Here is a 262,066-nt window from a genome sequence, read left to right on the forward strand (position 1 = left end):
ATTTCTTTAACTTCTCCATATTGTTGTTAAACCACTCTGAGTTATCAGTCTGTTATCCATGATTCTGCTCATTTAGTCATGTTGTATAAGAAATTAGTTTATACAGCAGTGTATGAAAGGGGCTTAACCTTTCTCACTCACTTGTGTATAGTGCATATACATTACTGGACTGAAGGAAATAATAGTTGTAACTCCCAACGGATATGTACTCAATTTTGACTTTACATTGTTTTCTCATTTAAGGGAAAAGGAAGCATGTTTCTTTTTAGTTTTTCTGCTCTAAATTTGCAATCTAGAATCAAGGCAACAGTGAATGGAAGTACATTTCATAATTTGACAATTATCATTATCATTTGGTGTTTACTGTTCTCCCCTGCTATTATGCATGCAAAAAGTTTGTCACTTTTCCTTCTTAATATATGAATGCCTTGCATTATTGGCTACCTGATCTTGATTTGTGGTTTTTGTGCTGAACCAGGAGATTGTGAGCCCTCCAAGGATTACATTTTGATTTCTCTAGTCACTTTCAAAGACTTTAGTCCAAACAACTCCCCATGAAGTCCTGTCCCTTTTCAGTTATTCCTTTCCTTTTTTCCATTGTCATTCTTCTTCCCCTTGTTTTCTCTGACCTGCATTCTGATAAGCAAGCCCTTCTTGACTTTGCTGCTGCTGTTCCCCATCGTCGCAACCTAACTTGGAACCCTGCTTCCCCAGTCTGCACATCCTGGGTTGGCATCACTTGCAATCTAAATGGCACCCGGGTGACTGCCCTCCGACTTCCTGGAGTTGGACTTGTGGGCTCTGTCCCATCAAACACGGTTGGTAGGCTAGATGCCCTTCGGATTCTTAGCCTTCGATCCAATCTCCTCCGTGGTAACCTTCCTTCCGATATTACCTCCCTTCCTGTACTCCAGAATCTGTACCTCCAACATAACAACTTCTCTGGTGATATTCCGGCCTCCTTTTCTCTTCAGCTCAATGTTTTGGATCTATCATTTAATTCCTTCAGTGGCAAAATTCCACAAATATTACATAATTTGACACAACTCACAGGATTGAACCTCCAGAACAACAACCTCTCTGGACCCATACCTGATCTCAACCAACCCAGCCTCAAGCGTCTAAATTTAAGCTACAACCATCTTAATGGCTCTATCCCTTCATCCCTTCAAAGATTTTCCAATTCATCCTTTGTGGGAAACTCACTTTTATGTGGAGCACCTCTTAAAGCTTGCTCCCTCATCCTTCCTCCGCCACCTCCTACTCACAATCCACCACCACCAGTAGTTCCTCAGAAACGAAGCTCCAAAAAGAAGCTGAAGTTGGGAGTTATCATTGCCATCGCTGCTGGAGGGTCTGTTCTGCTGTTGCTGTTAGGCCTTATCATAGTTCTCTGGTGTTTAAAGAAAAAAGATAGTGGAGGAACTGGTGTATTGAAAGGAAAGGCTTCTAGTGGTGGAAGGAGTGAGAAGCCTAAGGAGGATTTTGGAAGTGGGGTGCAAGAACCTGAGAAGAACAAACTCGTTTTCTTTGAAGGTTGTTCTTACAATTTTGATCTTGATGATTTGTTGAGGGCTTCTGCTGAAGTGTTGGGAAAGGGGAGTTATGGCACAGCATACAAGGCCGTCTTGGAGGAAGCAACAACAGTGGTAGTCAAAAGGTTGAAGGAAGTGGTCGTTGGGAAGAAGGATTTTGAACAGCAAATGGAGGTTGTGGGAAGAGTTGGACAGCACACAAATGTTGTTCCACTCCGTGCTTATTATTACTCAAAGGATGAGAAGCTTCTAGTTTATGACTACATCTCAAATGGGAGCTTATCTGCTCTTTTGCATGGTATGCATGCCACTGCCACTGCTCTTTATTTAATTTTTTCCTTCTATTTTATCTCTTTCATGGGGTGGGGGTCCCGGGTTGTGTAGTAAATTGAAGTCAACTTCCTAAATGTCAGTCTGAAGTCATGTTAAACTTTTAAAAATTAATTGATGGAAACAAGGGGATATTGAGGGTGGGGGCAGTAGATAGTCAAGGAGTTTACGCAGAATGTGGTCATTCTTCTGGGTATGTAGACACTCATGAGAATAAACACACTGCCTTAATATCTGTAAGTGAGAAATGTATGTGCATATCTAAGAGAGAATGCAGGTAATTACCATGACGAGTACCATAGTTTCTGTAGAATACTGGTGAAAAACATAACGTTTAAAGAAAGAGTTGTTTCACACTTGGAAGTGTATTAGCTCGTGCACCTAGTCGAGTATCATGTTTGATAATGATGTTGCGTTGGGATTTTAGTTATAATTACATGCTTTACAACTTGTATGTTTTTATTCATGAACTATTTTGTTGCAGTTAAGGTGGCTCCCTCCCATGCTCCCCTTTTTCTCTTTACAGCTTCTTGTTAGCTTCTTCTATCCTTTACTGAAAGTCCTTGACATGATTTTCATTTTAATCTGAACGACTATGTAAGCCTTGTTTTGACCTCATATGCCTAATGGTTTTCTAAGTCTTATTTCATATTGGAGGAGGCAATGCCGTATGCCACTCTTCAGTCAGAGTGTTACTGATACTGAAAGCTACCTGTTCTTTAATGCCATTTACAAAGAATGCATATTACTTTTCCTGATTGTATTTTTTCTGCTGGGTGGTAAAAAAAAAATGCTTATGGAGATGCATATTAAAAGACCAGTTACTGTTCTTCTTGTTCTCTCCGTTACCAATATAAATACAAAGTATCTTTCCCTTTCCTGAGATTGGAACATGCGGAAACTCCAAAATTCAAAACCCTTTTCAGTTAACTGAGCTAGGGAAAGAAGTTTGCTACTTATTGATATTCAACTTTTTTTGGGTAAGGATTTTTCATTCTTTTTGTAGGACAACCTATTCAGAGTCGCCTTTATAGAAAATTCAGCTGTCTATTGAAGCGTTGTGTTCTGCACCACACTCACTTTTTATTGAATCTGATGGCAGGAAACAGGGGAGGCGGTAGAACTGCATTAGACTGGGACTCCAGGATAAAGATTGCCCTTGGAACTGCAAGAGGAATCGCTCACATCCATTCCATGGGTGGTCCAAAATTCACTCACGGAAATATCAAGTCCACAAATGTCCTCCTCAGCCAAGATCTTGATGGGTGCATCTCTGATGTTGGCCTGACTCCTCTCATGAATGTTCCTGCCACTACTCGGAGTGCAGGCTATCGAGCTCCAGAGGTGATTGAAACCCGCAAGCACTCTCATAAATCAGATGTGTATAGCTTTGGCGTAGTCCTCCTTGAGATGCTGACTGGAAAAGCTCCTCTCCAGTCACCAGGGCGTGATGATATGGTTGATCTCCCTCGGTGGGTCCAGTCTGTTGTCAGGGAGGAATGGACTGCTGAGGTTTTTGATGTTGAGCTGATGAGGTACCAAAACATTGAAGAAGAAATGGTGCAAATGTTGCAAATTGCAATGGCATGCGTGGCAAAGGTGCCAGACATGCGACCTAACATGGAAGAAGTTGTTAGAATGATTGAAGAAATCCGGCAATCTGACTCAGAGAACCGGCCATCTTCCGAAGAGAATAAATCAAAGGACTCAAATGTGCAGACTCCTTGACCACCACCAAAACTTGTTGCTTTTTCCACTCATCAGATTCTGAGAAATTCATATATTAGTTCCTCTTCTGATTAGGGAAGCATAATAGAACTTTTCCTTTATGTACATGCCTCCTAAGGTTTTCCCAAGCATTATTCAATTACATGCATGGCTTTGTAGAGTGGGAATCAATCCAATTGTGCCATTTTTCCTAGGTAGTAGTCAGGTGGGTTTTTTTTAAGTTTCTTGATTTGTTGCAATTTGTATTTTAACCTAAGGAATTAATTGATGATCTTCATTAATTCAAGAGCTTTCTCTAACTTTTTTGTTATATATCCTAATCCTATAATCACACTTTAATCACTATTGGTTAAGACCAGTGTTTTCAAAGGCATGCCTTCGCGCTCGTCGGAGCGCGCGTCGGAGCGAGGCGGGAGGAAAACGCCCGAGGCGGTCGGCCGTTTCGCGAGTTGCACGTTTAGCGCTGGGAAGGCGTGAGAGGCGGGGGAAGGCGTGGCTAGGCGGACCGAGGCGTATCAGATTCGGAAACTTCTGAAATGGAAGAAATTTCAGAATCTGGAAATCTGAAACTGCTCTGCGAGGAAGACGGGGCGAGGAGGAAGATGACCCTTTTTTTTTTTTTTAAGCGTAATGAAACGACGTCGTTTTGATGGCGTTTATTTTCTTTTTACAAAAGTGTAGCTTTTGTACTTTCCCTTTTTTATTTTCTTTTTATTTTCTTTTATTTTCTTTACCTTTTATGTAATATCTTTCTTTTTTTTCCCCTAACTCCCACCGACAGCTTTTGTTCTTACCTTTTTTTTTTTTTTTTTTTTCTTTCTCTAAATTAATATAATAACACATGGACTTACCTTATATATATATATATATATATTGTGTAGTACGTGTACAACCCTAATTTCTACCCTTACCAGATAACTCCATCAATTTCAAGAATTCTCTTCATCTTTCGACTGCAAGTAAGTCTTTTTTTTTTCTTTTTTTTTTTGACGTACATGCATCATACTTGTATAATTTGACTATAATAAACTGTAATTTGAAGTTTCGTATAAATTTTTTTCGATTTTTTTTAAAATACACTAGTTATCTTATTCGTTTATGTGATATAGTAGAAATTTGACGTACATGCATCATACTCGTATCTTAGAAATATTAATGGTTTATTATTAATATTTTTTTTTATAGATATGAATCGAAAAGATCCTGCGTGGAAGTATGCAAAAGAAATAGAGGGGGAAAAATACTTGAGGAAAGTCACAATTAAGAGGAAAGTCAAAAGCAAGTCCATAGGAGCGATGCTTATGGATGAAGATGATGAGATAGATAAAGATCCTTCAACATTTGATAGTGGGAAATATCCTTTTCATATTGATACAGTTGATCAATATGATAGTGATGCTAGTTTGAATATTAGTGTTGAGGAGTGGGATGAGTGAATTATGTTTTTGTTTTGATGTTGAATAAATATTTTATGTTTTGGGATTGATTATTATGTTTTGGGATAGATTATTATGTTTTGAATGACAATTAGTTGTACAATTTAATCGTATTGTATTATTCATAAATTTTTCTTATTAAAATAACTTAATGTTCAAAAGGCTTACGCCTCAATGCTTCAAGGCTTACGCCTCGCATAGCGCTACTAAAAACGCCTCGCCTATACACCTCGCCTTTGAAAACATTGGTTAAGACTATAACAAGTTGATTATGAAAGTTAAATGTGTGCTTGTCATAATTCTGTGACAGCTAATATGGTCAGAAACTGTGGTCTTTTGGTAGAAGAAATTCTGACGGACGTCCACCTCTCTAGACCCTTGAAAGTAGGAGACTATATAAACCTATTTGGGGTGGCATTTCAAGCCTAGCCATCCCAGTTTCCGATATGCCAACTTCAATTTACTGTATATAGATTGTGGTCCTCCTAGAGTTTCCCAACTAAGAAAACTATGGTCCATCTCAATGCATGAGATATTTCAAAACTCTCTTATCACCATTATCGTCGCTGTCCCTCCGTGATCAGGCTAGGAGGTGTGCTAGCTAGAGAGCTCCAACAATGTCAGACGGCTTAGGTTCATCCTTGCCTCCACCTCCTGGCCACAACCAATCGAAGGCCAGCAGTGCACGACATGTCGCCTTCTCTGAAACCTCTGCACCATCAGCTCCCAGCAAGGCCCATGATCAAGCCATCCATTTTGTTCCTGACCTTGATGATGAGCACCCCAAACGCTTTCGTCCAGGCTGCTACGCCTGCTGCGCATGGGGTTGCTTGTTCTTCTTTGCCTTCATACTGCTTGCTCTCATTGTTGGTTTCATATTCGTGGCTATCTTCCAATCCTATCTGCCTCAAATCCACATCCGAAGGTTCAACGCCACAACCATCAACTTCGCTCAAGCCAACAAAGATTTGGGCGTGAAGGGAAAAGTTGATTTTCTTGTGGAGTTTTTTAACAAGAATGAGAAAACTGAGCTCAGATATGGCGCCTTCAAGATCACTGCTTCATCTGCGCACGTCCAGCTAGGTAAGACTGAGTTTCCTGAGTTTAGACAGGGCCAAAAAAACACAAAATCTCTGAACGGAACCATCACGGTTAAACTTTCTGGGGTTGATAAAGAAGACGCAGATCAGCTCAAAACCGACATAAAAAATAGGGAAGTAACTCTGAATTTGGCAATAACCGGCAGTGTTAGCTTCCCTATTGGAGGAGTTTGGTTTAAGAGCGTTCCCATCATATCAAACTGCGATGCCAAGCAAAGGGAAGTTGATTTTGGAAACAAGGCCAAATGTGACTATAGGATTATTGCCATAAAGTAAAATCCTCATTGATATCTCTCTCCATCCGCGTAGAAAATGCTTTAGAACCCTATTTTTTTCTCAACTCTCTCACATGATCCTGAAGTCTGTATACGTACGAGCTGCATGTATTCAATACGAGAGAAAGAGTTGAGAAAAAAAGAAAGTTAGGGTTATATAGAGCTGCATGTATTCAATACGAGAGAAAGAGTTGAGAAAAAAAAAAAAAGAAAGTTAGGGTTATATAGCGTATGTTGTCTGAGACAGATTCAATGGGCTGCAGGACAATAGCTGCCAATAGTGTTAGATGAGGGAATTGGTTTGAGCCATCATCATAATCATGTCCATTGCATAAAAGATTTTATTGTTTGTTATGTATCATGTGGAATGTTTACAAACTTTTCCCTTTCTTTTTTTTTGCGTGCCTTTCCAATTGCTCCATCTTTCTTTAATGTGGAGAAACTTGTGGAGAATCAATAAACATCTCAAGATTTTGAATACTCTTCATAATCAAAATACTCATAATTGCAATCTTTACATGTCTTCAATCGAGATTCAAAGCGCACACACAATATGCACCACTTTCTGTAATAATTTCGTTGCCTAGTTTTTTTTTTTTTTCCTTTCTAAATTTCATGATTTCCAATTCACCAATTGCTTTTGAACCTCGAATTATGAGATGTCACCATTCTAACATCGAAAGGACATGCAAACTAACTAAATTACAATACAATGCACATTAAAAAAAATGTTCACAGGTTTGTACAATTAAGTGTGACACTCAACCAACTTGATAAATTATTTAGTTTCATAACATAGAGTATCATCGCCTTAAGAAAAAAAAATTGTTTTCACAAACAATTTACGCTATTATCAATATAATCATGCAATAAGCCCATAAAACCAAACTAAATTATTTATCAATTAGTTCTTAGTTTAGCATGATTTATTTTTAAAAAATTTGGAATAATTTAATTTCCTTTTATGCAGGGGTCGATTTGGGAGCGTAAAATAACTTTTCTACTTGGCATTGTATTATTGATCAAGAATAACAAAACAGTGTTATCCCCTTACAAATACCTTTTTTTTTTTGGCCATGATTGAGTGGATAAGCCAGAGTTAGGCTGAGGGGTATTGATAGTGGCCCACACATCTAATGGTTGTATTGATAATGGCCCTTGGATGGGTCCAATCTACACCCTACGGTACACGCCTAATTGAATACGGGGTGGGGCCCACACATCCAGGGACCCGATTACAAAATTTAACGGAGAATGTGGTCACGGATAAAATTAACGTCTCTCACTCAGGGACTCCGTAGCAAAGACAAAAAAAGGGTGGGGGCATATGGAGTAAGGGTGTTGTAATAAGGACGTGGATCGTACGCCAAGTTGGAATATAAAATAGAAAATTCTAGAAACAAAGCTTTTTCCTTTTTCTTATTTCTTATCTTTTTATATATAAAAATACAAAATATATTTCGGAATTTTACCCTTCTCAGCCCCTCACGAAGTCTCTGATTCTGTCAAATACAAGTTCACAATCTCCTGGTATTTGCCTTTCTCATCCCATTCTCTGTAATTATTGTTGTTGTTTTTTCATTATTTATATGATCTGGGGTTTCTCTGCTGATCTCGGATCGGCGTCTGTTTTACGAATAGGGTTTGGTTTTGGGAAATTTGGGTGTCGTTTTGGTCTTGTTTAGGCTCACGATCTGGGGTTGATTCGATTGTTTTCTGGGTCTTCAGGTTGTCTTTGTGCGGTTGTGTGTTGCCATGGCGTCAAAACGCATCTTGAAGGAGCTTAAGGATTTGCAGAAAGACCCTCCTACCTCATGCAGTGCTGGTATTTGCTCCTTTCCCTTTTCCACAATCCCTTGCATGGTTTCTGTCTCAGACTTGTAAATGTTTATTTAAATTTGTATTAAGATTGTAGAAAGTATTAATTGCAGCTAATTAACTGGTTAATTTTAAGGCTTTCAACCCTTTTCAGCCCACGATGTTTAGCATAAGCATGGCCCTTTTGATCCTTTAAAGAGGAAAAAACTGAAAATAATGTTCAAATATTGTGAGTTGTTGAATGGCATATTTGTGGATGGCCCAATCGAGAGCAACACCTCTAATCTAAGGAGGAGGTTGTCTCGGGCTCAAATTCAAACCCCCATCCCCTAATGTTTAACTGATCGAAGATGGTAGCATATTTGCACTTTAATGAGTTTCCAGTTGTCTAGTGTGCTTGCTAATGCATCTTAGCTTTCTCAGATATGTATATTTTGATCACTATTTATTTTGAGGTTGATATAGAAGCTTTTCTTTGGGTGTACCTTTTAATGGGTTATAGGTCCCGTGGCCGAGGACATGTTCCATTGGCAAGCAACAATTATGGGGCCTGCTGACAGCCCATATGCAGGTGGTGTTTTTCTAGTTTCAATTCATTTCCCTCCAGATTATCCATTCAAGCCTCCAAAGGTAAAAAAGAAGCAAAACCTTACCCTTTTGTTTCTATAGAATTTGTAGTTGTCTCATTCCTCCATACGATACGATAAAATGAAGTATGAGCTGTGTGTGACATAGAATGGCTAAAATGGACACTGCATCAGTGTTTAATAAAAGGGATAAAGTTTTCTGTTATTTAGTTGATGTGCTTAGGTGATTGTATCAAACTGCTCTCTGCAGATTAAATGATAATTCTGTCAATGGCAACCTGTGTATATTATCTCTGAAATTGTAATATGTGTGAGAACTTACTGAGAAGTAAGATGCTCCCCCTTCCCCCTCCCCTCCAAAACCAATAATCTGATTTTGTGGTGGGTTGGCATGGGTGTGTGAACAAGAATCCCCATAGAGTATTTGGTCCTGTGTATCAGTCTTGATAATTACTCATCTGTGTTGAACATCTATATTAACGTTTTCTTTTATTCAAAATTGATATTCATATAAATTTAACAAAAGTGATGACGTGTTTCATTGGTGCTCTACCTTTAAATCAAACTTTATAAGGTTATGAGAATTATGTGTTCCCTTAGTTTGTGATATTTGTAGGTGTTGTCTTAGAATGATTTTAGAGTTGCACGATAAAAAGCCGATTCTTGTAAGATCATCTTACTAAGCGGGCAATTCAATGTCGTGCTTTGTTTTGGTCGTTTTCATGTTTTGAGGTGATTTATTTTTGGACAGTTTATAATGTAGAGGCTAACCAGAGTTACATTTCAGGTTGCATTTAGGACCAAGGTATTCCACCCAAACATTAATAGTAACGGAAGTATATGTCTTGATATTCTTAAAGAACAATGGAGTCCGGCACTTACCATTTCCAAGGTTTGTGTAGCTATTTTAGTTTTTCGTTTGTGATTACAAGAGGTCTTGCTTCAGTCCTCTTATCAGATTAAAATGATATGTCCTTTGACTCATCCTAATAATCCTACTTTTCACGCCCCATCTTGTTGCATCTTCTGACTTGCCATTGGTGGTGCGGCACATGCAACTCTAACAAGATGGGTGTGAGGGTTACACATAGCAACGTAACATGGTATGCCCAAAGTAGGATTAGATGGAGTTAATATTACATCATTTTAATCTGATAAAAGGACAGAAGCCAGCTCCATTACAAGATAGCAGTTAGAAGAACAGCCAATTTGTTTTGATATATAGGTTATAATGGTCATTCAATAAATTTGTGTTCAGGTGCTGTTATCCATATGCTCTCTGTTGACGGACCCCAACCCCGATGATCCACTTGTCCCTGAAATTGCACACATGTACAAGACTGATAGGGCAAAGTATGAAGCCACTGCCCGCAGTTGGACACAGAAGTATGCCATGGGGTAAAATTGGAGATTCCCAGCATTTGTAAAAGGATGCAAATGCATGAATTCCCTCTCCTCTTAAGTAAACATTGGAAAAATTGAAAATTTCTTTGTCATTTGTGGAACTTAAAATTGATGAAGGAACTAGTTCTCATTGTGTGAATATTCATTTGGGGGCATTGGAGATGGGAAGGAAAAAAAACAACTGTAATGTATTGTTGCTATGTTGTTATTAAGCGAATGGTTTGTTTGTTGATCTACTACCCTTAAAATGATTAAAGAAATAATGTTTTGAGGGCAGGATTGCAGAGATTGCTTATATCGGTTAGCAAATGCTTTCCCCTCAGAAGATCACCGAGGGAAGACACATCCTAAAAGCAAAATACATAATAGTACGTATCGTATGAAGGTTCGAAAGATGTATTTTGTTACAGATTGATGAATTGTGTGGTAACATACAACAAATTGGCCATCTTTTTCACTGGTTTTGTCCTTGTTTATTCTTGTAGGATAGTTATTGGCTTTCTTTTTCACTGGTTTTGTCCTTGTTTCTTCTTATATAAAGTATCAACTAGCTGTGTAGGTGGTTGGACTTTGCTTTTGAGTCTTGTTCTAGTCTATTTATGGTAAATTTTGTTGCATATAACAGTATATGCAAAGCTTCTTTTTATAGCCATTTTATTATGAAAGGAACGTAGTATTTATCTTTTATATGAAAAAAATCACTTTAAATATATATTTTTTTTCTTTTTCTTTTTGCTTGGTCGAAAATCTCTTCAACATAGGGGTCTCGATCATTAGTAGCTACAATCCCATACATGTGAATTGGATGCGAATGCGTCACACCAATGGATGGCTCATGCCGAAACAATGCAATGTTTGGCAACGAGTGATGTGCTCTGTTTTGAATTTTGAGGTTTAAAACCACGTGGCCTTGCGGTTTGAATTGTCGCTCCGTTAATTGCCCAAGTTTGGCGGTATTGAAATCTCTGATTCTTAATGGGTTTTGTTGTATTATGCATATTCTAATTATCTAATACAAGGGGAAGGAGCAGTTAGGTAAAGTCATACTTGATTTAAAGAATAAGTCGAGAAGAGAAGAAAGAAGATGATAAGGAATTGAACATATGACCTCGGGAGAAAAATCGTATTAATTTCCTTTTTAGGCCATCGTAGTAACCCCTATTAAGTGTGTAATATAATAACATTTGAGGGAAAATAATAAAAATTTGATTAACTTATCGCTTGGTTGACAAGCAACGAAGGTGGTCACTGCAACCGCCCTAAATCCTTTTTATTCCAACTCTAGTTGTACATGATTGATCGCTCTTGCTCCACGTGGTTGATTGATGGACTGGGGTCTGTTGCCTTTGCTTCTTGCCCAAGCATTAACCAACTCTAGCAAAATTTTCAACGTTATTTGAGTGGCTTATTTTATTTAAATCAAATTACTGTGTAATGCCATTTCTCATTCTGCAACTCCCATTTGACAAATTTCCTTTTTCTATGTATTGTATTTTGACTGAACCCAATCCCTCGCTTAAAATAATCCCATGGCTGCACCCACCTTAGCAAAATAGACTATCACAATTTATTCTAGGCAGTGATTTTTTATTTATTTATTTTAAAGGTAATGTAATGAATGGACCAACTTAGGTTTGAAGGAGTCAAGAAGAAATAAAAATTGGGTCCAGCTGATATTTCGATGGCTGATCATGACATGCCCTGGCATGCACCTATTAGGAGAGGAACTGCGACAGTAAAAAGTAAAACATCTTCCCAAATCCTAGGTGGAAAGAAAGCATCTGGAAGAGAAAAAAGGTGTTCCTCCCAGCGTGCTTTTGAGGACACAACATACACACAGACAGTAAAAAGGCAGAGAAAAAGAGCTACGTACAACTGCGTGGTCGGTTTTACCAACATGTAAATTAAAATTTGGTTTAATCACAATTGTTGGTCCGGCTATCGTGACAATATTTCAAATCAATAATGCATATTATACGTGATTCATTTAATATACCGTCTCAGTGATATATCCATTGTAAATTTTGAGCTCATTTAATCATCTGAGTCGAGACCAATGGACAAAATTATTGTATACAATCTGTTTTTTCAGTAGCATTTTAATCTTTTGTGAGAAAAGTGTCGTATTGTATGCACCATTTATGGGTCTCTACCGACAATATAGACAGGACCATGTTGGGTGAACTCTAGTGTGCTTAAATTACAAAGATGGACTAAAAGAAAGAAAGACATAATTAAAAAGAGGGTCTACTGTTTTAGATCTAATTGATTCAAAAGATGGGGAAGAAAAATCAAGGGGGAGGGACGACTTGGGCAATTTGTGACCGTCAAGGGGGCTGGCTTTCTTTTGGTGGAATAAACGTAACGAGAGTTGGGGGCTGGGGAAGAGAGCAGAAGAGGGCAACTGACACGTCAATAGAGGCAGCTGGAGGCAGGTTTCCCGCTTTATACTCCCCGACATGACTCATGACCCATGACCCGCTCATAACACTCACTCAAGAGAAAATTATATATATATTACCCATTTCGAATAAATAATATTAAACAATTGACTTGTTATTCGCACTTTCATTTGTCATTTCCACAAAAAAAATAATTGATATTTCTTTTATTTCTTTTGTTACGTAATACTTTATTTTAATTTATAATCGCTACATATTACGTGATGAGAAAGATATTAAGAAAGAATGCATGCACTAGAATTAATACATTTCTCTAAAATTTATATACCTTATAGTTGTACTCGACTAAATAACTCCTCTAATCGGATATTCGGTATAAAATTAAAGACACCTCAAACCGAACAGAAGAATCATTGATTAACAAAGACTAGTTTAGCAAAGCTATGTGCCACACGTTTAACATTACAACCTTAGCATCATCATCGCTCAAGCAAAGGAAACAAAGCAGAGATGATTTCGGAAAAGATAAGTGTAAAAAAACAGCAGTAAAGTTGAGAAATTAAAGCTAAGATAAGAGAGTGAGGTTGATGTATTAATTACTCAAATACTAAGTCCACTCCCACTCTTATGTATCCAATGACTCCATGCACTATATATACCCGTGACCCTTCCCATTCCTCTCCGTTTTCCTCCTGTTCTCCACTTCTCTCTCTCTCTCTCTCTCTCTTCCCAAACCTGCAAAGGGGTTTTAGTACGGTTTCTTATCTGCCAAAAGCCCCTTCTAGCTAGCTGGCTAGGCGCTCCTCCTCCCGTACTCTTCGCAGGTCTCTGCTTCTTCTTTTCCATCACCTTATTTCTTTCCTCTTCGATCCACTCTGAAATCACCCTTCTATAAAAGTTCAGATTCCACCTAAAACCTCACTCAGTACAAACAACTCACTGGTACAGTGGTACAGTTTGTTCTGTATATGCTTCTTGATGTCTCTCAAGAACAAACCTACATCTCCAATTTCATTTCCTCTCCCTCAAAACCCATGACAAGCTTCCAAACCATCTCGTCCGTAAACCCCATGGTCAAATTTTCGGAGCAAGTAACCACCATGACCAAGCTCATCACCCACGAAAACCAAAACTCGCCTGTGAACCCGACCCATCTCCCACCAAAGCTCGTCCGGATCATACTCACAGACGCCGACGCCACCGACTCCTCCAGCGACGAAGAAGACAGCGGCGTACGCAGAGTCAAACGACATGTCAGACAGATCAGCCTCGAGCTCTGTTCACCTTCCTCCTCCTCCTCCCCTTCTTCTTCTTCTTCTTCATTTTCTTCGGGTCATTCCAAACGGCTCAGAAAAGACCAACGACCCACCAAGAAACTCGGGTCGAGGTCGCCGGGATCCGACCAGACTCGGCTGAACAAGTTCCGAGGAGTCCGCCGGCGACCATGGGGCCGATGGGCCGCGGAGATCCGTGACCCGAGCCTGAGAAAACGGGTCTGGCTCGGAACATTCGACACGGCGGAGGAAGCTGCCACTGTTTACGACAGAGCCGCAGTGTTGCTCAAAGGTCCTGACGCCGTCACCAACTTTCCTAACGCCGCTATGACGGAAGCCAAGGTCGTTACTGACGTGGTGGTCCCGGCGGCGGAGGAGAGCTACGGGTGCGGATCACCTACGCCCAACGAGGCTGCCACATCGCCAACTTCCGTTCTCCGGTACGACGAGTTAACGCCGTTCGACGGTTTCAGTTACGGCGAGGTGGACGCCTTTGGGTTCGATATCGACCTGCCATTAAGCCTGCCCGATATTATGTTGTCGAATAATAACAACTTTGCTCACGACGAGTTCGGCGAGTTTGACGTCAACGATTTCTGGGTTGACGTCATATGCTAAATTCACCAGGCACGCTCACACGTGTCGGATTCCACTGAAACACGTGGGTGCGAAGGAGTATTTTGTAATTTCGGCAGAACTGTGCGGGGTGAGTATTGTGACGTGGCATAGTAGGACTGGGAGGGGAAGCTGAGTGTATAATGTAGAATTACCAAAATGCCCAATTAATTTTGGCTAGTCAAACTACGGAGTGTTATTATATGAGTAAAGCCGATTTTATCTAATTATATTCGGCGATTTTGTGATTTTTTTTCTTTTCTTTTTTCTATTTATAAAAATATTGGTGTTTAATTGTAATTAAAAAAGAGTATTAATTTATTTGATATTGTCAATGAGAATTTAGAAGCTTGGAGACTTTTGGGGTGGGAAGAAATCATAAATGAAGGAGTGCTTTGATTCCTTGGACATCACGCCTAGCGTTGAAAAGCAAAAGGCATAATTATTATTACTGATTTCGGCTAAATTAAATATTAAAATGGAGAAGAATATCTAATATGCTTTGTTGTAAATAATATTAAAAAAATCCAATGAATTTTCTTTCTAATTCTTTGCCTTTGGCCTTCGCTTCGGCTTTGGCTGTCACTGTTTATAGTGGCACACTTGGAGGGATGCTCAATACTTTTTGACACGTGTTCAAAACGGGCTGCTTTCACGTAGCAAACTGGTAAGGAGTTTGGATTTTGTCGGATATCCTTGCTGGGCTCCATCAAATATGATATAAAATAAACACTATTAAATAAGACGACAATATCCAATCTCATCGCTTTTTCTCTTTTTTGTTTTTTCTTTCTTTTATCTAAATTGCTTTGTTTTTGTTGATAATGTCATTATTCTGCAAAGATAATTTTGTAGTGGGTTCACAATAAGGTGAACCCATGAAACCTTTTTTTTTTTTTTTGTGTCCATAACAAAAAGAATCCATTTTATAAATGAATCGTTGCGAGTTGTATCGATTTCTATTTATAGATATTTGTGAAATTTATTGTGAGATTCACATATATCTACAGTCAGATTTCATTCAGATTAGATGTACACAACTGATCATAAAATTCATATGAAACATTCACATGAAAATCATCGGCATAATATATGAATTTCACCCTATTATTATACTGCGCTTGAAGACTCTTTCAACACAAAGTTGACGTTAAAATATATTTATCATAAAATAAGATACATAAATAGAAAGGCTGAAATTCCATATAAGGTATGGGATCACTAAGTAAGCTGAGCTCCATCAAGAATCCTAATCTATCTTATTACATTTACTGTTGAAATGGAGAAATACAAGAACCAAGTAGGCTAGTGTGTGGGCCAGTGGGGTCCACATTGAACCGGTGGCTAGTGACTAGTGGTTAATAATCATAGCTGAGGCTCTGGGCCCACACCAATGCATCATGATGGTATTTCAAATGGACCTGGTACAATTGCATAAAACAACCAACGTGGCTACCGGCGGCTGCAAAGTTGGAATTTGAATTCGCCAATTCAAGGGGAATGGATGACGGGAATGAAGATTTTATTTTCTTTAGATCATACAAGCTATAGTTAAATTAGTTTAATCTATGAGGAGGGATTCGAACTTCAATATCAAAAAATGAATTCTCTGTCTTAATTAACTGGTCTAATCGAGATATGCGAGATGAAGAGCTATTTGAGGAGGGTCAAAGAAAATTGGAATGGGCATGCTTGAATTGAAAATGCATGCTTATGCTTGAATAGGGATTTGGTGGGTCCTATGGTTGGTGACCAAACAGATATGAAAGTAACCATCGCCCAATCTGGCCCATTTACGAGCCTATAATCGACAGCCGCCTCCCGCCACTAATGCCAACAATGATTAATTTAATTTGAATCTTAATCCCAAATAGTAGACTTAGGTGCCAAATTTCCAATGCATTTTGGTGTTAATTGGTTGTTTTGTCTTTGCTCGGCACCAGTGAGTACACCCCACATGGTATTATAAAAAAAAACAAAATGTGACATATACTACCATTAATCCAATAATATCCTACTTCTAAATTTTTATTTTTAAATTTTGTATTTTTGTATTTTTGTATGTCATTGTCACATAAGGCATGACTGTTTGCTTCCCAAACTCACACAAGGCATAAATTTTTATTGTATTGATCCGTTGGTCGTCGTCGGTATAGTTTTATTGTTTAAGGATTTTTTCTATTAAGAGTGACAATAATATACTAAACTCACACAAATTATATAGATATTAGAATTCGAACCCATAAACTTTCATGAAGGAGCATTTATTCTAAACTACTACACTAGTAAAATTCTTTACATCGGTAGAACTATTTACAGGACGGACATCTGTGGAAGACTTGTAACAGACAGGGCATGCATAAGTTAATGGGGAAAACGACCCATCAAGTGAAAGACGAAGATATTTATCTTGGAATGTCATGAAATCCCCAAATTTTACACTGGAGATACGTACATATTTATAATGTCTGCACAAAAGTGTGACAAGAGAGTACGGACTGAATTTTGAGGGGCATAAACATAAAGACACCCAGCAAAGTTTAAAGATATTCAAGCCCCACCTGCAAATGGATAAGAACAACCAACCCAAACGTACAAAAACTCTCATGGCATTGCATGATATATATAATATTCTTATGTATATTTATATATGTTGCTGGAGGCTAGTTAGCTAGTGGTGAAGTGGGAATAAATGGTTTCATTTTTCCATAATTTATGGCTGCAATTTTCAATTAATATCCAGGCATGCAGCTCATGACAATGTTAAATAATAGATAAAACAAAAACCAATTCAACAAAAATCCAACATGGGAGATTCTTCGAGAAGTATTTTAATTTTAATTCATGATTGGTTATATATTTTTAATTTCGACTGTTGAATTGTATTTAAGAGACTATCAATATATTTAATGAATGTAATCTAACTACCAAAATTAAAAATATATAACTAATCTTCAACAAAAAATACTTATTAAAGAATCTCCACGAAAATGCTTATGCCAAATTAATGTCCTAAACCCTAAAACAAATATAAATAGTAAGAAAATTATGTCCTAAATTTGGGCATCGTAATTTCAAATCAGGGTGGCTAAATTTTATCGGTTTTGGGTTTGATTTTTCAAACTCCCAACCACAACCACATATGTGAATATATTGTTTTTAGCTTGGAAAACGAAGAAAAACAAAAACGAGTAAAGAGGTGGAAGGTTCTCCGAAGTTGAAAGCATGTCCTATAAATTTCGTAATTGACTTTTCCGAGCAGTGCTTTTTGATTTTCGATGAAGAAAAACAAAAAGCTCTTCATCCCACTATTGGACTAAACAAAGACCGTCCATTGATCAAGTCTTCCAACGACAATGTCATGTCACCCTCCAACCAAAAATAAAAAAATAAAAAATGAAGGTTGGAGAGAAATTTCCAAGCGAAAGGGTAAAGCCAAATTGGAAGGTGAAATGCTGTTGGAAAAAGCATAAAAACAGAGCGGGCGGAAACAAGCAGCATGCATGCTTTGACCTTGAATGGATTGAAATAAAAGTTGGACAGTCAAGGTTCTTAGAACTTTCCCAATCTATTTTCCATCGAAATAATCGACGCAGCAAGCCCCACAGTGATTTTTGTCTCTTTGGTAATTTTAATCTACAAGTTGAAATCTCTAGTCAAATGTACACACTTGAATTCAAATTATCTTCTCTGTCTTATATTCGTCTGTATTTCCCGTCAAATGGGCAAGTTCCTATTTCAGTTATATTTTTTTTTAACTTTAAACTTTAACAACACAAAAAGGATCATCTAGTAACTTCTTATGTTGTTTACAAAATCACTTGTTGCGAAAGCTTGAGCTATCGAGGAATGATCTAATAATGTATATTAAGCTAACAATTAATTATCACATGATTTAATAATGTAAAAGTTCGGCAAAATACTTAATTCTTGACTGATCGTGGCTAAATCTGAATAAGTAACCGGAAAATGAAATAATCAAGCCCAATATGAAGAAATAACAAACGATGAAAAAATTGAAAAGTGAATTCGGAGATTGTATTAGTGATATTGCATTTTAGATTTGGTTACTCTTACATGGTATTTTTTTTATAAAAAAAATTATAATTTTTAATTCTAACTTCTAACACACCAACTCGTGTTCATAAAGTATTTTATTTCTACTAAATAATATATTGACATATTATTGATTGATGGAGCAAATTGGGTGATTCTGGTACCGGCCCAAACCTTTTCTTGAACAAAAAAAAACTGTATAACTGTTGGGTTTAGAAGCAGCCAGGCCCATATAGTCCAAGTCAAGAAAGATAAGAAATCACAATGGAGGGCCATGGCCATCATTGGAGAGGCAAGAAGATTCCCAAATAGGCTCTTGTTTTTCTTCTTTTCCGGCCGAAGAAGATAAGTTATTGAGGCATACCACAAAACAAGTTGTAGAAAATAACAGTTCCACAAAGCAACTTTTTTCTTTGCTTTTGACTTGAGACCACGACAGCTTGAGACTTCGAATTTTATCAATCTGCTTCATATAAAAACCTATGAATCATGTTTGAATGTTTCTTTCTACAATATGTGTTTCTCTTGCAAGTTGTCACCCCTTGGGATGTGATTGGATTGGATTGGATTGGATATCGAATTCGAATGGCTCGTGTGTGTCACTATTTTTTTGGCGTTGTACATTAACGTGAAAGTCAATCAGGAGTTGAATTGCATGATGACTGCTATTCATAGAGCTATGGGCATGCTTGGTGTTTAGGCAGCACATGCAGAATTAAGGTCACGTGTTTGAATTCCTCTCCCCCAACATCATTTGTATAAATTTTATTTTTTATTTTTAAAAAAAAAACCTAGTAAAGAAGCAAATGCGGGTCTCTACAATGATGAATATTGTTGAGGGACTAAAACTGGAAATTGATTATCACCCGAGGTCACATGTTTGAACTCCTCTTCCCTAACATAGCTTATATAAAAAAAACGAAAAACCTAGTAAAGAAGTGAATATGGCTCTCTACAATGATGAACATGCAGATTGAAAATTCAGAAATTAACATTGAAAAATTGTGAAACTAGAAACAAAATCCTCACGACAACTTGAGGAATAACAATCATGCGTGCAGACAGAGGTTTATGATTCACCGAAATTTTGGAGTTAATATTATCAAAAAATTGAAGCCATTCATCAATGTTTTGTCAGCCGGACAAATAGTTTCTTACTAACATGTGCTAGTAAGAAACAATGAAATCTAGTGATAATTATGCCGTCTGCAGCAAGCATGTGGCTGCAATGTTCTTTCTAATCATCTTTGTCTTGCTGACATGGATTTGCAGATCAAACTCATGAAGGAGATGTACTTGACTGAACTACATCAAATGCATAAAAATAAATTACTACTAAACTTGAGAAGGTATGTAATCACTTCTCTTACTCCTTCGTTGTTCAAATCTTACCATTGAGCAGCCGTTGGCTTTGATTTGATCTCCCTTTTAACTATTGCCGCCTTGTTTTCTACATGGGATTGTTACCAAAAACGAACTTACAGAGGTTCTGTAACAGCAATTCAGCAGAACAATATGTCAAGCTTGCAACAAAAAATCTATGCGAATCCTTCCAATTTCGTTATATGGCAGTAAATTCGAGTAGTTTCTTTCTGTGAATAATACAACCACAGAATCTCAATGTTAGGTAGGTATAGTTGGTTTTGACTTTGGAGCCAATGCGAGGGAAACACTTGCCTGCAAGCGGAGAAACAGGGAAACTTTCCTGGAGGTCAAGGGCTCTCCCTCTCTGGCGTCCCAAAAAATAGTTTAGCCGCGCGGCTATACTTTTTAAATATAAACGGATATTTAATAAAACCCGGTATAGCCGCGCGGCTATATTTCTTTTTAGAAATACAGGCAGAACAAAGTATAGCCGGTCGGCTATACTCGGCTATACTAATTTTTAGAATCATTAATAGAAAGGTTCAAAAGTATAGCCGCTATACTTCGAAAATAGAAAGGTTCAAAAGTATGGCCGCCCGGCTATACTCGGATTTTCCCCCCAAAAAAAAATTTCAATGAATTGACACAGGCAATTGGAGGAGTCAAATTCAATTGTTTCCAAATTCACGACAAGGCCCATCATTTGTAGCTTTTCTTTCTTAAAGATTCCATGGCGATGGGAGGAGTCAAATTCAATTGAGTTGAGATTCCATGGCGGTGTTCTTTGTTGAAATTTTTGTTTTTCTTCCATTTCATTTCTTTAACTTGCTCACCAGAAACTTGTTTCTTAGTTCCTGCCATAAAAAAGGGTTTGTAAATTGTATGAAGGTGCTCATCATAAATAGTTACAGCAAATTTTGTATCAATTTATCACATATCTTTGTATATAACTATGTACCAGCTGAGCTCTAGATTCGACAACTCCTACTAGACATGCAAATGAGGGTGTTTGCAAGCATCTAGGTGCAACAAAGTACTTTCTAATCATCTTTGTCTTGCTGAGTATGATTTGAAGATCAAAGACATGAAGGAGATATGTACACACCCAAACTAAGTGATTTGTATCAGAAATTTGTTACTAAGCTTCAGCAGGTATGTATTCCTAGTCAAGAAAAAGAACAATCCACAATGGGAGAGGCCAGATTTCCCAAAAGGGGTTTTTTTTGTTTTTTTTTTGTTTTTTTGGGTGGGGCCAAAAGTTGCCAAATGGCCACTTGTGCCTAGAACTCCCAAATATTGCTTTATATCACAAAATTTTTTGAGGTTCACGAAATTATCAGATTGCGTTTTTCTTGGTTTTTTTGTGTCATTCGTGATTTGACAAAACTTACTTCAAGAACACAGTCATACGATCACATTACATTGTTGTATTTGACCGTTTTAAATGACGGCAGGACGACATTGATGTTCAGCTTACAATTTTAAGGACGATAATAATCAATTTTTATATGAGCGACGGAAATGAGGAATTTGGCAAACATCAAGCACCATCTGCGGAAAAAAAATCCCTGTTTTTAGTTAGCAAGTGCGTGATGGGCAAGCAACAAGAAAAACTGAAACCGAAGGCCCAATGGGCTATTAAGCTCTTTTTAGGCCTTGTTGCAAGTGTATAATTTCCACCCAACTCACCCACAAATTAAATAACTAGCAAAAAAAAAATAAAAATAAACGAATAAACTACACAGAAAAGAGCGAAGCGAAAACACTAACAGGCGAAGAGCGAGAGCTAGGGTTTCCAAAATCGCCAGTTGTTTACCCAATCTTGGTTTGCTTTGTATGATTCTTGACCTCTTTGCGTTCATTCTTTATTTATTTATTTATTTATGGTTTTGTTTGTGTTTTTAAAGCTTTGGTCAGGATGGGGGAATTCAAGCAATGCTTGCTTGAATGGATTTCTGATTTTTGTTTCTTTTAATAAATGTTGTTTATGTATCGCAATCGTTCTGGGCTTTATTTATATTTGGTTGTGTGCTAGGGTTTTTCTGATTTCTAGGTTTGGTTTTCTTGAAATAGTTCGACATAGAGAGATTATGAGTTATAGGGCTTGTTTGGTTTTCGGTGTATGTAGGGTTTGGTCCTTGATAGATATTGTTTCACTTGTTTTGCAGCAAACATGGCAGATGACAATCAGAATGAGGTGAAGGACGAGGTGGTACCAGATGTAAGTTTCAGGTTTTGTAATTGCACCCCATCCGATAGATAAGTTTCAGGTCTTATATGATTGAAATTTTGATTCCCTACCTGTCGTGCATTAAGTTCATTTTGGAATTTAAGATAGATAAGGTATTGTTCTGGTTTTCATTGGAGAATTGCTGGATTTTTTATTTGAGAATTCTAATAATTACTTCAGCCTTGAGACCTAATTTGGCTATTGGAGCTTGAATACGATTATAGCATTTTTGAATTTGGACTAGATATTCCCCCTTTTTTTTTTTTCAAAGAAAGGCTCACCTGTGAATTTTGTCAAAAGTTTCCTTTGCTTGTAACTATTTGTAGTCTGGAAACTATATTATCTATTACAATAAAAGAAGTAGGAGAAATATATGGCTGATAAAACGTTTCTGCTGGGACAGTGCATCTTTATCTATTTGGGTGTGTCAGTCTTCCATGAAGTTTCCCTTTAGATGTATAAGAAACCAATGAGAAAAATTGTGCTTTCAAGGGGAAAGTTTATCCAGATTCTTCTGCATTCTCCAAAAAATTTTGTGATCCCCTGGCTAGAATTTGGTGGTTCAGAATGGTAGTGTTGTTAGCTATATCGAGGTGAAGGTGCGATACCTCGAGTCTCTTGACTAGAACTAATTATTGTGGTTCTTCATCCTTTTCTGCAGATTGCCCCTTTTGATCCTACTAAAAAGAAGAAAAAGAAGAAGGTTGTAATTCAGGATATTAATGATGATTCTGAGGACAAGCTGGCTGAGAAAACAGAAAACCTGGCAGGTTGTTTAATTGAACAACCGTTGATTACTCTGAGCTGTTTTCTTTTACAATTGTGTTATACATGCATCACCTTTGGCGGTACTTATCTTTTTGGTCATTGCAGTTTCTGATGGGCAGGAGAGTACATTTTCTGGTTTGAAAAAGAAGAAGAAGAAGCCAGTAAGTTTCCAAGCTTTTCCACTGTCTACACAAGCAGAATATTTTTCCTAGATATTGATTTTTGGTGGTGGATGTGATTATAGGTTGAAACCAGTATCTTGAATGAAGACAGTGGCGATGCAGTGGAAGATTTAAATGGTAAGTGTTTTAACTTTTTTTATTTTAATTTTTTTAACCTTCTAAAATGCCTGCAACCTTTATGTCGTTAAAAAAATTGTTTAAGATTTTATATTTTTGGCCTTTTAGAGCGCGCTGGCGAGGATGAGGAAGGTGAAGGAATTGTTCTTGAGGCTCCATCCTATCCTTGGGAGGGGAGTGATCGTGATTACACATATGAGGAGGTGTGTAAATTATTTCATCTCCATTACAGATCTTTTGCAGTTCAGTGATGGTTCCTTGACCCTTGTACATATATGTTTTATTTATTTTTTCAATGCAATGTCTGCAGCTTCTTGATAGGGTGTTTAACATTCTGCGTGAGAATAACCCGGAGCTGGCTGGAGACAGGCGTAGGACAGTTATGAGGCCTCCACAAGTACTTCGTGAGGGCACAAAGAAAACTGTTTTTGTGAATTTCATGGATCTGTGCAAGACGTATGTTTCAGTTCCCTTGTCTGATAGACCAAAACCCTCATTTTTTTTTATCTCATCTGCATTATATGTTTCCTTCCTTTTATTTAAATTATTTTGTCCATTAGAATCTTCCTCTGGTGGTTTCTCAGTTTACCTTGGTGGTCATGTTTGTTTGTCATACTATTTTTGTGGAAATGTCTTATTTGACAAAGAAAAAATACATTTTTTTTGGTGTTTACAGGATGCATAGGCAGCCAGATCACGTCATGGCTTTCTTGCTGGCTGAACTGGGGACAAGTGGATCCCTTGATGGACAACAGAGGTTGGTCGTCAAGGGAAGATTTGCACCGAAGAATTTTGAAGGAATACTGCGGCGATATGTCAGTAAGTACCTAGTTCTGTGGTTTGATTTATTAATTTTTATTACAGTCGTTAATCTGACATGGTTCGATTGAGTGTTCTGCAAGATGCATTGTTGATTAGGCCTGCTTGGCAGTTATATCTGCCATTTTCTATGTGTTATGTTGTGTTTCACACTTGTTACTATTGTTTCATTTTTTCTTATATAACTTTTTTTTTTTCCCAGATGAATATGTCATTTGCCTTGGGTGCAAAAGTCCAGACACTATACTTTCAAAGGAGAATCGTCTCTTCTTTCTCAGATGCGAGAAGGTAACAGTCTTAGAATTTAGCATTCTCTAATATTTTAGTTGTCTATTGGTTTGCTAATTTTAATAGTTTAACGTTCTGTACGTATTCGGTAAGAATGAAATATTCTCAGAATTATCCATTGATAGTGGTACTCTGGGCATTGATTGAATTCTATTCCATAGATTGGCAACCCCCTGGATCCATATTAGACCCTCATACATCAGTCTTAGGATCAGTGGGATTGATTTATAGGAAGTTGTTAAGCAAATAAAGAACGGTTTTAGCATTTTTATGCTGCTACCTAACATCTTGTTCAAGAGGCCTATGATGATCTGAAGATTTGCCTACATTGTCCGATTCTTGCTCATGATGGAGTAACCTATATTATTTCTGAGGCCTCGTTTAAAATTTTGCTCTTTTTGTTCTTTTGAAGGGGTGGTGGGTGGGTATTGGGACAAAACCCTAGGGTATAGGGTGAAGGAATACTTTTCTTGTTTTTTTTTTCTTCCTCATATGCCCATAGTTTCTAGGTTAATCAATGCAATATGCTACCAATCTTGTATGGTTCTGTGTTTCTGGTTTTAAAATTCTTTAAAATTGAGTGTATTTTGTCTTACTTTCAGCTTCCCGGCCAATTTATTTGATAAATCTTTATTTTGCAGTGTGGTTCTGGACGAACAGTTGCTCCAATTAAAGCTGGTTTTGTGGCTCGCGTTGGACGAAGGAACGCTGGGACATGATCTTAGCATAATATTGTGGACTCATGGTTTACTTGTAGTAGTTAATGGATTTTTGAGTTGCATGTTTGGCATCTACAACAGAAATATTTTTGCTGTGACGTTTGGATATTGAGGAAGATTTTCTCGTGTATTGTTGTTTCACAGTTACCTCTGCTTAGTGATTACAGACCTTCCTATACTTTGGCCTTTGCTAATGCTGCTCAATTATTTTCTGTTTAGTGATAACTCTCAGACGTTTGAATTTGCGTTCCTCTGCATGTTTCTCTTGCAAGCTAGACCGTCACCCCCTGGGATGGGATTGGATTGGATCCGATAGATCAGATTTGGATGGGTCGTGTGTCGCAATCTTTTAAGCACTGTGTTTAGGTAGGTTAGTTTACATTTGACGTAAAAGTCAATGAGGAGTTGGATTGAATGATGACTGCTACTCAAAGAGCTAAGGGCATGCTTGGTGTTGATGGGCAAAAACGAGAAATTGGTTTTCATCCAAGGTCATGTGTTCGAATTCCTCTTCTCCAATAGCTTGAATCAAAAATAAACAAAAACAAAAACCCAGTGAAGAGCAATTATGCGTGTCGACAGAGGTTATGATATAACGGTGGAGGTTTCCATTTTCCCGGCATAGACTCACTGAAATTTTGGAGTTGATGGAAATTTGTGAAATTTGAAACAGTTTGCGGATGCCAAAACATTCCTTAGAATTTGATAGATGGGTTTTGCTACAACATCACTAACACGATTACAAAATATATTATAAGGATTTAAATAAGTAGAAACAAAAAATAAAAAGAGTCTAAGACATATGCAATAATAATAGTAATGGAAGTGTTGATCCTTATTGATTTCAATAGTGTAGATGGCTGTGCCTGCCTCTATTTGCATAATATGTTGTAGGGTTTTGTAGAGTACACTCGACTAGACTTTTCCAAACTATCACACAGCCGGTGGAAAAGCTTTTCACATGATGTTGGACATGGCTATGAAGGCCAAGCTTGACAGTGATGCAACAAATGGTATGTACATCTTCTGGTACACCTTCATCCCACTGCTCGTGAAATTCGCCGTTGAAATACCTGCATTTTCCAAGACTTCCCAATTAATGTAATCGAAAAAAATCAAACCCATTCATCAAAGTTTCGCCAATCAGACAAATATTATGTATTAATAAAATCAATCTTGTTGATTCATTAATTAGTATCATAAATATTTAAGATGGACGTACACGTACAGTATAACAAGAGAACATTTCTTTGCTTATAAGTAGAAAAAGAGTACCTGAATTATTATTTTTATTGGAACATCCCTCAGTGATGGTTCGATTGAGGAATCCTACAGTGGCATCGTTATGAAACCAGAAGTCTCTTTTGACCAAGTAGATGCATTCAAGCACATCCAAGGCGTGTTTTGAGCACCCTGTTGTATCACTGCAATAGTCTGCCTTCTCACTTGGGGCCACGTCCACTATTCCACTGAATGTCAGCTGCCCCTTTGGCGAGCAATGAACAGGTGCCTAATTATAACATCCACCAACACACTTACAATTCCTTCTTAGTTATTAACCAAAATTCATATTATGTACCATAACACCTATCTATGTATGTTTACCGGCTATTTTTCTTGCCGGAGGTAACATGTCATGCCGATTCATCAGTTGATCAACATAACATATTAGACTGTTAATTTGAATTATTGGTCGAATACATTTTTTCTATAAAATATAGTATTATGTTAATAATTTAATAACATAATACGTTCAAATTCGCTTGAGAAGAGAAGGTTAGGCTTCGTGTAAATTTATGTACTCTTACTGTTTTGTTCATGCAATAGAAAGCACTCATCCAACCCTCGAATGGGCTTAGATTTACATTGTGTGTGGGCGCTGTTTTATCTGAAAATCAAACCAAACATCATCAGTTCAGTACAAATAATTAATCTTGCCTTTTTCTTTTATTTTTTTCAAATCGTATATAAGAAGAAGAATACATACTGAAAGCATGAGCACTTTGAAACACAAGGAACATCCCCAAAGTGAAACAAATCAGCCCAATCTTTCCACCAACAAAGGTCTTGTAATTTTCCATCCCTTCAAGAGAAACTGCGTGCTGCTGCTGTTTATTCTTCTTCTTCTAAAAACTTATCTGGGATCAAGTCTAAGAGAAAATTTCTGCGCTATCGAAACATTTATAACATTTACGAGGGGTTGAATTCTTCATTATAATTGAAGAGTAAAAAAAGACAAAGAGCCAAAAACATATGAATCTATCATGTCTGTTTCAGTATATGCCTAGTATATATGTAGCAACATTGATTTAACCAAGGATAATAAAACAAAGTCCATTTTCAGCAGACAAAATGAGACAACCATAGCTGATAAAAACAAGAGTTTCATAGCTTATGGAATTTTCCCTTCTGTTCTTTTCTGGTCATCTTATTGTGTTTAGTCCTGCTGTCCACAGGTGGCCCATCTAAGGATGGATAATATTCTTCTCCTCTAAATTCTCATTCTGCTTGGAAGTTTATTGGATTGGTTCTTTAAAGTCTTGAAATCCTCCAAATGAGTACAATTACTATGAAAACTTATTGTCATTTTGTGAGAGTGTTACAGAGCATTAAGAGAGAAAAACAAGCATGCACTTAAAAACTCCAAATTTTAAGAACATTTGATGGAAGCCAATGCTTTAACCAACAATCCAAAGAGCACAAAGGGTGTGGAGAAAAATGGGCTATGATCACTATCCAGAACAAAGACTTGGGATGGTGGCCATCTCTTGATCATGGCATCTTGTTGCTCAGGCTTTATAACATGGTCCTGCATGGTCTTGATGTACACTCTTGGCACACAATCAGCGGCATCCGCAGTTCGTTCGAATCGAGCACCCTGCAATGCCAGCACAGGTCCTGGCCTCAGCAGCATTGAAGCTAAAGTTGAGTCCTGAAACATTCAATACCAAAGAGAATTATAATAAATTTGGTATTTTGTTCCAACACATTGCGTCTTAAACTAAACCACTCTGTAATAGAAGAGAAGTCAATTCTGTGGTAAATTTGAGATGGCCTGTTGTGGTCTTGGTGGTTTGGTGAGGTTGACACTTCATCAGTTTATGCATCTTCCTGCTGCAGTTAATAGTGCACTTGGGGCTGGTTTGGTATGTTGTATTTAACTGGACGGAAATTTATATTGAATATTGATTGCACTGCAATGTGTTATAATGTGCAGAGTCTCTCAGGGCTCTTCAGCAAAAACTGTATTTCAGGCTTGTATTTTGGCATTTTAAGGGTCTCCAGTTTGACACACCTCTGGCTTTCTTTCCGGTGTCGATTTTGACATTTGGGAATTTAGAATTTGAAAGAATTCGTTTAAATTATGCACAACACTATCTAATACAAGGTTATAAAATTTAGTATAATCTAATTCAATCTGGTAGACATAGGGTCCAATACGGCTATGATATAATTAAGTTCCAACCGTAGAGAAAAAGAAATGATCGAGGCCCCAAGGGGAAGATAAATATCCAAGAATTCTTAATATTTTGAGGCATTAGAAGAAGAATATGTAAACTATGTAGTACTAGTACTGCTTACCTCTAGAGTGCTCATCTGATACAAGATTTGGTGCTGAAAATTCTCCTTCATTATGGCACTAGTTGGAGGCTGGTCAGGTCCCAGCCCATATATGAATTTGACGACGTTTCCAAATGCAGATAAGTCAGGCTTTCCCTACTCCATAAATACAGAAAATTAGCAGACATGGGTTAGACCAGTTGGTCAAGGCAATCCCTTGTACTCGAGTGTCATCTCCCTCCCTCGTAGATTAGAGTAATTTAGAGCATTATCGATTGTATTAAAAAATATATATATGAAATTAAACAAATAAGATAACAAGAATATACAAACATAATACATCTATGAAAACAAAAATGTCAATGCAGTAGCATGCTTGAACACCATGGTACATAACTTTTCCCAGCGCTCCTCCAAAAACCCTTTGTGAACTCTTATTAGACAAAAATAACATGAGTAAAGAACTAAAGGCTTAAGATTATTAACCAACAAAAAAAACAAAGGAAGAAATGAATCTTACATCTTTGAAATCTTGATGGGTAGAAAATCCATGCTCTAACATGGTTGCTGCAACATATATTGCCATATGTATTTTGTTAGCAAATCTGTGTATAGCATCCGTCAAGCTCATGCCTCCTACACTGTGTCCCACAAGTACTACCTTTAGCATAGCAAACATTATTAATTAATCCCCCCAAAACTAAATCAACATAACATAATCAGCCTAATTAAGCAAGATTAATTAGGGTGAACTCACCTTTTCATCCAATGGCAAATGGGACAAGAAGTTAATGAGAGGCTTGTTATAGTCTTGGAAAGTGAGGATGGTGTTAGGGTCAGATTGGTCAATACCGGCACCTTTTAGGTCAAGGCATGTCACTTTGTAGCCTGATGCTTCCAAGAGACACCTGATCTTGTACCAGCACCAAGCTCCATGCCCTATGCCATGGATCAGAACCAAGTGATGCTGCTGCCGATGATGATGATGAGGGTATTTTGGTAACATTTCACTCTTTGTATGCTCTTTCTCTTCTTCCACTCTTCCTCCTGACATAGAGGATAGAGCTTCAGTTTTGTTTTAGTTTCCTCTGGCCTTACCTTATCATATGTGATGATAAGGTACATGTGATTTGATGTGATTTACTTACGTAGGAAGTTAACTAGTTGCTCTCCAACTGAGTTGCGTCACCAAGTAGCTATACAACAAAAATGTCCTACGTAGACAGGCCTGTGGATAATGTTTCTTACTAATTCATGTGTCTTTCTTTCTGATATGTCTCTTCGTTTGATGCATACATTACTTACCTAAGATAGTTAGAGACATTTCCAATCAAACCAAAATGTGATGGCAGAAGATAAGGTTTTCCCTTTTTTCTTCTTTGAGCAAAGAGGGTAGGGCAACAAAATCGACCCGACCTAACTGCCCCCAATCACATTATAACTTATAAGTAATTAAGGCACTCCAAATGTTATTTGAGAAGGTTATTTTTCTTGTTCTTCTTACCTTAACCTAGTAATCAACATTTGTTGACTAAGTTAAGTATTGTATATCTCAATCGTGTTAAGACGCTTATCATGTTTTTGTTCATTACAAACACTAATCATATCATAGTACTTAAACGTAATAGTGAAAACACCAACTTATTACATCAATTTTGAAGACTAACTAATGTGGTAGTACTAGTAGTTGGTTTAATTTAATTTCATTGCGAGCCCACTCTAGATCTTCTTCTTTTTCAGAACAAATAAAAAAAGATGTCATATCAATTGATGTGTCAAAATTGTGCTTGTAGTATTATTGAATTGTTAATAGGATGACAAAAGCTCTCAAGAGTAAGTAAGTAAAATCTGTAGGTTTTACTCTTAACAACATGATAATATCTTCAAAGCAAGTGAAATCAGATAGAAACACAAGAAGATTGTCCCATCAATTCATAGATCAAAGTTGCAATTTACAATGATGAAGGTAATAGCATAGATAAGTAAAGTCAGCCATTGAGTAAAGATGGAGATGGCAAGTGAGTACACATCAATATGGCGGTGAAGTCATTTATCAGAAAAAACAATAAAGATAGGAGTGATATTTTGATAAGTCTATGTCGACTAGAAAATTATTGACCAAAATAAATAAATAAATAATAATAATAATAATGAAAATGAAAATGGACGGCAGATATAGCCCAACTATATGCACAAACGTTACAAGCTCACATGCTTGTGCCTCCCTCCCTCTTGAAACTTGGTCAATTGATTGAGAGAGTGCTGAGATTGACATCCACCCATGATTTTGTTGTCAAATACGAAATATTCAAATAAATTAAATATGAAAATGAGTATTTTTTGACTTTGTTGAATTTCTAATTCTATACTATTCCTAATCTCGGCTCCATTTGAGAGCTCAGAAGCAAACAAGATCAAGGCAAAAAAGTTGTCTTTCTTTCCCTTTTTTGAACTTTGTCGAGTGGAGCCTCAGGCCCAATTTTCCCAATTCCCAAACACCCACCGCGCTCTCTCTCTCTCTCTCTCTCAGCCTTCAGGTGGGTGCAGTTTTCACCACAGGGATCTGTCTTCTCTCCCTCTCTCACTTCAGTCTGCAATAGCAAAGCTCAAAGGTAAGATTTTCAATGACTTTTCCATTTGGGTTTTTGATTTTGTTCATAAAGATGACTGCTTTATGTGATTCTGCTGCTGGTTTGATGATTTGTGTATGACTGTGTGTGTACATGCGATGCTAGCGTAATTAGCATGTCTTCATTTCTTGAAAATTTTGAAATCTTCATGCTCATATAGACTGAAAATCAAACAATAAAACTACCCCCTTTTTAGTTTGGATTTCAAATTCCCTTGTACTTTTCAGAAACAAGAAAATTTTCTTTTGCTGAAGATAAGATTTTTGTAAATTCTTTTTGCGTAAATTAAGAATTTTTATAATTGAGTAATTATTGTATGAATGTAATAATGGCTCACTCGCTTACTCTCTCACTCTTCCATCTACCAAATTTACTCCCTTTGGAATGGAAGGTGAGGTGAGGGATGTGGTGTGGTGTGGGGTAATTAGCTGGAGCCTGGAAAGTCTTTGTTCCGACAGATGTACTACACTCAATTCCCGCGGATTCAGATTCAGATTTTTTTTATATACCTTTTCTTGTTTTTGAGGTTAATTAAATCCTCCCAGCTTTTCATGTGCGTGCCTTCACGCACTTTCTAGATTCTAGAATGTGGGCTAGTTAATCTTGGACAATTTGGGCCCATAAAACAATTTGGCAACCCAAAGTTCCCAAACTGATTGGCCCAGTTTCTAACTTTGTAGGCCCAACTGGACTTGGGCAGCAATGCTTAATAATTTTATTTTATTTATAAGTCAGAGTTTATAATAATTTGTCATTGTTATTTCATTTTATTCTTCAACTTACTTTTCAGAGAAATATCTATGTTTGTGAAGTGTGTAAATGCTGATTTATAACGGTAAAGATTATTTGTTAGAGCAGGAACATTATTAGAAATGATTATTATATTACAATGTTATGCAATCAATGTGAATACTATAATGTTGAGATTCTTGAGACCTTTGTTGTGGACCTGTGGTTGTTAGTAGTTGGAAAGTGACATGATTGTTCATCCACATTTTATTAGATAAACTAAGGGCCCTTTTGGTATTAGGATTGAGAAACCTTTTTTCATTCCCAGAAAGAACGAATCATTTTCAACATATCCGGAAACTATCTGAAAAGCAGGGTTTTCGTTTTCTGCTACCTGTTTTCTAGTTTCAACAGAGCAATTCCCAAGAAAAATTTCAATTTCAAGATAAATTTCTAAAACAAAAATATCATGATAATACTATAAAATCTGTAAAAGCCTATAAAATTAATTTTATTTATTTATTACTATTATTGAATGATGGGACATAATAAATCTGAACAAATATGTTATCAGAAAACTAATCTGTTTGTCTGCTTTGGACACAGGTTATCTATCAAAGGTATCAACTTGAAGTTTCCACCATACTATCAAATGGCTAGTTCCTTGGTAAGAAACGAAACTCCAGCAAACACCTTGGATACACGAGTAAATAGTTTTGCTAATTTATCAGTTTCTTATATCCGTTACTTTGGTAATTTTGAGTCCAATTTTGTTTATAAAGATTGTTAAGGGACTACTGTGTCACGAACTTCACTCCAAAAGAGACTGTTTTTTATGTTTATTACTTTTTTTGCTCTAAATATTTTGTCTATTATTTTTGTTGGCTCCTGAATTTGAGTTTGGTCAAATTATAATGGTGAGTTGAATAATGGTGCGTGCAGAAATATAAAAGGAGATAGGGGTTGTGGTGTAGGAAAGGATAATATTAGCTGTACATGTCATTGTGGTGATTTTCATCTAATAATATATGGAAACTCAATGGAGTGGTCAAAATTTAGACAAGATATTCTAGCATCACTAAAGTTCAGTGTTGAATGAATAAGGTGCTTCTTTAGGGTATTTCTTCCTGCATTGTCTGGTTTGCATTGAAACTCTTAAGTAACTGCTGGTCTTGCCTTCATGTCAGGTACAGTACAATAAGACTATGAAAAGGACAGAATCAAGAAAGTCTCATTCCTGGTGGTGGGATAGTCACATTAGTCCCAAAAACTCTAAATGGCTTCCAGAGAATCTCGAGGGTGAGCAACAAACACCTCTTTCGGTCTTATTTGTACGTGTCTTTATTATAAATAGAAAAGAAGAAGAAAAAAAAAGTTGCATGCGACAAAGGCTTAGGAAATGGTCCAGTGAGGACTTTCTTCCTGGATCATCTTTGTATATATCTAGTTGCTGCTTCTCATAGAAAAGGAAAAATATGTTGCCTAGATTTCGTAGCAGTAATCCATTTATAAAATTTTATTCAGTTTGACCTAGCTACATTCAAGCGTTATTTGGTTCTTTTGTCTTATTTACAAAAAATTCTTGTTTTACTATTTTTGCCTAATTTTGTTTCTTTCTCATTTTTCAACTTCTTGTCCGGTATGCAAAAGTATGAGTTAAAAGTTAATTGTTGAGAAGAAACATCTTTTTGTTATGTTCTTCAACAATATCTGGTGCCTTAAACCTGAGATGTGGGATAAAATTTAAGCAGCAAAGGTTTCTCGTTCCACATTCTAAATGAAGGCAAACTTAAAATGGGTAAAGTGGACAGCGGTTATATAATTTTAGATGCTTCCCCTGATCTAACGGCACAGGGGTTATTCAACCCCAACTGCCAACTTGTGGAGGAAGTTGGTTTTCCAAAATTATGCATGTTTAAATATCTAAAAAGTTGATATTTATTTTGGTCAAAGTTCTAAAGTGTTGAATGCTGTAGTCAATTTTTCACCAAAATGCCTATCAAGAAAATGACAAAACGATCCTTCACCACAGAGATGGATCGGAGCATCAAGCGGATGTTGAAGCTGATTGAAGAGGATGGGGATTCATTTGCGAAAAAAGCCGAAATGTATTATCAAAAGAGGCCTGAATTGATTGCTCATGTTGAAGAATTTTATCGCTTGTACCGGTCCTTGGCTGAACGCTATGATCATGTGACAGGAGAGCTGCGGAAGAATGTGACCTTGGATCTCCAATCCCAGAGTTCATGCCTTTCTGACATTGGTTCAGAACTGCCATCTGCATGGCCCTCTCCTGACGTACAACCCCAAAGGCTCGGTCGTCGGAGATCTGGCCCTCGTGCTGCTGGCTTTGATTTCTTCCTTGGCCCTGGTGTAAGCAGCTCGGATAATTACCAGAAAGAGGGAGACGAATCATCTTCATTGACCGATTCCGAGCCAGAATCTGATGATTCTTCAGTCAATAATTATTCAACTCCCTTAGGAAATGGTGGTGATCATGGGCAGATGAGAAAGATAATTGAATTGGAAATTGACCTTCGTGAAGTGAAGGAGAAGCTCCGGATGCAACAGGAAGATAATGCAGATAGTTCATTCACGGATTCAAAAACTGATCATTCCGAAGGATTTTCTGCAAAAATTGCAGAATATGAGCAAGAGCTGACAACTGCAAATGAAAAATTACGGAACTCAGAAGAAGAGATTGCCAGGTTGAACATCAAGCTCAAAAGGTGCGAGTCCTCAGAACTTAATAATGGTTTTGATGCTGCACTTGAAACATCAAAACAGAAAGAGGCCAAGAGGGATGAGGGTGAGCAAGACATCGAGATAAATGAAATGTCAGAGGTTCATAAAAGTGTTGGTGGGCCGGAAGAAGTTCAAGACCCAGATAGCAAGATGGAGGCATTGATGAAAGAGCTTAAAATCACAAAAGATAGACTTCAGATATCAGAGAAAGAGATTGCAAGTTTGAGACATCAACTTGAGAGTAATAAAGCCTCTGAGGAAATCCAGCGGTTGCAAGGTCAGCTTGAATCCGCTAACAAGGATATTTCCATGTGGAGAGCAAAGCTCAACACAGAGAAAAGAGAGGTGTCCAAGCTGCAGGAACGAATTACAAGGTTAAAAAGTAGTTTATCAGACCGGGATCATGAGGTCATGGATTTGAAAATAGCAGTATCTGATGCTGAGGAGAAAATTTTCCCAGAAAAGTCACAGGTTAAGGCTGAAATATCCCGATTGCAATCCGAACGGACACACTTAGAGGACCAGCTTAGAGACTGGGAATCTCGTGGCCGGTTGTTGGAGGATGAAATCAGACAGATGAAGGCTGGAAAAACAGAAATGGAGGAGAGACTTAATGGCAAAATCGAGCAGTTAAAGGAAGACATCCTGGAGAGAAGCAATCAAATGGAGAATTTAAACAAGACCCTTGATGCTATGAAAATAGAAAGAGATGAGCTTAATACCAAAGTAGTAACACTTAAAGCAGAGGCGAGTTCTCGAGATGATCAGATCAATGAGATGGACAAGAATTTGCAACAAATACAGATGGAACATCAAGAACTGCTCAACGGGGCTGAAGGGGCACGTAAACTGGTGGAGGAGCTGACGGCAAGAGCAAAAGAACTCGAGGAGGAGATTCAGAGGCAAAGAGTTACGATTATGGAAGGAGCAGAAGAAAAGAGAGAAGTTATAAGGCAGCTGTGCTTCTCTCTTGAACATTATAGAAATGGATACCATAGACTCCGACAGGCTTGCATGGGGAACAAGCAGCGAGTTCCAGTTTTGGCATCTTAAGCTAGATATAAATTATGTGATCATAGTTTGTAAAATACATGTTTTTTGAGTGCCTGTTTCTCTATGTAGGTTGGAAATTAAATCCCCCAGCCTAGTGTTGTGCTGTAGACCATGCTCTCATGGTTGTATTGATGGTTTGTGTAGAGTATGCAGATATAGATGCAGGAGGGTCCTATCTAAGGGCCATTTGAGTCACTGGCTTGCCCTCAGAAGGTGGGTGGAGAGAGGGCAAAAAAGTATGTGAGTTTGGTGTTTGGTTTTTTGGGTTGGATTGGCACAATTGAACTATGTGTTTTGCAAAGTTTTTCTGACACATATATTCCAAGGTGTTGCTCAAAATGTTGGCCTTCATTAACTATTGCCATTTAGCGAAGTGAAAATAAAAAATGAATTGACATTTTCGCGCCAGGAAGGGGTCGAACCTTCGACTTTCTGCTTAGGAAACAGACGCTCTATCCACTGAGCTACAGGCGCTTGTTGTTATATATCAAACCCAAAATTATTTAAATATGCTTCCATTGCCTATTTTGAGGATAATGTCACACTCTCCGAGGCAAGAGAGAAAATGTCCAGACATTCCTGATATTCTTATATATATAGAAAACTAGAAAATCAAATAATCCCACAAAGATTCTTTTGTGTATTTCCCATGAGGAAGACTAATATATTTTCTTCTCTTTCCCTTGTTTAGAAATGAAATAATAAAAAATAGTGAAAATATGTGCAAACATTTCTCCTCGGTGCCAACAAAATATCCAAGGGTACGTCTTTAAAGGAAGTTGAGTTCAAAGTATAGAAGACATCATAATTTAGTCACCATTTTGTTTACATGACTAGGTGTAGAAAATCATGTTTATACCCACACAAAAATAAAAAAAGATTGTAGAAAACAATATGATTCTCTTATAATATTTCTTCTATATATTTCCGTTTAAATTCTGATACTCTCTATCTCATGTGGAAAAACAAAAAAAAAAAAAAAAAATTTAATTGCAACGGAGATAACATTATTTTACTAAGGACGTAGAAGTGTTATCATATGTATCATACTATCCCCGTCTCATGAAAATCCTTCTCTTCATGTGGATCTCTTTGGTAGTCTTTCTACTACCAAAGAACTGAACCCAGGAAATTCAACATAGATTCAAAAATAATACTATGATGAAGCTGCTGGTATATCTCATTTCAAGATAATTAACCAAACCCAAATCAATAACACAAGATGGCATATGTTGAAAGTGAAAAATCTCCCATGAAAACTTCCAGGATTTCACCAAATTTAACACCTTTGATTTTTCATAGTGTTCTAGCTGGTTTGAACAAGCTGTAGAAATCTTGAGCACAATGATGTGAAGAAATTGAAGAGCTAAACTGCAACTTGCATTAATATCACAAGGCAAATGGCAAAGAAAATGTTTCAACAAAACAGATTCATAATCTGTTCTGTTAGCTTACAAAACAAGCAATTATTGAAACAGATGGAAATTAGAATCTCCTTAAATTGAAGATGAAAAATGCTTTTGTTGTGTGAATCCTCTCCAGATCCAGCTTCTTCAAATTACTGGCCTTCATTTGTCACAGGCTTCTCCAGAAATGTCTTCTTTATCCAATCAAATGGCTGTTTCATGTTTTGTATGAAGAAAAAGGAAAGCATTAGAATCATACAATAAAATAAAGCAGCTTTCAACTATTTCTTCATTTCCGCATAATTTTTACTTCAAATTTTCATATTTATTGCAATCAATCAAACTATGGCTTGTTGAAAAAAAAAAAAAAAGATAAATAATTACAGGGATGATAAAATCTGAAGTAAAAACTGAAAGAGAAAGGGGGAACCTGGATGAACCAAAGAGCGCCGGTGCCGGCGGCGACGCCCCACATAGCGAGGGCTTTTACATCGGAGGATTGAGGCCTCGGAAGCTTCGAGAAACGTGACGATGCCGCTGCGATTCCCCCTGCCATTTTCAGATCTCAATTTGCAAAAACGCAGAGAGCTCAAAACCTCAACCCTATCAAGTCAATAGCAACTTTGACTTTCAACAAAATTTGGCCGCTGCGTTAGAGATCACTTTGAATTTTATTGGGAGTGTCTTAACGCAACTCTCGTTTATTCGTTTCTCAAATATAAAATTGCACCTCTTTTTTCTCCTCCTTTTCTTTTCTTACAATTTTTTTCTTTTTCTCTCAGTTAGGAAATTACAAGAACAAAATTTTAAAATTATTATAAACCACCCAGAATGTTAAATTCTCTTTTGTGATTATGGTGTATAATCACAAATTGGCAATCAAGAATGCAGCCGTTTTCATTTAAAAGGGTCATTGTAGCAAAGGACCCACTACCGTAGTGGTTTAGAGTATTTACTCCTTCAGGCAAGGTCCTGAGTTCGAGTCCTAGCATCCGTATTGCGTGTGTGAGTTTAATATGATATCGCTCCTTTCAATAGAAAATGACCTCCAAAAAAAAAAAAAAGGTCATTGTAAAAAGTAGAGTTCTAACGGATTTTTTAATTAAATTGGACAAGTGTCATGATCATTATTCGGTGAACTTCTAAATATTGACACCTAGGCTAACAGGGTCTAACCCAATAGGCCAAAGGCCTCGACTTCCGAACTAGTAATCTCAAGTTCGAACCCCCGTGATACCACTCCAACATCTTACAAATCTCGTTTAAAAGGGTCACTCATAAGGACAGGTGGACCCAATTCAAATCCAATCCGAGCCGAGCCACAACACTAGAGGATTTTGCAACTTAAGTTGGTCCCTTTTCTTCTTCTTTTGCCTGAAACATTGAGTTTGGTCTTACAATGGCATTTGATTCTTAACCTTAGAACTGACATTTTCTGAACATACGTCTGGGTCTAAAAAGCAAAACCAAGGCAAAACGATGAATCGTCTCGAATTTGCAAATTATTGCTGCAGGGAGGCACATATTGCACCTGTGAATGTTAGGCACAGGATAGGAGTAAAACAGTGTCAAGTTATATATGCCTTTCGGAAGCCATTATCAGTCCAAAGTATTTCATTCCACTACAAACTTCTCAAGTCAACTTCATTTTTAAGATGTACAATGCAAAACTTATGAGCCAACCCTAAGCATCAAACCCTTAGTCCTTGGTACAGATTCTAGGTACATTAACGATATAAAACGACAGACCTGAAAAGTGGACAACTTACAAGGAACTAATTGTATTCAACACCTTTGCAGTCCAAGCCTCAAGTCAGAAGTAACATGCCTATAGATGAACATTACCAAACTTGCAAGACAAGCAAGCATAAACAGCACAGGCACATTTACAGCTGACACAGGCCACAAGGTGTGTGTGGAACGGAGGAAGGGAGAGAGAGGTGGGCGACTTCTACTCTGGCTTCCACACAGCGTACATCTTACCAACCTCACGATCTTGAAGCCCCAAGCACGACTCGCTGCTTGTAATTAAAGAGGCACTGAAGGTCATTAGTCGTCCCAAGCACTATCTGCAGCACCTTCTCGTTTACTGTTGGAATCAGCAATCATGAACCTATACTTGTCCTCAATGTTTACGGATGTGGGTCCCGTTATTGAGCACTTTGATAGAGCAACCCTAGCTTGCTTTTGAGCAGCTGCTGCTTCTCTCTCTTTCTTTCTTGCAGTCTGATAGTTAATAGCAGAAATTGTCAAGGTTTACAAATGCAAGAAATAAATTAATCTCTTCTTTCTCCCAAGATTATCTAGAAATGATAAAGAAAGGCTAGGCGCTAGTACGACGCCAAAGAATTGACCCCTCATAGGTTATCTAAGAATCTGTACCTTTCCAGTTGCAAAAGCCACAGCATTTCCAGATCCAACATCTGCGATTGCTTTCTTTATATTTGCCACAAGGAACTACAGTGTGCCATCAAGAAACAAGAATGAAAAGTTATATTCTGCCAATGGAAGAGATCATAAGTAAAACAAGCAGTAAGAGAAGGTGGAAAATAAGGTACCATATCACGATCAGTGTAAAAGGAAGTAGCTTGTCCCATTGATCCTGCTCTTCCCGTCCTTCCAATCCGGTGTACATAATCTTCCATGCTCTATATTGAGGTAGCCATAACTGAAGCTTCAGGTTTGCTATTTCACAACAAAATTAATAGCAACTGAAAAGACCAAGCTAATGAGATGCTATCACATGATAGCAGAAAGACTTAATGATCATAGTTGAGATTGATTTTATGCTATTCAAATTCCAAAGATCACCACCCATTAGATCACCTATTCCAAATATCACAAGTTGACTCATTCAGAAGAATTGCCAAATTTATTGCCATTTTTCAGATAATCTTCTAGGTTGGATAAGTGGATTCCAGATATAACCCAACCAACAGGCCTTTTAATTGCAACCAGGTATACCTTCGGAAGATCCAAATTGATAACATGAGCAACTCCTGAGACATCCAAACCACGAGATGCAACATCAGTGGCCACCTGCACACAAGGCCTCAATAAGGTACATGGATGGCAATTTTAAAAGCTTCCTTATATTCAAGCAGAATCAGACAAGTATAAACAGACAAAAATGAAAATGTGAAATGAATAGAGGACAAGTAGCATCAATTCTCTCTAGCAACTGAGGACGTACCAAAATATTGGTAGTGCCTTTTCTAAATTCACGTAGAGCAGCCTCTCTTTCACCCTGAGTACGACCACCATGAAGAGCAACCGCATGCAACCCTTGTGCTACCAAGGCATCAGCAACTTCGTCACATCTCGTCTGCATGCACGCCCAAATTCAGAATCCAGTGTTAAATTTCATGAATAAGCCATACAAGATTAATCATCAAAGCCTTTGTCTGAGAAAGTAGATAGTAAGGAGAGAAAATTAAGTCACGCCAGATTGAAAAGTATTTTTGCCCCATAGCAAGCATATAAAGCACTCCGATGGCAACATGCACTCAGAAGTAGGAAAGAGTTTGCATTAAATTTGGATCAATGTACAAAGGTTTCACAATTCAAGCTTTTAAGAACATTTCATCACCAAGCCCTAATTTAAACTTCTTTCCATTATTCAGTACACTTCAAAATGTATGCTCACAATATTGGAATGCAGATGCATTGTTAGGCATGATGCTCACCTTTAAACCAAATCATAAATGAGTGAGTTGTCCACAAGTATAGAGATTAAGAGGAGATGCAGGCAAACTTGTCCATCAACATTTATACCCATGACACTTTTAATTATAAGGTTGAAATGATGACAGTCATAATCAAGTGAAGATACGATATGGAGCAAAATGTACCTTCCTTTCAACAAATACAATAGTTAAGGGAAAGGGATGGCCAGATCTTTCAACCCGAGATGCCTCCTCTACGAGCAAAGCCAAAAGCCTATCAGTCTACACAGACAAAGCACCATTATTGAGTTAAAACCAGGCCAACAACTCTCCCAGTTAAAGGGTCAGACGCATTTCAAACTACATAGGTAAGCAAAAGATAAGCTGAGGAATATGCTTGTCAAAGATAATAAGATCAGTATCAAGCACATAAAATACACCGGGAACACAGATTTCCAACCAAGTAATACATAGAAAAACTCTCCACAGCACACGTCTAGCATAAATTTTTCAGTACAAAATCAAATCAGACAAGAAGTGACTGAACAATAAGGGGAGTTAAAAAGCTAACATAATCCACAAAAAAACCATCCCCACCCTCAAACGAAAGAAATTTAAATTAAATTAAATTCTCAAACATTGCAAATAAAAATTAAAGAGAAATCAACAATGATTGTTCTGGGTGAACCAACCTTCTCACTCTCAGAAACCTTCTCCAAAGTCTGGGTTACATTTGCTGTGGGGCTACTCACTTTTCCCACCTTCACTTGCACTGGGTTAGTTAAGTATTCCTGAAATTGGACAACAGAAGCTAGAATAAGTGTTTTTCTGAAAGGAGAGAGAGAGAGAGAGAGAGAGAGAGAGAGAGAGAGCATAATGATCTTAATGTTATTCTAATAATTAGATTTTGTATATTGGAAAATGACAAACTAAAAGTTCATTCCAAACTTGGGATAAAATTACTCTGCAGTAAAGGGTAGAATGCATTAGTGGCTATTGATATGGTCAAGACTGCACGGTTTTAGTATCTCCTCTAACAAGGAACGTGATAAATAGGTCTAAATACCTATCTGCATGTTGCAAAGCAACAAATAATATGAAGTTACCATCAAACAAAGGGATGATATCTCATGTGTCTCTCAGTAATACAATAAAATTCTCAGAAACTTAAAAGATACAGGACAAAATTTGCCGTAGAAACATAAGATTGTAAAATGAGAAGGTTGATTTGATTAGACAAATGAACCACAATGACACTTTTCTCTTATTCTGTTTACATTGAACCATGCTTTTGACTTATTTAATAATAAACGTCAAATTTTTTGATCATGTATCATATTATTAAAATTAGGAAATCACAAATATAGCCAGCTTGATCAAAGGGATCCATTATACGCATATTGGCACAAGATTTGTAATACTATCAGATGGTGTTTAAATTTCAAGGGCAGGGAGGGAATTGGCGTGATTGGTAACTTATTACAAAAATAAATCCAGCCATAGACTGCATTTCCAAAAAAAACATTATAGTTGTATAACACATAAAAGCTTGTTTAATAAGGTAACTTATTGGAAAACCTTACCTGGGCTAATTCTTCAATCTCATCAGGCATGGTTGCACTAAATAGCAAAGTTTGATGCTTTTCAGAAAGGTTCCGCATCACCTAAAATAGCATCAAAAGAGATGTGACATATCCTTCCAGAAGTAAACAGGGAATCAGATGATTATATTATGTGTTCTAATATATGTATCAGATAACCCCTTTCAATGTTACGGAAATGCTTGCAAATAACGGGTTTAGGAGTCAAACAATTATTTGAACATTGAAAATGCTTTACAAGGTTCAGAAATATAGAAGGGACACAAAGTTGTAAGAAACCTAAACGCTATTCAAAACGGAACCTAAAAGTGAGGTGAACATCATGTATAAGTCTAAATCCTCCAGGACGTTCTATATGTCTCCTTGAATTTGTGATTCCACTTGGTTTCCTCCAACTGCAGGCTTTTTTCCAAGGAATATTCTCTCTTTCTATGTTCCCTTTCATTGTTGCCCTATTCTTTATAAAGTTTCATTTCTCAAAAATAGGCATTCACGTTGAGCCTGATACTTGATGCTACAGGTTTGGAAATTATAAATGAAAGGAATACCCATGGAAGCATTGGAAGGAATAAACGGTTGGACACAAAAACTTTGGCTCAAGAACTTAAAAACGCAGGCCAAAACAAGCCACAGGGACGATGGTATGACATAATTTCAAAAGCAAAAGGCAAAAATATTCTTTTTTTCAGACACAATAGCATCAAAAGGTGAGACAAAATATACCTCTCTTATCTGTGGTTCAAAACCCATGTCAAGCATCCTGTCAGCCTCATCCAGAACGACAAATGAAATTCTAGTGACGGAAGTATTCCCTTGTTGTAAATGATCTATAAATCGTCCAGGAGTAGCAACCACCACATCAACTCCTGCTCGTAGCTCAGACCTCTGTCATTTCATCCAGTAGCAAAGCCACAACCAAACAAGTATTAGCAAAAACTAACAGGAAATAATATATTAGAATGCTATAACAGTTCAGAAAATCATTGCACTAAAGGAATATCTCACTCTTACTACATGAGAAACAAGGGAGGTACAGGTTAAGTGGTTGATTTTTTAACCACAGGTATGAGAGTGGGGGAGGAGGGCATTAGGCAGAAATAAATGTTCGCAAAAACTATAATACCAGAGAAGCAATAATTCAGAATCCTAGCCCACACCAACCTAGGCAATATCGAAAGCAATAACACAGGATAAGAAATAATGAATTTTCTACGAAGATTAAAACAATTATTTGAATAGTAAAAGGTAAAATTATTGAGCCAAATCAATCACCTGCTCAGCTATGTTGGTTCCACCCACAACTATGGCAGTTCTGAAGGACTCAAGAGATTTACTAAAAGCTTTGACCTGTAAAAACACAATCATAACTTAGCACCTACGGAAAAGTATTACGAAACAAATTCCAAGCCAACACAAAAAAAAAAAAAAAAAAAAACTTGCAATCACAATGTTATCTTTTGCAGCCTAAGCACACGTATCGTACCTCTTTTTCTATTTGTTGGGCAAGCTCTCTAGTCGGGGCCAATACCAAAGCTAGTGGTCCATCACCACGTTGAACAGGAGGTTGAGCCAAGCAATGCTACACATTGAAATTTAAAATTAAAACCTTAAGTAAAACAAACCCACTTGGCAGGCATAACGTCCAGACTGCATAAGAATATCAAATAACGCAGCCTCGGACCTGTATCATTGGGATGGCGAATGCAGCTGTTTTCCCGCTGCCAGTTTCAGCACAACCTAATAGGTCCCTCCCACTGAGGGCAACTGGCATGGCTTGAGCCTGAATGGATGTTGGCGTGGTGTATCCATGGTATGCAATATCTTTCATGATGCTAGCGTGCAAACACTGAGAATAGCGAATCCAAATGGTTTTGTTACACCGTAGAGAAACAAAAACAAAACACGCTAGTAAAAATAGAAGCAAAAATCCAATTCTGATAAGACACAAAGATGATTCACCATATCTGCAAAAGACTCAATTGGTGCAGGAGCAGGAGCTGAGTCTGGACTAACAGAAACATCCAAATTAAGCCGCAAACAAACCTCTTCAATCTGCAGGCATGTATAATTTTGTAAATAGACTGATAACATTAATAAAACATAAATGTCATTGAAAATATGAGATTAGCTGTAGCAAGAACCCTAAGTAAACGAATTCAATCAAATACAAGGCCTAGAATTTCACAAATTCCCAAAATGCAATTGAAAACTGGTGAAGCGTCGAACCAGTTCAGGCTTCATGCGGAGGACGCGTTCGGAGGGCTTCCACTGAGGGACGACTGCGTCAGGCCGGGCGAGAGCTCTGTTGGCGGTGGAGATAGAGCCGGAGCTCCAGCGAGAGGCATTGGAGTGCGAGAAGCTGGAGAAGGAAGCGGCGGACGACTTGTCGTTGTTGAAGTGAGAGTTGGAGGAGGGGTACGAGAGCTTGCTCTGATCGTCTAGGGTTACAGATGAGGTTTCTGTGGTGGTTGTGGTTGTGGTTGTGGTTGTGGTGGTCGTTGAGCTTGACCTTAGGTGTGGAGGCACATACGACATCGTTTAGCTTTCGCGAAAGGTTTCTCAGAATCGGCGAGAGTTTGATTTATGCGACGACTGTGAGTGGAGTGAGTGAGTGAGTGTTAAAAAACAGTTTGAGAAAAACGAGAGGTTCGTGCGTGCTTTGGCCAACCAATCTATCTCTCCAGTCTTTGTTTTCAAACTCTCGCTAACTTGCGCCTGTCCGGGGTTATGGGCCCACTTGGGTCTTTGCGGGCTTATATTTTGGTGCATGTTTTGGGCTCAATAAGACGGCGTCGCTTCGTCTCTCTCTTTAGCCCGAAGAAGAGAGTGGTCATTTGGGCCACCCATACAAGCGTTTTACTCTTTTCAAGCGACTGCCTAGCCCAATATATATTGTACTAGGCCCCCCACACGGCAAGATGCAACCGGAATGTATTCGCGAGTCCAATTTTCATGTTCTCAATTTTTCTGTGCCCATCCTGTTACCTATTACCCTCTAAAAGTAAGTGCAACGCTAGGGCCTTGCCCTGGCAACAGGCTCTCCTAGGCCGGAGTTTCACCTCTACCGCACCAAATCTAGCCCGGGCAAGGCATGAGACCCACCAGTTTGGGCAAGCCCACAGGCAAAGATGGATTGGGCTGTTGCCCGAAGGCCGCTGACGTCAGTGCTGACCACCAGCTCACATAGCCCAACGGCTACAAGCCATATGGCTTCTCCTAAAGCCTCCGATCAAAAAATTTTGCCCTAAACCCTAAATACCTACCAATATTATTCACTTTCCACACCAAATTTTCTACTACAAAATTCCATTTGTGCAAAAATACAAATGGCATCTTCCATCGAAGCCGGAGGGTCGTGGACAAACGTTAGAAGATGTCAAAATCTTGGTGACGAGGTAAAAAAAAAATTATTTGCCGTTTTATTCAATTTAATGTCGTTATATATATATGGCTCCTCAAGGCAAAACAAATTATTTGCCGTTTTCTTGTATTTCCAATTTCTTTTTTTTAAAATGGATTATTCAAGGCAAAACAAAAAATAGGAAAACCATTACACATGGCTCCTCAAGTGAACAATGCCCGCAGTCAGTTCCAGTGGTGCGTTCCGTGTCGAAAATAATGGCACTATTACTTCCTCCGAAGGAAAATACTCTCCCACGTCGTGATCCGGTGGAACCGCCTATGCCAATGATTGAGTCTTCCTTGTACTCGATTGTGTTGGACTATGAGGACCGGGAGTATTTTCAATAGTATGATAAGTGAGTAGGTATTTCAATTGTATGATGAGTGAGATGTGAATTTTATAATAAATATAGATAAGTGGCAACCAAAAATCTTATCCGAAAATTTAATTTGAAAATTTAATCCAAAATTGTTATTTGAATTTTTAGGTGAGAATTTTATAATAAATATTGACACGTGGCAACCGAAAATCGGATAAACTTATCAAAATTAATAGTTTAAATATAAAAAATATAAAATAAATTAAAGTGAATAGTAATTGTCATTGCCCTTGCCTTTAGAGCAACTCCACCCATTTGCCCTTTGCCATGGCAAGATGGGGCTAGGGCAGCCACCATTCACGTGAATAGTGGTTGCCCTTGCAAAAAGCCATTTCCGTTTCCACCCGTTGCCATGGCAAATGGCAATTACTATTCATTTTTTTGTTTGTTTCACAAATTCTTTTACCTCAATAATTAATTTGGATAATATTTTTGGGTTCCTACGTGTCAAATTTCAAATAAATTTTAAAAAAAAAAATCATTAAATTTTGGGTTTTTTTTAATAAAAAAAATTGGCTGCTGTTGAATTGAAGAAAAAAATCCGATTGGAGAGCCCAGACAACGCCACGTGGCAACAAGAAAAAAAAAAATTCAAATGAATGGGCTGACATAGTTAAATCTCTTTCTTTTACCACTTTTACCATTTTGCTCCCCAACAACATAGTTAAGGATCTATTCAAGTTGAAAAGTTGTGAACTATGCGAGGGTTTCAAATAATTGTGAACCATCTACAGGGCTTGTTCCTCATCTGGGTGCTCAAGACTTTTCGACCCAACTTTCAATTTGATTAGTCCTCATACTTAACATTTATAAGTTGAACGAATAGCGAAGACATTAGACAAATATACTCCACAACTTAATCGAAATAACCTTGGAGTCGGAATGAGGTTGTAAAAATATGAGCCTTGGAGTCGTAATCCATGAAATTGGTTTTGAAGAAAAATAGACTAATAATGATTATAATGTTAAGATTTATAATTGGTCATGTCGATGATGTTGGAAATAGATGTGGTTGACATATAGGTGACGTGGACGATTTTGGGGATTAGATAAGTGAAAATGAAGAATGGTGGGAGGCACTATTAGCTCGTGAGGCGACATTGTTGGAATGTGGGTGTGCCATTCGTTCAACATCCTTTTCAATGGTAGTAGGTGAGCCTTGGAACTGGTCCTCACAAAGTCCCCAGTTTGTATCTATCTTCTTTTCTGTCTTCCAATTTCTTTAATTAAATTTTTAAAGAAATTAACATACTAAATTTATACACAATACACGAATATTAAGACTCGAATTCATGACATTTTATGAGAAAGCAATTGCTTCAAGTCACTGCACTAGTAAGTCTTCTGCACACGTATTTTGTATTTAATTTAGTGACAATCCGCTATAGTTATTCTTCGTATATAACAATCTTATTAAATAGAAATCAAACAATGAACGAGGCAAAGCCAATAATTCTAAAGTATAGCCGTCCTCTAGATATCCCTCCCAATATATAATCCATCACACGCAAACGCAATTTATATATAATAAAGTGATTATGACATGATGAAATCACTCGTGATTAAGAGGTATGCATTTTGTCATATTTGAGAATTTTTCTTCACGAAGAGCAAATCTACTCTTTACAATATGCATAAAAATGAGGAATTGGGTGGTGCTGGTACAGTGTGGTAGGCAGCACATGACATTCAATTATGGAAGGTACCGTTCCACTACCACCTCCATTCAGACGAGACTGAGCATATTTGTGTCATGCTATAAATATGTAAATTTTCTTAAATTTTTATTACGAAACCCAAACGGATTGAGAAATAAAATGTTTTTGTTAAGTTGACTTTAATTTGATGAGGTTAATGGATAAGTTAGGTTGTTGGATTTGAAGAAGATGTAAGATATTAATTTATGCACAAGTTCAACATCCTTTGTTGGATATTAATAAGTGGGAGAGCCAATACGACTTTACATTAAAAATTATATGGGAGAATTTGCAGTATTCAAACTTTTACTTTTTTGGGTATTTGATGTAAAATTGGTGAATGAGAAAGAATGACAAAAAAATTAATGAAAACCAAAAATAATTTAAATTTGTTTTTAAAAAAGAAAGGTGATTTTGAAAACTAGGTTTCACTTTTTTAATTAAAAAAACAGAAAACGAAAACTATTACCAAACATATATGCAGTTTTCAGTTTTAAATAAATGAAAATGGAATGGTTATCAAACAAGGCCTAAAATGGATTAGTTATCCTTTAACTTCCATTGTAATTTTGGTTAATACATAACATAACAATAACAATTGTGTGAAAACCTATCATAAAATAATAGGTTAGGTTCTATTAATTTTTTTTAATTTGACTTATTTTGATCAAATCTCAATGCGGAAAGGTAATATGTCTCTATGGGACACATTATATTACACTCTAAAATGGTACTGAACAAATCAAAATTAGTAGGTAACAAGAAAAGTTGAATTTGGTGGCGTGCTTCATCCAGAAGTACGAACATTTCAACCATGGACAAAGAAAAACACATACAATTCACCTAATCGCTGCTCACACCAATTTTTCTGAAATCAGATTCTGGTGGGACTCAACCCCAACTTGGTGGCCAAATATCCCCTTTTTAAAAAAACATATTGCGATAAGGATATCTGAGAATAAGGAGTAAAAATTAAATCCATAAATTTCATGATTTAATTTTGAGTTTTTCTATTTAAAACTCACACTTTTCTTTGGTCATCTTATATTCTAAGTTTTCTCCAACTTCTAATTCAAATTTTCAAAATTTCTAAGAAAATCTTACTCTCTTCCCAAACTACCCCTAAACACACACCTAGCAGGAAATTATTTTTAAAAAAACTAATCAACCTCACACCCCACATCCCGCTATCTTACTCCTTACCACTCTAAGTTCACCTCAATCTCACATTACTTAAAGAGATAAAAACATTGTTGTCAAACTCAATCGACAACCGACAAGTTACTATTTGCATACTGTATTTAGGGTTTGTAAAGAGAATATGAAAGTGTAGTAGGTTTATTGGATTGAAAGAGAAGAATAATTTGGCAACATGGTGTAAAGGAGTTTGTGTTTTTCTAAAACTTAATATGAAAAGTGGTGGGTTATGTGTATAGATGTACTATGATTAAGTATTAAGTTGGATGACTTTTTTGTCTTTTTACATAATAATAAAACTTAAAAGTTAAATAATTTAAGTATTATGGTTAAAAAATAGGAAAAAAAAACCTTCTGACTGAATCAAATTGTGGCGGTCGCTTGTGAGGACAGCAGCATCATAGCATTGTGATCCTGAAGCAACCACGACACAGAAAAAAAACATACAGTTGCAAGTTGCAGCCTTGTAGGACATCACAGCCGAAGCCGGTGAGGTATCGAAGTACCAGTGGTGAGCCCCACGAAGACAGTTGAGAGGGCTCCACACCCGATTCAAAACAAAATCATTTGACATCTTCGTCCACCTACCCGCTCGTTCACCTACCCCCTACACGCCCAGAGTTCTCCAACCTCCTTACTTCCGTTAAATCTAACGACGTTAATCTCCATTTCCTCGCCTTCACTCACGGCTTCACCCACCCCCCACCCCACAGCCACAGGCCACAGCCACATGACCACGTAACCTACCTAACGGCCGCTCGCCCGTTACTTCTTTCTATAAATCTCCCCTCCCCAAATCCACAAACACCAGTTCAACACTAGTTCACTTTCCCACCCATAACTCATTTTCTCTCATCCGCATTATTCATCTGCCCACCCGCCAAATCACTCGCCACACCCACACAACCCGAAATGGACCTACTCCTCCTGGAAAAGACCCTCCTGGGTCTCTTCATCGCCGTCATCGTCGCAATCACTATTTCGAAGCTCCGTGGCAAGCGGTTCAAGCTCCCGCCCGGTCCGATACCCGTACCAGTTTTCGGAAACTGGCTCCAGGTCGGCGACGACCTCAACCACCGGAACCTCACCGACCTCGCGAAAAAGTTCGGCGACATCTTCCTCCTCCGCATGGGGCAGCGCAATTTGGTGGTGGTCTCGTCCCCTGACCTCGCCAAGGAGGTCCTCCACACCCAGGGCGTCGAATTCGGGTCGAGGACACGAAACGTCGTGTTCGATATTTTCACCGGGGAGGGCCAGGATATGGTGTTCACGGTCTACGGTGAGCACTGGAGGAAGATGAGGCGGATCATGACCGTTCCTTTCTTCACGAACAAGGTCGTCCAGCAGTATCGGCACGGCTGGGAATCGGAGGCAGCGGCGGTGGTTGAGGACGTGAAGAAGTACCCGGGGTCTGCGACCAATGGGATGGTGCTGCGGAGGCGGTTGCAGCTGATGATGTACAACAACATGTACCGGATTATGTTCGATCGGAGGTTCGAGAGCGAGGAGGATCCTCTGTTTATGAAGCTCAAGGGGTTGAATGGGGAGAGGAGCCGATTAGCTCAGAGCTTCGATTACAATTATGGAGATTTTATCCCCATTTTGAGACCCTTCTTGAGAGGCTACTTGAAGATCTGCAAAGAGGTCAAGGAGAAGAGAATTCGGCTGTTCAAGGACTACTTTGTTGATGAACGGAAGTAAGACTTTTTATTTTTTATTTTTTTACTTAATTCATTTTTGTTATTTATGTTGAAAAACAATAGTGTCTAATTAGTAAAAGATAAAAAGGAAACTGTTAGTTACTGAAATTCTAATTTGTCGTCCTTCATTAAAAATGAAAACGGATGAGAATGACAAACTGATAGTGTGAATAACAATATCTAATATATAATACGTCACGTAACTAAATGGTTAAATATACCGCGTTAGTAGCATGACTATCATGAACGGTTTCCCTTTATGGGTCTCATGGAAATTTTGTTGTTCGACTTTCAAAAAATATGTGAAGTTTTCTATTTTTATAGAATATTTGATTAAATCTAAAATGAAATTTGATTTTAATTGTTGAGCAGGAAACTTTCAAGCACAAAAACGACAACAAATGAAGGACTGAAGTGCGCCATCGACCATATCCTGGACGCTCAGCAGAAGGGAGAGATCAACGAGGACAACGTCCTTTACATCGTCGAGAATATCAACGTTGCTGGTAAGTGGGGCCCTCACTTTCCTAGTCTCCTAATTTTTGCCACAGTAAACACAGTGCCATGCATTTTACTGCTTTGCCCAATTTTTTCGAGAGGTTATTATGGGAAATGCAAATGGCGCTTCTCTTAAAATTTTCACATGATTTATGCAAAACAAACAAAAAATAAATCCTATAAAACTTACCGTTCATAATTGCAAGCCTGCGTAATTCGGTGCCCTTGTCGCCGGTGTTTATTGTGAGGATAAAATTTTTGACCTGTTCTTCCACACTCTTTTATTTTATATTTTCTTACAAATAATATTACATATATCAATAATAAATCCTAGATTTTATTTAAATCGCAGTTAAAATATTATGTATTCTGCTAACGGGTCTAGGCGAGTAAAAAAGAGAATTAACCTGCATATTAGAGATTTTAAATTCGAACTCCATAGTATCTTGGTTATGTATATAAGAAGCTCATTCCTCAGTGATTTATATGTGAGACTTTATAAGACAAATTGATTATTTCAACGCCAACTTAGAATTCATTTTAAGTATTCAACTCTAGTTTAACCCAAGCCATTGGTTGTCCTGCATCGTGACATGATTCCTTTTCAGGTTAGGTGATAAATATTTTCTTTAATCTGAATATGTCAAAGCCACCTTGTTAGGTGCATCTAGGTGAACAAACATGTGGCTTCAATCTGAATATATATATATAACCTAGCAACTTTCTTGGGTTTCCTTATAATGATGGCAACATACACATCTTATCCTCTACATTAGTTAAACTTCATTTTATGTACAACCCACTTTCTTCCTGCCAACCCCCCTATGACATTGACCTGCCAACCCACTTTCCATTTGGACACTACAGATTAATCACAGTATGATATATGTGCAGAAACTTTACTCTTTGTAATTTTAATGACTTATCTAACTCGTTACAGATAAATCACAGTATAATATATTTTTTTTGATCAACAGCAATTGAAACAACACTATGGTCAATTGAGTGGGGGATTGCAGAGCTTGTGAACCACCCTGAGATCCAAAAGAAGCTGAGGGATGAGCTTGACTCAGTGCTTGGCCCTGGTGTTCAAATCACAGAGCCAGACATCCAGAAGCTTCCCTACCTTCAAGCTGTGATCAAAGAGACTCTCAGGCTTCGCATGGCAATCCCATTGCTTGTCCCACACATGAACCTCAACGATGCAAAGCTGGGCAGCTACGACATTCCGGCGGAGAGCAAGATCCTGGTGAATGCATGGTGGCTGGCAAACAACCCTGCCCTCTGGAAGAAGCCTGAGGAGTTTAGGCCAGAGAGGTTTTTGGAGGAAGAGGCCAAGGTTGAGGCCAATGGCAATGACTTTAGGTACCTTCCTTTTGGTGTTGGGAGAAGAAGCTGTCCCGGGATTATTTTGGCCCTGCCAATCCTTGGGATCACTTTGGGACGTTTAGTCCAGAACTTTGAGCTCTTGCCTCCTCCAGGACAGTCCAAGCTTGACACCACAGAGAAAGGTGGGCAGTTCAGCTTGCACATTTTGAAGCACTCTACCATTGTGTTGAAGCCAAGGTCATAGATGTAATTTGCGAGGATGATGATTTTGATTATGTCATAAGTGGATGGATTAATATGATAAAATGTGGGGTTTGTGCGACAATGTAAATTTAGTGGAACTTTTTCAATAAAGTATTTTTATTCTCTTTCATCACGGCTTGAAGTTTTATGCTTTTATTTTTCTTAATCTCTTTTTCAAGGTTTGAAGAGTTTCTGTACCACCAACCCCTCCTCCCATGTGCCTAATTTTGAACCATATGAAAGGACATGTGGCTGGCTAAGCTATGCCGCTCAACCTTACCGATATTGAGCACACACCACAGAGTATGGTTCATGGAGATTAGCTCAACTAAATTGATGCAATGATGCCTCACCTAACAAAGTTGATTTCATTGTTGCCATATTTTTAATGTCTTGCATCAAATCCAACTTGGCACATTCCATATGTTACACAAGCTGACTTACATTTTAAGTTGTCATTGGTGATCAGCCATCAAATGCACATTTGCTCCCTCCACCAACCCCTCAAAACTAGTAGGAATGCACATGATCAATCTTGATCTTCAGTTTCATCACCCAACTCCAATCAGTCACTCTAACTTGAATTTGGTATTGGCACAGATCATGCCCATTACCCAACCATTGGTCAACCCCAAATACCTCCGAAATTTGTTGCCTAATTCTTCTTTTGATGATTGATTCAACCTCTGATGAGACACTATACCTTTCCTCTCTTCAACAAGTTTAGTAATGCCTAATTCTTGGCCTTATTCAGATCATATCTCCATTTTTACCCGCATCATCTTAGCTTTTTTCAAAAGCAATTCTAATTCTAAACAGTTTTTCAAGAATCACTTGTAGATTTTCAATAACAAATTTGTCATATTTATATCAGAAGTGATTCCACCATTTTCAAGTGCTGGAAATTGGAAGTCATGTCGTGGATTTAAATTGTCCCCACCATTTGGGCTAGTATTGAAAAAGTCTTCATTGGACAAATTCTTTTCCTCATTATTATTATTTTTATAAAGACCTGGGAGGGAGGAAACAAAGATTAGAACGATCCCACTTGCCCAACTTGTTGCGTTCTGCCGCAAGTTTTTATTGTATTTTTTTTTCTCTTTCATGTTCTGTGAACTGACGTTTTACACTGCAAGTGGAAACTACAAGATTCCTCTCAGGTTTTTGTTCCAACATTCATTTGCAGCGTGGTTTTCTGGCATTCTTCAAACCATATTATTCGACAGATTTTAACCCAAGGAAATTATAAAAACCAGAAATTTCGAGATTCAAAACAACAACAAAACAGATTGAAATAAGAGATTGAGAAAACGAAGAGATGATGTGGGTCGTAACCAGGCCCTCAAATCAGAGAGAATCAGAGAGAGCAGACATGCGGACCCAAAGTTGTTCAATTTCCGTGCACATCACCATGCTTCCTTCATTACTTTTTCATCCAGAGCATCGGCTTATTGTGCACGGATCCAATATCAAAACAATAAATATATATAAAAAAACACCACGAAAATTAATAAAAAATCAAATCAAAAGCAGAAGAAGGCTCTTCAGAGATTCAATCAAACATTGAACAAAGAAAATATAAGAATCAGAAAATAAAATAACTACGCTCGGCTCAGCCGCAGTGAATAGGTTGCTCTTCTTCCGTTATTTATAGGTGATTTAGAGAGGCCAGTCAGTTAGGGTTTCTGCGCTCTCGAAGGTCCCAAAATTACGAAAACACCACGGGCTGGTTCGGTTTGATGTTTGTTGGCCCTCTGGACATTTTGGGTTACATATGCAGGGCCCAATACTTGAACTTTTTGGGCTGAGAGATACACTACTGGTTTTCTATTTATATTTTTTTTCCTTTTTTTTATTTCCTTTCTTTTCCCTCAATATTCACAATTTCTATGTTCATAGAAAATATGGTTGAATTAAATCATGAGGTATAGAGACTGTACATACAAATATCTTTGAACAAAAGTTGGTTAAGGATGTAGTTCCTAATGAAGTCCTAAAGCGGCTAATTTATACGTCACTTGTAAGTTTAAGAGAAATTAACTTATCGGTCACAAAATTAATCTCTTCGTAAATATATTTATGTCGCAGCTGACTCGATCCAATCAACTGTGTATTTTATTGAGCCCAAATAAGAGAAAACAATGATTTAGGGAACTTATTTATGTTTCATTGCAATTGTAATACACCATGTGAAAAATATAGTGAAGTGCAAGCACCACACAAACAACCCAATCAACTGGGTGTGACAAATTCTTATTCTGATTGATTGGTATCTGTAATTCACAACCCATATTTCTGCTTGAGTTCCAAGACAAAAGCATAGATTTTCTGAGGGTGAGGAAGTGACTTGGACACACTGTCCCTCTCCATGCACCTTCTGGCCCAACCAACAAGCTTGGGACATTCAGCCTCTATGCTGAAATTCCCACAGACCTCAAAGGAATAAAACCAGCTGGTGAGGGGAACAAGCACCACATCCACAAACCCAAAGTCTTCTCCACCAAAATAAGGCTTGTCTCCAAGCTCACCTTCTATGGTTCTCAAACCTTCCATGAATTCCTTCTTTGTTGCCTCTTGCTTTTCCCCTTTTTCCTTCCACACTCTCTTGCCCAGGCTGTATATCTGCATTTTGCACATCCCATCCGCAATATTGCATTAGAAATATGTACTACTTCATGCCCAATTACATGGTAGATTTTTATGTGAATTGTAATAATGACAATCTGATCATGTAAAATATCATGGAAAATGCTAGCGTCAGTCGCGCGTGACGCATTTTACAAAGAGTCACACACTCATCAATGATTGAAAATGCATTACGAGCTCACATGCAACTTATGCTAGCACTGCTTAAAAACAATAATATTGAGGACAATTAATGTGATATATTTGACTAACCTTTTTGTCAATATAGTCAGCCCAAAACCTCGCTTGGGATCTTTGATATGGGTCAGAGGGGAGCAAGGGAGATGTGTGATGCCAAACCTCATCAATGTACTGGAGAAGGAGGAGGGATTCAGAAATGGGTTTTCCATTGTGAATCAAAACAGGGATCATCTTGTGAAGTGGGTTCATCTCAAGAAGCAGGGGGCTTTTGTCTGCCAAGTTCTCCTCCCTGGCCTCATATTTGATCCCTTTCTCAGCCAAAGCGATCCTCACTCTCATCCCATAAGAGCTTGGCCAAAAATCCAAAAGCACCAGTTTGTCCTCCATCTTAATAACAATGCTTCAAATGAAATTGCAGAAATATTTATAGCTGCTTGTCGATGTTAAGATTAATGATGTCATGGCAAAGTCAGCAACTCCGTCCAAGACTCCAATGTGAATGGAATTTGTGAAGAAAAGATAGTCAAAGTGGATTTGCATGCTTCCAAATGGACAAATCGTATTTGGACTACTTTTGGTTTTTCAATCTTGTACGAAATGAAGCAGGACAAAATGAAAATAAATAGAGTACCAGTCTTGCACGCATTGTCACGCAAGAGATATTATAAATATATTCATTTCAATTGATTTTGAAACTTCAAGAACTCCTCGATAGAGATCAGAACTCAAATGATTCAAATGTGGATGCATTGGGTATGCCTGCCCTCGGAAATCATGACACAACTCAAATTCAAAGCCTTCCTCATATATTTAAACAGTATAGCCGGCCGGCTATACTATTTAAATTTATTGTTTTAAAAAGTATAGCCGGGCGGCTATACTATTTAAATTTATTATTTTAAACAGTATAGCCGCGCGGCTATACTATTTAAATATGAGGAAGCAACTTAAAAACAAAGTATGAAAAGGTTACTAGCCAAACAAGTTAAAAACCAACATAATCAGCAATAAGAAAAATCTGCAGAAACACAGGAAGAAGAAGAACCGAGATAGTTCTACTTCTAGCAGCTCAGACCCAAAAAAAAAGAAGAGGATAGTTCTAGCCCCAAAATAGCAAGAGAGACCTAATCAGACCAACCTAACATAAACCTGATTCGGCAAGGATGACAAAACAAGTACGAGGCACACACAGCAGGAACCCAAGACAGAAGAAGTGAAGCATCACATATACATGCAAATACAGAAAATGCCATTGATTTAAAGGTTGTGGAGCTCGGCATCTTCCCCTTGTCCTTCCTTAGGTAAAGGGCTTGGTACAATGGTAGGTTGATGAGAATCAAAACCCCACACAGAAGAATTTGCAAAGGCATTGTCTCATAAACTTTTGTCATGCCCTCTCCCATGATTGCTTCCTTTACAACACCAAGAAAGCAGAACAAATTGAGCAATGCAAGCGTTGCCAGTATGGTAAACATTGGAGACAAGGCTCCAAATTCCATAACCTCTTTCTCGTAATTATGTGAAACATCTTCATCAGAAAACCTTGGCTGTTATTACAAATGCTGAGTCAGAATATCCGAGGGAGTTTAAAATGGTATCAATGAAGGCAAACAGGTAGGAACTTGTTCTCTTGTAAAGCCATATACGTTGGTCATTCCACCAACCTGAGATTGTACCACCAGACCACAGAAACTCCACACAGCTCCAAGTGTACTTGGCAAATATCACATATGCAAATGGTATGAGCAAAGGGCTTGAGACCTACATTGACAAAACAAAACTTATTATTGCAGACATTGAAAAAAGAGAAAATATTATGTAAGGTTGACACACAAATTAATAAGAATGACAGAGGAACCATACCTGCGGAAATAATGAAACTCCTCTAAGGAGGTAAAGCGAAGGGATAATTGAGTAAAATAAGGTTCCCAAGGAATTTGAAGCCCAGAAGCAGTAGCAACACTATCCAAGTTGAAGACCTAAACCAATCTTTCCATGTGCATATGCAGGGCTGTCTTCAGAAAGCAAAACCTGCACAAGTGTCTGAGACAGTGTGGTCGGAGCTATTCCTAAGAAAGCTTGCCTTGTGGGATTGCAATACACTGATCTCCATCCGTGGCATTGGATTGATAGCCCGGTGATCACATCTTCAACCGGACAGCCATATTTCAAACCTATCTGCAAATTATCGAGATTCATCAAGCTCAAACTATTGTACACTTGTGTGTGTGTGTGCGCGCGCATGTGGATAGAGAGAGAAATAAAGACCTCCTTTCCCCATCCAGTGTTCTCTTCAATTGCACAGCATGCAAGACTTTTCAATTTTCTTCTAATTCATGAATGACACTTTCTTCTCTTTTTCTACTAATCTCCCACTTCATTACATTCTTACATCCCTTTATGAACTTCCTCCCACAAAGAGTATCTCCTCTGTGAAAGCAGCAACTTCCAATATATAGAGAACCATCCAAACCAAACCACGGAATTCCACCTTCAATTCCCACAAACAGAGAACTCCCAATATGTCAGCCATAAATTTTTAAACAGCATGAAACTTCACTTAAATAAGTTCAACTCCACCATCTTATGACTTCACGAAAGCCTACTCACCTCACTGATTACTCCTAATGAACTGCTATATAATTCATTCTTAGTAACGTTTTCGAAATTGTGGTTCATCCATTAAGAAGCAAAGTGCATCCCTTGTGGCCTGAGAGTTGTTTGAACACATATCACAGTCTAGATTAAGGAGGACCTGCCCATTGCTAATGTTTGAAGATACCCTTATCTGCAGAACAAAGGATCACATAATAAAATAACATTGAATGATGGAAATTTCTGCAGTATCAACAAAAACACCAATTCTTGATGGTTTTGGAAGCACCTTTTTGGTCTCTCTAGCAAAGAAAAGATTACCAAAAATATAGCTCGGAATGAAACTAAGTTTCTTTCTACTAGTTTACCGATGCATTCATAGCGCCAGCCTTGAAGTTATGGTGATATATGGGGTCTCTTTTCTCGAGCCAAATACACCAGACTTTGCAACACACACCCTTCAACATCAGTTGCCTTTAGATCTCTCCCATCAATTACTATATGAGAAAAGGAAGGTAATGATATATATTATGCATTTCTTGTGTTGATTAATGTGTGTTTATGTGTGTCAATAGATCAAATTAAGAAGATCTGAGGCCATCTTCGGAATGCACCTTCTGCACTTTCACCTCTTCCAATGTTTCAAAATGAAGCAAATAACAAAACTAGATCAAATCCCTCCAGGCCTAATTTGGGTTCAGTTTTAGCTTAACGTTTCTAGGTTCAGTTCCCTCGGAGAAAAGATAACTTACAGAAAAAAGGCACCCTCCAGGCCTAATTTAGTGGTCCTAAATTCAGATGACCGGTCGTCTATAATCTTGGAAGGAACCAGTATATATTTAAAGATTATAGCCGACCGGCTATACTAATTATTAAAAATTAAGGGACCCAGTATAGCCGTGCGGCTATACTATTTATTAAAACAATAAAAAGATCACAGTATAGCCTAGCGGCTATACTATTTATTTTAAAAAAAGAATACCCGTATAGCCGCGCGGCTATAAGCTTTAAATATATTATATTAGTATAGCCGCGCGGCTATACTATTTATTATAAAAACAGGCGGCTCCTAGGGGCGATATTTTTATATCTATAAAAAAAATATTATAGCCGCGCGGCTATACTATCAATTAATAAAAAATAAAAAATCCATAGTATAGCCGAACGGCTATACTATTTAAATATTTAAAAAAGCAAACAGTGTTTTGCTCAAGTATGTGAATAAAAAAGGCCCAGCCGAGCCCATATGAGATTCACAAAAGGCGATCGTGCATTTCATTTATAACGCGCCAAAAATAATTCTCCTTAAGTTCATACGAAAAATCAGGTCGAAGTAAAACAAAGCCTAGAGCGAAGCTGAAGACAAATTTACTATCCGCTTGCTTCAATCATTCCCACTAGTCCACCACCATCGTCATCACCTTCATTTTCGTTCAAAATCAAAAAGCAAAATCTCCAAACTACCGAGTAGGTGCTTGCTTTCTCTTCAACCAATTCCGAGTTCTACAGGTAAACCTTTTGCTGCAAATACTGCAAAATAAATGGTTGCTTGAGTGTGCGATTGTGTCTTGCAGCTCTATTTCAACCTCTCTCTCTATCTGCGTGTTTTGTGTCCATTTTTTTTAATCGTCGATGGGCTCAATTTCAGGGTTTATGTTTTCCTCGCTGTTTTTGAATTTTGGGACTTTGTGTATTTTCCCCAAATAGCGCTTCTGATATTGCCGACTGTTCCACTTTAATCCCTGGGAGTGAAATTTCAGATTGCATCTTCAAAATGTTGCAATGGATGGGAGGATCGAGGCGGAAAGTAGCAACTGTAAGTATGAGTTGCTACATTGAATTGCTATCCTGGATTTAGAGAACGCGATGTTGGAAGTTTTTTCTGACATGTTAGCGTTTGTTTCATACGTGGTACCTCTTGGTTGCACTGGGGAAACTTCAGTCGAGGAAGTCTACACAGCAGAGGTACAAAAGAATTTTCTTTACCAATACAAATTTTCAACTCATGTAGTTAAAAAGAAATTTATAGCATCAGATGCATAATTAGTATCAACATGTTCTGACCATTCTTTAATTTTCAAGGCAAAAGCAATACTTTGAACAAAGAAGACGACAACAACAGCATCAGGGGCAAACAACTGGGTTAGAGACCTATGCAGATGGAATAAACATATCTGGGCAACATCACAAAGAACATCGGTCGTTGGATATTCTCAGTTTTCTGAACTTGTCAACGACTGCTCAAGAACATAAATCTGCTTGCCCCAATCGTAAGTTTCTAATATCTAGAAAATTCAGATAGTCACTAGTTCTCTCCTGTTATGTCGGCGGTTGTTGAAAATTGAAATTAAGCTATGATGTAAATCACAATTTTTGTCATTTAAGTGGTTGTTGAATGTATGAGACAGATTCTTTTATCTTCCTTTTTTGGCTATAATCTTTCTTCCAAGGGGTTCTTCTGAAATAATAAACTATGTTATCCTTCCCTCTTTTTGCTACTTTTCCTAACCATATAAGGAAGGGAAGATGTAGAAGTCAATGCTTCAAGAATGAAGTATGATATCACAAAGGATCCACCAACAATGCCTCCAAAGATGGTTGCTCCTCTCAACTCTGTTGAATTTAACCAAGCAAGTATGCTTTCTATTTCATCTTATTAACTTTTGGGGCCTTTTTCTTCCCCATCCCCCCTTTCCTCCACCCAGATTTTTTACCTGAACCTATCTTTCTGTGCTTATAAAATCGATAAAATAATGAATTAGTGATATATGATGATACAGGAGCTGAATCAGGTTTCCGAGAGGAGATTGCATCACCAAAAATGTGAGTGATGTGTCTGTGGATGCTTGTACTTTTTGTGGAATATCATCCTAGCCTCACACTCATTGAAAAGCCATATTTTTACTTGTAACGGACTAAATGAATGCAAGCTACTTAGGTCAAAGTGATTTCATTATACAGTCAATTCACTTTGCATATATAGACTCCGGTCTGTTTGCTGGTAAATTGATTATAAATCTTCACAAATGGGTGCATAGTTGCTTCTATCAGTGATTGTTTTGCCATAGTGCATCCTGTCTTGTGGAGATTTGATATACTTTCTTCATTTCAGGGTTATGCCTAATCATAACAAGTCTTTCAATGAAATTAATTCTCAACCAGATGACTGCAGGACAGATACTGACCAGCGTAAGTAGAAAAGCATCCAATACAGCCTTGAACACTTTCCATATATCTTTCCTTACGGATTTAGCTTGCTAAATGAGCTTATAAGTTGGTTGTTGGTAGAACTTTGGTTATGGTGCCTTGAAAGTCACTTCCTTCCTTCTTGTTATAGTTCATTATATACACCTCTGAGTATTGAAGTTTCTTCTTTATGAACTTTTTTCCTTCTTATGTTTCAGAGTTTTCTGTGGTTGATTTTTTTGGCGATGATGGGTTGAATGACTACGTAGAAGGCAGCCCAGTACATGAAGCTCATGTTGCATTTTCAGTTGAAGGTAATTCTGTTCCACCATTGAGTTGCTCATAGTTTGTGGTTTCCTTTATAATGCATGAGTAAAAGCTAAAATTAAATGGTAGAGTTTCTTCATAAGGTTCTGTCTAAGTCTCTGGAAGTAAAACGGACAATTACTAAGCTAGAGGATAAAGAAACTCTTAATTTGGTCAGGAAATTAGCATATCTTGTCTTGGAGACAAATTTCAAGGCATCTGTTTTGTTTTCTGATGTTAACTTACATGTTATGCCTTCCTCATGATTGTTGCTATCTCAGAAGGTGTCATATCTTACAGTTCCTTCTTTACTTGCCATTTAAGAAAAGAAACGAAAAATAGATGTTTCTTAAATTTGTTTGCCAAACAATTGACATGATGTAATTTCTAACCCTTCTTAATGTACCTTTTGGTCTATGATAATTATTATCGACCAATTTTTTCCTGACTTTTATAAATTTCTTCACTGTCATTCTTACTTATCAGGTTTGGGTAAAGTGGGAATGGAAACACCAGTCCATTCACCAAAACAGCCGGCAAGGTAACTATTCTTAACTGCTGTTCTGTCAGCTATTTTGTTACAACCTAGGACAACACTTCTTGCAGAACTCAAGTATTCTTATTTCCCATGAAATGGCATTCACCAATTTCATAAAAACCTTTTACTTAAATAACAACAGAAATCTTATAGCAATGCTGTGCAAAGTGAGGTTTTAACAAGAAGATTCTAACTATATCTGCACAATGGCTTAAACTTGTGTGATTATAGAACATTCACCTATGATTGCTCCTCGCCGTTGAATGCTGCAAGGCAACCAAAATCATTCAAGAACCACAAGAATCTGGATGACTTTGAAACTGAAATGGTGAGAGGCATTATTAATTGAGTTAATATAGTGTATTTCAACTAGTCCATGAACTGTAACTCTAAATAACTTATTGGTAGAGGGATTATTATCTTTCTCCTTGATATATTCACCCTTGTTAAGAATCTTTTTGTACATGATCCTTCTAAAGCTTTCATGTTGAAAGAGCTACCATGCTCCCTTCTATGTATGTGGGCATTAATTGGTATTTCTAGGAATATATTGTGTCGTAATACGTCATTTGATTACTGTGGGTATCAGTGCATTTGTGCTTCTTCCCTAAAATGTGATTGATGAGAAAGCAGCCGCTGGTTTAATGCATCCAAAGTACTAATGCTCCTTAAGTTTAGAATCCTGGTTCTCTTTGATTATGGATTGTTAGCCACACACAACACTTTATATAAAATGTTGCAATGCAATTTGAACTGCCTGCAGTTTGAGGCAGGGTAAGATTCTACTGTAATAATCTTTAGCTGTGAGGAAGATGTTTACAAGGTTTTCTTTGTTAACTTGAGCCACAAAAGTGACTACATAGTAGGCTAACTTTCTAAGTACAAGTGGCAAAAGGCTGCGACGAAAGACACATTATAGAAAATGTAATGGAGAAAATTTCATTAACACCCTAACATGAAACTTCAATGAGAGATGCTAGCAGAGGTCTTGAGCATCTTGTTCACGAAGAATCTTTTGGTATATGAAATAGTTTATGCTGCTTCAATTATATTTGATTATATGTCGGAATTGTACACATTAGTCTAGACAAAACTTCTTGTTTTTATCATTCCAAGTACTTGTTGATTCTCTTCTGTTAACTAAACTAAATCTGTCGTGAACTGTAAAGGTGCAAGGCTTAAAAAATTTTATGTTATCAATGTTTGAGACTTTAGAGGCTGATTAGTTTGATGCTATGCAGGATGCAATGATGCAAGATATCAATATGCCCCGATGTAGCAGTGGTTTAGAGTTTTCTACCAATTCAATGGATTCATTTGGTTATTCAAAGCAGAAATTATCAAGACATGATGGTCACAGTGGTAAACTAGATAGTTATTATGGATCCAGGAGAATCTTTGACCATGCTGAAAATTGCGGCAAAGATAAATGGGATGGTAAATACTTCTTCTTATGGCACAGTGCAACAGAACGTGATATCTAACATACCATCATTTCTGTTAGCTTGATAAGCAGTATTGACCCATTCCCTAACAGTTATCCTTTTTTTTTTTGGACAAATCATTCCCTAACAGTTATCTGACAATACTGCGTGTAACGATCTATTCTAGGTCTCTAGGTTCAAGTGCGTGAAACTCTGGTGAAATTTTACTGTGGAAATATGATATTTCAGTCATGGGAATTATTATATGTATATATTATATTCAACATGATATGAAATTTACGAGTAGTGTTTCCTGAGATATGCTTTTTCTTATTCCGTATCAAGTTAATGAGTCCAGGGAATGAAATTGAGACCAGTTATTTGTCAGCTTTCTGTTATGTACATTATGATTGCTCACTAGATTGAGATTGTCTTTACTTATGGTGATTTCCTTCTAATAGTGGTCAAATATAGGTATGATATGATTTGTTATATGTCTACCAGGTAGGCGTTGCTTCCAAGATGAAAGCTCTTTTAATGAATGGGAACATGATTTATCATGGAAGAGGCCAAGTGAAATGAACTGTGATTCTGTTGATAATTTTATGCACAGAACGTATAAGACGCCAGATTTTACTTTTGAAGGTCCCTTTTCACCGTTGAGGTGTTTAATTAATCTCTACTTTTTTCTTTTTCTTGTTTTGAGAAATTATACTATATCTTCTTGATAGAGTTGTGGCATCTGTACAGGTCTGCAACAGATATAACAGACAAGTTTGACATCTTAGGTGCTCTATGTCTTAAACTCTCAATTGAACTATGCCTGTAGAATTCTAGAAACACTAGAACTATGTCTGTAGAATTCTATTAACTCGTAAGTTGTGACCATTTCTTAGACCATGTAATGAAAGGGCTAACATGGAAATGCCATGCTAAACTTTTGACATATTAGTTTATACAGAATGGAATTGTTTGCTTTCATCTATGGCTTTTTTTTCTGATGCTTTGATCACTTCTATCTAATCAGGGGCACCTTCATATTCCAAGCACCAAAGATCAGAATATGATCATGATTTTATGATTTCCAATGGGGCACGGTACGCCTACTGTATGAGCTAAATTCCTATTAGTAATGTAAATATAAACTCAAGAGTTGTGTTTTGTTGTGATGGTATACAGACACCATACAGTAGGAAGGAGTTTTGATTTTGGAGGTGTAACCAACCAACCAGATTGGTCTTGCTTTGTGACTGATGAAAGGGATAATTTGAGCTTGCTGAGGTAATTAGTGGCTTTCTTTTGTTTCACATTGATTTCTTTCTGGCCTCGTACTCTGACTCATATAGTCTTATGTGTCATTACCTACTGTGTCTTTTTTGGCAGCGAAGAATCATGCTCATCAAGTGCAGGTATATCTATCAACTGAAAATATGATGATTTGGAATTAAGTTTCTGTTATTGCCAATGCAATTATCTTATTTTCATAAACTAAAATTGCTCTTTTTCCAACCATTGATGTCAGTGAGAGTCAATGCAATTGATAATTCACTGTCAAAGTCAACTAGGAATCGAAGCAAGAGAAGACATGACAATGCATATGCTGGACCAGAATATCATGCAAATGTAACTTCTACAGGAAAGACACATGACAAAAGCAGACATGATGTTCACCCAGAGAATATTGCACACGGGTCAGGAAAATGTACAAAGATGTCAAATTCATCAAAGTTAAAACCATCCCACTACTCAAACTCTCCTTTCGATGAAAAGTTTAACCCAAACAGCAATTGGTTCACTGAGGAGCGATATATGTCGGTTAATATAAATTCAGTTTGCAGTTCTTTCCATCAAAATTCAGATACAAACTGTCCATCTGCAGGCTCAAAGCTCTTGTTTGGAGATCCTTTTAGTGCAAGTCCTGTCCCAGAATTACATCTTGATCCTAGATCTCCTTCTAAACACTCTGAACCTGTTGCAAGTTCACCTTCTGGCAGTTTTATTACTGAGAAATTTGAATTTCATGATTCTCCTAAAACTTCTAAGATAGGGGTTGGATCAACAAAAACAGAGTTGTTTCCCTATTCTCCTGGAAACACACCATCTCCTGATTTATCAGCGCAGGAAAGTGTCAGCAAAGTTGAGGGAAGAAAAGCAGAATCCCAGCCCAGCGAAGAATTTAAGCTTGAGGAAGAAAGTTGTATTATGAACAACGGTTTGTTCACAGAAAACAATGATGAAATGGGTGCTTTAACATCGAAGAGCAAGAACAGTGAATTTAAGGAAGCAAAAGATGCAGCTCCAGGACTAAAGGCAAGTGTGAAGTCAACCTATTTTCCTGATCATGCAGAGAAGGCATCATCGTCTCTGAAGACTCTAGGCAAATTTGACAGCAAAATAGATGGCAAGGAGTATGTTGTACAAACATTTAAGTATTTCCTCTCCCTCAAGTTTTTATGTTTGGTTCCCCAACTCTTCTTTAAGCCTATTATATTTGTACTTAAGAGGTTTTCATTGTTTCCAGAGATCCCCATGGTTATGAAATTCCTCTTCCATGTCAACATCGGACCAAAGGTATGTAATATTTTTCTTAGTTGTCTTTTTAACTTCTTTTTTGTTTCTCATTATAGAGTGGTAAGGTTGAGCAAATGTTTTTTTAGTTCTTCATTTGCCTTTTTTCCGCAGACTAATGTGCTTCATTCACTTGTTAATGCAGAAATGGAAGATGCTGAGCCTCAGGAAAGAAAGAAAGAAACTAAACAACAAGGTGATTTTGTTGACTCATCTTGTCGGGTGATGATGCTTCAGAGCTATGTTCAGTTTCTTTGTGTGCAGAAGGTGCTGAAGGAGGCAGCTGCCCAGACTGGCATAAAGAAGAAATAACACGTTTGTCACGACTGACGTCTAAATAGATGTGGGGATTTCGTCGTTAACATCGTTTTCAGTTGTGTCATGGATTTTGCACCCTGCCCTTCCATATATGGTTCAGGAGGTGATTTTGCAACTGCCTGCAGATCATACTGGTATGGTAGATTACAGCAGCAAAAAGGAGCAGAAGCACAAACTATGCTTAAATTTAAATCTCTTGTACGTGTGAACAATAACATAAAAAAAATAAAAACATGATCATAAGCTGATTATAATAGGATTTGAAGAGATTAACAAGGTTACAATGTATGTAAGTGTCTGATGCATCAAACAGGTTTTAAGTATCGATAGCTATATTGCTGTTAGCCTTTGTGATTCTTTTCTTGTATAAATCCTTGTCTTTTATAGTGGAGATTATCTTCCCATGCAAACCATCCCTTCATCACTAGGGTTTCCCAACTTCATCAAATGACATCTGAGTTGATTAACGTCTGATTGCCGGAGAGGCTTCAGCAAGAACTCTTTCGCTCCTTCCTCGAGGCACCTATCAATCGGATGAAGAAATTTCAGTCATCAATAAACATGATTAGAAAACAAAAGAAGAAGAAAAATTGGGATTTCTTGTGCAAGTGGGTTACTTCTCAATTCGAGTAGGTATGTGCTCAGATGATACAACAACTACTGGGATCTCCTTCCCGGTTGGTGATTCCTGTTTAGAGGGAGATTAGGTTGGCTGGGTTAGATTAATTAATTCAATTAATCCTGAATTTCATAATTAAATAAGCTGCCAGTTATGCAATATTTGTGTTGAAACATTTGTATAATTACCTTAATCTTTTTTAGAAGCTCATACCCTGTCATTCCTGGCATACTGTAATCAGTGATTATCAGGTTTACCTTTGAAACCTGAAACAGAAAAATAAAAGCAGATGAGATTAATAAGAATTTCTTTATATTTTTATATAATATATATTTCATTTTTAGAGTAAGTAAAAATGAAGCATAGTAGAAGAAGCTTCTTACGGTGTTGCCGAAGTTTTGTTGGCCGTCTGCCAGACCCAACAGCTCCAATGCTCCATGTGCGTTCTCTGCGGTGGTCACTGCCAGAGAGGAACCCAAATATTATTATTATTATTATTATGACCCCTGTAATTACTCATAAACTCGATATAAAGTTACGCACATTTTTTCACTTGCAAGGAAGAACATATATAATAAAATAGTTTGGAGGAGAAAAAGTCAAGAAGAAAAGGGAGCAACATTTCTTTTTAAGACATTTTTTATTGAAAGGGGTGATAATAAACTCATACTCTCGCTAACAGATGGTAAAGAAGGAAAAGAAAGAACATTTTATATATGCATATTATATGTATATGTCACCTTTGCATGCAGAGTTGGTGAGTAACTTTTCAATGATTCTGCGGTCCACAAAACTATCATCAACAGCCAAAACATGTGGCTTTTCATCACCATCCCACCCCATTAATATTGGTGCTGCTGAAGAAGAAGCAGAAGCAGAAGCAGAAGCAGTAGCAGAAGCAGTAGCAGAGGCAGTAACCATTCTCAAATCTCTCAAAACCCACAAACCCTATACAATATATATGAGCAAACAAGTGAAAGGAAATCAGGAAAAAATCAATTTGTTCACAGATATTTCGTCTTCTTTTTAGGTCTTTGTGATATATATATATATATACAGATATTTCGTCATTCTGGTCTTTGATTTTTGATTCTAATATTGATTCTTTCTTTTCTTTTTCCTTTTTTCTGATATTTTCTGATCACTCCTTAGAGATTTATGATAATCCTCTCCAGCTCATCAAGATTTGGTTCGTCTAATATTAGTAACTAAATGGTAAAATTATGGGATTATATTTATCTAATATCGATCCTTAAAATAATCATGGGATCTACAAGGATACTCAACGATCCATCATATATAATCCTAGTTAGTATCTCATAATACACACGTACTAATTATTTATTTATATATTAACGCGAATTTGTGAGTTTTCATAATTGCATGCCACTCACATTGGGTTTTTTAATTTAATTTTATACAATATATATATATATATATATATAGATAGATAAATAGCATTTCCATTTGCAATATTGATGCTCCTTAATCAATTTTCAGCAGAGTCTATTTGAGTGTAAAAGGATAGTCATTGATGTTAAGTGGCATATGATGAACTCAATCATCTGATCACTTAAGTTGTCAACAATTAATACATGATTGATAGTGTAATTCTTTGATTGTAAATTCATAATTTTTTTGGCGCGGTAATAACGTCACGTTCTATACGAATATTCGTCGTTCACAGTCCACCTATATTTATAGCACATGAATTAATAACATATAATATGGTATTGTGACGATTTACACCCACATTTTTTTCCTTATGTGCACAAAATAATCCATGAAATTACCCCACTAGTCGACAATAATTAGCAATGACTTAGTCTTGTTCAATTTAGACAAATATCACATGTGACTAATTCTGAGAAATACATTAGGCCATCTCCATCTCCAACCTATGAGGCTAAATCTAAAATATCTAAAATTTTTGTCCAATTTCTCTCTTAAATTCAAAAAAAAAGTAAGGGGCTAAAATTTGGGAAAACCCAAACGGCTAAATACCAGCCCAACTATTGCCTCGCCTGGAAACCTTTTTGGTGGAGCCCACTTAAGGCTGACGCAGCCCATGTGCAAGGAAGAATCAATAGGGAGCCATGTGTCGCAACACTTTTTATTTATTTTTAAATTTCAACCCAAGCTATTTTAACAGTAAAAAAAAGATCCAACGGCTGAAATTTAAATCCAACGGTTAAAATAATATTTTTAATTAATCTAAATCATATCCAACCCCAAAACTCACTCCAAACTTTATAAATACCCACCTATTTCTCAGATAAAATTATATTTATGGAATTTCAATTTTTTTAAAGTCAAATTGTTAAAAAATATTAAATTATGAAGTTATTTAAAAATATTAAATGAATAAAAGTTATCCATGAAAAAAAAATTAGACTTAAACTATTTTTAAACAATTTAATAAAGTTGTTGACTTAAAATTTAAGTATAAAAGGTTTGGGGAAAACGGTTTGAGTCTGGGTAAAACCCGCTTGTTCAACTACTGGAAAGATACTGTGTTTATATATAATTATACTTACTTTTTCCTCATAAAACATATTTGATATACAAAATATAGGATTACGTACAAGAAATTACATATGATTGACACGTAATATCTGTAGTAGGAATCTCGCTAATTTGGGCCTATAAATCCCAGAATCCGGTTGAGTACATTTGACTATTCACAATTTTTTTCTTTTCTGGAATCCATATATATATATATATATATATATATATGATAATTGATACGTAATAGCTGTCTAAGAATCTTTCAAAATTTCATCGTATTTTTCAAATAAATGTGTTAAATATTATAAGGCAAACAAATCATATAATTTAGTTTTATTCAAACAAACCAGAAAACAAATCACCGATTAAAAAAAAAAAAAAAAAGAAAACAAACAAATCATACTGGACCAGACTGGAGTGAAATGTGGTTGGGCTGCACACTTGAGGTGAGCCCATTTTTGTGGGCCATAGTTGAACTGAACCTACTGAGGTTGACCCAAACCCAACATGAACTCAAAGTCAAAGACTTGACCCAGAAACAAGGCAAACCCATTTCCTCCACCATGTCATGTCCCTAAAAAATTCACTTTGATTTTATTGAGAATTACTTTCTGTAGCTAAGGTGTTGTTATGTTCATTCACTTGAAGACATTTGAGGCTGTAAATGGTATGCAGTTTCCTTGTTAGGGGGTTTGGATCCAATTGATATATTAAAAGATAAACACTCCTTTTAGTTTAGTTTGACAATCAGTTATGGTGTGGCAATCATATTGGCTTTTACTTTGATTCATGAAGTCATATCAACCAAATTATTAGGCATGCTTCACATTTTATTGGGGCAACTTTGTTGTCTTTAGTGCCAACTATGATACTTGCACACAACTACATATTTTCTGATTGAAAATTTTTACTGTGTTTCAACTGATGCATCGCTTTGATGCATGCTTAACAAAGAGCTTGTTCATGAAATGATTAAGAGCAGTTATTGTTACACTTGACGTTTTTCATTCTCTTAAAATATTGTTTGTATAAAAGAACTCGCAATTCAAGTTGTATAAATTTACAACTATTGTGATGAATTAAACCCTTAAATCTGCCACTAATTATGATTGAATCCTTACATGATACGTTGATAGAGAATTTAAATACGTTTTGTTCACCAAATAGTCTTTCAATGATTCAAAGGGGCAAAATGTGATAAAGATTTACGAGGGATGTAGTCAATTCTTGTTGAAAGAGAGTCAATATGGTGGCTCGTGAAGTCATAACTAGCCAGGGTATGCGTTGTCACTTGGAGAGGGGCCTAACTGGTTTCTTCCTTATTCACACACTTTTGCTATAAGAAAAACAAAAAGATAAAAAGAAAGAAAGAAAGGATGATATTTTATGTGAAAAATACGTGTATAATATGTTACGTTTAAAGAGTTAATTTAATTTTTATCTATATTTTATTGAGGGAGATTTCAAATTCATCTCATATAAATCTAATTGGATATATTTGTGTACGTAATTGTGATTATCCCTAATAGGAGCGGTAAGTGTGTTGAAAGTCAATAACTATTTTTGTAAATATCTCATCGTTTGTGAAAACAAAATAAATTACACTTTTTTGATTGTGTGTGTTTCACAATTTTCAAATTTAAAAACACAAAACTAAAAATTGAAATCCCAACAAAACACAAAGATAAAATTACCTTTTAAGCCCATAATTAATTACTGCACAGATAAGATCATAATGGGCAAAACACAACCCAAGGCATCATGCAAAGTGGGTGCAATGTGCGGTGATTAGAGCGCAGCCCCTTTTCTTCTCCTTGAAAAAAAAATAAAAAAGAAAAAGAAAAAAAAATCAACAAAGTGACAAGTCATAGCTCACCGAGCCAAGCCCACAACGAGGAGGAAGGAAGAAGAACGAAACCGTCGGTGAGCGTATCAGTGTCCTAATAGGAAAACTGAAAATACAAGGGGAGTGTACAGTGTACACTGTGTGTCAATGATCGAGTAAAAAAGGAGACGACTTGTTAAGCGGTGTGTCTTCAAGTGTCGTGCATGCATTTTATGCATCTGTTGCTTTGCATGCACTCTCTCTCTCTCTCTCTCCCCCATTCTCTCTCTCTCCCCTTCTCTCTCTTACCCTCTTTCATATACAAAATACACGCTTTCTTTCTTGGTCTTACCCACAGAGCCCAAAACCCCCCACCCCAACTCGCCGTTACAACTTACGTTTGTGAAACGGTAAAAATCCACTGAGTTTGACTCGTTTCTTCTTCCGCAGCTCACTCTATTCTGCTCATGGTTTCTGCCCAGTATTTGAATGACTAGTCGTTTTCAAGATTTGGGTTTTGCAGATTTGGACAAAAAAAGGTTGGATTTTTAATTTCTTTTGCTGTTTTTTTTGTTTTTTGTTTAGTGATTTGCCAATCTCAAATGTTGTGCATGATTGTGCTGAATGCTGTGTTTGCTGTTTAAATTTCTGGGTTTTAGTCAAAAGGGGTTTAGGGATTTGAGTTTGATTGCTCTGTTTGTTTGATTTAAGGGTTTGCAGGGGTTGAATTTGGGATAATGGGGTCCAAGATTTGCATGAATGTTTTGTGTGGAACGACTAATACGCACGAATGGAAGAAAGGTTGGCCTTTACGATCTGGTGGATTTGCCCATCTATGCTTCAAGTGCGGGTAATTTTTGTCCTCTTTTAGAATTTGGCTTACCAAGTTTTAATTTTTCAGCTGTTGTGTGGTTGATACGGTGGTGGAAGGGCGTTGTGGGATTATGGGTTTTACTTGTTCACGTGGGATTTTATGTGTATTGTGGGTTTAGAGGAGGCAGCCATTTTATGTTGTGATTTTTATTTATGTTGCGATTTTATTGTTGTTGAATTTTGGCTAATTGCGTTTATTTATGAGCTTTTTCTATTTTTAGCGTGGGCCATGAAGGAATTAGCAACATTGTCGATAATCAACTTATTTGATGTAAAGGAGAAATACAGGAATTAGAGAATTGCCGAATTACTTATGACCATAGAGCATTTTGAGAATGATCAATAAACCGTGCTGAAATTTTGTTATGTATGTAGTTTGACCAATTTATATTTCCCATATACCCAAGTTTCTGAATATCCATAATGAAACCAGCCAAGTAATTGGGGCTGAAAGTACTTCAGCCAGCCTTTTGAGAACCTAACTGTGGCTTTTTCATCTTAATGTAGGGGTGCTTATGTTTCATATCAAGTACTTTTGTTTCAGATGTTACAGTATTATTCATTTTATAATATCTACAATTAGCTTCTATATCTTTTTTTGTGGTTTCAAAGTTTGATGGGAATGATTGACTGCAATCTCTTTGAACTGTATATTAATCTTTCGGAAGTCACTTGATATCAGATGTAAATATGGGGGAAAGAATTAGCCTTATTTGATCTGTTTGTTTTCTCCCATACTAATAGCTGAGCAATTTAGAATCTCATTGTCTATATGATATACTTTTATGTTTTGTTGTATGTTGATTTTTTATATTTATGCATAATAATTCAACTTCTGTATGTGTACCCATGCTAGTGGAAATGTGTACCTACTCTGCCTTGTGTTTCATGCTTTGGATAATGAGTTTCATTTGTGATCTCTTGTCTAAGGAATGCTGCACTTCTACTTTATGTTGTAAACATGTCATCTCTAATGCTGGTGTTCATTTGTTCACACACACACACACACACACACACACACACAACATCTTATCTATTTCCCTGTTTCTAATATATTTTATGCTGGACCATGGCACTGCGTGTACTCCAGAGCTGCATATGAGAAATTAGTTTTCTGTGATAAATTCCATGCGGGGGAAAGTGGTTGGAGGGACTGCAGTTTGTGCCGCAAGGTTAGCTTGCAGTTTGGTCATCTTAGAAAAAACAACTATTCAATCTCTCTCTCTCTCTCTCTCTCACCCCCTCCCTCACTCAATCTGACCTACTTTTAAAATCTGTTCAATTTTGTGCAGCCTCTCCACTGTGGATGCATAGTCTCGAAGTCATTGTATGAGTGCCTGGACTATGGGGGTGTAGGGTGTATTAGCTGTGCAAAGAGTTCTCAACCTCGTGTGGTATGAACAAATTCAGGATTTTGGTTATTAAATTCCCATTTTAAAGTCACTATCTTGATCTCCAGTGAATGATGCATTTGCATTAAACTCTCTCTTTCGCTTCCATTGTTGATAGTTAACTTCAGTCATAAGAACATAAATTTATGCATATATGAAGTTAAAGAAAACAAATAAACTAGTTATATATATCATAGTTTGTACTCTCTGTTGATTCATAGCATTGATTCTTCTGTTTTCATCTGCTCAACGGCAAACCTATCCAAATAGATGGCAATCCAAAATATTGTGCAATGCTCATTGTCTCCCATTAGTAATTTTAGATACTCTATTGCTATGTAACGAATATATAAGAAATTGGTCTTTATCCGTCACAATATATATATATATATATATATCTCTCTCTCTCTCTCTCTCTCTCTCTCCCCCCCCTCTCTCTCTCTTGCTCATGCACATGCACATGCACAGATGACCTATAGGATTTTCATGGATTCTTATTTTCTTATGTGCAGATCCAGAATGATGATGTTCTGAATGGATTTGGTGGATTGAAAATAAGTAACTATAGTGATCGGCAATCTACTGTTGTTCAGAATGGAGCATTTAGTAATACTGTTGATGAAGGAAAACTTTTGCAATTGTGCAAAATCATGGAGGCAAATGAATCCAACCTTTTGCCTCAACCTCAGAGAGGTGACATAAATGTATCCCTTGTGCAAAAGAAACAAGAAGAAGTGATAAATCATAAGGGGGAAGTTGGCTTGGGATTTTCAAGTACCACTCAGCCATCTATTGGATCATTGACATTTTCCAAATCTGACAATGGTAGAACAATGATAGAGGATATGAATAAATCATCCTCTCAGCCATCTTTGAGTATGACTTTGGGATCCCCATCTGCAACTCCAAGTTTTGTACAACCCTTTCCTGGGGGGCTTGTGGATGGAAGAGAACAGAGCAAGACACCTTCTTCCTTTCAACAGGGGCATGGAAGAGAACAGGGCACGACACCTTCCTTCCAGCAGGGGCTTGTGGATGGAAGAGAACAGAGCAAGACATCTTCTTCCTTCCAACAAGGGCTTCTCGATGGAAGAGAACAGAGCAAGACATCTTCTTCCTTCCAACAAGGGCTTGTGGATGGGAGAGAACAGAGCAAGACACCTTCTTCCTTCCAACAAGGGCTTGTGGATGGAAGAGAACAAAGCAAGACACCTTCTTCCTTCCAACAGGGGCAAAAATCTAGGCCTATTTTGCCCAAGCCCTTGAAACCTGGTGTCGCTATGAGTTCAGAGACAAATAAAGGTGGATTTCCTAATGTGCGTGTTGCAAGGCCACCTGCTGAAGGGCGGGGGAAGAATCAGTTACTTCCTCGATACTGGCCGAGGATTACTGATCAAGAGCTGCAGAAATTATCTGGAGAGTATCCTTGATTAATTCAGAATTTCTGTTTGAAATTCATATATTTTTTAAACACTTCTTATTTGGTAAATGTATGGTTAAAGCTTTTGATTATATGTCAGTTTGAATGCAGTGTTTGCCTTAATTATGTTTTTAAGTTTGAATTCTACTATTGTGCCACTGTTTGAGAAGGTGTTGAGTGCCAGTGATGCAGGTCGAATTGGTCGTCTGGTTCTCCCAAAAGCATGTGCTGAGGTAAAAATTAACAAGTTAACGATATTATGTTATTTACAATTTTGGGAAGGACGGGTGGGGAAAATTATTTTTCATTCCTTTCCTTTTCTCCTCATCTGTCCTTTATGTATCCTTTCCCCCTTGGCACATCTGTATGAACTGGAGTTGAATGCAGGCGTATTTTCCTCCTATTTCTCAATCAGAAGGCCTTCCTATAAAGATTCAAGATGTGAAGGGGAATGAATGGCTCTTTCAGTTCAGATTTTGGCCAAATAATAATAGCAGGATGTATGTTTTAGAAGGTGTAACACCTTGCATACAGTCTATGCAATTGCAAGCGGGTGATACTGGTATGCTTCTATATTCTGGGTAGAGAGATAAAAAAAGTCCAAACATTTTCCACTGTTCCAGATAATCTCTCAGCTTTCTCATTCCCCACAAAGAAAAAGAAAAGGAAAAAAAAAAAAAAAAAAACTCCCAGCACAAATCTGAATTTTGATCTGATTTCATTTATTGCAGTGACATTCAGTCGGATAGATCCTGGAGGCAGACTTGTAATGGGATTTCGGAAGGCATCCAAATCGCTAGATATGCAGGTCAAGTTTCATAGTTGCATATTCCATCTAATCTGCATCATCTTACTGCATTTTTGTTTTTTGTTTTTTTGTTCTGATGGAACCTGACATTTATATACAAATGTTAAATACTTAGGACCCCCAAACATCTATCCTTCCCAACGGCAGCACTCCTGGGGAAACTTCCTGTCCTAGTGTTGTTGAGAATCCAGCAACTGGAAGTGGTAACCCCGGCCTTTTCCAAACAAATACAGGAAGCAAGGATCCTCACCTACATGCTTTATCGGAACATTTGCATTTGACTGATGGGGATATGAGCTTGCATAAAAATGATTATCATGGTCACAGAACAAGTGAGGATTTGCTGCAGCAGCCAGTGTCGAATTCTGACAAGAAGAGGGCCCGAAATATTGGGCCAAAAAGCAAGAGGTTGCTCATGCATAGTGAAGATGTTCTGGAGCTGAGGCTGACATGGGAAGAAGCACAGGACTTGCTTCGTCCACCCCCGAGTGTCAAACCAAGCATTGTCACTATTGAAGATCATGAATTTGAGGAGTATGATGTAAGTATGTTATTGTTATAGTGAGTGCCCCTCTTGTTATCTGAAATCATGTATGCTAATGATGCTTAGACAGATTCAACCTTTTAAATGTTCAAATTCCATTAGGTTCTTTGGTTAGTTATTTGATCAATGTTGTTTATTTCTTCTAGGAGCCCCCAGTTTTTGGGAAGAGATCTCTATTCACTGCCTCATCATCTGAGTAAGTATTTGTGAGATATACTATGTTCTGTTACTTTATCATGTTGAGAAAGAGGATTGTATTTCTGCCCAGCCACCTGAAAGAGCATATTCGAACCTCTTGAATCCATTATTAAACCTTGTAATGTAGCCATCGAACTTGTTGGCACATGAACACATGCCTTATAGGGTAGGCAGTATACTGTACATTGAGGACTAATTGTTTTGCGTGCAATGTGAAAAACACCTCTGTTGCTGAATATCTGGCACTATATTTCAGGAGACAGGAACAATGGGCTCAATGCGATGATTGCTCCAAGTGGCGGAGGTTGCCTGCTGGTGTTCTTCTCCCTCCAAAGTGGACATGTTCAGAAAATTCTTGGGATACAAGCAGGTGCAACTTTTTTCTTTTTTCTTATGTACATGAGATGTAAGATTGATTGTGTTTCTTTTGTATCCTGACAGGCGCTCATGTTCTGCACCAGAGGAGATGAGCCAGAAGGATTTCGATAGTCTTCTAAGAGCAAGCAAAGGTATAATTCAAACCTACGTCTTTTTTCTACAGCTCTATGTTAAAGAGGTGTTCCTTGAATAACAAAGTAGCATTTTATTATTTTGAAATCTTTTTCTTATTATATTTATAATACATTTATCGAACATATGCATGTGTTGTGTCTGAAAACATCCGTCAGAGCAAGCACTGATACAGATCTAGCTTTTACTTGGATTTGTAAAAGGCCCGAGTTCGTTGCTATAAGAATTGTTGAAATGGACATCTCATGTTTTTACATGCTCGCTTAGTGTTGTGCATATTTTTGGGTTGCTTGCATTGTTATCTGCTCAGGGAATGAAGTTTCTCTGAACAGAAGTTTGTTGCCTGCGATAGAAACCTCAATAACTGACTGGATTGTTTGGTGTCTCTGTTCACTAAGTTGTAAAAAAAACATATTGTCTGTAACATCAATGAATTTATTACTCTGATTTTTTGGCTGTCTTTAAAATTTTCCCAGATTTAAAGAAGCGAAGAATCATAGAGAACTGTACGGAAACCCAAGTACATGAACCTTCTGGTTTGGATGCCCTGGCTAGTGCTGCCATTCTGGGAGATAATGTGGTTGACTCAGGTGAGCAATCAGTTGGAGCCACCACCAGACATCCACGTCACCGCCCAGGCTGCACTTGCATAGTATGCATTCAACCACCAAGTGGGAAGGGCAAGCACAAGCCAACATGCACATGCAATGTGTGCTTGACAGTTAGACGGCGCTTCAAAACCCTCATGATGCGCAAGAAGAAACGCCAATCAGAACGTGAAGCAGAGAATGCTCAGAAGGATAATAACAACCACAAGGATGAGTCAGAAATAAATGGCACATCAACAGAGGTTGGGTTGCATATGAATCACTCATCAGAGAATGGAGGCTGCCAGGGCAGAATTGAAGCTGATGTGGCTGAAAGTTCCACCGCTGGACAAATTGATCTGAATTGTGAACCCAACCCGTATGTGCAGGCTTCAGGATTGACCTTGTTGAGGCTTGCTGACGCTGTCTCCCAACCATTAAACAACTACAGGAAGGAAAGTTGCCTCGCAAACATGATGTGCGAGCCACAGGCAGGTATTGGTTCCTCTTTACTTACACAAGCTACTGATGAGAGTGAAAGACGCCTGTCAAATGAAGGCTGCCTTTCAGCTGTTGCGGCGTGGGACTGTGAGGGTAGAGGTGATGCAGACTGAAACAATCCGGCTGTTGCCCTGGTTCTTTGTTTTTTTGGTTGTCAAAGTATAACTTTATTTTGTTTTTACTTTTAATGGGCAGTGTTATACATCTCTACCAGTTCCATAGAGTCAATGAATGCCTTTACCTCCAAGTCAAAACAGACGAATCCATGGTGTTTATAAACTACCGTCTGCTCGGTGCATGATCGCCTTCCTAGTCTTGCAATTGGAACGCCAATAATTTTTTAATACAAACGATAGTCTAAAGTATTTTAAACTACTCTAATTTACGAAAGAGCAAACTCCGACGTTAGGAAGGCACCCTGTCAATATCATGTTAATGTTATTGGCTTAACCCATGTATGCAACGCTAACAAATTTTTGATTAACTCAACTGCATCCGGGAAGATTGAAGAATCTCAAATCAAACTTAATCCAAATTTCACATGATAAAATAAAGATTTATTTATTGTTTCGTTCATTGAAATGGACGCTCGGTCTCACTTTATCCTCTTAAACTGAAATTTTCTCACTTAACCACCTGAATCTTTAAAAATTGATGAAATTTTCTCATTTTACCACTTCTGTCCATTTCCATCCACAAAACCGTTAAGTATGCTAATGTGGCATGAGCATTCTAGTAATTTTAGCTCCTTATCTTCTCTTTTCTCTGTCACTCTGCCCCTTTATTATCTCCCATCCCGAACCCAACCTCCATCGCACCTGAACCCCTCCCTCCTCTTCTTTCTTATATATGTCTCTCTCTGACTCTCACTCTCAATATCTTTGCCAAGAAAGAAGATGGGGAGTGGCTGTTGAGGAGTTTTATTTATTTATTATGATTTAAATTTTGAGTGATGGTGGTTTGGGTGTGTTGAGTAATTCCGTGGAGGGTTAGTTTGGGGTGGGCATTGGGTTTGGCGAGGAGAGGGGAGAGAAGAGAGAGGCAGAGAGGAGAGAAGAGGGAGGGGAGTGGGGTGAAATGGAGGTTGGGTCCAGGAGGGGAGATAAGAGAGAATAGATGGAGAGAGAGGAGAGAGAAAAGATAAGGAGCTAAAAATACTAGAATGTCCATGCCACGTCAGCACACTTAATGGTTTTGTGAATGAAAATGGATCGAAGTGGTAAAGTGTGAAAATTTCAGCAATTTTTTGAGATTCAGCGGGTTAAGTGAGAAAATTTCAGTTTAAGAGGATAAAGTGAGACTGAGCGTCCGTTTCAAGAGGTGAAACACTAAATAAGCCAAAAATAAAATATGGCATCTTGTTTATGCTGCTCCATCCTTGAACCCTAACAAAACCAAGATATCCAGTTAATAATCGCCATCCTTGTTTCATCCATAAACCTTAATGTGACTGGGTTTATGATAACATCCAATTATGGGTCCTAATCACCAAGCAAGAGTCAAGAGTCTAGACCCATGTTTTGACACGAGCAGACAATTTTATTACCTGCAGTCTGGCAGTATATAAAAGAAATTGTCCGGCCGAATGTTTGTTTTATCCTTGGCCGGGTTGATCATATCCAAGTAGATCATATCCAAGTAATTCTACATGGCATTCTTTTCCAATTTTTCACCAATATTAGCAAACTTATAGGTTGCACTTGTTAAATTGAGATTTTAAAGATGAATTAGGAGAGAAGCCAGATCATTAATTATCAAACTTAATTCCTGTTTATAATTAAGGAATATACCACACGACAAGGGTCAATGTATGATTATATATTGTAATGTACCCAATTAGCTAGTCATGTCTCCTCTACTTGGTTGTTTTATAAATTTCAATTCGTGTACTACAAAAAGAAATTTAGTACGATAGTATACAATAAATACACGTATTATAACATAAATGAATTGATAATATTACGTGACCATATCACGGTTGAAAAATTTCTCGTGCACTAGAAAAGCCAATTGGCATTTCCCATCCATCTTTCAAGGTTTATTAATTAGCTCAATTACATATCTGTCAGATAGATAGAGTTGAGGGGTGCATAAGCAAATGCATTTGTTTAATGAATATCACAATCCTTAAGACCTGCCTTGTTTCAATATGGGAGAAAAGAATGATGTTCAATGTCTACGACCGGCCCTTTAACTTGTCTTTTTATTACCGTCTTTTGTTCTCAATACAACCTATTAATAAACCCTCTTTCTTCCTCCTTAATTTCAACATTAATTCCCTCTTAAAACACATCTAATTCCTGCCCCTCTTTCAACATCTTTCTCAAAATTTGCACGTAGCTAGCGATGGGGGACAAGGCAACATTGGCAAAGGCAAGAATGGAGCTTGAAGACATGTATCAAGGGATACCAGATGAGTCGGTCAACCTCACTTTCCAAGACTTTGCAGAGCTCAAACTAAACCGAATCGCATCATCCGAAAAGAAAAAACCAAACCCAATATTATTGGATCCCATTTCTGAGCTCAAATATACCACACAACCCTCCTCCCCCTCTCCTTTGACCAAACTCCCAAGCCTTGACTTCAACAGAGCCCTGCAGGCATCCAACATTAACCACAGCCACCACCATGTTGACCATGCAGGTCCATATAGAGGTTATGTCAATCATCATCTTGATCATCACCAGATGAACAGCCATCATGACCTCGGACATGACCATGGCCATGCATCGCGAGGGAGTCATGGCCATAGCCATGATCAAGGTTATGGTCATGATGGTCATGCCATGAATAATCATCATATGAATATGAATAGTACAACTGGCCCGACATGTCATGCCGGCGGCGGATTGAGGCATGGGTTGGAGACTAGCATGGGGGCTTATGATCATGATGTGAGTGGTATAAGCATGGCTTCCGGCGTGTATAACCGGCAGCAAGACAGAGGAGGACGAAGGAGGCCTGGAATTCCCCACTCGAATATCTGCTCTCTTTGCAGCACCTACATCTATATTTTCCGCCACCGTTGCTTGGTACGTATTATTTGAAAAAATCTACTAATATCTGATACATTGTTAATATGTGATCAGATACCAAATATCATCCCAACAATATTTATGCATCAAATATTGTAAATTGGTAGGGAATACTAAATAGATCATTTTGATATTTTTCATTTAATATTATTATGCGTGGAAAAGATGGATGAGAGATGATAGTAATTAATTTTGTGTGCATGCAGGTTTGTGGAAGAGTGTATTGTAGACAATGTGTGATGTTAGGGATGGGAGAAATGACAGAAGGTAGAAAATGCGTTGAATGTTTAGGGAGGCGATTCAGTCAAAGGTATGCTGATCAAGTTAAACTCCGATTAATTTTCCTATATCATACAATTGTTAGACTTTTTGACTCAAGCCAACAATAATATACCCATCATATGACTAAATGTTGAATGATTATATTTTCTGATTATGCTAATTACGTACATTATTATGGTTAGTTGTCAATATACGGATTATTTGTCGGCTAATCAAGTTATTTAGTGTGGCGAATATTACTATGTTACTCAAGAACACCGATAACAATTATTATGTTCAAGTAATGTTGAACATATCAACTTTCACATCAGGTGATCAATTATAATGAGAAGAAAACAAATTTGCAATCCTCCTAACATTTACTTGTTACATACTAGTAGCAATGGCCATTGATAAAAACTATACTAATCACAAACCAGCTACCCATCCAAAAAAATACCGAACAAAGAAATGATAAAATAAATAAATAAAGGCCGGCAATTAGGGTCACCCTACACGTAAATTATCTAATGGGGACCGACCAAAGATTGTAACATAAATTTGCTTTGCCGTCCTTGGTTGGTATAGCGGCCAAAAACAAGAACAACCTCCACAACACAACAAACAACAAAGACGTTTTGGTTTTGGACACCCCAATCTTTCATTTCATTGTTTATTTTATAAAAAATAATATTAATTTTGTGTATGTTATTGTCCCCCATAGGTACATACAAAGAGCAGGAAAGGTTGGATGTTTTTCAAGGTATCCCCTCATTGTGAAGCAAGCTGAGCTGAAATGGGCTGAGAAAGGGCCAAGAAGGAGCGGCGGCAACAACGGGAGCACGATGATGTCACCGAGATCACGAAGTCCCATGGCCCCGGTGACTCCACGGACCCCAAACACAGCGCATAATACTAGCAGTAGCCCAAATTCTTTTGTCATGAATAGTTCATCCTATTCTCCTTATTCACCAACTCACCGTCACCACCTCCCTTTTTAGACTCTCTCTCTCTCTCTTTGGGTTTCTTATGTTACTCAACTTATTTCCCAAACAATTTTTCCGATGTTTTATCTTGGATTTTGCTTAATTAATTTATTGTGGATCTTAGTTTTGTATAACAACTTATAGAAATGATATATATTTCATGGATGTTGATGGTATTGAGGAAAATCCCTAGACCCAGCAGGCTGGGAAAATTTGTAGACCCAACTAATGCCTGATTTGGTTGGAGTCATTCTATAGTGAGAGCTTTATATATATGGCCAATCGTTGGATAAATTGGTTAGTCGTTGGATTAAATTGGTTAGTCTGATTCAATAGTTAAGGGATATAACTTCACCTAAAGGCCATATATAAGACCTCCAGCTTTGAGAAATCAAAACTTATTTCATAACATACTCATAATATACATTAGAACTTTACATGCTTATTCTGTACATCGTTCACGTATTATAAATCTTATTTACAAATTGATACGAACAAGATATAGCAAACTTTATTACAACATCACAACAAAATAAATCATAGCATACTCGCTGAGAAGCTTAATTTATAATGCATTAAAAGTTTCCATCCATGATTTTCATTTGAAGGACAAGAAATTCAAGCACAAAACGAACAACATGAACAACCACAGCATGTGGCATAACAGCCTTGTACTAATTAAAGCTTTCTTGGTTTGATCTTGAGTGGAAGACCCATGGAGGGATATGGCATTGGTTTACGGGTTATTGCTTCCTCAGGGTGAACTTGTGACCATTCAAACCTTGTCACCAAGTTGTGGATGGTGATGAGTAATTCTATCTTGGCAAACTCATTCCCAATGCAAGTGTGAAGGCCTCCTCCAAATGGAAGATAAGTGTAGGGAGGGATTGGTTTTGATGGGTTCTCAAAACGTGATGGATCAAACTCTGTAGGCTTGTCAAATATATCTTTGTCCATGTGAGTTCCATGTGCCATCCAAAACACCTGCACATTCCCATATAAGCAAAACCCAGTTCATCAAGTGTAAATTAGATATTCATGAGAAAATTTTTGGTTTGATTCGTAAGGCTGTTATTGATGTAATTAATGAGTTTGTGTTATAACGCGTGTGAATTTATTAAAATGTTGATAGGAGAGACATCTAGATTCAAAGTGTAAAATTGTCGCTCATCTATATTATAACAAGTTGATTAATAATATAACAACGTGACGGTATTATGGTCACAAAGATTATTATAAAAGAAAATGTTACCTGCCATCCTTTGGGAATGTCATAGCCTCCATATTGAGTGTCTTTAACTGCTGTTCTAAAGCTGCCAAACACAGGAGGGATGATCCTCATCAGCTCTTGTGCAACTCTCCATGTGTATTTCATCTTGTGTATCTCAGCCCATGTTAGCCCATCATCTATTCCCTCCTCCCTCTTTCTCAAAATGTCCATTTGTTCTACAACCAATGAAAGTAAAGAAGATATATAATTTGGCATAATTAAGCTGCTAAGCAAAAAATAATAATAATTGAAATTACTATTATACCGTCCAGAACTTTGTTGTAGATCTGAGAGTCTCTGGACAGCTTCCATATCATTAGGCTGAGAAGAATGGCTGAGGTGTCATGACTAGCAATAATCAAGGTGAAATAATTATCTATGATCATATCATCAGAAATTGGGTGTTGATTTTCATCTCTCAATGTTAGCAAGCAAGTGAACACATCACTTGTAGGGCTTAGCTTCCCCTTTGAGAGCTCCTCCCTTCTTTCCTTGAGAATTGGCAGAATCCGATTAACAATTCTTGACCTGGCTCTTAGGCCTCTCCAGTATACTGTGCCAGGGATATTGAAAGGAAGAGTAGGAATTGCTTTGAAGGCTAAAGAAAAATCATCAGACAAGGCCTCTGTTGTGTGCTCATTCTTGATGCCAAAAAGGATGCTGGATGCTATTTCAAATGTGAGTTTCTTCATGGTGGCCACACCTTTTATGGTGTGTTTGTTCTCTGTTTCTCTTAGCAATATGGTCTTGATCAATTCATCCATATGTTTGACAATGTTTTGAAGATTTTCAGGCTTCAAGAAGCTCATCATTGCTCCCTTTACCAATTTGTACCTGCATTACATAAATATACTGTCTCACTATATTGAACCAACAAGTGAACATTTCCGAACAAATTGAAGAGGGCCTATTACCTCGACCCAGTAAGTTCAAATATGTTTTCCTTTCCGGCAATGGTTGCAAGGGTGGGTGGTTGCTTGGTAGCAAGAACATCATCTCGAGCACCAAGCACAAACTTGTTACCTGCTTGACCAGTAACAACAACAGTTGGGGAGCCCATCAAGGAGGTTTTGAAAACTGGCCCATGTTTTGATACTCTTTCTTCGAACCATTGAGGCCCTCGATTTTGCTTCTGTGCTTGGCGAAAGCTCAAGGACTCTCCTAGTAAGGGGTACCCTAGGGACCCTCCTGGGAGATTTTTGGCCTGATGACCCTTGAACAGAAATTTTGAAAGGAAGAAGGCTATGATCAAAGTGATTGCAATTACCAAAATCAAAGTCATTTTTGTACAAGGTTTATACAGAGTTACAAAGCAAAGCCAACTGAATGAATATATACATATGCTCAACCAACCATGGCAGGCACAAACTTAAAAATGTTAAGAAATCAAAACTTGGGAGATGAGGATGACGAATTTGAAGGTGATGGGAATAATAATCTACAACAATGGTAACAAAACACCACAAAATGCTGAGCTCATTTCATGATCCTTAGATGTATCACAAGCCCTTCATTGCTTAAACACACTAAAATTTTATTTTTAATTTATTTTTAAAAAGATAGATTGCCTAATGGCTTCATTAGGTAGTCACCAAGAAGACAATGATAAATGCTAAATCGAACAAATTTTGTGATCGCACAATTATTGATTGATTAATTACGTAATGTGGCAGCTGATATGTTATAATACTCTTACTTAATCACTAGTATAGTTCTCAGATCAGCCACAAAAATGAATGAAAAATTTGTTAAAAATTATTAAAGGACAATAATTAGGTTGTAGTACAAACATATAATTATGGACCAATAGTGACATGTAAATTTAAAAATGCATTTTGTTTGTGGTCCTAGGCATATATGGGTTCTATTAACAAATTGTTACCAACCAAATACAAGAGGACCCTCCAATATGTGGTAGTACAATAATTCTTTTATTTTACTATTTATTTATTTTTAAATAACAGATGTCTTTTTCTTTATATAAAATTGCTTAGCAATTTTGGTATTTATTAGGAAAGGTTTGTAAAAATGCTTGATTCTAAGTTCTTAACCCAATACAAAAGAAAATATATGGTCTTCAATTAAAAAAATTAAAAAACTTTGTTTTTTTGTTACACTCAAAGTTAGAGGAGAGTGATTCAAACACAGGTAAGGGCGGACGCACCAAGGGAGAAGAGGGGTGAATTGAGCCCTTGGGATGCTGGCATTTGGCTGTGGAGGTCTCAGGTGAGCAGTTGCAAAAGTTTAAGTGGCAGGGAATGGGACGAGGAATGTAGGCATGCCAATAACAGCAAACATGTTATTTTATATATAGTTTATAAAAAAAGAAAAATAAAAGTTGAGAAGGTCTCGGGAGAGAGGATTAGGGTGGATGTTGCAAAGAGTGCAATTGTGAAGAAGAAGATTGGGAGGTATTGTTTTTGTTTTTGTTTCTTTTCTTTTTCAAAGTGGGGGGTTGGGCTTGTTTCATTTGAATTTTTTTTAAAGATAATTGTCGTCTCTATACATTATAATTTTATTCTTTATAAAAAAATGATATTCTCTTTTAGATCAGACATTAACAAAAATGCCTAAAATTATTGAAAAATAAATTATTTATAAAGCTATAATGCAATGTTTTCAAAAGAAAACTTGTTGATTGAAGCTTGGATGGAAGTACTATTTTTCTGTTTTTTAGTGTTATTTTCTTCTAAAAAAATTTCGGAACTTTTACATTGTGATCTCTTGGGCTGAGAATCCTGGATCCGCTACTAGACACAAGACATCATGTGCAAAAATAACTACTCTTAACTATTTGAGCTACAAACCCATCCAAAAATTAAAAAAAAAAAAAAAAAGCTTTAATATAAGTTCATGAGATATATAGACTGCTTGACTTATAGTTAATGATGATTACAGAAAACGATTACTCAAGCGGAAAAAACAAGTATTAACAACCAACACATGTTCCAACTAGCACTTAGTTTAAAATACTTTCAAGTTCGAAACCTCCCTCCCCATTAATTAAAAAAAGGAAGCATCCAACACATATGGCATTAGCATAACAGGCCTTTGACTAATTAAAGCTTTCTTAGTCTGATCTTGATTGGAAGGCCCATGGATGGATAAGGCATTGGTTGCCTGGTGATTATTTCATCAGGGAACACCTGAGACCACTAAAACATTGTCACCAAGTTGTGGATGGTGGTGAGTACTTCCACTCTTGCAAACTCATTGCCTATGCAAGTGTGCAGGCCTCCTCCAAATGGAATATAAGCATAGGGAGGGATTGGCTTTGATGGGTTCTCAAATCTTGATGGATCAAACTCTGTGGGCTTCTCAAATATCTCTTTGTTCATGTGTGTTCCATGAGACACACAATACACCTGTGAAACCGACTCAAAATGTTAACATTCTCCATGAGATTTGAATTCACGACTTACCTTAAACCAAATTGTCATCAGAAAATTTAGAAGCAAATTATGTTGTGCTTGGGATGATGATCAGAAATGTTGATTGTTACCTGCCATCCTTTGGGAATGTCATAGCCACCATATTCAATGTCTTTAAGTGCTTTTCTGAAGCTGCCAAACACAGGAGGGATGATCCTCATCAACTCTTGTGCAACTCTCCATGTGTATTTCATCTTTTGTATCTCAGCCCATGTTAGCCTATCTTCTGCTCCCTCCTCCCTCTTCCTTAAAATGTCCATTTGTTCTACAAAGCAATGAAATTAAGTGGGAGAGAAATTTAAGTGGCATTAGCAAAAAGGATATATAATTATATAGTGCAATATATTATAATCAATTAGTACTATACCATCTAGAACTTTCTTGTAGATCTCAGAGTCTGTAGACAGCTTCCATATCATAAGGCTCATAAGTGTGGCAGAAGTGTCGTGACTAGCTATCATCAATGTGACATAATTGTCCAAGATCAGATCATCAGAAATTGGCTGTTCATTTTCATCTCTTAATGCTAGCAAGCAAGAGAACACATTGCTTGCAGGGCTCAGTTTCCCCTCTAAAATCTCCTCCCTTCTTTCCTTGAGTATTGGCAAAATCCTACTGACAATCCTTGACCTGGCTCTTAGGCCCCTCCAGTAAACAGTGCCAGGGAAGTTAATAGGAACAGACCAACCTGCTTTGAAGGCTAAAGAAAAATCATCAAACAAAACCCCCCTAGTGTGCTCATCCTTGATGCCAAAAAGTATGCTGGATGCTATGTTGAATGTAAGTTTCTTCATGGTGACCACAGCTTTTATGGTGTCTTTGTTTTCTGTTTCTCTTAGTAACATGATCTTGGTCAATTCATCCATCTGTTTGATATAGTTCTGAAGACTTTCAGGCTTTAAGAAGCTCACCATTGCTCCCTTTACCAATCTGTACCTGCACTACATATATACCGAATTGAAGGTACGTACCAGACATCTAGCATGTGGGGCTATTAGACTGTCAATCTAGACCGCACATTCAAACATCTTGCAATATATTGTGCTAAACTGTTTGACAGGAAAACATTTATGTACAAATTGAAGAGGGGATTATTACCTTGACCCTGTGAGCTCAAATATATTTTGTTTTCCAGCAATGGCTACTAGGGCGACTGGTTTCTTGGCAGAAAGAACATCTTCTTCAGTGCCCAATACAAACTTGTTGCCTGCTTGACCTACAGCAACCACAGTTGGGGAACCCATCAAGGAGGTTTTGAACACTGGTCCATGCTTTGATGTTCTCTCTTCCAGCCATTCGGGGCCTCGATCTTGTTTCTGTGCTCGCAGAAAGCTAAATGTCTCTCCTATTAGGGGATATCCGAGAGACCCTTTTGGCAGATTTTTGGTCTGACCCTTGAACATAAATTTTGAAAGGAAGAAAGCTACGATCAAAGTGATTGCAATTACTAGAATGAAATCGAAAGCCATGTTTGTACAGAAGATGCAGAGTGTCAAGCTTAAGTCAATACATATACATGCTCAACAAGGGCCGGCAGCAGAAAACTTGATTGAAAGCAATGGGAAATATTATAATCTAGCAACAAAAAGTAAACGATAGCACAGAAGTTGTCTTCACTCTTCCTTCATTTGGGAACCTTCTTATAGTTTCTCAACAACTTGTTTGTATTTTAAAAGACTTGGTGATTTTCTTCTTTCTTTTTTCGAATCATGGATGACGGCATCAGTGACGGACCCAGGATCCGAACGTCATAAGGTTTAGTGTAAATGTTCCAAAGAAAATTTAAGAATGGGTTATTTTTCTTATCTATTTTTTCTCTTCCAAATTTCATTCATTTCTTGGACAAATATACTGTGAATGATTTCGATTTATTATTTTTTTATGTATGTTTTTGAGTAATTTCAATTCGTAAAATTTCAAGCCAAAATTTTATTGTTTAGACTTTTTTGAATATTGGTTTTAGCACTGTTAGAAAAACAAGCCAAAATTTTATTGGGTCAGATATTTTGCCTGCACATCTGGTTCCAATCTATTGGTTACTGCATTTTGTTCTAATTACAATGAAGAAAAAACAAGTTTTTTTTTTTTTTTTTTGGTGTGTGGAGAAATTCTTAAGTGTTAAATAGTGATGATACCATGTTGTGGTCATCCTTAGATAAAATTTCAAGTAAAGTTGACTGACTGATTCCAACAACATAATAGGTTAAAAAGATTAAAAAGAAAACGCACCAAGTAGGGGTCGAACCTACGACTCTCTGCTTAGGAAACAGACGTGGGAAAATGGAGGAGGGATACGGAAGGGTTTTTTATTTAAAAAATTTTCCTAGGTCAAAACGACGTCGTTTTTCCCAGGGTGTTTTAAAAAAAACAGAAGTGCGTTGCGCTGCTTCTTCTTCCTCCCGTGCGCAGCTTCCTCCCTCTTCCTCTCAGGCAAAATATCAAGCACTTGGAAGGCAGCTCAAGTGGACTTCCAAGCCTATTTCCATGGCTTCCATGGGGTCGTTTGACCCCAGTGACCCCACTATAGGTCTGTCCCTGGACGGCATGATCGATAAACATAAGAGGATTCCATTTTAAACATCAATCATCATCAAGCAACGAGATAGTATTAATAATATCTAATTGATTATGCATGTTCAGAACAAATTTGTTATATCTCATGAATATTGTCATGTTAGAAAGGAGGCCAAAATAATAGTTTTCTTTGTGTAAATAGAGCAATATTAGACATACTACATTTGCATACCAACTCTATTACACAATGTGGTCTATATGCGGTATCACAGTTTGGTGTAAATATCACAAACATAAAGTGATATTTATTGTATTAACTTAAGATAAGCTCTCCAAACCAACTTTGAAATATAAATATAAATAAAAACTAAAAATTTCTCTCCAAATGAAAAAAAGAAAAAGAAATTATGTTCCACTGGATATCACTCCACCCTGTTAGCCAATGGAGCCATTAAGCAGGAATTTGAGTATCACCCCTCTGTGGCCCGCCCATACACAATTACACATGGTCCATGTCCATGGACAGTTGTCCAGTCAAAGCTCCCATCTCCCTCCCTCCACGTCCATGGCTTCATTGCCTTGGTTTCCAGATTCCAATCATGTCCTTGTCTAGTCAAGCTCCGCTAACTATGGGTAAAATGACTTGCCTAGAACAGGGACAAGTTTTAGAGTGTTATTGGGTAGGGTCCCGCCTTTACTGGACCCCACTGTAATTTTAGGTCATATGAGATCTATGATCAGTAGCAGAGGCTTGGATTAACACATTCCTCAGATAAAAATGTTAGGCTTATCACATTTTTCATACCATATTGTGTACCATGTGGACTCTATTGTATTAATGCGCTCCACCTCTATTATAGAGGTGGTACACAATGTAGTATGAAAAATGTGATAAGCATAACATTATTCTTCCTCAAATTAAGGTTTCTCGATCGGTCTGATTTGATTTGATGGCTTCCCGATCATGGTCACCTAGTCACCCAAGTTGATGAGAGTCTAGTTTCTAAACGCGTTGAGGAAATTGTTACTTGGATTCTTCTAAGAATGAAAAAAGTTATGCAATTGGTATCTTCGTTTGATAATGCAAGTGTGGTGTGGGGGCAGAGTGAATTCACTATTGTGAACCCACATATGTAATAATAGATGTAATCTTTACTAACACTTGCAAGTGTCCTCCACAAAACAAGTTTGTGAATCTATTTAAGTAGTAGGTTTCAATTACTCACCTACTAGTCACCTCACCGTGGTTGGAAGGAACAAAAGGGTCTACATTTTCACCTTTTCTCAAAAGTCAAGAGGTAAAGAAAGATTTAAGAAATTTCAACATTTTATTTTTTTTCAAATTAGACATTTTAATTATGTCGGACAAATGTTATGCCATCTAAAATTGGAAATAACATTATGAATGATATGCAAGATTTGTATGATGTTGAATTAAAGTAATACAAAATGATTGAGATTGAGAATACATATTTACTATATGTTTCTTGCAAGCGAGGTAAAATTGGAAGAAAACAAAAGAAACAGAGAGAAAGAGAGTGAATAATTCCTCGTGACAGAAAGGGAGCGAAACACATGGGAGGGAGGGACACACAAACCCACAATGTCCACAGAAACCAGACCAATGCAAGATCCACAACAACATCAATCCAACCCTAACCCTAAATTCATCTCCATCAACAACGCCAGCTCCAACAATCCCAACCCCAAATCCAATCCAATCCCTCTCCCCAGAAGCATTGGCATTTCCAACAATGCCAATGCTTCTGGAGTAGCTGCCACGTCATCGTCTTCTTCCTCGCTCACATCATTGACTTTGACAATGCTGGGCAATTCCAACGCCCCTCGACCTTTCATCCGAGAAGAAGCTGGCGCAGCAGCAGCAGCAGCAGCGGAAGCTGGACCCCACCATCACAATAGCCACAGGAGGGCCCACTCGGAGGTGAGCTTCCGGTTGCCTCAGGACATGATGGATCTGTCCGCGCCGGATCAGTCCAAGGGCGGATCGTCTACGGCGAGTCTCGATGAGATGGGATCGGAGGAGGACCTCTTCTCCACCTACATTGACCTCGACAAGCTCGGTGGGTGCAATTGCTCGGATCAGAGCGGCGGTGGTAATAATGGGCCCAATGGTGGGCCTGATGATGGGTCTGGTGAGCCCAATGTAAATGATGGTGGTGGTGAGGGAGAAGAGAAGAGGTCGTCGAGGCACAGGCATAGCTGCTCCGTGGATGGGTCGTCCACGTCAACCGGTGTGTTTGGGGAGGTCATGGAGGCCAAGAAGGCCATGCCTCCTGATAAGCTCGCTGAGCTCTGGAACCTTGATCCCAAACGCGCCAAAAGGTGTGCAAAATTTATCTTTTTTCCTGGGTTGCTTCATTTTCCTGTGTCTGGTTGCCGAGAAAACGCTGGACGTGAAAATGAATATTATTTGGATTTTGGGTCTAAGGAAATCACAAACGTATAATGCTGAATTTGGCATGAAATTGAATTTGAGAAATTGTAAAACGTCTACTTTACGTGACCCCCTGATCGAGTCTGTTACAATTAGAAAGTATTTATGCTGTTATTAATAAACACTAAAACACTAGGAGTGATTGATGCTACCACAACACAAACCCGCTATTTTTCTAGGCGTTGCCTTTGCTAGTATTCACTTGTAGAGATTGGTTGTTTCTGGGTTTTCAACTAATTGCTTTGGGTAGAGATGAATTGAGATCGAGTGTTTAGTAGAATCCAACTGCATGAAGGTTGTATTTGGACTTTTGGAGAATAATAATTGCATCAATCCGGAAATATGTGGATCTGTTGAACTGAAATTCCACCATTTTCCTACTTTGAGGTTCGTTCTTATGCATCATAGTTTTCCTCTTCAATCATGTTATATGCTTTTTGCATGTATGATGGCAAGATTTGTATGCCTATGAAGTTCTTTTAGTTCTTTCCTCTTTAGTGATTTTCGGGAGCTCCGTCTCACATTTTAATTGTCATATATAGGATACTGGCAAATAGGCAGTCTGCTGCTCGCTCAAAAGAAAGGAAGGCTCGCTATATACAAGAACTTGAACGCAAAGTTCAGACCCTTCAAACAGAAGCCACCACTCTCTCTGCCCAACTCACATTATTCCAGGTTTGTGTTGGTGTATTTTAGCAGCTTTCTTTAACTGTACTTAACATGTGCACAACCTGTTTTGACATCACTGCACTAAATTAGAACATGATATATCTCACTTGGGCCATTTATGGTCATCCAACGTTACCAGTATCCTACATGTAACAACATTGTCGGGTTGTTAAGAGTGTTTTTGTGCACGTGTGAAGTGCACGCATATATACACACAAATGTCTGTGAATTTGTTGAAGGATTATGACTTTTTTTTATTTGTTGTCTTGTATAGAGAGATACAACAGGTCTGAGTACTGAAAACACAGAGCTTAAGCTTCGGTTACAAGCTATGGAGCAACAAGCTCAGTTGCGTGATGGTAAGCAACAAAATGCCAACTTGTATCATACTTGATACTTGCATAATATATTGTATCTTAATTACATCTAAAGAGAATGGTCCATGTTCCATTTTATCCAACAGATACTGATTTTGCTTGAAATTTGTCATGCAGCACTAAATGAAGCACTGAAGAAGGAGGTCGAGAGGCTCAAGATTGCCACAGGGGAGATGATGAGTCCTTCTGAATCATTCAATTTGGGAATGCACCAGATGCCATACAACCATCCATCAGCTTATTTTCCACTTCAACAACAACCCGGACCTGCTGGTCACCAGAACATGCAGATGCCACAATTCAATCATTCCCAGTCTAATATGCCAACCCATCATCTGCATCAATCAAATTCTCATACTTTTTCAGATATTATGCAGAACGGACCTGTTGGTCAGTTACAGGGGCTTGACATCGGTACCAAAGGAGCACCTCTCGTGAAGTCGGAAGGCCCCTCGCTTTCTGCAAGTGGAAGTAGTACCACTTTTTGACACAACAAGCTGGCTGCTGATCTTCTGACCTGTCCATGGCACGGTATCTGGTAGATTGTTCATAGATTGACATCCGATCATTTAGAGAGGCTACCCTATATTTATTTTATTATTTATTAAATTTGTGTCGAGGATTCATTCTTAATTGTTTATTCTTAGGGCTGTGTTCCCCAAAAAGGGGAAGCACCCTTTTCATCAGTCTGTTCAATATTTGAATTTTTGGTTTTATGGGTGGGTGCTAGAAAATCTGGGAATGGAATGTGATTCCCATGGGCATATAGGGAATGCTATCGGGACAGCAGCATTCTCTTTCCTTTGTATCTTGTTTTGTTTAATACCTTGTAAACTTTGTGCACTACTGTGATTGTTCTATCTCATGAAATACAAATGCCCTTGTTGTCCGTTTTCAGTTCTCAATTAACTCTTTAGGTTGAATCTAGTTTTTATTTTCCAAGAGCCTCTTCGGATTGGGCAATGTGGTATAATGTTAGGCCTAAACGCATGAGACTAGTTTTGTCTTTTGCTTTTGACCATGTGAGGTGAATGTATGAATATAGGAAAAGGAAGTGCATTAATCACGCCTGTAATCAGGTGATTATCTGATGGTTTCTCAAAATTTCCTTTCATTTGTGAGTTGTACTACGGTCGGTCGCTTACGTATGCAGACTAACGATTTCTAAAGCATAAACCATTCATGTGGAAAGTGTGTTGTTTAGCAAGCACTTTATTTTCCCATGTCAGTTGTGAAAGGCCGGATCAGTAGAATCTAACTGATACCCAATATCAGTTGGGCCATCTTTAAAAGTAGTTTGGTTATGTTAGTACGTTGGGCAATTTGATCCATTTTAGTTTGTTCTAGATATGTAGATATGGGAGAGAGCCTAATTCGTTAACCACACTGAATTCCGATAAATTAAAATTTCTACCATTAACTTATACCTAATACTGTTATTAACCACCTCTTCACCTTATTGATTATGGATATTCATGGGAAATCCTAACTCAAACTAATGTACACGTATATAAATGCATTTTTCTTTAATCGATTAGGCAAGAGAATTCAAACTTGAATCTCTCTCAAAAGATCAAGAACTAATTGGTTAGAAATGCTAAACTCATTCTTTAATCGCAATTCGTGATCTGAACATAATTCGTAATTATGTGGACTTCAATATCAGTGTGGTATATATAAAAGGGGAGCGTTTTATTAATCTCTCAAAGTAGATCATAATTTGGATTACCCGTGATCCATACAATACAAACTATATATGAACCCCCCAAAGTACCACAAAAGCATTGTGTGCTTAAACAACAACTGACAGCTTTCCCAGAAGCTTTTATTCTTACTCTCCTACTCAAACACTAAAGTACAGCGCCTTCAAGCTCTCACGGCTTCAACAGATTCAGTTTACCCTGAAAACAAATTAAAAACATCCATGCATTTAATTAGTAATTAATCTAATTTTCAATACATAATATAAGCAATTAAACTTATTGTAGAAGGCTTACTTAGAGCAATCAGTAGAAGGGTAAACTTTGTAAGGACAGGGAGAGCCACAAACATCACCAAGAGTGTTAATTCGGTCATAATTAATCCCAGGGATCATAGCAGCCCCTTCTTGAATGCAACTGCATGCAATTCTTCGATCCTCCGCAGTGGCGTTCTGTGCAGCATTGAGCCCTTTGATTCCTTTGCAACAATCTGGTGGCACTGTGCCTCCAAAAACTCCAAAGGGTATGCATGGAGTGAGCAAAGCTGTAACCTCACCACAAGTTATGGTTGCATTTGTGACACAAGGAGCAGTCACCAATATGCATATAAGTAGTGGCAGCAATGCAACTCCACACAGTAACTTTGCCATAGCTGCTATTTTCTCAGTGAACTTTTATTTTTTTTGCTTTTGGGTTTGTGCAGAAAAACCCCTGTTTATTTATGGGGTTTATATAGAGTAATTTTAAGCATATCAAGTATATGCGACAAGGGTGGCTAGAGATAGAGAACAGAACAGGGTTTTTAGATTTATCTGTTACCGTTACGTCATGGGGCTGCTGCTAGAAAATTCAAATTTTATTCGTGTATCAATGTCACAAGGAAAATTCAAAGGGTCTTGAGCCTTCTTGTGGATGAGTTCCGTGAGGGACACATTTTTGTTTGGAGAAATGCTGCCAAAAGAGAGGAAGATCAGTTGATGAATGATGATCACCATAAACACCAGAACCAAGGGCTTAACTTTCATGAGGTCTAATCAATCTTATTACTTGGCTGGGGCCTAGTTGAAGAGAATTATACATATTCAAACTTGGTTTTTGTTGACATTTGCTAGTTAAATCCTGCTAAAATATGAAAACTATGAGAGAATATTTGTTTGTGGGAATTTTCTGTGTATTCGTCTCCTTGTAGGAGGTCATATTTATAATACAACGAAATCTGAATGGGCAAGTAAATAATAAATTCCTAAATCTATTTGCAGTAGAAAATCAGGAATTAAAGTAAATCAATTACAATTATAATAGGAATTCTTGGTGTGTAAGGAAAGTAAGTCAATATCCACAAGTCACGCCAACACTCCCCCTCACGTTGGTGCATAGATGTCGCCAATGCCCAACTGATCTAGTGAATTGTGGAATGCTTTACTGGAAATCGCCTTTGTCAAAATATCCGCCAATTGATCCTCGGATTTCACAAAATGCGCAATCTGGTCCATGTGTCGGGGTCGTTAGTCGAGAAGTCATAATCTGTGCAGCGAAATATGCATAGGATACAGGTTGAGTAGGAATTGGGATAGGAATCTGAGCCTGAGTCGAGGCCGGAGTCGGAGTCGAAATCAGGATTAGGGTCTGAATCAGAGAAGTCCGGGGGAGTCGAGGTCGGGTCGTCTTCGAGTCGGGTCGAGGTCGTCGGAGTTCGGGGTCGGTCGTCTTCGGAGTCGGGGTCGGGGTCAGAGTCGTCGTCTGGATCGGGTTCGGGGTCAAAGTCTGCATCTGTGGAGCGGAGCCATCTGGGCACTCAACTCAACGATGGTTGGTGGAGAATGAGAGAATGAGTTGGTGGTGCTACCTCCATGAGGGTTGAAAAAATCATCAACCCCCATAACACTAAATAAAATAATATCTATTACAATAGGACAAAATATAATTGGTAAGTAACCAAAATTCTTATGAAATAAGGACTCGCCAACCCTACCCCTCAAGTTGGGCAAAGATATTTCGCAGGCCCAACTTGACAAGCGAGTCACAGGACACCATACTTGAGAAGCACCAATTGTAGAGAAGATCTTTTAATCAACCACGAGTGAAACAAGTGACAAACTAAAACAAAGTTCACAGCGGAAACACAAGAGCAAACCCTAAAAAATAGGGCACATAGCAAAACACAGAAACCCTGTGAGCACGGCTGTAGATAAGGCAGAACACAGAAACCCTGTGAGCACGGCAGTAGGTAAGGCAGAACACAGAAACTGTGTGAGCACAGCAATTGGTAAGGCAGAACACAGAAACCCTGTGAGCACGGCAATAGGTAAGGCAGAACACCGAAACCCCATGAGCACGGCAGTAGAGACAATGGCAACAATAAATTCTTCCATATAAACTTTATCTAATTCACTCATACACAACTTCTCTTCAATCCTCCTCTCCCCTTGAAGAGAAGGGGTCGTCGGAGTCAAGAAATAAGCAACATCTTCATGGAAATATGTCAAGGTAATTGGGATAGGTCAATAAACATATCCCTTTCACTCCCCCTCCCCCCTCTCAAGGGGGGAGAAGAGCACTTAAATTTCAAGAAGAACACAAGCACAGGTCCCTAGATCGAACTAGGCTATGATATCATGCTAAAATATGAAAACTATGAGAGAATATTTGTTTGTGGGAATTTTCTGTGTATTCTTCTCCTTTGTAGGAGGTCATATTTATAATACAACGAAACCTGAATGGGCAAGTAAATAATAAATTCCTAAATCTATTTGCAGTAGAAAATCAGGAATTAAAGTAAATCAATTATAATTATAATAAGAATTCTTGGTGTGTAAGGAAAGTAAGTCAATATCCACAAGTCACGCCAACAAATCCAACATTCTCGGCATCACCAATGCAAGGTTCCAATTTACAGATACCCTACTGTCAAACTTTTCTAGTAGATTGATAGTTACATCCAGCAAATTCGACCATGTCAGCTCGCTTTCTAAGAAAATATACTAAAATGAAAGGTGAACCTTGTGCTTGCATTGCATTTATCCTTTTTTCAAACAAAAAAGTGCCATTAATTTTTCAAATTAAGTAGACAACAAAATTCTTATTTATATCAGAAATGAAAGAAAAAAGACGCCTTCTAAATTAAAACATTATGAAACTAATTATTTTTATTTATGATTTATATTTATTATATAAAATAATAAAATAATTTATATTATTTTACTATTATGATGTTAATTAAAATTCTTATTTAACTTTCAACAAATCAATTTTGATATACAGAAGATGGGAAATTTTTGTCATCCAACTCATCTTTGTATTTGATGAAAGTTCATCAAAATAAAAGGGAAAGATAAATTATCACTTGGATTAAAGATTACTTTGTATGAACTAAGGAAACCTGTCTATTATATAGCCCAAGAGGGAAAGAGGCAAACATGTTATAAAAATAAAATAATCAGAGTATGAAAAGTACCATTGTATATTAGGAGTAGAATTATATTTGCTCTTCTAGTGTTTACACTGACAGAATTCTCTCATATAAAACTCACTAACACTCGGATTTCACACTCTTCCTTTCTTCTATTTCTTTCTTTCCTCTCTTCTCCTTTGGTGTGTTTTGCTAAGCAATGGGAATATTATTAAGCTCCAACATCATCATTAAGCTTTTTGATAATTATTTCCTTCTTTTCTTTATATGGGCTCCACCATTTTCTTTACAACAAAACAATCCTTTTTTTAAATAAAAAAAAATCAAGAGAAAGAGGCACAATGATTGTTCTTGGATCCACTGTTAAGTCTGTTATGTTGTGTGCTACTGCACTGGACACAGAAAAATTTATTCAAGAAAGAAAGAGGACATTTTGGAAGCAATCAGTCATGACTTTTGAGTCTTTGACATTGATATATAGATGTACATTTTAAGAACTTGAATTTTGTTTAAGATGAATGGTAAAACATGTCACCATTTATTGATAAACAAATACTATCCCTCCCTTTCAAAGTACTAAAAAAAACACATCATTAAGCGTAGTGTTTTAAGATAGCTCTAGCTAGCTTTCGATGATATAAACCAGTCGCTTTATTCTCATGCTCATACCCGCGCTTAGACACTGCATTAATTCTCTGGATTCAGCTTAGCCTGCAAAGAAATTACACCCATAAATATAGTTAGCATGCTATTGCTAACTCAGGATCAACCAGAAAAAATAAATAAAATTGGTATGTGTGTATATCGAAGGCTTACTCGGAGCAATTAGTAGAGGGGTAAACTTTGTACGGACAAGGAGAGCCGCATCGATCGCCCAGCGTGTTAATGCGGTCATAGTCAATCCCAGGGATCATTGCAGCCCCCTGTTGAATGCAACTGCATGCAGTTCTGCGATCCTCTGCGGTGTTTTGTGCATCATGTAGCCCTTTTATGCCTGCACAACATTCTGGTGGCACAGTCCCTCCAAATACTCCAAAGGGGATGCATGGAGTGAGTAAGGTGACAACCTGACCGCAAGTTACCGCTGCATTAATGACGTAAGGAGTAGTCATGAGCACGCATAATAGCACCACGATGAATGCCGCCCCACAGACTGCAGACCTGGCCATAGCTGCTATCCTTCAGTAATCTGGTCAGAAGCACACTTGTTTATTGCCTTTATATAGAGTGTCAACTGGCAAGGAAGATTATGATTTGTGAGCCAGCGGCGGATCTTGGCCTTCCCTCTTTGCAAATTAACCATCAAGTACGTGGCGAAGGCCATACAATAAAAAAGGAGTCTAATTGTGTGTGGCCAGTGGTCATAGTAGGGCTGCGAGAAAATTCAACTTTCCATATAACAATGGCCCACGGAAAAATCCGGGCGGATAAATTCAAAGGGGCCTGAGCAAGTCAGCCTTCTTGTGATAAGGGTTCCGTGAGTAACTTGAGTTGGGAACATGGATGTGACATTGTTATAGACATGCAAGCCAAAGGACAAGAGAGAATAATTTTTTCCACACAATGAGCCATTGTTATATGGCCAACGGAAAAATCTGGGCAGAAAACTTCAAAGGGCCCTGAGCAAGTGAGCCTTCTTGTGGATGTGAACATTGTTATAGACATGCAAGCCAAGGACAAGAGAGAATAATTTTTTTCCACACAATGAACCATTGTTATATGGCCCACGGAAAAATCTGGGCAGAAAACTTCAAAGGGGCCTGAGCAAGTGAGCCTTGTTGTGGATGTGAACATTGTTATAGACATGCAAGCCAAGGACAAGAGAGATGAATTTTTTACACACAATGAACCATTGTTATCTGGCCCACGGAAAAATCTGGGCAGAAAAATTCAAAGGGGCCTGAGCAAGTGAGCCTTGTTGTGGATGTGAACATTGTTATAGACATGCAAGCCAAGGACAAGAGAGACGAATTTTTTCCACACAATAAACCATTGTTATATGGCCCACGGAAAAATCTGGGCAGAAAAATTCAAAGGGGCCTGAGCAAGTGAGCCTTGTTGTGGATGTGAACATTGTTATAGACATGCAAGCCAAGGACGAGAGAAGAATTTTTTCCACACAACGAAGCTTCCATATCTCTTCCTCTTGGTTCTCTCTTAACTGCAGTGAAAAGATTAGTTGATAATCACTATAGAACCAGATGCAAGGCCCTTTCGTATCAGCATATGCAGCTAATCATTATTGTTACTGAATTACTCTTTCAACCTCCACTTGTCTCGAGCCCATTGTGAATTATACATATTCGAGCTTGGTTTTGTTGGCATTTCGCTAATTACATACGTCTCCAGTTCCAACAAGATTCCTGGCTTCAACAATGCAAGGCTCCAATTGCAGTACAGTATTGTCAACTTTTCGGATTTGACTGCTTTGTTCTATGGATTTGGCAAATGAGCTGAGCTGGCTCTACCCCTTAAGTTACTTATTTTCCTTGGTTCTTTCCTTCCTACTCTTCTGACTTTTCTGATGGAAAAAGACTGGTATATTCTGGGCAGAAAAATCGACCATGTCAGCCTTATTACGATTTCATTGGGTTCTAATGCATTTTTATCTGTAAGGTGTTATGCCCATCTCACCACATCGACATCGCGAATAAAAAAGAAGTGAACTAGATGCTAAGCCTCCTCTCACAAAGCAAGTTCTGAATGAACCACAGGGCAGCCAGAAATCAACCTACTATTACCTCAGGAATACCACCAGTGGCTGTGGGAACCAAACGAATGGCTTGGACCAACATCAGCAAGAAGTACATCGGCTTATAAAGTTCATCTGTAGCAAGAAATTTATTAAACCTATTGGGGAAGACAGTTATAGAACTTCTAAATAATTGAATAACGAGGCCCTTGCGCAACAATATATCAAGTAAAAAGACCTAGAACTCAAATATTATGTTTTCCTGGCAACATGGTTGAAAAAAATATCTTCAACCGCCACTTGCATATATTGAAATCAGAAGCAACTCTATACATAGAAACTAGATGCAAGTTATTCCTCACCATCTCAGTCACAGAACACCAAGATGCTAAGCAGCTTAAGTCTTACCACACTGAAAGATCATCCCAGTTTTAATGAAGTAACAATCAGGGCTACCTATAGCAAGTTGTTCGCATAAACAAGGAAGGCATATATATACATGCATAGATAAGAAAGCAATTTAAGGATTGCAAATCTTTTTCTCTGTTTTTTTTAAAAAGAGAAATTTTATTTCATAAAAAAACGGTACAGAAAAGTGGGCAAGTAATCCACCAATAACAGAAAGAAACAGAAAAACTAATACAGAGATCTACAACTATGAGTGGAAACCAATCCTAACACTGCAGCCTTCCACTCAAGCAAAATGTTTGAAAAGGATGTAATCCTAAAAATAGGATAAACAAAGCCCATAGCGTTGCCCAGTACTTTTCCTTTTCCCACGTCCGCCCACTTCGCATCTTCAAAAATCCGTTGATTTCTTTCCCACCATATAGCCCAAACAATAATAATGAATAGTATTATGAATAATAAATTTCACTCACTTTTCCTCATCTCAAAGGGTTGCAGCTGTCCTTGCCTTCCTTTGCCTTTGGGTTCCATCATTTTTGTGAGGAAGAAAAGATGTGATGGAAGGAAAGACTAGGGCTAAAGAAATTTATGAGGCAGGGTTGAGATGGATGACAGAATGGCAGGTGAGTGGTGAGTGTTTGAACAGATTTATAACTAACGACATAAAAATTCCACCAAAGTAATATACACTTGCAATATATTAGCCTAAGCCGTCTGTTCATTGTAAAATATTGTGTAGGGTATAAACAGTTAGTACCATTTCATCATGCTTCAATTTAGGCCATTTTGTCTAAATTGGCCATGTGTAAATCCATCATTCATGGGAAAATTTATACAGGTATATACTGAAACATCCAACTACTGTACGTTGATAAGGGCGCAACACCAAAAAAACATCTCTCATCAACATCCCTATAGTTGTACAAAGCATGCAAAATACATACAGCTCTAATGAGGTACCAGATGACCAAAATACACGCGAGTAGAAAACTATTCACACGTGCCTCTACCGTGTCATATTTCTCCATTTGTCCTTCAAATCAACCTGGACATAGTAACCTCAAAAGTCTTAGACATAATACACATTGATGGTGTATTGTTTGTAGAAATAAATTTATGTGCAAAGTTAAGAGCCATTGGAAAATTACAAAACTCACGTACCTCAGTTCTCTCTTCAAATATCTCACGGTAGCTATTCAAAATAAATTTCCAGTTTCCTGCGCCATACCTTCATTAAAAAGGATCACAATAATGAGACTCGAAATAATACATACTACTCACTAATATTAGATACTATGTATTCAGTCAATAGAAGCAGGACAGCTAGTAAGTAAGGTATGGGATCATATAATTATCTTCATATTATTAGTCATAATAGGTAACCATAGTAGTAAGTTTGAAAGAGATTGGTAGTAAGTTTGAAAGAGATTGGAAATACAAACAAACCTATTACCAATAATACCTACCCAATGACCATCTAAACCCAACCCAATAAATTATTCTTATTATTTTAGAAAAAAAAAAGGGAAATAAAAAGACCCATTTTAGAGGCAACAGCTAGAGAAAGGGGGCAACATACTTCTGTACACCAGTCCTTAAGGTGTCTTCTTCCAATAAGCTCCATCTCTTAGCTTTTCTTCTCTTAGTAAATCTCTTATTCTCATACTTCTTCAATGGAGAAACAGCATTCCTCTTTGGGCTAGGTAAGTAAAGCCTGCCTGGATCTTTCATTGCTCCTTGTGACGTATCTATTGAGTCATCCCACTGCAAAAACTCAACATGAAATACAAATTATAAGCAACCAGAACCACCAAATTGCAGGCCTATGGACAATAGTATGCACACAAATTTAGGCTATTATAATAGCACAAAAAGGACACGAACATAAATACCTCGTAAGTATGAGCAGTAGTATTACGTTCCATCAAGCTAGGTCGAGGGGCATTATTTTTATTGCTGGAAGACGGATTTCCAAGATTGACATCATCAGTTTGAACAGACTCAGTTCCTTTTCCCTGGTTGACTGGAGGATTTGGTACATCCTTTTCTTTTCCACTAGATTGGGGAACGGACACATTTCCAAGATTATCATTATGAGATTGAACAGGTCCAGCACCTATCTCGACAGAGAGATTTTCTGCCCCTACATTCACAGATTTCTTGGCCAAATCCAATCTTATGGTTTCAGCCACTCGTAAAGCATCCGGAAGTGGATCTGTCATTGGTCGAGGAGCATTATTCTTATTGCTGGAAGACGGATTTCCAAGATTGGCATCATCTGTTTGAACAGACTCAGTTCCTTTTCCCTGGTTGACAGGAGGAGTTGGTACATCCTTTTCTTTTCCACTAGATTGGGGAACAGACATATTTCCAAGATTATCATTATGAGATTGAACAGGTCCAGCACCCTTCTCAACAGAGAGATTTTCTGCCCCTGCATTCACAGATTTCATTGCCAAATCCAATCTTATGGTTTCAGCCACTCGTAAAGCATCTGGAAGTGGATCTGTCACTACTGCTTGTAGCTCCAAAATACTGGATCTAAGTGCTTCTTGTGCATTGCTAACTTCAGGGGTAGACAGGGAATCATATTTGCTATTTGATAAGTCTGTGCCCATATCTTCAGCGTCCCGAATCCTAACCGGTCCTCTAGTGCGCCTATGAGCAAGGTGCTTGTATCTAAGTCCCGTACTCCTCTGAATTTCTACAAGAAATAAAGAGGAAGAAAGCGAAATGTAATCATTTGAAACACAAACCCTGCAATAACTATATTAAGCAGGATAATACATTTAAATCTTCAGTTACAGGGGGTTGAGAGCTTGGCATAAGAGAGAAAAGGCTGTATATTTGGTAAAACAACCCCGAAACAGGTAAAGAACAACAGATAGCAGCCAGCTTGGAAATAAGGACTAAAACTCAGCAATACTTAAGATGATCAAGGTGCTTAAAAACCCAGATAAAACAATACAGAGCAACCTCTCAGCCTCCATGCACATAAAGTAATGTCACTTTACCTCTATCTCTGCTAACAAAAAAACGTACCTTTATCTTTCGTGGTTGGATCTAAACTGAGAACCAGTTCCCTATTCGTACTAGGCAAACCCACGCCTGTGGCATGAACCTGATCATCACCGAACCTGAGCACCTCTCTGTTCGTGAATCCAGAATCCATTTCATTCAAAACCAAATCCCGGCTCATAGTAGGTGGCATGCGCCTTGCCCCGACTTCCCGCAATTGGACCCCAGTCATCGGTTGTGGACCCGATTCAAACCCACAACTCCCATTAGCCTCATTCACCCTTTGCGCCTGCAATTCACACCCATCACCCAAATTAGTCCCATTCACTAGTTGTGCCTCCAATTCAGACTCACTACCCACATTAGTCGCATTAACAGTGTGCGCCTCCAATTCAGACCCATCACCCACATTAGCCCCACTCACCATTTGCACCTCCAGTACAGATTCACCAGCCGCATTAGTCCCATTTGTAGTTTGCAACTCCAACTGAGACCCATCCCCTGCATTAGTCTCATTAACCACTTCCTTCTCCAATTCAGACCCATCAACCGCATTAGTTCCACTAGCCATTTGCACATTACCCCCATTCTCCATTTGAGCTTCCAATTCAGACTCACCGCCAACATTAGCCCCATTCTCCATTTGAGCCTCCAATTCAGACTCACCCCCAACATCAGCCGCATTCGCCATTTGAGCCTCCAGTTCAGACCCATCACCGGCATTAGCCCCATTCTCCGTTTGTGCCTCCAATTCAGACCTATCACCCACATTTGCCCCATTCTTTGTTTGCGCCTCCGCTTCAGGCCCACCACCCACATTAGCCTCTTTCGCCACTGCAATCTGATCACCCTCCAAGTCGGCAACTTCCTTGGGCACATTCAATCTTACAGCCCAAGTAATAAACGGAGGTCCCATTAACGCCAAAGCTTCCTTCACATATACCGCAACCAATCTCAGCGCATCGTTCCTCGTGTTCATCCTTGACAACTTCTTCGACACTCTCAAATCCCAAACCCCCGCCTCGACCTCGTCCATTCTCTGCCTCAACTCGGCAGATATCAGCTGGCTCGTCTCTGACCGCTCCAAAGACCCAACCCTCCCTCTCCAAATCCGATCAACAGCCTCCAAGTACTTCCCGCTCGGCTTTCCCATGAGGCCCACCAAGAACTTGACCGTACACTCAGTGGCCACGGCAAAGTACGCGGCTTTCATGGAGTCCGTGGTCGCAATACCTTGGGTAAGATCCAAATCCTCGATCATTTCAAGCGTTTCTAGCATCGTTTCGCTGACCAAAGCGTCGTAAACATCGCACTCGATGGTTCGGAGGAGCACGGTCTTCTTCAAGCGATAGTCTTGGTCCGAGAATGGCGCAACTGCTAGGACTCTCTTGGCAATGCACTCCTTCTCGCGGTCTCGGATAAGGAGCTCGAGGACCCACCGGGAAACGTCGACGTCTGAGTCCATGAATGAGGCAACCGAAACCCTAATTCGTGAGAAGAAAATGAATTTCCGATATTGAAATTCGAGGTTCTGAAGCGCGCTGATTTAGCTTGTTTGGGATATTAGGTTTTCTAAGCGAAATTGGGAGCAACAGAAAGACGTTAGGGTTTAATGGACCGGGGATGATCATCAAACGACACTCTAATCTTTGAATTTGGGGCTATTTGTGAGGATGGTAGACGAATATTACTGTCTATAGTCTTTGAATTTGGGCTTCAATTTTGGGCCTTTAAACGTATTTGAGGCTTCTTTAAAGAATATTTTCTTGACCATACATTCAATCTTAATTTGACGTAAAAAATTATTCTAATTGATAGTCGAACAAAGGATGAAACTATCGTTTATAAAACTAGGTTATCAATTTGTATTATAAATTCAGAGTTAGTAAACCTATTCAAACATGATTTATTTTTTGCCTTTATTTTTCGAAGAAATTGAACTTTAAGTTGTTAGGTTGAGATTCAATTAATGAATAAATGAGAGTTTCTTGTATTGTTAAAGCGTGTTTTTATTTTTTTAAATGATAGAAGTTAACGCAATCTTCACTTGTTCTTGTTTTAACTTATCATTGTGGATGTCATGATTCACATTTTCGATATAGATTAATTAATGGCTTGGTTGCAACAAGTTTAGGCTTGAAAGTTAAACCCACCAAAATTGCAATTGGAATTGTAATCATGTGGTCATGGCACAGCAACAGAACGAGAATGAGGATGTCCTAACGAGAATTTAGTGAGAATTCGTGGCCTCAATAACATTTTCGATTAAATTTTATAATTATATAATCCTATAAACACAAATTAAAAATTTTAATTAACTAGAAAAATATACGATATTTCCATCCAATCACATTTTTCCATGTGAAAATTTTATCATGCGTAATAGAACGTAATTCATTGAAAATATAAAACAGTACTATCCGGTGATATGCAGGTTTTTCTTGTGTCCAACCAACCCTTCGGAATCCGAATAAACTTTAAACTAGGATGCGATGCGGCTCTCTGAAAAGTGGACCCGCGGGAATAGAAGGGATTGGGGGAAAATACATCCCTAGGTTAAAGCGGGCCAAACGAACAATTTAAAATCCCTTAAAGCACCCACAAGAAAGGATTAAATTCCCAGAATGTCCTGCCTATATATTGTGCTCCAACAAGTTGTTCGAGTTGCAAGACCCCCAGTCTGAGTAGAGAGAGAAAGAGCCATAGAAGTAGAACTGGGACAGCTCTTTTAGCTACATAGCCGACTCTGTACTCTGTCTCTCTCTTCTCTCTCTGTATATCTCATGGCTGGTTGCACTTTTTCTTCGGACGATATCGTAATCAAGTCTCCGAATGATAGACGATTATACAGATTAATCAAGCTCGAGAATGGCCTCTCTGCATTGCTTGTTCACGATCCTGAGATTTACCCAGAAGGGCCGCCTGAACACTCCAAGTTCCTTGAACACAGCGAAGCTGAAGAGGAGGAAGATGAGGATGAGGATGATGACGAGGATGGAGCGGAAGGGGAAGATAGTGAAGGAGAGGATGATGATGAAGAGGACGATGAAGAAGATGAAGAAGATGAAGAAGGAGAGGGCGGAAATGGTGAACTGAAAAAGAAGGGAAAGGGTGGTGCTTCTCAGACTAAGAAGGTTGGTCTATGATTTACATTGAAAATATGCATTGTCCATCTCGCATTGATTTATAAATATATTTATGTTCAAAACCCAGTTTATATAATCCGCAAAACATTGATGAAAATTGCTTATAAATAGGAAAGCAATATGACTTTTTTGTTTGCATGACTGATACCAAATAACTGGAACTTCAAGATCACTGCATGGTTGTCCAAGATTTGAACTTTTACTTGGTTACTGCTTTAAGATTCCACCATCCTTCTTTTTCTGCAATCTAATAGTTATCAAATAGTTCACATTTTCAAACAATTTTTTCACACAAAAGGATGAGTTGCCGAGCTTCCATAGTCCTAATTCCAAGTGGAACCTTTGCGTTGTTTTTGGTAATTCTATTTCCAAGTATAATTTCTGAGAATGACACTGATCTCTAATCTACTTAATGATATAATGTTTACCCAGCGCAGTTACAAGAATTTGATTTAATTGGATAAATAACAACATTTGATCGTCTTTGCAGGCAGCAGCAGCAATGTGCGTAGGCATAGGCAGCTTCTCTGACCCGTTCGAGGCACAGGGGCTTGCTCATTTTCTAGGTTTGTGTTACACATGCACAAATGGGTCATCAAGAGATGTACTGAATGTTGATGTCCAGGGATTACTAAATAACATGCTGAATGTTTTGCAGAACATATGCTCTTCATGGGGAGTACAGAGTTTCCAGATGAAAATGAGGTCTGTTTGTATATGAGTGTTCTTTTCCAATTTTTGGTGCTAGTTCAATTGGTTTTTATCATCTGGAGATGCACATGATCCTTTGTATTATTTATGATAAACGAGGTTTACTAAGAGACTGAGAGTATGTACATGGCAATAGTAAAGCCGCATGAATTTTTCCATACTATAGATTACGACATGGCATCTCAAGAATTATATTTACCCATCGTTTTGCAACAGCATCAGCCTGCTTGTTCTACGTATGTATGAGTGGGAGGACTTGTTAGTTCTTTTGCTTCCCACCTGCTTGCATATCTGTCAGGCTGTGTGGGACAACCAACTGAGTGTATGGTTGTGTCACTTGTGAACTATCTTTGTTTACATTTTTCTTCAACCTAAACTTGATGGGAATGGATGGCATTTTGGATAAAGCAAATGTCAGCTTTATCATAGTAATTGTGTGTAGTAGTTTTCATCTTTTTTTTTTTTTGGGCTCATAGTAAAATGACATTTAAAATTAATTTCTTTTACTTGTTTAGACATTTTTGTAAACTTCCACTTAAGTGGGAAGAATGTATGCTATCTTTGTGGCCACTTGTTTTTGACTCTTCTCTTTGCTAGTATGATAGTTATTTGTCCAAGCATGGAGGGTCATCAAATGCATACACAGAAGCAGAGCATACCTGCTACCATTTTGAAGTGAAACGGGAGTTTCTTAAGGGTGCGTTGAGAAGGTAAAGTCTGAGCTCTACATGTTTTGACTATCAATAGTTGAAGTTCTTGGTATTGAATACTTCTTTGGTCTATGAAGTGAGCCTGTAGTTTTTATTGATGCTGCCTGCAGTTGAAAAGATCTATTGTTGTCATATGAATGTTTCAAAATGTGGTATCGCTATAGGAACTGTGGTTTAAAACATTAAATTACCTTTTCGTTTAGTTATTTTTATATGTATGTGGTCCATATATGATAAGAATTATTACTTATTGGTACACTAACCATATCAAAAAAATGTTGGAATGGGATTGAGGTTTCCCTTTTGGATCTTTAAGATCCAACAATGTGTTCCTTTTGGTTCCTTGGCATCTGGCTCGCCATAATCTTTTCATTGAATTATAATCAAATGTATACAAATCCTTTCAAATTAATATACATGGTAATATGTTCTGTGCTCCATATATTCCTTTTGCAATATATTTAGCTAGTAGCATGTATGTGGCGCTTTGTCTGAAATTCTCAAGTTCTAAATTCATTTTAAATTTCTGTTTCGGCAACTTGGTTTATATTCATTTCGGCCCTTTATTTTATCAGATTTTCTCAGTTCTTTGTTTCACCCTTAGTGAAAAATGAAGCCATGGAGCGAGAGGTACAGGCTGTAGATTCAGGTGCTTGCAAGTCTTAACCGAGTTTATTAGTTTCTGTTTCTCCTTTTAAAAGCTTTCCCAGCTTTTTGCTTACAAGTTCTTATTGCTGAATGGTATTTTGTATTGTTGAAATAAATGGAATGCAGAGTTTAACCAGGCCTTGCAGAATGATTCTTGCCGCCTTGAACAACTCCAATGCCATACATCAACACCTGGTCACCCATTTAATAGGTTCTCTTGGGGTAAAACTTGAACCAATCTTCTCTCACTCTCCTCCTTTAGAAAGAAAAAAAATTGATTAATTTGTATGGAATTACATTTTATTTTATGTATGCATGAAAGGAAATAAGAAGAGCTTGGTTGATGCAATGGAAAAAGGGATCAACTTGCGTGAACAAATACTAAAATTGTACAGAGATTATTACCATGGTGGACTAATGAAGCTAGTTCTCATTGGTGGAGGTGAAATTTTCCCTTTCCTTTTCATCCCTTATTGATTTTCATTTTGTTTTGTTTATACCACCGTTTATCGAGGGTTGAATGTTGATTGACAAATATCATTCTTTGTATTGCCACATAGGTGTTTGAATGGAAGTAATGAAAGAGGTTCAATTTTACTTAGTTGATATCAATCAAATTGTAGCTTTTTGAAGTAATTACTTATCTATATGGGATTTCTGTTTTGTGGATGGTTCTGTTGGATTCTTTGAATTGGTAGAGGTTGATATCAGCATGCACAATTACATGTTAGAGTTTTGTCATTTGTGATGTTCTATTGGTGTTAGCAATGTTTTGGCAATTTCTATTGGTAGAAGAACTATTGTAGCAATGGAGATGGAATTATTGGTGCTGTTAGCTATACAGTGGTGCGGTGGTGCCATTGTTGATAGCTTTTAGTTTGATTAATGTACCCAAAAATTATGCATACAATTAACAAACCAAGTAGAATCAGTTATGCTGCTGATTTATGAAATCTAAGTGATATTAATTGTAATAGTTCTATTTGCTGCAGAATCTCTTGATGTACTTGAGGATTGGGTCGTGGAATTGTATGGTAATGTCAAAAAAGGTCCCCAAGTAAATCTGGAGTTCAAGGCGGAAGGTCCTATCTGGAAAGCTGGAAAACTTTATAGGCTAGAGGCTGTTAAAGATGTTCATATACTCAACTTAACATGGACATTTCCTTGTCTTCATCAAGACTATTTGAAGAAACCAGAAGATTATTTAGCTCATCTTCTTGGACACGGTAAAATGATTCATTATTTGCTAAATATATTTTAAGTATTGTTCCTCTGCAGAGTACAAAAAATGTATAATACAGAAGTTAGGTCTTGAATTGTTAGTTTACTTTTTTTGGGGGAAAACAGCAGTTATAACTCCTTAAAGTAGAGGTCTCTGGAAACTTTTATAGTAAGATCCAGTTTTGTTTCTTGTGAATGCTTATTATTTTTACCCTTCGAATGGTCTCTGTCCTTAATTTTCTTGCATTAGATTTTGTTGATTTTCCATGTCTACATTGCACATTATTTATTACGTTTCACTATGGGTTTAGCCAGCTGCACAGTGATAACTTGACCTTAAATTCTGAGCACTAAGTCATGGTTTTTCTAGAGGGCCGGGGAAGTTTGCATTTTTACCTCAAATCTAGAGGGTGGGCAACATCTCTGTCTGCTGGTGTTGGGGATGAAGGGATGCACCGATCTTCTGTGGCCTATGTCTTCCGCATGTCCATACACCTCACTGACTCTGGATTGGAAAAGGTAGCATCTCTCTTTCATATTTTTAGAGAATATTTTGGTATAAGATAACTTTAACTATCCCATCCCATATCTGAGTTTATATATATATATTTTTTATCATCTTGCAAACCTAGCCTAGTTTTGGTTTGCTATCCTAGGGAATTTGGGAAAACGTATGATTTCATAGATTCTCACCTTAATATTTTATATTTCTACTTGTGTAGTTACTGGAAAGCATCAGTTTGTTTTATCTTTATTACTTCTCATTTTCTGTATGTGATCCTTCTCTTGCAGATTTTCGAAATAATTGGCTTTGTCTATCAATACATTAAGTTACTGCGTAAAGTGTCTCCACAAGAATGGATATTTAGGGAACTCCAGGATATAGGGAACATGGAATTTAGATTTGCGGAGGAGCAGCCCCAGGATGATTATGCTGCAGAACTTGCAGGTTTTCTTTTGTTAGCAAAAATTCACATCTTTCCTTGGTCACTTTTTACCTGACTGAAATTATCCCCATATTCATGTCTTGTTTACTATTGTGAAATGTTCTCTGTTGCAGAAAATTTACTACTTTATCCAGCAGAAAATGTTATTTATGGGGACTATGTGTACAAGATTTGGGATGATGAACTGATAAAATATGTTCTTGGTTTCTTCACACCACAAAACATGAGAGTTGATGTGGTATCAAAGTCATCAATTAAGTCAGAAGGTAAATCTTATATGCGCTTTTATGCAAAGAAAAAAAGCAGAAAAAAGAGGAAGTATCTACTGCATCTTATTATATTGTTGTTCTTAATCTCATTTTAATATTGAAAAATTATAGGAAGTATCTAGCAGGTTTTTTTTAGTGCTATCCATCATATACTCATTATTTATGAGTACGAATGTAACGTAACCATGATTCATCTTTGTCCATTTTATATGTGAGAATTTTGACTTAAGCTCTACTCTCTTTAACTGTTTCAGATTTCCAGTGCGAGCCTTGGTTTGGCTCACATTATACTGAGGAAGATATATCCCCATCTTTAATGGATTTGTGGAAGGATCCTCCAGAAATTGATGTCTCATTGCATCTCCCCTCAAAGAACGAGTTTATTCCTTGTGATTTTTCCATCCGTTCTGATAACTCGTGTCTTGATCCTGCCAATATATCTTCTCCAAGGTGTATAATTGATGAACCATTAATTAAGTTCTGGTACAAGCTTGATAACACCTTTAAACTTCCGCGGGCAAATACATACTTCCGCATCAATCTGAAGAGTGGATATGCCAATTTGAAGAGTTGTGTTTTGACTGAATTATATATTCTCCTTCTTAAAGATGAGCTGAATGAGATTGTATATCAGGTTCCTGTCTTGTCCTTATAACTAATTATTTGCGCTTCAGTTTGTATGTCTGAGACTCTTTTGTACTTAAATATGTTTTAGGAGAACAGTACTTGCATTTAGTTCAGTTTTGAATCTCTCTGCAGTCTGTCCAAGTTTGTTCAGTAGAGGGACTTGGTTGTTACAGTGGCTTAGAGTATAGAATAGAAAATCGTTGTACGTAATTGTCCAAACAAAATATTTTTCTGTTAACTTTCCATTACGTAATCAGAAGCCACAAATGTGTTTTCTTATCCAAATCTTTTAAGACAAGGCTGCTTCCTTTCAATCTTCACTCTTCAAAAGTTTTAATTTTCTTAACAAATTTTCCCCATTTTAATCTCCTTAATATTTAGTAATTCAGTTGTAAAATTGTATATGGTTGCCAATGTCCCCGTCTTGCTTACCTCAGTTTTAGCACTAAAGAGACCAAGGCCTGTTTTCTAATGGTGTGTTTATTTAGTTGATGCTGTTTTCATTAAATAGGTCATCTTGTTCACAGTGACTAATCACCTTGTCTTTCCTAGCAAAGATGCTTTTAAATGTATACACTCGAGGAACTTTTTTTCTGTGTGCGCAGGCCAGTGTTGCCAAGCTGGAAACTTCTGTATCTTTGTTGAGTGACAAACTGGAGCTTAAGGTCTATGGTTTCAATAATAAGCTTCCAGCTCTCTTGTCCAAAGTTTTGGCAACAGCCAAAAGTTTCTTGCCAACAGATGATCGTTTTAAGGTATTTGTGTTGCCTTTAATTCCCATCACTCCATTCTATGTATGGTTTAAGTTTGATTTGTGTATAGATGGAATACCTTGCTGGTTTCTGGCTTGTCCATTTCTAAGTGATACTTTAACAGGTTGTTAAAGAAGATATGAAACGAACATTGAAGAACACCAATATGAAGCCTTTGAGTCACTCATCATACTTGAGGCTGCAAGTGCTGTGTCAGAGTTTCTATGATGTAGAGGAGAAGTTGCATGTTTTAAAGGAATTGTCTATATCTGATTTGAAGTCATTTATTCCCGAGCTTTGTTCCCAGGTATACTACACACTTGTCATGATGGATATTTGTTATAGGTTACTGTAGTCAATTCGTCAAACTCAACATCATCCTCCGGCCAGGTCTTTTTTCCAGAAAAAACCATGCTGTTCAGGCTTCACCTCCTATTCTTCCACTTTCATGTATAACTTGATAAGTGGAGAGTGGTATGATATAGTGAAAGAATTGGAGTCTCCCTGGCAAATGTGAATCAAATAGTTAATTTTGGACTTTCCTTCAAAAATGTTTTTCTATGTCGTTTTTAGAATTAGTTTACTTCAGCCATTCACTTACAGCTTACCTTCTCCTCATTATGTACAGCTATACATCGAGGGCCTTTGCCATGGCAATTTGTTCGAAGAAGAAGCAATTAGCCTGTCAAATATATTTAAAATGAATTTTTCCATCCAACCACTTCCTATCGAATTGAGGCATAAAGAACATGTTATTTGTCTTCCCCCTGGTGCTAACCTGACTAGAGATGCCAGTGTGAAGAATAAGTCGGATACGAACTCTGTGATTGAGGTAACTCGAAATGGATTAATTTTGTTTGGTTTTCCATAAATGAAGATGTAATTTCTTCTGTCTTATATGTTGATATTCTTCCCTTGGTTACTGCAGCTGTATTTTCAAATTGAGCAGGAAGTGGGCATTGAGTCCACCAGATTGAAAGCATTGATAGATCTTTTTGATGAAATTGTAGAGGAACCACTTTTCAATCAGCTAAGGTGATTTTATTTGTGGTTTAAACTATTACTTACACTAAAGAATATGAAACTGATAATAAATTTTATTTGGGGCGAGATTATATATATTTGAACAGATATTCATATAATTTTCTGTCTATTTCTGGAAATAGGACGAAGGAGCAGCTTGGATATGTTGTTGAGTGTAGCCCACGGGTAACATACCGTGTTTTTGGCTTTTGTTTCTGTGTTCAGTCGTCTGAGTACAACCCAATCTACTTACAAGGGAGAGTTGACAACTTTATAAATGGTCTGGAAGAATTGTTGGTAAGCAGTCAAGGTTCTTTCTAAATGCTGCTGCTAGTTTATGGTCTTCGCCACAATTTTTATTTTATAAAATTACATAAGCTTTATAATTATTGTGACCAAGATGACTTGCATATGGGATCTTGCAATTTGAGGTTCCGTATTGTTAGATGTATAAAGCAATTCTAGTTTGTGGAAAACTTCTCTCGGATCTGATATCATTGCATTATTTCTACTTCTGTTCGTGATTTAAGTTACATAATTATTGAGAATATATTGGCATTTGCAGGAAGGGCTTGATGGTGATTCATTTGAGAATTATAGAAGTGGGCTAATGGCTAAGCTATTGGAGAAAGATCCATCCCTCACATATGAAACCAATAGATATTGGAATCAGATTATTGATAAAAGGTGCTGTTGTCCTCTGTGGTTGGTCCAGATTACAATTCCAAATACTACATTTAAAGACAATTCTGTTATTTGAATGGGTTTCTTCTTTCTGTATATTGGTTCATTGGGATTTCTAATACTTTTGACTTGGTGCTCATTTTAACTCTACTAATTGTTTGATCTACAGGTATATATTTGACTTGTCAAAAAGGGAAGCCGAAGAACTCGGAAGCATTGACAAGGAGGATGTTATCAACTGGTACAAAATGTACTTACAACAATCATCTCCGAAGTGTCGTAGGCTTGCGATTCGCGTTTGGGGTTGCAACACTGACCGGAAAGAGGCAGAAGCACGATTGGAGTCTGTGCAAGTCATTGAAGACCCTGCTACCTTTAAGATGTCATCGAGGTTCTATCCTAGCATTTGTTGAAAATATGGACCAGCTTTGATTACTTGATAAAAATTGAACCGTTAGAAACGAAGGCCTCAGTTTTGACCGGGCTGTATGCAGGTCAATATGACCACCTGGAAGAGGAAAATGAAAATCAAGAATATTTACCATTATATTGGGATTATACATGCATTCATGTACAATTACATTCATTTCAATATTAATAAATTATTAATAAAGTGAATTTTGTGGTAAGAATCATTACCCTGGTTCTTCTGGCCTCTGGTAAATCCTGGACCCCTCAAAGCATACCAACAAGTCACTCCCAGAATGTTGGGTTTGAATCATTGCCCTTCCCCCTCAAAACATGTAACTAACATAAGAAGCTCAAGCATTATAACTGAAAAAAGAACTCAAAATAAAAAGGAATTGAAGTTCCATTTTGCCCCTTATTACAAAAACCAAGAAAAAAATACACCACGTTACAACAGCGCCACTCAGCTCGACAGCCACCCCCCACCCTCCCTCCTCTGGAACTCTCTCTCTTCAGCACGCCGTTCTGATGGGAAAGAGAGAAACAAAAAGGGCAAGAGAGAGAGAGGGAGTTAGTTCTAGGGTAGGGGTCCGGGAAGGAGGTGTCGGTGTCGGGAAAGCGGCTCTCGAGAGCCGTTGCCAGTGATGGTATTGGGAAGCTCCTGGCAATTTGAAAAGCAAAGTTTTTGTCTGAATGGGTAAAATGGTAACTTCAGATTTTGTTGGACTGAATTGAATAGAAGCACCTAAAAATAGTTTATTTGAGAAGATGACGGGAAAAAGTTCATCAAACCAAAGTTTGGAGAATCCTGAAAAACTATGTGCAATCTGCATGAAAGATTGCTAGTCCTGCCTGCAATATTCTCTTCCAATTACATTGCATTGCATGGGATTGCAGTGAAATACATTGCATGGGATTGCGTTGAATTACTCCAATGAGAGAGAGAGAGAGAGAGATTTAACCAGATGGCCCGTTGCACTTTCTCTTCGTTGGACGATATCGTAATAACGCCTCTGAATGATACACGATTATACAGACTAATTGAGCTCGAGAATGGCCTCACTGCATTGCTTTCCTTCTGAATGATTATTATATAGATTGTTTTCCATCTACACAGTGAGAAATTTTCCTTAAATTTTGAGCACTAAGTAATTGGTTTTCTAGAGGGCTGGGGAAGCTTGCATTTTTACTTCAAAGCTAGAGGGTGGGCAACATATTTGGCTGCTGCTGGTGTTGGCAGTGGATGTATTTACCGAACTTCTGTGGCTTATGTCTTCGAGGTGTCCATACGCCTCACTGATTCTGGATTGGAAAAGGTGTCATCTGTATTTTATCCTCTTAGAGAATCTTTTGATATAAGATAAATTTTATTATCCCATTGATGAGTTTTTATGAACCTACCTTACTTTTGGATTTCCTTTCCTAGAGAGTTTGGGAGAACTTGATGATTTCATAGATTCTCACCTTAATATTTTCTACTGGCATAGTTACTAACTTTGGAGCAAAGCAAAGTACCTTCATTACATTTCATTTTCTATATGCAATGCTTATCTTGCAGATGTTCGACATAATTGGGATTGTCTATCAATACATTAAGTTACTGCGTCAAGTGTCTCCACAAGAATGGATATTTAGGGAACTCCAGGATATTGGAAACATGGAATTTAAATTCACAGAGGAAGAGCACCAGAATGTTTATGCTTCACGACTTTCCGGTTATCTTTTGTTATTGAAACTGCACATCTTTCCTTGCTCATGTTTTGCCTGACCTAAAGTATCCCTGCTCCATAAGTTTTCTTTTTTAGAATATCTATATATATATATATATATATATATTGGCCAAAAGGTTATCTCCATATTCATCTTGTGTTTACTATTGTGAAATTTTCTATTGCAGAAAATTTACTACTTTATCCAGCAGAATATATAAATTATGGCAGCTTTGCGTACGAGATTTGGGATGAGGAATTGAAATTGATGTCTCATTGCATCCGTTCTAATATTATAATAGTACAGCCGCGCGGCTATACTCTGGCAATATATTCTAATATTATAATAGTACGGCCGCCCGGCTATACGCTGGCAATATATTCTAATATTATAATAGTACAGCCGCCCGGCTATACGCTGGCAATATATTCTAATATTATAATTAGTATAGCCGCGCGGCTATACTCTGGCAATATATTCTAATATTATAATAGTACAGCCGCCCGGCTATTCACTTGTAAAATATTATAATATTTTAATTAGTATAGCCGCTTGGCTATACCGTTGCAATATATTATAACTGAAGGGGACTCCGTACAGATATGTACGAATTGGGGATTTGGGGCGGGTTTTTGGATAGCCACCGACCAGGACGGGAAAGGAATTCTTCAAAAATGCTTACCGGAAATAGGGGCAGGCACCGGGAACGGAAACACGTACCGACTCCGAATCAGCTGGTTGCCATCCCTACTAACATTAGAAGCTCAAGAATTATAACTGAAATGGAAAGGACTCGAAACAAAAAGGAAATGAAATTCCCATTTTGCTCCTTAATACAAAAACCAAGAGCAAAGACTCCACATCACAACCCCGCCAGAGCTTTCCATGCCGGCGGCTCCTCTGATGCCCGCACCTTCCCGCCCCGGGAATTCTCTTTCTCTCTCTTCGGCACACCGTTCTGATGGGACTGAGAGAGAAACGAAAAGGGCAAGAGAGAGATGGCCGCTCGCAAGAGCTGAAGCTAGCGGTGGTTTTGGAAAGCGCTGCCAATTTTAAAAGCAGAGGCTATTTCCCTCTAGTTTTTGTCTGAACGGGTAAAATGGAAACTTCAAACTTTGCTGGGTTGAAATAGGACCTAAAGATAGTATGTTTGAGAAGATGACCGGCAAATGTGCACCACTCACACCAAAGCTTGGAGAATCGACGTTGTGAAAAAAATATTCCAATCCGCATGAAAGTGCTTTTTCTGGATGCAATATTCAACGTCCTGAAAAAAAACCAACTCAAATTTTATCTTCGAGTTACATTGCATTGAATTAGCCTGATGGGCCGTTGCACTTTCTCGTCGGACAATATCGTAATAACTCCTCCGAATGATATACGATCATACAGACTAATTGAGCTCGAGAATGGCCTCACGGCATTGCTCGTTCACGATCCTGAAATTTACCCAGAAGGGCCACCTGAACAAGCTGAAGAAGAATTAGAGGAAGATGAGGGCGGCGAGGATGGAGAGGCAGAGGAACACAGGGAAGGAGAGGTTGAAGAGAACGGTGTAGGAGATGAAGATGATGAACAACCGGAAGGTGGAGACGGTGAACTGAGAAGGAAGAGAAAGGGAAAGGGAGGTGCTTCCCAGACCAAGAGAAAGGGAAAGGGAGATGCTTCCCAAACCAAGAAGGTTGGTCTATGATTTACATTGAAATTCTGCAATGCTCATCATTCGCATTGAAGTTTATTTATTTATTTATTTATTGAAAACCCAGTTGGAGAAACTTGATAAAATATGCATTTATTTTATGAAAATTGCTTTTGAGTAGGAAAATAATATTACTTTGTGTTTGCATCACTAATTCCCAATTAGAGGAACTTCAAGATCACTGCTTTAAGATTCCAGCATCATTCTTTTTCTTACAATTAAATAGTTTCTACTTTCATACAATGTTTCATAGGCTCATGATTCCAATTTCCAAGTGGAGCTTCTCATGTACGCTGCTTGTCTTTTTATAAACTTTTTGCGTTGTTTGTGGTCATTCTATTTCCAAGCATACGTACTGAGAATGACATTGATCTTCAATCTACTTAATGATCAGAGTCATGTCTACTCAGCTCAGTTACAAGAATTTGATTTAATTGGATAACTAAAGATGCTTGATCATCTTTGTAGGCAGCTGCAGCAATGTCCATAGGAATAGGCAGCTTCTCTGACCCGATCGAGGCACAGGGACTTGCGCATTTTCTTGGTGTGTGTTATGTCTGCACACATTCTTCATCAAAGGATGTACTGAATGTTGATGTGCAGACACTACTAACAAATTGAAAGTTTTGCAGAACACATGCTTTTCATGGGGAGTACAGAGTTTCCGGATGAAAATGAGGTCTGTTTGTCATCAAGCTTCTTCATTTTTCCTCTTTTTTTGGTGCCAGTTAACTTGGGTTTGATGTGTAAGTCGTTAGGAGATGCAATTGATCCTTGACATCATTTATCAGAAATGAGGTTTACTGAGAGTACGTACATGGAAATACTTAACCCGAATGAACTTTTCGTCTCTAGAGATTACTACATGGCATCTGATGACTTATACATGGCATCCCCATCGTTTACTACATTGCATCTCATGTCTTCTATGTATATATGTCCGGGAGGACTTGCTTGTTCTTTTGCTGCCAACCTGCTTGCAAATGTGTCGTGCTGTGTGGAACAACTCAGTGTACACTGTACGGTAGTGTCACTGGTGAATGATTTTAATTTACATTTTTCTTCGATCTATACCTGATGGGAACAGAAACCCTTTTGGATAAATCAAATGTCAACCTTTTATCTTTGTAATTGTGTCTGGTAGCTGTTATCTTGTTTTCGGCTCATTGGTTAATAGTCAAATGATATCTAGTATTAATTTGTTTTCCTTGGTATGCTGTGTGTGTAGCCACTTGGTTTTTACTCTTTTCTTTGCTAGTATGATAGTTACTTGTCCAAGCATGGAGGGTCATCAAATGCATACACAGAAGCAGAGCATACCTGCTACCATTTTGAAGTGAAACAGGACTTTCTTAAGGGTGCGTTGAGAAGGTAAAGTCTGAGCTCCACATGTTTTGAATATCAATAACTGAAGTCCTTGGTATTGAATATATTTTTATGGTCAATAAAGGAAGGCTGTAGTTTTATTGGTTCTTCCTGCATTGGCTTTGAATTTTGTATTGCCTCGGCATTTGTAGTTGAAAAATATCTATGATCGTCCTACTTATGTTCCGAAACAAATGTGATATGACTATACTGCAGATTAAAAAATTAAGTTACTTTGCATTTATATTTTTTCTTATATATACGTGCTGACTACTTGATAAGGATATTACTTATTGGTGCACTAACCGTATCTTGGAATGGAAATGAGGTTTCCCCTTTTGATCCTTAAGATCCAACAAAGTGTTTCTTTTGTGTTCCTCAATATCTGGCTTGCCATAAACTTTTCATTGAGTTATGATCAAAGGTATATAAATCGCTTGAAATTAGAATACATGGTAAAATGCTCTGTGCTCCATATATTCCTAGAGCAATATATTTAGCTAATAGCATGTATGTTTCCCTTTGTATGAAATTTCTGTATTTGTATTCATTTCGGCTCTTTATCTTATCAGATTTTCTCAGTTCTTTGTTTCCCCCCTAGTGAAAATTGAAGCCATGGAGTGAGAGGTACAGGCTGTAGATTCAGGTGCTTGCAAGTCTTAACCAAGTTTATTAGTTTCTGTTTTTCCTTTAAAAAGTTTTCCCAGTTTTGCTTACAAGTTCTTATTACTGAACGGTATTCTTTATTGTTGAAAAAAATAATTTTGGAATGCAGAATTTAACCAGGTTTTGCAGAATGAGTCTTGCCGCCTTGAACAATTTCACTGCCATACAGCCGCACCTGGTCACCCATTTAATAAGTTCTTTTGGGGTAAAACTTGAATCCATTGTTGTATTTTTTTCCCTTCTCTCTCTCTCTCTCTCTCTCTCTCTCTCTCTCAGTTACAAAAAAGATTCTATTCGTATGAAACTACATTTGGTTTTATGCATGCATGAAAGGAAATAAGAAGAGCTTGGTTGATGCAATGGAAAATGGGATCAACTTGCGCGAACGAATACTAAAATTGTACAGAGATTATTACCATGGTGGACTGATGAAGCTAGTTGTCATTGGTGGAGGTGAAATTTTATTCTTTCCTTTCATTTCAGTTTTGCTCTCTATTGGGTTTTGCTTTCTTTTTTGTTTAAGCCTTGTTTTTGAGGGGTTGAATGTTGATAAATATTATTGGATATGTCTTGTACCACGTAGCGTGCTGGAATGGAAGTAATGAAGTAGTTCCAGTTTGACTTGATTTCTATCCAATTGCAGGTTTTAGAAGGATTTACTAATCTACTTGGCCTTCAGGGTTTCTGTTTTATGGATGATTATATCGGATTATTTGAATTGGTAGAGGTTGATATTGGTGTACACAATTACACATTTGAATTTTGTCATTTGTGATGTTCTATCGGTGATGGTGATATTCTGGCAATATTTATTGGTGCGAATGACTAGTGGCAATGGAGAAGGAATTACTGTTGCTATCAACTATTAAGTGGTCTGGTGGTGCCATTGTTGATATCTTGTAGTTTTGATTGCTGTATCAAATAAAAAAATACATTCATGTTTAATCATTTATGCATACAATCAACAAACCAAGAAGAATCTTTCATTCTGCTGATTTATCAAATCTATGTTAATTGTAATAGCTGTAATTGTTCCTGCAGAATCTCTTGATATACTTGAGGATTGGGTTGTGGAGTTGTTTAGTAATGTCAAAAAAGGTCCCCAAGAAAAGCTGCAGTTCAAGGCAGAAGGCCCTATCTGGAAAGCTGGAAAACTTTACAGGCTAGAGCCTGTTAGAGATTTTCATATGCTCTACTTGACATGGACACTTCCATGTCTTCATCAAGAATATTTGAAGAAACCAGAAGATTATTTAGCTCATCTCCTTGGACACGGTAATGATTCATTACTAGCTAATTTATGTTAATTATTATTCCTCTGCAGACCACAAAGCATCGTTAGTACAGGCAAAAGCAGCAGTTATAACTCCTTAAAGTAGAGGTCTCTGGAGACTTTGATTTTACAATTTGGTTTTGTTTTATTTTAAGAAGGGAGCTTGAATGCTTCAGTTCTTCTGTCACTTACATTCTAAATGATTATTTTTTCCTCTGGAATGGTCTCTGTTCTTACTTTTCATGCATCATATTTTGTTGCTTTTGTATGTCATGCACATTGCATAAACAATATTACATTTCACACCGGGTTTAGTTATCTAGATTGTTTTCCAGCTACACAGTGAGAAACTTACCTTAATTTTGAGCACTAATTAAGTTATGTGTTTTTCAGAGGGCCGGGGAAGTTTGCATTTTTACCTCAAAGCTAGAGGGTGGGCAACATATTTGGCTGCTGGTGGTGGCGGTGGATGTATTTACCAAACTTCTGTGGCTTATATCTTCAACATGACCATACGCCTCACTGATTCTGGATTGGAAAAGGTGTCATCTCTATTTTATCCTCCTAGAGAATATTTTGGTATAAGATAACTTTGATTGTCCCACTGATGAATTTTTCTATCATCTTGGGAACCTACCTTAGTTTTGGATTTCCTTTCCTAGAGAGTTTGGGAGAACTTGACGATTTCATAGATTCTTACCTTTATATTTTCCACATGTATAAACTGGAAAGCATCAGTAACTTTGGAGCAAAGTTTGCTTTTATCTTTATTACTTCACATTTTCTATACATGGTCTTATCTTGTAGATGTTTGACGTAATTGGCATTGTGTATCAATACATTAAGTTACTGCATCAAGTGTCTCCACAAGAATGGATATTTAGGGAACTCCAGGATATTGGAAATATGGAATTTAAATTCTCAGAGGAACTGGCCCAGGATTCTTATGCTTCAGGACTTGCAGGTTTTCTTTTGTTAGCGAAAGTGCACATCTTTCCTTGGTCATGTTTTTCCTGACTTAAAGTATCCGTGCTCCATAAGTTTTCTTTTTTAGAATGTCTATTTCTTTTTTGGCCAAAGGATATCACCATATTCATCTCTTGTTTACTATTGTAAAATTTTCTATGTTGCAAGAAGTTTACTATTTTATCCAGCAAAATATATAATTTATGGTGGCTATGCATACGAGAGTTGGGATGAGGAATTGATAAAACATGTTCTTGGTTTCTTCACACCAGATAACATGAGGGTTGATTTGGTATCAAAGTCCTCAATTAAGTCAGAAGGTAAATCTTTTATGCCCTTTTATGCCCAAAAAAGAAGAAGAAAAAAGAAAAAGAAAAAAAGAAAAAAAGGGAGGAAGGATGCTTGTTGTCCATCTAACTGCATCTTATTATTTAGGGAATATTATAGGAAGTGTCTCTAGTAGGTTTTCTGGTAACATCCCTTATATTCCCATTAGGGGTTTAACTGTTTCAGATTTCCAGTGCGAGCCTTGGTTTGGGTCAAAATATACTGAGGAGGATATATCTCCTTCTTTGATGGATTTGTGGAAGGATCCTCTAGAAATTGATGTCTCATTGCACCTCCCTTCTAAAAACGAGTTCATTCCTTTTGATTTTTCCATCCGTTCCGATAACTCGTGTCATGATCCTGCAAATATATCTTCCCCAAGATGTATAATTGATGAACCATTAATGAAGCTCTGGTACAAGCTTGATACTACTTTTAAGCTTCCGCGGGTAAATACATACTTCCGCCTCAGTCTGAAGGGTGGATGTGCTAATCTGAGGAATTCTATTTTGATGGAACTATATGGTCGCCTTCTTAGAGATGAGCTGAATGAGATTATATATCAGGTGCATGTCATGTCCTTCATAACTAATTAGTTTGTGGTTCAGTTTGGATGGCTCTTTTGTACTTAAATACGTTTTAGGGGAACACACTTGCATTTAGTTCAGTTCTGAATCTCTCTGCAGTCTGCGTCCAAGTTTGTTCAGGAGAAGGACTTGGATTTTATAGTGGCTTACAATAGTACAGCCTAGCAATTGGATGTACGTAATGGTCCAAACAAAATATCTTCTATTAACTTCTCATTATGTGAATCAGAAACTACATTGTGTTTTCTTATCCAAATCTTCTTAAGAGCGGGCGGTCTTTCTGTTCAAAAGTTTTAAATTTCTTAACAAACTTCCCTCATTTTAATCTTCTCGATATTTAGTAATTCAGTTGTAAGATTATAAGTCATGCTAGAAGCGCCCCTTGTCTTGCTTAGCTCAGTTTTGAGCACTAAAGAGCCATTTGACCAAGGCCTTTCTTTTAAGAGTGACCTATTCAATTGATGCTGTATTCATCCATGTAGATCATTTTTCTCTCAGTGACTTAGCAACCTAGTTCTTCATAGCAAAGATGTTTTTGGAATGCATACATGAGCGGAACCTTTGGTCTGTGGATGCAGGCACTGCTTGCCAATCTGGAAGCTTATGTAGGTCCGGTTGGTGAAAAACTGGAGATCAAGGTCAGTGGTTTCAACGATAAGCTTCCAGCTCTCTTATCAAAAATCTTGGCCACAGTCAAAAAAAATTTTGCCAACCGATGATCGCTTGAAGGTATGTCACTCCACTCTATGCCTTCCTAGTTCCAGCTTGTCCACCCCTAAGTACACTTTAACAGGTTATTAAAGAAAATATGAAGCGAAGGATAAAGAACACGAATATGAATCCTCTGGTGCACACATCATACTTGAGACTGCAAGTTCTGTTGCAGACTTTCTATGATCCAGATGACAAGTTGCATGTTTTAGACGAATTGTCTATTTCTGATTTGAATTCATTTATTCCGGAGCTTTGGTCCCAGGTACACACTGGACACATATATGTTATGATGAATATTTGTTATAGTTTACTTCGGTCACATTCATCAAACTCAACATCATCCTCCAGCCATTAGAAAATCATGCCGTTCAGGCTTCTTGACCTCCTATTCTTCCTCCTTCACATGTAATTTGATAAGTGGAGAGTGGTATGATATTGTGAAAGAGTCGGAGAGGTGGCTTCCAAGTGTCAATCAAATAATTAATCTTGCAATGTTCTTTAACAATATTTTCTATATTGCTTTTGGAATTAGTTTGATTCAGGCATTTGCTTACAGCTTACCTTCTCCTCAATATGGACAGGTATTCATTGAGGGCCTTTGCCATGGCAATATGTTAGAAGAAGAAGCAATTAGCCTTTCAAATATATTCAAAATGAATTTTCCGTACAACCACTTCCTACCGAATTGTGGCATAGAGAACGTGTTCTTTGTCTTCCTCCTGGTGCTAACCTGGTCAGAGATGCCAGTGTGAAGAACAAGTCGGAAACAAACTCTGTAACTGAGGTAACTCAAAATGGGCTAATTTTGTTTGGTTTTTCATGTATAAAGATGTACTTTGTTCATCTTATGTATGTTGATATTCTTCCCATGGTTTTGGTTTCATCTTGCAGCTGCATTTTCAAATTAAGCAGGACGTGTTGACCACAATGAACGGAGTGATAGATCTTTTGATTGCAATTATATGGGAACCACTTTTCAATCAGCTAAGGTGATTCGGTTTGATGCTTACTTAAACTTTCTAACTATTATTTGGGTCAAGATGATACATTCAAAATATATGTATATACATTCATATAATTGTGACGGCTGTCTATTTATTGAAATAGGACGAAGGAGCAGCTTGGATATATTGTTGAGTGTGGCCCACGGATAACATACCGTGTTTTTGGCTTTATTTTCTATGTTCAGTCGTCTGAGTACAGCCCAGTCTACTTACAAGAGAGAATTGACAACTTTATAAATGGTCTGGAAGAATTGTTGGTAAGCAGTCAGCTTCTAGATGCCGCTAGTTCATGATTTAAGTTACATCATTGTTGTTTCTGCATTCTGGTGTCAGAGTTAGTTATTGAGAAACTGTTGGCATTTGCAGGAAGGGATTGATGATGATTTGTTTGAAAATTATAGAAGTGGGCTAATGGCTGGCCTATTGGAGAAAGATCTATCCCTCACTTGTGAAACCGATAGATTTTGGTGTGAGATTGTTGGAAAAAGGTGACGTCGTCCTTGTAATTCCAAAGACTGCATTTAGAAAGATCATAAATTGCTTCTTTGCGATTTCTAATCCTTGTGAGTGGAAGCTCATTCTTCCAACTCTAACAATTGCTGGCCTTCAGGTATATGTTTGACTTTGCTGCAGAGGAAGCAGAAGAGCTCAAAACCATTCACAAGGAGGATGTTATCAACTGGTACAGAACATATCTACAACAATCATTGCCCAAGTGTCGTAGACTTGCGACTCGGGTTTGGGGTTGCAACACTGACCCGAAAGAGGCTGAAGCGCGATTGGAGTCGATGAAAGTCATCGAAGACCCTGCAACCTTCAAGATGTCATCTACGTTCTACCCCAGCCTCTTTTGAAAATATAGACCAGCTTTGATTATCTTTGTCAAAAACTAAACCATTAGAAACAATGAAGCCTCAGTTTGGAGCAGGTGCATTCATTCATTCATTCATTTGAATAAGATTCATAAATTGGTAATAAAGTGAAAATTTTAATTCTCTGTCAAAGCATCCCAGCATGAGGGTCAATATCAAGAAATGGGATGAAGCAAAATAAAGTTAAGAGGGTATATTTGGTCAAAATTTTCTAAAGTTTTGGTTTGAAATGCACATGGTAGGGTTTTAGGTAACATGATTGCGATGCATCATGGAGGGTCCAGATTTTCTTATTTTGCCCTACCAAAATCTGACATGGAAGCCTATATATCCTCTTACCAAGAAACTCAAAAGACAAGTCCTTGTGAAGGCCACTTTCAAAGACTCCTAACCATAATAGATAATTCAATCCTCGTGGCCCCTTGTCGATATTTGGTTTATCCAGTGTCATGGACATGGACCTCTTGGAGCTCTGGTCACAACCCAACATTTGCTTAAGAAATTATATTTGAAAATGACAAAAGTGACAAAAAGGAAATAATGAAAAATGTGTTTTGTATGGCTCAAATTCTTCAAATTTCTGCTGCTAGATTCCTTATGTGGGGGTGTTACTAGGCTAATGAGGCCCAGCCACGTGTTGTGTTGAAGACAGTATAAATCTAATAGATTTAACCACAAATTTGAACCGTGTGTCATCTTGTAATTAGAATGTTCTGTCATTCCGCATTATCACGTAGATCACGTATCATCTTGTAACTGGAATGTTTTGTGGCAAACATAACTCCAAAACAAGTTTTTCCATCTCATGATTTGATGGCATAGATGAAAAATATGCACTTAAAGCCTTGAGAATCAAGATCCCTAAGACAATCCTGCAAAAATATATGCAATCTGCATTACAGATTGCTAGAAAATTTAATCCCAACTCAAATATTCTCTTTCAGGTGTGGTGGACAAGACAAGACTTGCAATATCGAAAGCCAAGGGAACAGGGTTTTGACATGGGACAAAAACGGTGGTTTAAGATGCTTCCTCAAGTTCATTTCTCGGAGATTACAAAAATATTATTGTTGTTGTAACTGTTGCATGAATTACAATATTTTTAGTAACCCCAAACAAAAAAGAATTACAATTTTTTATTTTAAAAATATAATAAAGACTGTTAATTACTTTATGAATACTTTCAAGATTGATGAAAGTGATGCATGAACAGTGAAGGCCGCAAAGATGGAACTCTGCATGTGCTCCTAAGATGGCAGGACCGACATGTATATATAAAAATATATATACATATCTATATATGATATATCTCAAACCTTTCAGAAATTTGTCGTAAATAAACAAATAATCTGGCCAACAGAAATAGTAGCTTTATCGTGCAAGTCCAGATGAACCAACGACAGTGGAAAAGCCTGCAGAAAACAGATCCGGACAAGAGCAAAAACAATGAGAATATTTGTACAAGACTGTTCGTATTACATTTGCTAATTGCTGAATTATATATTTCATACATATTTTACCTCTGGAATTAAAGTGATTAGCAACCCAGTTAATAAGAAAAAAGCAAAGATTTATTTGTCGTGACCGACACAATTAAATCACGTAGTTATAGTTATTGATTTAATGATATTTCTCTTCGCTTTGTTATAAAAGATTCAAAAAATTGTTAATAATTTATGCATGCATATAAGACAAGATGCATTACTTTATTGATGTTTAATTCGACTTGTATATGTTGTTAATTTGGGTTCATGCACAATTAAGCTCGTTAACACCGAATTAGCAAATAAAACCATGTCTCAACTGACATCAAATACAGTAATAAGATAGCGTCCGACCAAAAAAAAAAAGAGAGTGATAAGATTGTCATGTCACCTGTAATTGGATTTTGTATGTTAGTGACTTGTTTTCCATACACCAGACAAAGAAATATACGAACTGTAAAAACATCCATTCTTAGTCTGACATTGATATTGAAGATAAAAAGTTGAAAACAAAATGACGAGAAGTGAGATTTTTCAATGCTACATTCTATGAACACATGAAAATACGATGCTTGTCTGTCAAATAATATGTACGATTATGTGTTAAATATGCACTGAATGACTTATAATGACCTAACAAGTGTGGTATTTCGATGTAATCGAACTGATAATTATATCATGAGCGTTACCGACTCTCAAGATGTGAACTCATAAATAAATAATACAAATTTATTGATAATAGCATTATCCAAATATTTGTTACAGAAAACGCATGCTCATGACTGAAATTTGTGTCGAGTACGTCATCGTTTTGGAGTTAAACCCCTTTAAGTTTAACCTCAAGTTCCCAGCTACATGCCTTAATTTCGCGGTCCAAAATTTAGGCACGAGCCCTCTGTGCTATTCAATGTAAGTCGGTCACCCATGTGACCAAACGCCCAACAAAATGGAGACATAATTTCTGATGTCCCCCATGCCCACGTAACACACCCAGAATCATTATTAATTTATACCTTTTTTGGTTGAGAAATTTATACCATTATACACATACATACAAATGTATATTGTAAATACAATTCTGATCTCTTGGACTACAGGGATCTAAAAGATTTGTGGTTACTTATCGTTAGATGTAAACTCAACGGTTCACTCACTCTTGCACTCCTTTTAAGAAACTTTTTTGAACTGTTGAATGTTACATCCAACGATGGGTGACCACAGTCTCTTGGACCTCTATGGTCCAAGAGATCGGGGCTGATTGTAAATAATACATAAACATTGTACAATGGATCTTACCCTACATGAACCCTTTTTGGAGTTAAAGATCGTAAGAGCTAGAGGAAGTCATCACGCGCTCTTTCATGTGCAATTTCTCGCTCGTTTATATTTTTACAATGAAAAAATCAAACTCGAAAATTATTAAATCAAGAGTTTTAAGATGTCATTCAGTCAACAAAAGAGAAACAAAATGGAGGCAAAGCCAACTTGGAAGGAAGACTTTTATTGCCTTAATTGGTTAATGATATATTACTATATTCAAGGCATACAGAGATATGTGCGGGGCAGTGATTAAACATAACACATGCACTACCCAAATTGACACACGCAAATGAAATGATGGGTTGGTTGCCACTTCCTACCATGAGCCAAGTTGCTTATAAGCAGATGACATTGTGCAGGGATTTGGAAAATTCTGTTTGCAAACACACAAAGGGTGTTTTAGTTTTACACCCAAAAAAAAAAAAAAAAAACCCTAATGCTTAGAATTCAATGCTTTCATTAACAAAATTTTCAGCCATGTGCAAGGATACCATTGATTCAACAAATAGAAGGGCATTTTCAACTTTCTTGGGCCCCAAACTAAAGATTATGCCCTGTACTTGAATTTAATTAAGCACCTAAAAACAGAGATCAGACATATGTTATGAGTGCAGAATGACAAACTGCGAGTGTGAATAACAACTAATTGGCACCAATCAGTGTGAACAAAGAAAATCTGAATATAAAATTCAAAATAAAAATTGTATGAAGTTGATGGCTGGGAAATTGCATGTGGAGAAGTTTGGCCCACTGGCGTAGCGGTTGGTAACCCCAACCAGAACCAGCGCATGTGCACTTGATTTTCTCAATCACTTGCTTCTGTGGCCTTTCTATTCAATGAAATGTGTGCAAAACTCAATCATAAGTAATCTCAAGTTTCCTTATAAATAGAGGCCCCCTCGTGCACTCTAAAGCACAAACCAAAACAAACACCTCCCCTGCATAAAAACCAAAGCTCCTCCTCTCTCTTCCTTTCTCATATTGAAAAATCATAACAAAAAATGTCACCTCAGGCATTGTCTTTAGCTCCTCTAGCCCTCTCTCTTGTTCTCTTCAATCTTCATCTTCATGGTGCTTTTGCTGATTATGGTGGCTGGGAAGGCGCTCATGCCACTTTTTATGGTGGCGGTGATGCCTCGGGAACAATGGGTAAGTCTAAATTTTACCACAGTAAAAAAAATTGGCAGTTGCTATACGCAGAATGACAAACTGGAAGTGCAAATAAACATTTCCCGGAAATTAAAAAAAGAGTTTTTTTTAAATTAAGAGTTGGGTTTGATATTTGATTTGGGTTTTTTGCAGGGGGAGCATGTGGGTATGGCAACTTGTACAGCCAGGGGTATGGAACCAACACTGCAGCTTTAAGCACAGCCTTGTTTAACAATGGCTTGAGCTGTGGCTCTTGTTATGAAATGAGATGCAACAATGACCCTAGATGGTGTCGTCCTGGAAGCATCATTGTTACTGCTACAAACTTTTGCCCACCTAACTTTGCTCAGTCCAACGACAATGGCGGCTGGTGCAATCCTCCTCTCCAGCACTTTGATTTGGCTGAGCCTGCTTTCTTGCAAATTGCCCAATACCGCGCTGGGATTGTGCCTGTTACCTTCAGAAGGTAAAAACGAAACATTTCTTTGCTTATAGTTTTCTAGGTCATACAGAATGGGGTAAATAACCATGGTGAAATTACAATTGCCATAGGTTATAATCCGTGAATATTGTCAAACCGAGAATCTCAATGATAATGAACGGTTCAGAGTTAGTAACAACATTGCTTATCACTAGTTTTCTAGATTATATAAAATGGGGTAAATAAGCATAGTGAAATTACAATTGTCATAGTTTATAATCCGAAAATATTGTTTTGTCAAAGAGTTTTATGTTCGGCATTCATGTTATGTTGTCGGACTAATAATTTGAATGATAATAAACAGTTCTGAGTTAGTAATGACACAACATATCATATATCTGATAAGAGAACATTAGCTGGTTATAATTATGTGTTATAAAAACTAATGGGAGGTGTTTTTCTGTTGGTGTTGCGCAGAGTGCCCTGTATGAAGAAAGGAGGAATAAGATTCACCATCAATGGCCACTCCTACTTCAACCTGGTTTTGATCACCAACGTTGGTGGTGCAGGAGACGTCCATTCAGTTTCAATCAAGGGGTCCAGAACAGGGTGGCAACCCATGTCAAGAAACTGGGGGCAAAACTGGCAGAGCAACACTTACCTCAATGGCCAGAGCCTCTCCTTCCAAGTGACCACCAGTGACGGAAGAACTGTCACAAGCTACAACGTGGCCCCTGGTAATTGGCAGTTTGGTCGGACTTTCTCAGGGGGTCAATTTTAGAGTTATTCCACTAGATTATTAGTAAAAGTTTGTATATCTATCTGCTGTCCTTTTTCTTTTTTACCGAGTGTAAAAGCCAAGAGTAGTTGTGAAGTGAAGGTTTGCTGAGGTGAGCTAAAAGCACCCGCTGGGCCTTTCACATTTGAGATTTTCTGGACGAGAAATGAACTTTAGGTTACAACCCATTTCTAAGTTGTAACATTAATAATATATATTTATAAAATCAAAGAGCTTTATAAGATGTGCACTATTTGCTGCATTTTTTATTTTTTTTGATAAAATGATATTCTAAACTATTCTAATGTACGAGAAGGGGAATTGAACTCGAGTGCAAAATGACGAATAGCACACTGCCTTGACCAACTGGCCTAATCTACATATGCAATAGAATTTAAAGCTCTTGCAGAATCCATTGAATTTGAACCAATCGTAAAAATGATTCCTCTATCCAAATGACCCAATTTAGTCCTAATTTTTATAGCTTTCTTGCAGAGTCCAAAATGATATAAGAAAGCACCAACCCTATCCACACAATCACTTCCATCAAGTTCTTTGGCTTTTGGTAGTAAGATGTAACTTTTTTTTTTTTTAATTAGATTCAGGAGGTTGCCTTTTTAGAGTTAGAAAGTTGTTGTATCTTTTTCAGCAGCAGAACATGGGGCACATGGGTATGTGCTGTATCAAAGGCTAGTCTATTAAGCTATGTGGCAACTAATTGCTGCCAAGGATAGTAGACAAAAGGGAAAAAACTTGCACATTGATCCTATTCTTTACAAAAGCATTTCTTACAAAGATAGAATCTATATAGCATCCATCTATGTAAATGGGGGAACATCACAAAAGTATTTAGGTTGAATCTCAACAATTAATATTTCCAAAACAAAAATGACAAGGACCAAAATGAAAAATGAGTCAATTTACGGGGACCAAAAATGTAATTAGTCTTGTTAAAATGCCTCCATAGAGACTGGGAAAGCAAGCAACTGGGGAGTTGGGCTTCTCCAGGCATGGACCCAAATGTTAGAATATTTTCTTATACCTAAGTAGCCTACCCTAGGGGAGCCCAGTACTTCTGACTCAGTCCAGTTTTATTACCCAAGACAAAAGATAAAAACCAAAAAAGAAGATTCTCTCCTCCTCCCTCTTTGCATGCTCGTGACTCTCCAGCTCAACTCTCTTCTTTTCTCTTCTCTCTTCTTATTGTACTCTTGTTTTTCTTGTGATTGTTTCTAAATTTTAATGCAGGGATTTAAATATAAGAGGTTTTTTTAAAAATTGATGTGTAATCTAGAGATCAATGGGTAATACTATCTAGTAAGTTCTTTGTTTTAATAGAAGTTGTGTTATTGTTAAGTTGTTAGTATCTATAATCTAGTTGTTGGTATGCTTGTCATATACCGTTTGGAAAATGTCATAAAAATAGAGCAGATTTTGTCAAAATTTCAATAAAAATGTTTCGATTAGAAAAATTTGCCAAAAAATTAGTTCTATTATTTTTGAATCCCAAGTCCATGCCTGAATTAGACAATATAACCGCCTTATTTAATAAAAATATTCGAGAATTTCTTTATCACTACAAAATCATCAATAAAGTTAAATATGATATACGCAGCATTACTCGAACTCGGGAGAAAGTGTCTTTAGATCAAAACATCACTTGGAGTTGGAATAGTGAATAAAATTTTTGTACTCTCCCAATACTTGCCGACGCAATGTGCCAAGGTCACACAAGTACTTGAGTATCCACCGCTGGGTCAAATGGTAAATGTACACGTAAACATCAATTTTAGAGGTCTAGAATAATGTACATGTAAACATCAATTTTTTTGTATTGTTTCATCATTAAATATTTTTCAAAAGTATAAATTGTATGAAAACATGGAAATGTACATTAAAAATCCGATGATATTTAAGGAAAAAAAGATGAGGTACAAAGAGTCGATGACAAATTTGTAATTTTTTTTTTTTGGTACATATATTACCTTAATCATTTTTGTAAATTAAATTAGGTTTGTTAGTCAAGAAATTTCATTATTTTGCATTTGGATTGATTCATGCATTGATTTTATATGCTTGTATTGTTCTTTGTTTCCATTATTGTTCGTCTCTACCGTGTTTTTTGTGGGCAGAGTAAGGCCTAGTGTTTGCCTTGGCTTGTCCCTCACGGTACCTATGTTGTAGGTTCTGGGGTTGCATCGTTGTTCTTTTGGTTCTTTTCTCCTTCCCTTGTTGGGTGTAGGCATACTAGGCAATCTCATGAGTTCCATTTTCGATGGTGTCTTTTATTTGTTTTATTTTATTTTTATATTTATATTGGAGAAAAGAAATTTCACTGAAATTCGATTATAGGTATCATGAAAGGCGCGGGGGGGGGGGGGGGGGGGGGAGGAATCCAGGAAATCCACCACTACCGTGGTTGGAACCCATTAGCTTTATTGATGTTTTCAAACACAGATTATTTTTTTATGGGCAGCCTAGCCTTACATTTCCGATCAGTCTCCATTGAAATTTTAGTGGTTTCCCCGATGTCTACATTTAGCCGTGGTTTGGTGCTTACTACAACAACAGATAGCTTTGACTTGTTACCATTAACTGCTTCATAGCCACATCAACCATGCTTTCGGTTTAGCCAATGTTATGTTGTTTCATTTATTTTTTTTTTAACTTTTGCTTTACATTTATTTTTCATTCATTTTTTTTAAAACTCTTATTGTTTAAATATCTAAGAGCTCTAAGGGAGATGTCAAATACCAAACATCAAATTTAAATTTTATGGCTGATGTGGCAATTTGACATTTTACACAATCTCAACCTCCAGCCTTCATTCCACATCAGCTTTCACACATCGATTGGAGAGATGTGAGATGTTGTTTATAGCTGTTAAATGCCTATGTGGCATGTTTGACACCAAAGTTGGAGATGCTCTTAGACTGCTATTTTGGTGCATTGATTGAAGCGTTGTTCAAGATTCCTCTTCTTTTGTTCCTGTGTGTTTGGTTTAGGTCGTGAATATTTTTTTAAAATTAGGTTATTGTCCATATCTCTCATATTTGAGTTTAGAAGGGTTTGCTTGCTATCTTTTGTACTCTTTTAGGGTGCTTCTATTTTATAGAGCATCTGCTCCAACAAAAAAAGAAGAAGTTAGAATCGAAAACAAAAATGTCACACTCATAAAATAATTTTCTAAAATCCTATTAAAAAAAGTAATTTTCTAAAAAAAATCATCAATATGACATTTATTTTTTTATACTTAAAAAGATGGACCAAATATTTTACCAAAAAAATAAAAAGATGGACCAAATATAGAACCTAGTATTCTAAAATGGGAAATATAACATTATTTTTATAATTAAAAAATAAATATAGACAGTGTCGGTGGTAGTTCATCTGTACCAACCACCGTAGAAGCGTGACAAGGGAGCAAAATAATATTAAAATTAGGTAGGAAATCACTTGAGGGCTACGTTTAATTTGGCAACTTAGCAACTGAAAATGAGAGAGCCATAGATCAGAATAGAAATGGGGGGAGAGAGAGAGAGAGAGAGAGAGAGAGAGAGATCGCATTAAATGGGGCCCACTTTTCCACCACTATAAAATACACGTGCTGATGCGGCGTAACAAGAGGCCGTCCCTGAATCGGAATCAAAAAGTCAACAAAACCCGGAAAAACAAAAACAAAAACTAAATCGCAATTTGCATTTGATTATTGACACGAGAATTAAACCAAGAACAAGCTCATAATACGCGCCATCAATGCCACAGTTGGTTTAAAATCAAACACTCGCTTTCTTCAACCGCAGTTGATTGTTTGATCGTTTGAGCTATTGTTTTTCGTTGATTTCAGCTTTCACCTTCTCGTTTCTGTACGGTAACTCTCTCTTTCTTTTTTCTCTGTGATTTGCTGTTTCTTTACGAAGTAGCAGATCTAGGGTTTCATAATCGTAGATTGGAGCGAATCTCGGTTTGATTTTTATTTTATGTGTTTGCCTGCCATTGTTGCAGTTGAGCTGCTTTGCGCCTGAATTACCTCAAATTTTGGATTAGTATGTTATAATGAGGTAAGGATTCAATGCTTAATTTGGTATGTGCACCTCTGTATATGGTCATATATGGTATGTTTTGTTTCTATTGTTGCTGGAAATGGCTGGACATTGTTTGAATTCTGCTGTCTGGGTTTGCTAGATCCATATAAAGCTTGGGCTGTGAATAGAGCAAGACTGCAAGACTGTGAAAATGGGAGACAGCCAGAAGTTCCACCTGGGGACCATTGGGGCTTTGAGTTTGTCAGTCGTGTCATCCGTGTCAATTGTGATTTGCAACAAGGCGCTTATTAGCACACTTGGTTTCACTTTTGGTGAGTAAGGCATCTGTTTGATTGAAATTTGGCGTAAGTTGTTGGTTTAATATTCTTTCAGGTGTTGCAGTATATGTTGGTGCTCTGCTTTGTTTGAGTAGTTGGAATTCTTTCCATGCACATTGTAGGTTTCAAGATAACCTTAAATAATAATAGTATGTTATTTTTTAAATTCATGCAGTTTTAGAAAAGAAACTATTCTAGTAAGTTTGGCTGGTGAACTTAAAAGTATGAATGTGGTTTCCTTGATGCGAGACCGAAGGGATGGTTGGTGATGAATGCAGAAATGGACGTTATTTGACCAAGGACCTATAGACAAGTACAGCCATGTCAATGGAAAACAGGTCCAATTGATGGGCATTACAAGGTTCATATGGATACATTGTCTACCAAATTGAACGGGCTTGCTTCTTGTTGTCGTTTCTTGCTAGCCGAAATTCTAAAACCTTTTAAAATCATTAAATCTCATTCTTGTTATTTGGATTATGTGACACCAAATGTCTATAGTATGTGGGTTGGAAATTATTTCTCCCTTTCCCTTTTTACTTGTTTTTTCTTTTCTTTGAATCATTTAAGTGCCCCCCATATTGCACACATTGTGATAATGTCATCAGTGGAAATACGTTGAGGTTAAAAAAAATTATATATTAGTGAAAACCACCATATGTTAGCAACAAATTGCAATTCAAAGAATGGTGAAATCTCAATCTGCTTGTATTAACTTTATCTGGAAAGGTTCGAGTTTTTAAAGTTATTTGTTTATCGTAACGTTTCTTTACATTAATATCTTGATCATCATCATCATATATGACTCACTTTTTCAAATATTAATGTACTTACTGATTCACATTATGGGATACACAGCCACAACTTTGACAAGCTGGCATCTTCTGGTCACATTTTGTTCTCTTCACATTGCATTATGGATGAAATTCTTCGAACACAAACCTTTTGATGCTAGTTCTGTAATGGGATTCGGAATTCTAAATGGAATCTCTATTGGACTTCTGAATCTGAGCTTGGGTTTCAATTCCGTTGGTTTTTACCAGGTAAATTTCTTCTTGTTTTTTCCTGCCTCCCCAACTTATGGTTTTCCCCCACCTTTCCCAATCATGCACAATGACTTGCTTAACTATTAATGTTTTTAGCTATCATGCCTCTGTAATTTCATATTTTATAAACGTGATCCCATTCGTGCTTTGACTGTTTACTTCTTTACCTAATGATATCACACATTCATTCTTTAATCCATCAAACTACTGTCTCAGCAGTTTAAATTTTTTATATGAACATTTCTGAATAAATTATATCTTAATTATCTACTTCAGATGACAAAACTGGCAATCATCCCTTGTACTGTTCTTTTGGAGACCCTTTTCTTTAGGAAGAAGTTCAGGTCAGTCTTTGTCATAGTTCAATACGTAATCTGATAAAATTATTATAGTAGGTCAGTTTGAACTGCAGTTTTTCTATCCTGCAAGCATGTTATATGCTATTTCACTTTTTACCTGTGTGGCTATATTATGAATGTACTTTGTAAATGTTTTTTCATCTAAAACAACTGTGTACTGGGTCTGACACTCCTTACCACTTTAATAGTCGAAGTGTTCAGTTTTCACTCACCATCCTTATTTTGGGAGTTGGAGTTGCAACAGTGACTGATCTTCAGCTCAATGCCCTGGGCTCCTTTTTGTCCCTGCTTGCAGTTCTCACAACATGTGTTGCTCAGATTGTATCCTAAGCTGGACTGAATTTTCTATTTCATTGGTTGCATTATCACATGTTTCATGTTTAAATAAAGCACATTTAATAAGAAAAACAAGCAAAATAGACAAAGAAGGCATCTGCATAATTTGGCATTAAGATAGCATGTATTGTTTTAGACCTTGACAGTTGTTCAGATGACCAATACCATCCAGAAGAAGTTCAAAGTGTCCTCAACCCAACTTTTGTATCAGTCTTGTCCCTATCAAGCAATAACCTTGTTCATCGTTGGTCCATTTCTAGATGGACTTTTGACTAATCAAAATGTTTTTGCTTTCGCGTATACCCCTCAAGTGCTGGTGAGTATTCGACATTTCCACAGGGCTGCCTACCCTGACCCCCCTATCCAAACATTTCTTTATCTGGTATCCTTCTGATAGTAACCATAACGTTGTCTATGTTGCAGTTCTTCATTGTTCTGTCCTGCCTGATATCTGTCTCTGTAAACTTCAGTACATTTTTGGTTATTGGAAAGACGTCTGCAGTAACCTATCAGGTCCTTGGACATTTGAAAACATGCCTTGTTTTGGCATTTGGCTACATTCTACTCCGTGACCCATTTAGCTGGCGCAACATTTTAGGGATATTGATTGCTGTAGTTGGGATGGTACTCTATTCTTATTATTGCACTCTCGAGAGCCAGCGGAAGGCTAATGAAGGATCCCAACAGTTGCCCCAGGTGGTTCCAGTTTTTTCATATCTCGTTCACATGTTTCTTTTTTATAATTTCCATTTTGTTATCTGAGATATTAGTCTGCACAAAATTAATATGATAGGAGGTCTCTCTCTCTCTCCCTCTCCCTCCCTAACTCCCACTCATCCTTTAATTGGTCTGTCATATTTTACTTCAATTTATCCCTTTAATCCTGGAATACTTTTGAATATATCATGTGGAAATGCTCTGCTAACACAACTTATCCACAAATTGGTTGCAGACAAAAGAAAGCGAAGCTGATCCTCTATTAGGTGTTGAAAACGGAAGTGGGATGCTAGGGGAGGATTCAAAAGTCCCTGTATGGAATTCGAACAAGGACCTGCATGCTTAAAGCCTGTTCAATCTATTGTGGTTCATTTGTGCCAGATTGAATTTAGCAGGGAAGAGCTATTCCAGCGATGAAGATGTTGCTGGCAAAGGGTTTCTATATGTGGCATTGTATGGGTTTTATAATTTCTATTGTAGAAGTATCCTTCAGAGTCAAAGAAATGACTTTTGCTATATAGCAGTTTTGGTTATTAATTTTGTCGGAATCAGGCTTCACCAATTGGATTCATTCCAGAATTTGGTAAGCCAGATGTACACTGTTGTACCCAAACACTGAAAAGTATTCATAATTGTTGTTTCTGGTTAGTTTCTACTAATTAGTTTCATTAGTGAAGAGAGTCAACTAGCCTTGATGTTCTGAATTATATGAAAATGTATAATTTTATTCTTCGATATTGGAGAGGTGGAAATCAAACTCAGAATCTCGGTGCATGGGTGAATGCTTAATCACTTGAAATAAAAAACTCTCTTTGCATGGTTTGAATTCACATCTGCAAATTAGCAAATGTTTGAATTCAAATCTGCAAAAGTAATGTTATATCTAAATGGTTAAGAACGTATACCCGTATGTTGAGATTGTCTTCCAGGAAAGAAAAATGTTCATCTATTCAGTTGGGTTAACTACAAAAAGATTATGCAAATACGATAAATATGTACATACATGTACAATATGAGTATTAAACGTCAAAATACTAAATAATTCATACGAATAATAATTGTGAAAAAGTAAAAACTCAAAAGGGGACAATAGAGACTTGAATAATGGCCTAAATCTATTAGAGCATTATCCAATAGAGACTCAGATGGTATGAATGTAGTGGTTGTTGAAGGTGGCAGCAAATCTATTAAGAGGTATGCTAAGGTTATGCTTAGGCGCATAAACTGGGCTGAAGCTGTAAAAGATGATGAAGAAGAAGATGACGATGTAAACAATGATAAGCCTGCTAACAAGTGTGTGTTAGTATGGCAAGGAAGTGTTGCCAGACCGAGCTTCAGTAGATTTTCTGTTCACGAGTGCATGACTGAAGCTGCTGCCCGGAAGATTTTTGCTGATGCTGGCGTTGCTCATTATTGGGATCTTGCGGTCAATTTTGCGGATGATGAAACTTGAAAGTGGGTAAGTTTATAATGCCTTTACTTTCTCTGTTGTTGCTGCAAGTATTGTTTTTCAATGTGTGGAGTTACTTTAGAAACAACAAATTTCTCTTCGCCTCTTGGTTTGAGTAACATAGAACATGGCCAACCGATTTCGTGCCAAATTAAGGCTGGACTCTTATCTGTTTGTACTAGAATATAGTAACTCCCAAGAGGGTTATCTATATATGTTTTGCAGCAGAAAACATGATGCTTGGACTCCATTGCAATAAAGCTAGCATGCATGATTGTTCTATACCACAAGAACCAAAAGCGAAAAGACTTTTAGTTTCCAAGCTTTTATATAGAACATGGTAACTTATGTTTCGTTCTGTTGTGCTGTCCATTTTATTTGTGGACCAGCATGCCTTAGCAAACTTTAGAGTTCTTGAAAGTGTTTGCCATATCTCCCAACTGGATTTTGATTTCTGCAAGTGTTCCCTCCGCCGAAGGAGGCATAACTTCAGCGTAGGCTCTGCCATGCAGCTCAGCTCCTACAGGAAAGCCGCAAGCTTTTGAATGAAAATATTCGTAGAAAAGGAAATTTGACCAAAACGGTTGATGCAGATATTCATATTTGCCTCCCTCCATGCTCATTCACATACCGATAGATAGCTGATCACGCCCATTTTCTGCTTTGACTTTGGGGCCTAGTCTAAGCTAAGCCCTTCTTCTCCTGTACTGGTTTGAGTCAGCTTCTAATTCGGTGAGGGATGGGGTAGGGTAGCCTACCTATATTTAACTATCTATTAAGAGCATAACCTTAGCATACCTCTTAATAGTAATGGATAATGCTCTAAATTATTAATAAACAAAAATGGGGAAAAACTTGTTTTTTTTTAAAAGATAACAGTACCTATGCAAAGAGTATAGCCCGTTCGGCTATACTATTTTTAAAATTTTTAAAAAAAGGACACCGGTAAGGCCGGGCGGCTGTATTTATTTGGCTATACTATTTGGAGGAAAAAAAGGGAGGGACCGCCTAGCGCCCATTGCCCAACTAGCGGTTCAACGACAAGTGTCAAGACAGTATAGCCGGCCGGTTATACTATTTTTCTATAATTAAAAAAGGGGTATAGCCGCGCGGCTATACTTTTTATTTAAAAAATTATAAAAAAAGGACCCTTCTATTTGCACAGTCCCGATCTCTTGGACCACAAGAGTCCAAGAGATTGTGGTCACCCACCGTTGGATATTAATCCAATGGTTCAAAATGATATATATAAATGCAATATGACATAAATGATTATTACCCGATTCAAGTCAACCGTTGAATTTACATCCAACGGTGAGTGACCATAAATCTCTTGGACTACAGGGGTCCAAGAGATCAGGACTGTCTATTTGCATTAGTTTATACTTTATAGATACTAATTTGCTAATTTCGATATATATACTTTATAGATTTAATTTTTTTAATATAAAATTTTTTTATTCAATATTATGCGAAAATTATGTGTATAATACGTTAATTTTTTGTGTATTATTGAAAATGTTGTAAAAAACCAAGTGTATTAAACATGAAAAATCATACGTATGTGTATAATACGAATATTAAAAGTGAAATTTCTCAACTATAGTATGTGTATAATATGATTCTAAATTCTTTATATATATATTAACTCTAGAAAAGTAAAAATTTATAAGAAGATAATAGAGACTCGGTTAATGATCTAATAGTAATGAATAATGCTCTAAATTATCAATAAACAAAAATGGGGGAAAAAGAATTGAAAAAAATATCACAATTGTTGTAAAGTAGAATGGGTGAAGCCCATGTAAAGTAGAATGGGTGAAGCCCACATAGTCAAAAGGTGAATAGTGATGATTGGGTAGAAACATCATTATGTCTTTTCTTTTATTCACGGGTGCCATTTAACATGCCTATAAATAGGCAACCTTCCTGCCTGCAAATTGATGTAGATGAAAGACAGAAGTGGAAGAGAAGGAAGAAAGAGGGTGAGTAAGTGGAGAGGAAAGAGAGCAGAGAGAAATTCTCCTAGAGAGAAAATTTAGTGAGCCACACATATTGTAAACACTAAAGTTGTAGCCCTATTATTATATAGTGGAAAAGTTACTGCTACTGCTCTCCGAGGACGTAGGCATAGCCGAACCTCGTTAAATGCTGTGTCTCATTTACTTTACGTGCAGCTCAATATTTTAGCACATATCCCAGTTCATTTTATAACACGTTATCAGCACGATTTCTCTATCTCTAAATTCAGTGCCTCAACGCTCTCTCTCTCTTTCTCTCCTCACAACTCTATGCACCTCCTCCTAATTCTGGTTCCTAGAACCGAATCTTTGGCCTGCTGATAAGAAAGCAAGACGCTGCAATGATGAGTTTCTCTTTCATCCACATGTCCAATAATGGATGCTCCAGATCCAAGTCCCAAGTCAAGTATCAACCACTGTGTGGCCACCGTCCCTCATCTCCTTTAATAAGCTCCCCATCAAAGCTCTAACCTTTTGCTCTCTTCTGCAAATAACACAAGGCTTACAGAGCTGCAATGGCAGAAGCCTCCGCTCCGATAGCCCCCCAACTCTTTCTCAGATTATTCAACAAAAGTAATGGGGAAGAAGAAAAAGCACAGCACCCTTGTTCTCGTCCACAAATTTTTCTTAGCCACTGACCCAAGGAAAGTGCTAAAGCATCTTTGATGAGAACTGCAAAACCCACCGAAAGAATAAGCGATAAGATCTCTGCTCCCTTATCTTCTCTATTATTTTAATATTATATAATTATATTGATCATAAAAAGCAAGTAAAGGTGTACAGGAGGAACTTGTGCAGATTCACGTTCACCCACTTTATTTACAAAATGGCTTATTATCACAAAACGTCCTTAAGGTTTACGAAACTATCAGATTGCATCCTTAATGTTTTTTTGTGTCACTTATGATCCTCAAGGTTAGTATGTGCAATCACAAATGGTCCCTGCCGTTAGGTTCTGTCAAAAACTCAGTTAGTTTGCTGACCTGGCATACATGTATATCACAAAACATCCCTGAGGTTTACACACTTATCATAAATGGTCCCTATGAATTTTTTATATTTTTTTATTTAAAATTCGTAAAATTTTGGTTTTCTTTTTAAAATTATTTATAAATGAAAAAAATCATTTATAGAAGGATTTTAATCTTGAGGACCATTTATGAACCCTAAACCTTTAGTTTTTTTCATTTTAAAATTTTATGAATTTTAAATTATTTTTAAAAAACTTCATTAGTTTGTTGATGTGGCATATATATGGAGCCAACATCTACAATAATATAGTGTCACATGTATTTAAAATTTAATATATTTTTTAAAATAATTATAATTCATAAAATTTTAAAAAGAAAACAAAAATGTTATGAATTTTAAATTTAAAAAATTAAAAAATTTCATAAGGACCATTTGTGATAAGTCTGTGAACCTCAAGGATGTTTTGTGATATACATATATGCCACGTCAGCAAACTAACAGAGTTTTTGACGAAACCTAACGGCAGGGACCATTTGTGATCATGCATACTAACCTTGAGGACCACGAATGACCAAAAAAAACATTAAGGATGCAATCTGATAGTTTCATAAACCTTAGGGACGTTTTGTGATAATAAGCCTTTACAAAATTATAGGAAGATGGTTTGTCTCTACTTTTCTAGTTACATATATTAATATAATAATATTATATTATTTCCTATTTCCTCTAGTTTTGAGGGGAATTCCACCGAAAGAAAAAAAAAAAAAAGGGAGGCAATTCAAGTTGACAATATATATATATATATAATATAGTATATTTATTTGCTATTCTATTATTAACCACTAACAAAAATAGATTCTTGGTAATATTAAACATATTATTAGTGGAAGGCCGTTAGTAATACTAATACTTTTCTTATCTTATTCAGTGGTGGTTTTATCCCCACATTTATTTTATTTACTGTATAGTGTAGGTTTATTACCCATACAACAGTATCTATTTAAAAGGGTGGCGCGGGTTTATCGTCCACGCCTTTATTTTTATGTATGGAGCAGAATTATTGCCCATACAACAGTATCTATTTAAAAGGGTGGCGCGGGTTTATCGTCCATGCCTTTACTTTTATTTAAATGTATGGGGCAGAATTAGTGCCCATACAAGCACGTTTACTTTATTGCAAATTTACTTTTACTTAAAGTATGATGTGGAATTAACCCTCATACTTTATGAATTTACTTTACCGCACATTTAATTTTATTTAAGGTATGGTGCGGGATTAACGTCCATACAACAAGCAATTTAATTTATGAATTTATTTTACCGCACATTTACATTTATTTAAAGTATGGTGCGGGTTTATCGTCCATACCAGTAATTTATTTTATGGATTAATTGTGCTGTATGATGAGTTTTTACAGTATGCAGATCAGGACCAGAAGTTCCTTGATCCTCATCATACAATTACATCAGGACTTGAAGATCCTTGATGATGATATTAATATGAGAGCTGGCAGTCTCTCCGGTACTATATTTGTAAACATGTGATTGGACTTGAGGGTCCTTGATCCCTGACATGTAAATAAGGACCTGGGGTTCCTTAATGATGTAACAGTACCGTATTGGTTCATAGTGCCGTACACATGGATAATAACTGTACTGGCAAATGTACTGTACACATGAATAGATACGTATTCATGACTTGATGAATAGTACCGGATATATGAATAGTGACGTATACATAAATATTAACCATTTTGGGTAAACCGTCACTATATACAAAAGGGAACCTGCAGTTCCTTAAACTCATGGATGAGCAATTAAATGAGATGCCAGAAGTTCCTCAAAATATGGACAATTATGTAAGGGCTTGAAGTCCAAAATATGTACAAAAATTGTAAAAATGTCCATACCATGAGAATATGTGATTTTGGCCCGAAGTTCAAAATCTAAGGGGATTGAATGTCCATACCATGAGAATATGTGATTTTGGCCTGAAGTTCAAAATCTAACAGTGTTGAGAACCTAAAGTTCCAACAGTTAAATGGACAACCCTTGAGGTATTATTGCAAATTGTGGTACACCACATATTTCTTTGGCATAAGAGAATGATGAATTTAATAAAGTTCGATTATGTTATAATCGACACCTCAAGGAAGAAATATATTTTGTGAATTCCGGTTGTTAAAAATACACCGTGAAATGGATAATATCAGTATAAACCTCAAATGATGAATTGAGGCTCCCCACATATTTTGTTATATCTGGGCCGGAAGCCCATGGATCCAAATATATGAGAGATCCTGAACTTGAAGTTGTGGGTATATAGTAGTTAATGCTCTTCACTACTATATTGCGATATTATCGTGGCTTTTACTCAATCCATATTTCATGTCCATTTGAAAAGGGCGAATAAATTATGAGTTTGTGTTTAACCCGGGCCAAAAGTTCTGGGCTCACATGCATTGAAATATGAAATTTGGGAGAGTCGATGTGGTTATTTGAACCTATAAGGCACAAGGTTCCAAACCGTCATTTTGAAAAGACGTAAAAACCACAGGTACAAGTTTAAGAATGTGCGCAATTATTATAACAGGAAAGGAGCATATAACAGATAGATTTTTTCCACCTGCAATGAAGGTGCAGGCCCTGTAAAATCTATAAAATTACATTATGTTCTGGAAGCCTCTGAAGGAAGAGGACGGCGCCTCTTAAGCTTAGCCATGAGCCTCTCGTGGTCTCCCAAAATTCTTTCATTGGAGACCTGCAGCATGTCTAGCCTTCTCAGTGTATCAACGGAGTACGAACTCACCAGTTTCAACAAGGCATTATTCTCTCCTTTAAGTTTCTCAACCTCCTGTTGAGACTCATGAAGCATTCTTTGAAGAGACGAATTTTCAGTTGTTAGCTTCTGAACCTCGTTTGCTCTAGCACGCAAACGATCAGCCATGTTAGAAACAGAAGTAGCACTCTGAATGCTAAAAGCCATTGAGTCATCAATAGCCTCTTCCTCAGACCTCCCTGTCAACAACATTTCATCCATTGGAGTAATGAAATTCCTAGCTACTATGACAGCAGTAGCATCATTCATCATCACAGAATCATTAACTGTGAGATGACGATTTTGGGATACAAAGGATGGACGCCAAACTTTGGCGTCACTGGTTGTTGTGGGAGCATCATTTAAATTGAAATAATTTGGGCAGGAAGAAGAGGAAGCCATTTTAAGAAGGTTTTGAAGAAAGTCTTAGAAAAACTAAAGTTTCAGAAAATGAAGGAAGTTGAGTTGAAACGCAGTTGCTCCAATCAAGTTTTGCAAAGGCAATATCTATAGACGAAAATGTGGCAACATTTCCAGGATCCCAATATCTTCTCGAATCCCCATATTATCTTTTTCTTTTCCAGAGTCCAAAACTTCACGTGGCCTCTAATAATGCCTGTCGGCACTTTCGGCGTTTTCAAGTATTATTTTTCAAAGCCGATCTTGCTTTACGGATTTCACGGAGCTACTTTTTCAAAAGTACCCCGAGAATCTCGCAATTTTCCTATGGTTAATTTGAAATTCACCGGTTCTACCTATTCATTTTATTTGTGTATAAATGTGTTACTAACGAAATTTTCTTTGCAGAAGACATCCAGTTTTCCTCCATACCTAGTGATGCGATATCTACTTGTTTTTCTTATTAGTAAGCACTCAATATGCCCGAGAAGCAAGACTATCTCTGATCATCCATTCAGGAAGCGAGACTATCCCTGATCGCGTTTCCGCTGCATTAGGGAACTGTGAAGGCGACCTTATGCTCTAATCTCCTGAGGTCCTTCTAGACTAGGAGAAATGAGAGCTTGTTGTCTGCTCCCACCAGCTTCCTTCCTTGATTGCTTACCTTACCTTGCAATCAATATCACAATTTTTGTATTTTTTCTTTCTTTTTATAACTCTCTGTTCATAAGGGATTTTATTTCTTTAGAATGAACATCCGAAGAAAGAATCCATGAAGTGATCCTAACTCTGAGGGTTATTTGTTTTTGACAGAGAAAAGAATTGTGATTTTTGCTCTTGCAGGATATAACTAGATCATCAAGCACTACATTATATTTACTGGGCCGATACAAGCTTGAATGATACTTGAGAAAAGTTTCTCCCACCTAAGGATGTAAGCAATACTTGTGTTATTTTATGCTTATATACTTATTTGATATTTTATCTTGAAAGGTAACCAAATGGGGAGATAAGTCCGTTCCAAAAGAATGGCTTGTATGTATCCATGAATTATTAATGCAAAATTTTACAGATTGCAAGTTGGATACATTGATAATACACTGCACAGATTAAAGTCCCATAAGAACAAAATATGGGTATAGCAGTGATCAATATGATGCACGCCTGTTGCGTAGCAAATGATGTGGATTGAAGTCCCGAAAGGACAATCCTTTGACATGTCAATATTGATATTGTGCACGCCTAATGCGTAGCAAATTGTATGGGTTAAAGTCCCAGAAATTAATTGACATGTATGTATTAATCTGTGGCATGCCTGCAGCATGACAGATATATGGGTTCTAAATGTTCCAACTCCCTAAATGGAGATTATCCACGCCCTACTATAAAATAACGCTCCATTGGAGGTTATAATCCACATTCTCACATAATAAAAGCCCCCTGAAGTGGCTTGGGTACCCAAAAGCAAAGAAATGCTTATAATTGATGTATGCGCATGCACATGAGAATGGTGGGATCATGAATTGATGAATGACAAATTTTGATTTTGGAGTAGCTACTCAAATCATCAATGGGCTGTGTTGATTGGAACCACGTTCAATTATTAAATGTCGACAATATCATTGGCCAAAATGGAATGAGGTAATTCCATTATAGATGAGAATGAACGTGAAAGAACAAACCCACAGTACGAACCCCAAAATTTGTTAATACTGAAAGTTATACTTGGGTGTTCGGAATAAAAGGGAATATACCTACTTTGTATGACACAATGTTTTTTTGGCATAAACAAGGAATGTTGGGTTTTCTCCATATTTATAGATTCAATTGTGCCCCTTTATTGCACATTTACGGAGACCAACATGTTATCTTTAAGGGTTATTAAATGCACGGAGCATATCACCAGAAGCGATTCCCTAAAGATGTATAAATAGCTGGGTTAAAGCTATATAATGTGTCATAAAGTTTAATCCCTTTAAACAAAATCCTTGAAAGGATTGAAATTGCATGAAGCAAGTCCCTGAATGACATGTGCCTGAAGCACAAAATCTGTACTCAATGTTAATGTGCATAAATTGCCTCAGTGAGTATATTGATTATAATGTGTTTGCAACACATTAAAGCTTCTGAAGAGTTCAAGAAATATTTGTCTCGACTTAAAGATCGAGCATTATGCCAACGAGATTCTTGCTTATACTAAGAAAGTATTGAAGCATTTTTATGAGGATTATCCGTTGGACACTTTAAGGATTTTTCGGAAGTATATTGGACCGGACATCATATTTTCCAGATAGGGCTCAACTCCATCACCATCATTTTGGGATGATGTGAGGTATATTTGATGCTATCTCCGCATAACACCATGTACGGGCATATTCTTTCAAGTGAACTTACAAATAGCCCAAGTTTTGTTGGAAACGCGGACTCTGAAAAATTTTATGATTTACATAGAGATAGCTCACTGGAAATATATTTACTTACTCAACTACGAGAATTATTAATTGCTACATCCTTCACTCACTCCGAAAGATTCTCACTCCAAAAGGTAGTCATGAAGACATCAGGGGGAGATATTAATCAGGGGGAGCATCCAGAAGTATGCTATACAGATTGTTGTACTTTTCTTTCTTCCTTCTATCAGTTTTCTACCTCACTAGGTTTTCTCCAAGCAAGTTTTTAATGAGGCAACCAATCTAGGGACATGTGATCTCCAAAGGGGAGTGTTGTAAAGTAGAATGGGTGAAGCCCATGTAAAGTAGAATGGGTGAAGCCTACATAGTTAAAAGGTGAATAGTGATGATTGGGTAGAAACATCATTATGTCTTTTCTTTTATTCACGGGTGCCATTTAACATGCCTATAAATAGGCCACCCTCCTGCCTGCAAATTGATATAGATGAAAGACAGAAGTGGAAGAGAATGAAGAAAGAGGGTGAGTAAGTGGAGAGGAAAGAGAGCAGAGAGAAATTCTCGTAGAGAGAAAATTTAGTGAGCCACACATATTGTAAACACTAAAATTGTAGCCCTATTATTACATACGTGTCGTTCACAAGTTTTTCCGATTACAGGCTGTGCTGTGGCCAGTGCAATTTTTCCACTGAAACCTAGTGACCCTCATCTTTGAAAATGGCGCTGAGAGCTGTAAGCAGGAGAGGCCTAGCAGTTCTAAGCAGAAATAGCGGGGGCTTAGGCTTGGGGTTAGGGCTTGTGACAGTCCGTGGATTGAAGATCTTCACGCTGCCCGACCTGTCTTACGACTATGGGGAACTGGAGCCCTACATTAGCGGAGAGATCATGCAACTCCACCACCAGAAGCACCACCAGACCTACGTCACCAACTTCAACAAAGCCCTCGAGCACCTTAACCAGGCCATGGCCAAAGGCCACTCCCCCACCATCGTCAAATTACAGAGCCCCATCAAATTCAACGGCGGAGGTTCGCTCTTATTTCACTCAACCTTGTATTTGATATCTCTTTTATTATTTACTTATTAATTAATTAATTGATTAATCATGGGTATTTTGATGTGGAAGGTCATATAAACCACTCTGTTTTCTGGAAAAATCTGACCCCTGTTCGAGTACGTTCATATTCCAAGTCCCAATTTTGTATTGATTTTATTTGGGTTTAATATTTTGGCTTTCTTTTTCCTATTTTGAAATTGTATAATAAATTGTAATGGGCAGGAAGGAGGTGGTGAGCCTCCAAAGGGTTCCTTAGCACGGGCAGTTGAGAATCAGTTTGGTTCCTTAGATTCCCTGATTCAGAAAGTGAATGTAGAAGGTGCTGCTTTGCAAGGTTCTGGTTGGGTGGTAGGTCCTTTTGCTGCTACTTTGCTTTGCTGTTTCTTCCATTCAAAGTTTTTTGATGGATTTTCGCAAAATGAGTAGACCCAACCCAAGTATTAAGATTTTATGTGTATTTCAATTGTTGATAGTGGCTTGCTCTTGACAAAGATCAGAAGAGGCTTTCTATTGAAACCACATTCAATCAGGTATAGTGTAGTTCACTTGTGCTTTGCTATTCAATTGAAGTCTTTTGGTATATACACCATTTAGTTTTTTAGATGTGGAGATGCTATGTGCTGCTTTGAAGTTTTATATCTATTGCTTTTTACATACTCATTGGTTCCCGCCGATAATTTAAAGGGTACTTTTAATGCGTTATTGTGCTGAAGCTAATTGATACGCAGATGCCACACACTTTTAGTTCCATTGAATTTACTTCTCTTGATGGTAAATTAGTATTCCAATTTCCAGGATGTGCGGCGTACTGTGTTGCCTAACTTAAAGTTTATGTAGGATCCGCTTGTTGCCAAAGGATCAAGTTATGTTCCTCTCCTGGGGATAGATGTATGGGAACATGCTTACTACTTGCAGGTAAATTTGCTGTTTTTTAGTACTTTTGTTATCGGAATATGGCTGTTTCATAACTAATTGACACTGAACAAAAGTGCTTGATTCAATAAGGTCTTTTAGATGCTTTGTTCCGATACTTGAGATACTGAAGGTGTGCTAGTAGTTTGATAAAAAGGTAAATTATATGGTGGAATGACACCTGAAATTCATCTATACTTTGCTGTGATGTCTGAAACTGACTTTTTGATATACCCATATGGGATTTTATCAAGTTCATGCTTTAAGCTATTTAGGCCTTGAACTGTCTGTCTTGATTCTTCATTATGAAATATACCTTAGCAACTTCAACTATTGACATCTGTGCAGTACAAAAACGTGAGGCCAGATTATCTTAAGAACATATGGAAGGTTATTAACTGGAAATATGCAAGCGATGTGTATGAGAAAGAATGTCCTTGAGGCAAAGCCACAGCCCTGGTAAGTTGCAGGTAGGGTCTGTCCAGTCTGTGCAGGAATAATAGGCATCTGTTGATGGGAGTCCAAAACTTGTAATGAGACTTCCCGTCATTTTTGGTGATGCGTGGGGTATCAGCTTTCGCGAACTCGTTTCTTTTTTTCTTCTTTTTTCTGTGAATCTATTTTCCTCTTGTGTGTAATAAACCCTGTATAACAAATGAATTATTTGTTTACTTAAGTTGACAATGGTGAAGCATGGAGCTCCATATTGTAGATCACTTTTCTTATTTTGATTTGTAATTATCTTTGCCCATGGATCACTTGTGAAACAGTTTGATGGTTTTGGTTTGTGGATGGTTGTGCACAACACTGTTTAGGGTTTGGATTTGAGCAATTTCGAGTTGAAAAGAAAGGGGGACATTCGAGCAATCCCAATTTTGAAAGGAGAAATTATTACATCTGCCTTAGCAAAATCATACTTGAAATAAAATTAGGGATGGTGAAACGAAATTTCTTGAAACAATACTAATATGACAGACAAAATATTAGTAACCAAGAATTGAACAAAGTGAAAAATGTCAATAACAGTCTATAAATCATCTTCAGCTTGAACGTTCCCTATTCCTTTTCTCCCTCGTATTTTAGGATTAAATCAATTATTTTCCCCTAAGAATTACAGACGAAGACCCAAAATGAAACTTTTGACCAAAAGAAAACAAAATCTTTTTAACCTTGAAAATATGAAGATAGTAATTAAAAAATCATTAAAAATATATTTAATAATAATAAAAATTGATCCCCCAAAAAAAGGAAAAAGAAAATGACAACAAACGGACTTTAGCGGACCCGGCCCGAGTGGATTGTAAGACCCCGCAAAACCCTAGTGCAAAAAGCGCATATATATCGTCCTCTTGTATATATAAAACTGAAAGGCCGCCGAAGCATTAGCAGCAGAAAGCTCAGATCGAGACGGCTTAGGGTTCAATTCTCGGAAATCAGTCACTATGGTAAAGCTTAGCTCCCCAAAATTTCAGTTTAACTCAATGTTAATTTCACATTGCATCATCTTCATCCTCATCTCTCTTTCACTGTATATGTCTCTGTTTGCAGACTTTCAAGAGAAGAAACGGCGGGAGAAACAAGCATGGCCGTGGCCATGTAAAGTTCATCCGTTGCTCTAACTGTGGCAAATGCTGCCCTAAGGTGTTTTCACTCACCCTTTCGTTTGTCATTGGAGTTTAAATATTTAGAAAGTATAAGCTTTAATAACCAAGTTCAATATGAATTTTCTAGGTTTATTAGGAATTTCAAGTGGGTTTTGGTTTTCTAATTAGTTTTAGGCTAAATTTGGTATTGGGTTTGTGTGAAAAAGGACAAAGCTATCAAGAGGTTTCTGGTGAGGAACATTGTTGAGCAAGCTGCAGTTAGGGATGTCCAGGAGGCTTGTGTTTATGATGGTAATTGTTTTGCTCCTTTTCTGTTTAATGTTTTAATTTTTTTTCATCATAATGGGTAATCTGCGTATTTGATTTTGTTTTTTGTTTTAATTTTTGCATTTTGATATTGATTATTGTGCTGATAATGTTTTACTGGGAATGCTATTTGAAGCTTACACTCTTCCTAAGCTGTATGCAAAGATGCAATACTGTGTTTCTTGCGCCATCCACTCTCACGTTGTGAGGGTTCGATCGCGGGAAAACAGGAGGAACCGTGAACCCCCACAGCGTTTCAGGCGTCGGGTATGTTCTAATTTTCGTCAGCCATTTATTTTATATCTGTTATTTGCTTTTAGGTTCTGCCTCTATGCCTTTTAGTCTATGGTTCAGTGTGAGGTTCACTTTCTTTAAATCCGATGATTTCTGTTTGTTCAATACTTGTATCTTTTCATAATTTGGTGTCTAGAATTGAAACATTGTACATTATATTTCAGTGGATGAGTCTGTATATGTACAAACTTCATAAATGTAGCAGCTAATACCTGATACCACGATGAATTCCTTAATAAGGTTCAAATGTACCCAATGTCAAAGACTCTGTTCTATATGCCTTTTTTCTTAGGATACAGTCAGGACTTGTATGTTTTTTCTTTTTGTGGAAATAGCGAGCAAGGTTGGTTAGTTAATTTTTAGACTCAAATGCATTTGCATTGAGGTTATCAAATCTGCAAGCATTAGAAATTTGTGCTAGTCATCTGGGTGCACGCTTTAAGCACTTAGAGTGAAACTTGGTTTGCTGTTTTCTTCCTGGTTCTTATTTTTTTCATGAAGAAGTTGGGTAAATGTTCAAACTTGGCATGATGCGCTTCACATTATTTGGTTGTGCAATCATTGTGCTTTCTTTGTTAATGACATCGAGGAGCTGGACTGGCAAATGATTTTGGTTTGAATTTGTTGCCTTAGTTCATGATTATATTTACCATCATAGTATTATCTCTATATTCACTGGCGGAGTATTTTCTCCCAAAAAATTTCTAATATATGCTTTTGATTTTTGTATTCAGCTGTTTGCACGTCTAGGTTTTTATTTGCGTATATGATTCATCTCTTCCATGTTCTTTTAGTTTACGTTTCTATTTCTCTTTGTGCATATCAGGAGGATACACCTAGGCCTGCTGCTCCTGGTGCACCTGGTCAGGCTCCACGCCCAGCTGGAGCATCAGCTGCTCGTCCATGAAAAGACACAACACCTGCTGCTCTGTTGCTTTGAGGATGTGCATTGAGGCTATTACTTTTGGCTGCTGCCTTTGCCATATTTCCATTTTATTGTTGAAAGCGTGTTTGACTCTGATTATGACTAGTGTGTAGTATCTTGTTGAGTTTAATCTTATATGTCATAGTATCATCTTGTGCTAAGGTAATTGGAAAAGGTAGCAGGTGATTCAAAACCTGAGTTTTTTTTCTTTTCAATGGCTCTAGTATGAAGTGATATTCTTACAAGTTTCCATCAATTTTATTCGTTTGAGCAATGGCTTTTAGTAAAGAACTTGACCTGGTTGTTGGGATGATCCTTGATCCGCTGCGACCGCCTGGTTTGATTACCTGAAAAGGTTGATGCATGAAATGCTAAAAAAAGATTTGAAAAGAAATGAAACGCATATTATTCACGTGCTTCAATTTTCTGTTATGATGGGTGCAAATAATTGGATACAATGTTTGGCACTGAATAAAAAGCAGATGATCTCATTTTCCCAGTTCTTACCTATTTTAGCTTCATAAATTAGGTGGCTTTGGCATTGTTTGCCGCTAGAGCTAATGGTAATGAAGATGTGATGCGTTAACATGCTTTTCAGCAGATTTTCGGTGGGCGCTGTTGAATGCAGCTGGTTTTGCTTTATCCTTCAAATACCGTTAAGAAGGCAAGCCAAATACCCTACTTCCTTCTAACGCTATGTTTGGCTTGACGCTTCCCTTAATATGTGCAATATCAACATTTTATAACTTATTTTTCTAATCTCATAAAATGATACATCCTTTAACTCTGCATTGATTTCTTACTTGAATTTTATGAGTTATCCAATTTAATTCTAAGCACCAAACACGGTCAAATGAGATCTTGAATTTTATGAGTTAATCCAATTTAATTCTAAGCACGTCAAATGGGATAAGGATGGCTGGCAATTGATAGTTGAAAGAGAGAAGGATGCAATGTTTTTTTATTTTTTTAACAGGTGGACCGTGGGATTAGGAATTGGATGCCAGGTCTACAAAGAGCCAGAGCAAACATGCATGTGTTGTTGTTGCGTCCGTAATCGGATGATGAAACTTTAAAAAAAAAAGGTCAAAAGTGATGATAACGAAAGCTGCTAAATATTCAAAGAAACCATGTGGAGTGTGTGCACTGCTTCCAAATCCACATATAATGTCATTATTTTCTTTGTGTTAGGATAGGAGAAGTGGTCTATCTAAACTGCTTGTTTGCCTAATGTTTGTGCCTTGCCTTGGTGTCTTGTTTTCTTTTGGTAAATAAGACTTGTTAGTTGTTGCCATGTATCTACATTTTTGCCCATTTGGGAGTCCTTTTTACTATTGTCATATCATTTTAGGTGGTTCTTGCAGACATAAATAGTTCTTTTTAGGACTTTTTTTTATTGAGATGATCGATTATACATTAAACTTTATAAACTACACAAATATTAAGATTCAAATCCATAATCTTCTTTAGAGGAGCAATTACCCCAAACTACACTAACACATAAATAGTTATAGTAAACATTTACCCGTAAGCATTGTGGGTGTTGTGAAAGGAATATAATCTTGTCAAATCATAGTTAGGAAGAATGGAAATATTACCAAAATCAGCGCTGAAAAAATAAAACCAATAGAAAATGGATAACTCATAAATCCCTAGGGGATAAGGATCACCAAGGTTTGGAAAGGAAGCCAGAAACGACGACGTTTAAGTAGAGGACAGAGCAGAAGGAACGTTTCTTTGCGTCAGCGTGTTGCGGTGTCGGTCTGGCGTAGAGTTGCCGCGGCAAAATAATGCGTTTTCCCTCGCGGCCTTGCGCTTGCATTGCGTCGCGTCGCTTTGCGGCAGAATTAAAAAAAAATTAAGAAGAAAAAAAAAAGAAAAAAAGAAAAAACGAAACAGAACAAGAGAAGAGAGAGGCTTTTTGCCGCTTTTGCGTTTGGGTTTGGGGGGTTTTCAAAAGGTTTTTCCTCAAGACACAAGCGAAACTGTTCTTCCCTTCCAAACACACCCTCTCTCTCTCTCTCTCTCTCTCCCCCTCCGTTAATCACTCCGTTTACGACGTCGTTTTCCCTCTCCTGCCCTGCCTCGTTCTTTCTCTTCAATTTCGTTTCTTGTTCTCTTTCTTCTCTCTCCCCTGCAATTTTGTCTTCATTGTTCAATTTCATGGCTCATCTTAAAGTCTGTTCGCCGAGGCCAAACGGTGACGTTTTTCGTGAAGATCGACCCTGCCCTTCGCCGCCATTCCCGTCATTGCCGACCTCCAATCCCGATCCCTCCGCCGTCAGCCCCGAGTCTTGGGCCAGAGGCGAGGACGCAACCCGCGACATAGTCTCAAAGATTCAGCCCACTCTGGTGACCCACCAGGCGAGGAAGGAGGTTATTCAATATGTACAGAGCCTCATCACATCTAACGTTGGATGTCAGGTGATTACAATTGTATCCAATTACATTTCTTTCATTTCCAGTTTTCAATCTTGGGTAGTGTTGGTTTTTGTATCATTTTTGCTCTAATGGCTGTTTGGGTGTAGCTGGTAATGCCCCATTTCATGTATGGTAACCGAGCTGTTACTTGTGATGTGTTTGGCCTTAGTTTTCTAACATAATGATTTCAAGAAGTGGAAATTGACTTTTTCTAGGAGCTCAAAGTATTAATACTTTGCACAAATAATTGGGTTTCTATTTGGATCATAATTTTTTTAGAGGTCTGCATTGTTGATGGCTAAAATGAACCATATTGTCTCGAGCATTACTGGTGGGTTTTTTTAGATATTAACTTAAAAGTTGTATTTCCCATATTGATTGCCATTTAGTGATGTAATGTTGGTACTTGTGGAAAACTATAATGCAATATTATTTTCTAGTTCATTTTATTCGAGGAGCCAGTGACATTACCAATGTTGTTTCTGAGCTTCTCCATTTCATTGACTTTCTTATAAGTGAAGTTTGAAATTTTGTATTGTTAATCTCACAGGTTTTTCCATATGGGTCAGTTCCATTAAAAACATATCTTCCGGATGGAGATATTGATTTGACGGCATTCAGCAGTGCAAACATTGAGGAAAGCTTTGTAACTGAAGTTCATGCTATCTTGAAGGGAGAGGAGAATAATGAAGCTGCTCAGCGTCTTGTGAAGGATGTCCATTGCATTGATGCCGAGGTTCTTCCCACCTCGATGCCTTAATTTTGTTTTGGAAACATGTTCAATTCCATGTAGGACTATAGTTGGAGTCTTGCATGTAGGTATTATGTGGCAAATTTTATTTTATTTTATTGGTTTGCATCACCATACAATGCTACTATTATTTGTTTCTGTTCTTGTTATTTGTGATTTCTTGTTTCCTAGAATGTCAGATTCCTTTTTCGTGGTAATGTGTATTTGGCAGAATTTTGAGATTGATGTTTTTTGTTCTGACCAAATTTTTGCAGACTTACTGTGACCTTTCCTGTAGTGCAGAATAAAATAGATATTGTAAGCGGGTTCGCAAATGTAGTTGTGTTGCTAAATGTTTTCAGTTATTTAAAGTTTGGGGTTTTGATTGCAGGTTAAGCTTGTGAAATGCATTGTACAAAATATAGTAGTAGATATATCCTTCAACCAGTTAGGAGGACTTTGTACACTGCGCTTTCTTGAACAGGTATGGTTGGTACTGTATAACTGAGTCAGATGACTCCATTCTTGTTCTAATAATTTATGTATGCTATTACTGGTATGAAAGTTCACTCAAGTTTGATCATTTGGTCATATTTCTCATGTTTCTTGTTACACAGGTCGATCACTATATTGGCAAAGATCATCTTTTCAAACGCAGCATTATTCTGATAAAAGCCTGGTGCTACTATGAGAGTCGTATTCTTGGTGCTCATCATGGGTTGATTTCAACATATGCTTTGGAAACATTAATCCTATATATTTTCCATATTTTTCATTCTTCTCTAGATGGCCCCTTAACGGTGAGTCCTCGCACAAATAAACTTTGAGTTCTATAAGTTCAAGCATTTAATTATGTTTCACTTTTATAGGTCCTTTATAGATTTTTGGATTACTTCAGCAAATTTGATTGGGAGAACTACTGTATAAGTTTAAATGGACCAGTATGCAAATCGTCCCTGCCTGATATAGTGGGTAAGAGAAACACTTGTATATGTTAAATGGCTCTATTTGTTTTTGTGTTCTCTCTCTCTCTCTCTCACATACTCACTCACTTACACTGCAGCTGAGGTTCCCGAAAATGGGGGAGATGATCTACTGCTGAGTGAAGAATTTATTAGAAATTGTGTGGAAATGTTCTCTGTTCCATCAAAGTTGTGTGAGACAAACTTGCGATCTTTTCCCCCGAAGCATCTTAATATAATTGATCCACTAAAAGAGAATAACAACCTTGGGCGTAGTGTCAATAGAGGTATGCATTTTCCCTCTCTCTCTCTCTCTCTCTCTCTCTCTCTCTCTCTCTCTCTACTTTCTAGTGTGTATGTGTTGTCACTGGATAATGATTGATGGGTTTTCTACAGGTAGCTTCTATCGGATATGCAGTGCTTTTAAATATGGAGCTCGCAAGCTTGGTTGGATTCTTTCGTTACCAGGAGAAAGAATAGCAGATGAGCTGAACAAGTTTTTTGCAAACACTTTAGATAGGCATGGAACCAACTGTCAGACTAATGATAAAAATGATGCCTTATCTGGAGGTCTTGAAGCTCTGAACATTTTGTTGGAGCTTGGTGGAGATTTTGACAATCACTGCTTGAACCTGCAATATGGTCCCTATTTCCCTGGGTCTGCTACATCACCTCCTTTATTACCAAGTCCTCCTTTGTCACCTCAGCCATGGAAAGAGAATCCATGGGGAGTTACCTCTGAAGCCGTTCAGTTCCACCAGAATATTAATTCTCAAACTAACATAAATGGCGTTGCTTGGGGAGCACATGCGTACCATGCAAATGATTCCACTTTATCTGTTGCTGCTTTCAGAGGAGAGAAGAAGAAACCACGAGGGACAGGGACGTACATCCCCAATGCGGTAGTGGCTTTTCTGGTTCCTATAGAATCAATTTTTGGGGCTGCAATCCTGTAATCTTTATATTCACGGGCTTTATATTTTTGTGGTTTTGTTTTTATATTGTGTCATTCACAGCAGAGTACTACAGTCCCAGTTATTATTGTTTTCATAATCTCATGGTTATCTGCTTACAGTTTTTTCAGAGTTATCGTCCCTATAAGGATAGGTTCTTGCCTGGAAGGGGAAGGAAACAGGCACCAGGAACGTGTTTTCCATTGCAGAGACATGCTTTTAGTTATGGCTTTGCTGCAGCCCCTCAAGAGTCAATCTCACCGAGAGAGTACAACCGCCAGCTCTCAGAAGCAGAGTACCCAGTTCTAGGTCGTGGAAACCCTGCAAAATCAGATTACCATCCACCTCACCTTTCAATCTGGGAGTCTTTCCATGACGTTGGTTTGTCCAACTTGCCAGAGAAACCTGAGTGTAGATCCTTGTCCCCTCCATCATGGGAATCACACATTCCAGAAGTGGACAGTCAATCAGAGTTATTCAGAGCCAATGAGGAGAGGTACTTGGATTTAGTAATTTAAAATTTTTCCTGCTCAATGGCAACTGAAAATGGGCATGGTTAAGGAATAGCTCTTATTGTAAAGCTAAATCTCGCTTGCGTTTTTTTTTTTCTTTTTCTCTTTAGGATTGAAGAGCAGTCATACCATCTGAAAAACGATGACGATTTTCCCCCCCTTACCCCTCAAGTGCCTTTGAAGGAAGGATTATGCGTTGGAGAATGAAGACGCTTATAATTGTAGATGCTAACACACTAGACTGAGCTTCTGATGAGACATCTTCCCCTGACTTCAACTCTTCTTGGGTTCCTGCGTTGTTTGTTGGTTCGATGTAGTATACATATGTTGTACATTCTGGTTCGCTTTTCATTTTCCGAATCGACACGCACATTTGTGTGCTTTGATTGGGTTGGGTGGATGATGTATATACAGGGTGAAGTTTGCCCCCCATTTCGCATTCCCTCCCAAAGTTTGGAGAGTTATAAACACAGTACTGAGAAGCCTCTGTTAGGCATATTTTCGGTTAGATACTGGTTAGTATACACATGATGAAATCTATAGATGTAACAATGAAAATTTTGTTTATGTTAGAATCTTTTTTTCTTTTCTTTTTTGGGTCGAAGGTTATGTTGGATATCATAAAATTTTCGTTTGGTATAGAGTACTGTCTATTGAACTTGAGCAGCGGCACAGGCTGTGAGCCATATAGGAAACTCTGCTTGGGAAATAACCTACCTAGGCTATCACAAACCGGTATAGATCCCGTGACAGGCGAGTTTCTATCCCGTATTGACACCCGATGAACAAGATTGATGTAAATCCGCAAGTCAGGTGAGTGAGGAGGGAGAGAGATAGACAAAAAAGTCTCCTGTGTTTAGACACCTGATTGAAGAACGTGAATACGCTCGTTCTGACCAGAGAGAGTGGCAAAACCGATAGCTTGTGTCCCTGGCAGTTGGTTTGGTGGAGAGATAAGATGGAACTTGACAAGGTAAATCATCAACAAGCACCAGTGGTCTAGTGGTAGAATAGTACCCTGCCACGGTACAGACCCGGGTTCGATTCCCGGCTGGTGCATTTGATTTTCTTTTATAAATTACATCTGATTTTTCTTTTTTTAATAAATTAAATGAGTAAGTACGTTTTATAATAGTTTTTATTATTATAATAGTTTATCCACTCCATACTCCAAACCACACGTCTGCCTGCCACTAACCAGACCACGTGGAGATTGAAGCTTAATATAAGACAAAATAGAAATAAATGCATCATCATATAAATGTCGGTACTGATTGTGACCCAAGAGCATCTTCATGAGAGTTTTTAAATTTTAGTTAAATTTTAACTAAAATAGCTAGAAAATTATTATAACAAACTTCTTAAAAAGATGTTTCCTCCAATTCTCTATTTTGATTAATCTAAAATATATTATTATTATTATTTTCTCTTTTTTCTTCTTCCTCTTTCTCTTGCAAATCAAATATATTAAAAAGAAAAGTATAAACCTAACCCCACAAACCTCCCAAATATCTCTATCTCTCTTCTCTTTTTTCTCTCTCTTTCTCTCTCTTCAATTTGGCAACCCTCCATTTCTGTCTCCTCCATGCTAGATGTAGAGAGCCAAAAGTTGGTTTTCCAAAATAGAGAGCCAAGTAGGGCGTCTGCTAGAAAGAGGATTTTCCTTCTTTTGAGTCAAAGTAGTTAAGGATGAGAGGATAGGGAGATTGCTAGAGATGCTCAACCACTCATATTATGACAAAATGGTGAAAACTAGAAAGAAACAAAATTAGTCTTAATTGAGGAGGCACTAAGGGCATTTCCAGCGCTGAAGGCTGGCTTGAGCAGGGGGACCTGAGGCCCCAAGTGCAGTTTTAATAGGCTTCTACAGCAAGGGCAAATGGTGGGGACCACCAACCTGAGCAAGCCCAAAGAAAAAACTAGCCTGAGCTCCTGCCCGAGGATGATGACGTCAGCGCATGGGATTCAAATTTTTTTAATTGTTGGCGCATGTTTGAAACTCTCGTGCGCTGATGCCAGCCCCTGGCGTTAGCCCTGCTTTTCGCCAAAGGCTACAAGCCACGTGTCACGTCTTGGTATCTCCGATAAAAAATTTTCCTTTAATCTAGCGATTGCCATTTTTGTGTAAAATAATTTTAAAAAAAATTTAAAATTACTTTTCCATAAATACCTACCAAAATTTTAAAACTTGAATTTTTTATGGAAAAAAATAAAATAAAGTGAATAGTTTGCCATGACAATGAGTGGAAACACAACAAGCCTTTTGTTAATGGCTGCCACTATTCATGTGAATAGTAACAACCATTGCCTTGCTCCTGCTCTTGCTCTTTGCCATGACAAATGGGTGGAAGTGCTCTAAGAAGAATACCTAATTATTGCTTTGGATTTCAAAGCAACATTTTTGCTTGCAATTAAACTTCAAATTCAGTAAAATGTCTAAATTCATTTTATCTGTCTATTTCATTTCAATTTTCTTCCGCCTTTACATTACTCTAAAGTTTATAAATCACTTTAAATAAAACTATCAAGAATTTATCCGTGTCAATCTACCGTCATTGATTACGTATGATAAATCACAAAAGTATTTGTCAAGTAATCAAAACAAGATCTTCGGTATTTTTGTTATCCTAATTTTACTTTGTGTTGTTTGCACACGTAAGAAAATGAATTTCTGTCAAATTAATAGGCAAAGTTGCCTAAGTAACCTTCTAAGCTTTAACTATGTATGTGCACTAGTTGCATATTTGAAACAATGACTGAGTTGACTATTTTGTTATTCGTAGTGCATGTACATTACAACTTGTTGAGTTGGATGACTATGAACATTAACTTATTTTATGGTAATTATTTTACTCTATGATTAGATTCGGCACAAACAAAAGCAAATAGCTCCAAAATGATATTCACATGTTTTTTTATATTTAAATATCATTTCAAAATTTACCCATTAGATGTGCTGACCTTGCATTATAAACCACCTAATTATGAATTATTTGTTTTAATGCTGACCTTAATGCATACTTATAGGCTAGGGTTTTCAGATTTTATCTTGTTAATTATATAGTTCTATCAATACAAGTCTTTTCTGTTGTAATCCAAAGCAAATCAAACAGAGGGAGGGTGGCACGTATGCATATATGCATGCCTGGTTTGATCAACCAAATAAACTTTTATTTTCTTTATGGTATAAAAATATTTGGTGATAAATGTTCACAGGCTTTGAAACAGCTCAATGAATTCATCTGGGACAGACAGAGGCAATGATTTTTTCAGAGGTCACTCATTCTTAGATGTGCTGAATAAAAGCCTTTTATATAAAGGTAGCCAAATATTAATATAAAGAAGAAGAAGAAGAAATCAATAACAAAGAGAGGATAAGAATAAAATAAGTGGAGTGGAGGGACCCCAATGAAGAAGTGCATGAAAAGATCATTTGAGAGGATGATTGATTTGTCAACCCACTACTACCTACTAAATACTTGGGAGAGATCCACAAATCTATCTAAAGTCAAGCCCATTATTCAATAAGCATCAACAAAATTTTATGTATCAAAATTGACAAATTTTTTTTTTTCTAAAAATCTTTATTGTTGTTTAGGATATGTCACTAAAACACTTGATTATTAGCTAATCAAAGTATGTTCATAGTTAATTAAAATGAAATACATGAAAGTATTTTTAAATATGTGTAAAAAGTATTTACCTTCCGAGTGTAGAGAAGAACTTTCAACATCATAAGAGGTTTCAAATTCAAATTTCTCTTCCTCTATTGTTGGATAAGCCTAGTCAACTGTTTAATGATGATACAGTATTAATGTAAGCCAAATTGGAAACCTATATTAAGCCCCAAAAGAGCAAAAAGCCAAAGTATTTGACGCAATAGCAAAACCCACCCAGACACGGCCTAAGCTATGTCGAGTAGGGACCACTGTTACATCTGTTGCTGTTCAGTCTAGTACTAACTGGTGTAGTTGTGTTGCTTCTCTCTCTCTCTCTCTCTCTCTCTCTCTCTCTCTCTATTTATTGTGGAGTTTAGTTCTTCTCACCATCATCTTTCTTCCACTTGAAAGCTCAATTTTGTTTGCCCACAACCACAGGAGCCACAAGAGCCACAAGACCAGCAAGCAAACTTCCTTTTGGGATTTGGATTTCCTCCTCCTTTCCCGCAAACAAATGGTACCAACAAAGTGTAGCCACAGATTCTTCAAGTTTCGTACCCCATCAAATTACTCTCAACTTTGAATTTGCCAAACTGTCCCTGCCTCCACCCCATCAATTATTATTCCTTCCAAAATATTTTCTCTTTCAATTCTTTGCCTCTGAAATTTCAACATATATTTTAAAAGAAGCCAAACCAAATGGTTGCTAACAAGTACGAGGGGGTGTCACGCGCTGTGGTTGTGGGACTGGGTTGGATTATGCTGAGGATTGACTACTCAAGGCTCTTCTGGCTCTTGTTTGGTGTCTTCTCATATGAAAACCACGAGGGAAAGCCTCGGATTTGATTTTCAAGTTTCCAACTTTCACTTAATTTTCCGACCTTTGATTATATTTCTAGCTACCCTTTAGTTTTCTTCCCAACAATCTTCTTCTTTGCTCATCATAGTTCTTAAGCAACAGCAAGCAAAAAAAAAAGAAAAAAAAAAAGGTTTGATCTTGAAGTCTTTTGGGCCTTCATTAGTTGAAGCTTGAAAGCCTCACTTAAACATGTCCAAGACTGACAGGGCTGGTTATGTTGAAACCGATCCTACTGCTCGCTATGGCCGGGTATGTGCATGCATGTTACTTCCATTCATCCATTCATTCAGTCTTTACCATTAATTTGTTTTCTCTGTGCCGTTGTTTCTTAATGTGTACAAGTTGCTTATGCTTTTTTCATAAATTAATGATGATGCTATAGTTCTTTATTGACCAAAGTTGATGATTTTGTTTGTTTCTTTAAGTAGAGTTGTTTAAATAAATGGGTTTTGAATACTAGCTGAAACCATGGATATGATCTTACAATTTGGAAGCAGGGATTAGACTCTGTCCTGGGTAGGATTTGAATATCAGATGTTGGAGTTTAATCCAATGGATTTCTTGCTCACACCATGAGTAGCTGATCAAAATTCTGTTCATGTATGTATGTGTGTGTATTTATGTATGTATGTATGTATGTTTCTATGTACTTATATATTAGTATAATTAACAATTAAGTATGTGGTTAATTTATAGACAGTTCTAAAGGATGCAATAGTTTATTTGGTCAATCTTGTGTATTGGGTAAGTCACTGTCTAATCCACCATTAAGTATTTTATTTATGCATCAGTAGGTGTCATCTGGGAGATCCCTGTGGCCTTTATATTTAACCATTGGCCATTAGTTTTGGTGACAAATGATGTGTTAAAAAAGATTGTTAATTTGATACAATATGCCATTTCTTCTCTATATAATATTTGTTCCATTTGCTTTGAGCCCTCCTTTGGACTTCGATTGATGGTGCCTGTTGGAAGTTGAGAAAATTGGGGAATAGAGTTGATTGTTTAATGTGGAGCCTCATTAGGTTAGCAGTAAAAGAGCACCTAGCTATAAACTATTTCTAATTGTGCTGTATGATTGTAAAGTTAATTTTCACTACCGCAATTTTATTCTGTTGTTTTCTATGATCGTAAAGTTATGGTTGAGGCTAGCTATATAATTTCTGAAGGGACACCCTAATAATACTATTACAGAGAACTTTAATGCTGAATGATCAAGAATCTTGTTACCACCTTAGTTGATTGTTGAGAGTCAATTAATTTGTTCAGCTTTATGTAATCAAACAAATAAAAAGAAATAAAAGATTTGGTTACTTATTGAAGTGCATTTTCCATGTCTTGAACAGTTTGAAGAAGTTCTTGGCAAAGGAGCAATGAAAACAGTGTACAAGGCAATTGATGAGCTTCTTGGGATGGAAGTGGCATGGAATCAGGTGAAACTCAATGAAGTCCTTCGCTCACCAGAGGATTTGCAACGGCTCTACTCAGAGGTTCACCTCCTCAGCACCCTCAATCACGATTCCATAATTCGGTTCTATACCTCCTGGATCGATGTTGATCACAAAACTTTTAACTTCATTACTGAAATGTTCACTTCGGGGACGCTAAGAGAGTAATTTCCTTTCCAACTCCTCTAGCCCCTTAACTTGCATATCTTTTGAACTAGGTAAAGCATAGACAAATGAAGAAAGTGTAGCAATAGACCGTAATTGTAGCCTCTGCCTCTCAAAAGTAATCTTAATTACAATTTTGGTTAATGAGGACAATGTGATCAGCAGAACCTTGAACATGCATTAAGTGGGAACTGTTATCATGGATATCAATTCTTAAGCATGATACATTCAATTCATTTTGGGTAAATGTATTGATAAACTACAATATCTTTCATATTGCAGGTATAGGAAGAAATATAAGCATGTAGACATCCGAGCCATTAAGAACTGGGCCCGTCAGATCCTTCGCGGTCTTGTATATCTGCATGGCAATGATCCTCCAGTAATTCATAGAGATCTTAAGTGTGACAACATCTTTGTCAATGGGCATCTTGGGCAAGTCAAAATTGGTGATTTAGGGCTTGCAGCAATCCTCCGTGGTTCCCAATCTGCTCACAGTGTTATAGGTACTTGTTTATCCATTATTAACACATAAATGCTGGCACTTATTTCCTCCACTAAAAGTATTTTTGTCCTTATACTTTTAGGCACCCCAGAGTTCATGGCACCAGAACTATATGACGAAAATTACAATGAACTGGTTGATGTCTACTCATTCGGCATGTGTGTCTTGGAGATGCTTACATCTGAATACCCATATAGTGAGTGCGTCAACCCTGCACAAATATACAAGAAAGTTACCTCGGTAAGGTGACGTTTCGATGTCAAGATTAATAGATATCAGTGAACAAGAACCTTACCCCCTGCCATTATAATTCTTCAGGGGAAGCTTCCAGGAGCATTCTACCGGATTCAAGACTTGGAAGCACAACGATTCGTTGGAAAATGCTTAGTAAATGCTTCAAAGAGATTACCGGCAAAAGAACTTTTGCTTGATCCATTTCTTGAGTGTGGTAAAGATGAACCATTGCCTTTGGGAAAGCTTGGACGTCCAAAGCCATTTTTAAATGACAAGGAAATGGAGAAACTGCAATTGAGTGATGATCAAACCAGGACTGACATGACAATCACGGGGAAGTTAAATCCTGAAGATGACACCATCTTTCTCAAAGTTCAGATTGCTGATAAAGATGGTACTATTTAACTTTCTCTGGCTGTTGTTGTAGTTAAAGTGAACTCAATAGATTCCAACGGTGAAAGTTTCTTCTACTGTTTTCTCATGCAGGTTCTTTTAGGAACATATATTTTCCTTTTGACATATTAAATGATACACCATTTGATGTTGCTACGGAAATGGTGAAGGAATTGGAGATCACTGATTGGGAGCCATTTGAAATTGCGAATATGATTGAAGGGGAGATATCTGCCTTGGTACCAAATTGGAAAACTGAAGCCTACCACACAATTAATTATCAAGATGATGATGATGGACCTCAACGTCCTTCTCACTCTCACTCCTCCTGCTCATCATCCCACACATCATTATCAGGCTTGATCAGCTCTCATGGGATTAACGGAGTGACAAATGGCTGTGATTGGCTCCAAGGTATGGCTCATATAATTCACTAAGTTAATTTGCAATGTCTGTAACCATCCCCTATTATTTTTTGAAATCCATTAGAGATCAATTGGGCTAGTTGTAAGTTGTAACCCTGTTCCATTGCTTATTACTCATCCTTGGTTAAGAAAGAGTTTAAACCCAAGTCTCTAGAAATATGTCAAGAAACTTTAATCTAACTAGAACCTTGAATCACATGAGAATTGTTAACTATGAGCTCATACACAATGCCCTGACCCACCTTTGCTAATTTTTTTTATTTTTATTTTTATAAATTTTAAAATAGTATCAAGACAGTTCGTTTGTAATAACATATAGCAAGCATGCATGTATGCTTTTCCAGCTGAGGCTGGTTTTGGGTACATATGTCCAAACCCTGAGTAAAGTCAACTTTAGGCCTCAAAAGTGGCCCGTGGACCAAGTTACTTGAACATTGGGATGGGTGTGTAGCATGCGGCCCAGTTGACCACTCTTCCTGATGATCTGCATGCATATATGATGCATTTCTAACATTGTTCTGCATGCATAAATTTCAATTGCAAATGATTGCTGGTGCAGATGATTTTCTTGATGAGACCAGCTCTCAAAGCTCTTCACACTCAGGAACATATTCCAACTTAAATTTCATTTGTGGGAATGAGCATGGGACTAATACGATTCCCACAGGAGGAGACAAACATCCCATATCAAAATGTCACAAGTCCACAAGGTTTTGTCCTGAAGAAAACCGTAATACTGGGCAGTCTATGGCTAAAAAATACTACGAGAGATGCAAAGCTTTTCTAGCATCTGGTTCAAAAGATAAAAGGATCATGGATAGCCGTAGATTGATGAGGAATAAGTCGCTAGTAGACATAAGAAGTCACCTACTACACCGGTCTTTGGTAGAAGAGGTGAATAGGAGGCGCTTGTTTAAGACCGTGGGAGCCGTGGAAAATATCGGGTTTCAAGCACCTTGTGAGGTTTCAAAAAAATTGTAAAAAGCCGTTAGGTACTTTCTGTTGTACAAAAATGAAAAGAAGCGAGAGACCTCAGAAAATTTACATTTCTCAACAATTGTAAAGTCGGTGAGAGGAATGGGAGTTTCAGTCCCAATCTGGAGATGCAAGAAATGACGACTTACTGGCTTGATTGCCTCCTGAAATGGCAGGGGAGTTTTGAAGCTCAAAAGCAAGGACTGCTTGTACTAATGGAGCCGAATGAGGGGGATCCATGTCGACCACTACAAGAATCTGGTGACTTCTATATTGTAAAAATTTCTGTGCAAATGGTTGTAATTATGTCTAAATAATATTTCTGTGTCAGAATAAATGGCTAGTTTATCAATGTGTTGATGTCCTCTTTCAGTGCTTGCCATAAAACAAAAGGACTCACTGCTACCCTTTACAGCTAGCAGGCTCTGCAGTGTCAATATATCTGCCGTTTGCATTATGAGATGATCAAAAAGTGAGAATCCAATGACATATGAATGAGCTTTGTAATTGTATATGAGCATTTTGAGACAAGATAGATGCATTTGTCTTCACTTGTAGGCATGAGCAGTCCCTGACTGCAATGTTTCATAGGAAACACAAACACTGATGTGGTCAAGTATGGGGTTGTGTTTTGATGGAAACTTACACAAAAGACTTGTTTCTATAATGTTGAATTATTGAGGATGGGTTTAGAAAGGTTGCTGCTTGAGGCAAAATTCATCGATGTATGTGTTTTGCCAATTTTGGATATGGGAAAGCTATTGTCTTGTTAATGTATGCAAGATCCAAATAGTCCCTCAGCCGGGAATCATGGGATGCACGCTTGCTTGTGGGTTTGGTGAGTGAGAGTTGACCATGTTAGTTCAACTCCATGACTTCATCAAATCCTCACCACTTCTCATGTATTTTGATGATGATCACATGGAAAATAAGGCCTTGCATTTTTAAAGCAGTGGTAAATTAAATTAGCCTTCATCTACATGTTTAAGTGTTGATGACACTGTAATTATGGACACAAATTTGGAGTTGGTAATGAGTCGTTATGATGAAAGGATTGGAAGCAAAATCACTGATGTTGCATAATATGAAGCAGCATGCTGTAATTGTGAGATTCTTTAATCAAGTATGTAAACTCACTGGTGAGAGTTTTCTTAAAACATACCATGTTCTTTTTAATCATTAGAGGAAGGGGAAACTTGCGGTATTTTTCATCGGTGAAAAGAGAAGTGTCACTAAACAATGAGCTAGTTGGTAAAAACAAAGCATGTTTTAAACCACTGAATGAAAAACCGATGGGTAATAGGAGATAGGCTTAGAGCGAGAGTAATGTAAGTGATCATATATTAAAGCACTACCCGATAATGATTCGTGGTTCGATTCCGTATAACCACTCCTCTCTTATGATATTTTCACTATTTGTAAGCCGGGCTGTTTTCTTTCTAACAATTAGTTACTACTAAATGTTTGAGGATTGAAAGTAACAAGTGCTGAAGGGTAATCATGGGATACATTCCCAGAGAAGATTATGACTGTCCTCTAATTAGATTTCTTTCCTCAATTTTCGATGTCGTCCTGATTGGATTTCATTCATCAATTTTCAAATGTGGTCCTCCTTTAATCTCTCTCTCTCTCTCTCTCTCTCATGGTAAGTTAAGAGGTTTTGCAAGCAGTAAAAGTAAACTTGAAAGGTAACCAGGGACCATCCTTGAAGTTCACCTTCATCTTTTGCCATTTGGTTTGCAAGCTACTACGATATTATTGCTGACCAGGAAGCTATTTATTTCAAGGGTGAAACATTGGTGGTCCTGTAATTACCAAAAGTTGGTCGTACACCTCAAATCAAAAGCCGTATTATCTCTACCATGAAGGAATGAGATTTGTAAGATTTTAGGGCAAATTCTATGGTCCTCTGCCTGCCATCAAGAAAACAGTACAGTAGAGCCCAAAACTAGTCAAGTTAGGTAGGTAGGATTTATATCAACTTAGTGCACACAATTTTGGTACAAGACTCTAAACCTTAGCCAGTAGTCTAGTTGGCTTAAAAATGAATCCTTTTGCCATTTTTATCAAGGCCTCCATAGACCGTAGAGAGCTGGCAACACAATTGCAACTTAATGAGCCGTAACTACTGGTATCTCCATATCGATGGATGGAGCCTTGTGATAAAAGTTCTTTAAAGCATCACATAGTAAGTACATTATTATGCATGCTATACCGTTAATCTAAACTATTAATCGAAACCGTTTGTACAAATGTAGCAACCTTGACATACATTATTGGTCTATTCCTTAACAGCTAAATTAGTGGTTGTCTAATATAGTATCGGATCCCTTCTTTGCACCCCCTATTCCCCATATCTTATTTATTTTCAAGGTATCCTCCTATCTTGCACCTATACTATACACTTGCCTCTCTCCCTCCATTTTTCTGCTCACTAAGTGCGGGGATGGGCGCATGCACGTAAAACCAAGCGTAAGCTTTTGGAGCTAGTGGCAAGCTAACACATTAATTGAGTTTTTGAAGTCACCCTTTGCCTTTGTTCATATGGGGAAGGAGATGCTGGCTAGTAAACCCAAAAAGGTCTTAGGCTTATATGTACCTTTTATCTCACTTCAGGCTCCAGCTATATATATAAATGTTACAATTATTTTTTGAGGTAAGTACATTCTCATGGGTTATTCAATTTCAACCTAAAACCATGTCATGTGGTAGTTAGAACTTAGAGGTGATGCCTTTAACTTGATGGGCCTAACCAGAAGTTATTCACCAGTTATGGTCAACAATTGTCGAGTTGTGGTTGGGAAGTAGTCCCAAATTAGTAATAAAGAAGACGTTAGTTCAAATTCTCTTCTTCTCAACTATTATTTGTAACAATGAAACAATTCTCTGGTGACTGGTCAAATTTATTCTAATATATTATATGTTTTCTGAGCGTACTCGTCTTGAACACAAATTATCATGGCAGAGAATATTAAATTTTTCCAAATTAACTTCAAAGCTTATGGATTTGGCTTCTGTATGTATCCTTCTGCAGGAACAGATTCTCTTTTGGTGTACAGTGTACAGTACTAGAATTCATCTCTGGAACTAACTAGTTGGGCTTGTTTCCAGAAGCAAAACCTGGGAGAAGAACACTAATATTTTCTCAAAATGATCCAGACAAGAACCAAGCCAGAAGCCTCAAACAGGAACATATGTATGTATGCTTTTCTGACATGGTAAAGCACATTGTGTTTGTTACCCCATGCCATTTTCCATGAAGGCCACATTCAACATTTACAATGTAAAAAACACAGAATTCAATGAAACAATTAAATTAATAGTCTAAAATTTGTAATGTTGTGTTAAAGAAAATTAGATAAAACATTCAAGTTGATTATTCTTCCTGACTGAAAATCAATCAAAAATGAGACATGAAGCCATTTTTAGAGATAGAAAGATAGTTTTTTGGAAACCCAGAATTCAGAACTGAAAATAAAGTGGTCATCATAACTTTAAAATATTTATATCTGCATTGACATTTAACAATCTAAGAATGTTACATTTTGATGTCAGCCATATCAAACCAGATTTGCTCAAAGGCCTTGACAATGAGATCATGATATTCGTTTGAGTTGAGTGAGAGATAACAAGCAAGAAGGTCTTCCAAATCCTTAGATTCCCTGATGTTGTTCTCCACAATCATCTCCACCATTGAGTCTCTGAAGTCTTTCTGCGGATCAACTGAGGACTTAACAACTGCAAAGCTCTCCGAAAGGCGTCTATTCTTCGGCTTCAAGCATGAGGATGGTGATGGTGATGACACACTCTTTCTAGCATATGGCTGATTTTTCTTACTTTTAAGTCTTGGAGAATTGCCTCTAAGTCTTATACCTGTTGTTGAGTTGGCAGAGGACTTTCGAACTGAATTCCGGTTGGCTTTTCTTTGGCTACCCTTTTGTGTTCTTATGCTTTCCTCCTTGACAATCTTGACAGTGAGAGACCTCTGCCCTTTTATCTCCTTCAATTTAGATGAACTTCTTTTGAACTTGGTTGCCTCAGTGGACTTATGATGATCGTCAAATTTCATTGGCTTTGTCAAAATTGGAGGAAGCTCTAGCTCTGAGATCATGTCAAAGCCATCAAGCTTCTCATCATGAATTTTCTTTGTAGAGGCTCCATCTTTCATGTCAATGATGGTATCAGAAGTTGAAGAACTAACTCTGCAATTATAAGAGCTGAGCCATGGGGCTAGCCCATCCAATGGGTCAGGACCACCAAATTGGTGACATTCATATTCAGATGGGATCAATTCATGAAATTCAGGCTCACTGGAACTTTCACTAGAAGAGCCAAAGTAATCTGGGGATTGAATTGTGTTGGTCTCAAGATCAGTCCAAACTGAATCAATTGTGGCATGACAATTACAATAGGCTGGTGATGAGACAGAGGATGTTGTTGAGACATGCTTGTTAGGAGAAGGCTTGTAAACAGCTTTTCTTTTGGCTCTTCTGGTTGATAATCTTCTGGGGTGTTCAGGAAAATGTGTGTCGGAGGCTTTGGGGTTCACAGGTGAATTATAGAACTTATCAGCTCTGTTGGGTTCTGTTGTGAAGTAGTAGGAGTATCTTCTGGTTTGAGAAAGGTGGGGTTTTTGTTGGGGTGGTGTAGAAGTTGAGGGTGGTTTTTTCTTGGTAGAGTGATGATGATGAGAGGTTTGGTTGTGGTTTTTGGTTTTGCTCATGTCTTTGAGCTTGTAAAACCAGGCATTTGGTATCATATCTGACAATCTGAACCTGTAATTACCCATCAAGAATGAAACAGCTCCCTTCCTTTTCTCTGTCTCACTGACTCACTTGTATCTCTCTCTCTCTCTCTCTCTCTCTCTCTCACTCTGATGAGTTGCAGTAGTGAAGATAGCAAACAGTTAAAAGAGCTCAAATGTTAGTGAGAAAGCAACAGGTAGCAAGTAAAATATATGGTTAAATAGAAGGATTGAGCTCAATTAAATATGCCAAAGTTACCCTCAACTAAACATTTTTCTCTCCATTTCCTTTCTACTTATCCAAACAAGCATGAAAGAGATTGTAAATATATCTCTTGTCTCCTTTCTTTTCTTTTCTTATTATTTTAAGTTGTTTCTTTTCTATTGTTTCAAAAAGAAGAATATTTGTAATGGTTGCAAGTGACCTTTTAAATGATAAATGTAAAATGAGTGTTGAAAAGAACCAAAGCTACATAGTAAAAGTTGTTTTAAGGGAATAAATATTTGTGTTTATTTAGTACAACTTAAGCTTGAAGGGTTCTGTTTTTTATTTTATATGTAACAATATAAAATAACATATAATATGAACAAAGAAGCAAATTAGAGCTTGGATTTATTGGAGCTTTATAGGCATTGTGCTGGCTCTTGCATACCCCAAATGAGTTGTTGTCTCTTGAAGGATTGGCAACCTTTTTTTTTCTTTTTCTAATTTTTTTTTTAAAAAACTTATCTGGCTCCTCCTTTTGTTTACCTAAAGGAGCCAACACTAATGATGATATTTGTCTACTAAGTGCTGTATATCTTCCCATAATTTCATGCTTCACAAATGATGATATTCCATATCTTTTCCAAGTGCTTAATTTCCACAAGGCCCACCTGCTCCTAAAGCCATGGCTGGAAAAGCTATTGCTGACCAATTTTCACCACTATTATTAGGCATTATCATGTATTGTTACTCTTGTTATTCTATTTTCAGTGATAAATGATTTATTGGAATTTGGAGAGTAAACCGCAACTATGGTCAGTTCCTCACTCGCGGACGGGTAATTTTGTATTGTTATATGAGACTCACAGTACATCAACTATTGATTAGAAATTGCACAAATTCGTAACAGAACTAGTTTGATGCATTATAACTTATAAATCATGTGAGTATTTAATTTTCTTCTCCTCTCTTTGGACTAAAAGTCCCCTTGTCTAATGCTAGAAACTACGGACATCAAGCCGAGTTGATATTGACTCCTGTGTGAAGAGTTTGAACGCATTGCGATGGCATCAAAAGAAATCTTAACATCATTAAGAACCAAGTAAATATCAGAAAATGAAAGGAAGGAGAGAAACAGAAACAGGGTTCCAAGTTGTCCCAACAGAGAAAAAATAAACATTCTGCTTGCTAACAACATCTTAAAATATGAAATGACATCAACTGCTAAAATATCCCTTCACAACAATTGGGAGCAGGATCAATGGCCTGGTCCCAACCAACTTGAAGATTAAGACTCCTTGAACAATACATTCCAACTATTTTTCTTTCTTTTTATTTGTTTTTCTTTTGAGGGTTAGTATAGGCCTGTGAAATAGGTCAGAATAACCCATCTCAGTTCTCAGTGTCCAAGGTCCAAATTTTATCTGACTTTAGGTCATTTCAGCCCATTCTACTAGTTGGACTAGACTGGACCATGGTACCACTGGCACCCTATTATTGTTAGCCCATAATTATTATTTTTTTATTTTTTATTTTAAAGACTTTCGATACTTTAGAAGAAAGGTTCAATCAATCAATCCTCTTATCTTCTTATCTTTATATCTCAATCCGAGTAGAAAAACTTGTATGAAACGAGAATATCACTGTTTTGCTATTCCAAGCCAATCACAATCTGTTATGTAAAAAAGTTATCATGCGTAATATATTGTGATTGGCTTGGATAGTAAAATAATCTATCCCAATTTCATATAAGTGTTTATCCAAACCGAGAGATTATGCATTGAGATCCTAGTGGGAGCAATGAATCTGGAATATTTGGAACATTTCATGTATGAGGAGACGAGACGTTTTGAAAGTAATGTTTGATGAATTACATGTTAATCAATCTTCGACTTGCGTGCAGGTCTGAGGTTATGGTTAAAAAAGCTTAGTCTAAAATAAGTCACTTTCTCTTTGTCATTTGCACTAGTGTCACTCAGAGAATCTCAGAATGATATCTTGAACTCAGATTTCATTAAAAATAAGAGAAAGTTACTTCTTCTTTTTTGAGCAAACCAAAGTGGTAATACTCTTACAAGACCTTCTAAAATTGATTCGGCTCTTTACTCTCTCCCTTTTCTCACCATTTTCCTTGAAGATTAAAGCTCAATCTCCTCCTCCTCTTTCTCTCTCTCTCTCTCTCAAAACTTCAGTCTTTCGAACTTCCTTTTTCAATTCGACCAAAGCTTATAGCCAATTTGACATTGTCGTGTTGTGAAAATAATCGTTGTCAAATTTGCTTTGAGAGAAATTAGCTGTGAACTAAAACAGTTTGACGTTTGATAAACTTTTTGTTAAAAGTAATGTTGATACAATAATCAGTTTCTGTGTGTTTGGTAAATTTTTGTGTGAAAGTGTTGTGAGCTGTATATAATGATTAAAAATGACACTATGTTGAAATGACTTTTCTATTCAAATGTTTGATTCTCTCATGTACATTGTCATCCTCCTATGTTCACTCACTAAACTCACACAAAACATTTTCATTTGATATGTACATTACTGTATAAAACAAGAAGCTGTAATATTAAACAAAGATATGGTGAATGGTGATTAATTCTTTTAGCTGGGATGTGAGTCATTGACAGAACACTGGGATATATAACAAAACAAAAGAAAAAGAAAAGAATCCCGCAGTTAGACAAATTATTAATTAATTTGTTAATTAGAGTAAGGTATTTTGCGATATGTTTATGGGGATATAATAGAACCATAATAGCTATCAAAGATTGGCAAGCTAACCTCATCATAAAAGTAAAAGACAAAGCATGAGAGCTGATGAGCTAGGAAGGGAAACGCATATGGAAAAGCATGTTTCTGCCTATTGGATCTATATACGTATTTAAGAGTACTCGTGCTTCTGTATTTGTGATGAATTTTGACCTTACTTAACCCAATACAAGCACAAAATTCATCACAAAGCATCAATTAAAATGCTAAAAATTAAAGCGAAAGGGAATAATGAATTTAGAATAAACAAACCTAATGTGTATCTTACCTGAGTCTTGTGGCTTTACTTCAATTGATCCAACAACGAAAAAAACGAAGAACAAATATGGAAGATGCCATGAACAGAATGAATAGTCTAATGAAACTAGCAAGTACTTTATAAAACTATGAACTTTATACCTGGGTAACACCATTTGTCCTGCATTGAAATTTCTGAGGCCACAGCTCATAGCAGTCCTGTGAAAGAGAAGAGGTGTCAGATGACCTAATTTAAGGTATCATAAGAATTTGGATATCTTCAACTTTGTCATAAGCCAAGGGAAAAGATGACGATGCAAGGAACATATAGTACCTTGAATAATTTTGCATTTAGCAATTCTGAATGTACTTTGGAAACACCATTCACAGTATATAGGAGCATACAATCACCAGGTATGCCATTTGGATACTGCGTCAAATCAAATGGTAATTAATGGTCAAATTGCTGAGACAAAGACATGGAAACCAGGTAACTGAGTTGATGACTTTTCTCCAAACTTCTAAGAGAGTACATTTGCTTCAGAAACATGCAGATAAAAAATAAAAAATAAACAATAATGATAAAACCATGTTTCTTTCTTCAAATAAGTGAACATGCATGATTTCCAACATAATGGTGGAAAAGAAAGAAACTATCATGTACCCAAGACCTCAAAGATGTTTAATGTTTACATGGTGGACAGGGAAATCACAGCATGATTATTATACTCCAAAATCCTAAAGTTTTGGGAGTTCAAGCTATCTGTACAATTCTTAAGACGGAATGCTAACTGTCCCAGCATCTATAAAAACCTCAATGATAGGCATAATGGAAAATCTTCATCTCATTGAAGTAGCCAGTTTCTGCATGAACATATCATCTTTTGATACAATACAACACATATTCAAAATATATTATAAATAACAATAAATAACTGCATTAAGAAGAAACAAGCAAACCTGAAACAAACGGTTATCGGGGTACAATACACTATTTATATTTTCTACTTTCTGTCTACAAACAACAGCATTAATGTAATCATCTCCAGTATTATAAGCTTCCTGCATGTGCGGATCATTGCATAGAAAAATTAGTCTCACCTAAAATTTGTAGGAGGCAAGAGATGGATTCTATTGAAACATAAACAATTGGATGAGAGAATACTGTAGCTACTCTTTCATTTGGGATTTCCGTGGGATATTGATTAAAAATGCATTTCTTCAAATGCATAATGTTTAATGTTAGTAAAAGACACAGAAAAAAAATTCAAACAAATTAATCACAACAGTATTAACTGTTTCTAACATAAAATATGATGTGTGAGAAACAGGCAAATTATCTACTCACAGCCTGTGAGTCACAGGGGTGAACCACAACTCCCGGATTCCACAGAATGAATAATTTTGGATACAGTATTTATCAACAACGTCACGAGAAGTGCTTTTGGGGAAGGTAAATAGAAGCAAACCACTCTTTGTCAGCTTAACCAGCGAAAGAAGAGGACTTGTGTCTCCTTCCCCATCCATCTTCGCAGGAGACAAAGGAGGACCATTTTGAAGATGATCTGTCATTGCCATCATGATTACAAACAAGTGATGTCACAAAACAGAAGCTCGGCATCTAATTGCATACGAAGTAAATCTAAAAGCGATACCATTAGCGTCCCAAGAGTTCGCATTAGCCTCCTCGTCATCTGCACTCTCTTTGGAAAGCTCCCTTCTTTTAGAAACGGCTTCTTCTTCTGAACTGCAACTATTAAAGCACTGAACATAGTGAAAACATGGACATAGAAACAACTTGTTATAAAAGACTACTGATTTCAGCTGAAAGCTAAGAAGAAAATCATGGGTAAAAAATTCAAGAAAAAATCAAGCTTCAAGACCAGAGTGAGCGATCTTGAGCTTGAATTGGTGGAGTTGGCAGAGGGAGGAATGCAGTATAGCCGCGCGGCTATATGTGGTGAGTAAGCATTCGAATATTCAAAGGTATAGCCGCATAAATATATTGTCGTTGTCGTTGGTAAGGTAAACATGTCGTCTAAGGTACTTTTCATCGTTGTCGTTGGTGAAGTAAACGTGTCGTATAAGAGTATAGCCGAGCGGCTATACTCTTTAAATATTCGAATATATTTAAAAAGTATAGCCGTGCGGCATACTGTTTAAATATTCATTTAGGCTGTTCTGTCCGTGTATTTTCTTTGAAACTATTATACAGTCATGTTGGTATTCTAATAATAAACACGACAAGGAAATTACTTCAAAATGAGCTCTTTTCTCTTTTTTAGGTAAATTATTATTATTATTATTATTTTTTTTGGGTTTGAAAAGATGTTTTAAAGGTTAAGCTCTATTTTTTTTTTTTTAATTACATTATATGTTGGATAAGTTTAATCTCTAATAACACTAGTATTCAAACTTAAGAAAAATATAAAGTTAATACCTTGGTCCTTATTTCAAAATAATAACTTATGGCCCCAAATAAGCAATGCCAAACGGGAATTTAAAGGCATGATTGCAAGAACACCTTAAGGATGTGTTTTGTTCTATTTTATGAATTATGATTTTAAAAAAACATTGTTGGTTAACTACAATAGAAAACATTGTGGGAGATGCATTTTATATTGGATATAGGCTATACAATCAATAAGATTTCCTAAAATACAGGAAGGATGACATTAGAGCACATTGGTGGAGATGTTTTTTAAATTTCTCAACACCCTTTTTTGAGGAGAGAGGTCCAAAAGCCGCGTTAACGCAGCTAATGACACCCAGTCTGAAAATTAGGACTTTTCTATAATAAAAAAACAAGAGGAGAGAGAGGTTTACTTCATTCCATGGTTTGCCACTTACTTGACTTCCAATACGTGAACCCCATTAATATTAATTTTTAGTATTAATATTAATATTAGCACCCAACGAACAAAGCACAACGTCTCCCTCCATCTTCTCTATGTAAATCCACCAAGCAAAAACAAAAACACAAACCCTCTCTCCTTTTGTTACACCAACTGTTGTTACAACAGAGATTTTCTCAAAAGCAAAAGCACACACCACTTGTGCTGTGCTCCCAAAACAAGCAACAAAAAGGCAACAGAATCACCATCCCTTCAATCTCACTCTGCTTCCAATCATTAGAGATGAGGTTGAAGGCACCAATTGCCTTAAGATCCAAGCTACTCAAACCATGCAGAAACTTGTTACAAATTTTCAGATTCAAACTCAAAAAACCATTCTTTATAAGAGCCCTTCACTCTCGTCCTCATTACACCAAAGTTGAAAAGGCTCAAAAGGCTCCGAAGAAGAATCGGATAACGGGGTTCCTGTCAGCTTTCCGTTCAACCCAGAAGCCGAAAGGGATGGACAGACTAGCAGCGCTCAAGAGCTTCTCTGAAAAAGGGGGTGATGGAAGGCATTATTCATCACCCATTACACCGGCTTATTTGAAGGCTATGGCTGGAGAACCGGTGGCTTCGGGTCATGAAGAGGTGCAAGATGCATGCAGGAGTTTTGAGAACTATTTGGTGGAGATGATTATTGATGAAGGGAAAGTGAGGGACTTAATGGATGTGGAAGAGCTTCTCTACTGCTGGAAAAACCTGAAAAGCCCTGTTTTCATTGATTTGGTTGGTAGATTCTACGGAGAGCTGTGCAAGGACTTGTTTTCCACCAGCAGTGATGAAAGTTCATAGTGATTCTTCAATATTCAAATTCTTTCTTTTAAAGGCATAATTTTTTTGTAATATGGCATGTAAATGCGGAAATGATTCATTTTATCATGCTTATTCATTCTTCACCAAGGCACCAAATACTCTCAAGGATACCATTTCAGAAAAGCAAAATATTGATTTCATTTGCAGGTGGTACAAACAAAATCCAAAAGAATTCAATGCACAATCTGATTAAATTGTATTGTACTCCAAAGCAATCATCATTAAAAGTTCTGCAAATGAATCAAGAAACAAGCAATGCATTCCCAAAGTTGAAGAAAGCGGCTATGATTAAATTCCGGAAAGAAATAAAAAAACACATGGAAATAAAGAACAATATCCATATAGATGTCTATTTACAGTTTAGAAAGTGATTAACCAGATTCTTGCAGTCTACCATATCCATATAGATATGTCAAAACTTGAAAACTGGATATTACAAACTCAGATTTGAGAGTTAAATCGTTTTAACTCTACCAGCTGTAGTTTGGAAAACTCCCACAATTGCTCTCGGCTAAGTTGAACTAACTATTAACATTTCATAACAAAAGTTAGGTTCAGCTGAATGACCAGTTGGTCAGTGAACTGTAAACATTACCAAGGGACGATTACATTTTTGGTTTTGAAACATACACGCGAGACCTCACAATTGTCTCTCCAATTCTAAATCCAGGCATGACCATAAACTCGACTTGTCCTTCATCCAAGACAGCTGCACCTTTGCCATCTTCCTCCACAGATTCCATATAAGCATCTGAGAATTTGCTTCCTCTTTTAACAGCAAATATTTTTGCTTCAGAATCTATTGAAGGTGCAATGCCATGTAAAACCCAAACCCGCATTGCCATTCTTGCAAATATTTGATAGAATGAAGTCCTTGGATGCTTGCCACTCAATACAAGTGTCCTGTGATCCAGATGCCCAAAAAACCATGATTCCATCATTGGATGAACAACTAGTAGATACTTTTCTCCGCAGAATCTGGCAAAATCTGAATCTGGGTTCTCTATCAGGGCATCCATTGGGTCATCATATCTCATAATACCATCCACATTATAAGCTTTCAATGACATCCCATAAAACATTCTCCTTGCAATGTAGGCTTCAAATGCGTACTTCTTGTGGGACCTTTTTGAATATGCAGCTTCCACTTCCACTGCCTTTGCCGCAAGATCCAAATCCCAGCCTGAAGCTTTCATCAAGCTAATTAAAGGCTTTGCAAAATCATGAATGGATTTTGACGCAGCTCTGTAAGCATCCTGAAATGTAGTAATGTTCAAAACCCGTGCATTCTTCCTTTGCAAACTTATCTGCCTTACATTCTCAGCCAATGTCACATTCATCAAGTCCAAATCTCTGAGCTCTTGTTGCAGGCAGATTATATCAGAGTTCTTAACTTCCGTTTGAAACTTCAACTCTTCCAGCAGCTTCTCATTCAGTTCAACCTTCTTCCTCAGGATTGCAGAATGAGATGAATCAGACTTGGGCTTCACACATTGCGTCTCCTTATACACACGCTTAATCTGGCAGAGAGATTCAAGCTCAGCCATAAAATGTCCATCTGCAGCTACAATCTTTTTCGGGTTATAGGGTACATGAGCTTCCTGAAGCTGGATATAAGCTAATTTCAGAGCTGACACAATGTCAAACAACTTGGATAACTCGGCATCCCCACACATACTGCTTGTTCTCGTAACTTCCATGGGCTGGGGATGGATTTTTACGCCATCACGCTCTGTATCCTCGGTCACATCACTTCCATCTTCACCAAAAGGGGCACTAAGGTTGTTGGGGTTGTTGGGATGCTGGTGATGGTGATCTTGGTTGTCAGAGGTAAACACACCAATGGATCTCAACTTGCAAACTTTGGCAAACTTGGAGACAATATCAGATATGTTTGAGGAGGGTTTAAGGGGTTTGGGAGTAGCAAACTCCATTCCTTCTTCCTAAAAAAGGTCAAAACACTGAGAACTGATACTGCAGATCTAAATACCAATGGCACTAACAGCACTTTTGCTTCCACAGCATAAAAAAAATCCCAATATGATATAACTTGTCTCAAAATGGGCGTAGCAAATCCAAGAAACCCGGCTAAGAAACAGCCCACTAATATAACACTAGCACAGTTGCACTAGTATTATATACACCAAAAACCCCAAAATAATGCAAAGCCCTTTTGAGGATCAAAGACCCAAAATCAAACAAGAAACAGAGACCAAAATTTCAACAAGGACAAAGCCAACCATGTAGAACTTGAGCACCAGCAAAGCACAGAAAATACAAAAAAGGGCAGAGGACAAAACTCAAAAAGGAGCAAACTTTTACAAAACCCAAAAGCCAGACAGCAAGAGAAGCGATTCTAGAGCAGCAGCAGTAGCAGAGTACATGCACAACAACAACAACAGCATTTGGGATTCACAAAACGAAAACTTACAAACCAGCAAGTGAAGGAACTAAACGACGGCGTTTCAAGAGCTATATCGTGTTGTTGGTCTCCAGTGTCCAGTCTGAGCAAATGGGTTGAGGCTTGAAGGGGGTTTCGTTTGGTGCAGCAGCAGTAGATGCCATAAAATCATATTTTAAGCAAAGCATTCATACTGCAAATCACATATACGCGGTGTTTGGAAAAATGTGATGCGAGGTTCAAAGTTTAGTGATTTTTTTTAAAATAATATTTTTTTATTTTATGGGAAAAGGAGCTAAACCCAACTGGGAATCTTTACTGTTTGTGTTTCTGAAGAACCCTCCTGCTCTGCCTGCCACCATTTTGAAATTCTTCCTCTCTCTCTCTCTCTCTCTCTCTCTCTCTCTATTTTTTTTTTTCAAAAAATATTTCTGCTTTTTTTATTTTTAGATTTTTAGAGAAAGGGGCGCACGTAGTTACCAAAAAGTTATAAGAATTAGGGACCGCACGCGAGTTTCTTTTAACTTCTGTGTCAGAGGCTCAGAGCGTTACGCAACCCAATGACGCGGTGACAATTTTCTGCTGCTTTGGATTTCCAGATTCAATCGCAGCCGTTTATCAAAATTGAATAAGCGACGACGTCGTTTGAGCTGGACCTGTGTGGAAAGCAAACTGCTCAGTGTGCTGCTCACCAACAAGGTGATCTGGAATGAGTGATATTGGGTTCATACTCAGGTTTTGGGCTTATAGTCGGATTTCCCGTTTAGCTTTTTACCATTATTTTTTTTTCAACAAAGTTAAGAATGTTACTAAACTAAATGATCATCCGTCCGTAAACTATATTGTTAAATTCAATATTGTCTACAATACTGCAAATTCAAATTTGTTTGAGTTTGATAAGTTTGAATTCATACCCCTAATTTAGGATCAAAGTTCAAGCTTATGAGTTATTTTCACACCCGTAACGCATATGATTTTTCGAAAGGCTTTTAGGGCAGTTATTTTCACACCCGTAACGCATATGATTTTTCGAAAGGCTTTTAGGGCAAGGCCTCTTAGCAGGAAAACCAAATTTTGATAGGATGAAGGGCTAGTTTTAGAAACTGTAAAGTGGAAAGTGTAACTAGAACTTAGAAGAGAAGTTTGCCTTGTTGTCGAGATGGGTTAAACTTAAAATGCATGATCACGTGAAGAATCTGAGCTGAATGGATGTGTTTGGTAAATGTATGCCTAAAAGGGACAAGAAGTGAGTACAATGTTAGAAAGTAGGAGAGAGATGCAAGCAAACTCCAAAACTTCAAAGCATTAAATATTGAGAGAGTTTGCATGAAGCCAGGCTCATGAAAACGATATAAAAATGAGGAAGAAGAAGGGTGGAGGGGCCGTCTTTATTCTCTCCCACCTGCATTCCTCCTATCCTAGTCATCTCCTTCACTTCTCTTTTTTTTTCTTCTTCCTGTTTTCACATATGGAACTCTTAATTAGTTAATAGCTCTTAGTCTTGGTACATTATTAACAATACAAAATCATAAGATAGATAGTAGATAGTGTGAATAACATTCCGTTTGCAATTTCGATTTTGATTCTTAATTTTTTATGAAAAATGAAGTGTTAAGCGCTCTCTTTGCTTGTATTCTTGCACTCGACCAAAGAAGTAGAAATAATATTTGTTACTATGGGAGTGTTATTTGCACTCTTCCGGAATAGTACAAGTATCAACTGCATGGTCAAATAACAAGTTTGAAATATACTCAATTTAGCTTGGTGGGTTCTTGTCTGTGATAAGACAATGAGTTATGTTTTGGTAGACCTCTTTGTGGTCCTATTTTCTAATGAACAAGATATGGTAGGCCTCTTTAAATCTAAGATCATGAACCCGGTTGGACAAAATGGAGACACAACACCTTCAAGAAAAAGAAATACGAAATCCTTGTAATGTTGGATGGAGAGCTACAAATAAAATATGAAAATTGAGATATTATTTGCACTTCTACACTACATGTATTGGAGTCATTGCATTGAGGGAGTGAGAATATCCTCCTTTAATTTAAAGGTTCGATTTGTTGTTCAGTATTCTTCAAGAGAGAAGTACTAAGAGCAGTCGCTCATGATTTTTTTGATGTTCAGTATAATAATAAGTCTTATATATGTATTCACAACTAAGAGTAGCTCACTCCTATACGAAAGACTGTTCACAAGCATAGCTCTTTCTAAGAATTCAATGCCCTACCATGGGCACCAACCATTTATTAAAGTATGTATTAGTATGACACCATTCAGATTTGATGAAATCTAGCAAAATTCTATGTGTATTGATGTATACCACACAAGAGGGATTAAATCCTGACCAAAGATCTAATAGCCGCTAAAGTGTCCTTTTACAAGAAGAAAGCCCTCAAGAAAAAAAAAATTGTATGATATTAATAAGCTCAAAGTGAGTCCCATATGTCAAAATCACACAATAGTGCTGTCAGCTTTGTTCAAAGAAATGTGAAATGCAGAGGGTCTGTCAGGACAGGAGAGGATTGTTTGCCCACACATTTAACCTATACATTTCTCATCTCTCTCTATCAATCAAACGCCAAAGCTGTGGTGGGACAAAGGCCAATTTAATTCAAGTTTGAAATTTATATTCACATTTGACTAAGTGGGATTATATTCATACACATATATATATGTGAGACAATGACTGTTGGACTTGGTTTCTACTAACAAAGAGGAAGCCTAAGAAAGCAAAGGGCATCAGAGGCCTACAGAACAGAAACAAAAGCATGGAAACAAGAGCAGGTTTGCAATTTTGCAGAGAGGCTTAATAAGTTAATTTCCCTCTTCTCTCCACATCTGCATTGACCAATGCCCACGATTGCACCAAACAGCTTATTCATTGCTAGGGACAATAAGAGTAATAAAGTTAAAACATGTGTTGTTCTACATGGTTTTTGAGTGTCTTTACTTCATGGCACAAGAATCCACTTCAAAATTCGATTTCTCATTCCTGTAAGTCACGGGTTGATATATATGCAAAAATAACCCATTATAAACGAAAGGAAATTCTATATGTATGTCAAACTGTCATGCATAGGTAACTGGAAATGGCTACTTCCAAAGCAAAGAGCCAAGTGGTCTAGCCATCTATTTGAAATGTTAACGTCTGCAGAATGGAAGGTTAGTTTGGTAAGAGTGGCTGCAGATAAGGTTATATATATATTGAATAATTTGTCCATGGTCTATGTCGTTGTCTTTTGGCAATTCATGTTAGGAAAAAGGAAAACACGGGTCTGTCATTTCACTCTCTCCCCAAAGAGAACATATGCTTATTCCATCATTAATTCCATGAGAAAGATAAGAGATTTAGCTTCCAAATAGCAAATTTAACTTCTTTTTTTTCCTTATAAGCTTAACTTTGTAATGCTGCAGTGCTGATCACTTTTATAATGTCTCATGGGATCATGGATAAGCAAAAGAACTTTTCCTCAGATATCTTTTATCTTATTATGTTTGAAATTCATGCTCTTTCTTTTTCAAGTATTGTACTTGATGGGAAAGTTTGCCATTAATTCTGTCTTCTAAATGATCTTATGCATTCAAAGCCAATAATTTTTTTAGGTTAATTTATTCATTCTGGGAAATTTAGCCAGGGAGAGGAGAGGACATCAGAAAAGACATTCTGAAACCATGAATTGAATCAGAGACGTGTAGAAAGTTAGAAAACCATGTGAAAGAAGAACAAGTAAACTGTGAATTATATACTGTCCTACATGGTGGCACTTACCAAAACCCATCACCAAACGTTCACCATTTTCATGCTTGTTTGTTTGGACAATTTGTCCACACCTGCTTTGCCTTTGGAATCTACAGGTTTCGTTGATTATTAGGGGAGGGTCCAGTGGCCAGCCAATTTTGATCAGATTCAGTAAGCCAAGACAATCCCATCCCATCCCATCCTTTTGTTGCCAGAAGTGTCACAGATTAACGGCTTGGGATGTTTCATCACTGAAGCTTTGATTAGATGCTAAACAGTAACCAGGCAATCTCTCATTAATCTCATCATAGACCAAATGGCAAATGCCTTCCTTTCTCATCCCCAGGAGAAAATACTTAGTTACATCGAGGAGGATAGCACTAATAATGTTATGCCACGTGAAAATGTTATCACCCGTATCATAACGTTATTAGTTGGATATAGCACAACGTTTCATGGAAGTCTTTCAAGTCCACTGCTACATGTTACAGGACAGTATGTACTTTTTGTTTTTCCCAAAAGTCCAAAGCAAACTGGGTGAAAAGGGTTGGGGTTTTTAAACAGAGGCATCCAAGCCCTGAAAGATGGTTGGTGTGCATAATAATGCTGCAACAATTTCTATAAGTTGCCAACTTACAAATATACAACAAAAAGAAAAAAGAGGTGCCTAATTACCAAGTTCTTTATGTTAACCACTTCTAAACATGATGCATGCCCCATTGGGATTTTTCTAAACTACGAATTTGATATGGGAACGCGGTTGTACCGTGAGATTAACGAGTTTACCTTTCTCTTTTAGAGTGTTGATTAATCACAATGTAATATATGTGAATTTGTACGGAAGATTGATGTACCTTCCTCATTGTTTAAACATCATTGCACCCATGAGTGAAACCTAAAATGATGATTGAGATGACTTAATTAGGAGAGACATGTTATTTGTTAATGCAGTAAGATATTTTGGTAATATTAATTATAAGAAAAAGGAATTTTTTATACAAGACATTAAGGATTAAAGAAATAAAAAAGGATGAGGCAGAAGTATAAAAAAAAAAAAAAAAACAAGGAAGATACAGTTAAACAAAGGTGGGGGTGTGAGAGGAGGTTGGGGAAAAAAACAGAGGGGAAGAGTGTGGAGTGTGGAAAAGTGAGTGCAGAGGAGGTAGCAGAGCAGCAGTTGTTTTTGCATTTCTGGGTTTTGTAATTGTAGAAAGACAGTAGAGAAAGCCTGCAAGAGAATCAAAGAACCAAACATGGCAAAGCTTAGGAAGAGACAATCCTCATAGATTCACCTTTCTTTTTCAGTTTTTCTCCTTCTCTCTCTCTCTCTCTCTCTCTCTCTCTCTCTCTCTCTCTCTCTCTCTCTCAGTAACACTTTTCTCTGTCACACAATTCCATCTGGTTAAATATACCATCCCTACTTTTTCCAACTCTACAACCACCCCACTCACAGAACAGAGAGGGAGAGAGAGAGAGAGAGAGTTAGTTGAAAAGGAGAGTCTTTAAGAGCTGAGATGACAGTTGCAACATGGAAACCTAGTTAATCTCAAAAAAGGGTTCAGAGAGAAAAAAGAGAGCTTGCTAGAGCTCAGTTAATATCAGAAAAAGGTTGTGTTCTTGTGCCATTGGTGGGTTTTCTGAGCTTCCCTCTTGTTGTTCATGGAGTTGAAGAGACTGCACAGACTAAGGCTTATGATCAGCAAGCCCTGTCTTTTCTTCTTACTCTCAATTTCTGCCCTATTCACCACCATCAGCTCAAATACATGTCCAGGTAAACAATCAAATTTCCCACTTCAATTTCTCCTACTTTCAGTTATCACTATTCTGTCTAGCTAATATCATTTAATAAGTCGCTCGTACGTCTCTCTAAAATTTAACACATTTATCTACCTGTGTTAAAATGCAGATAGCAGGTGTGCCTTGAAAGCCAAAGATGGTACATATTTTCAGGTGGGTTGGTCCATTATATATATATATATATATATCTTATCTTTTACTTTCAAAATTAATGAGCATTTTTGCTTCTTTATGTCATTTCTTTTTCCCATATGAATCACATCAATAACAAGTCTCTAACCTTGACCAAGTTTGACTCAATCTGTGTTTGATATAGACTGCATATGAGATTCAAAAGACAAACACAACAAAATAGAGACTATATATCTTTTTATCATTTGATCAAGCCACCATGATGGGTGATAAGTAGCACACACTGAGGGCAGTGGTCCTCTTGCTGTGGTCCATCCTCAGAAAAATGGTCAAGTGGTAGTAGGCTCAGTCAGCTAATGAGAAGCACACTGCACACTGGCGCAATTTAGCACACAGCTTTGAAGAAAATACTTAGTTTTTTTTTTTTTCTTCTGGTTTATTGTCCTCTTCTGAAAATTCTAATGCATCTCGGTAACTTGCGCCTGCTGTGCTCAGCGCCTAACCTGCAAACCATGTTCTATATGACTCCCGTGAACAAATTGTTCTTGGGGCCAGGCGCACGTTAGCATTCATGAAGCTGCAATGACATGTGAGATATTGTGACCACACTCAGTGGTCAGTGCACATAATTAAAGAACTGTGTGCGCAAAAGGGTTGGTGTTAATTGTTCCATAATTGCTAATTATTGGGAGATTAATTCTAATTTGGTGCAGGAATTTGGGAAGCAAAGTGGCAATTATATGGAGGGGAGGATCGATATGAGGGAGCAGAGGCTGAACATTCCGTTGAGCATGGCAAGGAGGTACTTGAGTGGACCTGGATCGTCGCCGCCTCGGTGCACATCCAAGTGTGGCAGGTGCACCCCGTGCAAGCCTGTTCACGTGCCGGTGCCGCCTGGGACGCCGGTGACGACAGAGTATTACCCGGAGGCTTGGAGGTGCAAATGTGGCAACAGGCTGTACATGCCATGAAAATATATGAATAATGATCATATATCATGATTCATGCTTCATGATATTATTTTGTTTGCGTTACAACTAAAGTATCTACTTTCTATCCTGATCATGCTTATTGTTAATCAAAAAAGGAATATTTATAGGACTTCAATTTGTGTAGAAAAATATATATACGTTAACAATTTGACCGAGTATATTGTATTATGATCGGTATGGAAAATATTGTGCCAAGCATTATTGTGGCTGTGCTTTGAGTTCATTATTTACATGATGCTTAAAGGAAATGGTTGAAGCTTCCTTAACTTGATAGTGCCTCAAATTGTGTTAATGAAATTTCAAACAAATAGAAGTTTAATTTTATTATACAACACTTTGAATATCGACTTCTAAGTCCTGATATCAACTCATGCCTCACGTGGTCATACTACCGTAATGTTTTCTCCTTTTTGAGGCCAAACTAGATCAATTTCTACTCTAGAGTCTAGACCTTTTTTCTTTTTCTAGGCTTTGCTGCTTTAAATTTTGATGGAAACATGAAATGGCTTTTAGCACAAATTCAGCATTAACCATCTATTGTTAATAAAAAAGAAAGGTGTGGGCCTTTCTTGTGCAAGTGATCATTGTGCACCTTGTTTTCTTTTCCTTTGCTAAAATGGGCCCTGTTAAGAAGGAACAAGCTCTTATTTGAATAATGGGCCATGCTTTTTTATATCTAACATTTTAAAGCTTTTAAATATTGGGAAGAAAAATATCATTAGATTATGACATAAGCACTTACAAACGAGCCTCAATAGTCAATTGATTATCGTATCATTAGCGTTAACTTTTGAGTATGGACCTCACCTTTCCTCTGAAATTGGACATGGGTTTGAAAAGGAAGTGCTTGTTTATATGTATATAATAATCCTTTTACTAACCACTTGATTTTCAAATTTCGAAGGGGCCAATGTAGAGCGCAGGAGCCACTTGTAATATCCCAAATATACATGTGGACGGTGGGCAATCATATATAATAATAAGACATAGTAGTTGTCAAAAAGTCTATCTATACACATTACTTGACGTGGCGGTTTTATTTATTTATTTATTTAGGTCAAAAATGGTTTCATTGAGTTGGTGACCAAGATGTTTGGTATACAATAATTGATAAACAAACCCCATATTTCCATGTTTTAAAGAGAAATTACCGTCTACCCAAAATTTATTACTTCAATTCAATATAATATAAAGGGAGTGCTAGTAACTTTCTTTCTAATTTTTTTTTTTGGATTTTTTCCCTTCTTCTCACGACAAGTGTCATTTTCCTTACACTAAAAACAATGTCATTAATGCATCGCACAAACTAGTTTTTGTTTTCCAAGTTTACCCTTATTAAATGTATAATTTTTTTTTTAATAACAAGCTATTTTTTTTATTTTTTATTTATAAATTTCTTACCACCTTGTTAAAAATTAGATAAGAAAATAAAAAATTGAATTTTTTTAAATTTTTAATTTTTCCAAAGAGAACACGTGTTTTGTTAAAAACAAAATAAAGATGGCAACAATGTCATGAAACAAACTTTATTTTTATTTTTAAAAAATATGACCTTTTTTTTTTTTTTTTTATAACAATGTGCTAAAGAAGTTATAACAAAATTTGAATAAATTGAAGGAAATATAAAAGCCAATACATTTTAAAAGGGTAAACTTGGAAAACAAAAAATAAATTGTGTGATGCATTAATGGTATTGTTTTAAGTGTAAGGAAAATGACATTTGTCATAAAGAGAAGAAAGAAGGTCCAGAAAATAATGTTAGAAAGAAGATTATTAACATTCCTCATAATATAAAATTAAAACTGTGCTGATGCAATTGTTGATACGAGCATTTAAATTGTTAATGCAAGTGAATTTCGCAATATATTTTGAGTACAATTATCTCGGTGTAACAATTAATGCTAGCGCGCGACTCAATATTTAATTTGTGGGGCTGTTTGTAGACCAAACAAAAGGGATATGGACAAAATTAGGGCAATAAGAAATCAAAGAAGACGACACTAGACGGGATACATAGAGACCCCTTGGATTGATGGTGAAGTAAGAAAGAACCACGAAGTTTCAAGCAATGTTTTCACTGTTCATGCAGTCCCTATTCTTGCTCACGTGACGTGACTCGTCTGGAAATGAGGGCACGCGGCACGCGTATGGACTATCAACCACGACGACCACCAGCTCTCTTGGTTTGGTACACTCAGACAGAGTCACTCACCTTTTACTTTTGAGGATTCTTTTCTTTACCATGAGCGAGCTCGTGGACAAGAAAATTTGTTGTGTAGGACGCCATGTCGTGTAGTGAAGCCTTGTGTTTTTTCCTTGTTATTAAAAGCAGAATTCAAACTTAACACATATTCTAATAAATTGAGTCTGCGTAGGAGTGTTTTTTAAAAAGCTAAAAGTATTTTCGCTTTTTGGAGAAGCACATGTTATGTACTTCTTTAAAAAACAATTCAAGTATTTTTTCGATAGACGGGAACAAAATTATCAAATGATACCACACAATAATTAAGCGAAAATCAATATCTAATCCAAAAAAAGGTCTGATTAAACATGATAATCTAACTTTCTTCAATTTTCATATAATTCACTTGAACAATTACATATGAGACAAGATTTCTTCCCCTATCTCCTTTAGAAAATCTTAAATTGCTTGAAAGTTCAAGGGGATGAGGAGAAAGAAATTGCAAGTGAGTTTTGTTTCCAAGCAAAAGGATAAAAGCTAACCACTCACCACCTAAAAGAAAGGGATTGAATTGAATTGTAATATACTAGTGAGATGTCAATGTCACACGATCACCTGGCCCTTGTAGCTTAAATAATCCCTTTCTGACATCAGTCGCTGTGGTTCCTTGTTTCTTTTCTAAACCACATGCATATCCATGGCTTTATATTTTATATTCTCCAATTGAATTGCAATTTGAATGGCATGCATTTCAAAACTCAAGCTTGGCCGTTGGCCATTCATTACTATATTGTTGGGGGCCCAATTCATTGACGCCTTCATATACATATATGGTTGATGTTACACTACAAGAACAATAAGCTTGTGGCTCCTGTGTTTAATTAATTTTTATTTATTTGATGCTACATTTGAATTGGAGATGCTCACGCCTCTTTATTCGATTTTGGCACATGAGTTTTTACACACGGAAAGAAAAAGATGGTTCAACTTTCAAAATTTGGGTCGAAAAAGTTTATGAGTAGGATACGTTGATGTAAAATGTCCAATTCATTGTGTTTATAGTTCCAAGTTTCTATATTAATATTTATGAATAAGTATCATGAAGTGTCCGAATCAGTTTGCGTGCATCTCCACTAATCTTCATTTGCAAAACTGAACCTGTTGATAGTCATCACCAGGTGTTGCATGTCTAGATCAACTAGTATTCGATCTTAATATTCAGACTATATTCAAAGTAAACAACTGCGTGGTATGTCAAGATCGACTCGTAAACTCAAGAAAAGTCTCAATAATAACTTAATGAGAAAGCTCTAGTTCCAAACCTAACACTCAAATCAATTTAATTTAACTATTGTGAGTTATTGTTTGCTACGACTAAATCGTCCCCCCTGCCATGTATAAGCATCATGTACACATCGTGGTGCGTATAATACAATGTACATACATATGTAATACGTTTCTTTTGTTTATTTCCTTTATACTCCGTATTTTTAAGTCGTCAGGTTTAAATTCAAAATTCCTAACATGTTGGTCCATGCAATTAAAAATTTGTTGACCTTAAACACCGCCCCCAAATAATCAATGACTAATTTGTAGACATTTTGGTATCAACTTTGCAGTCCATTTTGGTGCTCGATTAATTTAATCTAATTAAATATATTCTCACATCAGTTGCTCCTGGTCCTCATTATATAGTTGAAGTAGCAATTTAGAGCAACCCCTCTAAGAGGAGAAATTCTCAAGTAAGGCGAATATTTTTCGAGTAGACTAGCATTACGTGTGATGTATTTTTTCGTCTTATTGGATAATGTGAGAGTATATGAGGTCATTGGATTTACTGTGTGAATAACTTAACTCTTGATACCATATTAGAATGTGAGCATCCAACCGAGAATCAATTGATAATGAATGAAGAACGAAAATAGTAAATTAATTGGCTTATGACTTTAGTATGTATTTTTTAATATTCGAGTACTGTTCAAACTCCTTTGAACAAGGCTTTAATTTTTTTTTTTTTGGTGAACTGAACAAGGCTTTAATTGAATACCTAGAAAGTAGTATTTTTAAAGACCTAAAGAAGCAGAGTTAAGGTGGTGCAAAATTATGTTTCAAATTTTTCCCCCCAAAAAAAAAAAAAACAGAATGGGGAAAAGTAAAGAACAAAATGGAAAATCAAAATAATGGCTGGCTGCAAGTGCTCGCAAGATTATCTTTTCAATTGTATGCGAAGATAAGCCACTTTTCTATCAGCCAAACAAACTTCATCATCTTTCCCAAATGAAACTGATCACTCTCCCTTTTCCACTATCATGCTCCTCAAATCCCACCCTCCTCCGCTTCAAATTCAAACCCCAATCATCTCTAAACCCAACTCTCGATTTCCCCAAATCCCAATCCGCACAAACCCCCACCAAATCCCCTGTTATAATCATAGGCGGCGGCCTCGCCGGACTCGCCGCGGCCACCCACCTAAACTCTCAAAACACTCCTTTCCTACTTCTCGAAGCCTCCGACGCCGTCGGCGGCCGCGTTCGAACAGACGTCGTCGAAGGCTTCCTCCTTGACCGCGGCTTCCAAATCTTCATCACTGCCTACCCGGAAGCCCAAAACCTTCTCGACTACAATGCCCTGAATCTCCGCAAATTCTACTCAGGAGCCCGCATTTACTACGATGGTCGGTTCCACACCGTATCCGACCCGCTTCGCGATTTCTGGGCCTCCGTCAAGTCCCTTGCCAACCCAATCGGATCAATTCCCGATAAATTGCTCATCGGACTGACGAGATTTCGGGTCTTGACGAAATCGGACGAGGAGATTTTGTCTTCCGGGGAAGAAGTATCCACGATGGAGCTGTTGAGGAAAATTGGGTTTTCCGATTCGGTTATCGGCCGATTCTTTCAGCCGTTTTTCGGCGGCATTTTCTTCGATAAAGAGCTCGGGACGACGTCCAGGTTGTTCGATTTCATCTTCAAGTGTCTAGCCCTCGGCGACAACACGCTCCCATCCAACGGCATTGGTGCGATCCCCCAACAATTAGCGGCAAAATTGCCATCCGGTTCCCTCGTTTTCAATTCCCGCGTCGTTTCAATTGATTTCGACGACGACGAGGAGTCTTTGTCGTCGCCCAGCGTGAGACTGGAGAGTGGAGAGGTTTTGAAAAGCGAGCTAGGAGTGATAGTAGCAGTTGAACAACCTGAAGCGAATAAGCTTTTAGCGGGCAAGGTAAACGAACCGGGTCGAATCAAACCGGGTCGAAGTACTGTTTGTTTGTATTTCACTGCAGACCGAGCCAACATTCCAGTCAGCGACCCGGTTCTGTTTCTCAATGGATCGGGCAAGGGTATTGTGAATAATATGTTTTTCGCAACCAATGTGGCTCCTTCTTATGGCCCGGCAGATAAGGCTTTGGTATCGGTTTCGCTTGTCGGATATTTTGAGGGCGTGGATGATGATGCTCTGACGACACAAGTTGTTTGGGAGCTCTCAGATTGGTTTGGGAGTTCAATGGTGAGATCATGGAGGCATTTGAGAACGTATCGGATTAAATTTGCACAACCAAATCAATGTCCGCCGCTCAATTCAACGAGAGACCCTCGAGTCGGGTTCGGTGTGTATGTGTGTGGTGACCATTGGACCACTGCCACATTTGATGGCGCTTTGGTTTCGGGAAGGAGAGCGGCGGAAGCTTTACTTAGGGATAATTAGGCTTATTACTTCGACTTCTTGGGTTTATTTTTTTGTGGGAGCTAATTTTCTCATTTCTTTTTTGTCCAATTACATTTCATTTGTTGAAAATTGTATATTTCGACTTCTCTTTTATCAACTTATACTCGCTAAATTCTCAAAATACTTATTATTTTTGCCAAGGAATCAATGTTAGAAGGGATTGCGCTCGCACCCCTAATTTGTGCTATATATATTGGTGAACATTTCTGTTGTGATTACTTCATGAGCACATCAATACATCATGGCATTACTGTGCTCACAAGTTGTTTGATATTGTTACGCGCTTCCATGATTTCAAAACAAAACAAAAATGGAGTCCTTTACAAAAACCATTATTGTGGTGAACGTTCAAAATTCTCATCGCAAATGGGGAACACAAAATAAGCCTTCATCATAGATATTTTATTATACCTTCTCGCAACTATCAGATACGATTTGTCCTTATGCCTGCCTATATGGTTACATAAAGGGTACATACAATAATTATAACGGTGCTATTCTTGTTTAGGCAACCTCTTACCTCATTTTAACAGCGTCACTCCTTTACAAACCAAACCAAGGTAGGTTACCAAACTTTACACCATTCAAAATCTAGGTTTCGATGTTTAGATACATTACAACTCACACAAATATCAACCACTCACAACAACTCACGAGTCATGACCTCGTCAACAACTAATCCTTATAAGTAAAAGAGAAATGAATAGTTTTACTTTTACTGTTTTTACTTACTAGTAAACAGGCTTGTATAGTTTTACTGAAAACACTCACGTGCACGCTGTAGTAAACGTATAACCCCGGGCGGCAAAGACGTGTCGATATTCTAGGCACCGCCGTGTTGGTAACTCTCCAAGCAACCCCATCTCTTTCGTCTTTCAAACTACGACAAAAGCAGCAGCCTGTGGAAACCAATCACTTCCATGCCCCTCCACAGAATTAAAATAACAGTATTTGTATTTTAGTTTTTAAAAAATAAAAATAATTCAAACCAAAAAGGGCCTTTTGCTTATTTATTTATTTTTGGGCTTGCAATAATCACATAGTTAATTCTCTCCCGCGTATGCTAATATCCTCCCCATTTTAAAAGCCAAACGCCAACAAACTCAACCTCTACCGAAGCTTCTACCGAAAAACTCTCCATTTCTTGAAACCTCTCAAAACCTCCACCTTTTTCTCTAAATTTAAACTCCCATCCTCCTCCGACAAAAATCCCTAAATTCCGAACCCCCTTTCTCTCTATATCTCTGCCTCTCTCTCTCTCTTTCAACCAATCAAAACCCATAACTCTGACCGATCCGACACCCGGTTCGGTCTCTCCCCGGCACCCCACGATGCCAGAGATCGAACAGCAGCAGCAGGGGCCTCAGCCACCGCCGCGCGTCCCTGACAATGCCCTGTTCGGGAAATACGAGCTGGGCAAGCTCCTCGGCTGCGGGGCCTTCGCCAAAGTCTACCACGCGCGCAATGTCCGCACCGGCCAGAGCGTCGCCGTCAAGGTCATCAACAAGAAGAAGCTTACCGGCACCAGCCTCATGTCCAACATCAAACGCGAGATCACTATCATGCGCCGCCTCCGCCACCCCAACATCGTCAAGCTCTATGAGGTCCTCGCCTCCAAGACCAAGATCTACTTCGTCATGGAGTTTGTCAAGGGCGGCGAGCTCTTCGCTAAGGTCTCAAAAGGCCGATTCTCAGAGAATCTCAGCCGTAAATACTTCCAGCAGCTCATCTCCGCCGTCGGTTACTGCCATTCCCGCGGGATCTACCACCGCGATTTGAAGCCCGAGAATTTGCTCGTCGACGAGAACGGGAATTTGAAGGTTTCGGATTTCGGGCTCAGCGCTGTGACGGACCAGATCCGACCCGACGGGCTCCTCCACACGCTTTGCGGGACCCCCGCTTACGTGGCGCCGGAGATTTTGACGAAGAAAGGCTACGATGGAGCGAAGGTGGATGTGTGGTCATGCGGCGTCATACTCTATGTGCTGAACGCTGGGTATCTGCCGTTCAACGACCCGAATTTGATGGCGATGTACAAGAAGATTTACAAAGGTGAATTCCGGTGCCCGAAATGGATGTCGTCCGATCTGAAGCGGTTCTTGGGCCGCCTCATGGATACGAACCCGGCGACCCGGATCACGGTCGACGAGATCTTGAAGGACCCATGGTTCAGAAAAGGCGGGTACAAGGAGATCATCTTCTATGACGAAGATTGCTCCATGGACGACAGCAAAATTGGAGGAGGCGAGGAGGACCAGAAGGTCGTCACGAGCCTGAACGCGTTCGATTTGATATCGTTCTCGGCCGGACTGGACCTGTCCGGGCTGTTCGACGACCATTCGTACGGCTCGGCGGAGGACGGCGAGCGTTTCGTGTTGGAGGAGACGGTGGAGAAGGTGGTGGAGAGAGCGGAGGCGTTCGCGAAGGCCGAGAAATTGAGGGTGAGGAGGAAGAAGGAGTGGGGTTTGGAGATGGAGGGGCAGAATGGTAATTTGGCAATTGGAGTCGAGGTTTACAGATTGACTGAGAATCTCGTGGTGGTGGAGGCTAGGAGGACAGGTGGCGACGCTGGACCTTACAGGGAGGTGTGGAAGAACAAGCTCAGGCCTCATCTGATGTGCCCAGATGATCACGAGATATCACCGCCATTACCAACTCCTTCTTCTTCCTCTGCCGCTTCTTCGTCCTCGTCGCTTGCCCACTGCCCAGTTGATTGACTGAACAAAGGTGATCCCAAACGACAGGTCGTTTTTTGGATGTAAATAAATAAATAATTAATTCCATGGAAATGGGTTGGTTACAACTTACAGGCAGAGAAAAAAAAAGAAAAAGGAATTATGTTGGTGATGTGTTGTCGTGCTTGCGTTGTTTTTTGTACGGGGAGGGATTAATAAAAGAGATTACTAGACGATTTTGTAATCTGGAATATATATGGGATTAGATAAAAAGATTATAATAGTCAGGTAATAGACAATTGTACAAGTTGTTGTACAGAAGAAGACTGTGTGTGGGTGAGATGAGGAGGAGGGCAACACCAACAGAGAATGAAGGGTTAGATTTAACTCTAATCTTACTCTGACTCTTTTTTCCAATGCATCTTGTATAATTGTATTAATTCATTGTTTGTATTTTCAAAATATTCATGTCTTTGTTCGTATGGATTTATTTTTTCTTCTCAAAACAAGTCTACTAGCATTTTTGTTTTTCAATGAAAGAAAAGATTTCAAGTTGGAATCTCCGGTTTGAGCTGAATTAGGGCGGGTCAAAGTCGTAAGTTTAGTGTGAACGGTGGGGATGAGAGGGATTGAGATGATCAATTATGGACCAGCAGCTAGATTTCTACCTAGAATTGTATTGAATTGGTCTGAGCAGCAGGCACCATAATCATATAATAAATAATGGAATTGAGCTTATAACAAAATAAGAAATAGGTTTAATGGTTAGCTTACCTGTGTTCTTAGAGGCAAAATGATTAAAATACACATGGAATGGAAATTTGTAGGGCAAGACAATCACCTGTAGGCTGTAGGTGAGGTTAAGGTAATAATGGTCAATGATTTGATTCAATTATTTGGTTCCAGACTAGACTGGTTGGAATAGTTGCCAACTGCAAACATGTTATAGATTGCTTTGCGACAGACTAATCTGCTGCATTATTTTATTATTTTGTGCAAACTGTACAGTTTCATGCATTGTTTTGTGCCCATTACTTTAATTATTAAGCCAGAAATCAGCAAGTATAGGTAATGATACAAGTAACGCCAGAGCAAAATGAAAGGCATCAATCAAGCAAAAGATTCGTTCATTTGGGACAGTGGAGTTGGGAGGAAGCCAGAGGCCTGTGAAGCAAATTGCTAGTCACACCAACCCAGAAAAGAACACCTCGTCCAGTTTGAGTACCAGCCAATTCCAACCTAATTGGGCCTTGGTTAAAGCCTAGTTATCTCAAACCCGGAGACTGATTTGGAGGCCGCTTAGGCTCCAAATTGTCACGGGATGACTTTTTCGGAGTCTTCCTTCCGTGCGGCCTTAGACTTGATCGCCTCTCGAACAAGCTAAGTCAGCCTCCTTCCTATAATATAAGATCGAAACAAGCAAAGAACACTTGCAAGAGCAAGAACACAATAAGAACACTCAAGAACACAATAAGAACACTCAAGAATGTTTGGGAGAATATATGCTTGTATTGCTACTCAATGCTTTCCAAGTTGTGAGGTGAGGATTCACAATGTGACATCCTCCTTATATACACTTTCTATCCCACCTACCACCATAATGGGTGGCTAGGATTCAATCTCACCTAACATATTGGGTGGCTAAGATTCAATCTCACCTAACATGTTGGGTGGCTAAGATTCAATCTCACCTAACATGTTGGGTGGCTAAGATTCAATCTCACCTAACATATTGGTGGCTAGGATTCAATCTCACCTAACACCATCCACCAACTATGTCACCTACCAACATCCACCAACTACTTCTACCAACTATGGTACAACGAATCTGGACATATGGGCTAAGAGGTCCAGCATGATCAATCCAACGGGTTGGGCCTTGAATTGGGCCTTGAACATGCGGGCCGTGACATTCTCCCCCACCTAATGCGGTGACGTCCTCGTTGCCGCGGTAGTTCCGTCTTTTTCGAATGCTTCGATGACGTCCTTGTACTTCCACAAGGACTCTTCTTTCTCCCAATTGCCTTCGGACTCTGGCAGGCCCTTCCATTTGACAAAGTATTCAAAGTACCTCGGTACACCCTTGCGTCGTACCTCTCGCTTGGCCATGACGCACTCAACCTCCCTGTCAAATGAAGTCACCATCAAAGGTGGAGCTCGTTGAGACTCTCCACGACTTGGCTCCTCGGGGTCGGCATGGTAGGGCTTGAGATTGCTCACGTGGAACACCGGATGAATCTTCAATCGAGGTGGTAGTTCCACACGGTATGCAGCTCTTCCCACGGATCGGATGATAGGAAATGGACCCTCATATCTTCTCAACAATGCGTTGTGCAATTTTCTAGTTGACTTGTGTTGAGAAGGGTTGAGCTTCACAAAGACCAGATCACCTGGTTGGAACACAACGCCCCGCCGATGCTTGTCTGCCCATTTCTTCATCTTCCGAGTTGCCTTCTCCAATTGAGCCCGAGCCAGCTCATTAGTCACCTGCCACTCCTTGGCCGTTTTGTATGCAGCAGGACTACTCCCCGTGTAGCCTGACACCACTGTGTTAGGTGTTATAGGTTGTTGTCCTGTTGCCAACTCAAAAGGACTTGACCCTGTCGACTCCGACTGCTGCAAGTTGTACGAGAACTGAGCAACATCCAACAACTTTGCCCAATCTCGCTGGTTGGCACTCACATAGTGCCTCAAGTATAGCTCCAAGAGCGCATTCACCCTCTCCGTCTGACCGTCTGTTTGTGGGTGAAAGCTGGTAGAGAAGTTCAACTGTGAGCCAAGTAGCCTGAAGAGCTCCGTCCAAAGTTTACCAGTGAAGCGAGTGTCACGATCACTGATAATACTCTTGGGGATCCCCCAATACTTCACCACATGCTTCAGAAACAAGCGTGCAGCTTCCTCCGCATTGCAATCTGCCGGTGCGGGGATGAAGGTAGCATACTTGGTGAATCTGTCGACTACCACCAAAATTGAGCCACACCCTTCCGACTTGGGTAGACTCACAATGAAGTCCATGGACAAACTCTCCCATGGTCTGGTTGGAACAAGAAGTGGCTCTAGCAACCCACCCGGCTGCTTCTGCAATGTCTTGTCTTGTTGGCATACAAGGCAAGTCCGCACGAACGAGTCTACATCTTCCCGCATCTGTGGCCAATAGTAAGCTTCACTCATCAAGGCTAATGTCCGATGAGTGCCCGGATGTCCCGCCCATTTTGAGTCATGACACTCCTTCAGTAGCTCCCGTCTCAGATTGTCCCACCTTGGAACATAGATCCTCTTCCCTGTTGCATAGAGAATCCCATCATCGAGCCAAAATCTTCTTGTCTTCCCATCTTTGACAAGCTCCAACAAACTTTTGGCTTGGGGATCATGCAACAAGCCCTCTCGTATCCTCTGCATGAGAGAACTCTGGGGTTGTGTGACAGCTGCTAGTACGGCCTTCCGGCTTAAGGCATCGGCAACGACATTTGTCTTCCCTTGTTTGTACTCTAGTTTGTAGTCGAACTCTGCCAAGAAGTCTTGCCACCTAGCCTGCTTGGGTGACAACTTCTGTTGGGACTGAAAGTAGCTTGTGGCAACATTGTCAGTCTTGACCACGAACTGAGAACCAAGTAAGTAGTGCCTCCAAGTCCGCAAGCAATGCACTACGGCTGTCATCTCCTTCTCTTGAACGGTATACCTCCGCTCCGTGTCATTGAGCTTCCGACTCTCGAAAGCCAATGGGTGTCCATCCTGCATGAGTACACCACCAATAGCAAAATCTGATGCATCAGTGTGTACCTCAAAAGGTTTGCTAAGATCTGGAAGTCTCAGCACTGGTTCCTCCATAAGAGCCCTCTTCAACTCATTGAAGGCATGTTGGCATCGGGGTGTCCACTCCCACGTCTTGTTCTTCTTCAGCAAATCCGTCAAGGGGGCGGCTATGGCTGAATATCCCTTGACGAACCTGCGATAGTAGTTCACCAATCCAAGGAAAGACCGCAACTCAGGTACCTTGATTGGTGGTTCCCACTCTTGAATGGCTCGCACCTTGCCCTCCTCCATGAGCAATTGTCCTCCCCGTATCTTGTGACCAAGGAACTCGACCTCTTCTTGGACAAATGAGCACTTCTCCTTCTTCACATAGAGCTGGTTCTCCCTTAGAACTTGGAAGACCTTCTGCAAATGCTCAAGGTGTTCCTCCAGAGAATTGCTGTACACCACAATATCATCGATGTAAACTACAACAAACTTGTCCAAGAAAGGATGGAATACCTTGTTCATAAGAGTGCAAAATGTTGCAGGGGCATTAGTCAAGCCGAACGGCATGACAAGGAACTCGTAAGACCCATATCTTGTCACACATGCGGTCTTTGATTCATCTCCCGGTGCGATCCTCACTTGATAGTATCCTGAGCGCAAGTCCAACTTGGTGAAGTACTTCGCTCCTCCCAACTGATAAAACAAATCTGCAATCAAAGGGATTGGATACTTGTTTTTGATGGTCACCTTGTTTAGCGCCCTGTAGTCGATGCACAACCTTAGTGTTCCCTCCCTCTTCTTCTGGAAAAGAACTGGGGCACCATAAGGGGCCTTGGACGGTTGGATGTACCCAGCGTCCAACAACTGCTTTAACTGCTTCCTCAATTCCTCCAACTCAGGAGGTGCCATCCGGTACGGCGCTTTGGCAGGGGGTTTGGCACCCGGTTCCAACTCAATGGCATGATCCACCTCTCTCCTAGGTGGTAAGGTTTTGGGCAACTCCTTGGGCATGACATCTGCAAACTCCTTAAGGATTGCCTCCACCGCTTTCGGAACTGGTTGGACTTCCTTCTCAACTACATTCATCTTCATAGTTGCAAGGAACGTCGGTTCGCCTTTCTTCCAAGATTTGGAAAATTGCATGGCTGACAAAAGCTTCGTCCCGCTTTGTTGTCTCACTACTGGCACCATGCATGGCATTGTTCCACCCTGTGTAATGCACATAGTATTGTGAAAGGGAATGGGAAATGCTTTTACCTTGTCCATGAACTCCATTCCTAGCACGACATCGTAGTCATCCATCGAGATCACGGAGAAGTCAGCTACTCCCTTCCAAGTGGCAATGTGTAGCTCCACACCACGAGCTACCCCATCAATGGGCTTGGCAGTTGAATTCACCGTCTTCATACTGCCTGCTTCCTTCGAGACTCGACACCCAAGTCTCTTTGCTTCCTGCACGGACATAAAGTTGTGCGAAGCACCTGTATCCACCAGGCAACGGGTTGTCTTGCCATTCACCATGGCATCGACGAACATTACTCCTTTAGCTTGAACCTGTGGTTGAGCACCTTTGGCCTGCAAGGCATTGAAGCGGTGAATGGCCCCCATTCCTGCTTCCCTCTCGGCCTCCTCTCCCTTCTCTTGGTTCATAGCATTCAGAGCTTTCTTTTTCGGACAATCCCGCATCATGTGCGGTCCATCGCAGAAGTAGCAAGCTAGCTTTGACTTGTCTTTCCCCTTGTCACCTTTGTCATTCTTCTTCCAGGATGACTTGTGACCGTCAGACTTGTCTCCTGACTTGCTACCCTCTTTTGGCTTGTTGTCTCCCCCACCGGATCCATTGCCACCTTTCTTTCCGTTGAACTTGGAGTCGCCTTGATCACTCCTCTTGAACTCTACAAGAGACTCAGCTGCAGCAATTGCTTCTGACAAAGTTTGGACGTGTCTCCTTTGTAACTCCAGCTTGGCCCAATTCTGTAGGCCACTCATGAAGTACATGAGCTTGTCTTCATCTATCATGCTAGGCACCTCGAACAATAGGTTGGTGAACGTGGCGACGTAGTCCTTCACGCTCCCAGTTTGCTTCAGCCATCTTAGCTTCTCCTTTGCCTCATACTTGGCATTCTCTGGATAGAAATGCAACATAATATCCTTCTTAAAATCTTCCCAAGTCTCAAGTGTAAACGTACCTTGTTCGATCTCCATAGATCGACGACGCCACCACATGAGAGCATTGTCGGTGAGAAACAACGTTGCCGCATTGATCTTGGGCTCATCATCCTCGAGCTTTAGATACTTGAAATACCTTTCGATATTCCACAAGAAAGTGTCTAGCTCCTTCGCCTCCCTCTTCCCATTATAGGATTTGGGCTTGAAAGAATCTAGCAACTTGGGTTCCTTCGGAGTCCGGGTCTTGTTCAAGACAACTTCCTTGCACAAAGCCCAATCTCCCTTCACATCCTTCATCTCATCACGAAGCGAAGTAAGCTCCGCTAAGAAATGATCTAACTTGGCTTGAACATCTAGCTTGATGTCGTCTAGCGCGGAGTTGAGGACTCCCTGGAATTGGCCTTGAAGCTCATCCGCTACAGTTTCGAAGCCCCCCTTCGTAAGGACGTCCTCTTCGAGTCGCTGATCGAGCTCGACCACGGCATTCTCCATCTTAGAAAGCCGCTTCTCCATCACGGCCACCGCATCTCTAGATCGTTCCCTCTTTGATTTGCCCCCACGATCCATGTTGACCTTGGACAGGTCTGTCTCCACATCTGATGATCCGCTCTTCGACATGCTTCTTTGAATGATTCGAGCTTTTGCTCTGATACCAACTGTCACGGGATGACTTTTTCGGAGTCTTCCTTCCGTGCGGCCTTAGACTTGATCGCCTCTCGAACAAGCTAAGTCAGCCTCCTTCCTACAATATAAGATCGAAACAAGCAAAGAACACTTGCAAGAGCAAGAACACAATAAGAACACTCAAGAACACAATAAGAACACTCAAGAATGTTTGGGAGAATATATGCTTGTATTGCTACTCAATGCTTTACAAGTTGTGAGGTGAGGATTCACAATGTGACATCCTCCTTATATACACTTTCTATCATACCACATAATGGGGTGGCTAAGATTCAATCTCACCTAACATGTTGGGTGGCTAAGACAATCACCCTAACATGTTGGGTGGCTAAGATTCAATCTCACCTAACATGTTGGTGGCTAAGATTCAATGTCACCTACAACATCCACCAACTATTATGTCAACTACCATTCAATCTGGACATATGGGCTAAGAGGTCCAGCATGATCAATCCAACGGGTTGGGCCTTTGAATTGGGCCTTGAACATGCGTGACAAAACGCTCCTCTAAAAGATTAAGCATTCTTTTGGGACTGCCGTTGAAGGATACACTTACGCTGATAATCACTTTTATTAGAAACATGTTGAAATTTTATTTAAAATTGAAATTCAGACCCAAAAAAATGAAGTAGGCTAAATTTGAATTTACTTTCAAATGATTTTTTTTTTTTTTTTTTACAAAGCAATATTCTAACTACTCTAATATACAAAGAGGGGGGTCGATTTCAGATGCAAAAGGGATGACACACTATTTTAGCTAACTAGCCTAACCCACATTTGTGATATATTATATTTTCAAAGTTTATTAATGATCATAAATAAAATCCATACAATTTAATTTGTGAACTAGGGAAATGTTTTTCCTTTTGATTTTCTTCATTGGTAACATTTATAACATCTTGAAGTTGTAATATCCCAAAAAAAAAAAAAAAAAAAAGATGTTGTAATATTATTTTTTGGGGTTTATGATAATCATATGTAAAAATAAATAAAAAATATAGTAATTATTTTTTTTATCATAATAAAATTCGAATAAATGAGGACATAGTCACTTACTTCTCACTAGAGGTTTAGGGTTTAAGGGTTGATGGTGCTGATTTCTGAAGTAGCGGTCCAATCCCAAGTTCACAATTAGGTCTTGCAGTGAGAACATTGCCATGGCTTGCCGTCGACGTGAGGTTGAAAGGAGGAAGTCTGGTAAGTCCCAAATGAAATTTGGAATTTGGAATTTCCTTTCATCTTAGCCAAATGAGCTTCTGGGCACATTTGGTAATGGAATATAATTCCTTGAAGGATATCCAAACTGTGAATTTGGCATTGTTAGGACCCTATGCAGTCCCAAATCCTTGGAAACAAACAGAGCCTCTGTTTTTATTGCAAAGGGCTTTTCTTTTCTGAAGATGATAATTTGTCAAAATTTATGCTGAAATTTATCCATTTTGATCCTTAAGTTTCAATTTCTGCTGTGCCCAGTAGTTTTATAAGGCTCAGTTGAAAAGAGGTTTCAGTGTACTCTAAAATATGCATATGAAGAATTAGTATATTGGTTTTTTATTTTTTTATCATATCAATCAAATACCTCTGGTTTGAAATGCTAATGGAAATGCAATGTATTGTTTGTTCTCCCATATGATTTTATAGGTGGGTTTCAAATATCAGCTTGAATTTCAATATCTCCGGGTGGTGGTCTGGTCTGAAGTGTAAGCCAAAAGGAGATTTGCCTTGTGATAGCCAGGTGGGTTGCTATTTTTCAGAATTCCGGGTTTTAGTGATTAAAGCATGTCTGCAGAGGCAAAACTAAGGTATAAGCTCAACAAGAAAATCAAAATACCTGTTGGAAATTCTAAGTTTTCCAATAATGGAAGAAAGAAGGCTGACAGTACTCTCTATGAGAGTGAGAAGGGTAAGAAGAGGAACCTTAAACCACGTGTAACTGGTAAAAAGTTTCATGCTACTGAAGAAGGGAGTCGGGGAGTTCTTGATAAAAGGGAAAAGTTTAATTCTGTGAATTCTGATAGGCGAAGGAAGAGAATCTATGGTGACCAGGATGCAGCTGGGGAGGCCATGCGTTTTAGTAATTCAGAGGCACCTTATAGGAAGGCTTTATCTAGGAAAGGACAGAACCAAGTAAAGGATGGTTCTTTTGACAATGAAAACAATGTCATTAGATCTAAGTTGCGTCCTCGGCCTACCTGGGGTTCTAATGGATTGCAGAGAACTGCTTTTGGAACTAAACGTTTTTCTCCTACAAGTCCAAAAGTTTCCAACAAAACCAAAATTAAGGATGATTTTGCAAATGAAAAGAACAACAGTAGATCTCCCTTGCATCATCGCTCTATCTGGGGTTCTAATGGATTAGAGAATGCTGCTTCTGAAACTAAACGTTTTTCTTCCAAGGATAGATGTGCAAAACAGGTTGATAATCAGGCTAGTGCACTGAAGAAACATAACAAATTCAAGCCTGACTTGAGCAATCGTTTGGATCTAAGTCGTGAAAGTTCCCCGCATATTTCTTTTTCAAATTCTGCCAAGAGGAAACTGCGGGACAATCAAATCTTGGATGAAGGATCACAGGTGATAGATGGTCAGCCAAAGAAGAGGAAGCGAATTCGATTAGATCCACATGATATCTCAAATAAACGATTTGATGATACCATTGTTATTAACGGTCAGTTTTTATCAATTACTTCTGTTTATTCAAATGTGTGTTTGGTCTTTTGTTGGTCCCATGAGTTTGTATTCTCCATCTTTAATAAGGATGTAGATGCTGTCTTTTGTGATATAAATCTCTCTTTGAGATAGTTGGAATTTGCAATGCAATTTTTCAACCAAATGTAGAAGTTTTGCATTTTTCTTACACCTTGTGTTTTTCATTTTTCCCAGAAAGCACAAAGGAGAAGGAAAAAGATGAGGAAAAGGCTGAAATCTCAAAAAATGCACAATTTCGTGCAATACAACCAAGCCCCTCAATCCTCAAATATGTGGAAGATAATGTAATTTGTATGCACTGGTCTTTTGATTTTGGGATATATGATTGTCAATTGTAGGTTTCTATATATGCAGATCTTCAAATGTTTTGGTATATCTATTTTCTAGTTGTTCAATTCTTGGATTATGACTCTTGTTTATCATGTATTTGCAGTTGTTGGGTCGTAGACGCATGATAGAGCTGAGGAGGGCAGGATACAACACTGAGCTTTCTGCCCCATTGGATAATATTCCTTCCTCTACCAGCTCAGAAAGAGAGAGTATTGAGGAAAATGTATGTGTATACATGTCTATATAAGTATTTTTGTGTTTCTAATATTAAATATTTTTTTTTTATGTCAATTATATTTTCAGAATAAGCTTAATTTAATCTAGTGTGAGGGCGGGCCTCTCCTACTGTTTTATATGAAATCACATTGGTATTGACATTAACTACCTTTTACAGATATTTAAAAATAAATTGACATTTTTTGCTGCTGCAAAAGTTTCATCATCATTTCCACCTCCTGACCTTCCAGAGATTGCATTTGCAGGTGTGTTTAGTTTCTTTTATTTCATTGATGCAATCCGATTGATTTTTTTTAATTCCCTTTTTGAGTACTTTACTTCTGATGTGATTTATGAGTTCATAATATTAAGTGTGTTCAGTTTTCCATTACTGGTGGCGAAATAACATCTTTCATGTATTAGAAAAATGGAAATGCTTTTATCCTAGGACCTAGAAGAGTTATAGTCAGTGGTTTCATCGCAACTTTATTTTGATAAGCATATGATTACCTCAGTTTTTATAGTTGGGTTAGGCTTTTTCCCCAGAAATGAAAATTTAAAGTAAATTACGACAAACCTCTTCCTCTCACTTTCATGGAGAACTAGTTTGTATGCCTATGTTTGTTAATTACTTATGGATGTGATGCAGGTCTATCGCTTCAGACGGGTTCAGAAAGTTTACTGTTTAATTTTGCAGATGGAATCTTCTTACATGAGACAATAAGTAATGTTGTTGACTTCTATTGCCTTTTCAGGAAGGTCAAATGTTGGGAAATCATCACTACTTAATGCACTTACCAGACAATGGGGTGTTGTACGAACATCAGACAAGCCTGGTCTCACTCAGGTTATAAAATAGCCTTTGTTGCTTTCTTTGATTTCAGTAGCTGTTCAGTTTGCTGATGACAACTGTGCTTCTTTGCAGACTATTAATTTCTTCAATCTAGGATCAAAGCTCTCCTTGGTTGATTTGCCTGGATATGGTTTTGCTTATGCTAAAGAAGAAGTTAAGGATGCTTGGGTGGAGCTTGTGAGTGTACAACTTTAAGTTCTCCTCTGTTTTCTGGAGTGGAAATTAGTTAATTTATCAGATTTTTAGCATATCACTGGTGCTTCTTTTCCTGTAAGTTTTATTAAATGTGCCGATATAACTGCTTGCTTTGGCACTTCTAATAGGTAAAGGAGTATGTTTCCACAAGAGTTGGTCTAAAACGAGTGTGTTTACTTATTGATACAAAATGGGGAATGAAGCCAAGGGATCATGAACTCATTGACTTGATGGAAAGGTACCAGTAGACACTCTTGTAAAACTACTATTTGGTTGCACAGTTTATGTGGTAGAAGATAATACAGACCTCTTTATTATCTTCATGTTGTATATTTGCGCTCACGCGTGCGCGCACACACACACTCACACTCACACTTTTGTAAATGTGCATACTGGAACCATATGGCTTGTGCCTACGTTTTATGATGTTCATTGCTTGATTTACAGAGCTCAGACTAAATATCAGATTTTATTAACGAAGACAGATACGGTTTTCCCGATTGATGTGGCACGTCGTGCAATGCAAATAGAAGAGGTGAATGTGGCTTATTTATACTGCTAATAGATAGTATAAAAGTAGCATTTTCTTTAGCGAGACTAACCATTTTAATACAACATATTTGATTTTGCAGAGCCTGAAAGCAAATAAGTCGTTGGTCCAACCTGCGGTATGGAATATACTTTTATTTAATCAGTTGATAGGCCAAAGCACACACTTTATCTGCATCATTGTTGAAAAGGACGCAATCACTTCAAATGTGGTTCTTATTTCAGGTGATGGTGAGCTCGAAATCTGGAGCTGGCATACGAAGTTTAAGAACAGTGCTAGCGAAGATTGCTCGAGTGGCCAAAGTCTAATATGTAGTCAGGTAAATTTTTCTTCTTGGAATTTGTTTCCGGAACCTTTTGTTATGTCATACCCATAACTCTTAATGCAGGGTGCATTTCAATTATTTTTCCTTTTTCTATTTGAATCAATCTGTAATAGGTGGTTATGTATTTGCAGGCTGTGGCATACTTCTAGTATGATTGTTTTTGCTTGGCGAATGGCCTGCTCATCTGCAAGCTGAAAGTCTCAAATTCATAGAGATGCCTTTGGTGCAAATTTGTTCGCCTGCACAGATTGACCAGGACTCAGTGCTAGTATCATTTGGCAATTTAGCCTGCCTGTCTCGGTTGGCAGGATGATAATGGTTGAAAGTTGACAAGTGAAATGTAATTGATTTTGTAAATTCTAGTTTATTTCTTTTTAAATTTTTTAAATTGAAGGTCCTGTGGATTATAGGACCATTTCATCACAAACTTTTTTTTCATGATAGTGATAAAGGTGTTTTTTTAAATAGAAATTGACCTGTTCATTCTCAGTAGAAACCAAACTTACTGCATGGAGATATTCTGAAGAATATTTCAATGGCTAGTGCAGGGACCACTAATTTGAGTATGTTTTCTGCGATGGCTATCTTTTTTAAAAAAATTAATTTTTTTGTTAAATAAGATTCATGAGACTGATAAAAGAGTTTTAGGTTGATTGGAGTAAATGCATTATGAGACCGACCCATAATTAGGATTAACCATGAAATTGATCTGCTGACATCTTGGTCTCACATTGGTGAAAATTCATTCGTTCATAAAATTGAAAGAGAAGACTATCGATGGTCCAGAGAATCTGAATGATAGTGGGGTACCAATACACATCCACCATGGTGGACTTTCAATTGTATAGTGTTATCCGAGGGATAATGTACACAGAATAAATAAATATAAATGAAAAGCCTTCACACCATTTGTTTGACAATCGCAGCTTAAGGGCTAGTTTGGAACTGCTTCTCTAAGAAACACTTTTACTTATAAGCGTTTCTATCAAAAACGTTTTTATTATAAAGACGTTGAAATTTTCATAAGAAACCGAAGTGCTTCTTGAAAAAGCACTTGTGCATGCTTCCCGAAGAAACAAATGACAAGTGCTTCTCCAGAAAGCGCTTTTATGACCCAAAAGTGCTTCTAAACTTTTCTGCCAAACCCTGTCAGAAGCACTTTTGGTTGTCATAAAAAGTTTTTACCTATTCCAGAAGCACTCTCAAACAGACCCTAAGAATCACTTTATATACATAAATTCAACTACTAAACAACAAAATGCATAAACAAAGAATTTTTGAAAGCGTGGTTGGCTTGTGTTGATGGATTCTGAGTTGTGGGGTAGGTAAGTAGTATAGGACATGAAAGTCTTATGCTCGATTGGTGCCTATAATTGGATTGAATTAGATAATATAATTGGATTGAATTAGATAATTCAATATATTTAAGGTATATTAAAAGAAGATGAAAAAATGTTGTCCGTCGGTGATAAAAGATACATTTCTCATAAAGAACACTTATCTCATGCAATCATGATGAACTTAACTATAGACTATGTAAAAAATAAAAAATAAAAAATAAAAAATAAAAAGTCCCCTCAAATACTCCTTATTTCTAAATTTGTAATCTTTATCCTTAAAGTCATCTCCACGCAAACTGGTGGAGCTAAAAAAATAATTGAAAAATGAAATTGAGACATGTGTATTTGTGTGTGGAAGAGTTAGGTCGAATGCAATTATCTCATGGCTTGGATCCAAAATTCCAAATCAAACTTGAATAGTTTAGTCATGACCTCATTTCCATAACCAAAATTGACCAATCTTCAACTGCACCCTTCCCACTCCCTCTCTTTTCATCTCTCCCACAAAAACTACTCATTTCTCAATCATCTCTCTTTCTCTCTCTTTTCTCTGTGTATGTCTGAGATTGAGAAAGAGAAATGTGTCCCCTGAGGCTGATTTTGATCTTCCTCTCAGCCACTCTGGCTGGCTTCTTCGTCCTCAGAAACCTCAAATCCGAACCCAAATTGGATACTCCGCACCATGAAGAACATGAGACCAACCACCACCACCAAAACCCCAACAACTCTCCTAACCGATTTTCCAAGGTTCCCAATCCATTTTCACCTTTAATTCTCATTCAAGTTTCGTTTTTGTCTTCTGGGTTTTTCTCTGTTTGAACAATTTGGCTGTTTCATGTGCTTGCAGGTTCGGTCAGCCATGGAATCAGGGTTCTGGACCATTGTGGACATGGGCAGTGGACGCTATCTCTGGAGGCATTTTGTCTCAGCGTCCCCAAAACCATCAAATTGATCTTCTTTGGGGCACTTGCTGTCGCTTATAATAACACACACGTCCAGGTTTGAGATTGACTATGGTGGCTTATCATATCATTTTGTTACTTGTTAGTAACGAAGGTTCATTTTGGTAAGAAAAGAATCCAAGATGTTGTAATTTTAGACCCAACTGAAATCCGAATGTTGTATGCTCTCTGAAAATGGCGCTGTAGCTGTAATTACCATTCAGCAACAATATCCATCCCATTGTATTGTAATATTGCTATTTCCGTTATCTGGTTTTTGTATTGACTATCAAGTATTGAAGTGTGGTGTGGTTCTCTTACTGTGGAAATATTTCACAAGGTCAATATCCACCTCCCCATCTCACTGTATTTATGTGCTATATAAACCAAGGATCACAACCTTTGGCTGCTTTTATACATTATACGTTTCCTTGTTAATGTTATTTATAACAAGACCATGCTATAAGAAATTCTCCTTTATCTTTCAACCATGCTATCAGTGTAAACCATTTGAATGTACATTAATCATTATGAACAGATACTTCACTTGATGTTAATGAAAAGGCCAAGGAAGGTATATTATGAAATGCACATTTACAACGCCAAAGGTTGGGATCCACCAGTATTCACACCTATGGTTGCACGCACAAACATAAGTATCGTTTCTATGTCTGTGGTGAGGGATTTTGTATCTGTTTCTTGGTTAAGCGTAATGGTATTGTTGTTTGCCATGGCTGCTTTGTTTCTGTGCTTCGTTTCTGGTTAATTCAGTTTGGGATTTGAAACCCAGAGAATCTCTCTCTCATATATGGCCTAGTGCCGCTGTCGTATCCTGTGAACCAAAGTGATTGTGTTGCTTATTTGTGCTGGACTTCATAAACTTCTTCTTGGTTGTTGACATGTGTTAGGGCATCTGCAAGGGAGTGTTGTGATGCCATTCATGTTAGTGCTTTGTTTCTGGCTCGTTAAGTTTGGGATTTGAAACCCAATATAGAGAATCTCTCTCATACACGCACACATGCATGTGCAGCCTATATGGCCTAATGCCACTTTCGTATCCTGTGAACAAAAGTGATTGTATTGCTTAGTTGTGCTGGACTTTATAAACTTCATCTTGGTTGTTGACATGTGTTAGGACATTTGCAAGGGACTGGTGTGATGCCATTCATGTTACTTCTGTTTGAGATGTAATTCATATGTGGATTTTTAGTCTCTAGTAATGGTAGTTTCTTGTGCATCCTTGCTTGAAAATTTAGGCCAAGATTGTACATTTCTGGTTTTCTGATTGTAGTCTGTCCTTGTATGTGTTATCTTTTTCCATCATATGAATTGCAATATGACTCTTTTATTCCATGTTAATTGCTCCGGATTAATGCTTCCCTCCTATGTGTCTATGTTGCTTTACCTCAAATTTTGTGCCTGTTGTTCCCTCAGTTGAATTTTATTTATTTATTTTTAAAATAGGAAAAATTCATGTCGTTTTCCAGTGAGCTCTTTCAATCTTCAAGTTTCCATGAGGTAGGAGCATTTGATTTAAGATCATTTGAAAGTTGAATGCTTAGAGTTTCATATTCTCATAGTGTTTTGCCAAAGTTATCACACATATCAATAGAGTCGGCTCCTTCTTTTGTAATCTCTGTTTCATCATCATTACAATCATATAATGTTGTAGTTATCTGATGTTTCTTCATTTTCATTACAAAACTGGACATCTTTCATGTGAAAGTTCCGATTCTTTTTATTTGTTTTGACAAGTTTTAGAACATGACCAACTAAGCGTACACAACAAACTTCAGGATAATTTTCGACCTACTTTAAGCTTACCGATAGAGAATGAATTTTGAATTCGTAACCACTAACATGGGGTCGTGTTTTGCTTCTTGAAGTCTAGCCACTAAATATGAGGTTAGCTTGGAAATTACTATATGGTGTCTTAGGATTTGGATGAACTGGATTTCAGTTTCTGTAAATCGTAAAGCATATGAACAAATTGAAACTTGTATCCTGGCATTGTAACAAACTCACGATCGACTTGATATTGATGTTTGTATTTACATTCCAAGAGTAGCAGAGTGCCTATGTATATGGTACTCAAGTGCTTTCTTATCTTTGTTTCCTTATAATTCTCACCAGACTATAGTAACTCACCTGATCTTCAAATGATCCATCCACAGTTTGATCGACATCCATTAACTCCCTTCACAAATTCAAAATGATGCTTATTTGTAATGCATGATTTAAAACACAAGTCAGGTAAATAAGATCAAGAAATATGAGGGTTCCTGTAGAATCTATCATCTGATAGAAAGAAAATCAAACCTCCTCCAAACCCAGATCAAGAAATATGGGATAAATAAGAAAACGAAAATAAAATTTTACTTGACACGATCTTTTGGTGGATAAAGAAACAACCGGCCACGTGGCAAAAACATGGGTACTCTTAAGTACCACCACAAGATCCTGACCGTAGAAAACCGAATCTGAGGCGCAGAGTTCAAACAGTGAAAAGGGTAAATAAAATATATTCCAACGGTCGAATTGGATTCACTCCATTTTGATAGGAAACGCCTGTCCGTCTGTGTGCGAGAGAGAGAGAGAGAGAGAAATGAGGCAGAGAAGAAAGATTGGATCAGAAATCCCAGAAAACCGAATCGGGGAGGAGAAAGAAGCAGAAGAAGGACGATTCTTCGCATGCTATCTGTTGACCTCTCGCAGCCCCCGCTACAAAGGCCACACCTATATTGGGTACCTTCCATCTTCCCCCAGTTTTTTTTATTCTTATTATTTTTTTTCAAATTCTCAATCTGTTCTGAATAATCAGATCAATCTTGATTTGAACATTTTCGATCTGAACTTCTTTAAAGTTTGAGACTTTCTTTTAGAGCTTGGATTAATAAGAGAGCCCACTTTAACTCTCTGTCTTTGTGTGTGTTTCTTTGGGTGATGCTGATACAGATTCACAGTGAACCCACGGCGTCGTATAAGACAGCACAATGGTGAAATAGGGCAAGGTGCTTGGAGAACGAAGCGGAAGCGTCCATGGGAGATGGTCTTGTGCATCTATGGTTTCCCAACTAACGTTTCTGCTCTCCAGGTCTCTTCATTTCTTTCTTTTTTTTCTCTTTACAATTACTTGTCTATGCATTGCTCTGTATGATCTGTCTATGTTTTTAATTTGATTGATTGGGACCAAATTAGATACAAATTTTCTTGAGAATTATATTCTGATAATTATGTCATTTGAGGATATTTCCAGCTTGGTTGGGTTGGGACCCATCTTGAGTTGGCACCAATTCTAGGATCAATTTGGACCTGGTTAAAATTTGATTAATTGGGATTGAAGGTTTTGTTTATTATTTTAGGATTGATATTAATTGGAAATTTGGGACCTTCTTTCTAATATTCCCTTTGGAACTTTGCAGTTTGAATGGGCCTGGCAGAACCCAACTGTATTAAAGGCAGTTAGGCAGGCTGCTGCAAGCTTTAAATCCCTGGGAGGGCTTGTCAGCAAGATCAAACTTGCATACACCATGCTCACCCTCCCTCCTTGGCAGAGGTATCATCTTATTATCTTCCATGTGAGTTGTGAATGGGTGAATATACATATGCTTTTGCTCTTATTGATGGAAAGTGATATTGTTTGTATGTATCATCAGCTTGAACATCACTATAAACTTCTTTTCAACCCAGTACACCAAACATTCTGCTGGTTGTCCACTCCTTCCAGAACAGATGAAGGTCAAAGTCTGCTCCATGGATGAGCTTCCTTCATGTACTAAACTATCTGATGACCTTTTGGAAAATGAAGATGAGTGGTGTAATGAAAGGGAATTTGATGAAGATATGAATACCAGTACACTACACGATGAAACAATATCGGACTTCATGGGTCATAATTCAGCAGATGATCAGCAGAGTGATAGTGGCAATAGAATGAATGATAGTGGCAATAGAATGAATGAAGTATACGGATGCAGTAAAGTAGGAGAAGATGAGTGGTATAATGGAAGAGAATGTGATGAAGCTATGAATGATGGTACATTACAGGAAGAAATATTATCTGATCTTATAGTTCAAAGTTCAGCAGATGATCAGCAGGATAATACCGCCAAGACAAACAAAGCACATCAAGGCAGTCAAGAAGTAGGAGAGGATTGTACAGAGCAATTTGGTTTTATCGCATCGCCAGTGAGAACGCCATCTTCAAATGTCACCACCTCATTTGGCACAGAAGTAACTAAATATATAGGATCTGCTGATGCCATTAGTGTTAAATTGGGCCGACCTGCAATGGAACAATTGACAACTATAGTTGCAGACCATCAGTCGCCCAGCAGAAGCTATCTCCGGCCTTGTGGAGCTGAGTTAATAGATTTGACAACCCCAGCTTCCCTATGCAGAAGCCATTTATGTGGCAAGAAGAGTAGAGTTGCTCCTGTTTATCCTCGGATTATTGACTTGACTAAGTCTCCCAATTTCATCCAACTATAGGAGGACTTGGACATGTATACTACAACAATCAAACAAGTTTATATATGTTTGATGATTTTATGGTTTGGTCGAATAATTTAGTGGAATTTATTGTCATCTTTGCCTGATGGCACATTGTTAGCCTTCTGGTTCAAGTCTTACAGTTTGAATGAAATAAAAGATCTTTTTTACTCGCTACATTTCATTCTGTTATTGTATTTCACATTTCATCTGGTCTATGAATTATGAGACTGGAAGATGTGCTGTGTTGCTAAATTCTTTGTTGGCATACTGGTATTTCCAAGTTAATTAGAGCGATTTTAAGTTACAACTAGCTATCAAGTATAATTCAAGAGGCAGCTCTAATATTTGGTCAAACTAACAAAGTAAGAGTAAATTTACTGGACAAATAGAATCAGTTCATTGATTTGAATCACTTTGTAACTCACAAGGTAGACAATTAAAGAAACTAAAGCCGATCAAAATTGTGGTACAAGTATATTCAATACTCAGTTCTCTGCATTACATACAGTGAAAATTAGACAACTACAACCATCACTTGTAGAATGAATGTCATACCAGCCAGGAGCTCATCCATTAACTATTGGGACCAGTTACAGTAGCGGATGTCGGCTAATGATTGGTTGTCCACATCTCAATGTTAGTTGGGTTACAAGCTTCCACTACTTTGTGTTTCACCAATGTCGAAGGTAGTCAGATCAACATCTTCAGATAGCACAAGATCAGCCCAGTTAGGCAGTTCGCTAATGATTGGTTGCCCACATTCTCAAAGTTACTTAGGTTGCAGACTTCCTCTACTTGGGTTTGACCAATGTCGAAGGTAGTCGGATCAAAAACATCATAAGAGACCACATAATTCTCAAAGTTATTTGGGCTGCAAGCTTCCTCTACTTGGGTTTCACAAAGTAGTTGTTCAACATCAAAAATAGTATGCTCCTCATAGAATGTCGAATCCAACGGATCAACATCATAAGAGCACACAAGATCACCACCAGTTAGACTAGAATAGCAGCCTTGTTGTACATGTGACGATGATTCTATTGATCCCATTTGATTATCTTTTTTCATCTTTTTGTTTGTGCTCATCTTCTTTTGTTCTTGATCTTGTGATGAACGCTTTAAATTTGTTTCCTTAACCCCGACCTATCGTTCTTCCTCATCCGACTAATCACGAAATTGAAATCGTAACTACGATCAGTGTAGTTATTCTTGGGACCAACAAAAAGGCTATATTCATCTAATAACCATGTTGTGTGCTCCTCTGAACCTTGATTCTCATATCGAAATTTTTGTTTTCGTCCAATGGCGTTAGAGTTTCCATTGGCCTCAACCTGTTTGGAGGATTCTGTTTCGCTCCAAGTACCACCGTGCCCAATGTGCAATCCATGAGCTTCGGGGTTAACCGCTTGAGCTCGGAGAAGAAATACAAGTTTTCATCAACAAGTTGAGGCCTTCTGTACTCTTTCCAAAGCTCCAACAGCTCCGAATTGTTGCCGAAGAGATTGCACTCATGGATGACGTTGTGTTATGACGACGTTAACAGTTGTCTCTCTAGCAACAACTTCTGGAGAAAGAAAGAAACCCACAAGCTCTTGATCAGTGGGGTGGAAACGGAAACCTAACGGCACATTCTCATGTGACATTGCTTGCTGCTGCTAATTAACTAACACAAGAGAAAAGAAGTTCTTGTTTCTCTTTTTATGTGTTGCTGAAGTTTTGGTGCGGAGAAAGAGCAATAGATCTCACTGGTATTTATAAGCAGTGAGTGTAGTAGGATTTTCAAGTTTCCTTGGTGAGCAGGGAATAGAAATCCATATGACATAAGGAAACTCTTTTTTTGGTTTTTTGTTATTTGTTTTAAATTTGTAAGAAATTTGGAAAGTTTGTTTTTTTTTTATAAAGAAATTTGGAAACTCAGAGTCGGTTTTGTCTTTATTTAATAGCAGCCTTTATTTTGCTATGTTTTTTCATTTTAACTCCAAATACTTTGATTGGTAAAATATATACATTAACTTAAAATTTGAAGTAACTATGGAAATTTTGGAAAGTAAATAGCCTTTGCTAATAAATTTTGGAATCTGTAAAGAAGAGTATCTGGAAAAGAAAAAATAAAGCTTTGGAAAAAGGATTTGTCAAATTTTATTTTTTTTGGGTCAGATTGGAAAAAAAAAGAGTTTAGCCAGTGCAGAAGTCCCATGTTTCTCGATTGAGTTGATAATTTCACAATAATCTCTCAAGTTCTTGCAAGCTTTTTTAATTTTTTTGGTAAAAAAAGAACAGGGTAATCGCTTATTTTTATTGCACGTAGCTTAAACCTTGACATCATGTGTTTTGAGTCTTCAACTTGTGTTTTGAGTTCAACTATATGTTAAGCACTTGGAGAGCAGGACAGAAAAGGGGCCCCTCTCATAGTTAGTATTCAACTACCACAACGCTTACAAATTCTTTAATCTTTTTTAAAGGATCCAAATCATTGAATAATCTCAGGAAAAAAAGAAAAAGAAAAAAGAAGAAGGGAGAATGCTGCGTTTATCAAGATCAGTATCAAGATATTCAAAATTAGCTAGTTTAATATATATATGTAAAATAGATATGAAAAATAAATGCAGAAGCTCCCTTAATAAAAATGGATAAGAAAATACACGACTACTTTGAATCTTTGTGACCATGTACATACAAGAACAGCAACAAATTTATTAAGACTGTCATGACCCTCCCAAGGACAAACACAAAGTTGAAACTTTTGCAGACTGAAATGTACAAATAAACATAAGATACCATGGGAAAGCTGGCAATTTGTTACTATTGTGGCTGATGCTGTTGTAGTTGTTCTTCTTGTGGCTGCAGTTGCAGTTGTTGCTGCTGCTCCTGCAGCTGTTGCTCTTCCTCACCTTGCCAAACCCAGACTATATCTTGCAGAGCAGGCCTTATGTCCTCCAGCATCTTCTGGTATTCCAATGTATCTCCATTTGATTTCTTCAACTCAACCAGATGAAAAGTTGGAGTAATCTGAAATATCTCTGCATCTATGGACAAAATCCCCATTCTACCTTCCTTCAGTGCATCCATTTTCAACAATCCATCATCCTTCTTCTTCACTTTGAGCTTCAGATGCTTAGCCATTTCTTCCAACTTTGAGATGATGACTGGGCCAGGTTGTCTGGAAGTGAATCTTGCTTCTCTGTTGAGAGAATCTTTTTCGAACAAGCCAGACAGATCAAAACCAGCAGAAAGCGAGATAATATCAAAAGCATTCAAGTTTGGAGGTCTCGCTGGTTCTTGCTTTGCCTCAGCAGCCAAACTACTATTCTCAGAGGGACCAGAAGCTTCTGCACTTATTGGAGCCACATCCTTGTTTTCTATTTCAGATTTCATATTTTTGGCGTTTGTTCCCTTTCTGAACCAAGAACTCTCCTTAACTTTGGCTAAGGAAACCCTAGTATTGGGATTTGGATCCAACATCTTATACAGTAGCCTACGTGCTTCTGGTGAGAACCAATTAGGGCATCTAAATTCTGCTTTGCCAATCTTCCTGTACATCTCCATCAAATTTGGATCATGAAACGGGAGATAACCTGCCAATAAGACATACAAGACCACCCCACAAGACCAAATATCAGCTTTCACACCATCATAGCCTCTCCTGTTAATAACTTCGGGAGCAACATAGGCAGGAGTACCACAGGTGGTATGAAGCAGACCATCTTGGCGCTTGCTTTCAGCGAGGGCACTTAACCCAAAATCTGAGATTTTTAAGTTATCATTCTCATCTAGCAATAAGTTCTCTGGCTTTATATCCCGATGATAGACACCCCTACTGTGACAGAAATCAAGTGCATTGATTAGCTGCTGAAAATATTTCCTTGCAACGTCCTCCTTCAGTTTTCCTTTAGCAACCTTGTTAAACAGCTCACCGCCTTTAGCATATTCAATGACAAAGTATATCTTAGTTTTGGTGGCCATGACCTCATAAAGGTGTATAATGTTAGGGTGCCTAACCAGTCTCATAACAGATATTTCTCTCTTGATCTGATCCATCAGCCCAACCTTCATAATCTTATCTTTGTCAATAACCTTAATGGCCACACCCTGATTAGTTATCAAGCTCCTTGCATAGTAAACCTTGGCAAAAGTGCCTTGACCTAGTACTCTCCCTATCTCGTATCTTTGCATCAGCACATTCGATTTATTCTCCATTCCAACCTAAAAAAGCTAATAAACAACAAACACACAACTTCCCCCTGCTAATATGATCTAATGATCCACAATCTAGAGAGCAGGAGTTTATAATAATACAAGAAGTTCAACCGTCCTCGCAATGGTCATGCATTAACACAACCGGCACTGCATACATACTAGCTGGCCCAACTCGCTTTTGGGAACCAAGAGAAAACCAATTGTGATTTAGAGGTCCAGCACCAGCAAGAATCAAGAAAGACAGTTCTATTATAGACACAACCTCACGGAAGGCAGAGTCGTGAGCGCTCAGGCACATCTTTCAGCATTCCCAGGATTTTTACTTCCAAAAGAATGTTTAAATTATGCACACAAACACTAACTCGATGCTCTTTCAACAAAATACTGAAAATTTAGCACAAATTTGCGGCTTAAAGCCTTTGAACCCTGAAAACGCACAAACAGCACCGCCATCAAAACACAAAAAAGCAACAACCTTTCTCACTTCTCCCTAAATTAAAACCAACCCTTTGGAACAATTATACGTAGTTACTCATATTAAGCTCTAATTTAAGGAAAAAAAAAATTGAAAACACATAAAGCTTCAAAGTTAATTCCATTTTTTGTTTTCAAGAAATTAAAAAACCCACCGATTAGCAGAGGAGCCAGAAAAAATTACAAAGGAACAGATCTTAATGAAAAAAACTAGCTAACTCTTCTATTTGCGCAAATCAGCATCAAATGTTAAGGTTGTTAACTGAAAATTACAATTCCTTGATGTTTCAATCAACTCATAAATAGCATAAACAAATTTAAAAGGGAACGAAAATAAAATAAAATAAAAGTCGGAAACCATACCTTCTGGTAGACGAAGAAGCTCTTGTGAGTATGGACCCCCAAAACCGGAGGCCGAACAGAGAGAGAGAGAGAGAGAGAGAGAGAGCAAAGTTGAAGTTGGTGCTCAAATTTAAAAAATTTACGTTAAAATTAACTTTATTATAATTAAAAGTTTTGGGTCATTATATAATACATTTACCTGGTTTGACCATAAAAATAAAAAGAAGTATATTACCGGACGGCCACAAACCAGGAACACAATCTGTGGGCCTAGCGTTGGCGTGTAACCCATGCGATGCGAGAAAAACAAGTTCAAGTGTGTGCCCGCTCACGCTAACATTCCTAGAATAGTTTTTGTTTTTTGTTTTTTTGGGAAGATTTTTTGTTTAGGATCTAAATTTAGAACAAGCATAGCTACTCTAGAGAAATGCCTAAAGAAATCATATTTTTAGGTTGTATTAGCTGGCTATATAATCTAGTCAGCTAATATAATTATCTAATAGACGAGATTGATCGATTCATATAGAAATCAATAAACGTTATCGTTAGGTTAATATATTTTCATTAGTGTAAGTGACAAATAGCTCGATATTATTTTAAACGTCATTTACTTTTGGAAATTTCTTCATTTTACTCTTATATAAAAAGTTTATGAATTCGCCAATCAGTGGCGGATCTAAGAATATGTTCGCAAGAATATTACAAGTTACAGTTAATTAAAAATGAACATAGAGTTAATCTCATACTAATCCATGACTCAAAGTTACTCACTTGCCCACCTTATCTTTGGGGATTATCATAATACATTTTAGTTTTGTTGATCGGCTTCTTATTATTATATAATTGGATGGAGAAAAAAAAAAGGACTTTAAGGATATATCTTTTAATGGTTGACAACATCTATATAAAGAAAGCATGGAGAGAAATTGGTTTGTGGTGGAAAGAAAAAAAGTGCCAAATTCCAATTTGGACACTTGAAGCTCATATCGTCTGCAAAAAGAAAACGTGGCCGCCTGCTGCCTTATGAGCCTGGTGACTGTTAGGTTTGGTATTTGATTTGCTTTAGCTCCTTCACCAACCAAACTCAACTACAAGCAAGAAAAAGGTCCAGTCGACATAGTTTTTGATTGTTTAATAGAACCACAAGCCCAACACTGTTGCATCAACAAAAATAGCCCAATACCACAATGCAAAATAGAAATCATTGCCTCGTTTATCTACACTTACCCATTGTGCGTAAGAGAATCCATGTGACAAGGGCTCCTTAATTGCAATTCTAATTTGGCTGGTTTTTATTTTTCAAATAATTCTGTATAAATCCAATTCTTATGATAAAATTTGGGTACAATCCACACATGTATTGTTAATAATGCAAGTTCTCTGACTTCAATGCCACATAGGATTACATTCCTTTTCTAAATTTATGATGTAATCATATATATTTTTTCTTTTTAAATTTATTTTCATGTTCCAATTATGCCCTTATGATTTAAATCGGGAAAGGCTTATTTATATCACAATAATTAGCTAATTAATACAACTATTAATTCTAATTGCAATTCATAAACGGGTAAGAAATTAATTTTAGGATTACTATATTTGATCTTTTAGTTAATTATGATTTGAATTTATAAAATATTTTCTTGTCTATCCATTTTAATTTTGAAAATCCCATAAACACGAGCTGATGATACAAAAAAATCAATAAATAAATTTCCTATAATCTTTCTTCTTCATTTTGTTCATCTTCTTCCTTCTTCTTCCTTCTTTTTCTTCTTACAATCCTATGGAGGAGGTATAATTATCTATGGACTAGGAATATACATGAATGTTAATTACCTTTGGAGGAGGTATACATATGAATTCTATTTATCTATGGAGGAGGTATACATATGAATGTTAATTACCTATGGAGGAGATATATGATATGAAATTACCTATGAAGGAGGTATACACAAACCTGCAAAGCAGGTAAATCAAACCAGGATAAATTGAGATTAATTGTAGAAATGTGATATTAATTTATTGACTGCAGTAATTAATAAATTTTAGAGGATTGACTGTACAATAGCAATATGTGTAAATGTTTTAAAAACAATGGCTAAGGCTTTGCATACTTGGCTGGCCTGTTGAGTCGCTGGACCCAATTTTACATCAAAAGAGAGGTGGACTGCATTCATAGTGCAAACTCAAAATTGGACCTATATCGAAAGACCCCTTTATTTTTTTGCCATAGGAAAAGAAAGATGGTTTTCTTACATATAATTTAAGTATAATGAAACTTGAGACTACTGGTATGCAAATTAAGACTTATTTCCACTAGTTAGACACCATTGACATATTAATACGAGTTAATAAACTGACCGCACCCATTTAGGACTGCTAGCTTTGAACGGAACACTATGTTAATATGTATTTTTTTTTCTAGAAGTAAGTACTTCAATGTCAAAAAAATTATTTAAATGTGAAGTGCTTCCTAAAAAAAGCACTTAGAATTGATTGTTTTAAGTTTTTTCACCAAACAAGTAGAAAACACTTTGGTCCTTTCAAAAAGCAGTCCAAACCGAACTAAAATTTTAGTAATTTTCAAGTGTTTTTGCCCCTTTTTTTTTTATTTCTAGTAGTGCCTCTTTTTATTTCGGCGTCTTTTCCACCATCTCAAAAGAAACATGACGATTGAGGCTAAACCAACCAACCAACCAACACATACATCATGTTCTTAACAATTTGCAAGCACCTTCCAGGTTCCAGGATATAAAATGTTTGAAAACAATGACTTGACATTTTATAAATGCATGTCAATTCGAATTAGGTTAGTTTAGAATAGGTTGACTTAGTAACATGAATACACGTTTATTCTTTAATCCCATTTTCAATAATAATGGTATTCTTGAGACTGAGATTTTGATTCACAGATCGCCTTAATCGCCGCTCTTAAGGCAACAATTACAGGAAAAATTGTCTCAAAGGTTCGTTAAAGGCCACCCCCAGCTTATATAAACAACAATTATTTTCAGGTGTCTTTAACTAATTATATAATAACAGACTCAGAATTCAAGCAATTCAGTGAAGCACATGGCACCTGCCTCCAGGCTCAAAGCCATGCTGCATCTGCTTTAATTTTGCAGTGTGCTGGTGGAAGTGATATAACTGCAAATGCATTTTTTAATGGACATGCACATAAATTATCAACATAATTATAAAATCTGCAGAGTTTTTTATTATAGAAAAAGTGATAGTAATTTATTGATAAAAAAATATAATAAAGTATAAAGTAATCATAATGTCAAATATGAGTACAATATTTGAGTGATTAAACATAAAAAAATAATTTGGTTTGATAATATATGGAGAGAATTACGCATAATCATAAAAAGACTTAAAACTTCAATTTAGCAAATAAAAGTATATGTACTCAGATTTACAATACAGATTCACCGTGCAACGATAAAATTGACAAATCCGTATCGAAAAGTAAAATATACAAACTTCAGCAAAAGGCAGAGCTATTGAGAAAGCAAAATGAATAGAATATGTATGTAAGTGTAGCTGACTTTTACAGTTATGATGAATAAGAATACTCCAAATAGGATCAACATGAACTATTATAAAAAATGCAGCAAAAAATATGCTTTGTCTTAATGTTGGCTCAAAACGTTAGGTTTAAATTTAAGAAAGGCTGCGTTTCACACCCAAGGACCTTAGCTAAACCCAAAGGTTGGGTTTACTGGGTTTTGATCCAAATTGCCTTGAAACTTCACAATCAGAGATGAAAGAAAGCTAAAGTTTGGCAAATTAATTAATATACTAAATTATAACACTTAATTCTCACAGGATATTATATATATTTTTATTTTCTACTAAAAAATTCAATAATCACAAGCCGATCCTTCAAAGTAGCAAAGATGCATGAGACTTGCCACCTGTGTGTGTATATATATTTTGGTTAATTAGCCAGACCCTTTTTATTTATTGAAGCGAAACAATGCTTCAATTCAACGCTTCCAAATCACAAGCACCACAGCAACTTCTCTAAGCAACCCAACAAGAGAAAACAAATTTGTCCATGGCTAGCTTCTCATCCACACTTGAAGATCACTACCATGGAGGAGCCTCTGCTTCTGTTTCAATTCCATTCGATTGGGAATCTCAACCAGGCACACCAAAATCCAAGTACCTCCAAAACCCTACTCCCCCTCCTCTCACACCTCCACCTTCCTACTTTTACACAAAGACCAAAACACCCTTGAGGAAAAAGCACTCCAACTCTCTTATTTTTCACAATATTTTCCCCAAGATGCGTAGTAGTACTAGTACTTCAAGAAAAACATCAACCCTAGCATCATCCCCAGCCTCTTATTCACCATCTCTTTCTTCTTCTTCGTCTTCGTCAGCATCCTCAACAACATATTATTCAGTCCCATCTTCCCCTATAACACCTTCGAAATTCCGGGAACGGGGTAGGTCGATGTCAAGCCCAAAGGTGCTGGTTGATTCAAGGAACATCCATTGCCATGATCGGTACGAAGGCTATGGCTCAAGAGTTTCAACTAGAACAGGTTGCTATTTAAACTTCATTAAGGTGTTCCTTAGGGAATTTCATTAAGCTTTTATAATAGTTGTTTTGCTTTAGCATTAAACATGCTTTGTAAACAAGTCGTAAAAGATCACCAATTAGCTTAATTATATCAGATTGGTACTTGGATTAATGAAATTAATGCACGTTATTGAGCTGTTAACTTTTTTTCTTTTTTTCTTTTTTCTCTTGTGCATGCCATTCGTGAATGAACATATATAACTTCTCAATGCAGAGAGAATGCGTATGCTTTATTTCATATACTATAAATGCGTTGATTACTCAACTGCGTGTGAGTGAGTGAGAGCTTTACCGCATAAATTAATCAGATGCATGCGTGACATATTTAAATCAGCTCAAACATTTGGACATGCATGCGGGTTAGTCAAGTTGGTAAGGTCCTTGTATTGTGTGTAGACCTAGTCCAGTTGGTAAGGTCCTTGTATTGTGTGTAGACCTATCAGTATTTGAGTTTATGTTGCTAACAATCTTTGTTGGTGCGCGATTTGTAATTTCCTACATAAATCCATACCGGTAGCAGCTGACAGTTGGATACCACACGTAAATCCTTCTGACTTGAGATTATGAGTTTGCCCTGACACTAGTTGTGAAAGCGGTCAATCTCCTCTTAAGCTTGGTTTTATAAATTTTTTAAAAAATAAAGTCAACCTCCCAGCTTCTTGCCGCATGTCTTGTTAGGCTTATTTTTTAGGCCCATTTCCGACCCTATAATTGGCCACCAATGTCGGCCTAAATTCATGTTCTTCTCATGGCTACCAAAGAAAAAAAAACATGAGTTGCCGGCCCTATAAAAACTTTTTATTATTATGGTTATTATTAATATATTGGGGTTTTTGAAAGGAAAAGTGAGATTAAATTTGTGTTGTTGTTGCCAACGGGGTCTAGTCCAGTAAAAAATGACATTAATTTATAAATAAGAGGTCTCAATTTTGAACTCTCATAACATCTTAATTATGTGTGTAAAAAATCTACATATCTTTTAATTTAGACTATCATTTGTACTAAAAAAAAAAAAAATCTGTACTTTTGTTTGTACAAAATAAATTTAATAAGAAAAGATTGTTAAAGATTGGGGTAAACATGGGTGCGAATTGCTAGCCTTGAACTACGGGTCAAACAAGAAAGATATAGCTTGTTTTCTTATGTCAGAATGGAAATGTATAATTGTCCATCTTATTGGGTTTTCCCTTTTTCTTTACCTACCACCATGCATGATGCTTACACTAACGGTGAGTCGGTAACACCGCTGCACCACAGAGATATGAATTATCACTTGAGCTTGAGCGTTCATGGGGATACAACTTCAATTTGTCCTTTTGGTGCCTACTAAATATGAACTGTGCTTTAGATAGGGGATCGGCTTTCCCTTTTATTGATCCCTCAAATAATTTTGTTTGAAAGACACTCTTTAGGATTCCTTATGAAAATTTTTTTAACGATTCAAATAATTTATTTTTAAGTCTACATTCATAGATCATTCTTGTAAAAAATTTGACAAATCGGAAGCCGTTTCAACATTTAATTGTGATATACAAAATCAATGAACAGAGTGCTTCAATAAAATACTAAAATTTCAATAATTCAATTGAATGGTCAAATAATATCAGTTTCAAGTGATTTTTTGTATAGATGATTTTTGAATGAATATTTACAAAATAGACGGTTTGGATTAATGAAATACAATACGGTATGGACCCTATAAGGGCTTTTAATACTCTCATTACTGACTAATTAATACAACCCACACATTCCGGTTTAGATAATACACGCTTAATTATACCTCTAAGGAAAAAGAACACACACGTTCATGTGAAAAATCTTATTTTCATCTTCTTCTTCCTAGGGTTCTTCTCTACTATATTCTCCACAGGTTATTCTCTTCACTCTTCTCCAGGTATCCATCTCTCTCTCTCATACTCTCTCCAATATGCTTCTTCTCTCTTCTCCTGTCTTCATCTTTTTTTTCTTTATATATTTCTTCTTTTATTAAATTTTGTGAAAATTAGGTTATGAGTTTTTATTTTTGTGAAAATTAGGTTAGGAATGTAATTGCATCATGAAATTATTTATTTGTCTATATTTTGCATTGAATTGAAACTCGATGTTTCAGAGAGTTTGGTTGATGGGGAGTGGATGAGTGGATGAGTTTGGTTCATAATTCAGTTTTCCAAAATTCAAGCTTCAATTTGGTCGATGAGTGGATTATTCGATTTAATATGGTGAATGTTGAAAATTAAATTTTAGTTAACTAAATTAACTAAAATGTATTTAGGCAAATTCATGATGATGGATGGATATATAGGATTAATGGCAAGAAGTAGCAAGTAAATTAAAAGCCCTTTTAACTTCCCACTAAATTACTCGCTAATTTCCCCATGAATTTAAATTTTTATTAAATTATCAAAGTATTTATAATAATAAAAAAATAGTCTGATCCGATGTTATTCGGAACAACACTAAATACAGTATAATTTAATCAGACTATTTATCCAGAATAATACAAAACGCCTTATAATATTATAGATAAACAGTTAGTACTCTCCGAGATATATTAATACTATCCGATAAAAATTAATCAATACAGTCCAGCATACTAAACGAACCCTAAGAGTGTCCCTCAAATAATTTAACCACTGTTATTCTATACATGTACTCAAGTGCTAATTGATTAGAAAATTAATACGACACTCTAACCATTTATTTGGGCCCATTTTTCAATGTGTCTCATTACAAAAGTTCATTAAAATTGAACAGCACGTTTAGTTATGTAACAATGTTGAAACAAAAGCAAAAGTTCATTAAAATTGAACAGCGCGTTTAATTATGTAACAATGTTGAAACAAAAAAGACGAGTGCAATGATACGATAGATAATGAAGTTATTTAATATAATAATTAAAATGGTTAGACGATTGAGAACCTAAAAAATGAATGGCAGTGTGACTATTTTGGAGGGGGCACTAAAAGATGAAAATGGTCGTGTAAAGTGAGACATTACACCTATGACAAATTAGTAAAAATAAAAACCATAACCAAATCCTTTGGATTGTATCTATATCACCGACTTTGAGAATTTAATATCAGATTCTTGAACCATTTTCTCATACCCTTTTGTTTGTTTCTTATAATAAACATTCACCTACTTCCCATTGCCTTATAAGCACTGTCTTCCCCCATTCTCAAACTTTCTTCTTTCTCCTCCTCTCCTCTGTCTTTGCTTCCCAACCTCATCCAGAGTACAATAGCAGAATATATGTCCAGAGACAGGTACCTATTTTTCTCAAAAGGATTGTTAAAGATGGTGGGAAAAAGATATAATTTCTCTTATTTTTTTTAAAAAAATTGTGAATTGTTCAAATCTTTGTATATAGATGCTTTTTTTTCTTTTTCTCCTGACTAATTTTAATTTCTTGTTGTTTTCTAGGGACATCATAACATTGGATGAGATAGGAAAGAAGATAAGGAGGGAAAGTGATCCATCTGGTGATGATCAAATGGGAACCATGAGCACTGCTCGACATAATAATTCCTTTGGTCTTCCTCAAGGGATGATGATGGTGAACAACACAACCTTGAACACAATCACACCTTGTGCTGCATGTAAGCTCTTGAGAAGAAGATGTGCTGAAGAATGCCCTTTCTCTCCCTACTTCTCCCCTCATGAGCCCCAAAAGTTTTCAGCAGTCCACAAAGTCTTTGGTGCAAGCAATGTTTCCAAGATGCTAATTGTATTATTTATCTCCACTAATTATTTATGAATTACTTTGATTTTACCATACACCATAATTAATTTCATCATGTTTTTGTTTTAATTATGTAGGAGGTGGCTGAGAACCAAAGAGCTGATGCAGCCAATAGCCTTGTTTATGAGGCAAACCTGAGGCTTAGAGACCCAGTGTATGGTTGCATGGGTGTAATTTCAACCTTGCAGCAACAGATTCAATCTCTCCAACAAGAACTTAATGCAGTAAGGACTGAAATCTTGAGATACCAATATAAAGAGGCCACTAATCACATGGTTTCTTCTACGAATATAATGCACCACCATCCTTCTTTGGTTTCTACTTCTGGGATGGTGTCCATTGCTGGACCACCACAAGCAATTCCAAAGCCAGCGCCACCGCCACCGCCACCGCCACCACCGCCTTCTTCAGTTGTGTTTTCTTCGTCTTCTTCGTCTTCGGCTTCCTCTTTATACAATCCGTCTACAAACACCACAGGCTATAGCTCCATGTCAAGCGATAATATTCCATATTTTGATTAAAATGCCATTTTTCTTTGTTTACTTTCTGTTGATTTAGGAACTATCATGTTTGATAGAGTAGAAAAGTAATTTGACTTATCTCTACATATGGGCTTGATACAGTTTCCTTTTCCTTATGATTGAGAATTCACATGAATATTATAAAGAAACATAAACTCGGAGTCTAATTTCAACAATTTATTCCAAGTTTTATAAGTTATCTCTTTTTAATGCCTTAATTAAAAAGGGTTTTATCTTCTTCAAATGGGTTTATTTGCTATGAATATTTGATCTCATTTCATGCTCATATCTTGTATTCTAATTTTCTCCATCTTATAGGGCATTAACTGACAGACTATTCTTTAAATACAGAATAAACTTTGAAAGAATTTAAAGGTACAATAATAGATTGATAATAGATTGTGAAATCTGAAATGCAGTAGGTTGAAGCTAGACAAAAATGTTGAGAGTGTGAATATATATTAAAGGTAACGACGCACGTGCTATCACATCGCCCAATATATATTATACACCTATTTAGCTTGAGTTATGCCACGAAGATGTATTTTCCAATAGGGTTGGCAGGTGCTGACAATCTTGAAGTAGGGTTGGCACGTGTGAGGGGATTTGACTTTAGCTTTAATTTAGGTCTACATGGTACACATGCATCATGTTAATCTGTGCCAGTGAAGATGAACCAGAAACCTCATTAAACTACTTTCAGGCCGGGAGACAGAAGGTATAATCCCCTGTAAAGTTTGAAATTTTATTCGACTAAAATGTAGTTTGAAACTTTCTTCTTTACTGGTCTAGCTTTGATTTTTTTTAATTTTTTTTTATGGGGGCTCTGCTTTGCACATTTCTCTTCTAGAGATAATTATATATGCTTGATGCTGGGAGGCAAATATAGTGATCAATCTGTGTGCCAGACAAGGGTTATTTTTGACCCATTGGTGGCATGGTGCAGACCAATTTGGTGACACAATCTCTGTAGATTTGACATGCCTTGGAGTTTTTCAAATTATTCTGCCAAACAAATACCTTGTTATTTGGATTTTTCTGGTCATCCACAACATCAAAGAGACATATGAGAGAGAGAGAGAGAGAGAGAGAGAGAGAGAGAGAGGTATATAGTATGTATATGTGTATATGTCTCTTTCCCTTAGTAAGATTAGGGTGATGTATACCAATATACTTGATTAACAATACATAAACCCAGGCACATACATGACAATGCCTACACGTTCTAATTTTATTAGGACTTGAGTTTCCTTTGCGTGTGGAACTTAAACTGATATGGTGAAAGGCATAAAATAGGTTATATTATATATTACCAAAAAATTGGGTGAAGACACATCAGATAGATTGTCAAAAACTTAGTTACATTAAAGTTTGAATCCTCATTCTCGTTGATTAAATTACTTAAACTATCTCTTATATTTAAAAATAAAATAAAAGACTACCTTCTCCCCAAGAAGAGAGCATCTGTGTATATACGGTTATGTATATGCATGTTCAAGCTAATAAAATTATCACAGATTTAATAATAATACTAATAATAAATAATATAATCAGATTCACATTTTCTTCAACAGTGATTGAATAAATAATTGTTTTGACTGACATGTTGCACATTGACTCTTTCTAATTAGTTGGATGTGAACACCAATCCTGTGTGAGGCTTCCTAGATATTATAATTATAATTCAACATGATCAGTTTGGTGGTTCCACAAAGAAACATGTCAAATTGTCTATCAAACATTGCATTAATTGGGCTTTATTTGAAAATGAGAGGAGCTACTAATTGCTTGTAACAATTGAGAAAAACCATGTTGCACAAGTTTTAGAGCATTCACAATCACGTTCTCTATTTTTTAGTTAAATTTTAGCTAAAAATATATCAAAATTATTTTTGGAGTTCTTTATAAAATTTAAACTCCAATCATGCTCTCTAGTTTAGAGAATAATAAATGCTATAACTTTTTTTAATTGGTCAGTCTCTATTAAAAAATAACATAAAAATAATAAATATTAATTAAAGATTTGAAATACTCATTAAATAAAGTAGAATTAAATTATAAGGAGTCACTAGAAGTCCTTTCTCTCTCCTCAGAATTAGGAGCTCCTAGAGATCTCCATATTTTAGAGGTGGATAGGAAGCATAGTTGGAGATGTATTTTTCCAAATCCTCCCTAAAATTTGTTTAAGGAGGTGGTTTAGGAAGCCCATTGTAAATGCTCTTACTCAGTCCACATGCATTCACAATTTCGTCCTGAAAACATGGGGCAGCTGGAAACAATTTATGCTAACAAGCTTTCACATGGCCTAATATGAGGAGATTAAAATAAATTAAACCACTTTAGTAAACCTAGACTCCAAAACATTTAATCAGCTTATCTGCGAGACTCTACAATGAAGCTGTCATATATGGACTCCTCATTTGAACCTTCATATTAGTCTCATGATCATTTCATTAAACTTAAGTGAAGTTACGATTCAAATGAATCATGTGATTAATATGAAGATCCACATATGTGGTTATATGATAAAGGCTTATCTTATATTTGGTAATGGGTTGGAAAAATCAAGGCTGACCAAATCAGGCTGACCTGATTCTTTTATCAGGATTTGGACCTGACCCAGTCTATTGGGTTTTAACAAGTCAATAGAATTGAGTTCAAAACCAATGGGCCAAATTTACTTTGTTCGATTTGAAACAAAATAAAACAACATTCCATCAACAATTAATAGGTAAACAACTTTAGCTAATATGAATTTCTTGAAATAAAAAACATGCTTTTATTCGTTGGAAGAATAAAAAACACCAGCTAATTAAATTCTCACTCAACTCAACAAACAATAACCTTATATCACACACAAAATAATATTTCTCCCAACTTCTGGGTGAAACCTCCAATTCTGGTTTATTCTTGTGACAGAGAAAATACCTCCTTAGCTTAGCTAGCTAGTTAGGCCTCCTACAGTTCAATCTAATCTCACCGTTGGATCCAGTGAGTGGCTTATTATCTCCCATCTTGATCATTGCCTTGGCAAAGTCAGAATTGAAGGTATTGGCACTGCCGCTGTATGTTTTAACCAATGAATCTGTGGATCCACCATTGTTGTAGAGAATTTGGTCAGAGTGGAGGAGGCCCTTTTGGTTGATGAGGTTCTTGAAGTAAGCAGTGTCAAAAGTGTTGGGAGTTTGGACGTCCAAAGGTGCAAGGTTGTTGTCTCCTGAGCCAACGGTACTTGGGCATTTGCTTTGCCTGGCCTTGGCAAATGATGCATCAATGTTGGTCTCGTTGTATATGCGAGCTCTGAAAGATGTGCACCTTGCTTTCCCGATTGTGTGCGCTCCTGCCATCACGTAACATAACATGTCAGATTATCTAACAAAATTAACCTTTTTTGTATACAAACGTTTTAATTATTATATATAAATGAGAATCATAGATCATCGAATGTAAACAAATGAAATACTGACACATCAGTTAAGGGGGTGCTGTGATTGTTACCAGATAGGGCTACCAAGTCCCTTTCATTGAGACCTACAGCTTGGAATCTAGTTTTGAGCTGGCTGAGGGTAGAAGTGGGAGGAGGGATGACTCCACTGTTGGCAGCAGCGAGGCTAGCTGTCTTGGAATCCCTTCTTCCAAGTTTAACATTCCAACTTGGTCCTCCAAGCTGCAACAAAATAAAAAGCAAAGTTTCTAAGTGTAATAGAATAAATTAATATCCCTAAAAAATATTGGATATTAACTGTTTTGTTTAATTTATCATAATTAGTATCATGTGTTTTTGTTATGATGTGTAAAATTAAGTGTAAAATTTGTATTTGTTACTCACAATCTTAACAGAGTCTCGAGCAGCAATGGCTAAAATATCAGCACATGAAACGACGCCGGGACATGTTTTTTCCACTTGGGACTTAATCTTATCCACAACCTCAAATCCCCTAACAGAGTTATTATTGGGACGTGCAGTCTTCTCTCCTGTGAAAGAAGAAGTGTCGTCGAGCAGTATAGACCCATCACAACCCTGGTTATGATCAATTAAACACCACAGGATTAGGTACGGGAAGGGAGATCGAACTCACGTACAAAGAAAAGGTAGACACACTACTTTAGTCAACTGGTCTAACCCACAACTAATAATAATTTTTAAGTTATTATTAAACACTAAGTTATATAATTGTTTAAACATGAAACTGTAAAGTCAACATGTATACGATGTTTACTAATTAAACAGCAACATAATTTGAATAAGGAGACACTGAGAAAATTAATTATTGGTATTAGGTATGTTCATGCCCCCATGATGTTGAAAATATTTTACTGCCGTAAAGGGCGCCTTTGGGATTTCATCATCGAAGACTAGGACTTTTGCCATATATGCATGTCTTCAACCTGCGTGCAGCATATTTGAATTTTCGTAGGGGAGAACATAGAAAAGTGAGGAGAACCATGTTTTTCTTTTTCATGCAAATACAAGTTCATTTGTTTTCATCATCCCCTATACATTATTGTAGATGTGACACAATGATTGAACTTTGACAACAACAGGGCAGACAGAATTTGTAATTAAAAACAATATCACATGTTTTTCTTCATTATTAAGAGGTAGTATGACGTGACAGCATATGAGATATGTGTTAAAGTTCATCATAATAAAAAATAAAAAATACAAATTAGGGCTGTTCATGTTTAAAGTAGAGATTATTTCTGCCGACAAGTCCTACGACTTGAAAACTGATTTCAATAAAATTTCAACAAAGTTAAAACTAAAACAAAAAGTAAATGCAATGCAATACAAAACAACACTATTTAAATTTAAAATTTAACTTTGCTAAGCTTGAAACTCTTAAAAGATATTCTATGAATAATATGTAGAAATATTTTTAATCAAACATACAATAAAAAATCAAACAAATTTTCATAATAGCATATCAATAATACCAAACCAAAATTTATAATTCACACATAACTAAACCCTAGAATACTCAATTTTAACAAAATCTCAAATCAAAGCCATGCAAGAATTCATCCCTAATCAAAGCCCTAATTAATTTCAACAAAATCCTAAAATTAAAATTCATCCTTAGTTCCTAAAATACTCAATTTTAAAGTAAAACTATAATTAAGGATACATAGCAGAGGAGAGAATGAGAATAATACTTCTTGTTGACAAAAGGAGAGGAGAATATATTATTGCCAAAAGGAGAGGAGAATATATTATTGCTAAATTGCCCACCCAAAATAATAGAAGATGTAGCCAATAGAGGAAGAATTTGACCCCAAAAAAAGAAAGGAGAAACTTGTTGCTATCGGGTAGCAAAGAGAGAGGGAGAAACTAGAAGTCTAATAGGCCGAAAGAGAAGGAGAGAAGATATGAGACCACTTGGATGGGCAACATATGTGTAGGGTTTATTTTAAATATTTTTTAATTTTTGGATGGGCTTATAACACATGTAGGTAATATTTTTATTAAAAAAAAAAAAAATTTGGGCTAGGCAGGCTACCCTGTGCATAGCACCGCCCATGAGCCGTACTTAATTAATATGCAACATAGATAAATTAAATGTGGGTTAAATTAGTTAGCCAAGACAGTGAGCCCGCCCTCTTGCACCCAGATTCGAGTCCCCCCTTCCTATAGATTGAATCAATGTAAAATAATTCAAACTGCCGCTTATATAAAATAAAAAAAAATGAATAAGAAATAATTACATTAACAAAGCAGTCATGAAAGTGAAGGCGAAGGAGGGAAGCTCCCATGCGCTTTTCTTTGTTCACAGCAGACTGCACAACAGATTTGACTGCATAAAAAACCTTAGGGCAACTCTTCGAATAGAAATTTGTAGAGAGCTGAGCAGAAGAGCTCCCTGTGAAACCCACAAGAAGGACAATCACCCATATGGAACACAGAGAAGAACTCCTACCAGAAGCCATTGGTAATTTCAAAAGCTGATTAAATTAACAAAGGGTTTAACAAGGGTTTAGGAGTGTGGTTTAGCTTTGGCAGCTTAAGAGAGCCCTTGGTGTATGCATGGAGATTAAAAGGGTTTATATTTATAGAGGAAGAAATGAGGGGAGGGGGAGTTTGGCGCTGGCAGGTTACCTAATCTGAAAGACTAAGACTAAGTATAAGCAGTGCATGGCATGGGATTTCTACGACTAGAACTTAATTAAATGCATTATTAATAATTATTAATTAGCCAACTGTAACGATTTACAATGACAGACCAAGTAAACACCAAAACACGTTTAGTGAAATGAACCAAAGGCAGACAGTCAATCGGGGAATGGATCAAAATCATACTTTTGGGGGCTCCACTAACTTTGTCTTTTAAACTTTTTTGGGATTTCGTGAAGATATCATGCAAAGAATTGAACAATTCCAACCACACAGAAAATAATTGGAGCGCTTGGTGTTCGTAAGCTGAGATCGAAGGTTAATTATGTTAAATTTATCGAGCCTAGGAGTGTGGGAAGACCCTAATTTTTCTTTTCAAATCATTATAAAATCTTGATTAGTTCTAAGTGAGGGTGATTTTCACGTTTAAAAAATAAATAGAGAGAGGGGTTGAACAAAGAGCTAGTAGACTGAGAAAGTAACTAGGATTCCTCATATTCATCTTAGGCCATCAATTATAATACAAAGAGATGTCAGTATGGATTCAAATATGAGACTTCTGACCAGCAAAATCAAGATTATTTTTTACTGGACTAGTACATTTAAATGTTTTGTCAACTGCTTATCTCTCTATATATTGAAATTGTAAAATAATAACACTTTTTATCTCACTCCACATTTTCAAGATTCCCTGTGGTTCTTTTTTGAACGATACAAACACTAGAGACTAGAAACGGCCAAAAAAGAGGAAGATATCAAAAGACAAGTACCAACTAAATTTGAATCATCTTCGACTAAAAAACGAAACTTGAATAATCAAAAGATAAGATTAAAGTAATTGCAAAGACCTGTCTAGCTTCATGTAATTTCCATCTTTTCTTCCTCAGAGAAACGTAGGTAAAGCCACAATAAATAAAGAAAAACAGTGCTCTTCTAGAAAAAATAGAAAAAACATTAAATATGCCATGAAAAAGTGACTGAAAAATGATCTGTGACTGCGTATTTTTGGCAGGTCATCTGTAGCTATCACATACAGATCGACAAGGGCTTTTAGACAAGAAATTTTAAGTTTTGAGTGTGACGATATGACATTTGTAGGCAAGCAACAGATAGGGTCAATTTAGTAATGATGTTGTTTTGATTATTGATGAATTTAGTTAAGGATGGATAATCATGTCTCAAACCTTTTTTTTTTCTTACATAGTACGTAGTGATTTGTAAAACCGTTAATAATTAGATGTGAGTTTTATACTTAGTGGACCCACATGCATGTGGTTAGAGCTTAGCTAGAAGATTCATGATGCGACTCGCATTTATTTCTATTTGACTTCCAATTTCTGTTCGAAAGCAAACTTAAGGGACTAAAATTCAAAGTTAGGCACCATGCAAATTATGAAAATCCTATAAAGGCAGTTTCATTATTGGGATTTCTTTCATTGCCATAAATGTAATGTAGAGTTGTTTGACCCCTTTTTATAGCCACGGAATTCGTCAAGTATAACATCATTTAGTATTTGTATATGTATTTTTAGAATTTATCAATTGAAAGTTTGTGATTGTCTATGTAACTTCCTATTAGTTGGGTTTAAAATTATATATTTATTTTCTAACTATCGTGTAATACTTGAGCTTAATTGATATTGTTGTTACAATCTGTATTGCAAGAACCTCTTTTCAGGACTATGTTCGTATTGTTGTAATCTGAATTTGTGCCATGCTTCTTCAATTGAATTTCTACTGTTTAAAAAAAGAAAAAAAGAAGAAGAAGAGATTCCAGATGCCCGTCTCTTCAGTGCTGGCAATGGCCACCACCGCCACCCACTACAAGTGTAGCTTTCTCAAATTAAAGAGATTAATTATCTGGGGCTGCTTTGGATCACGTTTCATGCAACAACAATTTTCCACGTGTCTGCAGAAAACAAGTATCAATTATTTATATTGTATAATATAGCTTGCATGCATCTTTTAATATATCTATTTTCCGTAGCACATTATTTATTTATTTTCTGACAAGAAAGTCTGAATACAACTTTTGCGGATGCCAATTGTTAGTGAATCGAAATAAATATAAAATTCAATTAGGGTGTAAATTGATTTGCTAACATTTGGAATATTATTTGAGAATTAATACTACAATATTCTTTATTTTTTTAACCTTTTTTTTTAAATATTAAATATTTTATAATATCTTGTTTCTGCACATCTATTTTAATACAATGATATATAAGTCCAATAATGCATTCTTATCCAGTAATTAATCAAACCTTAAACCTTAAAATTTTGATAAGTTAAACCATCTTAATCTCTATCTACTCGTTCAAAGTTTAATACAATGATATATAAGTCCAATAATGCATTCTTACCCAGTAATTAATCAAACCTTAAACCTTAAAATTTTGATAAGTTAAACCATCTTAATAACTATCTACTAGTTCAAAGTCGACCGACTTTCTACTATGTCTTTTTCAATTATTTATTTAAGAGGAATTCAAGTTGAATGAGTTAGTAGTTCAGATTTTGCCAAAGAGCAAGGCTTGGCTTCTTAAAATTAAGAAATAGCTTCTCCTTAAAACCACTTGTCGTATTCTAGCAAGATTGACAAAGTTTCAACAAAAGAGAAAAATGAAAACTAAAAAAAATTTACACGTCAAAATCACATTGGTTGTAATTTCATGAAAAGATTTGTTTGGAAGGTTAAATAGTGATAGGCTGCTGCTGATGTAAGTAGCAAAAAGGAAAGAGAATAGTTCTATCTCATTTGAAACGTGTGATGCAAAACATACAGTACGTTGAAAGTTTTTCAGAGATGGTTATTGCTAATTAGTTGCTATGATTGACTGTTTGTCATTTCCGCCATGAGAATCACTGACTATTTAGAACTGGCTGGGTGCACTGGATCGATATGACTCCTTTCCATGAGTTGGCATCCTTATCATTAAAAGTAAACGTGTATCAAACGTGTTTGAGATTTTACAAACAAACATAGCAGCAGATAGAAGGCTATCGAAGTTCTTTGCATCATTTTCTTTTTCGGGTCAATATAGACTAGAGCTTGTTTTCATGTTGTAGCTACCCAATGAATTAGTTACCAAGCATTATATTGATTATAAAAAGAAAAAATAAAAAGTAAAGCAAATATATATACTTAAAATTTTAATTACATTCCGCCGTGATTTACTACAAATCGAATTAACTTCATCAACTCATGAAGTTGAAAAGATTAATAATGAAGAGACAATTATCATCCGCTATAATCGTTGTATCAAAAATCAACTCTTACCATTTCAAGTTTCATTGCTGAGTTAGAGAAAATGAACAGTATATATGATAGGATAAGAATTTGAACACATAATTTGTTGAGTGAATTCAACATGTTTGAAATATTAGATCGGTGGGTAGGGCTAAACCCTAACTGATCGACCTACTAAAAAAGCATAAAATAGTGAGCTTGACTTTTATCTGCAGCCACCTTTCCTAATCATAGCAGACAAAGCCCTTTCATTTTCTTAAATTTAATGCTGCCCCCATATATATATATATATATATATATATATATATATATATAGTAAAAGGCAGAAAATAGTGAAATATTTAAAATACAAAAAAATACCCTTAGTTAATGCAAACATTAAGAATTGAAATTATTAATTAAACCAAGGTGGTTGGTGTGAGTGGTTCGGCACTCTCATTCCTTAAGAGAAGGTCATGGGTTCGACCCCTGCTCTCGTATGGAGTCACCAACCCTGCTCTCGTATGGAGTCACCACTTTGGCCAACACTTTACCCCTTATGGGCCGACCCGGTGTGAGCGGGGATTAGTCTGGGTTGTGGTTAAGGCTTAAGGGTGCCACCCATAGTTGGGGCCCATCCAGGACCACCTCGTGGTTCAGACCAAAAATAAAAAATAAAAAAATAAAAGAGGATAATATGGTAAATTCACACTTTTTTATATTTAAAAAAATTAAAATTAAAGAAAAATCAGATAATAGATCCTATTTTTATGAAACACAACTACTTATTATCTTTTTTAATTCCTAAAATAATTTTATTTTTATTTAAAAAAAAAACCTCTCTTAGGCGCGAAAACGCTTGCGAAGAGGCTAGTACCTTAATTAAACACAAGTCAAAGATAACTTCTTCTTTGTTGACCTTTGACTAATAACAAACAACAAGGCTGGTGCAAGTTGGGCCTCAACGCAACCCAAACAAATGGGCCTCAATAAATACTTTCTATTTTCTTTGCCCATGATAATGTTGGGTGGCCTAAACCCTACAAAAAATTTCAAGGTTCTTTTTACAAAAGCGCTTCTAACAAAATCGGTTTTTTAGCAAAAGTACTTTATGCAACTAGCCCTTAACAAACAAACTGGGGGTTAAAGTCTATTCAATACGACTTACCGTTTGGTTTCGAACACCTTAAACGACTGAAGCATGTACTCGCAATCGTCCCTTCCACTCGCCCATGGCGGCGTGGCCTCGTCGTCCTCCTTCTCCTTCTCGTCGGAGCCAGAGCCAGGAGGTGTAGAAGAATCTCTGCTCCAACTGGTCCAGGACCACCACCAAACCTCCCTCAGACTCCGCGAAGTCACCGGTGAGTTGACTCAGTTCCCCCCAAATCGAATTTTGAATTCGACCTAGGGTTTGAAAAAATGAAGCTCGATTGTTGAAATTGGATTAGTGAGAAATTAATTGAGTGATTAAGAGTAATGAGAGGCGATTGGTTGTATCAGAGAAGGCGAAGAAGGACGCGATCAAGAAGGCGGCGCGCGCGGCGGAGCTGATGGTGGACGCAGTGAACGGCGGCGTTCAAGAGTCGTTTGTGAACGAGAAGCGAATTGAGTATGAAATTAGGGCTTTGACCGCCACCATCACTCGCTTCACCAAACAGACCGATCAATGGCTCTCTGTCACTCATTCTATGAACTCCGCCATTAAGGTTGATAGAATTTCAATTATGCATTTTCGGTGATTTTCAGTTTTTCTTTTGTAAATTTAATTAATGTTGGTTTTTAAAGATGGGGTTTTTCTTCTTTGTGCGGCAGGAATTTGGAGATTTTGAGAACTGGATGAAGATCATGGAGTTTGATTGTAAGAATATCACTGCAGCTATTCACAACATTCACCAAGCATGATCAAGCAGCAAGGTGTTTGTCTTTACCAATTTCCATGTAATTTCTGATTATCTTCTCTATAATTTGTAAAGCATCTCAATTATAGAATAATAAACCTTGGTTCTTTTTGCCCCATATGGTATTTCACTTTTCACAATGTGCAAATCTGCGTGAAAGTAGCTGAATTTAGTAGGATTTATGAGGGAAATTATAACAAGGCCGCCAACACGGCTGTTATAATGTATCAACGACTGATAGTCACGGCTGTTATAATGTATCAACGACTGATAGTCAGGTAGCTGCTGGGTGAACTGTCCCTCGCATCCCTCTTTATGAATGAGAGGGAGGCCAGTATATATCTACCTTGTTTTATTTTGGTCACAATTGACGTTGTAATGGCCTTTCCAAAATTTAACTAGAAATTAAATGACAATTGTATTTTGAAGAGGTCACAGGAAGAGATGAAGGAGGAAAATGTCAAATGCAAAACGCAGCAACTTGTATCAGAAAACAGAAAACTCAGGTTGGCTTTTGGCCGACTCTTGAGTTGAGTGTCAACATCTTAGGGATTAGGGTTAGGGTGGATTAACCAATAGCACAAGTTGCTTACATCAGCTAATTCTGAAAAGGGTTTAATTAGATGGGATTTGTATTCTAATCTAGTACTAATCCTCTGTTTCACCATTGACTTCCCAGTAAGACTCGGTCTAAACGGTGATTGTTAACCTGGATTTCATTAAAAATTAATCTTAAGAATAGAGTCGGCCACCTAACCATTTACTTGTTTTCTGCTTCAGTGCTGCAACTTGGTATGGTCGTGGAGAGAACTATCATTTTTTTTGCAGATTGTGTGCTGGAGGAAAGACTTTGGGTTCTGCATTTTCTTCTTCATTTATCTTATTTCCCCCCAAACACCAAAGTCTTTGTAAGCAGCTGTGTTTTGTTAATGTAAAAACAGAAAACTGTAATCAAATAGAGATAAAAACAAACACCAATGTGGGTTTAAGCAGCTGTGTTTGAAAAATTAAAGAGATGACACGGATTAGGGTGGTAAGCAAAGCTGCTTTAGCATTTTGAAAAGAAAAATTAAAGTCAATTACAGTTGGCTTATATATATAATATACTCTGCTAATTAATTAATTTGGGGTTCGGCAAAATTTTGAAAGGAACTTGCCATATGTCAAATAAAAATACGTGTTACATCAGACAATGCGAATTTGACAATATCAAACAAGTACCAGGTACCACCTCAACAAAGATATCAAACATATGGGGAAAAATAACTTGGACGACAAGAAGTATGCCATGCCATGTCTTGCAATATAATGTCAAAGAAAATCTTTATTATTAAATAAGATAGTTCATTTTTGGGTACATAACAACATAATAGATTACACTTAGCCATGATCATGAACATCAAATCATGTCAATGGACTTCAGAAACTTTAATTGTTACAGAATAGGCCAACAAATGTATATCAAGTCAACACCGTCTCTCATGCGCAGTTTCTTTCTACGCATTGAAAGACAAAAAATACAAACTAGAGAGAAACATATAGGTGCAAACCACACCATGCACCTCGCACACCAACCAAAAAGTGAGGAAAGAAAACTGGAGAATTCGTACCCTAAACCTCCTCCAAATCAAGCTCCGGCACATGTTGGACAATCACTTAATCCTAAAAGCTTAAACTTTTAGGAAATGGTCACAATATATATCAAGCATATAGAATCGAAAATTCGATTCTAATTGATTTTCCGGCAGTTGAGTCTTACTTCTCCATTATTCCCAGTGAGAGGCTTGATGTTGCCCATCTTGATCATAGAATTTGCAAAGTCTTTTGCAAAAGATTCCGAGTTCCTGCTGTATTTCAGCACCAGCTTATCACTATCCGTACCATTATTTTTATAGAGCTCTTGATCAGAATGGAGGAGACCCTTTTGTTGTAACAAAGCCTTAAAGTAGACGTTATCGAATCGCCTTGTAGTTGAATCTAGTGGCCTTGTGTTGTTATCTCCTCCAGTTGTTGGACAATTGTATTTTGCAGAGGCTGCAAACTTGGGGTCTATGTTGGTATCATTGTAAATCCTGGAACGGAAGGTGGTACACCGAGCAAGTCCAATGGTGTGGGCAGCTGAGAGTACAACCAAGTCTTTAAGGTTAAGTCCATGAGCTTGGAAGTTAGAAAGAAGCTGTGAGAAGCTGAAGACTGGGGGTGGAAGATTTCTGTTTGCATCATTCACGCTTGCAGTTCTTGCATCCCTTCTTCCTAATTGTACTTTGTAATCAGGTCCTCCCAACTAAAACACAAACACAAAATTTCATTTTTAAAAACATTTCATTCCATGTCGAAAGAAAACGAGTACTGTTAGGATCACCAAATTTGTCCGCCAAATGAATATTAGGGTTTAGTATGAAACTGGAACGTATACTGGGACAATATTTGGTGAACACATTTGATGAACCTAGCAATATTAGCAAACATGTATATACTCACAATGGATACAGAATCACGAGCTGCAACAGCTAATATATCTGCACATGAGACCACACTCTTGTAGCAAGCTTTGTCGACAGCTTTTTTGATATCATCGATCACGTTGAATCCCCGGATCGAATTCAGATTTGGGAAGGCAGTCTTCTCACCGGTGAAGTTGGCAGTGTCATCAAGCAGAACCGATCCATCGCAACCCTGTATCAATTCAAGCATGAACATATATCAGGAAAAAAAATTAGAACTGATAATTTACGTGAACAACTATTTCAAGTGCACTATATGCATGCACAATCAATATAAGCTTTAATTACATTAACAAAGCAGTCATGGAAATGAAGGCGAAGTAGAGAGGCTCCGATGCGTGGCTCATGGCTGATGGCCCGTTTGACGACTTTTCTGATAGCTGGCAGTGCCTGAGGGCACACTTTGTTGTAGAAACCAGAACTTAGTTTTGCAGATGTTGGCATCATACTAGTGGCAGCTACCACTACAAAACAGATGATCACGAGGAAAGATCGAAGAGCAGCCATGGCAGAAGGTTTTGATCTTGTCGAATTGGTGAATAGTGATGATGAAGATCAAGGACTTTGAGTGCTTATATATATAGAAAATTTGCGTTGCCCACTTGTTATTTCCCATTCTAATAGAAAGCTTGTTAAATTGGATGTATAGACCAATTCTAATGAGTAATTTTTGGTGCCTAGTATGATTTGACCATTGCATGGACCTGTTCCACTTAATTTGGAGCGTTAAATCCTCTTCTCTGTCTCTTCGTCGGAGCCAAGAGATGTAGAAGCTAAGACAAACATACCACACCTCTTTTAATACTGAACTAATTAGTGAATAATTAAGAGTGATTAACAAATATTTGACCAAAATAGAGTAGTCAGCACTTGCTGATTTGAAGCATAATTGTTGTGCAATCACAATAATCAAGGATTAAATGGAGGGATAACGGTGGCTGAAGGATGTTGGTGTGGAGGTAAACATGGCTTGATAGAGAGTACACCAAGCTGATGATCAGAAGATTAAGGGCAATTAATTTAATTAGAGGACGTGATTAAGTAGAATGATTAATGGCTTTCTATCACTTATTTTATGAACAGTTGGTAGTGCCATTAGGGTTTCATGTCACTTTTCTTTTTAATTATGTATTTTTGAAGTAGTTTTTCATTTCCTTGCAAGTTATAAATGTTGGTTTTTAAGGGTGTGTTTTTGTATGGCAGGAAATTGGAGGCATTGAGAACTGGATGAAGATCATCCAGTTGTGGAATAATAATCCTTTAAAAAATAAATAAATAAATAAAGTCGCCTTATTGTACATTTCACATTCACAACGTGCAAATTTGCTTAACAATAGCCGTACACAAGAGTGATGTGAGGGTAGGTATAGCCTTATATATGTGCGTTTATATGTTATACATTAATTCCCTAAACAGGGACATGAATTTTCATCAATATCATGTCATGTGATTGGGCAAGGATTCTTCAAAATATGCATCAAGTTCGAATGAAAAATAAGTAGATGGGATTGTAATTGGAGTTCGACGCAAGTGTACGTATATAGGTCACTTAATTGTTGTTGACGATGACATGCCCCAATCCAGATACGAATACGTGACAAGTGTATTAGGATCACCTACTTCATTTCATTCAAAGTTGACATTGGAGTAACCTATCTAAGATTCAACAAGAAATTCAATGCAGCTTAGTTTGAAAGAGGCCACATGAAAAGAAATAGAAGAATAATGTCAATTTAAATCGTTGCTTGTACCAGAAACTCAGGATTTGGAAATTGCCTTGGCTTTTGGCTGCTTCCAAATTAAATGTCAACTTCATATGAATTAGTAAGTAATTACTAATTAGGATGGATTAACCAATAAAACAAGTTTCTCAAATATCCGTTAAAATCCAATCATTCTTTATCTTCACCATTTGACTTGAGACTTGGTCTATTAACTAACCTAAGATTCCATTAAAACTTTAATCATATAGTATATATAGTTAATTGGTCACCTAACCATTTACTTGTTTTCTTATTTAGTCTGCAACTTGGATATGGTCGTGGCGAGAGAGAAACCATCACCATTTTCAGACTGTGTGTGGATGTGGATCAATGTTGTCGTCTTGTCTTCTTCCCCAGAATAAGACATCAAAAGTTGGTGCAAGCTAAGCAACGTCTATTCTTTTTTAAATCAAACAAAAACAGAGGGGTTTTCCCAATTTCAGAATCAAAGCCTTGCAAGTAAGCCGACGGTGGACATAAAAAAACACAGTTTTATAATTTTATATATAAATAATGGGTAACCATGATTTCTTGTACATGATTTATACTAGAAGTCAATTACTTTTGGCTTATTATAATATACTTTTTGCTTTGCCGTTTAATTGCCATATGTCAAAAGACGGAACAGTTAGAGCCTAATTATAATGCTTGTATTTACGAAAGAAAAATGCTAGACTTACCATATTTTTTATACTATATTGTGTATCACCTCTTTAATAGAGGTGGGCACCATTGTATTGATGTGCTTCACCTCTATTAGAAATGTGGTACACAATGTGGTATGAAAAATGTGATAAGCTTAGCATTACTCTTTATCAAAAACCGGTACTCACCTACAAAGTTGACTAAACTTTCGCTGGCTAGAAGCCTATCTGCGGCTCTCTCGGTACTTGGCAAAGCAAGCACCACGTTTACTTGTTCTTGCTCGGCAGCCGAGAGCTCGGCTCGGTCCAACTCAACTGCAATAACCACCAAACCTGTTAGGTTTTAGCCTACTCTTCGCCAAAAAAAATATAAATAATAATAAAACTGTTGAAGAATACATGAGTCCCACATCGAAAACTTAACAAAATAGAAAGTCCCATATAATAAATGGTTTCACTCCTAATAACATCGATATCTTTTGTATAAAACCACACACCTGCTAAACAGGTGGTTACGTTGGGAACAATATCGATGGGCTCGATTAAACCAAATCAAACAAACTCAAATCAAACAAAAATCCCAAATTGAATCAAAATCAAACAAACCCCAAATTAAATAATAATAAATAAAAAAGTGACCAATGTGGAATTGGTTGCACGTGTGGCCCACTAAAAAGTGGTCCCACGTGAGGAGGAGTGTTGAAGAATACACGAGTCCCATATCAGAAACTTAACAAAATAGAAAGTCCCATATAATAAATGGTTTCACTCCTAATAACATCGAGACCTTTTGTATAAAACCTCACACCTGCTAAACAGGTGGTTAAGTTGGGGACAATATCGATGTTGTTAGTGGTAGGACAAGGGTCCGTCCCTCTGAAATCTTAGCATGGTATCAGAGCAATCGATCCTCGGTTGTCTCTAAATTCTCATATCAAATTTTCTTCAAACACAAACCCTAAATCCTCATATCAAATTTCTTCAAACACAAATCCTCAATCCTCATTTCAAATTTCTTCACACCAAAACCCTAAATCAAATTCCTCATATTTACAGCTTTAGATCCAGATCTTCATACCCGAATCCTTATATCTTCTCATCACAAAACCCTAAACACAAATTCTTTTTTTGTTCTCTTATTCTTAAATCCTTCCGCTGCCATGAATATCATCTCATCTTCCCAAACCGCTGCCTTCGCTTCCCCATCCTCAAAAATTGCCACAACAGGTTCCCATGGTTATGTTTTACATAGTTCTTCCAAGAAACACATCTGGGTCATTGACACCGAAGCCACTAATCACATGACCTTTGATCCTGGACAACTTACCTCTCATACACCGTCTTCTCAATCGGTGGTGTCTAATGCCAATGGTACCCCTTCCCCAGTAATTGGGGAGGGTTCCCTCTCTCTCTGTGACTCCCTCACTTTGGATTCTGTGTTGATTCTTCCATCCTTACATCATAATCTTTTGTCTGTTGCCCAAATTACTACGGCTTTGAATTGCATTGTAACCTTTTGGCCTACTCATTGTGTTTTTTAGGACATCCTCAGCAGCAAGACGATTGGTTGTGGTACTAGGAGGGGCAAACTCTACTATCTGGACTTGGCCTCTGACAGTGAAGCCAGCCTCAGTCAAGCTTACAAAATTGGGGGTACAAGTGTTGAGAAGCAAACTTCTGAAGTATGGTTATGGCATTGACGTCTTGCACATGCGTCATTTGGATATTTACAGAACTATTTCCTTCCTTATTTTTCCAGTTAGATATCTCTAGTTTTACGTGTGACATCTGTGAACTAGCCAAGAGCCATCGTGTTCCTTTTCCCTAAGTTCACATAAAAGTTTGGTTCCCTTTTCTCTTATTCATTCTGATGTTTAGGGCTCGGCTAAAATTACCATTCCTGGGGAAGCTAGATGGTTTGTCACGTTTATCGATGATTGCACACGTATGACCTGAGTTTCTCTTCTCCAAACAAAAGAGGAAGTCAGTTCCAAATTTCAACAGTTCTATCAAATGGTAAGGACACAATTTCATACCAAAGTTCAGGTTCTTCAGTCTAACAATGGCAGAGAATTTCTCAACCATGATCTTAATTAGTTCTCACAAGATCATGACATCATACATCAACGCTCATGCCCCTACACTCCTCAACAGAATGGTGTGGCTGAACGAAAGAATAGACACTTATTGGAAGTGGTTCGTGCCTCTCTCTTTGGTGCCAATATGCCTCGGTCCTTTTGGGGAGAAGCCGTCCTCTCTGCAACATACCTTATCAATCAGATTCCCTCCAGTATCCTCAATTTTCAAACCCCCTTCAAACACTCTACCACCATCTCCAAATACCTCATACCAAAAACCTGGAACCTCGGATCTTTGGCTGTGTGGTCTTCGTCCACTTACATGATCACCAACCCAACAAATTGGATCCCCGCGCCTAAAAATGTGTTTTCATCTGCTATGCCCTTCATTAGAAAGGGTACCAGTGTTATCATCCTCCAAGTCAGAAAGTCTATACTTCTATGGATGTTGTGTTCCGGGAATCCGACATATATTTTTCAATTGTCCTGCAGGAGGATCAAAATGCCAACACTTCTCCAATTTCCAAATTTTTTCCTGCATAAACGTCTCAGACTGAAAACAACGGGTCGCCCAACGAGAGTTCAACTCTATGCAAAAGTGACCGGTCCCCAGAGGACAGTGACCAGTCGTCTCTCTGCTGTCAAACTCAGGAGGAGATCATCATTGAGGAGTTTTTGCCTGTGTAGGAGAATTCTTCAGCTCCAGTACCACACCAATCACCTGCTGAGGACGTCATTCAGGTAACATCTTCTCCTAAAACTGATAACATTAATGAAATATCCCATGATGATTTAATTTCAGAAGGCACAGAGCCTGCATATCAACTTCCAAAACGAAAGAACCGTGGAAAACCTCCAGTTCACTATGAAGCAGATCTTAATGCAGAAGGAAAATATCCCATCAATAATTCTGTATCCATCAGCAGACTATTAGAGTCACGGGTACACTTTGTGAAGTAGTTGGCCGACATACCCGTTCCCAACAATGTAACTGAAGCACTGGAAGACTCAAAATGGAAAGCCATGAATGAAGAAATGCGAGCTCTCCAAAATAATGGCACATGGGAACTCATGCCATTACCTCATGGAAAGAAGATAGTGGGATGTAGGTGGATTTATATTGTAAAACTCAAAGCAGATGGATCCATTGAAAGATATAAAGCTAGATTGGTGGCAAATGGGTACACACAAAGATATGGAATAGACTACCAAGGGACTTTTGCCCCAATAGTCAAGATTAAAACTATCAGAGTCCTTCTGTCTCTAGCAGCAAATCTCGACTGGCCATTACATCAGTTTGATGTCGAAAATGCTTTCTTATATGGAGACTTGGAAGAAGAAGTATATATGGACTTGCCACCAGGATGTAACTTAGCTCGTGAAAAGGAGAATCAAGTTTGCAAGCTCAGAAAGTCATTGTATGGGTTAAAGCAATCTCCTAGGGCATGGTTTGGCAGATTCACTAAATCCATGAAGAATTTTGGATATATACAGATCACACTTTGTTCTTGAAGCATGATGGAATAACACTTACTGCATTGATTGTATATGTGGATGACATAGTCGTAACTGAAAACGACATAGGAGAGCAACTGAAACTGCAGAAGTATGTCTCAGGAATTTGAGATGAAAGATTTAGGTGATTTGAAGTACTTTCTAGGAATTGAAGTAGCCAGGTCCACAACTGGTATATTTCTGTCTCAAAGGAAGTATGTATTAGATCTGCTCACTGAAACAGGAATGCTTGGATGCAAACCTGTTGATACACCCATCGAGATGAATCACAAGTTATGTGAAGACATGGATTAAGAACCAATAAGGAACAGTACCAACACCTTGTTGGAAGGTTGATATATTTAGCTCACACAAGACCAGATATTGCATATGTTGTGAGTGTGGTTAGTTAGTTTATGCATTCACCCAGTGTGTCCCATAGAAATGCAGTTGATCAGATTTTAAGATACTTAAAGTCAGCACCTGGGAAAGGGTTAACGTTCTCCAAAAATAGAGATCTCGAAGTTGTTGGATATACATATGCTGATTGGGCTGGCTCCGTTACTGACAGATGCTCTACTTCAGGTTACTTCACTTTTGTGGGAGGTAACCTAGTCACTTGGCGGAGTAAGAAACAAAATGTAGTTTCTCGATCTAGTGCTGAAGCAGAGTATCAAGGAATGGCTCAAGGAGTTTGTGAATTACTATGGATAAGAAGACTATTGACATAATTGGGGTTCAAGCTAGAAAAGCCAATGGAGTTACATTGTGATAACAAGTCAGCCATCGATATTGCCCATAATCCAGTTCAACATGATCGAACTAAACATGTTGAGGTGGATAGACATTTTATCAAAGAAAAACTTGAGAAGAAGATCAGCCGCCTATTATTCGTAAAATCAGAAGATCAGTTGACAGATATCTTAACCAAAGCTGTCTGTGGAAGAGTATTTTATGACTCACTTACCAAGTTGGGCATTGGTGACATATATGCACCAACTTGAGGAGGAGTGTTGACGTGAGTCTCCTAATTAATCAAGGAGATTTACTTCCTTGATTAATTAAGGGATTTACTTTCCTATTTTTATATAGTTGATAAATTATTGTATAATTATGAGATACTTTCCTAATTCTTTACTGTATCTAATTCCTTATATAGCACATGTAAACTCTTATATATACCTCATTATGGAGAAGAATAAAACTTAACATAATACATTCAAACCATATTCATATTTTAGCAAAAACAACAACAAAAGAACAACGACAAGGAGAAAGAAAGAACATGAAGCAGGGTAGAACAAGGAACATAAGGCAACTATGTATGCATGCGTGCCCTAATCAAAGTGACAGACCGCTCGACCTGGCTTTCTAAAATGCCTCTGTACCCTAGGACGCCTCGGCTCCACCCTCTCATCAAACTCCCATGTACCCGATGTGTAGAACCAGTACGGTTTCCATGTTTTCTGAAAGGACTGGTTAGTTTCAATTATTTTCCCTACCGCGCCTTAGAGGTAGCAGAAGCCAACTTGGTGTGGGCTTCTCTTTAACAAGAAGCAGTGCAACATTTGGTTTATGGTCGGCTCGAAATTGTGTACCCACCTCCACAACGCCTGGACACTTAACATTGTCCTGTACAGGTTTGGGTTCATTTGGTGGGGGGCTATACCGAGCCGACTCATCCACTCTTGTACAATTGTGATAATGGCAGTCGAACCCCCTGCTTCAGCATATGTGCACACAAGGTCACCCACCCTAGGAGGGGTGTGCTTGGTTTTTCATCCCTGGTCGGCATCCTCAGTATAATGTTGTTCAGTATGGCGTACTCTGCCCTCAACCGATCTAATTTTTGTTGGGTCATGCTACTTAGATGTTCATTCGCTGACCACCCCTGCTCCTCTTCATTCTTTTCGGAGTGTGATTCCGCCCCTTTACCCGATCCCAGTCTGGCCACTGATGCGCTTCCTTGTTCACCTGGGTCACTACCCTTGCCACTTTGATCAGTACCCTCTGCCTCCTCACTTCTGTTCCTTCTACTACAGCCTCGGTACTCAAACCCACCAAGACCAACAGGCATTTCCTCACCCATCTGGTCGGTTGCGTCACACATCTGATCCACTACCTCCACATCGTCCCTATCATCATCCCTGAAGGATGACCCACTACTCCCTGTGTTTTGTGAATCAGACACCTCTGATCGGCTCGACATTTCCCACAAATCGCTCACACACGCTTCAAACACCACCCAAGGGGGAAAGAGTGGAGGCTAAAGATCAAAACATACCAAAGTAAGAAAATCCAGGCGACAACACACACCCAACCCAGAAACCCAAGCCAAAACGACAACCTATGACAGTTACAATTCTGGGGAAGAAAAGAAGGAAGAGGAATGAAAGAAAAGAAGGAAGAGGAATGAAAGAAAAGAAGGAAGATTAAGGAAAGAAAAGAAGGAAGATGAAGGAATGAAAACAAGAAGAAGAAGCAAAAGCACGTCAAAATAAAAGGAGAAGGACAAACCTTTTTTTCCTCCTCTGCAAACAAAGGAAGTGTGAACAGTGACTGATGCTGCTCGAAAATCTCTCTCAAATAGCAACAATGGTGAAGACGTCGAAATCCTGGCTGATCCTTCCTTTTATACCACTTGAACAAACATCCCTACCATCTATGCCTCCCCTACCCCCGCTCGGATGCGTCCACGTGGGGCTACCCCAGCATACGTCATTCAAAATGACGGGAGATGACTCTACGCGACCACTCACAGACCTCAACGTTAGCCACCATTAATATGCCACCTGCTCTGCCAATCGCCTCTTGCCACATCACACTTACTCGAGTACCTCCATTTCAAAAACCTGGCGCCAATGGCTCAAAAGAGACCTTCTCGGCTGGGGACTTGGGGGTTGCATACCGACCATCGACCACCGACCACATACACCAAATGTCATTCATAATAGGATCGGCTCACTCACAAAGACAAAATCTAAACTCCCCACCCAAGATCGGCTCATTGAGTTAAGAGTTGGGGGCTACTGTTGATAGCTCATACAATCACCATAGGCCGAGCCTATTATGAATCGCCACGTGGCCATAGTCGGTCACTTTTCTACTGACCCTAGCATATCGGCATCACCAGCCTCCCTAGTCGGAGGGCGACGAACCCGAGTAGAAGTCCAATGATTGGGTATGTGAGTATTTACCCGACCATTGGGACGAGCATCCTAGATATGAGGTGAGGACCTAACCCTGTTCCTGTCAAATCGATCAACTCTATTCCTGCGATACACAGCCTGGCTAAAAAGAAGATTAGTTAAATGCACGTCCCATCCCTAAACAGATGTCGCCTTATCCCTTGATCTCCACATGAACAGACAGGTGATGGAGATGGATCATTTAATACACCTCTCATCCCTGGTCGCATGTCACTTCGCCACCTGACCTCTGTCCAACATGGTGATATGAAATAAGACATTAAATGTAACTTAGAAGAGGGGAAATGATCTCTTCTGAAAATATCTTGAATTCTCCTTCTCCCTCCTATAAATACCCCTCGTCTATCTCTAGACAAAGATAATAAAGATTCTCACTGTGGAAACCCTATATATATTTTTCTCTTTTGCCCAAGTTAGTTGCTGACTTAACCATCTTAGGAGTCTGAACTGAGATCAAACCCCGGTCCACCCTTATTCTGATATTGTTCCAAGTGTGCAGATCTTAAAGAATTACTCATCTACGAGGGTAATTACAGGCTTAGGTTCTAGCCAGGGGCCCAAGTTACTATACGAGAAAGATACGTGGTTTATAAAATCAACAAAATTGAGTTCAAAACCAATGAGCCAAATTTACTTTGTTCGATTTGAAACAAAATAAAACAACATTCCATCAACAATTAATAGGTAAACAACTTTAGCTAATATGAATTTCCTGAAAATAAAAACATGCTTTTATTCGTTGGAAGAATAAAAAACACCAGCTAATTAAATTCTCACTCAACTCAACAAACAATAACCTTATATCTCACACAAAATAATAATTCTCCCAACTTCTGGATGAAACCTCCAATTCTGGTTTATTCTTGTGACAGAGAAAGTACCTCCTTAGCTTAGCTAGCTAGTTAGGCCTCCTGCAGTTCAATCTAATCTCACCGTTGGATCCAGTGAGTGGCTTAATATCTCCCATCTTGATCATTGCCTTGGCAAAGTCAGAATTGAAGGCATTGGCACTACCGCTGTACGTTTTAACCAATGAATCTGTGGATCCACCATTGTTGTAGAGAACTTGGTCAGAGTGGAGGAGGCCCTTTTGGTTGATGAGGTTCTTGAAGTAAGCAGTGTCAAAAGTGTTGGGAGTTTGGACGTCCAAAGGTGCAAGGTTGTTGTCTCCTGAGCCAACGGTACTTGGGCATTTGCTTTGCCTGGCCTTGGCAAATGATGCATCAATGTTGGTGTCGTTGTATATGCGATCTCTAAAAGATGAGCACTTTGCTTTTCCGATCGTGTGCGCTCCTGCCATCACGTAACATAACATGTCAGACTATCTGACAAGATTAACGTTTTTTGTATACAAACGTTTTTATTATTATATAAAAATGAGAACCATAAGTCATCGAATGTAAACAAATGAAATACTGACACATCAATTAAGGGGGTGCTGTGATTATTACCAGATAGGGCTACCAAGTCCCTTTCATTGAGACCTACAGCTTGGAATCTAGTTTTGAGCTGGCTGAGGGTAGAAGTGGGAGAAGGGAGGACTCCACTTCTGTTGGCAGCAAGGAAGCTAGCTGTCTTGGAATCCCTTCTTCCAAGTTTAACATGCCAACTTGGTCCTCCAAGCTGCAACAAAATAAAAAGCAAAGTTTCTAAGTGTTAATAGAATAAATTAATATCCCTAAAAAATATTGGATATTAACTGTTTTGTTGAATTTTGCATAATTAGTATCATGTGTTTTTGTTGTGATGTGTAAAATTAAGAGTAAAATTTGTATTTGTTACTCACAATCTTAACGGAGTCTCGAGCAGCAATGGCTAAAATATCAGCACATGAAACAACGCCGGGACATGTTTTTTCCACTTGGTACTTAATCTTATCCACAACCTTAAATCCCCTAAGAGAGTTATTATTGGGACTTGCAGTCTTCTCTCTTGTGAAATAAGAAGTGTCGTCCAGCAGTAAAGACCCATCACAACCCTGGTTATGATCAATTAAACACCACAGGATTAGGTACGAGAAGGGAGATCGAACTCGTGTACAAAGAGAAGATAGACACACTACTTTAGCCAACTAGTCTAACCAACAACTATTAATAATTTTTAAATTACTATTAAACACTAAGATATATAATTGTTTAAACATGATGCTGTAAGGTCAACATGTATACGATGTTTACTAATTAAACACCAACATAATTTGAACAAAGAAACACTGAGAAAATTAATTATTGCTATTGGTTAGGTTCATGCCCTCATGATGTTGAAAATATTTTACTGCTGTAAAGGGCGGCTTTGAGATTTCATCATCGAAGACTTAAGACTTTTGCCATATATGTATGTCTTCAACCTGCGTGCAGCATATTTGAATTTTCGTAGGGAGAACATAGACAAGTGAGGAGCACCATGTTTTTCTTTTTGCATGCAAACAGAAGTTCATTTCATCATCCCCTATACATTATTGTAGATGTGACACAATGATTGAACTTTGACAACAACAGGGCAGACAGAATTTGTAATTAAAAACAATATCACATGTTTTTCTTCATTATTAAGAGGTAGTATGACGTGACAGCATATGAGATATGTGTTAAAGTTCATCATAATAAAAAATAAAAAATACAAATTAGGGCTGTTCATGTTTAAAGTAGAGATTATTTCTGCCGACAAGTCCTACGACTTGAAAACTGATTTCAATAAAATTTCAACAAAGTTAAAACTAAAACAAAAAGTAAATGCAATGCAATACAAAACAACACTATTTAAATTTAAAATTTAACTTTGCTAAGCTTGAAACTCTTAAAAGATATTCTATGAATAATATGTAGAAATATTTTTAATCAAACATACAATAAAAAATCAAACAAATTTTCATAATAGCATATCAATAATACCAAACCAAAATTTATAATTCACACATAACTAAACCCTAGAATACTCAATTTTAACAAAATCTCAAATCAAAGCCATGCAAGAATTCATCCCTAATCAAAGCCCTAATTAATTTCAACAAAATCCTAAAATTAAAATTCATCCTTAGTTCCTAAAATACTCAATTTTAAAGTAAAACTATAATTAAGGATACATAGCAGAGGAGAGAATGAGAATAATACTTCTTGTTGACAAAAGGAGAGGAGAATATATTATTGCCAAAAGGAGAGGAGAATATATTATTGCTAAATTGCCCACCCAAAATAATAGAAGATGTAGCCAATAGAGGAAGAATTTGACCCCAAAACAAGAAAGGAGAAACTTGTTGCTATCGGGTAGCAAAGAGAGAGGGAGAAACTAGAAGTCTAATAGGCCGAAAGAGAAGGAGAGAAGATATGAGACCACTTGGATGGGCAACATATGTGTAGGGTTTATTTTAAATATTTTTTAATTTTTGGATGGGCTTATAACACATGTAGGTAATATTTTTATTAAAAAAAAAAAAAATTTGGGCTAGGCAGGCTACCCTGTGCATAGCACCGCTCATGAGCCGTACTTAATTAATATGCAACATAGATAAATTAAATGTGGGTTAAATTAGTTAGCCAAGACAGTGAGCCCGCCCTCTTGCACCCAGATTCGAGTCCCCCCTTCCTATAGATTGAATCAATGTAAAATAATTCAAACTGCCGCTTATATAAAATAAAAAAAATGAATAAGAAATAATTACATTAACAAAGCAGTCATGAAAGTGAAGGCGAAGGAGGGAAGCTCCCATGCGCTTTTCTTTGTTCACAGCAGACTGCACAACAGATTTGACTGCATTAAAAACCTTAGGGCAACTCTTCGAATAGAACTTTGTAGAGAGCTTTGCAGAAGAGCTCCCTGTGAAACCCACAAGAAGGACAATCACCCATATGGAACACAGAGAAGAAGTCCTACCAGAAGCCATTGGTAATTTCAAAAGCTGATTAAATTAACAAAGGGTTTAACGAGCCTGTGGTGTATGCATGGAGATTAAAAGGGTTTATATTTATAGAGGAAGAAATGAGGGGAGGGGGAGTTTGGGGCTGGCAGGTTACCTCATCTGAAAGACGTTTAGTGAAATGAACCAAAGGCTGACGGTCAATCGGGGAATGGATCAAAATCATACCTTTGGGGGCTCCACTAACTTTGTCTTCTAAAGTTTTTTGGGATTTCGTGAAGATATCATGCAAGGAATTGGACAATTCCAACGAAACAGAAAATAATTGGAGGGCTTGGTGTTCGTAAGCTTAGATCGAAGGTTAATTATGTTAAATTTATCGAGCCTAAGAGTGTGGGAAGACCCTAATTTTTCTTTTCAAATCATTATAAAATCTTGATTAGTTCTAAGTGAGGGTGATTTTCATGTTTAAAAGATAAATAGAGAGAAGGATTTAACGAAGAGCTAGTAGAGTGAGAAAGTAACTAGGATTCCTCACATTCATCTTAGGACATCAATTATAATACAAAGAGATGCCAATATGATTCAAATATGAGACTTTTGGTATGCAAAATCAAGATCATTTTTTATTGGGCTAGATATTGAAATTGTAAAATAATTACACTTTTTATCTCACTCTCCATATTTTCAAGATTCCCTGTGGGTCTTTTTTGAACGAGATACAAACACTAGAGACTAGAAACGGCCAAAAAAGAGGAAGACATCAAAAGACAAGTAGCAAATTGCAAAGACTTGTCTAGCTTCATCTAATTTCCCTCCTTTCTTTCTCGGAGAAATGTAGGCACCTAAATCCAAAATAAAGAAAGAAAAACAGTGCTCTTCTAGGAAAAATAGAAAAAGGACAAAAATATAATAAATATTATCAGACAAAATAAACTTTCCTGTATATCATAAAAAATAAAAAAAATAAAAAGTCTGTGACTGAGTATTTTCGGGGCAGGGCGTCTGTAGCTATCATGTACAGATGGACATTTGTAGACAAGAAATTTTAAGTTTTGAGTGTGACGAGATGACATTTGTAGCCAGGCAGAGATAGGGTCAATTTAGTAATGATGTTGATTTGATTATTGATGAATTAGTTAAGGATGGATAATCATATCTCAGCCTTTTTTCTTTCTTACATAGTACGTACTACGTAGTGATTTGTAAAACCGTTAATAATTAGATGTGAGTTTTATACTTAGTGGACCCACATGCACGTGGTTAGAGCGACTAAAATTCATGATGTGACTCGCATTTATTTTTATTGACTTCCAATTTCTGTTCGAAAGCAAAATTAAGCGACTAAAATTCAAAGTTGGGCACTTTTTATAGCGAGGAATTCGTCAGTATAACATCATTTAGTATTCGTATATGTATTTTTAGAATTTATCAGTTGAAAGTTTGTGATAACGAAAGTGATATTTGCAGAGAAAGATAAGGAGGAAGAAAGATAGAGAACACTGAGATTTCTAAGAGATTTTTACAGTTTGTATTTTTTTAATGGACAATTACCGTTTTTAGACAATATGAAAAATAGAGATTATAGAGATTAGTCTAAACACAAATTATACTCGTAAGTGCACAAGGTCAATCGTAATATGGTATGACAAATACGAGGTCATTCCCACGAAAATTGAGTTCAGTTACCAATTAGTCTAACCTAATTTACTTCACAAAATAATTTAACTACTCTAATTATATAAACGAGAAATTAAACACGTAGCATACTCACGTAAACACGAAAGGGGTTTTTGAAAGAATGATTTAATTAACAACGAAATTAAAAGATAAAATAAGTAGAAAGTCACGAAACACAAGGATGAGAAATTCAAATTGATAAAAGTACTAGGACAATGAATTCACCACTAATAATCTAATCTAGCCTCCTATTCACCTACCTATTAACTAACAATTTGATGTCGCCGCTTAGTTTTCTTTTTTCATGAATTACCTACGGTATTTATGCCAACTGGAATATTCCTACATGCAATTCGCCTATGGTATTTAGGTCAAATATCAACACATAGAAACTCATTAAGATCAATGAAAACCTCAAACAAGCATGTAAACCCTAGGAGTATAGTATTTACCATAGACGAATTACAAATCCTAATCACAAGAAGCAAGCCTTACATTAAGTATGGTATTTACTCTAATTTGCATCCAATTAACTCAATTAAAAGTCTAGATGGTGATCAAGCATCAAGATAATCAACCAAGTTATTAAGCACAGTGATTAAGAATCCAACATCAAACGGCAATCAATAGATAGGTAAAATAAGAAAACTAGATTATCATACTAGGGCTACATCATGACCTAGCAAAATAAAATTAGTTACACATAATCATAGAATTCGACATAAGCAAAAACATAAGGAAGAAACAATCAAACTTAGTCAATTGCAGTACTCTTCCGGTCTCCAATTTCTCCTAGTCTTTGCGTGTCTCCAAGGGAGTTGTTTCTTATGCTTAAATAAAACACCCCACGTCTATTCCTACCCTAGCCAGGCTTTTATAGCAGCCACAAAAATAAAGAAAAACCTAATTAAAACATAAATCCAAAATGGGTAAGTAATTGACTCCTTTTCCTACTTGGATTAGGATAACACGTCAGTTACTTTGCAGGCACGTTTGGGGTTATTCCTCTTCCAAGAAAATAAAAATATGTAAATTGTAGATTTTTGTCTTATCTTGCCAGCCATATATCACATGCCTTGACGAAAAATCAGGAAATTTTTCAAATAGTCATTCTTCCACAGCAGCACAGTTTTGACGGGATTGCACCTTATGCCGACTTAACTTCAAAGACTGCTCTCATTGGCTGCTCTGAAAATTCTAGAAAAATTCCACAATCATCTTCAAGGTCTAAGCTTTCATCTCCAATTGGTCTTGTACTAAAACTCCACCAAAAGGTTGTATTTCCGTTGAAAACAAATTACTTGCTCTGGAAAGCTAAAAATTGAGAAAATAAAGTAATAAGTCCTTTTTAAATCAAATTCTTCTACAAAAACTAAGTATAAAGAGTATATAAATGTGCAAATTTATGGACTTATCAAATACCCACAACTTAGATTTTGCTAGTCCTCGAGCAAAACAAAACGAAAAGTAAAAACAAAACAACAAAAACTCAACGCACACAAGCGATCAACTAACTTCCCAATATTGATCTCAGAGATAATCAGCAACCGTTAGCTAGCTTCCAAGAAATAAGCAACAATAACTCAAGATATTATCAAAGGGTTAACCAAAATTTAATTGAACAACTTGGATGTAGTGTGTGAAATAGCCAACATTAATACAACCCACGAATTAAACTTCACACAAGTCAAATAACCAAATAAGAACAATTCAAATCTCATCAAGAATATTCACTCCAATAAAAGCACTCGAAATTTGACTAGTTATTGTCACTCATTTTCTTTTTCGGGTCAATATAGACTAGAGCTTGTTTTGATGTTGTAGCTACCCAATGAATTAGTTACCAAGCACTATATTGATAATAATAAATAAATAAATAAATAAAGTAAATATATATACTTAAAATTTTAATTACATTCCACCGTAATTTGCTACATATATAATATTAAAGTCAATTATATGTACTTAAAATTTTGAAAAGAAAAATTAAAGTCAATTACAGTTGGCTTATATATAATATACTCTGCTAATTAATTAATTGAGGGTTCGGCAAAATTTTGAAAGGAACATGCCATATGTCAAATAAAAAATACTTAGTGTTACATCAGACAATGCGAATTTGACAATATCAAACAAGTACCAGGTACCACCTCAACAAATATATATATCAAACATTTGGGGAAAAAAAAAAACTTGGACGACAAGAAGTATGCCATGTCTTGCAATATAATGTAAAAGAAAATCTTTATTATTAAATAAGATAGTTCATTTTTGGGTACATAACAACATAATAGATTACACTTAGCCATGATCATGAACATCAAAACATGTCAATGGACTTCAGAAACTTTAATTGTTACAGAATAGGCCAACAAATGTACATCAAGTTAACACCGTCTCTCACGCGTAGTTTCTTTCTCTGCATGGAAAGACAAAAAAAATACGAACTAGAGAGAAACACATAGGTGCAAACCACAGCAGGCACCTCGCACACCAACCAAAAAGTGAGGAAAGAAAACCGGAGGATTCGTAACCTAAACCTCCTCCAAACCAAGCTCCGGCACATGTTGGACAATCACTTAATCCTAAAAGCTTAAACTTTTAGGAAATGGTCACAACGTATCAAGCATATGGAATCGAAAATTCGATTCTAATTGATTTTCCGGCAGTTGAGTCTTACTTCTCCATTATTCCCAGTGAGAGGCTTGATGTTGCCCATGTTGATCATAGAATTTGCAAAGTCTTTTGCAAAAGATTCCGAGTTCCTGCTGTACTTCAGCACCAGCTTATCACTCTCTGTACCATTATTTTTATAGAGCTCTTGATCAGAATGGAGGAGACCCTTTTGTTGTAACAAAGCCTTAAAGTAGACATTATCGAATCGCTTTGTAGTTGAATCTAGTGGCCTTGTGTTGTTATCTCCTCCAGTTGTTGGACAATTGTATTTTGCAGAGGCTGCAAACTTGGGGTCTATGTTGGTATCATTGTAAATCCTGGCACGGAAGGTGGTGCACCGAGCAAGTCCAACGGTGTGGGCAGCTGAGAGCACAACCAAGTCTTTCAGGTTAAGTCCATGAGCTTGGAAGTTATAGAGAGAAGCTGTGAGAAGCTGAAGAATGGGGGTGGAAGATTTCTGTTTGCATCATTCACGCTTGCATTTCTTGCATCCCTTCTTCCTAATTGTACTTTGTAACCAGGTCCTCCCAACTAAAACACAAATACAAAATTTCATTAATAAAAACATTTCATTCCATGTCTAAAGAAAATGAGTACGGTTAGCATCACCAAATTTGTCCTCCAAATGAATATTAGGGTTTAGTATGAAAATGGAACGTATACTGGGACAATATTTGGTGAACACATCTGATGAACCTAGCAATATTAGCAAACATGTATGTACTCACAATGGATACAGAATCACGAGCTGCAACAGCTAATATATCTGCACATGAGACCACACTCTTGTAGCAAGCTTTGTCGACAGCTTTTTTGATATCATTCGTTGATGCT

The 262,066-nt window shown here is 37.4% G+C and overlaps 42 protein-coding genes, 1 long non-coding RNA gene, 4 other non-coding genes and 3 pseudogenes across 72 annotated transcripts; 29 read left to right on the forward strand and 21 right to left on the reverse strand.

Annotated features, from left to right (window-relative positions):
* The first annotated feature begins 475 nt into the window (after positions 1-475).
* On the forward strand, positions 476-3,935 carry LOC117632296 (probable inactive receptor kinase At5g58300). The gene is made up of 2 exons (XM_034365734.1): positions 476-1,833; positions 2,968-3,935. The coding sequence occupies exons 1-2, from the start codon at positions 555-557 to the stop codon at positions 3,591-3,593; spliced, it is 1,905 nt and encodes a 634-aa protein (XP_034221625.1). The 5' UTR covers positions 476-554; the 3' UTR covers positions 3,594-3,935.
* A 1,711-nt stretch (positions 3,936-5,646) lies between these two features.
* On the forward strand, positions 5,647-6,405 carry LOC117629692. The gene has a single exon (XM_034362262.1). The coding sequence runs from the start codon at positions 5,647-5,649 to the stop codon at positions 6,403-6,405; it is 759 nt and encodes a 252-aa protein (XP_034218153.1).
* A 1,387-nt stretch (positions 6,406-7,792) lies between these two features.
* On the forward strand, positions 7,793-10,489 carry LOC117629728 (ubiquitin-conjugating enzyme E2-17 kDa). The gene is made up of 5 exons (XM_034362305.1): positions 7,793-7,934; positions 8,133-8,229; positions 8,725-8,852; positions 9,597-9,701; positions 10,068-10,489. The coding sequence occupies exons 2-5, from the start codon at positions 8,160-8,162 to the stop codon at positions 10,209-10,211; spliced, it is 447 nt and encodes a 148-aa protein (XP_034218196.1). The 5' UTR covers positions 7,793-7,934; positions 8,133-8,159; the 3' UTR covers positions 10,212-10,489.
* A 2,815-nt stretch (positions 10,490-13,304) lies between these two features.
* On the forward strand, positions 13,305-14,840 carry LOC117633090 (pathogenesis-related genes transcriptional activator PTI6-like). The gene has a single exon (XM_034366773.1). The coding sequence runs from the start codon at positions 13,584-13,586 to the stop codon at positions 14,505-14,507; it is 924 nt and encodes a 307-aa protein (XP_034222664.1). The 5' UTR covers positions 13,305-13,583; the 3' UTR covers positions 14,508-14,840.
* Positions 14,841-21,605: 6,765 nt separating this feature from the next.
* LOC117630771 (eukaryotic translation initiation factor 2 subunit beta) lies at positions 21,606-25,265 on the forward strand. The gene is made up of 10 exons (XM_034363542.1): positions 21,606-21,759; positions 22,094-22,146; positions 22,817-22,925; positions 23,029-23,084; positions 23,168-23,222; positions 23,331-23,425; positions 23,533-23,678; positions 23,899-24,041; positions 24,244-24,329; positions 24,971-25,265. Exons 2-10 carry the CDS (start codon positions 22,099-22,101, stop codon positions 25,046-25,048), a joined length of 816 nt encoding a protein of 271 aa, XP_034219433.1. The 5' UTR covers positions 21,606-21,759; positions 22,094-22,098; the 3' UTR covers positions 25,049-25,265.
* Positions 24,625-24,709, forward strand: LOC117633285. The gene has a single exon (XR_004586599.1). It is a non-coding gene; the product is annotated as a small nucleolar RNA SNORD34 (small nucleolar RNA).
* A 514-nt stretch (positions 25,266-25,779) lies between the features above and the next one.
* On the reverse strand, positions 25,780-27,412 carry LOC117630775. Its single transcript, XM_034363551.1, has 4 exons — positions 27,036-27,412; positions 26,857-26,936; positions 26,324-26,558; positions 25,780-26,121 (listed from the first exon to the last, which is right to left on the reverse strand). The coding sequence occupies exons 1-4, from the start codon at positions 27,127-27,129 to the stop codon at positions 26,006-26,008; spliced, it is 525 nt and encodes a 174-aa protein (XP_034219442.1). The 5' UTR covers positions 27,130-27,412; the 3' UTR covers positions 25,780-26,005.
* Positions 27,413-27,540: 128 nt separating this feature from the next.
* Positions 27,541-29,739, reverse strand: LOC117630774 (methylesterase 17-like). Its single transcript, XM_034363550.1, has 4 exons — positions 29,367-29,739; positions 29,130-29,270; positions 28,631-28,765; positions 27,541-27,980 (listed from the first exon to the last, which is right to left on the reverse strand). Exons 1-4 carry the CDS (start codon positions 29,661-29,663, stop codon positions 27,699-27,701), a joined length of 855 nt encoding a protein of 284 aa, XP_034219441.1. The 5' UTR covers positions 29,664-29,739; the 3' UTR covers positions 27,541-27,698.
* A 1,136-nt stretch (positions 29,740-30,875) lies between these two features.
* LOC117630772 (protein NETWORKED 4A-like) lies at positions 30,876-36,105 on the forward strand. Of its 4 annotated transcripts, none has more exons than XM_034363545.1 (4): positions 30,876-31,221; positions 32,575-32,635; positions 33,162-33,267; positions 34,001-36,105. In XM_034363545.1, exons 2-4 carry the CDS (start codon positions 32,621-32,623, stop codon positions 35,764-35,766), a joined length of 1,887 nt encoding a protein of 628 aa, XP_034219436.1. In that variant the 5' UTR covers positions 30,876-31,221; positions 32,575-32,620; the 3' UTR covers positions 35,767-36,105. The 4 variants fall into 4 exon arrangements, with proteins under 4 accessions (XP_034219436.1, XP_034219435.1, XP_034219437.1 ...); XM_034363544.1 differs by having other exon boundaries at positions 30,877-31,221; positions 33,156-33,267; XM_034363546.1 differs by lacking the exon at positions 30,876-31,221 and having other exon boundaries at positions 33,156-33,267; positions 33,945-36,105.
* Positions 36,106-36,167: 62 nt separating this feature from the next.
* On the reverse strand, positions 36,168-36,240 carry TRNAR-CCU. Its single transcript has one exon. It is a non-coding gene; the product is annotated as a tRNA-Arg (tRNA).
* Positions 36,241-37,034: 794 nt separating this feature from the next.
* On the reverse strand, positions 37,035-37,929 carry LOC117630776. Its single transcript, XR_004586250.1, has 2 exons — positions 37,603-37,929; positions 37,035-37,384 (listed from the first exon to the last, which is right to left on the reverse strand). It is a non-coding gene; the product is annotated as an uncharacterized LOC117630776 (long non-coding RNA).
* A 797-nt stretch (positions 37,930-38,726) lies between these two features.
* Positions 38,727-45,226, reverse strand: LOC117630773 (DEAD-box ATP-dependent RNA helicase 20-like). Of its 3 annotated transcripts, XM_034363548.1 has the most exons (14): positions 44,665-45,226; positions 44,398-44,490; positions 44,120-44,284; positions 43,922-44,017; positions 43,711-43,785; positions 43,162-43,323; positions 42,421-42,501; positions 41,530-41,628; positions 41,024-41,119; positions 40,366-40,497; positions 40,137-40,211; positions 39,731-39,820; positions 39,555-39,629; positions 38,727-39,398 (listed from the first exon to the last, which is right to left on the reverse strand). In XM_034363548.1, the coding sequence occupies exons 1-14, from the start codon at positions 44,971-44,973 to the stop codon at positions 39,222-39,224; spliced, it is 1,725 nt and encodes a 574-aa protein (XP_034219439.1). In that variant the 5' UTR covers positions 44,974-45,226; the 3' UTR covers positions 38,727-39,221. The 3 variants fall into 3 exon arrangements, 2 of the variants coding, with proteins under 2 accessions (XP_034219439.1, XP_034219440.1); XM_034363549.1 differs by lacking the exon at positions 41,024-41,119 and having other exon boundaries at positions 44,665-45,081; XR_004586249.1 differs by lacking the exon at positions 38,727-39,398 and having other exon boundaries at positions 39,596-39,629; positions 39,731-39,857; positions 44,665-45,084.
* Positions 45,227-49,816: 4,590 nt separating this feature from the next.
* Positions 49,817-53,014, forward strand: LOC117629821 (trans-cinnamate 4-monooxygenase). Its single transcript, XM_034362447.1, has 3 exons — positions 49,817-50,811; positions 51,187-51,320; positions 52,290-53,014. Exons 1-3 carry the CDS (start codon positions 50,027-50,029, stop codon positions 52,883-52,885), a joined length of 1,515 nt encoding a protein of 504 aa, XP_034218338.1. The 5' UTR covers positions 49,817-50,026; the 3' UTR covers positions 52,886-53,014.
* Positions 53,015-54,203: 1,189 nt separating this feature from the next.
* On the reverse strand, positions 54,204-54,310 carry LOC117633300. The gene has a single exon (XR_004586613.1). It is a non-coding gene; the product is annotated as a small nucleolar RNA snoR100 (small nucleolar RNA).
* Positions 54,311-54,977: 667 nt separating this feature from the next.
* On the reverse strand, positions 54,978-56,118 carry LOC117631460 (probable glutathione S-transferase parA). Its single transcript, XM_034364619.1, has 2 exons — positions 55,783-56,118; positions 54,978-55,506 (listed from the first exon to the last, which is right to left on the reverse strand). Exons 1-2 carry the CDS (start codon positions 56,095-56,097, stop codon positions 55,165-55,167), a joined length of 657 nt encoding a protein of 218 aa, XP_034220510.1. The 5' UTR covers positions 56,098-56,118; the 3' UTR covers positions 54,978-55,164.
* Positions 56,119-56,834: 716 nt separating this feature from the next.
* On the reverse strand, positions 56,835-60,072 carry LOC117629693 (annotated as a pseudogene).
* On the forward strand, positions 59,584-67,036 carry LOC117629548. 6 transcript variants are annotated; one of them, XM_034362064.1, is made up of 19 exons: positions 59,584-59,814; positions 60,066-60,121; positions 60,248-60,270; positions 60,388-60,575; positions 60,823-60,939; positions 61,086-61,128; positions 61,418-61,494; positions 61,710-61,805; positions 62,284-62,338; positions 62,567-62,663; positions 63,577-63,772; positions 64,264-64,423; positions 64,510-64,547; positions 64,787-64,856; positions 64,939-65,040; positions 65,143-65,168; positions 65,282-66,188; positions 66,281-66,330; positions 66,473-67,036. In XM_034362064.1, exons 2-19 carry the CDS (start codon positions 60,080-60,082, stop codon positions 66,637-66,639), a joined length of 2,454 nt encoding a protein of 817 aa, XP_034217955.1. In that variant the 5' UTR covers positions 59,584-59,814; positions 60,066-60,079; the 3' UTR covers positions 66,640-67,036. The 6 variants fall into 6 exon arrangements, with proteins under 6 accessions (XP_034217955.1, XP_034217956.1, XP_034217954.1 ...); XM_034362065.1 differs by having other exon boundaries at positions 65,282-66,167; XM_034362063.1 differs by having other exon boundaries at positions 59,954-60,121; positions 65,282-66,330.
* On the reverse strand, positions 66,947-68,185 carry LOC117629695 (two-component response regulator ARR17-like). The gene is made up of 5 exons (XM_034362263.1): positions 68,005-68,185; positions 67,648-67,724; positions 67,453-67,530; positions 67,263-67,333; positions 66,947-67,168 (listed from the first exon to the last, which is right to left on the reverse strand). The coding sequence occupies exons 1-5, from the start codon at positions 68,183-68,185 to the stop codon at positions 67,039-67,041; spliced, it is 537 nt and encodes a 178-aa protein (XP_034218154.1). The 3' UTR covers positions 66,947-67,038.
* Positions 68,186-71,685: 3,500 nt separating this feature from the next.
* On the forward strand, positions 71,686-78,708 carry LOC117630979 (B3 domain-containing protein Os07g0679700-like). Of its 7 annotated transcripts, none has more exons than XM_034363869.1 (13): positions 71,686-72,136; positions 72,309-72,447; positions 73,561-73,642; positions 73,763-73,864; positions 74,374-75,281; positions 75,418-75,514; positions 75,669-75,843; positions 76,013-76,089; positions 76,205-76,630; positions 76,780-76,829; positions 77,088-77,201; positions 77,273-77,340; positions 77,818-78,708. In XM_034363869.1, the coding sequence occupies exons 2-13, from the start codon at positions 72,335-72,337 to the stop codon at positions 78,540-78,542; spliced, it is 2,937 nt and encodes a 978-aa protein (XP_034219760.1). In that variant the 5' UTR covers positions 71,686-72,136; positions 72,309-72,334; the 3' UTR covers positions 78,543-78,708. The 7 variants fall into 7 exon arrangements, with proteins under 7 accessions (XP_034219760.1, XP_034219763.1, XP_034219762.1 ...); XM_034363872.1 differs by having other exon boundaries at positions 71,686-72,135; positions 72,316-72,447; XM_034363871.1 differs by having other exon boundaries at positions 71,686-72,134; positions 72,306-72,447.
* A 4,682-nt stretch (positions 78,709-83,390) lies between these two features.
* Positions 83,391-85,264, reverse strand: LOC117632655 (taxadiene 5-alpha hydroxylase-like). Its single transcript, XM_034366199.1, has 4 exons — positions 84,897-85,264; positions 84,248-84,816; positions 83,965-84,158; positions 83,391-83,696 (listed from the first exon to the last, which is right to left on the reverse strand). Exons 1-4 carry the CDS (start codon positions 85,262-85,264, stop codon positions 83,391-83,393), a joined length of 1,437 nt encoding a protein of 478 aa, XP_034222090.1.
* Positions 85,265-87,066: 1,802 nt separating this feature from the next.
* Positions 87,067-88,816, reverse strand: LOC117632931 (taxane 10-beta-hydroxylase-like). The gene is made up of 4 exons (XM_034366571.1): positions 88,512-88,816; positions 87,781-88,349; positions 87,485-87,678; positions 87,067-87,347 (listed from the first exon to the last, which is right to left on the reverse strand). The coding sequence occupies exons 1-4, from the start codon at positions 88,814-88,816 to the stop codon at positions 87,138-87,140; spliced, it is 1,278 nt and encodes a 425-aa protein (XP_034222462.1). The 3' UTR covers positions 87,067-87,137.
* Positions 88,817-91,368: 2,552 nt separating this feature from the next.
* Positions 91,369-94,319, forward strand: LOC117632911 (transcription factor RF2b-like). Its single transcript, XM_034366544.1, has 4 exons — positions 91,369-92,270; positions 92,925-93,057; positions 93,326-93,410; positions 93,546-94,319. The coding sequence occupies exons 1-4, from the start codon at positions 91,531-91,533 to the stop codon at positions 93,914-93,916; spliced, it is 1,329 nt and encodes a 442-aa protein (XP_034222435.1). The 5' UTR covers positions 91,369-91,530; the 3' UTR covers positions 93,917-94,319.
* A 782-nt stretch (positions 94,320-95,101) lies between these two features.
* On the reverse strand, positions 95,102-95,814 carry LOC117632488 (non-specific lipid-transfer protein 1-like). The gene is made up of 2 exons (XM_034365980.1): positions 95,426-95,814; positions 95,102-95,329 (listed from the first exon to the last, which is right to left on the reverse strand). The coding sequence occupies exons 1-2, from the start codon at positions 95,776-95,778 to the stop codon at positions 95,320-95,322; spliced, it is 363 nt and encodes a 120-aa protein (XP_034221871.1). The 5' UTR covers positions 95,779-95,814; the 3' UTR covers positions 95,102-95,319.
* A 3,262-nt stretch (positions 95,815-99,076) lies between these two features.
* Positions 99,077-101,360, reverse strand: LOC117632117 (non-specific lipid-transfer protein 1-like). The gene is made up of 2 exons (XM_034365523.1): positions 99,354-101,360; positions 99,077-99,248 (listed from the first exon to the last, which is right to left on the reverse strand). Exons 1-2 carry the CDS (start codon positions 99,704-99,706, stop codon positions 99,239-99,241), a joined length of 363 nt encoding a protein of 120 aa, XP_034221414.1. The 5' UTR covers positions 99,707-101,360; the 3' UTR covers positions 99,077-99,238.
* A 975-nt stretch (positions 101,361-102,335) lies between these two features.
* LOC117632569 lies at positions 102,336-106,307 on the reverse strand. 2 transcript variants are annotated; one of them, XM_034366095.1, is made up of 6 exons: positions 105,080-106,307; positions 104,680-104,944; positions 103,530-104,341; positions 103,217-103,401; positions 102,799-102,865; positions 102,336-102,682 (listed from the first exon to the last, which is right to left on the reverse strand). In XM_034366095.1, exons 1-6 carry the CDS (start codon positions 106,118-106,120, stop codon positions 102,644-102,646), a joined length of 2,409 nt encoding a protein of 802 aa, XP_034221986.1. In that variant the 5' UTR covers positions 106,121-106,307; the 3' UTR covers positions 102,336-102,643. The 2 variants fall into 2 exon arrangements, with proteins under 2 accessions (XP_034221986.1, XP_034221985.1); XM_034366094.1 differs by having other exon boundaries at positions 104,680-106,307.
* A 1,029-nt stretch (positions 106,308-107,336) lies between these two features.
* On the forward strand, positions 107,337-116,028 carry LOC117632102 (nardilysin-like). 2 transcript variants are annotated; one of them, XM_034365500.1, is made up of 19 exons: positions 107,337-107,789; positions 108,292-108,367; positions 108,460-108,506; positions 109,110-109,222; positions 109,798-109,871; positions 109,997-110,092; positions 110,193-110,312; positions 110,863-111,096; positions 111,462-111,610; positions 111,884-112,040; positions 112,152-112,304; positions 112,562-112,941; positions 113,540-113,689; positions 113,811-113,993; positions 114,315-114,518; positions 114,615-114,721; positions 114,853-115,006; positions 115,275-115,396; positions 115,563-116,028. In XM_034365500.1, the coding sequence occupies exons 1-19, from the start codon at positions 107,439-107,441 to the stop codon at positions 115,804-115,806; spliced, it is 3,114 nt and encodes a 1,037-aa protein (XP_034221391.1). In that variant the 5' UTR covers positions 107,337-107,438; the 3' UTR covers positions 115,807-116,028. The 2 variants fall into 2 exon arrangements, with proteins under 2 accessions (XP_034221391.1, XP_034221392.1); XM_034365501.1 differs by lacking the exons at positions 107,337-107,789; positions 108,292-108,367 and having other exon boundaries at positions 109,118-109,222.
* A 2,105-nt stretch (positions 116,029-118,133) lies between these two features.
* Positions 118,134-127,107, forward strand: LOC117632637 (annotated as a pseudogene).
* A 3,442-nt stretch (positions 127,108-130,549) lies between these two features.
* LOC117629970 (expansin-A4-like) lies at positions 130,550-132,382 on the forward strand. Its single transcript, XM_034362658.1, has 3 exons — positions 130,550-130,937; positions 131,091-131,403; positions 131,836-132,382. Exons 1-3 carry the CDS (start codon positions 130,790-130,792, stop codon positions 132,137-132,139), a joined length of 765 nt encoding a protein of 254 aa, XP_034218549.1. The 5' UTR covers positions 130,550-130,789; the 3' UTR covers positions 132,140-132,382.
* Positions 132,383-135,743: 3,361 nt separating this feature from the next.
* LOC117632335 (UDP-xylose transporter 3) lies at positions 135,744-139,694 on the forward strand. Of its 2 annotated transcripts, none has more exons than XM_034365779.1 (9): positions 135,744-136,007; positions 136,142-136,197; positions 136,322-136,493; positions 137,358-137,542; positions 137,822-137,889; positions 138,093-138,225; positions 138,395-138,556; positions 138,664-138,936; positions 139,193-139,694. In XM_034365779.1, the coding sequence occupies exons 3-9, from the start codon at positions 136,373-136,375 to the stop codon at positions 139,301-139,303; spliced, it is 1,053 nt and encodes a 350-aa protein (XP_034221670.1). In that variant the 5' UTR covers positions 135,744-136,007; positions 136,142-136,197; positions 136,322-136,372; the 3' UTR covers positions 139,304-139,694. The 2 variants fall into 2 exon arrangements, with proteins under 2 accessions (XP_034221670.1, XP_034221671.1); XM_034365780.1 differs by having other exon boundaries at positions 135,744-136,002.
* A 9,952-nt stretch (positions 139,695-149,646) lies between these two features.
* LOC117630656 (superoxide dismutase [Mn], mitochondrial-like) lies at positions 149,647-151,744 on the forward strand. 2 transcript variants are annotated; one of them, XM_034363354.1, is made up of 6 exons: positions 149,649-150,052; positions 150,151-150,197; positions 150,304-150,429; positions 150,555-150,611; positions 150,919-150,996; positions 151,342-151,744. In XM_034363354.1, exons 1-6 carry the CDS (start codon positions 149,743-149,745, stop codon positions 151,432-151,434), a joined length of 711 nt encoding a protein of 236 aa, XP_034219245.1. In that variant the 5' UTR covers positions 149,649-149,742; the 3' UTR covers positions 151,435-151,744. The 2 variants fall into 2 exon arrangements, with proteins under 2 accessions (XP_034219246.1, XP_034219245.1); XM_034363355.1 differs by lacking the exon at positions 151,342-151,744 and having other exon boundaries at positions 149,647-150,052; positions 150,877-150,991.
* Positions 151,745-152,304: 560 nt separating this feature from the next.
* Positions 152,305-154,396, forward strand: LOC117630657 (40S ribosomal protein S26-3-like). The gene is made up of 5 exons (XM_034363356.1): positions 152,305-152,438; positions 152,542-152,634; positions 152,804-152,888; positions 153,040-153,170; positions 154,024-154,396. The coding sequence occupies exons 1-5, from the start codon at positions 152,436-152,438 to the stop codon at positions 154,102-154,104; spliced, it is 393 nt and encodes a 130-aa protein (XP_034219247.1). The 5' UTR covers positions 152,305-152,435; the 3' UTR covers positions 154,105-154,396.
* A 1,338-nt stretch (positions 154,397-155,734) lies between these two features.
* LOC117633250 lies at positions 155,735-160,289 on the forward strand. The gene is made up of 9 exons (XM_034366967.1): positions 155,735-156,546; positions 157,094-157,279; positions 157,665-157,757; positions 157,891-158,073; positions 158,143-158,245; positions 158,337-158,522; positions 158,632-159,137; positions 159,311-159,684; positions 159,811-160,289. The coding sequence occupies exons 1-9, from the start codon at positions 156,286-156,288 to the stop codon at positions 159,905-159,907; spliced, it is 1,989 nt and encodes a 662-aa protein (XP_034222858.1). The 5' UTR covers positions 155,735-156,285; the 3' UTR covers positions 159,908-160,289.
* A 399-nt stretch (positions 160,290-160,688) lies between these two features.
* TRNAG-GCC lies at positions 160,689-160,759 on the forward strand. The gene has a single exon. It is a non-coding gene; the product is annotated as a tRNA-Gly (tRNA).
* A 2,963-nt stretch (positions 160,760-163,722) lies between these two features.
* Positions 163,723-168,852, forward strand: LOC117633251 (probable serine/threonine-protein kinase WNK4). Of its 2 annotated transcripts, none has more exons than XM_034366968.1 (7): positions 163,723-164,467; positions 165,565-165,830; positions 166,114-166,337; positions 166,419-166,576; positions 166,655-166,964; positions 167,057-167,377; positions 167,948-168,852. In XM_034366968.1, exons 1-7 carry the CDS (start codon positions 164,408-164,410, stop codon positions 168,367-168,369), a joined length of 1,761 nt encoding a protein of 586 aa, XP_034222859.1. In that variant the 5' UTR covers positions 163,723-164,407; the 3' UTR covers positions 168,370-168,852. The 2 variants fall into 2 exon arrangements, with proteins under 2 accessions (XP_034222859.1, XP_034222860.1); XM_034366969.1 differs by having other exon boundaries at positions 163,724-164,467; positions 165,565-165,708.
* A 2,978-nt stretch (positions 168,853-171,830) lies between these two features.
* On the reverse strand, positions 171,831-173,265 carry LOC117632303 (transcription repressor OFP4-like). The gene has a single exon (XM_034365743.1). It carries the CDS (start codon positions 173,150-173,152, stop codon positions 171,902-171,904), a length of 1,251 nt encoding a protein of 416 aa, XP_034221634.1. The 5' UTR covers positions 173,153-173,265; the 3' UTR covers positions 171,831-171,901.
* A 6,190-nt stretch (positions 173,266-179,455) lies between these two features.
* On the forward strand, positions 179,456-180,069 carry LOC117632607 (transcription repressor OFP17). The gene has a single exon (XM_034366137.1). The coding sequence runs from the start codon at positions 179,456-179,458 to the stop codon at positions 180,005-180,007; it is 552 nt and encodes a 183-aa protein (XP_034222028.1). The 3' UTR covers positions 180,008-180,069.
* A 277-nt stretch (positions 180,070-180,346) lies between these two features.
* LOC117629700 (protein GRAVITROPIC IN THE LIGHT 1) lies at positions 180,347-182,823 on the reverse strand. 2 transcript variants are annotated; one of them, XM_034362267.1, is made up of 2 exons: positions 182,460-182,823; positions 180,347-181,971 (listed from the first exon to the last, which is right to left on the reverse strand). In XM_034362267.1, the coding sequence occupies exon 2, from the start codon at positions 181,960-181,962 to the stop codon at positions 180,634-180,636; it is 1,329 nt and encodes a 442-aa protein (XP_034218158.1). In that variant the 5' UTR covers positions 181,963-181,971; positions 182,460-182,823; the 3' UTR covers positions 180,347-180,633. The 2 variants fall into 2 exon arrangements, with proteins under 2 accessions (XP_034218158.1, XP_034218159.1); XM_034362268.1 differs by having other exon boundaries at positions 182,464-182,797.
* A 4,444-nt stretch (positions 182,824-187,267) lies between these two features.
* On the forward strand, positions 187,268-189,250 carry LOC117631927 (EPIDERMAL PATTERNING FACTOR-like protein 6). The gene is made up of 3 exons (XM_034365267.1): positions 187,268-187,942; positions 188,078-188,121; positions 188,814-189,250. The coding sequence occupies exons 1-3, from the start codon at positions 187,831-187,833 to the stop codon at positions 189,069-189,071; spliced, it is 414 nt and encodes a 137-aa protein (XP_034221158.1). The 5' UTR covers positions 187,268-187,830; the 3' UTR covers positions 189,072-189,250.
* Positions 189,251-193,404: 4,154 nt separating this feature from the next.
* Positions 193,405-195,007, forward strand: LOC117632271 (15-cis-phytoene desaturase, chloroplastic/chromoplastic). The gene has a single exon (XM_034365711.1). It carries the CDS (start codon positions 193,552-193,554, stop codon positions 194,977-194,979), a length of 1,428 nt encoding a protein of 475 aa, XP_034221602.1. The 5' UTR covers positions 193,405-193,551; the 3' UTR covers positions 194,980-195,007.
* Positions 195,008-196,025: 1,018 nt separating this feature from the next.
* On the forward strand, positions 196,026-198,158 carry LOC117630112 (CBL-interacting serine/threonine-protein kinase 11). The gene has a single exon (XM_034362860.1). It carries the CDS (start codon positions 196,332-196,334, stop codon positions 197,715-197,717), a length of 1,386 nt encoding a protein of 461 aa, XP_034218751.1. The 5' UTR covers positions 196,026-196,331; the 3' UTR covers positions 197,718-198,158.
* Positions 198,159-205,336: 7,178 nt separating this feature from the next.
* On the forward strand, positions 205,337-210,013 carry LOC117631662. 2 transcript variants are annotated; one of them, XM_034364932.1, is made up of 12 exons: positions 205,337-205,466; positions 205,911-206,937; positions 207,153-207,262; positions 207,412-207,531; positions 207,703-207,790; positions 208,280-208,371; positions 208,450-208,554; positions 208,701-208,810; positions 209,020-209,107; positions 209,205-209,240; positions 209,347-209,441; positions 209,579-210,013. In XM_034364932.1, the coding sequence occupies exons 2-11, from the start codon at positions 206,049-206,051 to the stop codon at positions 209,428-209,430; spliced, it is 1,722 nt and encodes a 573-aa protein (XP_034220823.1). In that variant the 5' UTR covers positions 205,337-205,466; positions 205,911-206,048; the 3' UTR covers positions 209,431-209,441; positions 209,579-210,013. The 2 variants fall into 2 exon arrangements, with proteins under 2 accessions (XP_034220823.1, XP_034220824.1); XM_034364933.1 differs by lacking the exons at positions 209,020-209,107; positions 209,205-209,240; positions 209,347-209,441; positions 209,579-210,013 and having other exon boundaries at positions 205,351-205,466; positions 208,472-208,554.
* Positions 210,014-211,157: 1,144 nt separating this feature from the next.
* Positions 211,158-212,150, forward strand: LOC117631681. The gene is made up of 2 exons (XM_034364959.1): positions 211,158-211,534; positions 211,635-212,150. The coding sequence occupies exons 1-2, from the start codon at positions 211,367-211,369 to the stop codon at positions 211,737-211,739; spliced, it is 273 nt and encodes a 90-aa protein (XP_034220850.1). The 5' UTR covers positions 211,158-211,366; the 3' UTR covers positions 211,740-212,150.
* Positions 212,151-212,322: 172 nt separating this feature from the next.
* LOC117631680 lies at positions 212,323-216,396 on the forward strand. The gene is made up of 4 exons (XM_034364958.1): positions 212,323-214,473; positions 214,684-214,822; positions 215,151-215,284; positions 215,385-216,396. The coding sequence occupies exons 1-4, from the start codon at positions 214,334-214,336 to the stop codon at positions 216,217-216,219; spliced, it is 1,248 nt and encodes a 415-aa protein (XP_034220849.1). The 5' UTR covers positions 212,323-214,333; the 3' UTR covers positions 216,220-216,396.
* A 2,416-nt stretch (positions 216,397-218,812) lies between these two features.
* On the reverse strand, positions 218,813-221,357 carry LOC117630665 (CBL-interacting serine/threonine-protein kinase 10). The gene is made up of 2 exons (XM_034363363.1): positions 221,254-221,357; positions 218,813-220,842 (listed from the first exon to the last, which is right to left on the reverse strand). The coding sequence occupies exon 2, from the start codon at positions 220,414-220,416 to the stop codon at positions 219,022-219,024; it is 1,395 nt and encodes a 464-aa protein (XP_034219254.1). The 5' UTR covers positions 220,417-220,842; positions 221,254-221,357; the 3' UTR covers positions 218,813-219,021.
* A 7,887-nt stretch (positions 221,358-229,244) lies between these two features.
* On the forward strand, positions 229,245-230,092 carry LOC117630666 (LOB domain-containing protein 13). Its single transcript, XM_034363365.1, has 2 exons — positions 229,245-229,556; positions 229,649-230,092. Exons 1-2 carry the CDS (start codon positions 229,323-229,325, stop codon positions 230,090-230,092), a joined length of 678 nt encoding a protein of 225 aa, XP_034219256.1. The 5' UTR covers positions 229,245-229,322.
* Positions 230,093-232,809: 2,717 nt separating this feature from the next.
* On the reverse strand, positions 232,810-236,180 carry LOC117633141 (peroxidase 4-like). The gene is made up of 4 exons (XM_034366832.1): positions 235,799-236,180; positions 233,922-234,113; positions 233,591-233,759; positions 232,810-233,432 (listed from the first exon to the last, which is right to left on the reverse strand). The coding sequence occupies exons 1-4, from the start codon at positions 236,018-236,020 to the stop codon at positions 233,038-233,040; spliced, it is 978 nt and encodes a 325-aa protein (XP_034222723.1). The 5' UTR covers positions 236,021-236,180; the 3' UTR covers positions 232,810-233,037.
* Positions 236,181-240,569: 4,389 nt separating this feature from the next.
* Positions 240,570-242,289, forward strand: LOC117633143 (biogenesis of lysosome-related organelles complex 1 subunit 1). 3 transcript variants are annotated; one of them, XM_034366835.1, is made up of 4 exons: positions 240,570-240,794; positions 240,934-241,139; positions 241,246-241,371; positions 242,112-242,289. In XM_034366835.1, exons 1-3 carry the CDS (start codon positions 240,635-240,637, stop codon positions 241,333-241,335), a joined length of 456 nt encoding a protein of 151 aa, XP_034222726.1. In that variant the 5' UTR covers positions 240,570-240,634; the 3' UTR covers positions 241,336-241,371; positions 242,112-242,289. The 3 variants fall into 3 exon arrangements, with proteins under 3 accessions (XP_034222726.1, XP_034222727.1, XP_034222725.1); XM_034366836.1 differs by having other exon boundaries at positions 241,246-241,347; XM_034366834.1 differs by lacking the exon at positions 242,112-242,289 and having other exon boundaries at positions 241,246-241,449.
* Positions 242,290-243,060: 771 nt separating this feature from the next.
* LOC117633142 (peroxidase 4-like) lies at positions 243,061-244,342 on the reverse strand. The gene is made up of 3 exons (XM_034366833.1): positions 244,124-244,342; positions 243,813-244,007; positions 243,061-243,615 (listed from the first exon to the last, which is right to left on the reverse strand). The coding sequence occupies exons 1-3, from the start codon at positions 244,340-244,342 to the stop codon at positions 243,061-243,063; spliced, it is 969 nt and encodes a 322-aa protein (XP_034222724.1).
* Positions 244,343-253,736: 9,394 nt separating this feature from the next.
* Positions 253,737-256,921, reverse strand: LOC117633144 (peroxidase 4-like). The gene is made up of 4 exons (XM_034366837.1): positions 256,682-256,921; positions 254,810-255,001; positions 254,475-254,646; positions 253,737-254,316 (listed from the first exon to the last, which is right to left on the reverse strand). The coding sequence occupies exons 1-4, from the start codon at positions 256,901-256,903 to the stop codon at positions 253,922-253,924; spliced, it is 981 nt and encodes a 326-aa protein (XP_034222728.1). The 5' UTR covers positions 256,904-256,921; the 3' UTR covers positions 253,737-253,921.
* A 4,285-nt stretch (positions 256,922-261,206) lies between these two features.
* The window catches only part of LOC117632013, a 1,294-nt pseudogene continuing 434 nt past the window's right edge, over positions 261,207-262,066 (reverse strand).

The sequence above is a fragment of the Prunus dulcis genome, chromosome 6 (assembly GCF_902201215.1).
Source record: "Prunus dulcis chromosome 6, ALMONDv2, whole genome shotgun sequence".
Taxonomy (NCBI): domain Eukaryota; kingdom Viridiplantae; phylum Streptophyta; class Magnoliopsida; order Rosales; family Rosaceae; genus Prunus; species Prunus dulcis.

What these genes read in the sequence shown, in the direction of transcription:
- LOC117630772 (XM_034363544.1), top strand. An exon ending in GCTTCCAGAGAATCTCGAGG is followed by an intron (nt 33,268 to 34,000) that starts GTGAGCAACAAA and finishes CCTTCACCACAG; the next exon opens with AGATGGATCGGAGCATCAAG.
- LOC117631927 (XM_034365267.1), top strand. Translation starts at nt 187,831, where the DNA reads ATGGAGTTGAAGAGACTGCACAGACTAAGGCTTATGATCAGCAAGCCC. An exon ending in CAGCTCAAATACATGTCCAG is followed by an intron (nt 187,943 to 188,077) that starts GTAAACAATCAA and finishes GTTAAAATGCAG; the next exon opens with ATAGCAGGTGTGCCTTGAAA. An exon ending in AAGATGGTACATATTTTCAG is followed by an intron (nt 188,122 to 188,813) that starts GTGGGTTGGTCC and finishes AATTTGGTGCAG; the next exon opens with GAATTTGGGAAGCAAAGTGG.
- LOC117631460 (XM_034364619.1), bottom strand. Translation starts at nt 56,097, where the DNA reads ATGGAGGACAAACTGGTGCTTTTGGATTTTTGGCCAAGCTCTTATGGG. An exon ending in CTGACTATATTGACAAAAAG is followed by an intron (nt 55,507 to 55,782) that starts GTTAGTCAAATA and finishes TGCAAAATGCAG; the next exon opens with ATATACAGCCTGGGCAAGAG.
- LOC117630112 (XM_034362860.1), top strand. Translation starts at nt 196,332, where the DNA reads ATGCCAGAGATCGAACAGCAGCAGCAGGGGCCTCAGCCACCGCCGCGC.
- LOC117633141 (XM_034366832.1), bottom strand. Translation starts at nt 236,020, where the DNA reads ATGGCTTCTGGTAGGAGTTCTTCTCTGTGTTCCATATGGGTGATTGTC. An exon ending in TTCATGACTGCTTTGTTAAT is followed by an intron (nt 234,114 to 235,798) that starts GTAATTATTTCT and finishes GATCATAACCAG; the next exon opens with GGTTGTGATGGGTCTATACT. An exon ending in CTCGAGACTCTGTTAAGATT is followed by an intron (nt 233,760 to 233,921) that starts GTGAGTAACAAA and finishes ATTTTGTTGCAG; the next exon opens with CTTGGAGGACCAAGTTGGAA.
- LOC117633251 (XM_034366968.1), top strand. Translation starts at nt 164,408, where the DNA reads ATGTCCAAGACTGACAGGGCTGGTTATGTTGAAACCGATCCTACTGCT. An exon ending in TATACAAGAAAGTTACCTCG is followed by an intron (nt 166,577 to 166,654) that starts GTAAGGTGACGT and finishes ATAATTCTTCAG; the next exon opens with GGGAAGCTTCCAGGAGCATT. An exon ending in TCAGATTGCTGATAAAGATG is followed by an intron (nt 166,965 to 167,056) that starts GTACTATTTAAC and finishes TTTCTCATGCAG; the next exon opens with GTTCTTTTAGGAACATATAT.
- LOC117633250 (XM_034366967.1), top strand. Translation starts at nt 156,286, where the DNA reads ATGGCTCATCTTAAAGTCTGTTCGCCGAGGCCAAACGGTGACGTTTTT. An exon ending in CATCTAACGTTGGATGTCAG is followed by an intron (nt 156,547 to 157,093) that starts GTGATTACAATT and finishes TTAATCTCACAG; the next exon opens with GTTTTTCCATATGGGTCAGT. An exon ending in CTCTAGATGGCCCCTTAACG is followed by an intron (nt 158,074 to 158,142) that starts GTGAGTCCTCGC and finishes TCACTTTTATAG; the next exon opens with GTCCTTTATAGATTTTTGGA.
- LOC117630775 (XM_034363551.1), bottom strand. Translation starts at nt 27,129, where the DNA reads ATGGAAAATTACAAGACCTTTGTTGGTGGAAAGATTGGGCTGATTTGT. An exon ending in TCTATTGCATGAACAAAACA is followed by an intron (nt 26,559 to 26,856) that starts GTAAGAGTACAT and finishes TGTTATAATTAG; the next exon opens with GCACCTGTTCATTGCTCGCC. An exon ending in CAATAAAAATAATAATTCAG is followed by an intron (nt 26,122 to 26,323) that starts GTACTCTTTTTC and finishes TGGAAAATGCAG; the next exon opens with GTATTTCAACGGCGAATTTC.
- LOC117632655 (XM_034366199.1), bottom strand. Translation starts at nt 85,264, where the DNA reads ATGACTTTGATTTTGGTAATTGCAATCACTTTGATCATAGCCTTCTTC. An exon ending in TTTGAACTTACTGGGTCGAG is followed by an intron (nt 84,817 to 84,896) that starts GTAATAGGCCCT and finishes TATGTAATGCAG; the next exon opens with GTACAAATTGGTAAAGGGAG. An exon ending in CTACAACAAAGTTCTGGACG is followed by an intron (nt 84,159 to 84,247) that starts GTATAATAGTAA and finishes CATTGGTTGTAG; the next exon opens with AACAAATGGACATTTTGAGA.
- LOC117629700 (XM_034362267.1), bottom strand. Translation starts at nt 181,962, where the DNA reads ATGGAGTTTGCTACTCCCAAACCCCTTAAACCCTCCTCAAACATATCT.
- LOC117632488 (XM_034365980.1), bottom strand. Translation starts at nt 95,778, where the DNA reads ATGGCAAAGTTACTGTGTGGAGTTGCATTGCTGCCACTACTTATATGC.
- LOC117632117 (XM_034365523.1), bottom strand. Translation starts at nt 99,706, where the DNA reads ATGGCCAGGTCTGCAGTCTGTGGGGCGGCATTCATCGTGGTGCTATTA.
- LOC117633144 (XM_034366837.1), bottom strand. Translation starts at nt 256,903, where the DNA reads ATGGCTTCTGGTAGGACTTCTTCTCTGTGTTCCATATGGGTGATTGTC. An exon ending in TTCATGACTGCTTTGTTAAT is followed by an intron (nt 255,002 to 256,681) that starts GTAATTATTTCT and finishes GATCATAACCAG; the next exon opens with GGTTGTGATGGGTCTTTACT. An exon ending in GGACTTGGTAGCCCTATCTG is followed by an intron (nt 254,317 to 254,474) that starts GTAATAATCACA and finishes ACGTGATGGCAG; the next exon opens with GAGCGCACACGATCGGAAAA.
- LOC117632296 (XM_034365734.1), top strand. Translation starts at nt 555, where the DNA reads ATGAAGTCCTGTCCCTTTTCAGTTATTCCTTTCCTTTTTTCCATTGTC. An exon ending in CTTATCTGCTCTTTTGCATG is followed by an intron (nt 1,834 to 2,967) that starts GTATGCATGCCA and finishes ATCTGATGGCAG; the next exon opens with GAAACAGGGGAGGCGGTAGA.
- LOC117633143 (XM_034366835.1), top strand. Translation starts at nt 240,635, where the DNA reads ATGTACTCGCAATCGTCCCTTCCACTCGCCCATGGCGGCGTGGCCTCG. An exon ending in CAGACTCCGCGAAGTCACCG is followed by an intron (nt 240,795 to 240,933) that starts GTGAGTTGACTC and finishes TGGTTGTATCAG; the next exon opens with AGAAGGCGAAGAAGGACGCG. An exon ending in CTATGAACTCCGCCATTAAG is followed by an intron (nt 241,140 to 241,245) that starts GTTGATAGAATT and finishes TTTGTGCGGCAG; the next exon opens with GAATTTGGAGATTTTGAGAA.
- LOC117629970 (XM_034362658.1), top strand. Translation starts at nt 130,790, where the DNA reads ATGTCACCTCAGGCATTGTCTTTAGCTCCTCTAGCCCTCTCTCTTGTT. An exon ending in TGATGCCTCGGGAACAATGG is followed by an intron (nt 130,938 to 131,090) that starts GTAAGTCTAAAT and finishes GGTTTTTTGCAG; the next exon opens with GGGGAGCATGTGGGTATGGC. An exon ending in GTGCCTGTTACCTTCAGAAG is followed by an intron (nt 131,404 to 131,835) that starts GTAAAAACGAAA and finishes GGTGTTGCGCAG; the next exon opens with AGTGCCCTGTATGAAGAAAG.
- LOC117631680 (XM_034364958.1), top strand. Translation starts at nt 214,334, where the DNA reads ATGAGGCAGAGAAGAAAGATTGGATCAGAAATCCCAGAAAACCGAATC. An exon ending in AAAGGCCACACCTATATTGG is followed by an intron (nt 214,474 to 214,683) that starts GTACCTTCCATC and finishes ATGCTGATACAG; the next exon opens with ATTCACAGTGAACCCACGGC. An exon ending in CTAACGTTTCTGCTCTCCAG is followed by an intron (nt 214,823 to 215,150) that starts GTCTCTTCATTT and finishes GGAACTTTGCAG; the next exon opens with TTTGAATGGGCCTGGCAGAA.
- LOC117630665 (XM_034363363.1), bottom strand. Translation starts at nt 220,416, where the DNA reads ATGGAGAATAAATCGAATGTGCTGATGCAAAGATACGAGATAGGGAGA.
- LOC117630979 (XM_034363869.1), top strand. Translation starts at nt 72,335, where the DNA reads ATGGGGTCCAAGATTTGCATGAATGTTTTGTGTGGAACGACTAATACG. An exon ending in CTGCAGAAATTATCTGGAGA is followed by an intron (nt 75,282 to 75,417) that starts GTATCCTTGATT and finishes TATGTTTTTAAG; the next exon opens with TTTGAATTCTACTATTGTGC. An exon ending in ATTGCAAGCGGGTGATACTG is followed by an intron (nt 75,844 to 76,012) that starts GTATGCTTCTAT and finishes CATTTATTGCAG; the next exon opens with TGACATTCAGTCGGATAGAT.
- LOC117630773 (XM_034363548.1), bottom strand. Translation starts at nt 44,973, where the DNA reads ATGTCGTATGTGCCTCCACACCTAAGGTCAAGCTCAACGACCACCACA. An exon ending in TCCGCATGAAGCCTGAACTG is followed by an intron (nt 44,491 to 44,664) that starts GTTCGACGCTTC and finishes ACATGCCTGCAG; the next exon opens with ATTGAAGAGGTTTGTTTGCG. An exon ending in AGGTTTCTGAGAGTGAGAAG is followed by an intron (nt 41,120 to 41,529) that starts GTTGGTTCACCC and finishes TTGTCTGTGTAG; the next exon opens with ACTGATAGGCTTTTGGCTTT.
- LOC117632911 (XM_034366544.1), top strand. Translation starts at nt 91,531, where the DNA reads ATGTCCACAGAAACCAGACCAATGCAAGATCCACAACAACATCAATCC. An exon ending in GATCCCAAACGCGCCAAAAG is followed by an intron (nt 92,271 to 92,924) that starts GTGTGCAAAATT and finishes TGTCATATATAG; the next exon opens with GATACTGGCAAATAGGCAGT. An exon ending in ACAAGCTCAGTTGCGTGATG is followed by an intron (nt 93,411 to 93,545) that starts GTAAGCAACAAA and finishes TTTGTCATGCAG; the next exon opens with CACTAAATGAAGCACTGAAG.
- LOC117633142 (XM_034366833.1), bottom strand. Translation starts at nt 244,342, where the DNA reads ATGGCTGCTCTTCGATCTTTCCTCGTGATCATCTGTTTTGTAGTGGTA. An exon ending in TCCATGACTGCTTTGTTAAT is followed by an intron (nt 244,008 to 244,123) that starts GTAATTAAAGCT and finishes GAATTGATACAG; the next exon opens with GGTTGCGATGGATCGGTTCT. An exon ending in CTCGTGATTCTGTATCCATT is followed by an intron (nt 243,616 to 243,812) that starts GTGAGTATATAC and finishes TTTGTGTTTTAG; the next exon opens with TTGGGAGGACCTGATTACAA.
- LOC117633090 (XM_034366773.1), top strand. Translation starts at nt 13,584, where the DNA reads ATGCTTCTTGATGTCTCTCAAGAACAAACCTACATCTCCAATTTCATT.
- LOC117632335 (XM_034365779.1), top strand. Translation starts at nt 136,373, where the DNA reads ATGGGAGACAGCCAGAAGTTCCACCTGGGGACCATTGGGGCTTTGAGT. An exon ending in CACACTTGGTTTCACTTTTG is followed by an intron (nt 136,494 to 137,357) that starts GTGAGTAAGGCA and finishes TGGGATACACAG; the next exon opens with CCACAACTTTGACAAGCTGG. An exon ending in TTCTTTAGGAAGAAGTTCAG is followed by an intron (nt 137,890 to 138,092) that starts GTCAGTCTTTGT and finishes CCACTTTAATAG; the next exon opens with TCGAAGTGTTCAGTTTTCAC.
- LOC117630774 (XM_034363550.1), bottom strand. Translation starts at nt 29,663, where the DNA reads ATGTCAGGAGGAAGAGTGGAAGAAGAGAAAGAGCATACAAAGAGTGAA. An exon ending in ATTTGCCATTGGATGAAAAG is followed by an intron (nt 29,271 to 29,366) that starts GTGAGTTCACCC and finishes GCTATGCTAAAG; the next exon opens with GTAGTACTTGTGGGACACAG. An exon ending in CCCATCAAGATTTCAAAGAT is followed by an intron (nt 28,766 to 29,129) that starts GTAAGATTCATT and finishes TTTATGGAGTAG; the next exon opens with GGAAAGCCTGACTTATCTGC.
- LOC117632607 (XM_034366137.1), top strand. Translation starts at nt 179,456, where the DNA reads ATGAGGTTGAAGGCACCAATTGCCTTAAGATCCAAGCTACTCAAACCA.
- LOC117629548 (XM_034362063.1), top strand. Translation starts at nt 60,080, where the DNA reads ATGTTGCAATGGATGGGAGGATCGAGGCGGAAAGTAGCAACT. An exon ending in TGTTGAATTTAACCAAGCAA is followed by an intron (nt 60,940 to 61,085) that starts GTATGCTTTCTA and finishes ATGATGATACAG; the next exon opens with GAGCTGAATCAGGTTTCCGA. An exon ending in CAGGACAGATACTGACCAGC is followed by an intron (nt 61,495 to 61,709) that starts GTAAGTAGAAAA and finishes CTTATGTTTCAG; the next exon opens with AGTTTTCTGTGGTTGATTTT.
- LOC117632271 (XM_034365711.1), top strand. Translation starts at nt 193,552, where the DNA reads ATGAAACTGATCACTCTCCCTTTTCCACTATCATGCTCCTCAAATCCC.
- LOC117632102 (XM_034365500.1), top strand. Translation starts at nt 107,439, where the DNA reads ATGGCTGGTTGCACTTTTTCTTCGGACGATATCGTAATCAAGTCTCCG. An exon ending in TTCCCGAGCTTTGTTCCCAG is followed by an intron (nt 113,994 to 114,314) that starts GTATACTACACA and finishes CATTATGTACAG; the next exon opens with CTATACATCGAGGGCCTTTG. An exon ending in AATCAGATTATTGATAAAAG is followed by an intron (nt 115,397 to 115,562) that starts GTGCTGTTGTCC and finishes TTTGATCTACAG; the next exon opens with GTATATATTTGACTTGTCAA.
- LOC117631681 (XM_034364959.1), top strand. Translation starts at nt 211,367, where the DNA reads ATGTGTCCCCTGAGGCTGATTTTGATCTTCCTCTCAGCCACTCTGGCT. An exon ending in CTCCTAACCGATTTTCCAAG is followed by an intron (nt 211,535 to 211,634) that starts GTTCCCAATCCA and finishes ATGTGCTTGCAG; the next exon opens with GTTCGGTCAGCCATGGAATC.
- LOC117632303 (XM_034365743.1), bottom strand. Translation starts at nt 173,152, where the DNA reads ATGGGTAATTACAGGTTCAGATTGTCAGATATGATACCAAATGCCTGG.
- LOC117629692 (XM_034362262.1), top strand. Translation starts at nt 5,647, where the DNA reads ATGTCAGACGGCTTAGGTTCATCCTTGCCTCCACCTCCTGGCCACAAC.
- LOC117631662 (XM_034364932.1), top strand. Translation starts at nt 206,049, where the DNA reads ATGTCTGCAGAGGCAAAACTAAGGTATAAGCTCAACAAGAAAATCAAA. An exon ending in TCCAGAGATTGCATTTGCAG is followed by an intron (nt 207,791 to 208,279) that starts GTGTGTTTAGTT and finishes TTGCCTTTTCAG; the next exon opens with GAAGGTCAAATGTTGGGAAA. An exon ending in ACAAGCCTGGTCTCACTCAG is followed by an intron (nt 208,372 to 208,449) that starts GTTATAAAATAG and finishes GCTTCTTTGCAG; the next exon opens with ACTATTAATTTCTTCAATCT.
- LOC117629695 (XM_034362263.1), bottom strand. Translation starts at nt 68,185, where the DNA reads ATGGTTACTGCCTCTGCTACTGCTTCTGCTACTGCTTCTGCTTCTGCT. An exon ending in CACCAACTCTGCATGCAAAG is followed by an intron (nt 67,725 to 68,004) that starts GTGACATATACA and finishes CCTCTCTGGCAG; the next exon opens with TGACCACCGCAGAGAACGCA. An exon ending in ATACCTACTCGAATTGAGAA is followed by an intron (nt 67,169 to 67,262) that starts GTAACCCACTTG and finishes TCCGATTGATAG; the next exon opens with GTGCCTCGAGGAAGGAGCGA.
- LOC117630771 (XM_034363542.1), top strand. Translation starts at nt 22,099, where the DNA reads ATGGCAGATGACAATCAGAATGAGGTGAAGGACGAGGTGGTACCAGAT. An exon ending in TTCATGGATCTGTGCAAGAC is followed by an intron (nt 23,679 to 23,898) that starts GTATGTTTCAGT and finishes TGGTGTTTACAG; the next exon opens with GATGCATAGGCAGCCAGATC. An exon ending in TCTTTCTCAGATGCGAGAAG is followed by an intron (nt 24,330 to 24,970) that starts GTAACAGTCTTA and finishes TTTATTTTGCAG; the next exon opens with TGTGGTTCTGGACGAACAGT.
- LOC117632931 (XM_034366571.1), bottom strand. Translation starts at nt 88,816, where the DNA reads ATGTTCAAGGGTCAGACCAAAAATCTGCCAAAAGGGTCTCTCGGATAT. An exon ending in TTTGAGCTCACAGGGTCAAG is followed by an intron (nt 88,350 to 88,511) that starts GTAATAATCCCC and finishes TATGTAGTGCAG; the next exon opens with GTACAGATTGGTAAAGGGAG. An exon ending in ACATTCCCAAAGGATGGCAG is followed by an intron (nt 87,348 to 87,484) that starts GTAACAATCAAC and finishes TCGGTTTCACAG; the next exon opens with GTGTATTGTGTGTCTCATGG.
- LOC117629821 (XM_034362447.1), top strand. Translation starts at nt 50,027, where the DNA reads ATGGACCTACTCCTCCTGGAAAAGACCCTCCTGGGTCTCTTCATCGCC. An exon ending in TACTTTGTTGATGAACGGAA is followed by an intron (nt 50,812 to 51,186) that starts GTAAGACTTTTT and finishes ATTGTTGAGCAG; the next exon opens with GAAACTTTCAAGCACAAAAA. An exon ending in CGAGAATATCAACGTTGCTG is followed by an intron (nt 51,321 to 52,289) that starts GTAAGTGGGGCC and finishes TTTGATCAACAG; the next exon opens with CAATTGAAACAACACTATGG.
- LOC117632569 (XM_034366094.1), bottom strand. Translation starts at nt 106,120, where the DNA reads ATGGACTCAGACGTCGACGTTTCCCGGTGGGTCCTCGAGCTCCTTATC. An exon ending in TCCAACCACGAAAGATAAAG is followed by an intron (nt 104,342 to 104,679) that starts GTACGTTTTTTT and finishes TATTTCTTGTAG; the next exon opens with AAATTCAGAGGAGTACGGGA. An exon ending in TTAAGGACTGGTGTACAGAA is followed by an intron (nt 102,866 to 103,216) that starts GTATGTTGCCCC and finishes TTTTTAATGAAG; the next exon opens with GTATGGCGCAGGAAACTGGA.
- LOC117629728 (XM_034362305.1), top strand. Translation starts at nt 8,160, where the DNA reads ATGGCGTCAAAACGCATCTTGAAGGAGCTTAAGGATTTGCAGAAAGAC. An exon ending in TCCTACCTCATGCAGTGCTG is followed by an intron (nt 8,230 to 8,724) that starts GTATTTGCTCCT and finishes AATGGGTTATAG; the next exon opens with GTCCCGTGGCCGAGGACATG. An exon ending in ATCCATTCAAGCCTCCAAAG is followed by an intron (nt 8,853 to 9,596) that starts GTAAAAAAGAAG and finishes GTTACATTTCAG; the next exon opens with GTTGCATTTAGGACCAAGGT.
- LOC117630657 (XM_034363356.1), top strand. An exon ending in GGAGGCTTGTGTTTATGATG is followed by an intron (nt 152,889 to 153,039) that starts GTAATTGTTTTG and finishes TGCTATTTGAAG; the next exon opens with CTTACACTCTTCCTAAGCTG. An exon ending in CACAGCGTTTCAGGCGTCGG is followed by an intron (nt 153,171 to 154,023) that starts GTATGTTCTAAT and finishes TGTGCATATCAG; the next exon opens with GAGGATACACCTAGGCCTGC.
- LOC117630656 (XM_034363354.1), top strand. Translation starts at nt 149,743, where the DNA reads ATGGCGCTGAGAGCTGTAAGCAGGAGAGGCCTAGCAGTTCTAAGCAGA. An exon ending in CATCAAATTCAACGGCGGAG is followed by an intron (nt 150,053 to 150,150) that starts GTTCGCTCTTAT and finishes TTGATGTGGAAG; the next exon opens with GTCATATAAACCACTCTGTT. An exon ending in AAAATCTGACCCCTGTTCGA is followed by an intron (nt 150,198 to 150,303) that starts GTACGTTCATAT and finishes TGTAATGGGCAG; the next exon opens with GAAGGAGGTGGTGAGCCTCC.
- LOC117630666 (XM_034363365.1), top strand. Translation starts at nt 229,323, where the DNA reads ATGGGAACCATGAGCACTGCTCGACATAATAATTCCTTTGGTCTTCCT. An exon ending in ATGTTTCCAAGATGCTAATT is followed by an intron (nt 229,557 to 229,648) that starts GTATTATTTATC and finishes TTAATTATGTAG; the next exon opens with GAGGTGGCTGAGAACCAAAG.